Here is a 288,358-nt window from a genome sequence, read left to right as displayed (position 1 = left end):
GGGGACTACAGTCGCCTTAATCCCCGTGTTCTTATCAGGCAGACTGTGTGCCAGAGGGCTCCCCAAACACACGTGAAATGCCAGAGAACCAGGGGAGACACCAGAGGAGGACAAGCAAAGAGACTGCATCGCCTGCAAAGCAGGGCTGGCCCCTCCAAGCCCTGCAGCCCCTGAGCTTCCTGCACACCCTCCCTGCACATCCAGACTCTGGACAGCTGTTGAGAACTCTGTGGGACAGGAAGGACATGTGCAGCAGGAACTGTTCAGAAACTCTTCTGCTGTGGGGACCTTGCTCGGGGCTGCAGGATACCTTCAGGGTGAGGGCTGAGGCAACAGACAGGCTCTACGGGAAGAAAGGGGTCTCGGCCGCACTTGGTGGATGGAGGGCACTGTGATTATGTGACCGTCCCAGACAGAAAGCCGAAAAGGAACAAAATAAATACACAAATCAAAAGACTCTGTGTGTGCATGTGTGTGAGTGACAGAGAGGGAGGAAGAGAAGGAGGAAGGGAGGGTGTGGATGCAATTCTAAAGCATTTGAGAAGAGGAGGTAAGAAAGAAGAAACGAGTTCCCTTTTTACAATGAAACCTAAGTGATATGTTCAGGACCTCAGCTGCCAAAGTGGGTTTTCCACAAATACACACGAAAGATCACATATCAAAGAGAGTCGATGTCTGTTTCTGTCTAGCTCGGGTATTCTGCTCACTGATCTTGCAATGCTGCTGCTTCTGTACAAGTGCCCACAACCTCAGCAGAGTCAAGTTCACACCAGAAGGACACTGTTGTGGTTAACCAGCATCTGGGACCCTATTAAACCGTGTCATTTGGTAGAACTTCACATGCACCCACCTCTTTGCCTAGATATGTGGGCAGTCCGATGGGTGGTTTCCTTTGCATTTTCCTAATTTTCTTTTTTTTTAATTTTTTTTTAACGTTTATTTATGTTTGAGACAGAGAGAGACAGAGCATGAACGGGGGAGGGTCAGAGAAAGAGGGAGACGCAGAATCTGAAACAGGCTCCAGGCTCTGAGCGGTCAGCACAGAGCCCGACGCGGGGCTCGAACTCACGGGCCTCGAGATCATGACCTGAGCCGAAGTCGGATGCTCAACCGACTGGGCCACCCAGGCACCCCATGCATTTTCCTAATTTTCTAATTCATTGTCTCTTTGAAGAATGAATTCATATTGTTAAGTCTACTTGATTGTTTTTTTTTTAATTAAACATTTTTGATGAAAATGTTTTCATTAAATGCACACTGGCAAACTCTCAAATTCTTTCAAAACACTTCATTCTTTGGTCTTCTGTTCCCAGTGCCGTCCCAGTCACCCTGTGGGGATTCAGTTGTGACCAGATTTCTGTCAGGCAGACTCATCCACCGCCGACAACAGACGGAGGGGCCCTGGCAGTCAGTCACTGCCGATCCCTGCCAAATCCTAAAGAGTTACCGCTTCAGGAAGCTGGTCACCCTCCAAGATAGCCAAAACAAAAAGAAACCAGGAATAGCCAGGAGCGGGACAACTCGCACTAAGATGAAAGCAAAGTTTAACAAAAAAGAAAACCAAAATCATTTATTCAAAGTGTCCCTTACCTCACCATGCCAATTAGGAGCTCTTTTCTTCTCTCTAATTATCAGAAAGCCCCAAGGGCTTCAATACAATTGTGCTGAATTATTCTAAGGGGGAAAAGTAAGAAATTATAGTCTGTCTGATACAACCCATTTAGAGTAAAACCAAAAAATATTTGACTTGTCCTTTATTTGATGTCAGCCCCTAAAAAGACAGTATATTTTTGCTATTTAAGAAATACCAGATGGGGGCTCCTGGGAGGCTCAGTCTGTTATGCGTCTGACTTTGGCTCAGGTCATGATCTCACAGTTCGTGAGTTCGAGTCCCACATTGGGCTCTGTGCTGACAGCTCGGAGCCTGGAGCCTGCTTCGGATTCTGTGTCTCCCTCTCTCTCTGCTCTGCGCAACCACCCCCCCACCGCCCCCACAACTCGTGTTCTATCTCTGTCTCTCAAAAATAAATAAACGTTAAAAATTAAAAAAAAAAAAGAAATACCAGATCATATGGACTTCAGATATATTAAAAGGGGAAAACAATATTCTTCCTCTAAATTAGAATGTATCTTTTGTTCTCTGAATACCAATAGAGTATGTTTATTTTTGCTTACTACACGAATGGCTAATCTCCATCTGGTTTTAAAAACTTTAATGTTAATTTTCATAAATTGTCAAAGAGGCTGAAATTAAAGATGTCCAATCTAGTCACTCCACATTGACAGCGATATTGTTTTGCAGCTTATTTCAAATTGAGTTTGCCGTGGTTGACCTTTTTTATCCAAAAAACTTAGATTCTTCTTATTTGAAAATCTGCATCCTAAGATTAAAGACATTATCCTTTATGAACGTCTGTAGTGCACCAGCACCAATCACACTATCGAATGGCTTGGGCAGATAATAAGAACAAAATGCTGAACCTGTCAACCCTCTGGTTTTATGGGTCTCCAGACAATAGAAGACACAACAATGAAAGATCATGTGTCCCTGCATCTAAACACTAAACTGCAGAAATCCAAGTAATAAAGATATATTAAAATAAGCCGAAGGGAAACTCTTTCTGCCAATCAGCTATATGGTGCAGTGTAAGACAGGAGATATTTTTTTCAGGATATGAGTAAAAATGTAATTAGGTTTGTCCTAAGAATTGGCTAACATTTTTCTCTTGTGCTGTGGTTTCTCTTAAAACTGTTCTTTTTTAATGATCCCCTGGCTCCTATTAAATTGCAAACATAAATTCAACAAACAGCTACAATGGTTTTTAAAAGGATGGGAGGTATGCAGTATTTCCCGGCTTTACCAAATGAACTTAAAACTTTATGTATATATATTTTTTGATCATTGCCTCTGACTCCTGGAGAATGCCATTGCAGATTTCTATCTCCACAGCTAAACATTAGCCCCCTTTTACTTCTATCTGTTTTCAAGCACAAAAAGAAAAAAAAAGGAAAGCCATATTTTTATGTTTATTAGTTTGATATGGGAACACTGAATAAGCGAAATTATAGAAAATTTATAAATGTTTAAAGGAAAAGAAAAATTACCCTCATAACCCAAGCAAAACAACTGTTTCTATTCTGCATATCTTTCCATCTTCCTGGGCACAGTTTTAAGTATAATCTAAATGCAAGTTTATATTCTGCTTTTTTGCATTTAAAATCACAAGAAACACTTCCACAAATGTCCACAGATCTAATTTCCATTTGTACAATAGTGACTTATTGCTGTGTTAGATGTGTTGGTTACTCCAATGTTTTACGTTTCGAGATGGGGTTGCAGTTAATATCTTCACATTTCTAGAACAGGCATGTGTAACCAGAGATTGCTAATGTTTTAGCAGGTTTGTCATTGTCATTCGGGCAACCTGGGTGGGGGTGTGGGGGAGGGGGACAGGCGAGAGGCGGGAGAAGGAAGGCAAGGTACATTGGAAACACTTGAACGTCCCTTCCACCCTTAAAATCTATGATTCCCCTCCACCACCACGATATGCAGATTTTTCCTTGGCACTGTCCTCAAGCCTTTTCTAATTGTCACAAATTAATTGTCATAAGATGATTTCAAATACCTTTTGGGAAAGTCACAGCTATCATGAAATGAGGCATTGAAGATAAAGGTCAGCTGGGTTTGGTTTGTTGGGAGTCCAATGTCTGCCTTGCCCTTAGTACTGTTTATACAGCACCACAGATAAGCTCACATACTTTAGCAACTGCACTAAAATAATTTTTAAAAAGCAAATGTGCTTTGTACTAAATATGCTTTCTGTACCTTCTTGTTCCGTATTCTTCTTGAGCAGTGATTGTCATCTTATGCATTTTATTTCCACTTATGGATAATTATATATATTTTCTCATCCCTATAATCCAAATAAGGTTGCCAATATTTGTTTCCAATTCTCTGAAAATTCTTAAAGAATTTTATTGACTTAACAGCTCCTTGGTGTTCTGCTGTAATAATAAATTCTCAATTAGATGCTTAGCAGGATTTATAAATGTCTAACTTCTTAGTTGTGATGGAATTGAAACACCCAGTTGAAAGGCTTTTAGTGTCATAACGGAAAAAATAGACTACACATCACTATTCATGTAGGGCAGCTAGGGGACCAAATCTCTGTTCTGTAGTAAGAATTTCAGATGACGTTTTTATTGTATTAAAGACTACTGTAGGGGTGCCTGGGTGGCTCAGTCGGTTGAGCATCCGACTTCAGCTCAGGTCATGATCTCGCGGTCCGTGAGTTCGGGCCCCGCATCGGGCTCTGTGCTGACAGCTCGGAGCCTGGAGCCTGCTTAAGATTCTGTGTCTCCCTCTTTCTCTGTACCTCCCCTGTTCATGCTCTGTCAAGATGCTGTAAGATTTCTTTCTGGTCTAGTTTTTTCCAAAGTTGCAATCTATTATAACATCAGTACCTATAAACTCCTTGAGAACAGAAGTCTTATCTTCTTGTTCAGTGTAACTGTGTTGGAAGACAGTCTAGTAGTTATTCAAAAAGTTAACCATAAAGTTACCATATGACCCATCCACTATCCATATGACCACCTATCCACTCATAGGCGTAGAGAAATGAAAATATATATCCACACAAAAATTTGTACATGAATGTTCATAGCAACATTATTCATAATAGACAAAAAATGGAAATAACTCAAATGTCCATCAACCGGTGAATCAGCAAAGTATTGTATATCTATGCAATGGAATATCATTCATCCATAAAAAGGAATGAAGGTCTGATACATGCAGTAACACGATGAACCTTGAAAATATTATGCCATGTCGACAATAGCCAAAGCATGGAAAGAGCCCAAATGTCCATCGATGGATGACTGGATAAAGAAAATGTGATATATATATATATATATATAATATATATATATATATATATACACACATACACAATGGAGTATTACTCAGCAATCAAAAGAGTGAAATCTTGCCATTTGCAACTATGTGGTGGAACTGGAGGGTATTATGCTAAGTGAAATTAGTCAGTCAGAGAAAGACAAAAATCATATGACTTCACTCAGATGAGGACTTTAAGAGACAAAACAGATGAACATAAGGGAAGGGAAACAAAAATAATATAAAAACAGGGAGGGGGACAAAACAAAAGAGACTTATAAATATGGAGAACAAACTGAGGGTTGCTGGAGGGGTTGTGGGGGGGGATGGGCTAAATGGGTAAGGGGCGCTGAGGAATCTACTGAAATCATTGCTTCACTATATACTAATTAATTTGGATGTAAATTTTAAAAAATAAAAAATAAAGTTAAATCAAAAAAAAGAAAATATTATGTCATGTAAAAGTAGCAAGTCACAAAAGGCAACATATTGTATGATTCCACTTCTATGGAGTGTCCAGAACAGGCAAATCCCTGAAGAGAGAAAGTTGAAGGTAGAATGGGGAGTGACTGCTAATGGATATGGGGTTTTCTTTTGGTGGGGAGGGGTGCAGAGAAGGGATGAAAAGGTTCTGAAATTAGACAGTGATGGTTGCACAACCTTGTGAATATACTTAAGCTACTGAATTGCTCACCTTAAAAGGGTGAACATTGTGGCATATGAACTATATCTCAATTCAAATACATATTTAAAGAAATTAATGACATCATAAAAAATAATCCTGCCCATTGCCTTGCAAGAAGAGACGCACCAAATGGGGGAAAGAAGATTCTAAAAGTATGCACTCCTATATTTTGACAGTAAATATGTCTCACTTATCTTTGTAACCGCAGGAGCTATCATGCTTCCTAGCCTGTATAGTATATCATCTGCATCAGTTAAGGTGCTTGCCATTATTAGTCAAGGAAAATGCAACTCAAACTCACCTAAATAATAAAGGAATTATTGGTCCAGTTGACTGAAAAGTCCAGATTTAGACTTCAGATAAGGCTGGGTTATCAAGGACCCAATTTCTTTCCTTATCTCAATTCTACTCTTCTTGGATAACTCTGACCCCTAATTTCTTGCTCCGAAGACAACGTCCAGTAGTTTCTAGAACTACAAGCTTCTTTACTTCAGTCTCTGGTAACTTACTCAAACTCCTGGAAGTGATAACTATCGGTCTTTATTGGGCTGACTTAGGTCTTGCACCAAAATAAAATGAATCACTGAATCCAGCAGAATGAGGTCAGAGAATAAAGCAGAGAGGCCCAGAGCTAAGAAGCAAAGTTGAGGTAGTTTTCTTGCTGGGAAAATGAGAGCCACTCATTCAAAATACAACTAAAAGAAAAAGAGGTATGCAAGAATAAAGTGGTACTTACTCCAATTAGGAGGGCTTCTAGGCTTTAAGTCCTAATTATTTGCAGGGTGGGGGAGGGCGGTGAAAATTCCTCCTTTTGCTGTGTTGTTGGGCTTTAAATTTATGTGACACAGTGCAAGCATGAATTTCTGAGAGATCTCAAGTAAGAGACGTCAGAGTCTCTCTGGCTCTTGTACAAGGCAGGAGCGTTTTGGTGCAAGATTAGGGCTTGGCAATTATATACTTTTAAAAAGCAATGCTAAGTGCTGGGTGTTTGAAGCCACTCAATCTTACCAACGTGGCTCTCCTGTCAGAAGGAATGAAGAAATGATTGTTGGAGGGGAGAATGTGGGCAATGTGCTCGGAACTCATCCACTGAATGAGTCAGAAAGACTAGGACGATGGGATGACCCAACAAGAGTGCAGGAAGGAAGACAAGCCTACAAAGATAGGCCCGTGGCTTGTGAGAAGCCCCAGATCCCTTGGAAACAGTTTTCTGGGCAAGAGACAGCTAAATAATATGCCAGTGTTATCTCAAGGAATTCATCCACAGATACCCCCCCCCTTTTGACATTTAGAGGTGTGCGTCTTGAAACACGACGCAACACTGTCAAATGGCCACACAATTCTTCACTTGTTAACCAGGGTAACGAGGAGTATGTTTTCACAGGAAAGGGTCTCTGTGTTCAGAAGAGCATAAGAAACCCTCCAGGGAGAGACTTTCTTGAGAAAAACTGTCCAGAGCAAATTCCAAGTGACTGAAGTTTCACCATCCGAAGGGGCATCAATGACCAAAATTTGCCATCTCTTCATTTCACAAAAGCCACCTGGCTTCCCACTTCCAAGATTTTTCCAAGCTTAAGAATGATTCCTCAGGTACTGAGTTTTTCCATGCCTATGGGCAAACCACACAAAGCGTTAACGAGTATGCTCTCAAACTGTAAGAGGAGGCCTTTCTACAAGCTTCAGATTACAAGCTACAGAGTCAAAGAGAACAAAGCTTGCTTCTGCTGCTCACTGGCTAAGTGACCTGGAGCCTGCACCCTCTGTCCTGTCCCATTAAAAGAACAGTGACAATACCTTCCTAATGGGGTCGTACTGAATATCAACTGAAATAATGCCTATAAACCACTTGGCCCAGTGCCTAGAAAAACCACTCAGTAAATCCTGTTGCTATGTTATGATTATGATAGTTCATAGGAAATGTGTTCCAAACACTTGAAATGCAATCATTTATTTAAACATTATTCCATATCACCCATGTGGCACTAAAATGTGTAGATCTGAGAAATGAGGCCAAGCTACCTCATCTGTCAGATGCAGAAACTGAGGATAGAAGACAACATAACCCACAGAGAAGTCTATCGCAGGACCAAAAACCAGGCTTCTTCCTACGAATTGTCTACACAAGCTAAAACTGCCAAATACAGGAACATCAATTCTCGGAGCCAGAGGTTGCCCTGACTAACCCCACAGCTTAACTAACAGAACTACAGAGACCCAGAAAGTCAAAAGAGGGCAAGAATCAGGCCAAACAATTATTTAATGATCTAGTTAGTTAAAACAGATCTCATAGCCTCCTTATAAAAGTAGTAAAACAGGAGCACACACATATATTTGTTTCCAGGCACTGTTCTAAGTACTTTTCATGGACTGATTCATTGCCGTGCATCGACTCATTCCATATATTGACTCTGTATATTGACTCATGATCCTTATGATGGCTCTTACGGATGGGGACACTGGAACTAAGCAGTTCAGACAGTAGGAAAGGCAAGTTTGGGAAGCAAACCCTGGGCATGTGCCACAGTATCTGCATTCCATCATCACCCTCTACGTTCTACACTGCCCATTCCGGTAGCCACCGATCACACGTACTCATATTTTAAGTTTAAATTAACTTCATCAAAATCAAATAAAATTACAAATTCAATTCGTCGATTGTCCTAACCGTAATTCAAGTGCTATCACTTGAAGTGTGGCCCATGGCTTCCACTGGACGGTGCAGACAGAACATCTCCATCATCACAGGCATTTGTCCTGCAGCACTGTAATGGCTAACCTGCTCTCCCATGGACTCCAGCAGTCTTTCTGCTTTGCTTGTCTATTATAATAGTTTCGCTTGAATTAAAAAAAAAAATTAGGTTATTTCTTTCTCTTTGAACACGCAGCATATTCAGGGCCCACATTTTACATAGCTAACGTAGCAAAGGTTGCAAAGCAATTAGAAAACACATACCCTGCCCTGAAAAACTCAGAATCTCCTTGAATAATAAGTTGAATTCTCAGATGCCTATCACAATTGGGCAATGCTGTTTTCTGGTGGAAAAACACGTAAAGGATCGTCAAAGGCATCTCATGATGGGCAAATCCAGCTAATCATAAATTATCTTCCAAATCCTTTCTTGCACTCTTGTTGCTTAGAACCGTAAAAGCATCCTCCCACAGAATCATTGCCACACATGGTGGCTGTGTCCTCATCCCATCTGACCGGAGCCTACCTAACCCGTGACTTCTCGGAAGCATTGTATCATCTGTTACCACGGGACCTTCCATCGGCTGTGAAGTGAAAGCATGCAGGCCGAGGCCCTCGGAGGTACATTGTGGCTCTGAAACTCTTTGTAATAGTGGTCCTTCTGGGACAATGATTTTGCATCTAAGTGACCCCAAAATTCAACTCGGGTAGGAGTCCAGAAAACACAACATGCGTTGGGATGAGGCCGAGGGTTGTTTGTGCAGATCTTGTAGTGGAGTCAAGCTCCACGACTGTGATCTTCGGTCCCTAACCGAAGTCACAGACCCCCAGGCAGCGGGCATGCCTGATGACGGTCACTCGTTTTCCACGGGCATCTTTTCTCTCTACTCGTCTTTCCATCTTCTGTTCTTCCACTTTGTTGCTTCTTTTCTTCCACCCCTATCTGAAAGTGGTGACACAGTCTTCCAGGATGCAAGTTTTTCATGTTCTATTATGAGAATTAGGGGCTATTCCTCCTTTAAAACCCCTCCATCTGGGGCACCTGGGTGTCTCATATGGCTAAGCACTGACTCTTGATCTCAGCTCAGGTCACGATCTCATAGTTAGTGAGCTCCCCAACCCTGCATCGAGCCCCGAGTCGGACTCTGTGCTGAGTGCAGAGCCTGCTTGGGATTCTCTCTCTCTATCTCTTTCTGCCCCCTCCCCTGCTCATGCTCCCTGTCTCTCTCAAAATAAGTAAACATTTTAAATAAATAAATACATAAATAAATAAATAAATAAATAAATAAATCCCCTCCTCCTCCATCTTTTACCATTTCTCATTACAAACAGATACCATATTCTGTTTGTGAGTTCAAGCCCCACGTCAGTCTCTCTGCTGTCAGCACAGAGCCCACTTCAGATCTTCTGTCCCTCACTCCCTCCCATGTGCACTCTCTCTCTCTCTCTTTCAAACACATAAATAAACATTAAAATAAAACAATAGGAACAGATGGGGAATTTACTATATGCCAAAGCATTGTGCAATGTGTTTCATTCTTATCATCTCATTTAATCTCTGAATAGCCCCATCTGGCAGGATTACAAAAGCCACTTACAAAGAGAAAACCAAGGTATAATTCACCCACGCCACATAATGAGAGCTGGATTCAGATGTGAGTGTCTCCAAGGCTGGTGCTTTATTACTATAGCAGGCATCCTTCAGTATCCTCAATTCAGGATTGCCTGGTGTGGTGGAAAGAGCTTTACTAGGGAAATTTAAAAGCCTGGTTTTCATCCTATTCCCGAATACCTTCAACTGTTATTTGGGGGGAATTATTTAATATCTCTGGATTTCAGCTTTCTTATTTGTAAAATGAGGGGTTGAGGTAGAGGATATTTGAGGTCACTTCTAGCTCAAAACAAGAATTCTAGGGCACCTGAGTGGCTCAGTCAGTTGAGCATCTGACTCTTGATTTCAGCTCAGGTCATGATCCCAGGGTTCATGAAATCAAGCCCCACATTGGGCTCCATGCTGAGCATGGAGCCTGCTTAAGATTCTCTCTCTCTCTCTCTCTCTCTCTCTCTCTCTCTCTCTCTCTCTCTCCCCTCTGTCCCTCTCCCCAACTCTCATTCTCTCTCTCTAAAATAAAAATTAAAAACTAATAATTAAAAAAAGAATTCTACTATACCAGTACATGCGTATTTTAATTTTCCTCCCAAGTACATTGCTTTTGCCACATTTTAACAGACGACGACCAGTATTTACTGATTGTCACTATGAGCCAGGCATTTTACATGCAGTATCTCATTTAGTCTTTATCACGGCCATGTAAAGTAAATACCATTTGTATTAAGTTGATTTTATAATTACAAAAGTGAGGCCCCAAATATGAAGGACAGAGCCAGACCCAAACTCAAGGCATCTGACTCTATACGAAAAGGCTACTCTGGCTCCCAGGGGCGTCCACAACTCACCACTCCCTCCAAAAATGTGGTCAGAGGCCATATGCGGCACTTTCCAGAGTACACAAATATCTTGCACTAAAGAGTCATAATGCATACACAGATTAACTCTCAAGGGAAAAAAAAAACAGAATACAGAAAAAACAAGCAAATATATTTTGATGACTAGCCTCTTAATAGACTTCGATGCAGCAGGCATATTCAACTTTCGCCTACCTCATTTAACCTACAGAATTAACTTTCATTTGTGTATGAAGCTGACTTCCATGAATCTTTAAAATAAAAATCATATGACAAATTGATTGTAGTAGCCCCATTAAGCTTAAACTCTCTAGTATTGTTTTTTTTTTTTAATTGGCATTTCTACCTACCAATTTAATATATGTTTTTACAGGTGAAGGCAAATCCTGGCTCTACAATACTATCAACTAATAAACCTTTAGCATATCCACACCTTAACTGACTGAAGTCCTTGAACATTAACAGCCTCATATAAGACCTGAGTCCCACCCATCTTTGGCAAACAATAGTGGTTTATAAGGGCAATTAAGACATCTCTGGAATATCACTCATTATGCCCTTGGACTAGATCTCTGCCCATGAAAGCAGTAAGACAATAAACTATTTTCTTATTAGCTTAATCAAATGTGACATATGAGAATTCCTCTTGCAAGGTGAATACATGGATAGATATTTGATAAAGAAAATATAGTAATATTTTAATTATAGAACCTAGGTAGTGGGAATATGGATGTTCACTGTACGATCCTTTTAACTTTTACATTTGAAAGTTTTTACAGTAAAATGTTGGGAAAAATCCCTCTTATAAAATATTTGGTATATATTCCACATACATTGACTCCTTACTATATACCAGGCACTGGTCTATGCTGAAAAAGGACCTCAGAGTTTAATGCAACAAGTATCCAGAACTGTCTTCTCGTAGACTTGGAACCCAAAGTAGGGAACTAGATATTCTTTCAGTGGACCAGGAAAACCCCTATGAGCCTACCAATTCTGGGAAGGACCCAGTTACGTGCCTGGGGATAGTGAACCAATCAAAGATGGCAAAATGAATCTGAAAGTCAATCAGGAAGTCCCCTGCCTACTACTTATACCCACCACCTCCATGGCACTTTCAAAAATCCCACATAAAGTCCCTCTTTATGTCACTTTGAAAGTGACCAAAGACTTGTCTTCACACTTCCTCCTTTTTCTCCGTGAAACCCATTGTCCTTTTAAATCCCTGTGAGTCTCTAGCAGAAGGAATGTAATAGTAGCTAACTCCCATACTGTAGTAAACTTTCAATAAACAGATGTGGACAAAGTCCATAGTGGACTTCAATTTTCTGATAATACTCAACTACCATCATCTACATGGTGAGTTAAAATCAGTTGTGACAATTCTTAAAAAACAAATACGGTACCTATATTTGTTTTCCCTTATAATTCTACTCTTCTTTGTATTGGTTTTAAGAGAGAAAAGGGTAAAGTTAGCAGTAGCTTGCCCAGAATGGCACAGAACCCGTTACCTCCTTTGGAGCATCTTGCTTGGGAAGATCATCTGTAATGCAGGTCTCCTGGGGAAAAATATTGACAGTCACTGAGTATTCAACTTTAACTCCACAGAGTAAATGCTTTGCCCTCCCCATAGTGAAAGAAAGGAAGTGTGAACAGTAATGGCTACCTGTGGGCTGTGTATTTATGCAACAGTAGCCTGAATAATCATGACTGAATCACTCCAGCAGACTCAATAAAAATTGTTACATTGGTCCATCTGTCTTTATTCAATCTGTCTCCTCCCATCTGACAAACACTCAAATACTGATCCTGCAAGATTAATTCAAGCCTCACTTCACACATGATGCCTCCCCTCATCATGCCAAATCAGGGGGATTAACCTCTCCTTAAAATGCTCATAGTTATAAGGCTTAAAAAGAAGAAAAGAAAGGAAGGAAGAAAGGGAAAGAGAAAGAAAGAGTGACATGGAAAGAGGGAGACAGGGAAGGAGAAGATAAACCTGTTTTATAGTCTTGTGCAAAATGGAAAAAAGAATATAATGAAAGATCCTTGCAAGGATATAACCTCAACATTTCACGTTTAAAGATGATGGTCAAAATGGCAAATAACAGACAGAACAGCATCGTGAACGTCCTCTCTTGGCACAGAGCCTGGCTCTCTCTCCCCTGTGGCCCAGCCTTCCTGTCCCAGTGTTCTGGACCCAAACTCACAACATCCACGCATTCCAGAGAGTTCCCTGACTTTGGACTCCTGGGAAGATGCCTGCAGTTGTGCAGGATCAGGCATTGCAGCCAGATTTGGATGGAGAAAATGACGCTGGGCTGTTCCTTCCTTGTGAGCTAAGGAATGACCATGGTTGGTAGGACTGCACTGGCTCTCAGTGAACCTGTAAAGGAGGCGGCGTGTGTCATATGCTGACCTCATCCCCCAAATCCGTCCCCTGGCTGAGCTGGAGTAAGTCACCAGTTAAGATGCTGGACCACAAGGAAAAAAAAAAAAAAAGACTATGATTTTGTTTTAATTAAAATGCAATGCTAAGCCATGAACACAAGCTGACCTATTTCATTTTCATTTCTTACTGTCCCTCAAGTTGCCAGGCCACACATTCTCTCTAAACCTGGGAATATAAAGAACCAACTTTTCATGCTGCACACTGCACTGCTGACCTTGCCGCACCAGCATTCTTCTCAAAGCTAGAACAAACAGCCCTAATATTTGTGTGGAACCACAAAAGACCCCGAATAGCCAAAGTAATATTGAAGAAGAAAACCAAAGCGGGAGGCATCACAATCTCAGACTTTAGCCTCTACTACAAAGCCATAATCATCAAGACAGTATGGTATTGGCACAAAAATAGACACATAGACCAATGGAATAGAATAGAGACCCCAGAATTGGACCCGCAAATGTATAGCCAACTAATCTTTGACAAAGCAGGAAAAGTATCCAATGGACAAAAACCAGTCTCTTTAACAAATGGTGCTGAGAGAATTGGACAGCAACATGCAGAAGGATGAAACTAGACCACTTTCTTACACCATTCACAAAAATAAACTCCAAAAGGATGAAGGACCTGAATGTGAGACAGGAAACCATCAAAACCCTAGAGGAGAAAGCAGGAAAAAAAAACCTCTTTGACCTCAGCCGCAGCAATTTCTTACTTGACCCATCTCCAAAGGCAAGGGAATTAAAAGCAAAAATGAACTATTGGGACCACATCCAGATAAATAGCTTCTGCACTGCAAAGGAAACAATCAACAAAACTAAAAGGCAATGGACAGAATGGGAATAGATATTTGCAAATGACATACCGGATAAAGGACTAGTATCTAATATCTATAAAGAACTCCCCAAACTCCACACCCGAAAAACAAAGAATCCAATGAAGAAATGGGCAGAAGACAGGAATGGACATTTTCCAAAGAAGACATCCAGATGGCCATCAGACACATGAAAAGATGCTCAATGTCACTCATCATCAGGGAAATACAAATCAAAACTAAAATGAGATGTCATCTCACGCCAGTCAGGGTGGCTGAGATGGACAGATGAGTACACTATAGGTACTGTCGAGGATGTGGAGAAACAGGAACCCTCTTGCACTGTTGGTGGGAATGCAAACTGGAGCAGCCGCTCTGGAAAACAGTGTGGAGGTTCCTCAAAAAATTAAAAATAGATCTACCCTATGACCCAGCAATAGCACTGCTAGGAATCTACCCAAAGGATACAGGAGTGCTAATGCATAGGGGCACTTTACCCCAGTGTTTATAGCAGCATTTTCAACAATAGCCAAATTGTGGAAAGAGCCTAGTCCATCCACTGATGAATGGACAAAGAAGATGTGGTTTATATATACAATGGAATATGACTTGGCAATGAGAAAGAATGAAATCTGGCCATTTGCAGCAAAGTAGATGAAACTAGAAGGTATTTTGCTATGTGAAATAAGCCAGGCAAAGAAAGACAGATACCATATGTTTCCACTCATATATGGATCTTGAGAAACTTAACAGAAGACCATGGGGGAGGGGAAGGGGGGAAAAAAGTTACAGAGAGGGATGGAGGAAAACCATAAGAGACTCTTAAGGACTGAGGACAAACTAAGGGTAGATGGTGGGTGGGGGAGAGGGGAAAGTGGCTGATGGGCAGGGAGGAGGGCACTTGTTGGGATGAGCACTGGGTGTATTATGGAAACCAATTTGACAATAAATTATGTTAAAAAAAAAAAAGAATGGCAAATAACACTGTTCAGTTTCTTTCTCCTTCACAACCATCACATTTCTCAACTTTTACCCAGAATTGCTGCTGTTCTTCATGTATACTCTCCTTCCAATTTCCTCATAGAGACTCATGAACTACCACTCAATTCTGAGTCAACAAAGCTTCTACAAAAGGGAAGCCCCAGCAATGTAATGCCTAGTCAGTACATTAGTCCTTTTTGTCGTTTGTCAAAGGGGATATTGGAGTTTCACTGTTGGTATGAGATTACGAAATCTAATAGGAGAGGTCAGCCTAATACAAACCCACAGCATTCTGACGTGTTATTCAGAACTGACTGATATGTGGGATCATGAGTCTACATGCAGAACCCAGATGTGGTCTTCTAGGATTCCTACAGAAGGGAAGTTAGGAAAGGTGACTTCTTTAAGTCTTGCTAACTTTAAAGTTCAAATAAGGTCTTTAAGACAAAACCTAAATAGAGGGGAAAAAAAGAAAAAAGAAAAGAATAGGAAGGGGAAAAGTTAGGAGAAAAAAAACGTTCAAATTTGTATCACAGTTGCAAAAGGCTGACTCTGTAATGTGTCCATTGTTTTGGAATGCATGTTACAATTTGGGCTCTTCTAAGAGCCTTGGATTTGTGATGCAGTTGGGCTGTGATATAGGATTTCTTTGGCTCTGTTTAAATACACTGTTGATCTGTTGTCTACGACACCATTGAGAGCGTTCCTATGAACCCAGACAGTTGGGTTGGGCACAGCAGGAAATGGGCCACCTAGTGACTCAGAAGCTACTCCTCAGCCTGAGACTCAAAATGCCTCCAGGTCTAGTCAGCATGAGGAGCTGGTTCCAAAAGGGAAGCCAGGATGCTTGGACTGTGCAGGGAGCAGAGCAGTCCCGACATGAATTCTAGACCTCTAACAATCCAATGAATTTGGCCTCTCCAGAACTCTCTTTATTAGCCAAACGAACTTTCACTTCCTCTCGAAGAAAGGGAAATATATGTAAAATTGTGCACATAAATCAGAAAACAAACTAAACATGAATGAGAAGGCTACTATTGCTAACTTGAAAAAGAAAATAAAATGGTGGATTATTTTTTGATATCTAATCACTTGCCTCTACACTTACTAAGGCAATAGATGTTTAAAGTAATGCCTAACAGGCATTACACAGATGCCATATTTTGGTGATGATGGGTGTGGTGGCATAGGTTGCTAGTTGTTTAGACAGTATCACTTCCCTATTTCATCCAGTTTTCAGGCAACGTAAACATGATCAGCTAAGAAACTGCAGTCGCCAGACTCTCTTGAAGCTAACAGTAGCTGTGGGACATGGTGCATGGCAACAAGACGTACCTTTACTGGGATTTCTGGGGACGCTCCAAAGTCCTGATATGGCCATTTATCCTTTCTTCTTTGTCTTTCTTCCTGTCCTGGAATGCTGATATAATTCTTAGATGCTCAGCCTTTCTGCTTGAAGGACAGCAGAGCAGAAAAGGTAAAATGAACCTGGCCACGGAGCAGTACACTGGCCCCCCGGGATGACCACCTCAATACTCTTTGCAAGAAAAAGTAAACCCTTATTTATTTAAGCAGTACCAAGGTTTCTCAGCTAATTCCCAAGTGGAGAGTGTGAATCAAGAAACACTAAACTTTTCCAAAACTCTTCGGGTTTTATCAGGTTTTTCCCTTTGTTTTCAGATAAAGGAGATCATGTTCAGAATGACGTGCTGGTTGCCTTCGTGCATCATTACAACAACCTGACCACACTAAGAGTATTTGGGTCCTGACATGTTGGTGATAAAGTCAAAACCAGAAGACCAACTTCATCACACTTTTCTTCCAAGGTAACCTGCTGACTTGAATATTTTATTGGCTACAATAAAAACAGAGACATGTCCATGATAATGATGTCCATGCCTCCAGTATATGTTTCCTACATTCCTGCCAAAGAGAAAGTCTTTTAGAATGACTACATAGAGCTGATTGTATCATATACTGCCTTCTACAAGGTCATCACATGCTATTCTCCAACTATTTATAGCAAAACCAATACAAACTTGTATATAAATGCAAGAAACGGAAAAAATAATTTAAAAGGAGAGATCCATCTATTTCAGATGATAAACTCTGGCTACCAATGGACCTGTGCCAACTGTGTTTGAAACAGAAAACTTACAGTCCAGGCACATTTGGTCATTCAGAGCCTGGAAATGAAACTGTTCACACCCAGTTCCTAGAATTAGAACTTCTACCCCTTTACTTGTTCATCCTATATTTATAACATCATCAGTGTTAATGGCTGCCTGCCGCCATCACAAGGCAACTGTAAGAAGCAGATCAAGACACGTGTAACCTTTCCTCCTCAATCCCTCCGCTGACACGGGTTGTGGTGCTCAACTAGGTAAACTTCAAAGCAACTTAAATAGACCCGTTCCATTCACCCATGCACAGCAGCTGGTTACCTTTTGAGGACAGTGTAACGAAGTGTGCAGACCCATTCTTCCATCCTGGATGGGTAGCATCAGCTGTCATGATGGTCAATTTATGATGGTAAGTTTGTCCCAAGACGGTGGGATGCTGGAGGCAGGCTATTTCTGTGAACAGGACAGAAGGGAAAGAAAGAAAAATAATTTGTTCCTTGTGACGAACACTTTGGTTGTCACCCCTCATTCCTTCTCCTTGACCACCCCCCAATGTAGATACTGAAAAAGCAAAATACTCCCTTTTCCAGCCACCGTTGCAGCTCAGAGAGGCCATGAGACCTCCTTCTGCCCAAATATATGTCAGGTAAAGGGACTTTGGGGATAAATTTTCATTCCTGCATAAAAGGAGACAGGTATAAGAGGACAGATTTCTCTTGCCACCTTGATAGACCCCCCTACGTCTACATTCATAAATTGCCATGTGAAGACTTGTCTCAAGGTATAGCAACCATGGGGTGCCAGGAAGCATCAAACCTAAGGATAAAAACTAAACATGCTAGAGGTTGGAGCAAAAGGAAAAAAGAGCATGGGACCGCCCATGCTATTGTCACTATCTCAAAACACCTACCTACCTCTAAACATCTTAAGTTTACAATAAATGGCCTTTCTTAAAATGTAGATTGTTCTGCCCAGCTCTAGTATTCTGCATCTAAAAGAACACAAAGTGACTAAGATTAAGCATCAGGACCTATAAAATTATAGAGGTTCTAAAAATATAACACAAAAGTAACTCAAGAACAATGCCACGGTAACAGCCAAGTCCATGAATAACTAGTCTACCACAGCTTGTTAGTTCATGGAAATATTTACCTGGCAGAATTCAAATCAGCTGGAATAAGTCCAGGGCTCCCCAGCCTCCAGGTTAATTTAGAATGAATGCCAGACTTCTTTGGAAGGAATTTCAAAATGCTCCCTTCATTGAGAAAGTGCTTATTTACCCTACAGGCACAGCCACAGAGGCCAAGGAAATCGTTAGAATTGTTTTCTCTATTTATATAGCAAACACCTCTGGAAAGATTGACAATTTCACTTTGTTTTTGATAATAATGAATCTTTGCTATCTCCTGGTGGGAATGTGGAGGGACAAAGGACAATTACTGCCATTTTTGAAAGGAAAAGATACAAATAACATGAAATTAAGTGATTACCTATAACCATAGCCAAAACCAGCCCCATGTAGAGACGGATGCCCAGTGAGCTGGCAGAAGTTAGAATCCAGAAACTTCAAATCTCAGTCTAGCCTCCATCCCTTGGCCACCCTCTGTCTCGATGATGCAGCCGATGATGCAGTGACTCATTCTGTTCCTTGCACCTCCCAGAAGCTGGGCCACCATACAGATTAAACAGGCAAATCAAACCAACTCATTCAAATCATTGTAATTAAAGTACCCTAGTCATTTTTGACTCTTAAACATTTAGAATAAAAAAAGACAGAAAAGGAGGAAAAAAATATAAGGAAGGCACCAGTATAAAAGAATACACAAGAACATGAAAAGTCAAAGTGATTTCCAAGTGGTGTCTTCAAAGCAAGCAAGAATGGAGTAACTAGAAGGAGCAGAGGGAAGAAATATTTTAGAAACATGTTCATTGTTCAAGAGTAAACTGGGGTTAAGTCAGCATTTTATTTTCATAAATAAAATGGGACTTATTTGCTAACAAGGCATGCTATGAGTTTTTCAAAATAATGTGAGATGGTCTGAAATAGTCTACATGAGCCACAGGGCCTTTAGAACATGCATAACACTGTCTGGGTGCAACCCCCCACCTTAGGCCCCCTGCCCCCACTAGCTGTGTCATTTAACCCCTCACTATCTGGGCCTTGCTGATCAAGTCTGCTCTGGCAGCAATAATGTCAACAACCTCAGATGATTCTTACTTCATTTAGGAGAGGAAGCTCAGAGACCACCAAGCAGGATAAATACCCACAAAACTACATTCCATATGTCATTTTCAAATTTCAGAAAACCACAGATAAAAAAAAAAAAAATCCTGAAAGAAGTCAAAGGAAAAATCATGTTTCCTTTAGAGGAACAAAAATAAAAATTATATCCATCCTCCCTCAGATATCATGCAAGAAGAGAGTGAAAGGAAATATTTTTAAATGTTGAGAGAAAAAAACCCCACCAACCTAGGATTCTGTACCTTGAAAAATTATCCTTCAAAAGCGAAGGAGAAATAAAGTCTTTCTCAGACAAACAAAAATTGAAGGAATGTGTTGCCAGCAGACCAGCCTTGCAAGAAATGTTAAAAGAAGTTCTTCAGAGAGAAGGAAAATGATGTAGGTCAGAAACGACTAAAGAAGATCATCAAAGAAGGAATAAGTGAATGTAAAAGAAACACTTTTCTTAATTGATCTAACAGATACAAGTTTGTTCAAAACAATAATAGAACAATGTATTCAACTATGTAGGCGTCTGTCTACACCTTATGTATATACATATGCCTGTATATGCTTACATATAACTGAAATTAATGACAGCAATGATTCGAGAGATAAGAGGGAGGAATTAGGATTATTTTGTTCCATAGGGCACTCACACTACCCAGAAAGCAATCCAGTGTTATTTAAAGGTGGACTTGGGTTAGTTGTAAGAGTATATCACAGACTCTGGGGCAAACACTAAAAATAAAGAAGTAGATAAGTAAATAAATAAATAAATACAACCGATGTCATAAAAATGAAGAGAAAATGGAATGATAGAAAATGCTCAATTAAAACACAAAAGGCAGGAAAAAGAATGGAAGACAAAAATAGGTATAATAAAGGTGTAACAGAGAACAATAACAAATACGGTCGATACTAATCCAACTATACAAGTAATCACTTTGAATGTCAGTGGTCTAAATAACACCAATTAAAAGACAGAGATTGTCAGACTGGATTAAAAAAGAAGACCCAACTATATGTTGTCTATAAAAAACCCACTTTAAGGGCACCTGGGTGGCTCAGTCAGATAAGTGTCTGACTTCAGCTCAGGTCATGATCTCATGGCTCGTGAGTTCAAGCCCCATGTCGGGCTCTGTGCTGACAGCTCAGAGCCTGGAGCCTGCTTCAAATCCTGTGTCTCCCTCTCTCTCTGCCCCTCCCGTTCTCATGCTCTGTTTCTCTCTGTCTCACAAAAATAAATAAATGTTAGAAAATTTGTTTTCAAATAAAAAGAAACCCACTTTAAATATAAAGAAATATAGATAAAAAGTAAATCGATGAAGAGTTAATTTATCTGTAGTTTCTAGGGCAATGCCTCACCCACAGTAAATACTATGTAACTGTTTATTATTATTGGAAGAATTCAATAATACAATTAACAGATTTTTCAAAAATACATTCAACATATATTTATTTAATATAAACATTTGGAAGAGCTAAAGAATTGATCATATCTTAAGACATTAAGAACATCTTAATATATTATAAAAATTATAGTAACCAATAGTTTTTTTTAATTGGTAAAATTTATCTTTTTTAATTTTCTTTAATGTTTAATTTTGAGAGAGAGAGAGACAGAATGTGGGTGGGGGAGGGGCAGAGAGAGAGGGAGACACAGAGTCTGAAGCAGGCTCTAGGCTCTGAACTGTCAGCACAGAGCCCGACACAGGCCTTGAACTCAAACCTAGAGATCATGACCCAAGCCGAAGTCGGAAGCTTAACCGACTGAGCCACCCAGGTGCCCTAATTGGTAAAATTTAAATATCTTCTCCCCTCCACCTAACCCTACTTCTAACCCTAGACATGTTGGTTTATGAGGGTGGGGAGCTGGTTGATGATTGGTGATGTTGTTTTTCCTGCTATTTATGCATGACAAATTCTCCCCTTTTCTCTTTTAAGCAAAATAGTTGGTTTTAGAGCCCTTGAGTTCAGGATTTTCTTGCCTGGAAAAAGGCTAACTTTGTTTTGTGAGATGTATTAAGGGAAATAAATTTTGCTTAAAGAGTAATAGAAGAAGGTGGCCCTTCTTGGAGAGACTGGTGGATTCCATAGATCAAGGTTTGGGGGCGTCTGTAGGACTTGGCTGTGGGATGGCTCCCTGGACCCCGGGAAGGAACCAAGCACTGTGGGTCTTGGAGTTTCATGCCAGGATCTGCAAGACCAAATTTGATGTTGTGGGTGTGGAAGCTACCTACCATCAGAAGTTGCCTTCTAATAAAATATCTTATGGTGTTCTATTATTACATAACAAACTATCCCCAAACTTTAAATTGTTGACTTAAGACAAAGCTCATCTTACTATACCTCACAGTTTTGTGGGTCTGGAATGTGAGTAGGTGGGTGATTCTTCTGTTCTATGTGGGTGTGACAAAAATGACTCTGGTATTCAGGGCACATGGGCTGGCCTGGAGGGTCCCAGGATGGCCTCATGCACGTGAAGACTCAGGCACGCATGCCTGGACAAGGATGGCTGAAGAACCAGTAGAGCTGGATGTCTTAAGTAGCGCACCACGTGTGACCTCCCAACGTGTGATGTCAGTGTAACCAGACATTGTACCCGGTGCCTCAAGACTCCAGGAGTGAACAAGGCAAAAGCAGCATAGTCCTTTATAATCTATGCCCACATGTCACCTTGTGTCTCTTCTACTACTGACTGGTAAAAACCATCACAAGCCAGCCCAGAAAAAAAAGCAAAGGGCACATGACCCCCACCTCTGAATAGTGGGAGTGCCGAAGTCTTCACAGCCACAATCTTAAACCACCACAACTGTATAGACACGGCAACATCCAAAATGGACTGAAACTCAAGGGCCCTTCTCCGATTTCACGGACTGCATAAGCCACCAGAATTCAGAGATAATATGCCTAATGGAAGGGGAGCCCGAAGGAGGCTGACTGTTGGCTTCGTTCTGTTTTTAATTACATTGAGAAAAATATCAACTCTTACTTTACTAAAGCTTTCAAAATTGTACATATTTAAAACAAATTTATTTATCTAAAAAGTAAAATGTTCCCCAAAGCTTAAATAAAATATCTCTTCCTCACTGTAGTCGTTTTCCGTTGGCTCTGCTATAACACGTACCACAAATTCAGTGGCTTTGAACAACACATATTTATCATCTTACAGTTCTATAGATCATAGTCTGGCACAGGCCTCACCAAGCCAAAATCTTTATGTCCACAGGGCACTTCCTTTCTGGAGGCTGCAGGAGACAATCTGTTTCCTTTGCAGGTTATTGGCAACATTTAGTTCCTTGAGGTCATAGAACTGAGGTTCTTGTTTGTTCGATGAGGGTTGTTCCCAACTTATAGAGGCCCATATTCCTAGGGTCATTCCTAGGTTCGTGACCACTCCTGTGGTCACATCTCTCTCTCTCTCTCTCTCTCTCTCTTTGTCCTCTCTCTGACCTCAAAGCTTCATGTGATTGGACTCACTTAAAAAATCCAGGATAACCTCCTAATCTCAAAATCCTTAAATCACATCTGCACAGTCCCTTACCCCATGGTACCTAACATAGCCATGTTTTCTGGGGACCAGGACTCGAGCATCTTTGGGGGGTTCTGCCTACCAGACTCACTACTCTCCATCCCAATTCCAAAGTCTTTTTTTGTTATATTACCATTGTACACCACGATTTCTGGATTTTCTTGTTTAATAAAAGCCTTAACATTAAGACAGAGATAACGATTTAACTCTTTCATGCGCCCACACATTCACACACATACATATTCCTCTTTCCCCCATTCTCCCAAAAGAGCTATATCAGGGGCGCGTGGGTGGCTCAGTTGGTTGTGTCTGACTCTTGATTTCAGCTCAGGTCATGGTCTCACGGTTTGTGACATGGAGCCCTGAGTCGGTTCCACGCTGACTGCGTGGAGCCTGCTTGGGATTCTCTCTCTCCTTCTCTCTCTCTGCCCCTTCCCAGCTCATGCATGCACTCTCTCTCTATCTTAAAATAAACAAATAAACTTAAAAAGAGTTGTATCACAATTTGTGGTTAAATCATTAGCCAGCTGTTTTACACTGTTATAAGCAAGAAAATATCTTTATTAACTAAAAACATATATTATGCTATGATTATTTCTTTCTTGTATAACTGCATTCACTATTTGTCACTTCGCTTTCAGTCGCTTAATTTTCTATATATTGATCATCTTGGAAGTTTTCATCAGAATTGGAAATCATTTCTCAATATATCTGAACACAGCAAGAAATCTATCAATTTTTCTCCTTGCTTAAAGACATCCCTCCTTGGCCTTATTGCCTTTCATTAGAACTTGGATTGACTGCTCTCCAATCTAGTATAGCTATTGACATGGAAATATTCTCTCTCTCATTTTTTAAAGTTTATTTATTTGGAGGGAGAGAGAGAGAGAGAGAGAGAGAGAGAGAGAGCGCTAACTGGGGAGGGGCGGAGAGAATCCCAAACAGGCTCTGTACTGTGAGATCATGACCTGTGCTGAAATCCAGAGTCAGATGCTTAACGAACTGAGCCACCCAGGCACCCCAGAAATATTGGTCTACTCCCTCTTTTTGTTGGAGCATATGCTCCAGTAATTCTTTGAGAAAAGGTCCATTTTCTTTCTTTTTTTTTTTTTTAGTTCTCATGTCTTTAAATGTTTTTTTATTCCACCCTCATATTTGCTTAATGTTTACGCTCCGTATAGTATGCAAGGTTGGAAATCTTCCTCCCCAAATCTTTAAAATGATGTTGAGATTTGAGTGAGGATGGTGTGGAAAGTGGCCTAGCTGGTATCTTATAGCAATGGAACAGAGAAGGCCGGTTGTGAACGGGGGGTTAACCAGAATGACCTCTCTACCACAAGTATGTTCTCGCGCACGTCACTTTCTGAAAAGAACAGATGGTATTTGAGTATCTGCAAAATGATTCCTTTAAACTGCCTGTGCTTACATATTTTAGAATAGTTTTCATGTACTTAGACTCTAGACTTTAACATTCTTAAACAATTTGAACACTGCTATTCTAAAGCATCAACTCTTCCAGGAAGTTGGGGATCCCAGGGGTAGAAAGACATAAAATGCTGGCTTTCTCACTCTCTCCTTCATTTTACTTATCATTTCTCAAGACCAGAAACAAAAAGCCTTAGAAGAGTTTTTTTCTTTCTTCTGTATCACATCCTCCTCTACCCTATAAAAGTGGTTCAATGGTCTCTTTGTAATTCTGTTGTTAATAACCTAAATTTCTGTAGAGTCTAGAATACTCAAATGTAACCAACAATGGTAATTTTCATTTATTTTTCCTTTTGAAATTTATATCAGAACCTCACATGGTCCCCTTTGTAAGATATGAAGCATTAAAAAAATATATACATTATAAATTTTCTAAAAGTGTTTATTTATTTTGAGAGAGAGAGAGAGAGAGAGAGCACTTCTGCAAGCACAAGTGGGGTAGGGACAGAGAGAGGGGGAGAGAGAGAATCCCAAGCAGGCTCTGCACCATCAGCACAGAGCCTGGCTTGGGACTTCTTCCCACATACGGTGAGATCATGACCTGAGCCAAAATCATGAGTTGGATGCTTTACTCACTGAGCCACCCAGATGCCCCTATGTTATAATTTTTTTTAAAAGACTCATGATTTGCAAAGATTCAAGATAAGAGAAAAAGAAAGACTTCAAAGATTTTCCAATCACCTTTATCTTTATCATAAACAACTTTGGCATATGTGCCTGCTAATGAAAATTATTATTACTTTTAGTAAAGTTTTAAAGAAAGTAATCAAGTTCCAGACACTGGATAATATGGCAATGTTATAACCTTACTCTCCAGGATTTTATAATCTCCTTGTGGGAATCAGACAGTTTTACAGTGAACAGTTAAGCAGTCTATAATTAATTGCTAAAATGAGAGCTATAAACACATAATATCTGACTCAGTGTCACGAAAGAGCTAGGCTATTAGCAAATTTGCTCCAGAACTTTGTGCTGTAATCTACTTAAATGAAAAATAAAGTTTACTAATCTGTAAGTTGGTGAGAAATGCAATTGAAAAATTCATACAGATTATTAAAATTACTAAAATTCAAACAGATTATCTTAATATATATTCAACCTCTGGGAATATGTGGGAGCATATTCATTTCTCCCACAAGTTCTGAATAGAAACAAACATTATGATATTAAAATTGAGTTTTTACCCTAAGGCCAACATGGAAATGAAAACTGAAAAAAAAATAAGTACATTTATTTCTTTTACCCAGAGTTTTACTATGAGTTTTGTTACTTGCACATTTAAACCTCTTGCATTTTAACTTCCTCTGAGAACAATAGAAATATATTCCCACCCTGTTACAGTCTTATCAGTCGGTTGTATAGAGAAATCTTTTCAACTAAAACAGTTAACAAGGTTAAAATCCAAGATCCTATAAATTAATGACGAAGGTTAGCAATTTAGCAGTTGATCAATGTTACATATGGAATGAACTTTAGATGGACTCTTTCCTTCCCTTGAGCTAACAACTCCTATTAATTAAATTAATTTAGTTAAACGCAGAATTCACATTTTATCTCCCTATCACACGGCAGAGGTAGACAGCTTAAAAAGCCACAAATGACTAGAAACAATATAAAAGCTCAGGAATATCAGTCTGTAAGGCAGAAAGGAAAATAAAATCGAGCTCTGGTCCAAATTGTTCTAAAACCTAAAGTTCAGATTTCCCTTTCCAGTTGGCATTTGCTGAATTTCTGGATTCCACCAATTGTCTTTAAATTCTAAACAGTGAAAACCTACTTCCTCAGAGGTAGTTAAGAAAAAAAAGAAAAAGAAAAAGAAAAGAAAAAAAGAAAGAAAGGAAAAGAAAACTAAATCACTTTGTGAAGCAATCAAAACCAACCATCAAACATCACTGCTGGGGAAATAACTAGTCAGGATTTGAGGGAGGCCTCAAAGTGTAAGCTTCTACGTCCCACGCCTTGGTGCTACTTGCCAGCTGAAGGCTCCCAAAATTACACCGTTTCTAATAAGTGAATTACGTTTATATTTTTCCCCATAATCAAAGGATACAGATCAAAGTTTCCTTTCACAATCTTGTTGCTTCCTGGAGAGGTATTCTCTGGTGAAAATGAGGCCATCGGGTAAATTGAGAGACCAGCTCAGAAAGGATCAAAGCCATGAAAACAATCGTTTCGTAAATGTGTAGGGACCCTGTAAGCACATTTTCACGAGAGCCCCAAGGTCGCAGCAAAGATGCATAGTTTTGCCTCACGCTTGGCCACATTTTTTTTTCATTACAGTGGTTTCATTTGGAGATCCATAAGGAAGAGCAGTGCCCCACCAAAGGAAGGAAAAAGGGGTTGTACATTTTAACCTCTGATGGAATGATTTCAGCAACCTAAATTTCCTTTTAGCTTGAATCTATTCATATGCTACGACTGGAGGAAATATTTTGGGATTGAATCTCTCCCCTGAAAACAAATCAATTTTTGTTTTTGAAACAGGACTTTTGTTAGATGCTGGAGCATCACACCCAAGTGCCAACAGAAATAGTGGCAATGCTCTCTCTCTGGAGTAAAACAAAGGCTGGGTTGGGGTTGAAAGACCCCTGGGATGGAGGCCGCAAGAGCAGAGTCAAAGCAGAGTAATGGCAGGATGTTTTCCATCCAGAGTGGATTCATTTACTGACAACGAAAGGGGAAAAAGTTCTCTTGGTTATGGATTGGGTTTGTCCAGAATTTTTAAACCAAAATACCATTATAGGGTCTTATGCCCCTGAGAAATATCATTACAACTAAACATCTAACTAAGTGGGGGAAAAACTTTTTTTTTTTCAGTTCTACCCACTAGGCAATACTGAGTTCTTAAAATTGTTATCATTAAAGTTGCCCCTTTAAATAATCCAGTAAGACAAATACTTTTCTTTATTTTCATCAATGGGTCAAAAGGTAAAAGCAACACCTGATACTGTCCTATAGAGTTAATTCTGTGCACAGCAGAATCTTTACACTACTGCAGACGATTTTTTTTTAATGAAAATGGGCAATGTACATGCTATGGGAAATTTTATGCCAAAGGAACGTTTTTCTATTATGCAATTCATATATCTGCAAATTGCTAGCTATTGAAAGATTGTTCATTATTCTTAATTAAGGTACTTTTGAATTTTTAAATATGATTTTAGTTTAGACAATATTTATTAAAAGGTAAATGTAGTAAAACCAGTAGCAAAATTCAGATAACCTCCCCTCTCTCTGGTCCTCACCTTAATGCTCCTCAGGAACTCTTGAATGCTCCTGAATCTTTATTCATTTTTTTTTAACTGGTTCTTTTTTTTTAATTTTTTTTTAAGTTTATTTATTTTGAAAGATAGAGAAACAGAGCACCTGAGTGGGGGAGGGGCAGAGAGAGAGAGAGGGAGAGGCAGAGAATCCCAAGCAGGGTCTATGCTGCCGGCACAGAGTCTGATGTGGGGCTCGAACTCACGAACTGTGAGATCCTGACCAGAGCTGAAGTCGGACGCTCAACCGACTGAGCCACCCAGGCACCCCACGATCTCTCCATTTTCTAGCTGACTTCCAGAAGAAAACTTAACCCCCTTCAAGGGAAAACAGTAACAGCCCAGAGTTCCTAAAATGTTTCATCCACTATGTTCATCATCCAATCAAGAATTATCAGTAGTGCAGGGAAAGGAGAACAAGAAAGGGTTAGAAAAAGAGAAGGGAAAATCTTAAAAGCTGTGTGGTAGGGGGAGTGAGAGAATTCCACATAATTTGCAGAAAAACAGCAATGCAAATGGCAGCTAAGTTCTCATCAGCAACAACAGGGTCCTGGAGACAATGGAATGATTAAAAAAAAAAAAAATTAACATTTTTTTTAGTTTTTGAAAGAGAGACAGAGGCAAAGAGCGAGCAGGGGAGGGGTAGAGAGAGAAGGAGACATAGATTCCGAAACAGGCTCCAGGCTCTGAGCGGTCAGCACAGAGCCCGACACGGGGCTCAAACCCACGAACTGTGAGATCATGACCTGAGCCAAAGTCGGATGCTCAACGACTGAACCATCTAGGTGCCCCTGATATTTTAAAAGTACTCACAGAGGAAAAGAAAAAGTCAATCCAGAATTCTATATCCAGTGAAAATATCTTTCAAAAACAAAGGGCAACATAAACACATTTCAGTTACACAAAAGAGAATTCATTGCCTGTAGACTTACACCACAGAAAACACTGACATGCATTTTAAATGGGATTTAGCTACTTTCAGTTTCACTTAATTGTCTTAATTCTCTAAACTTCCTAGGCTAGTCATATGTGCTGATAGGGTTTAGGGAAACTATTCAAAGTTTGTAACAACAAGATTATTGCTGTTTTAATGATACTGGGCTAGGTATAATATAAGTGGCTATTTCCCAGAAGTGGGGAGGGGAATTTACCTTGAAGTCATCATAACAATTACCATATGAACAGAGCTGGTGATTTTTTTTCTACCCACTTAAGGTGCAGGCGAGAAGCTAAAACACAGAGTTCCAGTTAGAACTACTTCCAGAAGGAAGTTCTTGTTCAGGATGTGCTTACTACAAAATGACAGGAAGTTTAAGAGAACTGGCTGGGCATGGCTGTGGGAAATGAGAAGGAAGGGGGGGATTCTTTTGTGTGCCATAAAGCTTAAAACTGTGACTCCTGGTACAACAGGGCACAATAACGTCTCAGGCAGTGTGATCAAATACATTACCAAAAACCCAGAGAGAACATTTTTCCTTATGTACCAAACACGTGGAGAAGGCTTCCCAAGAGTTACAATTCAACTCCTCCAAATCGTGTTCCTATATTAGCTTATGAGGCAGGGTTTGGGGGGGGGGGGGGTTGAGAGAGAGAGAGAGAGTGTTAGTGGGGGAGAGGGGCAGAGCTGTAGAGGGAGAGACAGAATCCCAAGCAGCCTCCACACTGAGCGTGGGCTCAATCCCACGACCTTGGGATCCTGACCTGAGCCAAAATCCAAGAGTCAGACGCTCAACCAACTGAACCACAGAAGCACCCCTAGGCAGTTTTCTTTCCAGTGAACTTCTCCAAGGCCATGCAAGGGAAAGCCATGTTCTCTTCCTCAGGATTAAAAGATGAAGCCCATAAGATACACTGAGTCAGGCCCCATAAACGGTTACCCGCCAGTGCCGACAGAACATCTTGTTTAAGCTACAGAGTAGTTGCCTGAAGAAGACCACAGTAGGTAATTCATTTGCTCGTGCTGAAGTTCTTTCCCATGACAATCCGAAATAAACATTCTAAATAATAGGAAACCCCAAGTAGAGGAAGTGTATCATATTGCATGACAGCATGGATCTTGGAACCAAACTGCATGAACTTGTAACCTGGTTCTGTCACTATCTTGTGACCTTGTGAAGTTCACCTTTGTGTCTTTTTTTATGATGCTAAGGTGCCTGCCTTGCATAGGGCTGTTTTGAGGATGTAAAATATATGTTAAGTGTTAGCAGTAGATATGGCAGCACAATTTATGTTTGTTCTGATTCTTAAGGGGCGGGTGATCTAAAACGCAGCTCTCGAGTTTCATCTGCTGATTCCAGAAGAACCCATGTAGTGTAGTCTTCTGTGTTAAAAGATACACATCTACCCGCTTTCTAGGCAATTGTTACACCCCACAGCCACTACTGGGATGGTAATTCTCTGGGCCAAATGATGCTCACCACTTTCCAGTCACCGGAAAACAAGAATGCCAAGGACTACAGCGAGGAGAGAGAAATGCGCCGTGGCGAAGGAATTAGGTGAACAGGTGGCTTCAGAACGAGTTCTCAGTGGAGGGAATCAGAGATGCCAGCTCTTAAAATTGTTAGGGGCAAGGCAGGGCCAAAGAGCAGATTATTTACACAAAGCAACAGAAGTTCTCTTTAGTACGATTCTACTAAAATGAGAACACTTTATAAATTCACTAGTGACCCAGGCTGGTGTAATGGAGTCCTAAGTGTCTGTTAGACTCACAGACCCAAGTTAGAGACCAGAAAAAGGCAGCCTTATATATAGATCTGCACTTCCTAGAACTTTCTTAGTGTGGGGAAAACCATGTCTCATGATCAAAAAGTCTCCCTTTTAAGATTTACCATTATTTGCAAGCCAGTTGCCAAGCACAGGATCTGATGGTCCAAAGTGACTCCTACATAAGGCAGTTGGCCCTGTTTGTAAACCCTCTGCAAACAACCCCTGCTCTGGCCAACCTCTTTGGCTTGTACAACCTATGGGAGGGCTTTGCCAAGAGGACCCTCTCACTCCTCAGAGAAGGTGGCAAAGTTGCCTGGTAGGAAGTAGGGAATATGCAGTTTAAGACAAAAAGTGTAACCCCAGGAATCTGGCTGCAAAGTCCAGTGTTCAGAAATGCATATTTTCAGACCCCACCACTACTGGGTTCTCTGCCAGCATCAGGCCTGGCCTTACAGGGGGCCATGGACTCTGGGGAGAAGGCTTTGGGGTAGGGAGAGTGGGAACAGAGAAGCTGATGTGAAACATCCATTAGCAAGACAAGTCACGTAAAAGACAAGAAAACAAGAGTCAAAAAATTTTTAAGAGGTTTCAGAAGGTTAAGGTACTCTCAGAACCAGTAACTGGAAAAAGTTAAAAGTATTAAAGAAAATTTGATAGCCTGCTTCTATTTTTATGAAATATTATCAATAGGGACATTTAAAAAAATGTCACGATCCAAACATTTCATCATCCAGTACAAACTTCTAGTGAAGTCTTATTACTGTGCTAATGTTAAGTAGTCTGTTTAGGAGAGGTTTTGTTATGGTTTGTCAGTTCACTCCAGCCTTTATGTTAAAGGCTTTAGGATATTAGCAACATTTGCTGATTCTAAATTCATTTCCTATCTCCTGTGAGCAACACTATTTTACTTTTTCCTGGCTTTTTTTTTCTGCCTTTTTTTTTTTTTTTTTTAACTAAATTTGCTGGTCCCTACCCTCCAGTCTCTGCAAGTTTATGAGACATCCAGAAACTATCTAGTTAACCTGATTTAATTAAAATCAGATTCTGTAATCCAGGTATTAAATATAAATAAACTACAAGGCAGGTCTTGTGAACGAAACTTTTATTTACACACTGTATCTAGAAGCAGATACATAAATCCTTATACAATTAATTTCCAAAAATGTGCAAGAAATTACTATAATTTGTTTACAAACCAAAACACATATTAAAATCAATGGACTTTGGATAATTCATTCTGTGGTGTTCTCAGTACAAATGGTACACACCTGACTTGAAACATACAGAAAAAGTGTAAAGTACAGCAATCTGGATTGCAAGTATTAATTTCATGGCACTCCCAACGACTATAAAATGTCTTTAAACCCAACATGTATACTTATTACAAAATTCTATAAGAATTTTTCATCATCTCTGGATGTAGAGTTTGGATCACTTGTCAGAAACAGCAACTACACATTCACGATGTTATGACTAATTAATAAAAAGAACGTTTATTAAAAAAAAACCCTTCCTAATAGGATTTTTAAAAGTATTAAAAGAAATCAAATTTGTGATTACTAGCGTACCAATACTTTATTCTGGAATTTTAAAGTTTTTTATGGAACTGGCAACTGTTTCTTATTAGAGTTTTCAACAAAACTGTCTTGCTGGTAGTGTGATTTCATTTTCAAATTAAGACTTCGCATTCGATGAACAGCCATTAAGATTTAATATATACTATTTTGAATCACTCATGTAGGTTATCTCTCGTATATAATGTGAAATGTCCATGATTAAAATTGGCGTTTCTGAAAGCATTAAGATATTTAGACCCAGCACTAGCAGGGACACTGCATAGAACCTATTTAAGATTTTAGTAATTTTTATCCTGTTTCGGTAATACTGGCTCAGAAATTATAAGGTATACTTTGTGTTTATTTCCTAATACGCCGACGATTTAGCCTTCTGGCACACAATTTTCTTCAATAGCAAGATGGTTGCCCTTGTAACTCGTTTCCTTAAAAACTATTTTTAGTTCTATGATCATTTCCTGTGATATATTTTTGACCTTCTAGATTTTCAGATTATTGCACCAAGTAGAAAGAGAAGATTTCCTTAGAAAGAGAAAGAGGGAGATATTTTTCAAGTACTTTCTATGCTTTTTTATTATTTATAAAAATGCACAAAAGTGTCCTAGGAAGCCTAGAATTATCTTCTGGCCTCCGTTGTATTTTGTGGTGAAATCTTCAAGAAAACAACTCTGATTCATTTACTATGGCAAAAGGATACGGCTTTCCTGTTTTCTCTTTCTTGCCTTGAGCTCATATCTTTAAATGTCACTTACAGGTTGTGTCCATGTCATCTAAGCTGCCACTCAGGGTAATCCAGAAGTTTACACAAATGGTTTCTAGACCAAACTACGGGATGGAGATTTCCCTCTTTTCTCCCTTCCATTTTTAAGCAGACTATTTTAGTATCCTATAAAGCCGATCTTTCACATTATCTTGTGCTGCCTATGCCAAATGGCTCTCTCTACACAAAAGCAGAAAATACTGCAATACTCCTTTGTTTGTAAATAATTTCTTGGCAAATACTTTTATTTTTCTTGATACACTGTCAGACCCTAGAAATTTCAAATTGGATTAGAATGGGGCATTTTAAAGTATTTTATGTTATGAATATACAAAAAGCACATAAAAAACTGGCTTTCTGAATTAGAACGGCATCTAGACTTGCCCTCCATAAAACACAAAATATGATTTAAAAACCATTAGATCAAAATCAAAATAATCTTGAAACTAAATAGCTAAATCTTGAACACATGGTATCATGAGGAACACGTGGGGAACAGGCTATGTCCACACAAGAAGACGGGGTTCAGGGCAGTCCAAAGACCTCTGTGCACCATGGTCTCACAAAGAGTACATGTAAATGCTTCTAGAAACATGGAGAAGCCATTTCAACATTTATTATTAATACACAGTGACTCTGTGACAATACCTGCCATCTAATATAGATGCACAGGGACTTTTAACTCACCCTAGATATATTTTAAATTGTTTAAAAATAAATAGTTTTGCAAAAAAATAGTTTAAATGTCTTGCATTAATTTGATAAGTTTACAACTCTGTAATAGTTCTTAATCCAAATAGCTTATAGTGAACACTTAAATTATATTATTACAGTATACTCCATCTTATTAGGTGAAAACATCAGAAAATTCAAGAGGAGCCTTTATGACAAGGTACAATCAACATTCCACCAAAATTAAGTACCTTTTCCCCTTTATGTCAAAATACCATAACACGATATCATTGTGCCTTTTCTTGGTATTTCTCAGTTCTGACCCTAAAAAACAGAGAGGAAAAAAAAAAAAACAAAAAACAAACAAAAAAACAGGGATACTGAATGACAAAGCCATTAGGGTTGACCTAAGACCTTTACTCTTGTTTTTAATTGACGGGTAAGAGACAGGAAAACTGAGTGACAAAGGAAGAAATGTCTTAAATTGTATGTTTCATCTGAGATGGAAACATTTTCTACATGGGGTACTTCCAAAATACTCACTAAAGAATAGTGCAGCGAATAAACACTGAATGTCAAAAATAACAAAAGTACTGGGGACAACCCCACCCCCCACCCCCCAATCCAAGTGACTAAATTAGAGATAAAATACCTAACGATGCCTGCCAATTTACTTAAGACTCAGCTAGATTTAAAACAACAAAAAACCAAAAAACAATAAATTAGTTTTAAACAGCGGTATATGGCAGGTGACAAGACTTCCATATACCTGATATGGTTTTAATATTCTTCTTACATGATGCTCCACAGTTTCCACAGTTTTTCAACTAAAGTCATCGGGTTTTTTTGGTTTTTGGTGGGGAGAAGGAAGAAGGGTCAAACCTAGCATATCTTAATAGTGACTACATAAAAGAATAAAAATCCAACTCTAAAACAATGTTTTCTATTCAAATCAATTTAAAACTTTATATAAACTTAAATGATGCAAGAGAACCCACTCTTTCTATGAAAATCGGTTCTATGTCAAGTTCACCCAAAGAAAATGTTGGCTAAGCGAAAGAAATCACAGAAAAAACACTTTACCGAAGGAAAGTATAATTAATACACAAAAAAATTATCATCACAGGAAACTATGATCATCTAGTAATTTCTTCAGTAATAGTTCTAGTCCCACAGATCTTTTCACATTATGCCAATTTGTACCAGAGCTTAATGACAGAAAAGGCAACGCTTTCTTACGTTGGTGTTATATACTTCTTGATGATTTTTTAATGTAAGGCCATTTATTAAAGTAGACAAACCACAAGATGAAAATGAAGGCAACAGAAAAATTCCACTTTCCACAACCAAAACACAGCACAACCTCAGAAACAATTTAGAGTAGGTGTTGTAAAAGATATGCTGCGGGTCTACATTCTAACACCCAAGATTATGTCCAATCATAATTCTAAATAAATCTTTCTAAAGTAGGAGAGTAAAAATCATTTTCAGTGTACGTGTAAATTCTGTGTTTTATCACACGGGTATGTTTATTCAACACTATCTTTGAAAATGGGCCATTTAAAGAGACATAACAATACTCATTCTGTAAGTTTCATTCAACTTTACTTAGGGTTGAATACACATGAAATGTGCTTTTAATGCATAAAAATCACAGTGGATAGCAGCAAAGGACTTGGGGGGGGGTGGTTAAGGAGAATCTGATAATTCACATTGTGATTATTCTGCACATTGATGAAAGATAATTCACACTTCCAAAACCTCGAGACTTCCCTTTTTAAAGAACCAAAATAAACCCAAGACACCTTGCTGACACTTCCCCACCCCGAACTAAACAAATTGATTACTTTTACACATAAAACTGAAATAGTATGGCAGCAAAAGATTTCGATAGCAATGAAAGTTTGTAAACTGTATTTCAATCTCTTTTTCTTATTCCCAAAGTGCAAGATGCGGGGGTTCTCATAATCTTTCAGTAGTGCTTCTCCTGTAAGTAATCCTTCATTTTGTTTGGCAAAGGCAGTTTCTGAATTAAGTCTATTCTGGTATACTGACGTATAACAAAACGACACAGGTACTGCAAAGAACGCACCTGCATGAACCGTGACACTGGATTGGTCAGTCTGACCGGGTAAGTTGCAGATCCCGGCAACCGAGACCTTGAATAACAAAAAGCTCCGTTTTCAGAGTCCCTGATTGAATGCTCGATCAGATCAACTATAGACGTATGTCCTTCCACATCCGGCTGTTCATAAAAGCTAAATCTACCGTTTGAGTGTTCAATTCTCGTGTGAAGTGTTTTGCCATGGGAGCGAAAGCTCAAGCTTAAAAGGTAACGGTCATCAGAACTATCCCGAACGAGAAAAGAACCATCTGGCACGTTTGCTAGCTTCCCTTCTGCCTCCCAGCGTGTGATCGGTCCCCAGTACCATCCTTGTTTCGCCAGTTTTTTCAGCTCCTCCGTAAGGCTCGTCACAACCATGGGACCACTACTCTGCACCGAGTCGTAAACTCTTGCAACCCCAGGGGCAGAGTTAGGATCAAAATTCAAATGACAGCGCATGCTTTCCGCCACGTGGGCATCTGTGCCGGTGAGCCCACCGAAGTTCCTTTGGATCTGATTGGTCTGCATTGGAGGTAGCAACGGTGAGAGTGGGGGGGCATCGTCGTGACTCGCTCTCGGGCTCTGCAACATGACTCCCGTGGTGCCAATCAACAAGCCGTTCACCGCCTGATCCACAAAGATCTCTGGGGCCACCACTAGGTCCTGGTCTACCTGATTCTCGTCTTCGGCGAAGGAGCTCCCTCCCACTTGCGGAGGGACCGCAGAGACTTCCATGGGAGAAGAGCTGTCCAGACAATAGCTACGCGACCCTTCCAGAGGGTACATCCCCTCGTCTAAAGGCACAGTATACTGAATGTAGTCCTGAGGCATAAGTCCGATAACTACAGGCACATGTTCATCAAGGTGAAGATGCAAGTCTCCGTTGTGAGACTCTGAACTCTTGAGTGAACTACTCTGCTCCTGGCACGCCGTCTCCGACTGGAGGTCGTGAAAATCCTTCCGAACCCCGTTCAGGGCTGGGCTCGGGCTGGAAGAGTGAACCAAGGCTTTGACCCTCACCTCCATCTTGATGCACGTCTCCTCCGAGTTCGTGGGTCGCAGAGGCCACGGCGTAGGGCTGTAGTGATGGTTGCGGAGCGAAGTGGACCTGATGGGCCTCTGGGCTCTCACGTCTTTGAAGACCAGGGGCGCCGAGGAGGAGGAGAAGGTGTCCTCGTCAGCCGAGCTCCCGGAGGGCGCGCTGCCCTTGCCTTTCTGCTTCTGTTTCGCAGACAGCCGTCGTTTTAACGTACCCATCAGGCTTTCGCTCTTGGATCGACTCTTCCCACCCTTTTCATCTTCGCTGTGGAGATCGCAGCTGGCCATGTCTTTACCGTAGCAGCTACCAAACAAGGAGTCATCTTTCCCGAAATCACTGGCCAGTGACGGTTGCTGCACTACCATGAAATCCGTTTCTTCTTTACTTTTATTCAAGTTGAAAGATTTTCGGAAGGTTTTAAGACTAATTTTCTTCATTATGACTAGTTACCTAATCCGAGGGGATCAATTTCTCTCCGGAATATTATCCTCAAACATCTGGAGAGGCTGCAATGCTGCATCTATGTACTTTTCCAGCTTCATATACCCTTTGGAGCCATTTTCTAAAAAATAAAAAATAAAATTAAAAAAAAGTCACATTAAAAAAAAAAAAATCTTTCCACAGAAGTTTTACTTTACTGTTTCAATCCTTTCGCCTCCACACGAGGACACGGGAGCCCCCTGCTCACGGCCCCTGCCAAGCCTGTCAGGATGCTGCGAGGGCAAACCCTAACTTTCCTCTTCTCCTTCCGCACCGGCTTCCGGACAGGAGTCCGCGCTCCGGCCTTCGCCGACACCGCCCCCGCGACACCCACTCTCAGCCTCGCAGGATGCGCACCGCAGGGATCGCCACTCCCCGGCCTGCACCCGGCCCCAGGCCGCAACGCGGCGACACGCGCTCGGTGGAGACGCCCAGTCCCACCGGCGGGAGAACGAGTCGGCCTGACCCCTCCACAATCTACACACGCTTTCAAATATGGAGGCATCTGTAAAATTACGTAAAAGAACCCCATGATCTGTGATGATCTGGAAAAAGTCTAGAAATGCCCCTTTAGAACACACCTTTGCGTTTCCTGAGACTAAGGCCCCTTCCCATTCGTGTTCCCAGCGCCTCGCACAGAGGAGAGACGCCCAACGCTCGCAGCCGGGACGACCCGTGAAAACTAGGTATGTGTAGGTGTGGATCTATTCTGAAGATTATGAAGCACATTTCCCGAGTTAGGATTTCTTCCTCTCTCTTTTTTTTTTTTTTTTTTTTTTTTTTTTTTGGTAATTTCGCCTGGCAAGTTTTTATACCTCTGTATCCAGGAATACATTTTCTAAACTATCTTGTACATCATTCCATCACTGAAAAGATAGGATTTCAATTCTGTGAAGGCTTTCTGACTGTCGTTTTATAGGGAAAAGTTTGCCCCAGAAGTAATATTAACAGTAATAACTGCTTTGCAAAGACATTCTGTTGAAACTACGCACAATGCTTTATATTTATTTCCTCTATGTCCGTGCTCTGCACTTTCTGCAAGCATCAAAGTATAATGCCATCACAAGATGATTAGCTTGACTTGAGCAAAATGCTGATAAAACTAACAGCAAGATTCCAACTCCCCAACCACTAGTTTACCACCACTCTGTTTCCTGCCAAAGGACTACAGGCTCCAAGCTTGACGACATTCATGACTTCACTGTGCAGTTACTAAGCCCCTGTTACAAACCCAGCACTGTATGGTCATATGCAGATTAATAATCAGTTCTGGCCTCATAACCCGGTGGCAGAGAGACATCTATGAATGGATAAATTATAATACAAATCTATTAGTAACATACTGACGATAATATGGTGGGAACGGAGGGGAGAGGTATCTTTAAACGTTTACTTCAGGGACAGATAGGATTTGGTTACTGTGCACACAGAATCGGCAGGAAATTATTTTTAATAAAAACCACTGAGATCAGACAACCTATCAGGGGATCAGCAATATCATCTCCATAAAGGAAAAAGCAATTTTAAAAAGTCGTACTGTCACGTACTATGTTTTTGAGCAAGTTGTAGGAAACAAAATGCATGTAAGTACTTGGAGCACCAGTTACTTTTAAACATCATATTAAGCTGTGGATTAGATGAACTCGTTATCCAAGCACCATTACTTTCTACCTAATATCTAAGTTATTAACATGTAATATATAAGTTATTCACATTTTTAATTTGTTTGACAAAAACATGGCCATTTCATAAATGTGAAGTGGAGAATATAAGGACACTATTCTTTAGCTGGTAAGTCACTCCTTTGGAGTTGACGAAGTAGACGAAGTATAGGTTTTGTAGCCAAAGCCAGATTCCAATATCTAATCTCTTTTGACAGGAATAACAGTCCCCACACTTGACTGTGACAGGTACATCTGAAAAGGTAAAACCGCCATGTAGTGGAATTTAGATATTTTGGTGACAGATGACTAGGATGAATTACAACCTGCCATGAGAAAGAGGCCAACGTGAAATGCAAGCGAAGTAAAATAAGCTGTTCACTTGGGAATAACAGTATGTGTACAATTATGTCAAAATTTTAAAACATCACCAAGTATAAAAAAAGATCAACAGAAAGGAGACAATATCCCACTCACCACAGAAATAAATAAATAGTAAATAAAAGTGAACCAGGTGCTTTTGGCAAAAATCAGTGTAACATGTTTGTATGACGTGAGCCCAAATCATGGGCCTCGTGGATGACCAAGTCCTGGACCCTGACCACGGAACCCCACAGCCCAACAGACTACGTGGCTACTCCCAAAGTTGACAACCAGTGACTTAATATAACTTACCACGCTTAGCATTTACATACTAACTTCACATCAACTAGCCTTCTACAGAAATATTTTAGGAAGGCCAAAAAAAGTGTCTTCATGAAAATCTGTACATTGCATGTTCACACTCCTTCGTCAGAGTATGAAGTTTTAAAAATGCCTGAGAATCAGTTTTAAATTCTGTTGCAACTAAATACTATTCCAGAATAACATAAAATAATTTTGTCATATTACATACGTGTGTACCATGGAAATATTTGCAGAAATCTTTGCAAACAGAAAAACTGTCACACACAGAAGCAGGCCCGTGCATATATGGAAACTTGATGCACGAGAGAAGGCAAACCAGTGGCAAAGGACACAATTTAGTCCGCGGTGCTAAGATAACTGGCTATGCATCCGGAAAAATGAGAAAACTGGAGTCCATATCTCACACCATCAATGAAAATAAACTGCCAGTAAATTAAAAATCTAATAGTGAAAATCTGTTTAGTTAGAATAAAATATAAAATATCTTTAAGCCTTTGAGATAGGAATAAAATTTCTTAAGCAAGGCACGAAAAGAATAAAACTTCAAAAGATACCACAAAGGGATGGAGAACTGTCAAATTTTTTGTGAAGCTAAGGAAAACAGGACAACCCAAGTATACCAAAAGTCCCATTAACTTCTCTTAATCAGAGAGAACTTTTAAGTACAATTCTTGATAATATTTGAAATTGCATTTATTTGTCTTAACAGGCTGAAATGGTGACCTGAAGACTAATAAAGCCGCCTGTGTTAGTGATAATTTTCCGGCTCATTAGCGACGAATCCAATTTTGTTCATACAAAGGACTGGGCATCAATTCACACAGAGATTAAGAAAGCTTAATTACCAATAGCTATAAAATATAAAACTAAAGGATGCAAATACAAGACAAAACAAATCTGTTCAGCCCCAGTAAGAGTGATGTTTGCAGTGATTATTGAAAATCAGCAAATTCTTGATGATCTACATCAATGGATCAACAACCAGAATGACTTCTAATGATCTGTCTGGAATGTCACCCCGTCTCTCAAACCCAAGCAGGTCAATCAACCTGACCACAGAGGGTCAGGAACAACTTTCTAGGAATGGTGTAAACTGTTAGTTCAGTTTCAACCTTAATTATGAAGGCTTTTGTTTTCCTGCTTCTGTGCCTGTTTATGGTTACTCCCTCCTCCTGCTAAATGTTCTTTTCTGTCGTCCACCTTTCAGAGAATTCCTTAGAAGAATATATCTATTCCTGAAATCTACTCTGATCACCCAGCCGGAGGAGAGTTCTCTCCCCCTTCTCTGAACTCCAAATACTCCGTATGCTCTTACTTAATAGTACGTCACACAGCGCCCTAGAATTGCTTGTGTTCTGTTCACATCGTATCTCCCCAGACTGTAATCCGTGAAGAGAGAGGATTACAGAAAGAAATGAGAAACGTCTTACTCATTTTTTTTATTCCTAACTAGGAGGTACCATTACATATTTAATATATACTGCTTAAATTCTTTGATACCAAATAAATATTCCTTCACTATCAAGTAAATGATAGGAATGATGGGACAGGAAAACTACAGCATGCAAAACTGGCTAAATCTCTTAACAAAATGGAGCAATCTAACATCTATAAGAAGCCCTTATTACAAGTGATCCAGGACCGGCAATTCCATCTAAAAAGGCCACATGGAAAAACACCTGCCTGTGAGTCAACATGCTCTACCATACAGAATCTATTCCTGTACTTTCACACGGTATGCATTCAGATATGCAAAGGCTATCGAAATTCTACCAAATCAATACCAGTAAAGAGAAAGAAGTAAATACAGTAAATACTCCCCCCCATGACTCAGTTCCACATAGTTATTCTTTTTTTTAATTTTTTTTAATGTTTATTTATTCTTTGAGAGAGAGAGACAGAGAGAGCACAAGCAGGGGAGGGAGGGAGGGAGGGAGGGAGGGAGGGAGGGAGGGAGGGAGGGAGGGAGAGAGAATCTAAAGCAGGATCTAGTCTCTGACCTGTCAGCACAGAGCCCAACGTGGGGCTTGAACTCATGAACCGTGAGATCATGACCTGAGCTGAAGTCAGACCCTCAACTGACTGAACCACCCAGGCACCCCTAGTTATACAAGTATTTTAAAAATAAAGTTTTTTTGATCTTGAAAAGTTGAAGATGAGTGAAAAGTACAGAACCCATGGCATTATCTACATATGGATTATGGTATCATCGGGAAATCGAAGTTGTACTAAGCATCTGAATCTTACAGCAGGTACTACGGACTGTCCTTCCTGTTGTAAGCTATTTTTCATAAAGCTCTGTATGGGCCTTTCCACACTCCATGTGTAAGCTACTCTACTGCATCTGGGGCGCCTGGGTGGCTCAGTCGGTAGAACGTCCTAAATCCTGACTTAGGCTCAGGTCATGATCCCAGGGTTCTGGGATTGAGCCCTGTGTCTGCCTACACGCTGAGCATGGAGCCTGCTTAAGATTCTCCCTCCCCCTGTCTCTTGCCCCATGAAAGTGCACACACACGTTCCCTGAAAAAAAAAAAAAAAAAAGTACTCTACTAGATCCAAGAGAAGTTATGCTGTTTGAGGCACTTGGGTGGCTCAGTCGGCTGGGCGTCAGACTTCAGCTCAGGTTATGATCTCGCAGTTGGTGAGTTCGAGCCCCATGTCGCGCCCTGTGCTGACAGCTCAGAGCCTGGAGTCCACTTCAGATTCTGGGTCTCCTTCTTTCTGCCTCTCCCCTGCTTGCATTTTGTCTCTCTCTCAAAAATAAACATTAAAAAATTAAAAAAAAAAAAAAAGAAGTTATGCTGATACAAAACTAAGAGAAGACATCTGTGGGCTCCAAGACAGATCAAAGAAATGACGGGAAAGGGCTGGACAGGGACAATCTAATACAGTATTCTTGAGAAGTAAACTTTGAACACGACCAACCATTAAGAGCTTATGTAAGTCAGACCAGGCTGTAAACAAAGAAACAGGGAAGGGTATTTGGGGATTCCTAACTTTGCCTCCTGGCTGCATGCCGACTGCCAGCACATCTGGAAGTAAAATCCACAGGCAGGTCTTACTGGCTCTTTGAAGCCCCTGAACTCACAGACCAAGTACTTTGTCCACGTTCTTTTCATCACTATCATCAGATCCTGAAAGGAGTCTTAACCCACAAAAAGGTCCGTCTTCAGAGAAAACCTTGTAAGTGGAAAGAACACCACACCCTGGTAGTGATACAGCTGGGTGGCCCTGCCATCATCATGGTCACTATTTTAGGAAAGGCTGTAAACGAGTGAACCAAGGAGCACAGGATAATTGTCACTGTGACAGATACCATGGTGGGAAAGGAAGCAATCAGAGAACACTGGTTCCCACTCTAGAATCCACCAACACCTACGACCCCTCCCAAAAGCCTCCCTGACAAGCCAATATTTGGGCCAAGGCTGGAATGATAAGAGGCCAGTCATGCAAAGGAAGGCTGAGGTGGAAAGAACAACTCTCTGGACTGAGGGAAGGGCAAGTGCAAGGGCCCTGCGGTGGGAAACTGCAGAAACTCGGAAACACTGGGGAGCCCACTGTGCCCGATACCGTATGGTGTGAAGGAGCGGGGGTGGGGGGGCTGGGAGGGGTGGGGGGGGGCATGAGATGGCACACCGAGGTGTCTGGGTCGGATTCTAAGCGCACTCAGAAGAATGAAAAGGTTTTAAAAGCACAAGCTCTAGTTTAACTATGCACTTCCCAGTTTTGAGCCCACAGATCATCCTCCCCAACATACACATCCAAACCCACCAGGACTGTAACTTTGAAGACAAAAAGCAAATCAAAAAACAAAAACCCTGGGGTCTCCAATTACCTTCTCCAAAGAACAGATGAGCACTTTCTTCATAAAATGTAAGCTATTAAAACAATCACTTGGAACTACGTGTAGCTGTTGGAGAGGACTGTCCACGTGTCCCTAGTAGACCACACTCCTCTTAGACTTTTTAACAATGGCTGGGTTGAGCGAGTTTCAGGGTCAACATATGAGCACTGGAGAGAGTCAAAATGAATCAACTTCTTGCGAAGGTTTTATTAATACCTAATTTCCATTTACAAGTCATTCTTTTTTTTTGTTTTAAAGTAGTTCTTTTTTTTAAATTTTTTTTTTTTTTTTAACATTTATTTATTTTTGAGACAGGGAGAGACAGAGCATGAACTGGGGAGGGTCAGAGAGAGGGAGACACAGAATCCGAAGCAGGCTCCAGGCTCCAAGCTGTCAGCACAGAGCCCGAGGCGGGGCTAGAACTCACGGACCGCGAGATCATGACCTGAGCCCAAGTCGGCCGCTTAACCGACTGAGCCACCCAGGCGCCCCAAGTCATTCTTTATAATGTCCCAGTTTGTGATACAGTTTTAGTGACATGAACATTTGACTTCAATTAAAAATTGTTAATTGACTGAAACATGACCTCTGATAGGAAACAGTTATAGTTGCAAACGCTTCTGGGTTCGCCAGTTACGAACACACAAGTCATTACATCAGAAACGTGCGTACGTGTGTATGTGTACGTGTGTGTAGCTGTGTGGCCTCAGATAACACAGTAGAAATAACCCAGATTCATCTCGGGGTCGGGTGGAAAACATCTGGAGGGCATGCTACACACCATAAGCCTGAGTTTTAGAGATCCTTAACTGGGTAAGTTCTGAAAAGCAGGTATGACGATGAAGAAAACCCCAGAGCATGACGTGGAGAGCACAGGGGCAAGGCCAGGGCGGCCCCTATGGAGGCGACACAGCCCAATCTGCTGTCCACATACACTCTGCTCTTTCTCGCATCCAACCGACAAACCGTGGGAACAGTAAAACCCTGAAATGCTGCCCACCCCACTCAGTGAAAAACACAAGTCTCTACAGCGGTAGGGCCCGAGCTGACAGGACTCTCCAGTCTTTGCACGACCCGCCCTCTCCACTCCTCCACTCGATGCTCTGAGAATGCCACAAACACGCTGCCCTTTGGGGCACCGGTGCCGCTGCAGATCCACATGGCCGAGCCCGCAATTCCTTCCAGTCTTTGCTCAACTGCCACCTTCTCAAGGTCACCTGCCCTGACCCGGCACGTCAGCTGCAATCCAGACCCTCTTACCCTCTTGAATTGAGTTAGTGTTTTCTAGCATACAATAAAAGTTTCTCATTTCTTCCGCTGCCTTTCTGCCCCTCCAGACATTAAAAAAGAACATAAGCTTCACAAAAGCAGGGATTTTAACTCCACTGTATTCACTGATGTCTCCTAAGAGTCTAGGACCATTCCAAGGGCCTAGGAGGTGCTCAGTAATTGTGAGTAAAACCATTTTATTTATTTTTTATTTTTATTTTTTAACATTTATTTATTTTTGAGACCGGGAGAGACAGCATGAACGGGGGAGGGTCAGAGAGAGGGAAACACAGAATCTGAAACAGGCTCCAGGCTCTGAGCGGTCAGCACAGAGCCCGACGTGGGGCTCGAACTCACGGACCGCGAGATCATGACCTGAGCCGAAGTCGGACGCTTAACCGACTGGGCCACCCAGGCGCCCCTGAGTAAAACCATTTTAAACATGCAAACCTAATCGGATGCCCTGCCCGCCTACGCCTCCCACACTCCCACCCTCAAGCCATAATTTGCCATTTTTCAGAATAAAGTCACAAAGCTCCTTATCGTGCTCAATAAAACCCTACAGTCTGGCCTTTCTCTGCTTGGTCCTTTTGCTCCACTCACACCGGAAGTGCTCATGTTCACCACATCCTCACTCTACACAGAACTTTCAACGTGCTGCCCCTTCGATGTGAAATGCTCGCTCCAGTCTCTCCTCCAACTAACGCCTTCACACCTCACGTTATCCACCAACTCCTCGGGGAACCCTGCTCTCCCTGAGTAGGTGACATCCCCTGATTCCAGGATCTCGTAGTCCTGCACACTTCTCCCAGGATGTGCACTTAGACCTGTCTGTACAACTACCTGAATAACGACTCTCAGCCCAGCAGACCATCCACACTCCATGTGAAAGCAAAGACCCTGGCAATTTTTTCCAACATCTCAACCCCAGCTCGCAGCGTGTACCTGGTGCAAAGAAGGTACTTGATACAACTGCATTCAGCGCACACCACAGTGAAACGAACGTGGACGCTGCTCCACACGACAGGCGACCTGATGCCCACGACTGCCCCAGCAGCAGGCCCGGTGACTGACTCTGGGGTGACTCACATTCACATCTCAGTTGACCTCACGAGGGGCGCCTGGCTGGCTCGGTCGGTTAAGCGGCCAGCTCTGGGTTTCAGCTCAGGTCACGATCTTGAAGTCTGTGGGTCCGAGCCCCACGTCAGCTCTGTGCTGACGGCGAGGAACCTGCTTGGGATTCTCTCTCTCTCCCTCTCTCTGCCCCTCCCCTGCCTGCTCTCTCTCTCAAAATAAGTAAATAAACTCAAGTTTTTTTATTTAATAAAACAACCTCGCTAAATTTTGGGTTCAAATGGTTTCTACTTCCCGCTACTGCATCCATTTCGTAGAAACAAAAGACTGACAACCACAGTAAAAGTATTTGGTAATTATCTACATGATAATCATTCCTCCTTGAACTGCCAATCCATATGTAACTCAACACTAACATTAAATAAACAAAATCCTATGCATTAAGAACTATAAAAAGTTCTATTAGAACATATGGCCTTCTCTCTCTTCCCTTCATTTTCTAGGCAAAGATCACTCTGGAATTTTTAAGAGTATCTGTTTTTCTGTTTGCACTTCCAAAAATATATGCCATCTTTTTATAGGATTACCATCTGTCTCATCATGCCTAAGTAAATGTTCTGAATTAGTTTTACTGCTTTTCTAATTGTAAAATTCGAAGTTTACACATATACTTGAAAATGTGTATAAAAAAGTTCAAGGGAAAAGGTTTTAGACGAGCATACGTGATCTGTATGGGCCGCAGATAACGTCTTCAAATAATTTCACAGACTCTTTTTTTTAAGGAATGATTGGACTTAGTCGTGCTGGCCATTAAAACACCTAAAGAAAACATTTAAAATACAACATGGAACAGCTACTTAACATCAACAAATAAAATAGTTTTGTTATTGTCAGTTTAACAAGTGAGGAAACTGGGTCTCAGAGATTGAAAGCTACCCAACAAAGTTAAATAATCCGTCATGAGGAGACAGCAGATGTGCAGCCTGAACCCGGCTGCCACCTCGAAGCTCACGTTCTTCCCCTGCGACAAGCCGCCAGGCCAGTCCTCCTGCTGCTATATCAGGGTTCCCCCAAGTCTCCAGGCTGGGGACCTCTTTATCCTCGTCCAAAGCATAGACAAGAAGCTTTGTCTAGGTGGGTTCTATCTACTCAAATTTACCCTAGTAGAAACTAAAACTGAGACTTTAAAATATTTGTTTTTAAATGATAATATACTCATCACGTGTTAATGTAAATAACATTTTCCCAAGAAATAAATGTATTTACCCAAACAATAAAAATTCAGCGAGGGAAGTGGTGCTGTTTCACATTATTGTAAATCTTTTTTCTGTCTGACTTAAGACAGCAGGACTCTCACGTTTCCATCTGCCTTCAATCTGTTACATTATGTTGTTTCAGTTAAAGTGTAAGAAGAAAATCCAACCGCCTACAGATATATATCTGGGAAAGGGAGAAATATTTCCTTTAATAAACTTCTCATAGAACTGTGGATATTCTTTCCTGTGATATTATACCAAAAATCAACAAGTGATAGTTCCTTAAAAAGTTAGCTGCATTGGGAAATCTGAAACCCTTTCAATAACTTTTTACTCTATTACATTCAAATCCATTGGTCTAGCTTGCATTTTGAATCAATCCTCTAGGTATGTACGATCTTAGAACATCAGGTATTAGAGATTTCATAATATAGTATCAAAAAATCACATCTGTTAACATCACCACTGATCTCATCAGAAAAGTCTCAGCACTGGGAAGCAGGTTAAGCTAACAGAGGTAGACCCAAGTTCTCCACAATTCTATGTTCGCTTGAAAGCTTGGATGTATCACTGACACCAATCCTGTCAGTGAATTTGTGAGAAAATATCTACTAAAAGCTCAAGCTGAAAAACCACGGTTTGTCAACTTGCCGGGAGCCGATCCATCCAGCCTTTCTGATGGCACAGCCCGGGTGGTTGGCAGAAGGGCAACACACAGCGACCCTCCGAATGGGAAGCTACTGGTATCCCTCCTCTTACTCATCATGGCCATCCCCATGGTCCAACTGGCACTGATGATTCAAAAGAAACCCATGGGGGCAAACTCGGGGATACTTTTCTGGGGATGACCCCCAGGACAAAAAAGAAACCTTATATCCAGCCGGTGCCACCCCCGCCTGCCCGTCCCCTACCTAAAGGAAGGAGAGCCCCATATATCTCTCAGCCAGGGAGGGGGGCAAGTGGGTTCGAAAGCCCCACTCTGGCAACAAAGCAATCTCTCTATGGGTAGAAGTTACTCAAACCCCTAGGCCCAATTGGCCCCCAGGAGGCATTCCAGAGCATAACTGGACCCGGTGGGTTAAGGTACAGAATGGTTCATTAGTTCCTAGGTATACACTGTCTCTCTGGGAGCGCATAAGGAGTGGGTTCCTAGGGCCCTCTTGGCTCCCTCCCGGCACTCCAGACCAAAGCGAATACTTTTGTTCCTTGTACCGCAAATGGTTCAAAGGAACAATTAAGAAGTCATGTCCCTGTAAATGTTCCACTTGAGGTGTTGAGAGCTAGATGACCTTTCATGAAAATAGCGAAGCAAACGCTTTATAAAACTATAAATAAACGTAGATACGTAATGAAAGTAGTATGAAGAAGTTAATCAATAAGCAAAAAGGCAGGAGGAAACGTTACAAAGAAATAACCATGAGGTTCCTTAATGGGTGATTACACAAAGGAACGTTTTTAGAATTAGGTAAAGCCGAGAAGCATAGGTGATGCACGCGACAAGGAAACTGCTAACAAATATAATGCCACGTTTGCCACAGTAAAGCAGCCAGTCGAACCCACTGCTCTTGTCTGTGTCCATTTGTTATTTTCGCCGACGCCTCTCACCCTTCGGGAACCCCTGGACCTGCTGGGGCTGGATCTCGGCATCAACTATTCTCTTGTTAATGTTTGTTTTATTTTTAAAGTAAGCTCTACGCCCAATATGGGGCTTGAACTCATGACTCCGAGATCAAGAGTCCAACGTACCACCGACTGAGCCAGCCAGGTAAACGTGGTGTTTCACGAAACAGGAGCTATCTCAGCAACTACAACAACAGCACAAGGCTCCCTTCTTCGGTCAGCATGTGGAAGAGAACATGTTCTACACGTCTGCATCTCATCATAAGCATTCTGAAAAGATGTGTACACAGGGTCAAGATTCAATAAATGCAGTCATTTTTACAGCTTCATCAGTGACATTCTTAAATGTAACTGTAATTTTCTTTTTACCACAAATGTCTAGAAGTAAGGAATATAAAACTGCTATGAAAGGGGCATCTCGGTGGCTCAGGTAGTTGAGCACCCAACTCTTGACTTCTTGACTTCAGCTCGGATCATGATCCCAGGGTTTTGAGATCAAACCCCGCATTCATTCTCTCTCATTCTCTCTCTCTCTCTCTCTCTCCTTCTGCCCCTCTCCCTGCTAGCATATTCTCTCTCAAAAAATAAATAAAAATATTTTAAAAATTTTAAAAATCATTACTTTCTTTAAAAAAAACCAAAAAACTCCTATGGAAGTTTAATTCCATCACAACAGTTGGTGCCACTCCTTGTCCGTGGAAAGGCACCTTCAGTTTTACCCACCATTGTTTTTGCCCCCTTGGTAAAAATGGCAATGCAGTGAAAGAGGCAAATAATGTTTTAGCATTATTATCAAAGAGGATCCACAAACCATACTTGGAGCTACCAGCTTACAAGAACAAAAAGACTTTAATGGAAGCAAGGCATCCACACAAAACATTAGCAAGATAAAGAGTTTCACTGTTGTAAATATCTCTCTGCCCTAAAGGTTGCCAGTTTCTTAGCAAGCCATGGTTCATGACTTTCCACTGCAGGTCCTTGGATTCTTCTCCATTGTTCCTGAATCTACACTACTTGCCATTAACTTTATAAAAAAGTTTCCAGATAGAAGTAGAAAGTAAGGAAAATAGACTATATAATAAAAGAGAAAATAAGGGCAATGGCCAATATAACATGAAATATGATAGAATTTAGGTCTCAGTGTTGGTTATGCCATTAAGTATGAGTGGGATAAACTCAACTATTAGAAAAAAGATTTTCAGATCTGATTTTAAAAATCCAGGGGCACCAGGGTGGCTCATTCAGTTGAGTGTCCAACTCTTGATTTCAGCTCAGGTCAGGATTCCAGGCTCATGAGATCAAACCCCATGTGAGGCTCCGGCTGAGCGTGGAGCCTGCTTAAGATTATTTCTCTCTCTCAAAATAAAAAATAAATAAAATAAAACAAAAAAGAAATATTTTTAAAAATCCAGTCATATATAGAAACACATTAAAAACAACCATCTCAGAAAGTTTCAAAATATGGTAAAATCTCTATTAGCCACCTCTATTAAACTATCCTCTTCTTCAGCATTCCTGTGATCATTCTATACTATCAGCTGAATTATATTTACTCACATTCTATTTGAGATCGGGAATGCGATCAGTCTTTGTCAACAGTTATATCCCCAGTACCTAAAATAGTACCTGGACATGGCTGATGTGCACCCTAATTTTTCTGAATTTAAATTCACTGCATGTTTTAAGCATGTAAACAAATTCTGTTTTAAAGTTCTTCCTATGAAAACAGTCAATTGATTTGTAAACACTAAATAAATGCAGCTGGTTAAAAAAAAAAATCTTCTGCAGACTTAAGTGTAAACGAAACCACTCCAAAAGCCTAGAAAAAATTACTCTAAACAAATCTAGCCCTTTGTACAAAGATTGCTTTCCTGGGGTGCCTGGGTGTCTCAGTCGGTTAGACGGTTAGGCATCTGACTTCAGCTCAGGTCATGATCTCACAGTTCGGGAATTCGAGCCCCGGATCAGGCTCTGTGCTGACAGCTCGGAGCCTGGAGCCTGCTTCGGATTCTGTGTCTCCCTCTCTTTGCCCCTCCCCTGCTCACGCTCTGTCTCTCCTCTCTCAAAAATAAATAAACATTAAAAAAAAAAAAGATTGCTTTCCTTTTTTTTTTCTTTTGAGAGACAGAGAGACAGAGAGAGAGAGCAAGCCCGCGTGAGCCCCAGGAAGAGCGCAAGTGGGGGACGGGCAGAGGGAAAGAGAGAATGCTAAACAGGCTCTGTGCCATCGGACCCCAATACCTGGCTGGATCTCAGGACCCTGAGATCAGACCTGAGCAGAACAAAGATTGCTTTTCAAATGTAATTAACTTCTAATTCTACCTTTCGAAGTGCCAAATTGGAAACTAACATATAATGCATTATTTAAGGACAGATTCTACATAATTCAGGCTGACAGAGTTCAGTCAACAGATACAGAAAAACACTGGTCCCACATATGGACATTAATGAAAGAGTGTATATCTGCTTGTCTGAATTCAAAATAAAATGTTTAGGGGCACCCGGGTGGCCCACTCAGTTAAGCAACCAACACCTGATTTCAGCTCAGGTCACGAGCTCCTGGTTTGTGAGCTGAAGCCCCACACTGGACTCCGTGCTGACAGTGCCCAGCCTCCTGGGATGCTCTCTCTACCCCTCCCCAACTTGCGCTCCCCCCCCCACCCAGCCCAAATAAACTTTAAAAATACAATAAAATGTCTAAAAGTACATGGATCCATACGTCAGTGAAGTTTTCCAATGAACTGACAAACGCCAATCCTAACTGCTTCAGGAAAAATATTCTAACAGAAAAGAATGAAAAAGGAAAATGCTATCAATAAGAAAGCTAGGGTAACAATAATAACATAAGACAGCGTTACGTTCAAGAAAAATCGTCATACAAAAATAAAACAGGGCACATTACATAAGGTATAATCCACAAAGAAAATAAAAGTGCCAAAAATCTTTACACACAAAATGGAACAGCATTAAAGTATCTCTTTCGGCCCAAGAAAATAAAATAAACAAAAATGAAGGATATAGATTTAAATTACATAATTACTTTTTCTATTGGGATTCTATCCTCTAAAAAGTGAGAATATATCTCCTTTTCAAGAACTTATGGAATTGTTACTAAATGTAACAACAGAGTGGGCCACACTGAAAATGTTGGCAAATTAAAAAATCAGAAATACCTCGGCAAGTGACTACTAGCCACTTTACTAGACAATAAAACTGAAAAGGAAAGCAGAAAAAATAAGTAAAAATTACCCAACATTCTCTTGAATCAAAGAAGAAATCTCAATGAGAACAAAAATGGCATACTCTTCATAAACATAATGAAAATGCTACAGATCGAAATCGATGCGATTCTGAAAGACCCTAAAACTGTGCTCACAGAAAACTTCAAAGAAGTTTTAAACATTTACAAAACTAAACAGTAAGGAATCATAAGAAACAAACTATGCATTCAATTCAGGGAACCAGCAGTTTGAGCCACAAAAAAAAAAAAAGAAAACGCAAATTAATGAAATAGAAAATAAAAAGTAGTAGTAAACAAGAGTTGATTCTTTGATTAAACAACAAAAAGTTGGTGAAAAACTGGCTGCTGTAGTCAAGGAAAAGGGAAAAACACATTATATGAATATTAAAATGAAGACAGTAGTAACTACAGATCTGTGAGAAATCAAGATATGTTAAGAGTACTTTGAAAACTCAGTAAAAATTGGAAACTCAGATAAAATGGCTAATTTTGCAGCAAAACATATATATTACCAAAATTTGCACTAGAAGAGATAGGAATCCAAAAGAGGCTAAAAGCTGTCAAAGAACTTGAGAAAGTTCTCAAAGAACTACGAAGGCCCTCTCTTTCTTCAGGGAGAAAAAGGGACAAGTCAATAAAGACATTAAATACTCACTAAACTACGTCAGGACATAGAAAAAGAAACCTCCCAAATTTATTTCTGAAGCCAAAGAACATTAATATCACCACTGGACAAAGACAACACATTAAAAAAAAGTGAAAAACAAAACCAGAAACACCCACTGATCTCACTGATGAATGCTGATATATAAAACTTTTTTTTTGTATTTATTTATTCGGATAGAGGGGGCAGGCAGAGAGGGGGAGAGAAAATCCCAAGCAGGCTCAGCACTGTCAGTGCAGAGCCCAACCTGGGGCTTGATCCCACGAACTGTGAGATCATGACCTGAGGTGAGATCAAGAGTCAGATGCTTAACCAACTGAGCCCCCAAGGCGTCCCTGAAAAACAAATCTCAAATATCAGCAAAAAACGGGGTGTCGAGGGAAAGGATTCAACTAGGTAAGGCGCATCTCAGGACTGCCAGCACGGCTGAGAACTTACAAATTTATAATTTACCATAGAGCAAAGGAGCAAAATCATATGACCACAGCTATAAATCACAAAATGGATCAGAAAAAAATGACATCAACCCGAACCCCCTCAAAAACACTCCTTCAAACAGAAGTAGATGGACATTTAACATGCTATATATAACAAAACTAAGATTCACATGAGTAAAAAAGAAACACTGAAAGCCAACAAGGATGCCAATTATCAAGTGTTATTTAGCATTATTTCCAACATATTACCTAATTAATTAGATAAGGGTAAGAAGGAAGTATAAATATTGGAAAGGAGGAGACAAGTTGGCATTATTTACAGATGGCATGACTGAACACCTAGAATATAACACATGTGGCTGAACAGCCAAGAGCGGAAAAAAGAGGGAAAAAAAACCTCACTCCACCAACTGCTTACACAATTTATGATGTAAAAACCACTAGTAAATCTTTGCTTTTAAAAAGCTAGTAAGCCAACATAATAAAAGACTAGATTCTATTTATAATAGTTTCAAAAAAGATTCAATTAATTTTTAAACAATGTCCAGAACTACATGAAAAACTTTAAAACTCCTCAGAGGATCATAAGAGACTCAAATACATAGACACATCTTGTTCGTAGGTAAAAACAATTAAATCCTGTCAAAACATTAACTCAAGATCCCACAGAAACATCAATGGTATTTTTGCAAGAAACCAGACAAAATGATATTGAAATAAACTTGGACATATGAACAATGAAAAGATTAAGAAAAAATCTAAAGGAACAACTGAGGGAGAATGAGATAGCTTACCACTGGGAGGGAAAAAAAGACTAGAAAGCCAAGAAATAGGCCAAGACACAGATGAAAAGAGTATGTGGCCAAGAGAACATGTGACACTTTTGGGGGAAGACGGATTATCCAAGAAATGATGACAAACAGGTTGGATAACCATTTGGAAGTGGTGGAAAAAGCAAGGCATTTATTTTCTGATACAAAAATACTGTGCAGAAGGATCAAATTACAAATAAAAATAATACAAAAGTTGGAGAAAACTCTTTTTGAAAATCTCAGCACTGCAGAAAGCCTTTCTATGCATAACATAAAACCTTGAAACCGTAGAGGAAAAGATTGACAATCTAACAACGCAAAATTTATAAATTTCTGGACAGCCAAAAGAATGGCATAATTAAAGCCCAAAGATAAACTGGAGGAAAACTGCAAACACATGACAAAGAACTAATTTCTGTAACTCAGACTGTGCTCTTAGAAATCAGTACGAGAAAGGCACATTATCCTGTAAGCAAATGGGCATAATATACAAAAGAACAGTTCACAAAAAAAGAATAACAGAAGTAAGAATGGCAAGAAAACGAGATATGAAGAGGGAGGGGAGAGGGAGGGGGAAGAGGGGGAGGGAGAGGGGGAGGGAGAGGGAAAGAAAACAAATTCAAGTGACCCATCACCATCCTAGAGGAGCCTCCATTCATTCCTAACAAAGAAATTAAAGAAATCTGGGGTCCTGGGAACTATTCCGTATCTTGATTGCCATGGTTACATAACTGAATACACTTGTTAAAACTCCACAGACTTTAACTGTAGGTATATTCAATCTCAACTTTAAAAATCCACTGAAAGATGGGCACCTGCGTGGCTCAGTCACTTAAGCATTTAATTCTTGATTTCAGCTCTGGTCATGATCTCACGGTTCGTGGGATCAAGCCCCGCATTGGGGTCTGCACTAACAGTGTGGAGCCTGCTTGGTATTCTCTCTCTCCCTCTCTCTCTGCCCCTTAACCACTCATGCTCTCTCTCTCAAAAGTAAGTAAATAAACATTTTTCTTTTAAAGCCACTGAAAAGGAAATTTAAAAAAAACGAGGTAATATATTTTACCGCTGAGTCTGAAAAAAGGTACATCAGTAACAATGTTGGCAAGGGTATGAAAAACTGAGCACTTACTTACTGTTGAAGTTTAAACTGGCACAATTTGTGGAGAATTATTTGAAAATGTTTATCAAATTTTAAATTCACATATGCTTTAACCAAGTAATTACGTGATTAGGAATTTGCGTTTTCAATATATACTCATGCCAAAGCAAGGACATATGGAAACTGATGTTCCCTACAGCATTAAATCTTTTCAAAAGCTAGCATTACTTGATCATGTACCCAGTACTGGTAAGTACAGACCACATATTGGCCTGATACATGCCAGGCTTTGGTTTAAGCCTTCAGAATATAGTGCATCCCATTTAACCCTTCTAACCCTGTAATCCCAGTACCGCGCAGGAAGCAGTGTCACAGAGTGGAAAGCACTCCTGTGGAACCTGAACGCGCGACTCACATACTTCCTGGCTCCACCGTTTAACAGTGTGTGATCTTAGAAATAACAGTGTCTTCCACTCAAGTTGGATGCTGTGAGGTTTAAATGTGTCCTTACAACACCACTTAGCACATATCAGGCCACACAGGTGTTTGCAGCTAAGAGTAGTAGTAAAAACAATAATAAACCCACTCTATGGATGGGGAAGCTGAGGCAGAGATTAAGGGACATGCCTAAGATCACAGAACGGATTCTACAGAATGAGCCCATTTAATCACTATGCAGACATTTATGGAATAATTTATTTTGGCAAAAATGCGGAGTTAGTTAGCCTAGAGACCAGGTAACAAGAATAATATACATCGAAAATCAGCGGACTGGTTTAGTAAGTTATAACCCAGCAGTACGATGGAGTATTATGCAGATAAACAAAGAGGCCCAAGATACACGGCTGGTGGAGGGCAAGCTGCAAAGTGAAACGCTAACGTGCACGGTCCCGGTGTGCACGTGTTTATATGCCTACGTACACGGAGTGAATCTCTCAAAGAACATCCACATATCGATGATTACACCTCTAGTGACCAGGGACAGGGTCAGGAAGGCCAAGAGAGCGCCGTTTTCTACCCAGGTATCCTCCGCTTTCAAACTGTGCCTTAGGCCATGCTGCTTTCACAAAAAGACCTACATCAGTACCTGCTTTTGCCGACTGGAAGAAACCCAGAGAGCATTTCTGCTTTTGCGGAAAAGGCGAAAAGCAAAACTAGCATTCGGTGTGTGTTCTGCAGCGGGCCGGTACAGAGGCGGTAGGAGCGGAGCCACCCAGCTCCTTCCCCGGGAACCCCGGGAAACACACTCAGCATCTCAGCATCCAGCTGCCAGAGCTGTGAACTGTGCGAGCACGTGTGCTTTATCTCGATTTATTTTGTGCATCTGTTTGCAAGATGTGTTCTAAGGTATCGGAGAAGTAAAAGGTTATTTTTGGGGTCTGGAAATGCTCAAAACATTTTCCATATAAATTAATGATACCTGCTTCTTCAGTTTGCACCATTTTGGCTTACAAAAGGTTTCGTAGGAATGCTCTGCTTTCAGACAGTAGGGGAATCCTGCATTAGATCTTTCTGTACCCAGTAAGCGCATTTCACTTTCCTACAAAACCACCACCACCATGCTGCACACTGAGAAAACAGGCCTGGGGGCTCCTGGGGGGGCTCGGCTGAGTGTCCGACTCTTGATTTTGGCTCAGGTTATGATCCCAGGATTGTGGGATCCGGCCCACGTTGGGCTCATGCTCAGCATGGAACATGCTTAAGATGTTCTCTCTCTCTCCCTCTCTGTCTTTTTCCCCCCCTGCCCTTCTCCATTTGCTTGCTCTAAAAAAAAAAAAAAAAAAAAAAAAAAAAAAAATTGGGGGCACCTGGGTGGCTAAGTCAGTTAAGTAGCCAGCTCTTGATTTTAGCTCAGGTCATGGTATCACAGTTCATGGGTTCAAGCCCCACATGGGGCTCTGCGCTGAGTGTGCAGCCTGCTTACAATTCTCTCCCTTTCTCTCTTAAAAAATTTAAATTAACAGACAATAGTCTGTCTAGGGAAAAGAATATGTACTTGTGTGTTTCAGTAACCTCTTAGCAAGAAAAGCAGGGCTCTGATGCCCTCAGGGTCAAAGGTCTCACAGTGTTCCTCATCCATCTTTCCCTAAATCTTCCCAAACCGTTCTCCATTCTCCCTAGCTGCTAATCTCAAGATGCAAATTCCTCCCCTTCATGCCCTGTGTCATTCCGTGTACCTCACTCTCACATTTCAGTCTTTTTGCTTCCCTATTCACCACGGGACCCTTCCAGTGGCTCTGCTCCCTACAGATACCAGGAACGGATACCTCATCCAGCCCCAATCCCCGACACCTGACAACCATGCCCCCCTGGGGTTCGCCCCATACAGCAAGTGCTGCTCAGATTCTCATCGTTCACGAGGATTTCTCTAAGTTTCCTTAACTTACGCCCATCTCTGTGCCTCCCTCTTCTGCCTCATTGATCACTCCAGGTGACATCCTTGTCTTGACACTGATAGAACACGGCACCTGCTTGAAAAGTCTAAGGAGATTAGCCTCCAGCCCTAGTAAAAACACGGGGATGACAGATGAAGTCCTTCCCCTCCAGGACCCTTGGATTCTAGTCCAGAAGGTAAGCAAACAGACATCTGCAGAAGACTGAGGCTGCGGAGGAAGTTATGTCCGTCCGCGTCCAGAGGACACCCGGGAAGGAGAGGAGCCGGTCCTGCCACCACTCTCAGCACCTCTGCTCCCAAAGGACTTCCATTAGCAATACCAGCACATCCGCCGCCCATACGGAGGTGACTTCGTCCTTAAAGATGCACGTTAGTCTTCGTGAATCCTCACAAGAGCTCTATCTGCAAGGTACTATCTTCATGTCCATTTTATAGAAGGGCAAGCCAACCCTTAGGAAGTTTAACAATTTGCCCAAAGTCACAGGGAAGGGGCCAAGTAACAGACAAGCGCTGACACGGGGTGCATCATCTAGAAACATCCACCTTTTCTGACTGTATTAGCATAACACCAGGGACGGGTGCCTAGCGACACAGAGCACGGATCGCAGGGCCACACTGTCTGAGTTCAAATCACAGCCAGCGTTTCCTAATGACCGGGACATCGGCGCTTCAGTTTCCTCATCTGGAAACGGGAGTCAAGCAAGTATTCTCTCGGCATGACAGAACGAGAAGGCTGATAAATCCTCTCTCCATCACGCTGGTCGAACAGCGTGCAACCAAGAAACCTACTTCATGAAAACTACTCAACTTCAGGACTTCGTTCAAATTATAAACTTTTACGCTCCAAAACACATCAAGAGAGAGCAAGTCACAGACCAGGAAAACATATTTGTGTATCACATATCTGATAAAGCACATGCACCCAGATAAAGAACTCTTTAACTGAACAAGACAACCGATGCTTTAAATGGACGGAAGAGGGGCACCAGGGTGGCTCAGTCAGTTAAGCGTCTGACTTTGGCTCAGGTCATGATCTCATGCTCTCAGGTCTGTGAGTTTGGGCCCCAACAGCTCAGAGCCTAGAGCCTGCTTCGGATTCCGTGTCTCCCTCTCTCTGTCCCTCCTCCACTTGTGCTGTCACTCTCCATCTCTCAAAAATGAATAAACCTTAAAAAAAAAAAAAATTTTAAATGAACAGAAGACAGGATCAGATCAAAGACGTACAAATGGCTAATAAGCACATGAAGAGGTGCTTAATGTTACTGGTCATTAAGAAAACGTAAATTAAAGCCACAGTGATACCACACACATTGTAAGCAAATATGTAGAGAAACTGGAACCACGCTGGTGGGAATACAAAATGGTGTGACGTTCAAACATTTTTCTGTTTTCTTTATTGTGAGGAAAATGATTAAACGAGGGATTAAATACACAGAACAAAAAGATTTAAGACACAGCAGGTACATTTCAGACACCTAGAAATCAGTCCGCATCAGTTCGTATGAACCGTCTACCTTCTTTTTCCTACAGCTGTACAGTAACTTGTATCTTGACTTTCTTCTTTTTGTGGCACCATGAGGAAGTTCCTCATTTTACTTCAGTTGCCTGGGTCTGGCTTCTTTCATCATGTGCCCCTTTTGTTGTCTTAAGAAATCCTTCCAGTACTGAAATCATACACTCTTTCTGTATTTCTTATAAAAGTACTGAAGTTTTGCTTTTCACGTGTACATCCTTGATTAATCTAGTATTGATTTATAGAAAGGATTAATTTGCGTTTTTCCACACGGACAACCAACTGGCTCAACATGTGCACAAAAAAATACTGACCCTGATAAGAATCAACGAAATGCAAATTAAAATAGTAATGACCTTTCACAACTCATATCAGCAAACGTTTTTCTAAATGATGATATTTATCACTTGAAAATGTCTTAATATAGTTGTAAAAAAAAAAACTTGGTTTATGCAACTCTTAAAAATATTTATCTTCTTTGGGGGTGCCTGGGTGGCTCAGTCAGTTAAGTGTCCGACTCTTGATTTTGGCTCAGGTCACGATCTCTCAGTTTCATGAATTCGAGACCCACCACTGGGCTCTGTGCTGACAGCGCGGAGCCTGCATGGGACTCTCTCTTCCTCTCTCTCTCTCTCTCTCTCTCTCTCTCCCCCTCCCCTGCTCGCTCCCACAGTCTCTCTCTCAGAATAAACTTCAAAAAAAGTATTCATCCTCTTTGACACCATAATGCCGTTTTTATAACTCTTCTAGAAATAACATAAAACCAAAGCATAACAATGTCTCCTGCATTATTATATATGATAAAAAATAGATTTTAAGAATCAGAAACATTCTAATTTCCAACAGTGTGAGAACTGTAAACAAAATTCTAGCACATCTACACAATGGAACTTTAGGGAACCGCTAACATTGAATTTATACAGGGTTATAAATAACATGAGGGAGAAGTTCATATTGTTCATTTGTTAAGTGCAAAAACACAGGAAACAAAATCATATGTACAGTGTGGTCTCGATTATGTAGAAAGAATAGGGGGGAACAGCAGACCAGAAAGAAATAGAGCAGAACAGCCATCTGGAGCACAGAATGCTCTGTAAATACTGTTTTCAATACTTTATTTTCAAAATATTCTATAACGAATATAGAATTTTTAAAAGAATAAGGTCTCGGGGCGCCTGGGTGGCTCAGTCGGTTGGGCGTCCCGACTTCGGCTCAGGTTGTGATCTCGCGGTCCGTGGGTTCGAGCCCCGCATCGGGCTCTGTGCTGACAGCTCGGAGCCTGGAGCCCGCTTCGGATTCTGTGTCTCCCTCTCTCTGACCCTCCCCTGCTCACACTCTGTCTTTGTCTCTCTCAAAAATAAAAAAAACAACAAAAAAATTTTTTTAAAGAATAAAGTCTGTGAGTTTGTTCGTTCTTAACTTACTTTTTTAAAGGGTATGGTGAGTAAAATGCAAGGCCTTTTCTTGTCTTTCAGTTTGGCCATGACTGTACAAAAACATAAATCAACAGGTAAGAATATTATATTATTTTTCTTTCATTAGAACCCAGGCAGCCTTCTCTTTCTCCTCATCCCACCGAAAACAAGTTTCTGCCAATCTGACATTTAATTGTGATGAGTGCATACAGGGTCTGGCCTGAAATAGTCAATCTAAGCTTTGCAGAGTTAATTAACACAGACTTAGTATAGACTATGAACTCGGAACGAGCAATAAAGCCACCAGCGTTTCAATGACCCTCTTGACTCCTTGCTCGGTTTACATTCCCCGCTAAATCACAGTCCCTCGTAGGATATACCCTCAAGTCCCTTCCCCACGCTCACTCTGAAACGCTCGCCTGGCCAGAGGCGGCACTGGCGACATGCAGCTCCGCCCACACCACGCCTGACAGGGAAACGTGGCTGGAGAAACACGAAGCCACTCTGCCGGGCCCCACTGCACAGTCCTGACCGTGAACCTCCCAGGTGGCGCCTTAATGCCGCCTGGAAATCACACCGCATTTCTACTCGGCCCCCCACCAACCAGCCCACATCTTTCCTCACACCTTTAACGCTTACTCCTCCATCTTTAGTCTCGGCCGATGGCCCAGCTTCCTACTTCACTGAGAACACTGAGAACACTGAGGACGTGAGGAGAAAATCGGACAGAACCATCCTGTTACTTTACCGACCCACACACCTCTCCAAAGCCCCCCCCCCACCCACCATGGACCAGACCTCCCTCACCTCCCAACCATTTCCCCGCTCTACCGGATCGCTCCTAAAACGACATTTCCCATATACCTGTACAAGCACACTTGTCCTGACCCTCCTTTCTCCGCCAGCTGTGGTCCCATCTCTTTAATCCCCTTTGCCACAAAACACCTTGGGAAAACAGGCACACGAGGCCTACTATTCCCTTTCTCCCATCTTCCCTTCTGCCCACACCACAGACCTCTAGCACATCACACGGAAACTGCTCTGGTCACCGCCACCCATGACGTCCCCACTGCCAAGCCAGTACCCGTCCTCAGTCCCGACCTGAGATGCTCTCATCAGTCCTACTTAGACCGCTGTGCCTCCAATCTCTTCACTCACGCCCCACAGTGACGTCGCTCACCCTCACGCCCGAAACACCACCGCTGTGTCCTCCACTCCCGAATCTGCATCTTTATTCAGCCTGGTTTCGGGCAGCTCCCTCCTCGACACTGCCATTCACTGACTTAGGGATATCCAAGGTAACATGTTCCAAAATACACTCTGGCTCTTTCCGGTCCCAGCCCCAGATCTGCTCTGCTTGCAGCCTTTCCCTCTCTGGTCTGCGGTGACTCCATCCTTCCGACCGCTCAGATGAAAACGTCCACAACCATCCGGGGCTCTCCTCGCACACCGCATCCAGGGTCGCGTCTCAGCTACTTTCGAAATGTACGCAGAGTCCGATCACCTGTTACCGCCACACTGCTCCACGCTACTAGTCCGTCTTGTCCACGTTACTTAACTGCCACCCAACTCGTCTCCTGCTTTCTCCTCTGCCCCGACATTCCCTTCCCAACACAGCCCTGGTGCGTGGGGACTTGGCACGAAGGCTGACAGTGCCGCACCTGCGTAATGAAGTCCTGTATCTCTGACCCAGGAGCATCATGTCCTGCGGCAGCACCCATCAAGGCTAACTTGCCGGCTTGAGCACAGGGTGAGATTTCCTACTCGTCAGTTCTTCACGACTACGTGTAAATAAAGATAAATGAAAAGTCGTTACGAGAACTGCTTTGACTTCTTTCAGGGCCTCTAGATCTTACACAATGAGCTTCATTTTAAAAAGTAACACGAATATTTACATGGTTACAAAGGTAAAGAAATTTAAAGGTAACAAAGTTAAGAAAAATGGACTTAAAGTTGCCATATAATTTCAAATTTAGTGAGTTAAGAAGCTCTAGTAAATTTTCAAGTGATAAACTCCCACTTTACATCTATTTATTTTTTAAAGAGAGAGAGAGAGAGCGCACGAGCGAGCGCACAAGTGGGGGAGGGGAAGAGAGAGGAGACACAGAATCCGAAGCAGGCTCCAGGCTCCGAGCGGTGAGCACAGAGCCCGACGCGGACCCCACGAACCGCGAGATCGCGACTTGAGCCAAAGTCGAACCCTTAACCGACTGAGCCACCCGGGGCGCCCCAATACGCTCCCACTTTATAGGCTATTGACACAAAACTAGAGGGCAGCACTAGAACCAGTCTGCTGTGTGACACTGAGTGAATCTCCTCCCTGAGTCTGTTTTCCCACATGAAATAAAGAGGTTGACCTCTAAAGCACATCCACCCCTAAAAGTACCTGATTCAATGGAAGTAAAAATATGCAGAGACTTAGAAATTTAACCTGCAGGGAACAAATTTTCCATGAGCATTTCAAAGCATCTTTTTAACTGTGTCAAACATATTTCTATTAAGTTGAATATGAAAATGTTCATAAATTCAATCATTTAAAATGCTAACGAACTGGCTCCTAAGAACTGATTAATGAAGCAAATTCACTCTTCTTTAATTTTGTAATTCAGATTTTAGTATTTAAAAATTTTTTAAGTAGCACACTCGGGGTGCCTGGATGGAGCATACAACGCTTCATCTTGGGGTCGGGTCGTGAGTTCGAGCCCCATGTTGGGTTACGGATTACTTAAAAATAAAATCTTTAAAAAAAGTAGCACACCTCTACACCCGTTCATCACTGTCTATAGGTATATACAGATTAAATTTTTAAGGTATACATTTATACATTTAAAGTACACATTAAAAAGTTAAAATCTCTGTCAATTCCCTACAAAATTTCACTGTGTTCACTGCCTATGACAAAGTAAGGCCTCACTGGTTAAAGTATCCAGTAGATTAGACCCTTTGAGAATTTTTTTACAAACTACTAACAATTAAGGAAGGCCCAAAGATCTATGTTTGCTGTTGTCATTTTTATTCTGGCTTAAAAAATTGAGGCAAAAACTAAGAAAATCAATATACCGATCCTGGAAGTCCAACATCTGATGAAGAAGAGCTTCAGTCAAGAGAAGGAAACGAAAGGGAAGAAATCATAAAAGAAATTTAAAAAATTTTCCCATAACCAAACAACACAAGCTTACAGACTGAAAGGATCCATGCGATGCTCTGTACAGCCAAAGAAGAAAAGACAATATAATCAGGCACACCGTAATGAAATTTTAAAATTTAGAAGGAGAGGAGATAATAAGAAGGTACCAAAAGTTCCCCAAAAAAGAGGGAAAAAAATACATACAGACGATTGGGAAACAGATAGCAACTAACTCCGTAACACTGGAAGCTGGTGGTGCAATGTCTTCAAAATTCCAAGGGAACATTTATTTTCAGTACGGCGCACATTTACAGCCAGTGACTTCCTGCGCACCTCCACACTTCTCAGCACCCTTGCAGGGCCATGTGACTGGTTCTGGTAAATGTGTGAGAAAAGTGACATGTGTCACTTCTGGGCCAAACATTTCAGTGCCAGCATATGACCCATCGGCTCCCCTTTGCACCTGCTGTGGTGCCTCAGAGCCATGGGTGATCAACGGGGAACCGCAGGCGAAAGCAGACTGGGTCCAAAGGAAAACGGCAGAGGAGCCCCAGGCCCAGTGCGGACATGGGGAAAGTAAGAAACAGCCTGTATTTACACACGCGAACCCCAGAGTTCATCTGTCACTGCAGCAGCACCCATTCCGTCCTGACTAAACTCATCACCCGGAACTGTGTATGCAGCCAGACTGGAAGTCAGATTATGTGAAACATACATGGTTTCCCACGAGGTCATTAAAAAAAAACACCTCTCCCATCTCCTTTCTCAGGAAGTTATTAGAAGAATGAGCTCCATCAAATCAAGGAAGCAAACTAAGAAACAGAACACAGGTAACCTTGCTTAGGAAAGGGAGAAAAGAATCTCTACGTTGATGTTATAGCTCCTGCTGTTCACCCTGTTTGAGAGAACGTCCCCACCACCCAGGGCTCCTCCCAAACAAAGGTCACCTTACCAGAGCCAGCTCAACTGTGACATCATCCACAAAGACACAATCCAAACTCCCCACCACCTAAGAGCAAATGAAAACATCCTGCATCAACCACGAGAAGAGTCGCCGACATCAGACTCCATCCTTCCTGAAATCTGCTAGAAATGTGGTCCATGACTTTGAGCAGATTAGTTAACTGCTATTAGTCTCAGTCTCCTCATCATCTGTGTAAAGATGAAGCTGACCAATAATCAGAAGGTTCCTTCTAATTCTAAAATGCAGGGGTGCCTGGGTAGTTCAGTGGGTTAAGCGTCTGACTCTTGATCTCGGCTCAGGGATGATTTCACGATCTGTGAGTTCAAGCCCCGCATCGGGCTCTGCACTGACAATGTGGGGCCTGCTTGGGATCCTCTCTCTCCTTCTCTCTCTGCCTCTTCCCCACTCGTGCACATGTGTGCGCTCTCTCTCAAAATAAATAAACTTAAAAAAAAAACAAAACAACAAAATGCAGTAATTCCGCAAATATACAAAACTACTAAAATCCTAATACAATTCCATGTATGTTACACGCTTACGCATTCTGTCACTCTGATATTTGGTAATAATGTTATTCCCTAAGTATATGGTTGTCACTTTCAAAAGCAATTGTCAACAGATGAAAACGACTATTGTCACAGAATGAAGATATTTCCTTTAAAATCAAAATTAAGCCTTAATAAGAAACATCTCATTACTATAAACACCAAAACAAAATTCACAAAAGGAAAATCATACAAAGTAACAAGTCTACCAATGAGAATTCACCTTACGCTACAGGCATATCAGCCCTGTTGCTTCAACCATCCCGTGTTATTGGTGTATCCAGAATAACACCAATCACTGAAAAAGCCACCAGCAGGAGTGCCAAAGAGCAGGCCACCTAGGGTCCTTGATGAACACACCTTTTCTAAATAGTTCCAAAGAGTAACATTCAACTCTTAAAATTGTTTTTGATGGAAATCTCTTCTAATAGGAACCATATATTCTTTTCGTTCTCTTAAAAGGGAAACCCTAAGCACAAGTGTGTGTATTAAATACGATCTCATGCTGTCACTCAAGTGCTGTATGTAGACTGATGCCCCTTAAGATGACCAAATTTACCTGCGGGAAAATTTCAGGATGGCATAGTGACGTCTTCAGGATAACGGTTTGTCTCCCAGGCCTTCAGAGATATTCCGTCTTTTCTTCCTTCTTTCTTCTCTATTACTCAACAGTCTGCTCCCAAGGACAATGGCACAGCCACCGCTCCCCAAACATAGTCTCCAAGTGTGATGCCCTTTTAATAATTTGAAGAAAACATTTCAGTGTGATGGTTGTTAACGTTGATTTTAAAAAGATTAAAACAGCAGAAACACAAGAGCCTGGGGCTTTGCAAGCGCACGGAACCTCTGCGTTCTCCGCCTCCCTCGGACTGACTGCGCTGACCCAGTGCCAGGCAGCTCAATGGCTGCTCACGTTTGTAACCCTTACGATTCTGCAGCTGGCACCATTTAAACTTCTGTGGCCTTGTCTCGTCTTTCCTCTTTTATTTTCATTTCTCTTGTCCCTTTGGTCTTACGCCCTTTCCCCACACAGGGCTTCCTTAACAAGAAAAACCAAGTCTTCCATAAAGGTTACTGATTACCCAGAATACTCCTTTTAACTAATCACAGTATATTTTAAACTAATTATTACTATTAGCACTCATTATATTCAAGGCACTGAACCCATTCATTTACACGCATTTCTCATTTAATTTTCACACCAATGCTGAGAAAGGCACTATTACAATTTTACAGATAAGACAAATAAGACAGATTTATTTTAAAAACCTCCCCTATAGGGGCACCTGGGTGACTCAGCGGGTTGAGCTTCTGACTCTTGATCTCAGCTCAGGTCATAATCTCAAGGTTTGTGAGTTCAAGCCCTGCATCAGGCTCTGTGCTGACAGTGCAGAACCTGCTTAGGATTCTCTCTCTTCCTCTCTCTGCCCTTCCTTCTCTCTCTCTCAAAATAAATAAACTTTAGAAAAGGGGAGTGGGGCACTGGGTGCCTCAGTCGGTTAAGTGTCTGACTGGATTTGAGCTCAGGTCCTGATCTCGTGGTTCGTGGGACTGGGCCCTGCATCAGCACGGAGTCTGCTTGGGATTCCCTCTTTCCCTCTCTGCCCCTCCCCCACTCATTCTCTCCCTCTCTCTCTCAAACTAAGTAAATAAACTTTAAATAAAAGTTTAAAACTAAAATAAAAACCTCCCCTATAAATTCAGAGATGAAATTCAAGGCTAGATGCCCAGTCTTTGTGATCAGCCAGTTGGACACATGAGTGAATGTTGTTGTTATTGGGATGCCTGCTCTACAGGTAAAGAAGGTTCTTGGGGGCACCTGGGTGGCTCAGTCGGCTAAGCGTCCGACTTCAGCTCAGGTCATGATCTCACAGTCCGTGAGATTGAGCCCTGCGTCGGGCTCTGTGCTGACAGCTCAGAGCCTGGAGCCTGCTTTGGATTTTGTGTCTCCCTCTCTCTCTGCTCCTCCCCCACTCACGCACTCTCTCTCTCTCTCTCAGAATAAACATTAAAAAAAAAAAAAAAAAAAAAAAAAGACAGTTCTTGGAGTACCTGGCAGGCTCAGTCGGTAGAGCATGCAACTCTTGATCTTGGGGTTGGTGAGTCTTAGGAGCAGCCACTGAGCTGCTTGCCACGTTGGGCATAGAGCTTACTTTAAAAAAAAAAAAAAGCAGTTCTCATGGTGTGAGGCTACTTGGGCCACGTAGCTATAAAAACTTTGGCATTATTAGTGCTGTGATTCATTTAGCTAAGATCAGCTCAGATGGGGATAAATAAGCAACACAAAAAAAACACCAGATTTCTATGATCTACAGCACATCCTTGCCTTTGATGTGTAGATACCAACGTAAAAACTATAATCACTTTTTGTCCATGTCCCCACGGGTTGTGTTAGGGAGAGACAGAAGAACCACAGGCCACGGCTGGCCCATGTGGGACTTACATGTGGAGAAAGACCAAAACAAATAAACAAAATAGTTACAGACTGAAACAAACGTTATGAGAAAACATACAAACTGATAAGACCTGATTAGACAGGACTACTGAAGGAGCTGTTAGGAACAGTAAAGACTTCCCTGATGCGGTGAACCTGGCGTTAAGGTCTGAGAATGAACCAACCACAGGAAGAACATGCTAGGCAAACCGAACTACCATGTAAGATGAGGAAGCCAGAAGCAGCCTGCAACGTTAGGGAATAGAAAGGACAGAGTGTAACTATTTGGTCAGACACAGAAGGGGATTCAAGATGAGCTGAAGAACTAGGCGGAAATCTTGTAGCCCAAGACGGAGAGTTTGGATTTTACTTTAAACGAAATATATATTCACAACAACTGTCAGGTGGATTTATTATCCTCACATCAGACCCACAGAAGGAATAAGACTCAGAGGAGACATAAAATGTATTCAAGGTCACAAGGCTAGTAACGCATACTAAAGAGCAAACACCTCCAAAAGGTCCTCGGTTGCAACATGAAGATTGAAATCTTAAATGACTTTATCCGAGTACGCCTGTTCTTGAAACATCAACAAGACCAACAGCCACCTAATATGATTGTTCCAACTAAGTAAAACTTAAGGTTTGTTATGGATCATCAAAGACCCCAGCCAAATGTGCCCTTAGTCCTAAAGCCTTCACTGTTCATTAGTGAAACACACCGTACAGAGTAACAAACCACAAAAACATTAATGACAGTTTCACTGTCAATACAATTTAAAACATGTCCCCACTGCTCTTTCGCCTTTACTGCCCGAACTACTCTTTCGATCAATCTAGTCACACAAGAAAGTTCCCCCTTTTTATGCCATACACTAGTACTATAAATTTCTCCCTTGTAAAAGGAGTAATTTCACAAAAGTACTCAGGCACCACAGATGTGCCATTTCCAAAACTGGAAAAAGATTAGGGATGAGGACCAAGAACTGAAATAGATAATCTTCGCTTCCCATAAAAGATGCGACAAACAGGGGCACCTGGGTGGCTCAGTCGGTCGGTCATGGCCGGACTCTTGGTTTCAGCTCAGGTCATGACCTCACAGTCCCCATGAGATCGAGCCCTCCATTGGGCTCTGTGCTGACAAGAAGAAGGAGCCTGACTGGGATTCTCTCTCTCTGCCCCTCCCTCACGTACGCTCTCTCTCCCTCAAAATAAATGAACTTAAAACAAACAAAAAAAAAAAGACACAACAAACAAAACAGCAAAAGGTGATCATAGCTTGTTACTTACCTACCTAACTTTATCACGTATTAAAAGAGATGCACACACATCCATTAGTTGTACTATATTATAAACAACATGGGGTATCTGACCTCATACTCAACATATTCGTGTATCAACCCATTTCACACGACTGCGTATTTTTGAGACAACAGTAATTGCCACTAATTCAGAAGTGGACATAACATTTCCTATTTTCAGACTATACCGTGACTTTTTAAGATCACACAATTACTCCTATGAGCAAAATCAAAGACACCCACCGTTAGCAACATAAAAGTTTCCTGAAAACTCACCACAATGGAGAAAACTACCGGTTTTCTCTGAGGAATGACGTTACATAACAAGACAGTCTTAAGCAGACTCTTGCTTCTGTTCCCCAAAAAGGCGGCTGTTAAAAGGGACACTCAGGATGGCAAGATGAGTAGGAATCCAATGAGTGCTGCAGAGCTTCTCCTCTGAGGTCATGGCCCAGCCCAAGTCGGCTACGGCCCAGGTCAAGGGCACCCAAACCCTTTCTCTGCCACTCCCTGCAAGGTGCTGCCTTGGGAGGGTGCCGCGTGACATCCCAGGGTGTGCCCCTGGTTCCCTCGGAGGCCATGTTAAGGCCTGCCCTATCTTCCCACCAAAAGAAGAGGAAAGGGGCAGTGCGAGGTACCCCCACCGATTTAGAAGGCGCTTAAAGATGATAATAAAAGGAGAAAGTATTTCAAAAGAGATGCCAAATGGAGACCTAAAAAGGGTTAAGGGCTCATCCTTAACCAGATCAAACCGTGGACAGCACTTGCCAAACCCCAAGTTCTTCTGAGAAAGGTGAGCCAGCTTCCCCAAAGGCAGAAAACATGGAGGATGATATCAGGGGTTGGGGCCACGTACTGTGTTTAGAACAGCGACGGATCCTGAAAGTTACAGCATTCACACTCGGTGATGCAGCATGAGAAAATTAGAGAGCACACAGGAAAAGAGGTGTCTCACAGGCTACCCTTTCGTGGTTTTTTTCTGTGAAACTTGGGTGAACAACATCACTGATGTTTTTAAACAGCGCCGACTCTCCATAGCACTAAGTACTCCATTTAAAATTCATTCATTCGAATCAGCTAAGTGGATTCCACGTCGTTCTTTGTCGGTTGTTTTTTTTTTTTTTTTTTTTAAGTCAAGATATATTTATGCTTACTACGGTTGAGAACACCTCGGATATTTCATCTCGGAGTAGACGGCAGTTTACTTTTGTTTGATTACAAAACAGAGCTGTATTCCAAGAAACACAGGCAATTAAAAACGGATTTGGTGTCTCATTCACAATTTTATTGGGATTACTACGTCCTGCGTCCTCACACAAAGTAGCACGTTGCCCTCCCCAGGGTGGACGCTCAAGAAACACCCGCTGAACCCAATTCAAACGTTCTCGGTCTCATTACCGGAAGCCTGGGTTTTACCGCATATTCCCACCTGGCCCCTAATCCCACAAGGTGGGGGCGGGAGCCCCGCGTTTCCCATTCCGACTGAACGCGAAGTTGGCATCCGGCCTGCTGCACACATTCCAAGTTCTGTGCCAGGACCTGCCACCGAGAGATGTCAATAGTTGTGCTACCTAACGAGCCACAATGGTGTCCCTGAAGTTGCCAAGTCCTGAAGCAAATTGAGAATTAAGGCCTGTCTCGGCTCCAGGGGCAGTTTCAAATTCCACAGCCCCCACATCCGCGTAAGTAAATCCTATCCGGCGGCCCCGTCACGCGCTGCACACACGGGGGGCCCCCCGCGCGACCTCCCGGCGGGCGGGGGCGGCGGCGGCGGCGGCGGCGGCGACGCGGCCTGGGCCCTCCCGAGCCCGCCCTGCGGCCCCTGGACCGCGGCCGGGGGCCGGGGGCCGGGGGCCGGGGCCGGGCCGCGCGGGGCCGAGCGGCGGGGTGCGAGCCGCGCAGGCCCCGCGCCGCCGCCCCAGGCCTCGCCGAGCCCCGGCCTCTCCCCGGCGGGGCTGCGGGCAACAAAGGCGGAGGCCCGGCCCGGCGCGCCGCGGACAGGGGAGGCCGAGGGGTCGGGCCGGCGCCCGGCGGAAGCAGGCCTCGGCCCTCCCCGGCCCGGCCTCCCCGCCGCCCGGCCCGGCTTCCCGGACGCCGCTCCCCGCCGGTCCCCCCGCCCGCGGACCCGCCGCGGCGGCCGGGGCCTCGCGCCGCCCGGGACCCCGGGCTGCAGGCGCGCCGGACGGCCTCCCCATTCCGGCGAGCGCCGGATCCGCCCCCGCCGCCCCGAGGGGAGCAGCAGCCCCCCGCGGCCAGTTTCCCGGGTTACGGAGACGAGGGAGCAGAAAGCAAAGCCCAGACCCAGCCTCCGACTCGGCTCCGCAGACGCTCACCCGGCGGCGGCCCGCTCCGCTTCCTCGCCCAGCGCCGGCGCGACTGCCGCGCTCGTCCCTCCTCTCCCGCAACTCCTCCTCCCGCCTCCTTCCTCCTCCTCCTCCTCCTCCTCCTGCTTCTCCTCCAGGAGGGGCGCGCGGCGGCGCCTGGGCCCGTGCGCGGAGCGGCAGCGGAGGAGCCGAGCGGAGGCCGCCCCGCGCCCTCCACTCGGCCCGCGGCGCAGGCGGGCTTCCCGGCGCTGGGGGCGGGCGGGGCGGGGGGCGTCCGGGCGCCGGGGGCGGGGGCGCGCGGGGGGCGGGGACGCGCGGGGGCGCGGGCGTCGGGGAAGGGGGGAGCGGGGGCGCGCGGGCGCCTGGGTGACGGGGAGGTCTGGGGCCGCTCCGGGCCGAAGGGCGTGTGCGGGGCGTCTGAGGGCCGGGGGCGCGCCGGGTCTGGGAGCGTGCGGGGGGCGTGGGGGCGGGGGTGCCGTGGGTCAAAGAGGGGTGTTCGGCGGCTGGACTCGGGGGTCCGAGCTGGGTCCAGCCCGGAGCCCCACTGCCCGTGCGGGCTGGTCCAGCCGCCCCTTCCGTGCTCGTTCTTCCTCGCTGCCTCCCCTCCTCGGGTGGTCCTGGCTCGCGCGGAGGAGAAAAATCTTCTGGGCCCTCGGGCGCCGGTCCTCCCCTTGCCCCTGCGGCGGGGCGGCGGCCTCCGCGCGGCCAGGGTGCGCCCACCTGGCGCGGCGACCCCGGCCTGGAGGTCTCCGCGGGCAGGGAGGGACCGAGGACAGCCGGAGCAGGGCCACTGTGGGGAAGCCCTTCCCCACGCCTTCTCTAGCTTAATCGTAAAATGTGCTTGCTAGAAGAAAACTTATTGCTTGTTTCAAGCCGTCTACTTTTCCATTTAGTCCTTTTAGTGTTTTGCACCATAGTTCATTCGCTATTGTTTGTGCCGCTGAATCTCAGGGTAGCGTGATGTCAAATTGCACGTTGGCAACTTATTTCTTTGGAAAGTGGCTGAACGCGCCCTTACGTACAGCAGTCAAAGCAAATTTGGTTTTTTGCCAATGAGAAGCTACAGAAAAATGTTCATTTCTCTTGTGATGAAAAGCGATTAAAGATAGGTATCTTTAAAATGTAGCTTAAGAATTATTGTTGACTTTAAAAGTTGTGTTTCTGAAATGGGACCTTTAAAAAAAAAAAGAAACATGAGGCTAGGGAAAAAAGTCTTAATGTTCCAGGATTAATTTATATCTCAATTGTATCTCAATAAAGCATCCAGTTAAAGCTCAAATAGTTGATCTTAATTTCTATAAATATCACAATACTCATTTGAACAAAGTGTAGATTAATAATGTAAACATTGGATTAGCAAGTGATTCAATCGGTTTTTAGGATTAAACAATACATGGAAGGTTGATGTCGTTTGTTGTGTGTGATTGGCCAGATCCTTGTTATCATCTTCGGTTCTTACTGGAATTTGTGCATAAACCTGTACCATTATGGTTATCCTGATCTAAATGCCACTCCATTCTCAAATAACTCATTACAGTGAATGCAGACTAAATAGAATGGTCAGAGAAGTTAGCAGTAATAACAAGTAATGATAAGAAAAGCAAACTTTTCAACTCCCCCCTCTCTTGCTTTAAGCTGCCTCATAAGGATAGATTAGTGATCTATCATCTGATCTAAAGAAATCGCTAGCAGTTGGGTGTGCAAAGGGCCTGGTGAGCCCTGAGCTAGCATAGCACTGTGCTGGCTCCTCCAGCAGAGAGGGTCAAACCCTGGGCTTCTGAGTCTGTCAGCTGGCCAGCATCCTTGGCTTTGATAGTTCATATAGTTGTGTGACCTTAACCAAGGTTCTCAGTTGTAACTTCAGTTTCTACTTGTAAAGAAGCAGGGTAGGGAGTCAGTTTTGATATTAACTATGTCAGATAGCTGTGAGGATTACATGAAATAATGCACAAAATCCACTTAATTTGGTGCCTGGTCCAGAAGGATTATCATTACTAGGTAATGTATATTTTATGAGACCAGCATTGCACGAAGCGCTTTTAAATATATAATCTCCTCTAATTTTAACCATTATCTATAAGGTCGGTATTTTCATTTCCACATTACATGTGAGAAAACCGAGACTTCTTGTATGTTAGTAGTAAATAACGTTCCCAAAGTCACACAGCTGCCATGGGGCAGAGCTAAAATTCAGACTTAGGTCTCTCTGACTCCAGAATGTGAGCTCTTAACCACTAGATTAAAATAATAGTGATAATCATATTAGTAATACAGCAACAACGTTAGGGTAGAGTTACTAGTGGCTAAATATTAAAATTAAAATCTATTAAAATCTTCATGCTTGGCTGAATTCCAAATGCTTCTTGGCTATAGACACGTGTTCTCATCCAACCCTTCCTTTTATCAGCAACCTAATCTCCCTTTGGGGGAAATCTTATCCTGGCTTATCCCCAGCACAGCTGAGAAGCACACTCCACACTGAGACTGCTGATTAGACTCTAACCCTGGAGCAAGCGATGCAAACGGGGAGGGTGCCTGGGAGGGGAAGGGGGTTGGACACATCCTAGTAGGGTACTGGACCAGATTGTTCCTAGTGCCAGCCCCTGACAGCCTTCTATTTTGCTCCAGACAACCAAATTCTGTTGTTTGCAACTAAAAACGCTGTGTCATTAGATAAAAATACTTGCTAAAAGATGGTGACGGCCAAGGGTCCTATTGAAGCTGTCCCTTTAGGGGAGCATAGTTCCACCTTTCCTCCTAAAGTTGCAGCTTCTAGAGCCAGAAAGACCTTTATTGGTCATCAACAATATCCTCATTTTATGGAGGAGGAAACAGACTCAGAGGTCATATGACTCGTCCAAGATGACAAAGTTAAAAGCAGCTGAGTCATGACTTGAACTGCATGCCATCTCTTTACAGTCTGGTTTGATTTCTAGTATTAAATAAACGTCTTCCCTCCTTCCAGAAGGGCTGTGGGGCGGGGGGGGGGGGAGGGGGTTGGAGGGGGGTGGGGAAGAGCCGAGACTTGAGAAAATTGGGTGGAAGCAGGATGGGGTATGCTGGCAGCTTTCCACCCTCCGGGCCCCTGGGGGAAGCTGCCCGAATTAGCAAAACTCCACACCCTCCACTTCCCTTTCCCCTTCCCATCCACTGCCCTCTGCTGCCTCCCACCTTCCTGTCTTTGAGGATCCCGAGCTATCCTCTACTCATACGTGTTCCTTCTTTGGTGCTTCTGCTGTGTTGAAGAGTGTCCCCCAAAGGTTCGTGTCCTTCCCAGAACCTCAGAATGTGACTTTGTTTGGAAATTGTGTCTTGGCAGATGTAGTTAAATTGGTACGAGGTACCTTAATCTGATGTCATTGATTTCTTTATGAGAGAAGAGACACGGGGCAGACACGCAGTGAAAGACCCCATAAAGACACCCGGGGAGCAAGCACACTAGGAAGGCAAGGGTTGCAGGGATACATCCACAAGCCAAGGAACTGCAAGGATAGCAGGACAGACAGCCACCAGAAGCTAGGAAGAGGCCAGAAAGGATCCTCCCCTAGAGCCTTCAGAGGAAGCATGACCTTACCAACACCTTGATTTTGTACTTCAAGGTCTCAGAATCGTGAGAGAATATATGTATGTGGTGTTAAGCATCCAGTTTGTGGTATTTTGTGGTCGTAGCCACGGGGAATGAATAGGCCCACTTGCCACGTGATGTGTCCTCTGTTCTCTGGAACTCTCCTTCCAAGTCAAGCACCTCTGTGCAGATTCTCCCAGTTACTAGTGTGACCATAGGACCCAGTTTGCCCAGACCAGTACCCAGGTTATGACTGTTGTTCTGGCGCAAATGTTTAGAGCGCCATTTGTCGTGTCAAAATCGCTCCAACGCAGATAATAAGTTCTGTGTTCACCCTGCCTTCCTCCTACTTGATAAAATAGTGACTCAGGCACCTGGCGTCAAAGCTCTTTGAGAGCTGAACCCAACCTGCTTCTCCAGCCTCACAGTCCACTTCCTCATATCACCCCTCGATAGGCCACACTGGGTAACTGCTTCTCCAGGTAGGCCCCGCCCTATGCCTGAACTCATGCTTTTCTCTGTTCCTAGAATGTTCTTCCATTTCACCCGGCCGTACTTTCTGATTCTTTGTTGAAAATCTTATCATCAGGCAAGGTTCAGATCTGCCCAGTCAGAAGTGATGTCGTCCTATTAGGAAACCCTACCTTGGGTTCAACCTCTTTTAGAGTCACCCTTCACACTTTCCCCTAAATTGCAACAATTCTCTCTCCTCCTTTGAATGCAGATGCTTTGTCTTGTTCATATTTGCACTATGCTACTAATGCCTTGGATGAAGATTTTTCACACAGTAGGGATTTAAGAAATGTTGGATAAATAAATATGAATATTCCATTCCTCTCTCCATCTATTTGAGAATGGCCCCATGATAAATGGACTTCCAAAACCCTTTTTAAGATCCACTTCTTTAAAGAGCGGCTGGTGTTTCCTTTGGGAAGTGACAAATACTTGCTTTCCTGAAAAATGTCTGTGCGATTTTAATGAGCAGCTAGATTCTGCTAGCCGGGAGCATGCTGAAGTCAAAGGAATGTTACCAGAACAATGAGCTGTGAGGATTTTTAAGACCTGGCAGAAGGTACGGGGACACCTGTTTACTCACAAAGGTGGCTCTCCAGCAAAACGTTGTTCCCATAGAATGAGTCCATGGTACATCCAGCTTAGCTTCACATTATTCTCTGTTTCAGGTCAAAGATTCCTATCTGTAGACAGTTTGAAGAAATACCTCACTCTTTCCTACCCACTCCACTTCCAGGATCCAGGGCCCTTCTGACTGCTTAGGAAGCTTTCACGATGTAAAGTAACCCTGTGGATTTAGTGCAAAAAAAAAAAAATCTAGCAAATACCCATTATTATGAGGAATCAATGGCATGTACTTGCCTCTCCTGGAAATTTAGGAGCTATGTTCTGTTGTAGAGAATAACCCAGTAAATAATCCTCACCCCCCCCATTAAGCCAACAATGGAAGAATGTGTTAGAATTCTTCCCTACAGCGGGCAGAGAGCCAGAACTCCTATGGCCCAGTTCAGGGTAGTCTTGAACTGCCATCACGGCTTCCCCTCCCAGTGACATTGATAGCAGTGCAGAAACCCATCTCTTAGAGAATCCCTTTTCTATGGCAAGACAGAGTGAGTTGTTTGGTCACTGGATTCAAAAGCTAGGGCCAACATTTACAGAAAAGTAAATTTATAACTATGTTTATGATTCTAATGCATTAGAAAGTCCTAACACATCATAAAAAAAAAAAAAAGGAATACTGTACCTCCTAGGGCATCAACTAATATTCTATATTAGAATTTTGTTCCTTTAGGTTTCGAGTTATTAAAATACAAATACCTTCTTAGAACGAATAGCACTTTTAGGTGTCATCAGTAATTTGTTACCCTGTGACCCATATATTACTCTCATATTATTTGATTCTTGCATCATTTTTAACTTTTTATATTTAGGTGTTCCCCAATTTACCTATGCAATTACATTGTAAGAGTTTATTTGTCATTTAGATTATATATTTAACTGACAATTCACTGTTTCTAAGGAAAGATGCAATGTTGTAAATGGTCATTAGATTCCCAGACTATCTCCTCTACCCAACCAAAACAGCTTGTAATGCAATTAAATTATACAACTAGAATGAATATTACATCTTTCTAGCGATCCAATAGGCTAGATGTCAGGTGAAAGCTCTTCTAGTGTATCAGAGGGAGGCTCCTCAGCAACGAATAGCACTTGGGAACCACAGGGTTGAGTGAACATATCGGGTCTTGGCTTCCAGGGGGAAGGACTTTGGAGGGCCCAGAGGGAATCCGAGCCTTGGTTAAGTGAATTGCCTAGACTCAGGGCTGGCTTCCAATCTAAGCAGGGAAACCAAAGCAGAGGTCAGAGAAAAGTCAAAGTTGAAAGGAAAATTTCCCTTTGGAGCTGCCAGTATAAATATTGTGTTAGGTACTGCTGTGGGTTGAATTGTATTCCCCAAAAGATATGCTGAAGTCCTAACCCCCGTCCCTGTGAATGCGACTTTATTTGAAAATGGTCTCTGCCGATGTAATCAATTTAAAATGAGCTCATACTGGATTAGAGTGGGCCCTATTCCACAGGCAGATCCTTGTCTGAGAGAAGTCTGGACAAAAACGCACGGGGAGAACGCCAGGCAAAGATGAGGGCAGAGAGTGGAGTCCTGCAGTACAATCCAAGGAATGCCCACAATTCCTGATGACCACCAGAAGCTGTGAGAACCAAGGACGGATTCTGCCCTGGAGCCTTTGGAGGTTGCGTGTCCCTGCCAACACCTTGACTTCAGACTTAAGACCTCCTGAGCTGTGAGAGAATAAATCCCTGCTGTTTTAAGTCACCCCTTTGGCGATACTTTGGTAGAGCAACCCTAGGAATGGTTACAGGAAATTTCCAGTGTTCTCTCATTCAAGAAGGCAGAGGCCGGATCATGTGACTGGTGAGATGCACGGATCCAGACTGCAGCTTCTGCTCATTCAGGAGTCAACAAATATTTACTGAGCATCTATGTTCCAGGACATATGTTAGGTTCCAGGCTAGTTTTAGGTGCAGGGGATATTTTAGCAAATGTTAATTGAGCATCCACCATATTCTAGGCATAGTTCTTGGTGTGGTGGATAAGGAATAAGGAAGTTAAAGCACCCTTAAAGGGATTAATTTAGTGGGAATGGGGGAAGAGAGAGTAGGGAAGAATTGACACTAAATAAGCAAATGGACAGAAAAGTCTAGATTACAAATGTGCTGCAAAGGAAATAAACAGGATCATGAGGCAGATAGTAACTGGGGGAGGGCTTGCCGCTCTTGTAGGAGTCAATCCAGGAGGGCCTCCTTGAGGAAGTCATCTTTGCTCTGAAACTTGAAAGATAAGGTTGATAAAACAATGTGAAGACCCAGGCAGGGAAGCCTTCTGGAACAATCTCTGAGGTGTGAGAGAATTTGGCTACTTGAGGAAGAAGGAAGACAGGTAGGGCTAGAGCATGGTGAAGAGTAATGGGTAGGCAGGAAATGAAGGTGGCATGGTGAGGGCGGGAGACATGGGTGGGGGGGGTTGCAAATCATGTCAGGCCTTGTAGGTAAGGAGTTTTAGTTTTATTCTAAGAGTGATGGGTTTACACAGATCTTGGAGAACAGATTTCCACAGGACAGGGTTGGAAAGGAGAGTAGGAGCCCAGGAAAGGGGTGAGTTTGGACTGGGGTAGAGGTCATGAAAGTGAACTGAATGGATTTGGATGACCTCAGGAGTTTAACAGGTGAGTTAAGTAAGTTAAGATCAAGAGCAAGGAGTTTTTGGTGATTGTGAAAAACCTCCGCAAGTTCCTTGAGACCCTCGTCCCCTTGAATCTGGGCTATTCTGACTCCCTTTAAGCAAACAAGCAAAGTGAATCTGTTTAATATTAATGCTCATGTACCATGGGGGTCTTCCTAAGGAAATGAAGACCCGGAGAATGGTTCAACCTGAGTGTTTCCATGCTGGGTATGAAGGAGAGTGGAAAGTGGTGGCAAGATATGATAAGACAAATAGGTTGACTGAAGAGTAGCAGGGTGTTCAGATTCCGCTTGGTGTCTCTTTATCTTTGGAGATGACAGATGAGCTCCTTGCCTCGGGATATAGGGAGGACACCTCCGACCTGCCTCAGATGTTAAGTCGGAAAGTCTTTCCCCTGTTTTATGACCTGCTTCGGGCTGGCGAAGCTCAGAAACTCCTTCCTGCAGGTGCCATTTCTCAAATTCCTTCAGCTTCCAAATAGTATGTTAAGGCGCCATATTTGGCGGGGGGGATGTCCTGAACCCCCTCAGTAAAAGCCTAACTCCTTACCGGACCTTTTATTTCCTCACTGTTATTTTCCAAAGGATATGAATCCAAAGCATAGAAAGAGAAAAACTTCTGTGACCTTTTAAATTATAATCCTGCAGATTAAACGGACAAAAGACAGAAAAACAGGTGAAAAGGCATATGAATTTTTTTTATCAACATTAATATTTTTATGGGCGTAGGGACTTCATGGAAAAGAAGTAAAAACCCAAAGAAGCAGAGTTGGGGGTTTGTGTATGCTATTAAGAAAAGGATGGGGCACCTGGGTGGCTCAGTCGGTTAAGCGTCCGACTCTTCAGATCGGGACATGCTCTTGAAGTTAGTGGGATCCAGGCCTGCATCATCCTCCACACTGACAGCACAGAGCCTGCTTGGGATTCCCTCTCTCCCTCTCTCTCTCTCTGCCCTTCCCCCACTCGTGCTCTCTTTCTCTCAAAATAAATAAACCTTAAAAAGGGGGGGCAATAAATTGTAGAGAAGTATAGACAGAGAATGAGGGGACTGGGCTCCAGGACAGTAAATTAGGAGAAAAGGACTAGGAAATACATGGTAATCAAGAGTAAGGTTTCTTACACGGACTCATCTCATCTCATTTCCTCTTATCTCCCTGCCTCTCTGGTCCTCCTGGGGAGAATAGGATCTCTATTCTCTACCAACAGGACTGTACGTCACCTTTATGGGGGGAAATATATGCGCTGCTTTTAGGCAGAAAGGAGGAGGGCAAAGAGGTCTTCCTGTGTCTGCCATTTCCAATTACCTTCAGCTCAAAAGCATCCATCAAGACGCCGAAGTGGCATAGCTTGGGGTGGCGAATACTGACCACCTTCAAAAGTTAGAAACTGCTGCATTGGCGACAATTACTTGAGGGTAGTTGTCTTCGAATTTACTATTCGGATACATTCTTGAGAAGGAAACTAGTCACGGGTTACAAAATACCTTACATGTGCTGAAAGATGTGCCTCAGAGAAAATACTTCAAGGGGCAGACACTGGAACCGTAGGTGTTATATCACTTGGCGAACGACCCAAGACAAGCATGCAGAATGTAAGTAGTGATGCATGAGGCTGCCAGTCAAGGGTTAGTATAGAATTTATACTAATCATAATTTATACACAAGTAATTTTCCTCTTTTCAATTAACAGCAGAATATTTGAAAACTGTGAGACCCGTGCTGGGAAAAATAGTGGTGATGCAAACATCTTGCTGCATACAGTAACGAACATCCCTTTGGCATGTATAAAACTTCCTATCTCGCGTCCCATCTTAGCAGTGGCTGGTCAAAGGACTTGAGGTCAGAAAGCACTCTCTCTAAAAGAAGAGTAAAAATGTTTGCAGTGAGTGCTTTCCCACCAGGATCCCTTTTAATGGCTCTTGGGTTCAGCATTTTGGTGGAGGTTGGGAACAACAGGTGCTAAGTCCCCTCACCTTATGGTAAGTGCTGATTGATGCTGGACTTGTAAAAGGAGAGGCTCCAAACCTGTTTTGCCTGAATTCGCTCGAATTCACCAACCACCCTAGCTCGGGTACAAAAGAAGACGCTGTGTGTCCCGCCCTTCAAAGAGAGAGAAAAGGAGATGCTTCCTCCCCCCATTTTAAGCCAAATGATGGCAAGCTTCAAGAAACCCAGAGAGATCACCTATGGTCTTGGTGTTTGCGTTGTCGAGGGCCTGGGGTCAAGTTCACACAGGAAAATGATGAAGAATATGGACTGATTAGAGCTGCTATCACCCAGCAGCAGAACAAAGCCTCACAGCACGCCGGTGGGGGGAGGGGTGCAGGCCAAGGATAAGGGAGCCACCTGTGGGCTTTGTGGACCTGTGGGCCAGAGCTGGGACTCGGTAACAGACAAAGGACCCTGCCCTAGAGGGTGCTAATGAAAAAACATAATTCTGATTCTTATTAAGACGGCAAGGGAGATTTTCTTGTGGTAGACTATTGTAGCAGGGGAGAGAGACCAGCTTCACTCTGAAAACGGTAAAGACAGCTGGTAAGAGGGTCAGTGGATGGAAAATCACTAAGTGGGGGGATTCTTGGTAAGCCATCACCGTCTTGTGAGGAGACCCAAGCAGCCCACAAAGAAGCCCGGGTGGGCGGGAACTGAGGCCTCCCACCAGCCACACGAACCACGTGTGAGTGAGCCATCTTGGAAACCCTAGCCCCAGATCAGCTTTTAAGTGACCACAGCCTAACCCATGTCTTGCCTTCAGAGTCAGAAGAGACCCCAAGCCAGACCCACCCAACTAAACTGTTTCCGAGTTCTTGGCCAAAGAAATCGAGATGATATGTGTTTGTTTTAAATCTGGGGTAATCTGTTCTGCAGTAGTAGATAACTAATACGTCCCATTTTACAAATAAGGAAAATGAGGCACAGAGAGCTTAAAAACTTGATGGTGTCATGCAGCTAAAAGTGACAAAATCAGGATTTGAACTCACATCACCTGAGTTAGCACACCTCCTTCACCATTACCCGCTATGCGTCTACCACTTAAGGAGAGTGAGGTGTGATGTTCAGCATGGGGAAGGATGGGACTTCTAGGTGGCCGACAGGTACGTGAATATGCCCATGTATTTTTGTCCACATGTTTATTATTTTTTTAATGTTTGTTTACTGATTTCGAGAGACACACAGAGAGAGAGCATGTGTATATATGGGGGGGGGGGCAGAGAAGAGGGAGAGGGAGAACCCCAAGCAGGCTCTGTGCTGTCAGTGCAGAGCCTGATACCAGGCTCGAACTCACAAAGTCGTGAGATCATGACCTGAGCCAAAATCCAGGGTCAGAGGTTACCTGAGGTACCCAGGTGCCCCGTCCATGTGTTTAGCATCTAATTTTTCAGAATTTTGAATAGACTTTTTTTTTAAGTTTATTTACTTTGAGAGAGACAGAGGACCGCGCCACTGGGGAGGGATAGAAAGAGAGCAGGGGAGAATCCTAAGCAGGCTTTGCACTGCCAGTGCAGAACCTGACATGGGGCTCAAACCCATGAAACCTGGAGATTGTGACCTGAGCCGAAACCAAGAGTTGGACATTAAACTGACTGAGCAAACCAGGCGCCCCCAAAGTACTAGTTTAAAAAAATAATAACATTTAACATACACTTGTGAAGTTTCAAAATACATAAACTGCTTAATCTTTTAACCTTACATCCTCATGAAAAGAAGCTGCATGTCCTAACCATATCCTTGGTGCGATCTGTCCTTCCGTTTTCCCTTTACCGTTGACATCAGAATAATCACCGTGCTATGTCCATGGTAACTATATTCTGCAAAGAAGAAACTATGTAATTACATGGGAAAAGGGTGGGGAGAGCAAACCGTTCTCGATGCTATCTCATCCCTAAACTTTCGGTCAAGGGGAGTTGGGAAGGTAGAGTTAACTTTTAACTATAAATTAACAACGATCACACGATAAATGCTAAGTCAGCCACCTATGCACCTTTTGCCCTCTCCCTTTATTACCCCTTGGGTGTCACCATGAAAAAGTATGACTTCAAGTGAGACCCAGAAATAGAGTAGTCTGTATACCAATTTAGGAAAAGCCCTTGGCAAAAGAACAATTCTCTGTTGTATAGGGAAGTAAATGAATGTCCATCAATAATCCCTATTTAAATATTACATTTCTGGGGCACCTGGGTGGCTCAGTCAGTTGAGCATCTGACTTCAGCTCACGTCATGATCTCAAGGTTTGAGGGTTCGAGCCCCGCATTAACTAATAATAACTAATCCCGCATTTGGGATTCTCTGTCTCCCTCTCTCTCTCTGCCCCTCCCCCCAAATAAATAAACTTTAATAAATAAATAAATATTACATTTTCATTGGCATATAGTGTATAGTTTATTACAATAGCAAACCAACATGTATTAAAAATAAGCAATTATTTATAATTAACTGCAATCCTTTGTCCTTTGAAACAGTTTTCTAAACAGATCCTCCCTTTAAAATGTTGCTGAGTGTGCGTGAACTCAGGAAAACTGACAACTCCAGGATTTACCTTGGAAAGAGAAAGCAACCAAAGACCTAGGGAGCTATTAAGGAAACATCAGTATGATTCAGATTTCCTTCTGTCATTGATTGTTTTCAGGTTCAGTTTTGTTTGAAAACTGCGGACAATAGCAATCCCAGCAGTCAGCCCTCCCTTCCGCAGTGCTCAGCGGGTCCCTGACAGGTTCTCGCCATAAATATAGTGTCTCTCAGCTGAGTCGCTGCTGAAGTATTGAGTGGCTGTGGGATAAACATTTTATTCCCAACAAATGGCTGGGGGGTATTTAAGCCTTTATTTCCAGGTGGTACAGAGAAAGAGGCTTAACTTTCAGATAGGCTGAAGACAGGCCAGCCACACACACATTACAAAAAAGTTGAGGAAGCAGAAAAGGATAGATCTAAATAGAAGATTTTTCCTAACTTGGCCCACAGGTTGTCCTAGAGCATTTCTGGGGAAAGGGCCACAATGTGCCTTAACAATTTACTTCTGCTCTGTCAAACTTCCCTTGTTCCAGAATCATTGTGAGCCCCTCAGTGAAGCTCTGCTACCCTTGGGTGGGAGAGGGCTGTCTTGATTTCTCCACAATGCATGCTTAGGCTTGCTGGCCCGATGCTGGGGTGGGGGGGGGGGGTGGAGAGATTAGGGGCACAGGGATCCAACAGTTGGTGACATGTATACACACCAAGAGGAGTGGGGGGTCACTGTGAGCATCAGCACTTGCTCTGCAAGTATCCTGGTGCCTGAGGGAGCCGTGAGCCGGAACAGCAAGTAAAGCACACCGCGACAGGTAGAAAGACCCTTAGGAACATCTACCTTTTGGGTCATTTAGTAGTAAAACCTTGGATCGCGAGCATGATTTGTCCCGGAAACACGCTTGTAATCCAAAGCACTCGTATATCAAGGCAAATTTCAAGAACCCTGGGCTCAGTGATGATCACGTGAGGTTTGGTGACGGGTACTACTCGCATTGCAAGACATGGCTCGTTTATCGAGTAAAAAAAAAACTTACCAGAAATGTTTGCTCGTCTTGCGGAATCCTCACACAACAACTTACTTGCAATCCAAGGTTTTCCTGTATTTGCCGGAAATTTGTCACCCTTTGTAATATTTACGCAGTTCTGATTGACTGGTAACTTCTTCAGGAGGGTCAGCAAAAGTCATTTAAGGTATACACTGCTTATGAAAGAGGTCATTTTAGAGTGATGGCTTGTGCCGCTTACTCTGTTTTCCATGGAAATTCCTCCTCCACCCTTCCGTGCTCCGTGCCGTGTCCCAAGAGGCTGCCCTCGGTGACGGCTTCGCTGCGGCTTCCTCGCCCCACTGGTGTCCTGGCAGGTCCCGCAAAGTGGGGACACCGCCCGTGAGTGGAGACACAGAGCAGAGAGAATCCAGGGCGCTCCCTCTGCCGCAGTTTAGACAGAGCCTGCCTCTTCCGGGGGAACTAGGTTCCCTGAGATGCTTCTCAGCCTCTTCTGTCTCCCAGGGGGGCTTGTTCCCTCCACTTGCCTTTTCAGGCGACTGTGGGGGGCATTGGCTCCCTGCCGTTGCTGGTTCCTGGGTGTCCTTATTCCTTGGTAGTCCTTAACTCTGTTCACCACTCTGTATACTGTCCCTTTCTTAAACTTTTTTTTTTTTTTTTTTTTGGTTAAACCCTTTGGGTCTGCCTTCTGTTTCTGCCAACACTGATTGAGGCAGCACCTCTTTTTTTTTTTTTTTTTTTTTTTTTTTTTGCGTACCACGCAAGTGGATGCAATTCAGGTTTGTAGCTTGGAGTTTTATTGGAGCACACACTTTAGAACCAGGCTGTCGTTTCATTTTCTGGATAATCCCTAAGCATACTCCGGTGGCCTGGCAATATGCTAACTTGGCTAGGCAGGACAACATTTCTCAGAATTCCCGTCCCTGTTTATTTCTAGTCGCGGCAGGGGGGTGGGGCGCTGCAAAGACGTTGGAAAAGGGAAAGTGAAATCGCGGTTATAATGTTCTTCTGCTCAGGAGAGCAGCGGAGAGGCACAGGTGTGTGTGGCAGCTCGTTCATTTTGTGTCATTTGCCTGCCGTTCACCTTGTTGGTGTGGACACTACCCCACATCCTCCTCTCTGACTTGTGGGCCAGGTGCGTGTGTAGCTCAGAGGTGAAAAGTGCCAGCTTCCCCTAAAGGACACTGACCAGGTTCCAGTCTGTCTTGTGGGTTCCAGCTCCTGTTTCTGAGTTCCAGCTTCCCTGACGTGTTTCATGGCCTTCCCTTCCGGCCTGTTGCCCTGCAGCCTGAAGACCAAACACCAGAGAGAAAGACTACAACCTTACAGAGCCCACCTAACCAAGTTCCCATGATGGCATATGGTCGAGCCTTACAATATATCCATACTGGTATAATACAGACTATACGTAGTGGTGCTGCATCTCTAGTAAAACCCTCCCATATTTATACTCCCATAGTCTTCTCTTCCCTATTTAGCTTCCCTTTGATCTCCCCTCATGTTAAAACACTTTCTGTTACTTTCTTTTTCATTAATGCCATTTCAACTATAATTTCAGAGCCTCATTACCTTCTAAAATATCTTAGAAATAACACTGTGGAATGGTATTCCCTTCGAGACATAATTAACTAATTAATGTCAATCCGGATGCCTGCTTTGAGGCCATTCACATCCTCACAGAGGCTAAGATTGGGAAATTGAAATGAAATTCAAGTTAGCTATTTTTGTTATTGCTCGAGCTATTTTATGATAGTTACTAGGTTTTCTGACAATACTTGAAAAATCATTAACTTATAAGTTGTAAATGACTTGTGCATTTTGCTTATCCATAGTAATGCCATTCTTCTCTCTCTCTCTCTCGTTCTCTTTGGTTTATGAATGTGTAAAATGGTCAGAAAATAGGTGTTATTTACCCTTCTGTTAAACTATGAGTAAGCAACCTGCTGTTATTCTAGTGTTTTATCAGTTGGAAGGTAAAGACCTTTTAATGGGCCAGTAAAACTCCCTCCACATGAGCTCATTTCTGATTGTGACTTTCATTGCAAATACAGAGAAGTTTCAATATTCTCTTTATAGAATCCTTTTCACATATTTGAAACTCATTATTATGTCACACATGTCCTTTGTGTTGTGTTTGAAACATAAAGTCCTAATTAGTCTCCTTTTTTTTTTTTTTTTTTATGTTTTAGAAGTAGCTACATTCCTATTTTCTTTCTTATTTTGGAATTTATTCTGAAAAGTTACAACTCTGCCGCAGGGGGTTTACTCATTGTCTGATACCCATCTCATATAGAAAATGTGGCATGACACTAAGTAATAACATTCAGAACAAATTATGTCAGAATTTTCTTTCCTAGGAATGCCTTTGCTTTATGGATCGTGTGAGATTGTGGATTGTACCTGAATATTTTTATATGAGAAAAGAAAAAAAGTTTATTTTCATAAAGTATGATAAACATAACCAACATATCTAAGAACCACAAGATGTTTCATTTATTTCAAAAAGGAATAGAACAAAAAGTAGAATCTTAATATATATGAGTTTGTGAAATTAACTGCATATAACACAATAAATATTTGGAAATCAGTTATACTTCAAAAGCCTTTTATACTCTCCAACCTGAAAAATATTATTTAACGTAGCCATTAAAATGTGACTTCCTTTAGTATGCAAACTCCCTCTTAAGAGATAAATAAGAACATTCATATTAATAAGATATGCATTATCTTATTTAATTAAATGTCATCCACAATGGAACTCATCAATCTAAAGACGATAATGGACTTGAGTAATGTTAGACCATTACAGAAACTAAGCCAAGAATTTCTTCTAATTTTAAAAATCATTTTCTAAATCAAATACATAAATAGGCACAATGTTCATTTTAGCCAAAAGATGTTTATTTTAAAAGTAATTGGCACAGAACCAGGACAATGTTCTATCCTGCTAATTTTATAGTCCTGAAGAGCTCACTACAAGTAAATGAAAAGCATGGTCAGTAATTTCCTGAGCCAGAGCTAAATTTGTAATTAATAGAATTTGTTTCAATGGGGTGAGAGAAAGGGAGAGAAATAAAAATAAATTCATAAGAAAGTCATCTGAAATTAACATCTAACCTTCCACAGTAAAATGTATTTTTGTATAATTCACTAAGAAATTGATTTCATTTGTGTGATATATAGTCCATAATTCCCTAAAATACAGGCTAGCATAATAAACACAATACCAATACCTATAGTAATTACCAAGATTTTTAAAAATCACTGAAAGAGAAGCAGATGATAATTTCTGTTTTCAATGTAGAAAGAAGGGGAGGAATAATTTGCCTTATGAATTCTATTCCTTGCTGAAGGTGACAATTATTCGATATTTTGGGGGGGAAAGCAGTATTTCAATAGAAGATGAAAATTATCGAGTAATATTTAGATCCAGAATTCCTAGTGAAATTCAAATTAATTAAAGGCAAAGTGCTAATTATCTTTTCAGGAAAACAAAGTAATTAAATTATCCTTTTTTAAAATAGGATTTTTTTTAGTCCATTTGAAATAAGTGGACTTCGATATTTTCTATTTTTTAACATTGAAATATTATTGTGATAATATTAAACATATTCATTTCCTTGTATTAGATGAGTAGCATTCTAGTCCATATTAAAGTTATTTATATATTATTCACTTTCAATTCCTGATACCTTAAGCATGCATATTAGCTCTTTAACTGCCTTAATATCTTAAACAGAACAAACATTCCAGTAGTATCTCACTCTTTTGGTTTTCAGCAGCACTAACTCAAGAGAGAAACCTTAGGCGTTGCACTACTGACTGGTTTTCCTACTTGAATTCAAAGACAATGATGGTGTTGTTTTAGGTCTAGGAAAATTTATTGCCAGAAACATATCTTTAGTGTTGTAAGTCTATATAAAAATAGTCATTGGACTTCTTCTCACTTGTATTTAATTTTATGAAGTAATGTTATGTCGATTCTACTGCATGAATTTTCACTCTAGAATATAACTGCTGCAATGCTAAAATTTTAATACACACCAATCTATTTTCAGGATTGTCTGCCAGAAAATTACTGATTGATCCCTTTGGTTGGATCCCCTGGTAACTGATTCCTCCTCTCTCTGTTTAGATAGATTTATAGACCTATCAAACATCACATAAAGCTCTTAATGTGAGAATGTTACTTAATGAGGCTGCACAGCCAGTGTTACAAGCTAATGATGTTAAAATTTTAAAAGCAGGTTTGGAGAAAAGGACGAACTTCAACATTTTTTTTTCCTTTAGAATATTGCAAACCCTTGAAAAGAATGACTTGTTAAAAATATATAAAAATTGAACTTACTACAGTGCATCAAAACTATAAATGAAAGGCTTTCTTTTAAAATCAACCACACTTACGGCCATTTATTATATTTTCATGCCTCTACAAAATTAACTCATGGTCAGAGAGCATGATAGGAATTTGAAAAATTTTAAACAAGCAAGCATTACAACTTAATATTATATCTGAATTTCAAAATAATTCTCCCTAAATGTATTTCATGTTTACTTTTTAAAGAACATCTTCTTTTGTTGCATTGATGAATGAGCTGCTTGATATTCTGTAGTTTATGAACTCCTTGGAAAGGAAACTAACATCATGAGGCTATGGCATGGTTTCACTAATGACAAGTGATGTCACACTAACCTTATTTCTTTCTTAGACAGTGTGACTAAAGGGGTAATTAAGGGCCACACTATAGACCCAGAGTATTTGGACTTCAGCAAAGCATTTGACAACGTCCTCATATGATATCTTTGAAGATTCGATGGAGAAATGTTAGCTTGAGGCAAGGACAGTTTGATAGATGGAACTCTGGATGAATGATTATAATCAAGAAATGTCAAATGATCGTAATCAAGGGCAAGCTTTGTCCTTGGCCCTTTGCTGATCAAATTTGTTAATGACTTGGATAAAAATATGGAGCCCTTTAGATTTATAGCTGGTATACAAAACTGAAAAGAAAATTTGGACAATTGGGTTGAATTTACTAAAATGGCATTAAACACAATAAGTTCTTGATACGAGGTTAAAAAAAAACCAGACGTGTGGTTGGAGGAAATTTATCTCAGCAATCTTGGTGAGAATATGAGTCAACAGTAAGATGTGACCTTAGCAAAGCTATGCTGACCTTCAGCTGCATGACTATCACCATAATGTCCAGAGTGAAGAAGGCGGTTGTCTCAATCCACTCAGTAAGACCCCACCTGGGAAACTACGTTTTCTGTGTGCAAATTGGAGCTTAGTCCAAAGATAGTGACCAGAAGAGGGAAGGAATTCCCAAGCATGTGATATGAGAAATAGCTAAAGAAATGGGGATGTTTCATTGGGAGACAGGAAGACTGAGGAAATCTAAAATCATGGCTCTAAAACATTGGAAGGATAGACAGGAAAAGAAGGATTAGACTTGTGTGTAATGCAAAGAGGTAGCACAGACCATTCTCTGTTTGGAAGAGAAAAGCTCTTTGCGTAGATTGTTAGGATTGTTAGCTTATAAATACAGAAAGATTGAAGGAATTTGAAAATCGCTGCATGGCAACTGCCATTGAAATCATTGACTCAGGCAGGGATGACCAATGGATGCTAAAACCAGGAAGAAAAGGATTGAGGAGAATCTGGATGTTCATGTGGTGTCAAAGCATCAACCTCCAGATTGCATTTTGCTATAATGCTTGTTTTGAAGCCACAGTTGAGTTCCAATGTGATTGATACATTAGGGAATAGTTTGAGCATAACACAAATTGAGCATAACACTTGCTTATGCATATTTTCATTTACCAGACTCACCCTCCTGACACCCACATGCAATCTGCATGTCTTTGTGGGGAAGGGGGGGAGAAAATGCCATATTTATATAGCGTTTATGTGTTTCTTAAGCATTTAGCATGTGTAAAACTGAATTGCAGCCATGTTTATTTGGTTTCTCCGTGTGTGTGTGTGTGTGTGTGTGTGTGTGTGTGTGTGTGACCGATGAAGTTTTGGTGATTTGTGCCTCTAACCCTATTTCCCCCATAAACCCTGTGGTTTTTATTTTGTGATTTTGCATAGCCTATGAATTTTAGGAGCACATTTCCTAAGTTATAAATGACTTACTGTATTTCCTAATCACAAAATTTAAAAGTACCCACAGTGGAATGGTCTGGCTATCTCTGCCTTATATGAAATGTCTCTGCCGTAGGTGGAATGCCTTAGAATAATCGAACATTATGTGCTTGTTAGTGGGATGCAACACGAAGTACACACATCACCTATAAAATAGCCAGAAATATGTAAATGGAATCTCATCTAGCCTTTCCACTTAAATGAAATGGAATCTATGTTTATATATGCATGTTCAAGTTTAGCACATAATTTTCTTTGTTTTTTTTAATGTTTTATTTATTTTTGAGAGAGAGAGGAGGACAGAGGATCCAAAGCAGGTCCTGTGCTGATAGCAGAGAGCCCGATGCAGGGCTCGAACTCATGAACTGTGAGATCATGACCTGAGCCAAAGTCGAGACACTTAACCAACTGAGCCACTCAGGTGCCCCAGCACATAATTTTCAATTAGCACGTATATTACATTTGATTTGAAAACACAAAGTAAAATAAAACTAGCTATAAAAAAACTTGCAGAAAATTGGGGAAATTTGAAAACAGACTGGGTATTAAGGAATTATTGTTAATTTTCCTAGGGATGACAATGCTATCATGATTGTACAGGAGAATTTCCTTTTATGGAGCTGCATGCTAAAATTGAAGAAAAATGCCATAATGTGTGCATGTGCTTGTTCATCATGCTAGTCTTTCAAATTTACATTTTAAAATGTTACCAGTAGTTGAAAAGATTAATAAAATAACATGGAAAGTGAATGAGAGAGTTGGAAAGGGGCTGTTATCGAGCATAGTATTTCAGATTAAATACAATTTTTGTGGTCTGCTCCTATTTGGAAGTTCCATGTAAATTTTGGTGTGTTACATACATCCCATTTTGTTTACCAGAAAAAAACATGAGACTAATTACTGTCAAGTCAATATTATAGTGCCTGGTATTAAAAAATATAGCCTCCTTCATTGAATAATGGGCTTCAGGAAGTTGTATGGGAAGGCAATGAAGTGAAGAAATGGCTTATTTACATGCAACCAGCAGAGATCGAAAAATGTGTAGAGGTGAGGTGGATCTTCTGAGGAATTACCAGTAGCACCGGTGTGAAAACAAAATGAGCAAATAGTTTTAGAAATGATTTCTTAAGTAAGACAAAGACAAAATGTATGCATACAGAATACAAAATATTCGTTCTCAGAGAAGAACTGAGAAGTCTCTGTGCCTCCTGGTCTTCTGTCCGGCAGGCCCACGCCTGAGGGCCTTCCCTTCCAATGAGATTCTGTCAGAGAAACTACTGTCACATAAGTTAATCTTAAGTGACAACAATTTCAAGTTTTTCATAAGACAGATTCTTTTTGAACTAGCAAACAAAGACAATGCCATTAGGGAAAAATATCCGTTATGTGGCATATATGATATAAATCTGATCTTACTCTGCCTTTGGTTTTAGAACTAGATGTAATAAACTGTAATCATCCCACAGTCACCCATGATTTCATTACAGTTCCTAAGGTCTCAGAGAGCTTTGCTTTTTTCTATACTTTGGCTTGTCTTCAAATTGTTAATCTTTTATGTTTCCTCTCTCTGTTGAGAAGAAAGTAGATTTTATTTACGGAAATCCATGACTTTAAAGGTGAGACGATCTCCCAAGCTTGAAAACTGACGAACAAATACAGCAAAATTACAAGACGAATGGTTGCATTCTAATTTTTCCTTAGAACGAAGCTTTCATATAATTCACTTGAGTCTCATCGAGCTACCAGCCAGAGCAAAATGAATTCACACAGAGAAGAGTGACGAAAGAGGTATGAGGTCAGCTCTAGGTTCTCAACAGTGCTGGTGGTGAATTCGAAGGAAGGTGTGGGAAGGGTGCCTGTGTTCAAAAGGAGAGACCGCAGCTAAGGGCTGCCGGGTGCTGGCCGCACCTGGGGCCAGAGTGTTGGAGTGAAGGGGGAGGTGCTTAGGAGACAACATCAAAAAGCCACAGAAACAAGTGCAATTCACCAACGAGCGGGTGGATGATTCTTGCGCACATTGTTTATAGTCAAGATGTAGCCATAATTTTTAAGTACCAAATGACTTACCTCTTGCTCCCTAACATCGATACATCCTGAAGCTCTGACATCTCAGTTATAAATGATAGCTGTCCGTATTTTACAGTTTCTTGATTTTGTATTGGAAACCATCCCTGGGCCATAGATGGCATTAGTCCTTTTTCTCCAGGGTCCCATTGTTGGAATTGTACAGGGGAAAATAAAGAGGTTTATTCCATTCCCCACCCCCACCCCTTCTCCCCATTGGTTATTGCGAAATTGATCGTCGCATACACTTACTGTATACTCTCTCTCCAAATTTCTAAAGCAAAAAAGGAAACTACTCCCCCTCTGCCTTTTTGTGGCTTTTCTTTTTCCTCAAGGGAGACTTTGAAATTTATTTAACTGGATTCCAGCTGGACAAAATTGCTGGTTAGGTAGAGAAGGAAGCATATAATACGATTATGTGTGCCCCACCACTTCCTCGAAATAGTCCTGTGTACCAAACTCCCTTAAGGAGATGTCTTGCTGTTGTATGATCCATAGAGCGTCTTACAATTATACAGGCATTTGTTCCTTTTCCTGTTTCCAATTTTACTGATTAACTTATCTCACAGTGCCATTAAAACCCATATATCATTTTTCACCATTAATCAGTTATTCATGAGTTTTATTCATCTCTGAAGTATGCTCATCAGGCAAAATAGCCTGAATTTGCATTTTAATTGACCAATGTACAGAGGTATCTGATGATACGAATGGTGATCTCTGTTTAAGTAGAAGCTTATGTTCAGTAAGATTAAAATGATCTTTATTTTATAGTTCTCAGATGTGATTTTCATCAATGCACTAGAGTCAAAAGTCAGCATTGCTTGGATGTTAACTGGTTTTACCAGCAGCCGTACCTCCAGGGTTGCCAGATAAAATATAGGAGGCACCATTCCATTTGAATTTCAGGAATACAAGAAATAGTTTTCTGTGTAAGTATGCATGCAATATCTCGGACACATTTATGCTAAAAATATTCATTGTTTATCTAAAATTCAAATTTAACTGTGTGCTCTGCATTCTTATTTGCTAAATCTGGCAACCCTGAATACATACATATATACAACTACATACAAAGTGGATGCACCTAGAGAATTCTCTGTTGTAAACAAAGGTTTCCTTTATTACCATGAGTATGTTTTTAAATATGTTTTTGATAATTATAAAAGTGATTATTCAAATTAATTGAGTTTTACCAAATTTCTTATTTCTTATTTATTTATTTATTTAAGCTTATTTATCTATTTATTTAAGCTTATTTATTTTTAGAGAGAGAGTACAAGCCGGGGGGGGGGGGGTGGACAGAGAGAGAGGGAGACAGAGGATCGGAAATGGGCTCTGCGCAGACAGCAGCAAGCCTGACGCAGGGCTTGAACTCACGAACTGTGAGATCGTGACCTGAGCCAAAGTCAGATGCTTAACCGACTGAGCCACCCAGGTGCCCCTCTTTTTTTTTCTTTTAATGTTTATTTATTTTTGAGAGAGAGAGAGAGCACAAGCTGGGGAGGGACAGAGAGAGAGAGGGAGACACAGAATTGGAAGCAGGCTCCAGGCTCTGAGCTGTCAGCACAGAGCCTGGCACAGGGCTTGAACTCACAAACTCTAAGATCACAACCTTATCCCAAGTTGGCTGCTTAACAGACTGGGCCACCCAGGCGCCCCCCCAGATTTCTTTATCTATAAAATATAAATACCCTTATCTATACATAATCTTGAATAACTTTATTTGTAGTACTAGGAAACGATACTGATTTTTATATTTGATCTTGCTGTTGAGATCTTCGGTTCTATCTTTCCAACTTTTCATTCTGTACAACCATGTGGTAGTTTTGTTGTGTTTTGTTTTTGTTTTACATTTTATTTATTTTTGAGAGAGAGAGAGAGACAGAGAGAGACAGAGAGACAGAGCACAAGTTGGGGAAGAGGCAAAGAGTGAGGGAGACACAGAATCCGAAGCAGGCTCCAGGCTCCGAGCTGTCGGCACAGAGCCTGACGCGGGGCCCGAACTCACAAACCCTGAGATCATGACCTGAGCCGAAGTCGGACGCTCAACCGACTGAGCCAACCAGTCGCCCCACCGTGTTGTATTTAATTGCTGGTTTCAAAAAGACAAACATTAACGAGTATTGGTGAGGCTGTGGGGACAAGGGAAACTTGTGCGCGGTTGGTGGGAATGTAAATTGGTGCAGCCGCTCTGGAAAAAAACATGGAGTTTCCTCCAAAAATTAAAAATAGAAATACCGTTTTGTCCAGCAATTCGACTGCTGGGTATTTAGCCAACAAAAGACTTTCACTTATTCTCCTCTTTCCTGTGCAAAGAAGACCGTGCCTTCTGTTTCCTACCAAGACTCTGCCTGATATGCTTTGGCCATCCGAGAAATCTGTGGTCCGGAACCCCTCTGGGTCAGTGTATTCAATGAATAAATCTCTAGTCTTTGCCGTAGATTAAGGGAGGAAACAAATGTTAAAAAGAGAGTTGCAGAACAATGATGTGAATAATAAGATTAGAGTTATCCAAAAATGAGTGTGCATACGTTCTATTTCCACATACCTCCTACGTGCTTATATAGGCACCCATGATATCTGGAAAAATTGACATTGGCCTGTTGACAGTGGTTATCTCTAGGAAATGGTTTGTGGTGCAAAGGAAAGAAACAGGGACTTAATTTTAATTCTTACAATTCTATACTTTTCTTGGCTTTATAATGATTTTCAAAAACAGCTCTCAAGGCAGTTTTTATGGCCAGCTAGACTTGGAACCATTAGCCACAATCTCATTTCTGTATTCCCCTCTCATCAGAATATTGGAACATTCGCTCTGATACCAATTATAGCAAAGGCTGAATGGCCAGATAAAAAGAAATCTGCATAAGTCTTCCTGGGTGACATTATGGTAAGGCAGGTGTTGCAAAATGAAATGGTAAACTAGGAATTCATGTGGGTATTTTTCTTTTTTCTTTTTTTTAAAGTAGGCTCCATGCCCAGTGTGGGCCTTGACCTCATAACCCTAAGATCAAGAGTCACATGCTCTGCTGACTGAGCCAGCCAGGTGCCCCGGTTTTTTCCTTTTCATTCAATGCATTTTTGGCATAAAAACATCTGAGTACTTGTTTTATAAAGTACCCTGGACATCTAACAGATATTGATAATCCTAAGCTATGCAATGCAGCTTTAAATTGAATAAATGATTCTGTTTTAAGGGTTGTCCTGTACTTAAAGGATATATATGGAAAACCATGGATATAAATCGGGGTTTTTGGTATCTGTATTTCTCTATCTATCCATCTATATCAGAATATTTGTAAAAACAAAGAAAAAGAAAAACACTAATTATCTGATCACCTTAACACAATGACTAGTTTAAAAAATATATATATATATGTATATATATATATATATATATACATATTTTAATGGTTATTTTTGAGAGAGAGAGAGAGAGAGAGAGCAAGCACGAACAGGGGAGAGGCAGAGAAAGAGGGAGACACAGAATCCGAAGCAGGCTCCAGTCTCGAAGCTGTCAGCACAGAGCCCGATGCGGGGCTCAAACTCACAAACTGTGAGATCATGACCTGAGCTGAAGTCAGACACTCAACCAACTGAGCCACCCAGGCACCCCAAAAATATTTTTTACATTAGAGTATTAAACAGATTTTCCATGTAAATAAAGTTTCTTAAGTTTTTGTCTGAATTTTATAATTCTGAAATCTAACAAATAAATTTCACTTTTCTACAGACAGCTTTTTTTCCTATAAACTGCAATACATTCAAAAAGTATTTTTCCATTAAATAAAAAAAAATATAGTATTATGTTTCTGAGTGTCTGTTGTTACAGTTTCCACCCACTAAAAAAACATTCCATTGCTACTCAAAAAAATGTCACACTTTTTTCCCAAAACATTGTCAGAAATTCCTGTGATAGCCTTTTTTTTTTTTTCTTAAATACTTTGCTAGGGTGAAAGGGAGTGAATATTATGCCATAGACCTTTGCCTTAGGCACTGTTGTAATCCTATTTTGAGAAAAATAATTTTGAATAAACAAAGAAATAAAGCAAGTATTTCATTTGTAACCACAGTTAAATCACGGGTAGATCTTTTGTTTCTGGGTATGGGAAAGGTAAATAGCACAGTCCCTCTTACAGTTCTGAGCCAGTCCAGTTTTCCTGTGTGCCCAAGTTAGCAAACAATGTCATTTGTTGATATTCACTGTTAATTACTAGTGTTCACACAAATCCAAGCAATTGTACTATTTGGAATCCCATATTCCTTCAAGCCCAGCCAAGGTTTTGCCTTGCATTGTAATGCTCAACAAATTTATGTAAAGAAATGTATCATTGTTAAACAGAAAAAAAAAAAAAAAGCCCTTTTAAAAAAAACTACTTCAAAATTCTCAATAACACTATTTTTTGTTGGTTTCTGGCAACAATCTGAAGATCAGAGTAAGTAATGCATTGATTTGTGAGTTTCCCATTGTTTGTGAATGAAGCCTACTCTGATGCTTCTGTTTTTGTAAGCCTGTAAGTTCACAAGCACTGTGGGTTCTACCACACCCGAGCTAGTTTTTACTAACAAAGGCACACCTTTGGCAAGTATGCAGGATGCAAGCCCGGTCACTCTTCCCTTGTAATAAAATCTTACTCCCTGAGCATTGATGCTTCTGTTGTTTATGTAATTAAATAAAGCTGCAATGGATGAAAAATAATTTCTTGCTTATTCCAATGAAAGAGTAGTAGTTGAAACTGGCTCTAGATGTTCAAATAGGAATTGTACTGTACCTTCGTTCATTTACCGAACATGCCCTTCAAAGAGATTTTTACCCTAGATTCAATTTCATTCCTAACAAGTCGGAGTTATTTAAGATGGCCACGTGAACTGGTTTACAAATGGAATCTGCTAACTACCCTCCCCAATTGTTCTTTTAACCCAGAGGGAGAAAGCAGGATGGGTGCTGTGCCCTTGGGGAGGTGACCCCAGGATTCAGGTGGTTCCTGAGCCAACACCACATCCTCTGCTTCAGGCCGGGAGCCAGCCCGCTCCTTCCCCTCTACCATTTTATTATTACATTAAATCCTCCCAATGGTCACTCCCACCCCCGACACACGTAAACATACAGCAGCAGAAGAAAGATAAAGTTATCCCCCGAATATATTTCTCTGTAATTGAGATATATTCGTGAGACTTTACGGACTCTTGATGAATCTGGTGGGAGTTTCACCAGGATTTGCTTATTAATTAAACTGCTCCCTCACGTCAGGAAGTCATGCTCTTTATCATCCCCGCGGGTGTGTTTTACCTTTTCTTTCAACTATTTCTTCCACTCACTTTTGATTGGCAATGGGACTGTGATTTCGTTTCCTCTGCCTATGCTTCCTTTCCATCCCCACCGGACTTAAATGGGATTGTGGTTGAAAGACATTACGTATTTTTGCCCCTGTGACTTACTGCTCGCATGCTTTAGAGCGAGTATTTGACTCGGGGTTGACTTCCCGGCCTGCTTCTTTCTACACCAGGAGTCACCAACTCCAAAGCCCAAAGGGCCCAGGCAGAGAAGTGATTGAAATTGGCCTGGTGGGGAATCAGTGGCTATGCTGGGTCAGGCTCCTTGTTTACAACCAGCCGGTGGCTTTTCATCCCATTTAAATTAAATTCAAATTCCTTTACTTACCCTAGTCAGTCTGGTTATCAGATCTGAGCAGAAATCAAATCCAGATAAAGGAAGCAAACAGTTTCAGACACTCAGTGAAGGGATCAGCCCGTCACCCAGATGCCAGATCCACTCAGGATTTGAGTCTGAAGCAAGGCAAAGACAGATAGTTGCAAATGACAAAACTACAGTAATTTAGCAGCGGCTCTGATGTCCTTTATCCAAGGTAACATAATGCATGGGTTGGGGGAGCACAGTGCCTCAGTAGCAGTGGAATGTCATTCTGGAGCCATTTGTCACAAGAATGAGTTTTATAGAGCACTAGAAGAGGCAACGCAGAGGGGCACCTGGGTGGCTCGGTCAAGCGTCCGACTCTGGGTTTCAGCTCAGGTCGCGGTCTCGCAGTGGTTCGTGAGTTGGAGCCCCACATGGGGCTCTGCACAGAAGCAGGGCATATTTGAGGATGACAGGATGTCCTCATAAGGCCAGCAGGTCATGTTTTCTAGGGTAAGTTGGCTAAAGCTGAGTGGGTGGATTGTGATCGGTCTGTGTTAGATGTCCTTGATAGGTGTTTCCCATAAATGCAGGCTGACTTAAGTTTACATGTGAGTCCGTGGATCCCAATATAGAAATCAGCTTTATCAGTAGGAACAGGATGGAAAACAGAAGTCGGCAGACAGTGGGAGGACGCCCTCCCCCACTCAGTGTACTGACATGTGCAGTATCTCGTGTCCCTTCTCGAGAAGGAGTGGTGTTGTCAGAGCACTCCAGGTACCCAGGTTGCCTATAAGGGACTGACGAGTTTGGAGGAGGCAGGGGACTGGCAGACCAGAGGAGGAAAAATCTATTTCTACTTCTACTTATCTTCTTGGTGAAGGCTCTTGGTTTATGTCAGTATACACTGGATTGAGGAGAAAAAAATCACCACCCTTAATATTAGTTTGATGTCCTGTAAGAGCTAGGACCAGGACAAGGTGATAAGTTATTATTATTTTTTTAAGTTTATTTATTTTTATTTTTGAGACCGAGAGAGCAAGGGTGCACACGTGCACATTCACGTACTGGGGAGGGGCAGAGAGAGAGGGAGAGAAAGAATTCCAAGCAGGCTCAGTGCTGTGGCACAGAGCCTGATATAAGGCTTGATCCCATGAACTGTAAGATCATGAACAGAGCCGAAATCAAGAGTCAGAAGCTTAAGCGACTGAGCCACCCCGGCGCCCCGGTCATGATTTATTATTAAGTTAAACTCTGAGCATTCTGGGATTCAACTCCAAAAACCAATCAATTAACTAATTGATTGTTGGTTATATCAAGCGTCAGCTGTAATCGTGTTGTTTGAAAGTAACAGAACACTCAGCTCAAAAGTTAAGGGGAAACTTCCAGCAAGCAGTCTGGAGGGAGGGTGGTTCCCTGGGTCATTAAGTCAGAGACTCAGGACATCATGGAGGAAAAAGATTTCCTCCTTCTGCTCTGCCTTCCTTACAGCATTGAGCCATTTCCTGCCTTTCCTCATGGTCACAAGGTGGCTGCAGCAGCCACATGCAAACACATGTGTGGGCACCTGCAAACGTGCTCACACAAAATATTCAGAGGCTGGATGGACAGTGAAGAGCACATTCCTTCTGGTATCCTACTTTAGAGTGAGTCCCCTGTAGATCGCCCTCTCGCCTCATTGGCTGGAGTTGCATCCAACACGACCAACCCCTGGTGGAGTGACCAGTGGAGGCTCAGCCAACCCACGACTGGCTTGTCTCCCTGATAACTGAATGCAACCCAAGGAAGGGTAGCAGATGTAGATGGGGAAAGTTGTCTCCCACAGCATTTGCCACCATGGTTTATGCAATTCTTCCATTTGGCAAAAGACAATATCTTTTTTTTTTTTTTTAAACAGAGATCAGTCCGCATGGATATTTATTAAAATATGTATGGGACACTTATCAGCTAGGCACTTTGGCACGTAGGTCCCGGAGTGGAAAAAATAAGGACAGGCCATTAAATACAGTGATTAAGTATTATTGGACACCATAAATATCCGTGGCACCTTCACATAATGAACTTATTTTATTTTTACCACGTGTTACCGAATTTAGCTTGCTTCAGAAAAAAAGGCAAATACTTTCCAAGTGAACGTTGTCTTTTCTGCAGTAAAATAAAATACCACAGCACAATAGAATTCCCTTCCCAAACTGATAAATACTTCAAGTGGAAAATCTACTTCAATGAAACAAGTTCGGTCATTGAAACTTTGTGAAGGTCATTATCTTACTTCAAATACTCAATAGCCATTGAACTCAATACTGTTTTTGAGAGACAACTTTTCAATTAAAAACAATACTTGTTCACTACCTTATTACCCTCTGTGAAGAAATCTGAATGAACCATGAATAGCTTTTCTGAAACGCTGTTAGCTTTTCTGAAAACAGCCACGGAATTTTAGTGACTGTGACTGGGTAATACCGGGGTTTGGTTCTTTAACGTAAGGGACAGCGAGGAAACTAGAGACAAGAGCACAGAGGGACCTGTACAGTAGTCAATACACGTTTCACTCAGAGCTTTGCAAGTCTTATTTTTTTCTTCACTGTTTTCTCTGATTATTTTTTAAACCTAAAAGTAGACTACTTGTGGAGAAAGTAATAAATTAACCACATTGTTAAAAGCAACGCAATTCTGGGGCGCCTGGGTGGCTCAGTTGGTTAAGCCTCCGACTCTTGATCTCAGCTCAGGTCACCATCTCACGGTCCATGAGTTCGAGCCCCACATTGGGTTCTGCACTTACAGCATGGAGCCTACTTGGAATACGCTTTCCCTCTGTCTGCCCTTACCCCACTTGTGCTCTCGCTCTCACTCTCTGTCTCAAAATAAATAAATAAACTTTAAAAAAATAAAAGCAATGCAATTCCCATAAATTTATTTTTGTACAATCTTTGTGAAATTTTGAAACATCTGGGATAGTTACTACTTGCCTTTATTTGGTTAATAGAGCATGAATTGACCTAGCGTTATCTTCAGACAGATACATCATATTTTGCTTTTTTTCACTGGGATCAATTCTCAAAATTGGAAAGTTGTGTACTTCATAAGCAAATTGTCAACAAAGCAATCTTGACTTATTCTCTAAACATTGGTCTATTCTAAACACATTACTTTGTCTCTCTAGAAGGTATATTGGTAAATAATAAAGCAGAGTATTTACCACATCTTTTCTCATGCGTCACCACTTTTGATTTCCATAATACTGAAAAATCAGAGTGTTCATATCCTTTCCACTCTACAGACGGATATGGAGGTCCAGAGACGTTGAGTGTCCCAACCATGGAAATGGAGGCCCCGAGATGTTGAGTGTCCCGACCAGAGATGGCAGAGCTAGGTCTTGAATGCACATCTTTTGACTTTAGTAATCTGTTCTTTTGGAAAAAGTGGATGTGCCTCTGACCAGAAGGCATGTTGACAGAAACAGCAAAAGCAAATACCTGCCTTTCTTTCCTAAATCTGTCAATGATTGCCAGGGAAGAGAACTTTTGGAACAATCCTCCCTACTATTGATAGGAAGATTCTGATCCTTACTTTCTCTGGTAGAGGCATGAAAACTGCCTCAGAGTCTCAAAAAATATCATGGTGGGGGCTTATCCTTAGATTACATAAAATCGAGGAGAGATAGTGTTACCAGATACTGGCATGTTTTGATTCCTTTTCCGTCTTGGCAACTGCGTTTCATCTCAGACCTGGTATTGACTTTAACTAGAAGAATAATGAAAAGCACGCTACTGATGGTGTGGGATTAGAACATTCTCCAATGTGAAGACCATGAGTCGTTATTTATGAGATATTAATTCTGTTATTTTATGAGATTATGTTAATATTATGTTATTTATGAGAGAGAGCAGTGCTAAATAAGTGAGCACACATTTTCTTTTCCAGTATGCTGTGGAAAGGTGACTCCCATGAGCAGTATCTGTGGACCAATGTTTTGGAATGACCCGTCAGGATGAGGGGTGTGTGGCCTGGTTTCAGCCATAACTCTGCGACCCTGAGGAGTTGCTTCCTGCTGGATCTCAGGTATTCCCTGTAAAATAGAGAAAGCATTGAATCAGGTAGCTTACAAAGGTCTTCTCATTTTACAATTTTAGGCTCTTCCGTTGTCTCAGGAGTCTACCGCAGTCTGCATGGAGCCCCCTTGTGTTTTTTGCTCCCTGCCCCCTCCCCCACGGTTGTTCAGAATTTTCCAGCCCACCACTGATTAAAAGAGATAGACTGATTTTTGTACTAACTCCCTTGTTGGTTGGAGGGTTCATCTGTCGGGAGGGTGCTGGGGAAAAGAGAGGCAGTTGAGCATGGTGCCCTTGTCTTAGAGTTCCGGCAGGAAAAAATGAGCAAATGACCAAAAGAGTTGGAGAGCAACAGTGCCTAAGAGACTTCTCTCTCTAGCCTTGGTTGTCTTGCTAAACTTGTAGTAAATCCCCTCAAGATAACTTTTCTCTTGTCATTGTGACATACTTTCATTCACCTACTCGTTTGTCTATTTATCCATTCAACACATTCCACTATGTGTCAGGTATGGTGGTTCACACCAGAGATGTATCAAAAGCTTCTCTGGCATCCAGACCTTCTGGCTCTCTGAATGAGCTTGTGAGCTAACAGTAACCAGCACCTACTGAAACCTTTGCAGAGATCAGGTTGATAGCTGAAGAGGGAATTGGCCCTAGGAATGTTAGCTTTAGAATAAAAAAAAATTTTTTTTAATGTTTACTTATTTTTGAGAGAGAGAGAGAGAGAGAGAACAGAGGAGGAACAGAGAGAGAGAGAGGGAGACACAGTATCTGAAGCAGGCTCCAGGCTCCGAGCTCTGAGCTATCAGTATAGACCTTAATGCAGGGCTTGAACTCATGAACGGTGAGATCATGACCTGCACTGAAGTTGGATGCTTAACCGACTGAGCCACCCGGGTGGCCCTAGCTTTGGAATTTGAACAGCACAGAGGGAACATCGATGGAAAGATCTCTAGCACGTGGCTGGATTGCACACCATTAGGTGGTTACAGGTACAAATGCATGGAGCTCCTGCTGCTGAAGATGCCAGATGTGAAGTCAAGAGTTATTTTGGTGTCTCAGGTTTGGCTCAACATCCGGCTTTGAACCAAGAGGTTCTTTTGCTCCTGGAGTTTGAAGGTTTTTTCAGTTTTAGCTTTGTGTGATGGCCCCTTGAAACTGTGGGAAAATAATTGTTCTAAGGAAAACCAGCTCTTAGGTGCTTCTATGGGAAGAATGACACTGTCATTTATTGGTTGTGTGATCCAAGACAAATGTCATTAGCTTTTTAAAATTTATTTTTATTTTTTTTATTTTAGAGAGAGAGAACAAGCAAGTCGGGGAGCGGGGCAGAGGGAGAGAGAGAGAGAATCTTAAGCTGAATGTGGAGCCCAACACAGGGCTCGATCCCACCACCCTGGGATCATGACCTGAGCCGAAATCAAGAGTTGGATGCTCAACCGACTGAGTCGCTCACGTGGCCCTCCATTACCTTTTTAACTCATTCTCCTCATGTGTGAACAACCTCCCCATAAAACTGTGGAGATTAATTGAAGGATTAAGTCAGGGACCTGTCACATTTGGCCACTTTAAGTCATAATTATTACTAAAAAAAAAAAAAGCATTTTCAAAATGGAGAGTCTTTCTGTGAATTTAATAATCATTCCATAAGCTTCTTGAAATCCTAATGCCTCACTACTGAACTGAATGTGTTTTATCTACTCGCAGTGCTGCTATGGTATAGCAACCTGCGTATTAATCAGTTACCTAAAAATTGCAAGATGTTTCTGGTCGTAAAAGAAGTAATAATCTTTAAGATATCCAAAATAAACCTTCCCACCTGTTGGCACAATCACTGTACGTGTTTATGTCTTTAAACTAAAACTTAATTAGCAATAACAAGTTCCTGAAAGTTTACAGCAACCACAATAACCAAAAACTAATTAAAATGAATAGATACAAACCAAAGAGAAGTCTTTTCTCTCTTTTTGTGCCTCAGTTACATCATCAAGTAGATTATCTGTTGAATATGTTCTGGTGGACTCGATCCAGGATACAACCTGACCAAGGAATTCTTGTTCCAGTTTTCTTAGCTGGAAAAGTGTTTTAACCTTTTACGTAACCCTGGGTGTATTCTGTAAACAGTGGTTGAACATGTTATTTAAATAGGTAACATATCGTAGACACTTGCTCATTAAGGTGGGATGGCAAGGACTAAGCCAGATGTTACCATTGTGACAAAATTTGTGAATACTTATATCTCAACTCAGGCCAGTCACTGTGTTCCAAAATTACATCAAAAAGATTAAGGTACATGAACAGACAGAGCTAAAACTCTAGACTTACTGAATTTAAATTTCATTGCGGCAGGGGCGGTAACTAGTTTTTGTATTTCTTGAAAAAAAAAATGTTTTGAAGGAATGGGACAATATATAATACCAAATGGTTAAAACCTGGATATGTGTCTTTCAAAAAATATTTTGATAAATGAAACTACTTTTGTCACTATTAAAACTACATTCTCCACGAACACAGTCCCTTTTGCCATGGTGAGCAATTTTTGCGTATTCTTCTATGACTGCAGGGGTTTTTTAATTATTATTTTAGATAACAGATATACAAAATTAAAGGGAAATATCAGTATTAGTAATATTACTTTGAAAACATTTTATAGTAAGTAGAGTGTGCAGTTAATAGTTCTTTGTGACCAATCCTAATGTTTAGTTTTACTCTGAATTCAGTAATAAGATGATGTAAACCTGCTTAAAATTAAAACAGGGAAGGTGTTACTTCAGTGAGTCCTGGGTTTTTCCCCAACTCTATGGTCTCATTTACATAGTGTGATGTATGCTTGTCTATGTCTGTGTAGTGTGTAATAAGTCATATAGAATATATTAACATTGCATATTTCTGATTAATTATTAAAACTTCAAAATAGTCTTGAATTTCTACTGATATTCAAAAACTACTGAAAATATAAGTCTGGGGTTAATGATATTGGCATAATTCCCTTGATAGTTAAACTGAGTTTTGTTCTTCAGAAATAACGACACATAGCCAGTTTCATAATAAGCCTTCAGGGGCAACTGGGTGGCTTCAGTCAGTCAGGTCCAACTCTTGATTTCAGCTCAGGTCATGTTTTCACAGTTTGTGAGTTCAAGCCCCGCATCAGGCTCTGTACTGACAGGGTGGAGCCTGCTTCAGATTCTCTCTCCCTCTCTCTCTGCCCCTCCTCCACTAGCACTCTATCTCCCTCAAAATAAATAAATTAATTAAGATTAAAAAAAAATACTGTACCCTGAATGGAGCTCATTTTTGCTTTTTTTAAAGAAAGTTCTTTCAAGGCCCCTGGGTGGCTCAGTCGGTTAAGCGTTCAACTTTGGCTCAGGTTATGATCTTGTGGTCCGTGGGTTCGAGCCCCGAGTCAGGCTCTTTGCTGACAGCTCAGAGTCTGGAGCCTGTTTCAGATGCTGTGTCTCCTTGTCTTTCTTCACTTCCCCCCACTCACACACACTCTCTCTCTCTCTAAAAAATAAACGTTAAAATTTTTAAAAATTAATAAAATTCTTCCAATTTTTTTTTTTTTTGAAGTGTAGTTGACATACGATACTATATTCCTTTCAGGTTACAACTTAGTGGTTTGACATGTACATACATTACAAAGTGATCACTGCAATAAATCTAGTTACCACCCTGAAAGAGGGTTCCTGGACTCAAGTCCAATGTTGTGCATGTGTTCCCCACCCACCCCCACCCCCAACACCAAGCAATTCTTGGACACCAGCAGTGTGTCCAAGAATTCAACTCGATTCAACTCAATTCTGACACTATCCACTTGGAGATGGCATAGGATTCCACAGGTTTGGGGTTTAGTTGTACAAGACTCCCCCCGCAGCCTCCCCGTCTGGATGCCAGCCACAGACCCCAGGCCGTTACCTGTGCTTCTGACCAGCCAGCTACAGATTCAAGGCTCCAACAACCTCCTCCTTAGGTTCTTGTAATTTACTAGAGCAGCTCACAGAACTCAGGGAAACATTGTGTTTACCAGTGTATTAAAGACACGAATCAACAGTCAGATGAAGAGATACACGGGTCAGGCACAGGAACGGGTGTGGGGTTTCCATGCTCTCTCTAGGTACCACCGCTCTCCCCGTATCTCCACATGGTCGCCAACCCGGATGCTCTCCAAACCCAGTCCTCTTGGCTTTTTTATGGAGCCTTTATTGCATGACCACGATTGTTATTGGTTATTGGCTGATTCAGTCTCCAGCGCTTTCCCCTCATCAGAGGTCAGGGGAAGGGACTAGAGGTTCTAACACTCTAATCCCAGAGTTGGTCCTCCTGGCAACTAACCTCCACGCTTGGGTACAATCCAAAAGTTACCTTCCTTAATAATAAGATCCCCATTTCACCTCTATGGCTCTGGGGCATTTTCAGTAACTGTGAATGAAGATCAACTGTATCTGAGAAACCTATTTTGGTCATTTGGCTAAATATATATTTCCTATGAATCATATCACACCATCTGTTACCATACGAAGTTATAATATTATTGACTATATTCTCTATGCTGTACTTTTCATCCCCATGAATTCTTTATAAGTGGAAGTTTGTACCTTTTAATTCTTTTCAGCTATTTCACCCATTACCCACCCCCCCCCCCCAGCAACCACGTTTGTTCTCTGTATGTATGAATCTGTTTCTGTCTTGTTTTGCTTGTTCATTTGTTTTGTTTTTTAGATTCCACATATAAGTGAAATCGTATGGTATTTGTCTTTCTATGACCTAATTCACTTAGCGTAATATCTCTAGGTGAATGGAGCTTATTTTGAATCATTAAGTATTTCAGTAGAAAGAGTTTTATAGCTATATTTATACCCAATGGGATAGAGATAAAAATTCATATGGCAATTGAAAGTGACCCTTTATAAATTTGTAGAAAATGGGGACACTTACTAGAGGTTTAATACTGAGAAGTATCTTATCATTACATCCTAGCAAAAAACTCTGAATAAGCCTTTTTGAAAGTCTGAAAGAAACGTGGGTTAAAAATAAAACATTCAGGAGGATAAAGTATTGACCGTTAACTGATAATTCAGGATAGTTTCCCCCACTCAAAGAGGAAATATATGTTACTCCTTTTGGGATCGACTCTTAGACTTTCCCTGCAATAGAATACCAGTTTAAAACACATAGAAATAAAAATTGGCCCCTGTGCCTTCAGTCCATACGTAGCTCTGATGCCAGTGAGGAATTGCTATTCTTCAGTAATAACGACACATAACAAATTATCTAACTACATTGGACGGGGTTGTTGTGCCATCACTAAGTCTTTGGCCTTTAACTCCACACCACCCTCTCTACCAGGCTATGTGTCGGGAGGTTGGGTCTCTGCAAACCATGTATCTGCTCTGTCAATTGATTCCCCGTGGGTTCTGCCCATAGGGAGGGCCAGAGGAAGGCTACAGGGATAGGGATGAGGGCTTTTCCTTCCTGGGGGCTTCTTGTCTGCCCCTGAGCTGTGAGCAACCCCCCCAGCGATATTTTTTCACTCCAACAACAGCAGCTGATTCCTAGGGCAGGAAGTGAATCCAGTTTGCAATTTTTCTAACCTTTGAAGAACCAGAATCAAAGTACCACCTCGGGACACTTGCTTTCTGAAGTTTTGTTATCTCCATGGTGGTTTAGTGTTCCCTGTTTTAGCTTTTCAGATCTTCAAAACATAGTCAGCGATTTTTTATATCTAGTGATTGATCCTTTATGTTAAATTGTCTATGTAAAAATAACCCTTGTGATTTCTGTCTTTCGATGGATACAGTTGTATTAGGAGGCCAAGGATGAAAACAACTTGACTGTAACGGTCAACCGATAGGGCTAGTACTTTACAAAGGGTCACATTGGCTTGGAAGGTCAAATGGCTAAAGTTTATAATATTTTATGAAGATGTAATATGTAATGAAATATGTAATATGAAAGTACCCTGAAAATGGACTAAATCCAGTAGTTTGTCTCTATCCTTATAATGTGAGTTTGCTGGGGTACCTGGGTGGCTCAGTCAGTTGAGTGTCCGACTCTTGGTTTGGCTCAAGTCAGGATCTCATGGGATGTGAGTTCAAGCCCCACATCGGGCTCTTCGCTGGCAGCAAGGGGCTTCCTTGGGATTCTCTCTCTCTCTCCCTCTCTCTCTGCCCCTTCCCCACTCGTGCTTCTCTGTCTCTCTAAAATAAATAAATAAACAAAAAATTATTTTAAAAATGTGAGTTTGCTATATTATTTATGACTATTTGATTCTGACAGAAGACGAGAGAGACAGAAAGTATATCAGTTAGGGTTTTCTGCAGAAACAGAGCAGGTAGGAATCGGTTCATGTGGTTTGGAGGCCAAGAAGTCTTACCAACTGCCATCTGTAAACTGGAGACCAGGGAAGCCACTGATAAAATTCAGCCCGAACTCGAAGGTCTGAGTGTAAGTCCCAGTCTGAGTCTGAAAGCCCGACAACCAGAGGCACAGATGTTGATGTCGGAGGAAAAGATGGGTATATCCCAGCGAAGCACAGTGAGTAAATTCACTCTTCCTCTACCTTTTCTATGGTAATCGATTTCTATTCTGGCCCTCAAGGAATTGGACGATGCCACCTCATTGGTAACGGTGGATCTGTTTTGCTGAGTCTACTGATTCCAACGCTAATGTTTTCCAAACACAGCCTTGCAGACACATCCAGATGTAATGTTTTCCCAGCTATCAGGGCATCCTTTAACCCAGTTAAGTTGACACATAACATTAACCATCACAAATGGGATGGATGAAGCTCATATGTGTTAAGCGTACATAAGCATACATAAGCTAATAGCATACCCGTTATAGGTAAAACTCATGAGATGTGCTAAAGATAGAAAATGAGCAAAGAAGTCACTTGAAAAACATGAGCAGAATTCATAAGCTATGCTAAATGTGGATAATACACTAGCAACTTTCAAGACATATTACACATATGATAAATAGGATGAAATGAGCAAAAGTGTTTGTTTACAGAAGAAAAATATGAGATGGGCCAAGTCATGAGGTACAGATCATGTCACTTCTAGGTTGACAGCTAATCGTCCCTAAGTTGGCTACTCATTTGGACCCATCCTGGCCCCATTGTGCTTGGGTTAAGCAACACAGACAAAAAACCACGGTTGTTCAGCAGGCCCGCTGGCGATTCACAGCTGAGGCCCTAAGTACTTGCCCCTCGGTTCTAATGGAGGCAGTGCCTGTAACCCACCCCAGGCACTTCCTGCTTAACCTCTCAACCTCAACTCTGGTCCTTGTGACTGGAAGAGAGGGGTTGGAGAGAGGAAGGGAGGGAGAGGGAGAGAGAGAGGAGAATCCCAAGATTCAGGGAGGGTCATCTTTTACCGTGCTTGTTCTCTATGCTATATTGCACTCTTCTATCTCCCCCCACACAGTGTCTCACTGTGTGTTTTGAATACATTAATAAACCACTGACTTAGCATCTTCATTGTGTCTGTGAGCCTCTCTTCAGTGAACTTTAGGATGAACCTTGTTCATTTCCATGGAAAGGGCAGGTGGAATTTTGTGAGGGATTGCATTGCATGTATAGATCAATTTGGGAGTATTGCCATCTTACGGATATTGAGTTTTCCAATCTGTGACACAGGATGTCTTTCCATTTATTTAGGCCTTAAAAAAAGATTTTTCCGGGGCGCCTGGGTGGCGCAGTCGGTTAAGCGTCCGACTTCAGCCAGGTCACGATCTCGCGGTCCGTGAGTTCGAGCCCCGCGTCGGGCTCTGGGCTGATGGCTCAGAGCCTGGAGCCTGCTTCCGATTCTGTGTCTCCCTCTCTCTCTGACCCTCCCCCGTTCATGCTATGTCTCTCTCTGTCCCAAAAATAAATTAAAAAAAAAAAAAAAAAAAAAAAAAAAAAAAGATTTTTCCAATCGTGTTTTGTAATTTTCAGTGTACAAGTGTTGCATTTATTTTGTGAAGTTGATTCCTAAGCACTTTTTGGTGCTATTGTAAATAATCAACAATTAACGGAATGTTGTGCAACTATTAAAATGCAATTTAGGAAGTACGGTATGCATAATAACAGACGCTATTGTTGGAAGTAGGATCTAATAATCATTGGAAGATGATTTCCATTTAAGGAACAAGATAAGAACACCAAATCATATGTATTATAACTGTACTGTGACTATGTACCCAAAATAAGCAAATAAGCCTGTACACAGAAGTCCTAAAGTAAAATGTAATTTTTCTTTTTCTACCTCTTTGTAATTTCAAACACGTCTTTAATGACAATGATTACTTCTATCGTGAAAACTCTAAATATATAATTTTATTTTTTAATTAAAAAAATTTTAGAGAGAGTGAGTACAAGCAAGGGAGAGGGGCGAAGGAAAAGGGAGAGAGAGATTGAGAATCTCAAGTAAGCTTCACACTCAGTGCAGAACCCAGTGCAGGGCTTGATCCCAGGACCCGGAGCCGAAATCAAGAGTTAGACACTCAAACAACTGAGCCATCCAGGTGCCCCCTGAATATGTAATTAAAAAATCCAATAAACTTGAATTATTTGGGTGGTTAAAATAGCCAGACTGGATTATTTACGATACATCTTCTTTGAGAGTTTATTGTATGTTTGTTCTTACAATGCTAAAAATAAAATTGTTATAGTTGATGTCAAATTGACACCAGGTGATCACATAAGACTTTTTACAGTTTCTCATGCTAAGCAGCTCATGTAACATTCATTATTCTACTGACCAGATCTTTTTTTGCCATATAGATTTTTAATTTCTTTTTAATTCCCCATTAACATGTATTGATGCTATACATTATTGTAGATAATCCTTAGTGCAAGAGTCAGTATGTGATTAAAAATTATAATAGCAGAAAACTGTACATTTGTCATCACAGGAAAACAATTTTTATTTTTTATTGTGTAAATAATTCAAATTCTGGCCCAGCATACAGGCCATTGTCAGAACACTCTAATTCTTTTCTTTTTAATGTTTATTTATTTTTTGAGAGAGCTGAGACAGAGCTCGAGAGGGGAAGGGCAGAGAGAGAGGGAGACACAGAATCTGAAGCAGGTTCCAGGCTCTGAGCTGTCAGCACAGAGCCCGATGCAGGGCTCGAACCCATGAATCGTGAGATCATGACCTGAGCTGAAGTTGGACACCGACTGAGCCACCCAAGTGCCCCATGAACACTCTAATTCTTATGCCTCAAACTTTCTGAGAGTTCATTTCATGGATACAAGAAAAAACAAACCAGTGTCTCTTATATTTGCTGTCCACATTGCCTGAAAGAGGCAGATTAAAAAAAATTTTTTTTTTAATGTTTATTTATCTTTGAGAGATAGAACAGGGGAGGGGCAGAGAGAAAGGAGGACAGAAGATCCAAGGTGAGCTCCATGCTGACAGAAGAGAGCCCGATGTGGGGCTCGAACTCATGAACCATGAGATCCTGACCTAAGCTGAAGTCAGAAGCTCAACCGACTGAGCCACTCAGGTACCCCTGAAAGAGACCGCTTTATCTTCATGTATGGAAAAATGAGTTATTGCTGGAATCCTCCACATTCGTAAAGCACGTCTCTCCCCATCACTAAATGGATCTTCTGAGCAGGTACTGCCGAGAGTCTGAGGATCCGGGAGCACCTTTTGAGCTGCTCCCCTCCTCCTCCCAGGAGTCCTGCTTCCCCCTGGCTAATTGGAATAGGTTCTGCCCGACTACTGCTTCATGCTGAGAAGACTATGCCCCACAGTTTAATTAGCTGATAATTCTAATCTACTAATTTAACTAACACTTCTTTTGAGCATTGTGTCCACCTGGCACAACATTTCTGAGACTTAATACAAGGGCGCACGGTTTCCGGGCAGTTTGCCTCCGTTTACTGAACCACTATGGCACCTTCATTATTTGATTTAACTATTCTATTCTCTGGCGTTGTGAGGTTTTCAGCCAAACCCACTGATGTGTGCTCATGAACACCAGTTGTCTACAAAGCACCTGCTTTTCTGAGGAGGGATCTTATTACTAAAACACAGCTAGTTCCCGCCAAGAAGAGGGCTTAGATTTCTTTGGCCAGCTTGATGCTTTATCAGACTGCCTGTTTGCTCTCTGTAGTCATTGTGCTAAGCCCAAATTTCTTCCTTCTCTTTTTGTTCTGGGAAGGTCCTGCTGCGAATGACTCTCCAGCCTCCCCGGGGACACTGGACCTTGCTGTGCCCCGCCCTGCAGCTAGATCCTTCTGTGATATGAGTACAATGGTTCTACTTCCTGTCACCATCTCAGGGGCGTCATTTAAACCCAAGGACATCCAAAAAGTTACAGCCTGCACCTGCCCCCCGCCCTCCATGGCTGTCAGCAGATACTACCCTTCCTCTGCTTCTATTCTGGTCGCCCTTGTCCCTCCCTTGGTAAAAGACTCGCACTGGAATCAGTAAAGGCAGGACCGGCAAAGCCAAGGGCGCTACAAGGCATCCCTTTGTTCTGAGGACAGCTAGTTCCAAGAAGCGCTCTCTTAAAAATGGAAACACCCTCAAGGGAAAGTCACCTGAAACGCAAAATACCCGTGTGAAAAGGAGAAGCAGATTCTACTGTAACTAACTCTGTGACCTTGGGCTTGAAGCCATCTTTCTTCAAGTCTCAGCTTCCTCATCCAAGAAAGGGGAGCTTGGACTGGACCTATTTCTTCAGTTTCTGCAGGTTGAGAGATTGCTTTGTGAATCTGATGAAAGTCACAGACTTTCTCCCTACAATGGTGCACGTGTGCAAATTAAAAACTATATATAGGACTCTGAGAGGCTCAGTTGTTAAGCATTTGACTTTGGCTCAGGTCATGATCTCATGGTTCGTGAGTTCAAGACCCCCATCAGGTGAGCTCGAGCCCCTCTTCAGGTGAACATGAGACACATTTTGGGTGAGCCCTGCTTCTCTCTGTCTCTCCCCCCACCCTGTCCCTAGTGGGATTCTCTCTCTTTCTGCCCCTCGCTCATCTGCGCCCTCTCTCTCAAAAAACTAAAACAAAAATAGACATAAAATTATAAACAAATTAGGATTGACTCACAGTCTGTAGGCCCACAGCTACTGGGTTAAAGTAAGAAATAAACAAGCAAACAAACTAAACCATGAACACTGTCTCTAAATTCATTTTGAATTAAAAAAAATTTTTTTATTTATTGTTGAGAGAGAAAGAGAGAGAGACCAAGAGCAAGTGGGGGATGGGCAAAGAGAGAAGGAGATCCAGAATTCGAAGCAGGCTCCAGGCTCTGAGCCTGCTCTGTCAGCATAGAGCTCAATGTGGGGATCAAACTCACAAACCATGAGATCATGAACTGAGCTGAAGTCAGATGCTTAACTGACTGAGCCACCCAGGCGCCCCCTCTAAGTTCACTTTGAAGTCTTACATTCTGTGATTCCAACCTCCCCATCCAGGTTCCTGACATGACTTGGATGTCCCCTGCACTGATAGGTCCCTCATGCCTCATTTCTGTGTGATGTTGTCACCTGTTTGTTTTATTTGCTAACTGTAAAAGATCACCTCTGGACGAAATCACGAAACTGTGATGAGACACTACAGGACCCTATCATCAGCCATTTCTTCTCACTTTTCAAATTTATCTGTCTTTTTTAAATTTTATTTTTAAAATGGTGGTAAAATATACATTAAAGTTGACCATTTTTAAAAATATGTTTATTATTTTAAGAGGTAAGGGGCAGAAAGAGAGAGAGAGAGAGAGAGAGAGAGAGAGAATCCCAAACAGACTCCATGCTCTGTGCAGAGCCGACGTGGGGCTCAATCCCACGAACTGTGAGATCATGACTTGAGTGGAGATCAAGTTAGATGCTTAACCAACTGAGCCATCCAGGCGCCCTTTAAAGCTTACCATCTTACCCATTTTTAAGTGTACAGCTCACAGTGACATAGCACATTTACATTGTCGTGCAGGCTTCGTCACTACCCAGCTCCACAATGTTTTCATCTTCCTCAATTGGAACTCTGGACCCATTCGACAGTAATGGCCTCTTGCCCCCGCCCCTGGCTACCACCATTCTACTTCCTGTCTTTGTAAGTCTGACTGTTCCAGGTGGCTCATGTAAGTGGAATCATAGAGTGTTTGTCCTTGTGTCTGTTTTAGTTTCCTTATACTGTCCTCAGGTTTCAGCCATGGTGTGGCGTGTAGAATTTCATTCCCTTATCAAGGATAAATAATATTTCATTGCATCTATCAGCCACATTTTATCTAATTCATCTATCTGTTGATGGACACTTGGGTTGCTTCTGCATGTTGGGTTTTGAACAACACTGCAAGGGACAAGTGTCTACAAATGTCTATTTGGGCTCCAGCTTTTTATCTGGGGTATGTGCCCAGAAGCAGAGTTGCTGGATCAAATGGTAATTCAATATTTAATTTTTTGAGGAAAGGCCATACATTTTTTCTACCATTTTATATTCATACCAATGGGCATAAATGTTCCAATATATATATATATATATATTTTTTTTTTTTTTCTGTGCTTCCCCCCCATTCTTCTTCTCTTAAATATTTGCTTAGTCTGTAGTGCTGAAGAACATAATTTTGTGGTAGGTTTTAGTAGAAAAAGTGGAACAATTGCTTAGCTTTCTGTTATTTATTACTATTATTAATATTACTGCATTCATGTTCTTGAAATTGGAATGAGTCTTAAAAATAAGCATCAAAAGAAACTTGCCCATTGCCAATTATAAAATAAGTCTCATCACCTATGTACCTACCAGTGCAGCCACACTTTGCAGATTCTATGTATCTATTGGGTTAACTTAATTATTTCCATTGATACGTTTCATGGTGTTGCATGTTAATTGACATTTGGAACGTTAATAAATAAATATCTTCCAAAAAATTACACCATGACACAACATTGAGACCCAAAGACAAAAATGTCACAGAAGATTGTTCTATGACAGGCGATGCAATGAAAAACAGGAAAAACTGCTAAATCTGCCGAGTGTTAATAGAACCCCCCCCCAGCAAATTATAAGATTCGCAGACATAAATGACACTTAAAAAATGTAAAGCCCAAAATGTGGAGACAAATGTAAAGCAGAACATAATATAAGTTTCTGTCTTTGGATGCATTTATCAGAAAGTAGGTGGGAATGAAAACATCCCCTGTCCCTTAAGATGACACATGTGTTAGAATAGCTGCCCAGATTCCAACATGGAAGGCACGGGTTGAGGTCCTGCACGTCTGGATTGCCTGTCTATATCTTGACCTTTAGTCAGAGCCAAAGAAATTTCTGTGTTTCTTAAGCCACAGCAAGTTTGGACCCTGTTACGGCATCCTAACCAACAGAGACCTACTTCACCCCGCATGAACGACCAGCTTCTCCGTGAACTGGAAACCTAAATTGGAAAGTTTAAGCCGTAACACTAACAAAGGAAAGAAAGGAAAATGTCTTTGGAACTTGAGGGAGAGAAAAGGTTTTAAACAAAATACCAACAAGTACGATGCATGAGAGAAAAAAAAAAATGAGAGAGATTCGACTCCACAAAAATTAAGGATTTTTGTTGAAGGAAGGACAGCACAGAAAAAGTGACAGATGAGAAGGTAAGAAGACTTGTTTAAGATGGAAAAGTAGACCACAGGTCAATATCTACACGATACAAGGAACTCTAGTGAGTCAACAAGAAGGAGGCAACTGTATCCATTTTCTGTATGCTGCTGTGTCAGATGACCACAAACTCACTGGCTTAGAACGACAAAAAATTGTTATTTTACAGTTTTTCAGATCCAAAGTGTGACAAGGCTATCCCTGGCTAAACTCAAGGTGTCTGCAGGGTTATGCCCTCTCTCCAGACTCTAGAGGAAAATCCCTTTCTTGCCTTTTCCAGCTTCTGGAGCTAACAGCATTCTCTGGTCATCATCAAAGCCAGCGATAGCAAATGAATCTCATGCTGCCTGTGACCTCCTTTTTTGTCCCCCCCCCCACCTTTAAAGCCATTTATTTGTTTATTATTTATTTATTTAATGTTTATTTTTGAGAGAGACAGCATGAACCAGGGAGGGGCAAAGAGAGAGGGGGACAGAGGATCCAAAGCGGGCTCCGCGCTGACAGCAGTAAACCCAACGAGGGGCTCGAACTCACAAACTACAAGATCATGATCTGAGCCGAAGTCAGAGACTCAATCAACTGAGCCACCCAAGCACCCCTTATAGTTACACTGGGCCCACTAAGAAAATCTAGGATAATTTCTCTATGTTAAACTCATCTGATTAACAACCTTAATTCCACCTGCAACTTTAATTCTCCTTTGCCATGTAAAGTAAGATGCTCATAGGTTCCAGGGAGCAGGATGCGGACATCTTTGGGGGAACTATTATTCTGCTAACTAGGTACACATCAGAACAAAAGACAAAGGATTTGAATTTGCAGAGGGGGAAACACTTAGGATTAACAAATTATGGCCAGAAACTACCAGTACAATGATCTTAAGTGTCATCTGTTCATTTTTTAATCAGAATATTTACTAAGCAGACAACATGGGCACAACTCCTGTGGAAAAGCACAGATGGAGAGGTCTTCAGGTGGTCAGCCAAAGGTCCCTGTGAGACCCAGTCTTCCCTAGACCTTCGGAAGTGTCCTAAAATACTGTCAGTAAGAAGTGTATTCATTGTAGAGACCTGCTATGCGAGAAGACGTTCTTTAGAATTCCAAGACTTTTGTCTTCATTTCAGAGTCAACGTGACACAGTGTTTAATCTATCTGATTGCTGTGCAAGGTTACCTCCACAAATTAAGAGAGGGCTCAAAGTATTTTTTAAAGAAATTACCAGTGTTAGCCCTAGACTGCCTTTTTGCCTTAACTGATATCCCACTTTCCCTTAGAGATACTTAACTTTAAAATTGAGTCAGCACTGAAAAAAAAAAAAAATCCACACTATCAAAATGCACTCTGTAGAAGTGACTAGAATCAGTATTTTATTTACAGATCCAAGATGCATTCAACATGGCTGTCTCACCAGCCAAGGCAGGGCTGAAAGTCAGGGTCATTTTCGGAACTTCAATTAAATAGATTACATTCAGCAGGGGCACAAATGGAGGCCATTATCATTAAAGTTGAGTTGAGAGAGAGGTTGCAAACGTGGGCACCGCCTGAAGATCACAGGAAAATGTGTGTTTGTGCTAGATCTGTAAAAAGTTGGCTTTTATTTCTTTTCCCTGGAAGTTACACTTGCCAGGAATCATGTATCTGACTATAATAATGAGGTTATATGACTTTACATATTGAAAAGATACCTAAACATAATAACAATATTACTTTGAACTTGCACTGGACTCTTCATCCAAGAACTTCTCCATCATTAGCTAATCGAATCTCACAGTGTGGAAATGAAAGTATCTACTTACCTCACTTTACCAAAGGGAGTGTTTCTGAGAGGTTAAGTGACAGTGAACATTTAAATGGAAGGTAGTAGGGAAATGGGGACAGAAATGTCTTGCTGAATAATGTAGATATCTGGGAATGAAACTCAAAGGTTCACGTAAGGGCCATTCATCTAATCGAACACTTTAATTTTTTTTTTTAATGTTTATTTTTGAGAGAGACAGAGCATGAGCAGGGGAGGTGCAGAGAAAGAGGGAGACACAGAATCGGAAGCAGGTTCCAGGCTCTGAGCTGTCAGCACAGAGTCCAATGTGAGGCTCGAACTCACGAACTGTGAGATCATGACCTGAGCCGAAGTCGGACACTCAACCAACTGAGCCACCCAGGCGCCCCTAATCGATCACTTTAGAAGGCTACATCTAAATGTCACCAGATATATAGAAAATGCTGCTTTCATAAGTTCTCAGAAAAGGACACTCTTCTAATTCTCCTTACCAAACTATGTTGATGTCTTTACAAATTAAGTTCTTTATAAAATAAATTTTTGTTTTCAACTTAATGTCTTCTTATTGCTTTTATTTTTGTAACACCTTATTGAAACATAATTCACATGCCATGTAATTCAGCAATTTAAGGTGTACATTTCAGTGGTTTTTATTTATTCACAGTTATGTGGAAGTGTCACCACAGGTAATTTTAGAACATTTTCATTTTCATCATCTCCAAAAGAAACCCCCACCCCTTAGCTATGGCTACTCTTTTCCCCCAATGACTACTGAATCTAAGTAAACACTACATCATTTTGCTTCTGTAGATGTGCCTTCTCAGGATATTTCACGTAAACGAGATCATATAATATGTGGTCTTTTGTGCTGTCTTCTTTCACTGGGCGTAATGTTTCCAAGTTTCATCCATGTTATCGGGTGTATCAGTATTTCATTCCCCCCACCTTTTTTTTTTTGGCTATATAATGTTTCATTTTACGGATATGATTTATCCGTTCCATCTACCCATGTTTTATCCACTCATGAATTACAGACATTTTGGTTGCTTCTATCTTTCAGCTCTTGTGAATAAGGCTGTTATGAACATTCAGGTACAAGTTTTTGTGAGTACGTGCTTTCATGTTGGGGGCAAATACCTAGAAGTAGAATTGCTGTTTACCTTTTTGAGGAGCTGTTGACTATTTTCCAAGGTTGCTGCAGCATTATACATTTCTACAGCAGTGTATAGGGGTTCTGATTTCTCCACATCCTCGCCAAAACTTGTTATTTGCTGACTTTTTCCTAAAATTTCAATTAATTTAGAAAATTTTTTTAATGTGTATTTATTTTTGAGAGAGATAAGGACAGAGCGCAAGAAGGGAAGGGCCAGAGAGAGAGAGAGGGAGACACAGAATCTGAAGCAGACTCCAGGCTCTGAGCTGTCAGCACAGAGCCCGATGTGGTGCTCTAACTCATGGACTGTGAGATCATGACCTGAGCTGAAGTTGGACGCCCAACTGACTGAACCACCCAGGCGCCCCTCAATTAATTTTTTTAATTGAGGGGAAATTCACATAACATAAAATTAACATTTTAATTAAACTATACAGTTCAGTAGCATTGAGAATGTTCACAATATTGTGCAACCATCACCTTTATCTTGGTCCAAAACATTGTCATCATCCCCAAAAGAGGACTTTGTACCCATTTATCGGTCACTGCCCATTCCCCCCTCCCACCATCCTCAGAGGGGATGAATTGTTTCCCAGCCAAATCCACATACTGAAGCTCTCCCAATATGACTATATTTGGAGAGAATACCTTTAAGGAAGTAAGTAAGGTTAAATGAGGTCATAAGGTGGAACCCTAATCCCGTAGGACTGCTGTCCTTGTAAGAAGTGTAAGAGTCACTGGAGAGGCTCTCCCCCCAGGCACATAAAGAGGAAAATCTGTGAGGGGACACAGCTAGAGGGCAGCCATCTCCAAGCCAGAATGAGAGGTCTCACCAGAAACTAAATTTTCTGGTGCCTTGACCTTGAACTCCTTTATTTATTTCGTCAGAGTTCGGGATTTATTTATTTCCTCCCAGTTCATCCAGAACTGTGAGGAAATACAGTTCGTTGTCCAAGCCACCCAGCTTGTGGTGTTTTGTTATGGCAGCCTGAGCAAACTCATACCCAGATAAATGGAATCATATCATAGGTGACCTTTTGTGACGTGGTTCTTTCACCTGATACAGTGTTTTCAAAGGTCATCCATGTTGCAGGGTGTATAACTACTTCATTTCGTCTTATGGCTAAATACTATCCAATTGTATTTTTGCGTACCCATTTCCTCCATAGTAGGACATTTGAGTTATTTCCACCTTGGCTATTGCAAATAGGTCTGTTATGAACACTTGTGTGCAAGTATTTGCTTGAATACTTGTTTTCAGTTCTTTTGGGTAGATATCTAGGAGGAGAATTGCTGGGTGGTATGTTAATTCTGTGTTTAACTTTTTGAGGGACTGCCAGACTGTTTTCCACAGTGGCCGCATCATTTTAGATTCTCAACAGCGGCATGTGAGGCTTCCAATTTCTCCATTTCTTTGCCAACAGTGCCATTTCTCCTCTTTTTGATTTTAGCCATCCTAGAGAGTGTGATGGGGTATCTCATTTTGTTTTTGTTTTTTTTGATTTGCATTTCCTTGACAACTAGTGATGTTCACGATCTTTTCATGTCCTAAATTTTTGCTCGTGTTTTTGCTGTCACGTCTAAGAAACCATTACCTAAATCACACCATGAAGATGTATGCCTATGTTTGTTTGTTTGTTTGTTTTTTCCGGAGAATTTTATAGTTTCAGGGCTTGTATTTAGGACGTTGATCCACTTAGAGTTCATTTTGTAGATGGTATGAGGTATGGATCTAAATTCATTCTTTTGCATGTGGATATCTAGTTGTCCCATTTGTGGAAAAAAACTAGTCTTTCCTCATCGAATTATCTTGGCACACTGATGCACAGTCAATTGACCATAATGTGAGTGATTATTTCTGGGTTGTCAATTGTATTGAGCTTTGTAGTAAGTTTTGAAATTGGGAAGCAGAAATCCTTCAATTTTGTTTTGGCTAGTCTGTTTCCCTTAATTTCCATATGAATATAAGCCAATAATGTCCATATCCTTTCCATGTGGGTAACCATATCACTTTCTACGAGAATGGTGGCTGCATATTTGACAGAAATTGCTTTAAATCTGTAGTTCAGTTTGGGGGAGTATTGCCATTTTAACAATATAAATCATTGACACAGGATGTCTTTCTATTTATTTAGGTCTTTTATTTTTTATTTATTTATTTTTTAAAAGTTTATTTATTTATTTTGAGAGAGAGTGCACGCACGAGCAAAGGAGAAGCGGGGGTGGGGGTGGGGTGGGGGGAGAATCCGAAGCAGGCTCTGCACTGTCAGCACAGAGCCTGATGTGGGGCTTGAACTCACGAACTGTGAGATCATGACCTGAATCGAAATCAAGAGTTGGATGCTCAACCGACCCAGCCACCCAGGTGCCCCATCTATTTATTCAGGTCTTTTAAAATGCTTTTCAATGATACTTTGTAATTTTCCATGTGGATGTCTTATATTTGTTTTAAATTTATTCCTAAGCATTTTATTCTGTTTATTGTTATTGTAATCATTTTCTTAACTTAGTTTTTGGATTATTTGTTGCTTGCATACACAAATAGAACTTTATTTTGTACACTGATTTTGTATTTTGTAAACTTGTTAAGTCTTCTCTTTGCTCTAATAGTTTCTTTGTGGATTCCTTAGAATTTTCTACATGTAAGGTCATGTCACCTGCAAATAGAAATAGATTTACTCTTCCTTTCTAATCTGGATGTCTTTTATTTATTTTTCTTGCCAATTACTCTGAATAAAACTTCCAGTATAATGTTGAACAGAAATGGTGATAGCAGACATCCTTGTCTGCTTCTCCATATCTATAATTAAGACCCCTATTTATTAACATGTGCAAAGAAAGCAGAGTTCAAATCCATGTGCTTTGCTATTTGAAGTGGAACATGAATATACCTTGCTTCAATTCTCCCAGTTTAAAACGGCATAAAATATTTATTACCTTTCTGTTTCGGTATTGGGAAAACGAATTAGAATTTGATGATCCCCTTAAAAATTAAATATTATGCAAATTCATAGGACAAAGTTATGGAGCATAATTAGGAAAATTCACAAGTAGGGGATGAAACGTTTAGCCATGCGTCTCTTTCCTTCTTAAAGATCAGAATTATTAATAAATCATTAATAAAGGATCTTTATTCTTAAGTAAGGCAGACTGGGCTCCAGGTGACTTTCTGGAAGACCCACAGAATGTTTGCCTGCCTTGGGCACCATGAATAACTTCCCTACATCTATTGGTTAGAATCCTTTTGTTTACAAATCCTATTGCTTGCTTTTTTTTTTTAAATATGTTCTCATGATAAATAAATTAATAACCCAATTAATGTAAAAGGAGCTTGTGAAAGTATTTCTCTTTTGGGCCAATAGTTTCTTACCTCTGCAAAATGAGGAAAATTCCCTTTGTTCTGGAAATTGTGCCTGGCAATGGCTGCACAAGTAGCTGTAAGGCCCTGAGCACCTCTGTCTGTAAGGCCTCCTATAATGGGCGGCAAGCCTGCTTCTGAGGCCGGGTGCCGACGAAGGGAGCGACCCCGTGGTTACGCTTGCAGCCATAGTGAGATGCCATGCAACGTTGCATTCGATCCCTAGAAAGACAATTATTTCGGTCCATTCAGGTTACTATAACAAAATACCATAGCTTGACTAGGGATGGCTTATAAGCAACAGAAATTTACTTCTCACAGTTCTAGAGGCTGGAAAGCCCAAGATCAAAATGCTAACAAGTCTGTGCTTGATGGGGACCCAGCTTTCTGGTTCAAAGACAAATCTGTTTTCTGCATCTTCACATGGCAGAGAGGGGAAGGACCTATCTGGAATATCTTATAATTTTTTAAATTCTATTTATTTATTTTGAGAGAGAGAGAGTGAGTGTAATTGGGGGAGGGGCAGAGAGAGAGAGGAGGGGAAGAGAATCCCAAGCAGGCTCCATGCTGTCAGCACAGAGCTGATACAGGGCTTGATCCCACAAACTGTGAGATCATGACCTGAGCCAAAATTAAGTGTTGGATGATCAACCGACTGAGCCACCCAGGCGCCCCAATGGGTGCTATTTTTAGCCCCAATTTCTACTTGTAGAAGCTGAGGTTTAGGGGTTATAGAGGCATCAGGTTTTTTCCCCCTACCGAAGATTCTTTCTGCCCATTTTCTGTTAATCCCACCTATTTTCTTGGTGGAAATCTGCCCAACTCCTTTTAACTCTGTTCCAATTATAATACGCTGCCCTGCAGCTCAGAGTGTGAATAAATAACCTACGAATGGGCAATCTCATAGTGTCGATTCTGATGGGGTTCTCACCATGGATTTTACATCCAGATGTTGGCAGAAAAGCTTCCCCTTTCTTCTAGGGTCGCTATATGGGAAGATGGAAGTCTGGACCATGTTCCCCTCTTTCTCTACATTTTGCCAGTTATACAAGAGAATGAGACAAACACACTCAGAGAAGCAAAGCTAAGATATTGAGAAAAAGAATATTAGTGTCTTTTGAGTCTCTAAGGCCAGATCCTTTTCTAGAGTGAGGTAATAAATAACTGATTTTTGCGTACTTCTTTGAGTAAAAGTTTTGTCATTTGCAATCAGGAAAGTTAATTTGCTCACTCATAATTATGCAATTAAGAAGGTTGCAAAGCTGGTTTTAAACCTGTGTCTGGGGGCACCTGGGTGGTTCAGTTGGTTAAGTGTCTGACTCTGTTTCAGCTCAGGTTATGATCTCACTATTCTTGAGTTCAAGCCCTGCGTCAGGCTGTGTGCTGACAGTGTGGAACCTACTTGGGATTCCCTGTCTCCCTCTCTCTCTCTCTGTTTCCCTACCTTGTGCATGTGCATTCTCTCTCTTTCTCTCTCTCTCTCTCTCTCTCTCTCTCTCTCTCTCTCAAAATAAAATAAATAAACATCAAACCTATGTTTGGTTCCAAGGTTTGTGCTCTGCATAATACTTTGTTTTAATACCCTGTTTAGCTTATATGAATATGAGGCAGATATTTTAATTTAAATGTTTATTTTTGAGAGAGAGCATGAGTAGGGGAGGGACAGAGGTGGGGGGGGGGGGGGACAGAGGATCTGAAGTGGGCCCGTGCTGACAGCAGCAAACCTGATGAGGGGCTTGAACTCTTGTACCTTGAGATCATGACCTGAACTGAAGTCAGATGCTCAGCAGACTGAGCCACCCAAGAACCCCCAGATGTTTTAATGTAGTCAAGAGAAGGTAAGAGAAATAAAGGGTAGGAAATGCATACGATCACAACTGACAGACCCACTGTACATAACCCAAGTATTAGAATTCATGTTCACATTGTGAGGAAAAACGAAAGTGCACAACTTTTCCAAGAAAAAAAAAAAAGCATTTCTTTTTCTCCTAGCACAAATCACCACAAATAGTATTATGAGCTCTTAGGAGAGTAACTGAATATCTCCTGTGACCTAGGGTATAAATATCTTCATCGAAGCCAAATGATCGGGTAAAGCAGACTGAGGTCATGCCTGCTAGTGATTTATGGGTATGGATAAAGGTTGAAGAATGGCTGAGAGTTAAGTGGACCCATGCGCTTCTGGGTCCACATGTTTTTTTTTCCATTGTGTTGCATAGCTTGTGATGATAAGCAGATTCCAACATACAAGGTCTCTACTCTTCATCCCTTTCCTGATCCATATATACATTGCCAGCTGGATGACTACCATTTATCATCCGGTAAAATGCCACACGTTTTTATTATAAGTTAGGATTTAAATAAATGTAACAAACACTGTTGTTAGCACAAGTAGAGAATTACAAATAGCCATACATACAGTTCTCCATACATCCACACAGGCATATATGGTTCATTTTTTCAAGTACTCAGGCATTGTGTAGAAAATTTATATCGATGTTCAAAATTATAAAAGCCCAAGTTGCTGATTGAGATAGAGTAATAGTAAAAATTAATAACTAAAGTGTATGCAGGAGAGAGCTGATTAAAACCTCCTTCTAAATAGATCTTGGGTGAGATTGAAAGTATGAAAATAGCAGTTTCAGAATGGTCAGGAATAACCATAGTTAGAACATTATAAATCTAAATTCATGATATATGATTAAAACTTTTCTTAGATGTAGATTCATGGAATTATCTGCAGCTAAATAAGAAAGAATGAAAACAAAGCAATAAAACCTTTGGTTCAAGAAGTTAGAAAAGGAACCAGAAAACAAACCTAAGAAAGGAATGAGAAAGCAAGTGATGATAAATAAAAGTACAGTAAATACCTTAGAATCTGGGTATTCTCTTTAACAGAATTAATACATCGAAGATTGATTCTTTGAGGAAAAATTGGCAAACCAGTACTTAGTCCAATAGAAAAATGACACATAATTGCTTTGAATGTGATAAGCAGGACTTAATGACTTTTGTCTAATTATAAAAACAATATACACTCAACAATAACAATAAAAATTAGAAAATAAAAGCAACATAAAACCACTTTTGATGGATGGTAACTAGGCATACTGTGGTTGATCATCTTGCAGTGTATACAAATATCAAATCATGTTGTACACCTGAAACTGATATAATGTTATGTGTTCATTATACCTCATTTAAAAAGAGACCATTTTATAGTTTGATGCCCCCTTTTAACTTGAAACATGGTTGTTTTACATTATAGTTTACCCCTGAACAACACAGGCCTTTGGGGCAGTGACTCCTGTTCAGTCAAAAATCCACATATAATTTTTGCCCCAAAACTTAACTACCGATTGTCTAGTGTAGACATGAAGCCTTACCTATAATAGTTGATTAGCACATATTTTGTAGGTTATACTTAGTTATACTGTATTCTTACAACACAGCAAGCCACAGAAAAGAAAATGTTAAGAAAATCACGAGGAAGAGAAAATACATCTAGAGTACCGTATTGTATTTATTGAAAAAAATCTGTGCGTAAGTGGACCCGTGCAATTCCAACCCATGTTGATCAAGAGTCAACTGTAATTTATTTTTCTCCCACAGTATTATCACTGACCCTTCCCCACTGAAATCCTCAGTTTCTCATCATCTAAGACTTTTCATCTTAGAAATATCTTTCTAAAGTTATTTCCATTATTCTTCTGTACTGTCATATGTATTTTGACTTTGACACTTCAAATCCACAAATCCAAGCTTTCATGCTTGGATAACTACAGAAACTTCTCAGCTGGTATAACTGTTTCCACTTTTTGGTCCCTTTGGCACAGTACCCATCAAAAGCTCTTACCCTAGGGTTGAAGAATGTAGCCACTGTCACTATTTCGGCCAGGGAGGCTCAGGTATGGGCTAGTGGGGCATCGGTTAAATATCCACACCTCTTTTTCCTCCCACTCTCCAATTTCCTACCGCCATCAACCATTCCCCACAGCCACCTGGAAGCCAGAGGGACAAATGGAGAACTAGCATGCTAGTTACCTCCCCGTCCACCTCCCAGAGGTAATTTGGCCACCTAGAATTTCTCTCTTTCCCTGACCTTGACGGACTCATTCTGAATCCTTGCCTTTGCTTGAACTGTTTTCTCTGGCAGGAATTCCCTTACCCCATTTCTTTGCCTGGCAGACAAATTCCTACTTATTCTTCCAGATCCGGGTCTAACATCACTACTTTCTAACCTACCTACACACCTTGCAGGGGCAGCAAGGTCCTAAGAATGTCACAAGGAAAATTTAGGTCAGGCTCTCAATCTGCCACTTAAGTAGTTGATGTGACTGTGGATGAAGAACTCCTATGAATTTAAGTTTATTTTTTCGCAAAATAGAAATGGGTATATGTACCTTGACATCCCTCTCCTAGGGAAATTGAAAACATTGGTGAGAGAAATGTTCTCTAAAAAGCAAATCTCTTTACAAATTTAATCTTGTTGCTGCTCTTACCATTGCTTAGAATTTTTTTTTTTCTTTTTTCTTTTCCTATTTGTTCAGACCAATCACAGTGCCATGCCAACTTTGGTGACATTCAAATATTAATTCACACCCTTACCCCGCCCCCTCCCTATTTTTTTTTTTTTTGTTTGTTTTTCTTTCTATAGTCCTCTTTTTTCCCTCTTCTGTTCAGTTATGTCCTCCCTGTCCCTCCTTAGGTGTTTATACAGAACTCAGGTGTCCAAGGACACTGCTTGCCTTTGCAGGTACATTTTACAGTTAAAGAGGATAAGTTAATTTAGTTACCAACGGCGGGGGGGGGGGGGGGTGGGCGTTGGTGGACGTGCGGGAATCCAAACTCTGTATTGTAAATTGTAAGGCTCCGGGAGCCAAGAATTCAGGTTGGCAGAGCCAGGGCTAGTTTGCAGGGCCTGGTTGGGCTTTGCCAGACCCGTGCCTCCCGCGCTGGAGCCCGCGCTGGGACGCCGGAACCCTCGGCGGGTGGGTGCAGCGGCGGGTCCGGAATTCCGGGAGGGGAGCACAAAGGGGCGAAGACCACAACTCCCGACGTGCACGGCGGCCAAGGCGGGTTCTACTCCCTGCTTGTCTCCTCATTCTTTCCGGTTCTTACGACAGAGACTGCTGTCTAGGAGCCGCGCTTCTGTGGAGGCGCGGGGCCCAGCAGCAGCTCCCTGGATGCTTCCTATTTGTGCCGTGGTTGTCTCCGGCCTTGCGGAACCCGCAGCCCGACCGGCCGGGTTTCCATGGGGACACTAATTGTACACGGACGTTGTGGCGCGGCAGTTTAATTCTCCGGCGGCGGCTGATTGAGCGGGACGAGATGGTCTTGACGGGGCTCATCAGGAAACTCGGTAACAGTCTTGAGTTGCCCCTCGCCCGCGTCGCCGTCCTGTCGTGGCCACTTGCTAAGGCTGGTTGTGTGACGTTTTGGAGGCCGGGCCACCCCGAGACGGCTCCCTTTCGTCCTGGCCTCGCCAGGGCAGCCGCCGGGGATCCATCTCGGACTGAGTGAACCCAGCGATTCGCGTCCCGAGGGCACCCGAGGCCCGCCTGTTAAAAACAAAACAAAACAAAAACAAAACTGGTTTATTTCCTTCTTGGCCCTGCCCCCGCCCCCAGCATCAACTAAGTTTTAGGGTGAATTCCGGGGGGGGGGGGGCGTCTCTTCGGAGCTGGGAAATAGCTTTGTGCTGTCCTTTGACAGGTCATCAGCTGGCCGAGATCAGGGAACGCGCTCTCAAGAATATCCTCTGCAAGGTTGAGCACAACTTACTCTGCTGTGAAGATCTAGTTCAGGAGAGGCTGCTTTTTCAACGTTTGCTGGAATGGTTCAATTTCCCGTCTGTTCCAATGAAAGAAGAGGTTCTCAGCCTGTTGAGCAGATTGGTTAAGGTAGGATCATTTTGAAATAAAATCAGACGAGTGAATGTTGCTTAATTTGTAGCATTTTTTTTTTTTTATTTTTTATTTTTGGAACAACCAGAGATGGTCGTCTGGGTGTATCATGCTCAGCTTCCTTTTATGTGTAATGTTGAGTCTCACATTGTATCTGTTGTGCTCCGGAATAATAGAACTTCTGGGTTCTGGTGTGTTCTGAATTTTGGAATCATCTTTGGAAGTTGCCATTTGTTATTCTGGTTTCCTTGTGTTCTGTCATTTACATGTTAAAGATTACATGTGTCTGGAAGAGAATATGTTTAAAGTTAATGTTACCACGGTTAATGAATACCTCAAGTATCTGAAATTGCGTTTTCCATATCTGATTTTCAGATTTTATGTTCCTCAGCCTGTCTTTTTTTGAAAACTATTTTTTATTAAATTTTTTTTAGTGTTTACTTATTTTTGAGACAGAGGGACAGCGCAGGTTGGGGAGGGGCAGACAGAGAGGGAGACACAGAATGCGAAGCAGGCTCCAGGCTGTGAGCTGTCAGCACAGAGCCCGACTGGGGCTCAAACTCACAGACCATGAGATCATGACTTGAGCCGAAGGCCGAAGTCGGACACTTAACTGACTGAACCACCCAGGCGCCCCTCAGCCTGTCTTGAGAGCAGTTGTCAGGGTCAGATGTCAAAGGGCAAGTCTAACCTTTTGAAACTGTAAGTCAGTGTGCAGTCATAGGAGATTATTACTTTGGCATCTTTTGACGGTTGGAGGTAGGAGAGGTTGGGGTGGGAGTCAGTTGAGAGAGGTAATCCATTTAATAAATAAAAGTAGGAGTTGGTAGTGTGCATTTCTAGTGATCAGTGTCTGGGCTTTTCTTTCGTAAGTGTCATCGCATGGTTTACGTATGTCTCTATAAATCTGTGTCCTACTCATGGAAGTTCTTTACTTTTGGGTACATCAATGCAAGGTTTATTTTTTGCAAAAGGAACATCTAGCATACTAAAAATAATTTCCTGGTTTAGTTGCTGTCAGATAAAGTGTAGAAGTTTTGACATACGTGATTCTTCTTATTTCAGTATCCCCCAGCAGTCAAGCATCTGGTTGACCTTGGTGCAGTTGAATTCTTATCTAAACTTCGTTCTAATGTGGAGCCGAATCTACAGGGTGAAATTGATGGCATTCTGGACGGACTTTTTATTCTTCCTTCAGATGATCCTGCCCTATACTCTGCATCGTACCAAACCAAACAAACTGGTAACTCTTTGGAATCAATCTGGATGCATTCTGCTAAAATAGAAATATATTGGTTCTTGTGGTTAATTCTAAGGAAAGGGATCTTAGGTTAAAAAAAAACCAACCCTTCCCTCCTCAACTTATTTTTATTGCATTAATTTACATGAGTTTGACCTTTCCCCTCCTCTGCTGTTATTCAGAGGAGAGTGCATTTGTATTTATTGCTTATTTTGGTCAAGGGGCCTAAAACTTGCCAGTGATTTTTTTTTTTTTTTTTTTTGTGGGACTGACAGATTATTTCTTCAACAATAACAACGTTTCCGCTGAGCCCTCATGACCATGTGCCAGACATTATTCTGAATGTTTTATACTTGCATTCTTGGACTGTGTTCCTCACATAGGGGTACGATGGTATCTGTCCTAGCTCATGGTTTTGTTATGGGGTCTCCAGTTAAAATGAGCTATACATAGTACACTGTTAAAATCAGAGTCAGACAGACATGAATGTAAGTCCCACTTCTTCCAGTAGTTTTGTGACCTTGGCTATAGTACTTAATCCCTCAAGGTTTTAGTTTCCTCATCCAAAAATTGGGACAATAAGAAAGAATACCATATCGAATTGTCACGGGGATTAAATGAGACAGTGCTGTAAAGTGCTCGGATAGGGCCTGGCATGTACTAAGCACAGAATTGTTGGTTGCTCTTGTGATTTAATTCCCAGTAGAGTGCCTTGTACCTGGAAAGCAGTTAAATTGATTTGAAGGAAAAAAGAAAATGCTCCTGAGATTTATGTGATTGAGTAGTAAAAGTATTTAAAAATGTGTTTTTGCTTGCTTAATCTCTTAGATCATATTTTTCTCTGTATCTGTGCTGTGTCGCTACTGCTGAGATTGTCGGTGCTGCTGTTAACGAGAAAATAATAGGAGCCTCCGTTTACTGGGTTCTTGTGTGGTTGCGATTTTTAACAGTGAAAATTTCTGCCTAAGCCAAAACCAATAAAGTAGAATCTTAAACCATGTATTTTCAACCTAGTTCCCCGCAGGGGAGATCAGATGTATGGTCTAGAGCTAATTTTTTGTTATCTGTATTAAGATTAGGAAATACTGGCATGAAAACTTCAAGCACAATTACAAAATTAGTTTTAGTCTTTTCATTATTCCCATTCTCATTACAACTGTACTGCTGCATGTTCAATCACATGTGACAGAGGACTGATCGTCAAAGATGTTGAATGAGTGCTTAACTCCTTTATTTTTGACAACTTTTTCTTTAAAGATATTAATGAAAGTTGAAGTGGTCAGGAACTACATAATTGGAGGAAGAGAGAGGAGGGGGATGGACTAAGAAGCAGAGATGAGCCCTTGAATAAATACTTTGTAACAGATTCTTTATGTACATTGTGCATGTTTTCATCTAAGGAGTAGTAGTATTTGCTGAACCACAAAAGAGGGGAACACCCTCCCCTCATTTCAAAACTGACTCAACATTTACGTTTTTTTCCTCTATAGGAAGACTATTCAGAGGAAAAAAAAAAACCTGTTATTTTTCCAGTTTTTAAAATGATTAAAAAACTTAAGAGAAAACACTAATATTTGAAAAGAGTAAGTTTCGCTTTTAGCAAATAAGGAATCAATAATACAGTAATATATATTTTTTTTATCAGAATTGCCACAGCAACCTGAAATCTTAATAGGATATTTTCCTCAAGACAAAAGTAATTTCCAGCAGACGGAAGTGTCTCCACGACCAATGGGTGTGTATATGTAGAGGGATAGATCCTGTTGACCTGGTAAATCAGAAATTAATGTACTTTTCCTAATGGTGTGCTCAAGCTTGAATGTTTCAGTTTCCTCAAATTAGGATATAGTGTCTAAGTGGTGAAATTTTACATTATTCTAACTGCATTTGAGCAGCTGTATTTAGGTGGGTGGTGATGGTGGCAGAAATACTCAGTGCTTACTGAACACAAATTCTTTGTTGGGAACTGTGCCGCGTGCTGTGTATGCGTCCTGTTTATTCTCCAGCTCACCAAGTGGTACTGTTCATCCGGTTACTCAAGCCAGAGACTCAGGATCATTTTGGTTTCTTCATTTGTCTTTATCCCAGCGACCAGCTGATAGAAGAAGAGCTCTGATTTAGAGTCTCTCTCTCCCTGGAATCTCATCCAGGTCTTTAGATGTCTGGCTGGGTCTCTGCTCACGTGTCGCCTTCTCAGAGAGGCCTTCCTGAGGACCCAAGTGATCACTTTCTAGCTATGTTTAGTTTTCTAACAAAGATCGTCTGAAATCACATACTAATTTACCTCTTCTTTGTCTTCCTTGTTATAAGCTTAATGATAGCTTTGAACATTGCTCATCCCCAGCGTGCAAAACTATGCCAAAAGCATAGTAGGTGCTCAGTATATATTCTTTGAGTGAACGAATGAATCTTCAGCCTCTTTGTCCCGGTGAAATTGATATTGTTAATATCCCCATTTTAATGATGAAGGCACTGAGGCTTGGAAAGGATGAAACCTTTGTTCCAGTTGATGCAGTTAGGGAATAATTAAGTGAGCATGTACCTGACATTTTATTGCCTGCATAGTTGAAAAGAAAACGTTGTGTCCAAGGGTGTATCTGTTCATGTCAAGTATTTCATTTAACTCAGTTTGGAAGCCGTCTGTTATTAAAAGCCTTTCATAGAAACTCTGGTTGAATAACAGCATAAGAAAGAACTGAAAACTTGTTTAGCTGTTAAAATACTTTACCTTTTCTTTCTGTGAAAGTTTTGTTAGGCTTGTGAGGGAGCTTTGGTTTTGAGATGGTAGTTTCTTTGTGTTTGTGATTTAGAGGCTTCACTGAGTGACGGGGAGAGACATCTGAAGGGAGAGAGTGTGTCCAGGGCTGAGAAGGTGGGACCTCGAGTGCAGCTGCTAAAAATGTTAGGGACCATTGAGATGGTAAAATGCTATGTGAGTTGCAGTTTGTGGGTTAATGATAGGGGCTTATTTTGGACCCATTTTTTGTGTGCAGTAGAGGTCTGTCCTTCCCTCCACCCCCCTCTTACTTTTCTGTGAAAAAGTAAACCCTGCCTTTGTGTTGGCACTTTTGAAAGAAGCAACTGTGCTATATTTGGGAATTTAATAATACTGTTATCTAAATTCAGTGATTCCGTGCTCTTTTCAGAGCATTTGGCGGAAAGACTGTTTGCCACTTGGAAGGGTTTCTGTAGATACTGCATACTGTTTCTCAGCTTTGCCACCTTAATTTGTACAATATAAGATTTGTTTAAAACATAATTGGAATGGGTTAGTTTAAAATTGTGTTGGTTTCTCAGATTTCTTTTAATCTGGTTTGAGTGCTGATATTTGATCTTCAACCTTATGGTTTTTAAGTCGTCTTCAAAGAGGCTTAAACATCTAACACCATGAAGGATATTTGAACGTGCCTAATTTTTAAATATACTATATGATTATGTCTATTTCATTTTTAAGTTCTACAATTAAAGGCCTCCAAATGCCAGTTCCTTTCATGTTAAATTTAAGCTCTGTGTTTTGGTTAGCCACAGGGCACAATAGAAAATGTAATTCAAGTTCTAAATGTCATTCAGTATTGGTTTGTATTTAATGCTCTTCTAATAACAATAATGTATGGGTTTTGTGTAAAATATGAAAACAGCTCTGTTATTTATCCTGTTAGGGAACAAATTTGCAGCTGACCTTGTTTAGTATATTTTAGGTTACTGTAAGGTGTAACTTTGAAGACTTGTTTTAAGGGTAAAGCCTTGCTCTTAACATTGGGAGTCTATTAACTTGTCTTTGATCCCTTAAATTTTGCTGTTCCATTAACAGTAAATCAGACTGTGAAGTGTTTGAAGTTTTCTACATTTCCCTGGCTCCCCCTGACTACAACAGATAGACATGTTCTCTGCTCTAATGAAAGGTACGGTGCCTGGCATGTGTCAGGCATTTTGGTTCATTGATAGCCATTACATCTGGTTGTTATTATCATACATTTTCACCAGCAAAAAAGATACTAAGTGTCTGTGACAGGCAGTACTGGGAGTATATGAATGATTTTCACTGTTTCAAAGAGCAATTTAGAAAATTCCTATTTGCTGTTATCAGGCTACACATCTAGTTGTTTTTTTTGTTTGTTTTTTTCGTGATTGGAGTCATGTATACTTCTTGGTGACATATGAGTCATCTCTTATTGACCAGATTGATTGGCCAAAGCTTATGCCCTTGGTTAATAAAAATGGGAAAAATTAAGCATAAATGCAGTCTTTTTTAGTGGACAGTATATTCAGTGGGCAGTAGAAAGACCAATGTGCTAGAATTAGGATGACATAAGCAGCTACAGGCTGTTAAATGCTTTTTGATGCTGGCACTCCTAAGGCATCAGTAAATTCTCTTGGAATAACATATGGAAGAGGTGGGTACACGTAGAAAAGGGGCAGGGGGTCTGAGTTGGGCCCCCAGGAAGAGACACAGTTTGTAGTACACCCCTTTGGGTGGTGGATGGTGGGCTGGAGCTGGGCCGAGAGGGGGGCGTGTGGATTCTGCTATATCCCTAGGGGGTCACATATTGTCTGAGAAGGTGAGGGGTGTCCTCTGCGGTAGGAGGGGAATCCCAGCTTGACTCACTAGCTTGGGGAAGAGCAGTAATAAGTCTAATTTCCAGAATTAAACTCTACGTTTCCTGTTATTTTTTCCGTGTTACTTCCTAATTCGCTTAGCGAATTTCATTGCATTCTGTGCCCTTTGACTTCATTGATCTCATTTATAGCATTGTGATTTTGTTGGCATACTGTGGTGGATACTGTGTAGTGCCTGTTGTCGAGGAGGCTCTAGTGGGGGTTAGAAAGTCAACAGGCAATTGCTGTTGCACCGAATATAGGCATATGGAAGAAGGACCTATCCTAGAGTTCCTGGTTACGGAGTAGATCTAGGAAGGCTGCCCAGGGAAGTGAAGTCTCAATTGAGACCTGAAGGACTGTTAGTAGAGTCATTACGCTACTAGGTTACTTGGAATCTGGTACAGATAAGCTCTTTTTAAAAATAAATAATGCTATCTTTTTGTAGCTCTTTAAGAAGTAGTAACCACACTTTAATCTGGAATACCTGTGAACTATTGAAGGATGTTATCATGCAAGATTTTCCTGCTGAAATTTTTCTTCAAAGGCCAAAAATTGTTCAGGTACGAATCCTCTGTAATTGTTGTAGATTTGGAAATACAGAACTTTTTTACAATGAAACAGATTTTGCAAAGTAGGAGTCCTTGGGAAGGAGTGTGCACTGTTATATTTATAAAATGAAGTGTTTGGTTACTGAAACCACTTTTGCTCTTCTTTGGGTGGTGGTAGTTCTTCTGATCAGAGGTGGTCTCTTTTGACACACACAAGTAAGTCCAGTTTGACCACCTTGAATTTACCTTTTATGGGTTGCATAAGGGGAGAATAGACTTTGGAAATTGAAGTTGGGCAGCAGTAACCATTCTTCATCTAAGAATACCATTGTTTTTTGAATATGTAGGATGTGTAAGGCACAGGGCTGGATGCCGGGGAAATAGGGCAATGAGCAATTCAGATAGATTCTGTGGTTTATATGGTAGAGCTTGGGATGTGGGCTCTAGGGTTGTGGCCTATCTGCAGCAGCTAGTGATGCCTCAGCACCCTCGCTCCGTAATCACAGGGCTGAATGGAGGCCCCTGAATGGTAAGTATGAAGACACAGTGTGACAATGGCAGTTGTCAGAAGGCAGCAGAGGAGAGGAAAGCTGTTAGCTGCCAAAACGTGGCAAGATGATTTAGCTGTTTGAGATGCTGAAGGCTTGCTGTTATTTTTAAAAACTACTTCGTAACTTACGTCCTGAATGGGGAGTAATTCATGTTCTCCCAGAATAGGTACTCCACCTACACACTTTAGATGCAACAAACACGGACTCTTTTTAAATTTTATTGTCTCGCTTTATCCCATTGCTAAGTCATTTTTGCCTATTTCCGTTTCTTATGTCTTACAAATATTTTACAAGTTACTTGCTTTCCTTTGATTGTTCATTTAACCTTACTTAAACTCCACACCCACTTTCATTGATCATTTTCATTCATTTCATTCATCATATTTCAGAGCCTTTTATCTCTGTTGAAACTGGCCTTTGGAGGAGACGGAAAGCATCGCCTGGCCTTACAGTCTGTGTCCTGTTTGCAGCAGCTGTGCGTGTATTTAAGAAACAGACTGAACTTTCACCGTGATCCAGGTTTTTTCTCTAGTAAACAAGGTATTTATGTTTATTTATTCATTAGTCACTGGTGGTATTTGCAGATTTTTCTGAGAAGTTTCTATTATTCTTACTGTGTAAATATTCACAGCATAAACTCCTCATTCCTAAAGGCAATCAGATAATCACTTGAAAACCAATCGTGTGAGTGACAGAACCACTCATGATCCTGTCCTTTTTTTTTTTTTTTTTTTTTTTTTTTTTTTTTTGATAAGAACCATTTGCAAGATTTTTTTCTTTTCTCTTAGGCATCTACTGATGTTGGGAGCCAGGGGTTAGAATTCTGAGTTCAACTATTTATGTGGGACCTTGGGCATTTTAGAAGTTACTTGTTGTATTAATAGATTGGTTTAAAAAAATAACAATTTGTATTTTTTTAATAAATATATTTTTTTTAACTTTTGGGTATATTTTATGTTTATTTATTTATTTTTAAGTAACCTCTCCACCCAACATAGGGCTTGAACTCACAACCTCGAGATCAGAAAGTTGCATCCTGTACCAACTGAGCCATCCAGGGGCTCCTGATTTGTATTTTATGAAAACTTTTTATGCGGCTTGTGATGTAGTTAGAGTATTTATAATATGATAGCAGTGCCAGACTTTTAAGGGAAAAAGCACCACCTAATGGCCAACTAGAGCACTCGGCCGGCTTTGTCGGCAGTATTTACAGCTTAGAAATTCTGTGCACTTATGCCATATGCATTGAAAGTTGAATATTAAATTACAGTGATTTGTCATCATGCTTCACAGTTAATCCCAATTCTGTTCAGAGTTTCGCTGATCCTATGCTACTTGAATACTTATGCTATACATTAGGTTTATTATAGGTCTCAGAGGGTATAGGGTTCCTCATTAACATTTGAGGAATGTTAGCAATGACTGATAGCAGAGAGCTTGTGGATACCCCATATTTCATCAGAATAAGAGTTATAATATTGATAAAAGTATTATCTTTGAAGATTTACTCATGTATTAAATTTTTATTTATCACCAACTATATGCTGACTGATATTCTAGTCTCTAGGGGGTACAACACTGAGCAAAACAGATAAGGTCCCCACCCTTCTGAGCTCATCCTTGAGAAGGTTGGGGACAGGTAATAAACAAGCAAACAAGTTTGTTTCAGATCAGAAGTGCTCAAAGGAAATAGGCAGGGTGATGTGACTGAAAATGACAGGGGAAGTGAGGCTTACCTGGATAAGATGGGTGGGGAAGGCCCCTCAGAGGAGGTGACCTGAGGGGCGAGGAGGAACCATCCCCTTGAAGAGCTGCAGGAACTGTATTCCTGGAAGGTCGGAGGCCTTGGGAGGTGATATTCTGGAGGAACAGAAAAAAGGCAGACATGTGACTGAAATGTAGTAAATGGGGAGCGGGGAGCAGAGAGGGAAATGAAGTGAGAACAGAGGTAGCTAGGGGCCGACTGTATTGGGACTTGTAGATCTTGGTAAGGATTTCATATTTTCTTTGAAGTGCGGTAAGACGCTCTCGGAGAGCTTTTTTTTTCTCCTCCTGAAAATGCCTTTATTTTACTTAATTCCTTTAAAAAATTACGGTAAAATATGTAGCACAAGCCATTATAGCCATTTTAAAATATGCAATTTTGTTGGCATTATTACATTCACACTCTTATGCACCCATCACCATTTTCTGTTCTCAAATGTTTTTCATCACCCTAAATAGAAGATCTGTGACCATTTAGCCCTATTCCCGTGTCCCCTTCCCTCTGCAGCCCCTGGTAACCTCTCTACATTCTGTTTCTAAATTTGTCTGTTCTTGGTATCTCATACAAGTGGAATCATACAATATTTGTCCTTTTGGGTGTGGTTTATTTCACTTAGCATGATGCTTCCAAGGTTCATCTGTATTGTAGCTGTGTCGGAATTTCACTCCTTTTTCTGTATACACCACATTTGTTTATACATTTATCTGTTGCTGGACCCGGGAGTTGTCCTCATGTTTTGGCTGTTGTGAATAATGTGTCCGTGAACATAGGCATATCTCTTTGAACCCGTTTTCAGTTCTGTCGGGTATATACCTAAGAGTGGAATTGCTGGGTCATATGTTAATTTCACCTTTAGCTCTCTGAGGAACCACCAAACTGTTTTCCACACTAGCTGCCCCATTTTATATCCCCACCATAACCTGTGAGGCTTCCAGTTTCTCTATATGTTGCTAACACTCAGTTATTTTCCCTTTTTAAAATCCTAGTCCTCCTAGTAGATATGAACTGGTATTTCTCTGTGGTTCTGGTAAAGACTCCTGACTAATGACTAGGGATTTTCCTAGTGACTTTTTATGTGCTTATTGGCCATTTGTATGTCTTCTTTGGAGAAATGTCTTTTAAAGTTCTTTGTCCATGTTTAAATTGGGTGGTTTTTTTTTTTTTTTTTTTTTTTTTTTTGTTGTTGTTGTTGTTGTTGTTTTTGTTGTTTTAGAAGCTGTTTATATATCCTGGTTACTAAATCCTTTTTAGATATATGATTTGCAAATATTTTTTCCCAGTCTGTAAGTTGTCAGTTTCTTGATAATGTCCTTTGATTTTGATGAAGTCCGATTTATCTGTATTTTCTTTGGTTGTACTTTGGTTTCAGATCTAAAGATCTGTTGCCAAGTCCAAGATCATGAAGATTTACCTCTATATTTTCCGCTAAGAGCTTTATAATTTTAACTCTCATATTTAGGTTGTTGATCCATTTTGAGCTAATTTTTGCATGTGGTTTGAGGTAGGGTTTCTTGTGGACTTATGAGCAGGGATGTGCCTAATCTGCTGTTTTGCCTTGGTGGTCCCAAATGTTCCAAGTCAGTAATGCCGGCTAGAGGCTGCATGTAATCAGGCCAGTTAGAGGTACACCTAATGTTAGATGCAAATGCTAAGTGAATACTTGCAGAAAAGAATACTTTACTTTTACCCCAAGAGAAGCATTTCTACTATTTTAACTTTGTTACTGTTTTTTGAAAGAATGATGTAAATTCTTCATAATCATAATTTGTCTCTACTGAGGGATAATTTTTTTCTTTTTTCCTCTCAGATACAGTTTCCCAAAATTCTTCTTTGTCTTATTGTCATGAAACTAGAGCTGTTCATCATTCCCAGAATCCTTCTCCAGGAAGCAGTAGCCCCCGGCCTTCTGTGGTTGGACGCACAGGTCAGCGACCCAGGGGAGACGGTCAGGATTGGGACGCAGTGTCTTCCAGGTGACTGTTGAAAAGCCCAGTTAACTTGTGTGTGTGTATTTTACTTTGAGAGGGAGATTAACGTTTTTCTCTGTCTTCTCTCTTGGAAAATTACCACAGGTATTGGCCTTGTGTTAAACCAGTGGTTTTCATACGTTTTGACAATGACCCGTAGTACGAAATAATATTACATGCAACTCAATACTCAGTACACAGACGTATGCTCTGCATGTATGTGCATGTATGTATGTTTCCCTGTGTGTATGTCTGTGTGTGTGTCCCTGCCAAAACACAATGTTCACAAAATAGTACTTTGATTCCATATGCTACATAGTGAGCTATATTTTCTCTTCCTTTCTATTTCATTAGAAAAACAATGAGGATTCTGGCCCATTTAATTGTTTTTATTAGCCATAGATGAAATGTGATCTAGTTTAAAAGCATAATTTTAAATGATAGGTACATTTTAGTAAGATTTAATTTTTTTAAATGTTTTATTTATTTTGAGAGAGAGGGCGCACGTGTGTGAGAGGGAGGGGAGGAGGGAGAAGGAGAGAGGGAGAATGTAAAACAGGCTTCACGCTCAGAGCAGAGCCCATCGTGGGGCTCAGTCCCTTGTGTCTGATCCAGACCTGAGCCAGAATCAAGAGTCAGACGCTTAACTGACTGAGCCACCCAGGTGCCTCTTTGATAATATTTTAAACCCATATTTGTGACTCTAACCGTAATTTTAAAAGATTTTTGAAAGTTTATTTACTTATTTTGAGAGCAAGAAGAGTGAGCAGGGGAGGGGCAGAAAGAGAGGGAGAGACAAAGAATATCCCAAGCAGGTTCCACACCATCAGCACGGAGCCTGACGTGGGGCTCGAACTCGTGAACCACAAGATCATGACCTGAGCTGGAACCAAGAGTTGGGCATTTAACCGTCTGAGCCACCCAGGTGCCCCTCTAATCATAATTTGGGTGTATCAGTATTTACTATTAAAGGGAATGATTGGAGACTGTAAAGGAAAGTTCCTTTAAAGTGCACAATTTATGGTATTTTACTCATTTGTGTAAATACAGATTTCTACACATCAGCTTTGCTTAAAGGGGCTGGCGTGGTGTTTGTGTGTTAGCTCATTCTTATGCCACAAGCATCTTATAAACATGTTAGTCTCTTCGGTGTCGTTCTAATAAACGCTCAGGGAGATGAACGCTTGTCTGTTGGCGTCATTATTTTCTCACGATGCTGCTGCCACCAACTGACACTGACTGATGTTGGCTGCGTGCTTGGTGTTTCGCCGAGTGCCGTACGTGCTTCATGGCCTTCCGTTGTCCTCCCGGTCCTGTGATAGCATTGGTATCATCATCCTTGTACAGGAAAGCCTGGTTCGGAGGTGCAGGGCGCCTTACCCCAGCTCATACGGTTGGTGAGAGGGCCGGGGTATAGACAGTAGGATCTGAGAGCCTGTGCTCCTGACCCTTCCGTAGGAGCTGGTGTTGGTCAGGCACGGCTTTTCTCGTTACTCTTCCAGAGCCTGTCTGCCTCATTCTCTAAGCTGTATCTACTGTGCTATAGCTAATGCTTCTGAATTTTCGCTCCTGAGTGAACACCTTCCTCAAGGGGCCTTTGAGACTAGAGAGAAGCCCACCTCATTTTCGTATTTTGGGATGTTGAAATTGAACAAATGACAAAACATAGATTTGGGGAGTTTTACGTGCTCAACAGCATTAGGGTATCTGTGGTTCAGCTTCGATTGTGGATAACATTAAAAGTCAAAAATTTGAGGTCCTTGGTAATTGTGAGGTTCAGGCCTTTCTATGGCACTTTATCCCCACACCACCACTTTACATCTAAGGTGGGAATTTTTAATGAAGAAAGCCAAGAAAGGTGGGATGTTCTGCTCTTTGGTACATTTTCAAAATCATTACGTGATGTTGAGTGCACTAAATGAAGTCATTCATTTCTCCTCTTATTTTTCTGGCATTTTCTAGCATTCTTCGGTTGTGAACATTGGCTCACTTAGAACATTTGGTGAAAATCACACAAAATCTAGGAAACTATGTAAATGATTCAGTTTTGCCTCTATAAGTCGATTACAGAAGAACTTTGCTCTGAATTGGCTTGCTCTTCTGTAGAAATGAACAGGTTCTTTGTGCTCATGTTGACTGCTGCTACAGGAATTCTGAGACCATCCCTTTTGAAAAGCAATATATATAAATGCGTTTTTGGTTTCATTTACGATTTGAGCCATCTTTATGGAGTTTAGTCTCGTAAATTTGTCAAGGTTTCACAGATCTGAGCACAGTGGTCGCGTGAGGCAGTATGGTTGTGTCCAGCGTGGGGCTTTTAATGTGCCAGACAGCAGGTGGGCGGTACAGCTCTCTGTGGCCGTTTCCATATTCAAGGGTTGTCGTTTGTTGACTTTCCAGTGGGAGCGGGAGTCATGCCCCCGTACACTCCAGGGTGTCTGTGCCTTCGCCTGTGGACATGGCGCACATAGAGCTGCCGGAGCTGGAGACCGAAGATGTGCTGGAGCTACAGTTCCTCCAGCTCAGTCTTCCCCAGTTCTGTGTCTCTGTCCTGGAATCGGCAGTTCCTCTCTTAAGAACAGGTTAGTTCTTTTTGTATGATTGGTGCTTGTTTGTCCGTTTTCTGGGGCTCTTAGTTTTCTTTCTTTCATCTTCCGTGTTGGGACCTTTAGAGCTTGTATTTACGTATCTTTTGGGACACAAATCCTTAAGAACTTAGGAAGGCCTTTATTGTCTTCTGAGTAAATGTGGATGCCCTTCCATCTGTGGCTTTTCATTGCCCAGGCTTCCACCTCTGTATGGCTGAACGTAAGCACTGAAAGGACAGTGTGGCTGGGTTCAGTTAGAGAAGGTGGGCGAGCGTGAATAGGTCAGGACAAAAAGATCTTCGGCTTTTGCCCTTTGGAAACTTTCTGAGTGGCTCTCAGTTATTCAGTCTTCCCACTCAGTTCGTAGTAAGCCGTGAAACATGTGAAAAATAGAAATAAACCCCAAAGTAGATTCTTACCTTTGTAGTCATTTCTTTTTCTAAAAACCCCACACCCCAAAGCCCCCAAACATTGTGGAGTTGCTTTTTCTCTCAAATGTGCTGGGTAGATTTGCAAAGATGTACTGAAGTATGCATTGTAACGTAGTTGTAATTCTAGGAAAGGGTGATGAGAACGGTAACAGCGTGGCTGCTGTCCCACGGAGTCTGGTCCTGACAGTGGTTTCCGCGGGACTTCCTGCCTCGCTCAGCCATCACGTTCGGCCTCGCGTGCGTCACCGCACGTGCTCCTCTCACAGCCATTTTATCTTTCCATAAGTGCTAGTTACTACTTTTATCTCTGTTTTACAAATGAGAAACCTGCGGTTTAGAGTGGTTTAGAAGCCGATCCAAAGGCAAGCAGCTAAAACAGAGGCTTGAACCCAACGTCCACGCTCTTAAGACCTTAGCATATTGCGAGCAGTAATGATTTTTTATTCTGTAACTCTATACATTTTTTGTAGTTGATAACCTTGTTGAGATATGAATACAAGATAAACAAGATTTGCCTTTTTTGCTTTGTAATGGCTCAATAAAAAATCTATCCCATTTGAATGGTTCTTTAAGCTCTGTGGCTTATTTTTGCCTGCTTGAAGGTGGTGGTGAGGGAAGCAGGATGTAGGGCTGTGTTTGGGAAGCATTAAACATTTTTTTATCCTGTGGAAAACCATATACCCTAACTTACCATAGACTGAATAACTGCTTCCAGGAGTTAGAAGGACACAGTAATTCACGTACTCGTAATGTGAAATGAAGGAGGAGCGGAACTTTGGCATCATAAAGTGTACACGTTTGTCTGCGTGGTAGACTGAGAAGAGTAGTTTTAGATGTAATGATTTTGCATTTAACCTTTTCTTAATTTGCTGTAAAAAGTCACATTGATAATTATAAAGCTATATCTTGGTACATAAAATTTTCTAAATGTCCTCTTGCCCTTTTGTGATAAATTATTGCGTTATTTGTAATTATTCAATATCATAAGAGATTTCCAAGAGAACTTGCTGCAGCTGTTCTAAAGAAACAATTAATCTAGACCCTTATGATCTGGTAGTTTGTTTTACTTCTTTCATTGGAAATTGACCTCTGGTATATGGGGCAGGAAAGTCTTGATTGAGTATTCACCTCACTTGTGATTTTGAATAGTAGAACTCCTATGATACTCTGTGGAGAAAAGAGATTGCGACAGCACAGTTTCTTTTGGAATTTTTTTAGAGTTTTAAGTCAGTATAGGCTTGAGAACCTATTTCAGGTGGAATGTTTTGAAGTTTCTTCAACAAACACCATCATGGACATTTATTCCTTTAGTTGGTCCAGTCCAAGCTCAGCTTCCCAGGCAACTCAGGTGTGGTGTAATACTTCTGACAAGGCTGGAGTCTTCTAGCGCTAAATAGAATAACAGAATGCATTTTCTAAACCTCACCTGGTGCTTTGTCACCTATTACATGTAACACGGAAGGTCTTGGAATTAGAAACATTTTAATCTAAGGGGATTTTTAGTTGGATTTGCTACTTTCTTTTGGAATATCTTTCTTAGTTATGAGCACACTTGATGTGTTGTGGTTAAATAGTATTGTGAATGGAACAGAAGTGTTAATGGTGATTGTAGATTCTGACTTTCCTATTCATGTCCTTCAATGATTCTGAAGTCACCAAAAAAATTAAACGAGTTTGGGGCATGACTAATGAGAGGATTGAGCACTATGATATCTAGATGTTCATTTGAAAGTTAACTTTTTTTCTTCTCTCCTATTTATATTCCTAGGGAGTAGACAAATGATAATAAGAGTTCTGGAATTGCTTGCAGAGGATGTGATACTTATTGGTGAAGCAATTTCAGCAGATATCTGGGATGACAGCAGCCTCTTTGCTATAGATATGGTGAGAATCAGTATTTTCTTTGGGATATGATAAATAGTATCTTATTTTATTTTAGTCTTTCTAAGCTGGTTTTATTTTCTCATTAGTCTTTGAGAGCTTTCAGATACAGTATGTTTCAGGCTTATTTTGTGCATTCTGGAGTAGGCCATTTCTCTAGAAAATCTGATTACTGTCATAAATTAATTAGTTTTTTGATTCTGGTTACTTGTAATGGGGGAATGTATATCAAGATCAAAAGCAGGCCAATGGGGTATTTACAGCTACTGTGATATCATTTTTTTGTTTAGTAATTGAACTAGGAATATGTATTTTAAAAATATAAGTTCAGATTGCTATTTCTCGGATTTTAAACTTGTATTTCTTTGCTTATACTTGTATTGTTGCTCATAGAAAGTCTTAGTTCTTAGCAATAGCAACATAACTGCTTGTTAGCTTTAACCTTCAGCATATTCCAAGTAGTTTCAGAATAGCAATGTTAGTATCACTGTGGTCAGTAACTGATAAAAGTTCAAGATTTCTTTGTGGTTCTTTTTGACTTAGACTAAATCTCATTAAGAATATACAGAAAAACAATTGTGCCTTGAAGTCACTTCGAAGAATTTTCTGTTTCCAATTTATTGTACAGTTAGATTTGTTTTCATTTGTTTTTACTTTTGGGAATTGTTTTCTCCTCACCAACACGTAACTCAGGCGTTTCCCTGCCATCTTGTTTTCTGGTTTATTGTTTCTGTTTTTATTTTAGTTTTTACAAATGTAAGCAAGTTTGCTTTTCCCACTTCTTACATAAATGATAGAGTGTCATATATGGTTCTACACCTTATTTTTATAACTTAAAAATACATCCTGTGTGCACGGAATCATAGGTGTGGAGAGTTTTCCATGTCCACATGTGGAGGTATTCATCATTCTTTTTCATAGGCTGCACGTGTTTCAGTGTGTGTTTATTCACCCAGTCTCCTATTGATGGACACAATTTCTAATATAAATTATGTGATATGAATAATGTGCATATGTCATTTTATATAAATTATGCGATATGCATAATGTGCATATGTCATTTCATACATGTACAAGTGTGTTTCTAGGGTAGATTTCTTTAAGTAGGATCGCTCTATCAAAAAGGTTGTCGGAGAGAGAGTGGATATGGGGACGGGCAAAGTGGGTACAGGCTTCTAATTATGGAATATCTAAGTCATGGTGATGAAAGGTATAGCACGGGGGATACGATCCCTGATCCTGTAATAGCATGTATGGTGATGGATGGTAGCTACACTTGTGAGCATAGCATCAGGCATAGAGTTGGGGAGTCTCTGTATTGTACACCTGAAAACTAAATGTAACATTGTATGTCGACTATACTTCAATTAAAAAAGTAAATGAATTTTAAGTTGTAGATATTTTTGCATTCTCCTCTTCAGCTATACCACTGCATTCACTCTCCAGCAGTTTATTAGAAAGTGTTTTCTCCTATACACTCAGCAACAGGGTTTATGGTCAGACCTCAGATTTTTGCCATTCTGCTAATTGATACATGAAATGTCTGTGTAGGATTAGTTTGTTCTTCTCTATTAGTAAAGTGGAGCATCTTTTTGTAACTTTGAGGGTCATTTTCATTTCTTTTTCTGTGAACATTCCTAGCATTTATCCACTTTTCTCTCGGGTCATTGGTCTTTTGTTCTTTTAACTGACTTCCATGAGTTCTTTATATATTAAGAACATTGGCTTTCCAAGACAGGTTGCAATATTTTTCCTTCTTTTTTTTTTTTTTTTTTGACTTTGCAAATGATGCTTTTGACGGTGCAAAAGCTTTATTCATTTGTTTATTTAAAAAAATTTGTTTTTAGTGTTTTATTTATTTTTGAGACAGAGACAGAACATGAGCAGGGGAGGGGCAGAGAGAGAGGGAGACAGAATCCGAAGTAGGCTTCAGGCTCTGAGATGTCAGCATAGAGCCTGACGCAGGACTTGAACTCACGAACCACGGGATGACTTGAGCTGAGGTCAGATGCCCAACTGGCTGAGCCACCCAGGCACCCCTCATTTGTTTATTTTTATATAGCTGTCTTTATCAGGTTATTTTTGAAAAATTGGTTCTGGATTTTGAATCATAGTTAGATTTTCTCCACACCTTGGGGAAAATGTGCTATATCTATTTCTTGAAGTCTACATTTTTGTCTTTCAAAAGTATTTTTCTCATATAGATTTTGCACATTTCTTAGTATTTATTCATATATGTGTGTGTGAATGTATATTTACATGGGTGTTTAACATCTTTATTGAAGTATAATTGACATATAGTAAACTGCACATGTTTTTTAAAGTTAAAAAAATTTTTTTTTAAATGTTTATTTCTTTTTGATAGAGGGAGACAGAGCACAAGTGGGGAGGGGCAGAGAGACAGGGAGACACAGAATCCGAAGCAGACTCCAGGCTCTGAACTGTCAGCACAGAGACCAACATGGGGCTTTAGCCCACAAACTGTGAGATCATGACCTGAGCCAAAGTTGGATGCTTAACTGATTGAGCCACCCAGGCACCCCTGAAAGAAGTGTTTTGATTAGGCATGACTGATCAACATGTGTGCAGGAACCTCAAAACCGTTATATTACAGCATTATTTTCGTAAATCTGTAAACTACCAGAGAAATCTCCATGTAATTGGAAACCATACCCTTTGGTACATTTCAGTATATCACAAATCATTTTTCATTTTATATATTCAGTTTTAAAATTATCATCTGATTTCTTTGAAGGACTGATATTCTATCTTTTCTATTAGAGCAAAATTTATTCATCACAAAAATATACATTGTTTCCTATAGTTGCCAATTTTTTTCTCTTTATGTTATTTTGACTAAGATCTTTGTTTTATTAAACTTTGTTATAGGCTACCTGATCCTTGTAAATCGGGATTAGAACATAAAAAACAAACAAAATACTGTTTTTACTTAATACCAATACCCATGTGTGGAAATCTTAGACCTTGAAGCACACACACACACACACATAATACACACACATCTCTTGAAAAGAAAAACACACATTTTACAAAGGTTTAATAACATTGTTTCAGGTACTTCAATGTTTTTACCCATAAAATAGGGATAATAGTTCTTAATTTTTCTTTAGTTCTTAGGGTTATCATACTATTTGGTAGTACTTTTAGAAGATTTTCACATATTGAAGGTTTTCAACAAGTGATTTTTTTTTTCTTTGAAGTGTGAAGAATGTTTTATCAGTTGCTTCTTAAATTAACTTAAAATTTCTTGGCCAGAACATTTATCTGTAAAAGTTAGTCATTCACTTTTAACTTTTGGCTGCTGATGTTTTATGATTCAATGAATTATTTTTACTTTAAAGGTTAAGTCTGTTGTAGAAGTGCCAATTGGTATGATAGAAATGTTAAATAAAACAGTACTGCTTAAAATTATATCTAATTTACTTTACTGGTTTAAGAGAATAAATGCCTCCTAGGAAAAGAATCTTATTCCTTTGGGTATATGTTAATAGAAGCAAACAATAGAGTTTCGTAATGTCCCTACTTTTATCAAGTTTAAAATGGAAGGTAGGAACAGTATTTTTGTTGAGTCATTAAAGGAGCAAAATAATATATGTGTTGCTACCAATTCAGAAAGTAAATATCTGAGGATATCTAATCAAATCTTTAGACCTTTCCAAATAGTGCTGATAGCAGTCTGGTACTCCATACCTCAGTTATGTAGGCATAACTGTAGGCATAGTCAAAGGAACCTGCCCACCCCCCACATTGAATGTTTTTATTTCCCTTGAAGTAAATACAAGACAAAAACATTTTTACTGAACTTGTTATATTTTGTTAAGATAAAAAGTGTTTTGTTTTTTTTTTAATGTTTATTTTTAAGAGAGAGAGAGAGAGAGAGAGAGAGACAGAGAATGAGCAGGGGAGGGGTAGAGAGAGAGGAAGTCACAGAATCAGAAGCAGGCCCCAGGCTCTGAGCTCTGAGCTGTCAGCATTGAGCCAAGGTGGGGCCTAAACTCACAGGCGGTGAGTTCATGATGTGAGCCAAAGTCAGATGCATAACCGACTAAGTTACCCAAGCCCACCTAAAAAATTTATTGTTAAATACTTATAAAGGTTAGGTTGACCTAAAGAATGTGATTCCTTCTTTGCTTCCCTTTGAATTCAAGTCTGTTTTATCTTCATTCACATGGTAAATTCCATTCAAGGAGTGAGAATCTTTACCTCATGCCATATAACCCCAGACTCCTGGGGCTGTCTTCTGTTCATGTTTTGCCTTTCTCCTCTCTGTGGCTCCTGTCATTGCAATGTCATGAAAAACAGTCTTTTCTCCTTATTTATGACTCATTGCGTCCACATTCTCATCTGACCTGCTGGTAACAGTTGTTCAGGCTTGTTGAAGACTTGCTGGTTGGAGTTTAAGTGGGGCCGAAAGCATTGTGAACACAGCTAGAGAGAAGGGCTTTGTGCCCAGTAAGGGCTCACTAAGGGTGAGTGAACCAGACTGTGAATTTATAATTGGGTGAGTGGAATCTCTAATTAGCATATGCCTTCCTGCTGCTGCCACCAGTCCAGAGACCGTGATTTTAGTTCACCAGACATTTCTTGATTGCCTATTATATGCTAGGCACTGGGGGTGGAAGATGAATAAGAGGCTGTTCTTTTCACTCTTATGGGAGATAGATACTTCTGTTGTGACACTCGTAAAACAGAGGTAAGCCTAGAGGGATAATAGTTCACCAAAGATAGTTTAAGGATAGCGCTTACTCTGTCGTGGTCATTGTTTAAGCACTCTGTGTTTATGAAGCCACTTAATCTTCAGGACCCTCTAAGGTGGATAATACATGTTATAGATGAGAAAATGGAAGCTGATTCTTTTTCAAGGTCACTTTAGGATTCTGTGGTTTCAATCGTGTTTTATTGCCAAGGATACCACGACACCAGTCCCAACTTAGAATCTCAGGGAAAGCCTTTTTGTAGATCATGACTGAACTGAGTCTGAAGTTGTAAGATTTGGGTCAGCAAATAAAGGTAGGGCTTTTATCTGGCAGAGAGGAGGGGAATGAGAGGGAGGAAGGCATAGTGCTCACTGGTGGTGAGGGGGAGGACTGGTGAGGGCGAGCAAGCAAGACAGCATAAAACTCAAGGTGGAAGATACGGGAGAGATGCTGGTCGGCTACAGAGTCTGCTCTTAGAGGGCTTTCTACTTGATGCTGAGTGTTTTGGCCTCCCTTCCGAAGGCAGGATGAGCTTGCTCTTCTGCTTGCTGAGGTTTGCGCGTGCCACGGTGGGTGGGCGAGGTGGTGGGGCCTGTGGTGGGCTGTGGTGACGGGTGAGGTGGTGGGCGCGTGGTGGGCGCGTGGTGGGCCGCCGTGGAAGGCAAGTGTGGAGGATGAGGCTGGAAGCATTGTGGGGGACAGCTCACTCCAGATGCTTCACGGTATCTACCACTTATGTTACAGTGTGTGGATGCATAGTGCAGAAATTGTGTTTACAATGTGAATTCTGTCTTGTTGAGACTATTTGGGATATTTTGCTAATCTGATTTAATTCTGTACCTTCTTTTCGTAATGACAATGAATATCCTCTGAAAACTGGCCTCCCTCCCCCTCCATCAACTACTTCATAGCCTTTTGAACATTTTTAGCCCAACAAATTAAAACTCTGGACTAGTTTCTGTTGTTTTTTAATCCTTTCTTTTCTTAAAACGTTACCACCCTGCCTTTTATTTTGCTTAGAAGAAATGCTGGGAATAGTGAAAATTGCAAGCCTGATTCTTTTTTTTTTTTCTTTTTAACTTTAAATCCAAGTTAGTTAACATATAGTGTAATAATTATTTCAGGAATAGAATTTAGTGATTCATCACTACATATGACACCCAGTGCTTATCCCAACAAGTGTCCTCCTTGATGCCCATCACCCATTTAGCCCATCCCCCCACCCACCTCCCTCCATCAACTCTTCAGTTTTTTCTCTGTATTTAAGAATCTTTTATGGTTTGTCTCCCTCTCTGATTTTAATATCTTTGCTTTTCTTCCTCTATGTTCATCTGTTTTGTTTCTTCCTTTTTTTTTTTTTTAAATGTTTATTTCTGAGAGTGAGAGAGACAGACAAAGTATGAGCAGGGGAGGGACAGAGAGAGAGGGCGACACAGAATCCGAAAGTCTTCATGCTCCAACATGGGGCTCGAACTCATGAACTTCAAGATCATGACCTGAGCCTAAGTTGGACTTAACCCACTGAGCCACCCAGGCACCCCCATCTGTTTTGTTTCTTAAATTCCACATATGAGTGAGATCATATAATATTTGTCTTTCTCTGACTGACTTATTTCATTTAGCATAAACACTTTAGTGCCATCCACTTTGTTGCAAATGGCAAGGTTTCATTCTTTTGTTGTTGTATTTAAATTTTTTTTAAAGTTTATTTATTTTTGAGAGATAGAGACAGAGCATGAGTCGGGGAGGGGCACAGAGAGAGGGAGACGCAGAATCCAAAGCAGGCTCTAGACTCTGAGCTGACAGCACAGAGCCTGACGTGAGGCTCTAAACCACAAACTGTGAGATAATACCTGAGCCCAAGTTGGATGCTTAATTGACTGAGCCTCCCAGGTGCCCCAAGATTTCATTCTTTTTGATCACCAAGTATTATTCCATTGTGTGTGTGTATGTGTATGTGTATATATATATATATATATATATATATATATACCACATTTTCTTTATCTATTCATCAGTCTATAGGCATTGGACTCTTTCCATACTTTGGCTATTGTTGATAGTGCTGCTATAAACATTGGGGTGCATGTGCCCCTTTGAATAAGCATTCCTGTGTCCTTTGGATAAATGCCTAGTAGTACAATTGCTGGGTTGTAGGGTAGTTCTATTTTTAATTTTTTTGAGGAATCTCCATACTGTTTTCCAGAGTGGCTGCACCAGTTTGCATTCCCACCAACAGAGCATAAGGGTTCCTCTTTGCATCCTCGCTAACGTCTGTTGTTGCCTGAATTGTTAATTTTAGCCATTCTGACAGGTGTGAGGTGGTATCTCATGGTAGTTTTGATTTGTATTTCCCTGATGATGAGTGATGTTGGGCATCTTTTTATGTGTCTGTTACCCATCTGGATGTCTTCTTTGGAGAAGTGTCTATTCATGCCTTTTGCCCATTTCTTCACTGGATTATTTGTTTTTTGGATGTTGAGTTTGGTAAGTTCTTTATAGATTTGGATACTAATCCTTTATCTGATATGTCATTTGCAAATATCTTCTCCCATTCTGTCGGTTGCCTTTCAGTTTTGCTGATTATCTCCTTTGCTGTGCAGAAGCTTTTAATTTTGATGAGATCCCAATATTTCATTTTTTCTTTTATTTCTGTTGCCTCTGGAGACATGTCAAGTAAGAAGTTGCTGTGGCAGAGGTCAAAGAGGTTGTTGCCTGATTTCTCCTTGAGGATTTTGATGGCTTCCTGTCTTATGTTTAGGTCTTTCATCCATTTTGAGTTTATTTTTGTGTATGGTGTAAGAAAGTGTCCAGGTTCATACTTCTGCATGTTGCTGTCCAGTTTGCCTAGCATCATTTGCTGAAGAGACCATCTTTTTTTCCATTGGATATTCTTTCATGCTTTGTCAAAGATCAGTTGGCCATACATTTGTGGGTCCATTTCTGGGTTCTCTGTTCTGTTTCATTGATCTGTGGGTCTGTTTTGGTGCCAGTACCATACTGTCTTGATGATTATAGCTTTGTAATACAGCTTGAAGTCTGGAATTGTGATGGCTGCGGCTTTGGTTTTCTTTTTCAGGATTGCTTTGGCTATTCGGGGTCTTTTCTGGTTCCATACAAATTTTAGAGTTGTTTGTTCTAGCTCTGTGAAGAATGCTGGTGTTATTTTGATAAGGATTGCACAGGGCGCCTGGGTGGCGCAGTCGGTTAAGCGTCCGACTTCAGCCAGGTCACGATCTCGCGGTCCGTGAGTTCGAGCCCCGCGTCGGGCTCTGGGCTGATGGCTCGGAGCCTGGAGCCTGTTTCCGATTCTGTGTCTCCCTCTCTCTCTGCCCCTCCCCCGTTCATGCTCTGTCTCTCTCTGTCCCAAAAATAAATAAAAAACGTTGAAAAAAAAAATTTAAAAAAAAAAAAAAAAAAAAAAAAAGATAAGGATTGCACAAGCCTGATTATTGTAGTACTTTCTTTTTATACTATTTTGAGAAGCACTCAATTCATCTTTGGACTTATTAAGGTTATTTGAAACAGTTTCACAAGAAAATAGACTTTTTAGAAAAAGCTCTATAATACTGAGATCTTCAATTAATGTGCATGAATTTAAATTACAAATTGTCAAAGTTAATGTTGAATAACATATATTGTTTGTAGGTATATAAAAGTAGTATTTTAATGGAGAAGTGCTAGGTGGAAGAATTGTCTGTCAATATTAATACTGTTACTGTGTTTCTAGTTTGTTTTCTTTGGGCTGATAGTTATTAATATAATGGCCTCTGGTTTAAATTTTATTAATTTTTAGTTTTATTTTCTTGGGATTAGAGAAGATAGCCTTAAATATGTACTGAATTTTTCATTGTGGGTGAATAAATAGTTTTTGCCAGTGTTTCTTGGAAACGTGAGGAGTTGTAGTCTTTGAAATGATCAAAGTTTATATCTACTTATTTATAAATTAAGTTAAAAATGACTGGGCTAAAACCTGTTAAACCATCTTTGTTTCAATAACAGATTTTGCTTGATATTGTTTGTTTTTCAGACCACAAAGACTCAATTCATATTGGGTCTTTACTCTTAATTATGCATTTCATCAAGAGAAAATAACCCCCTTTATCCAATTTTTTTTGCCCCTAATTATTCATTATTCATATTTCATAGATTTTGCTCATATTTTACTACACATTTAATTTTTAACCTTTTATGTGCAAAGATAAAGGTGTCCTTTTATTTTTATTTTTTATTTTTAAAATTTTTTTAAGATGTCTTTTTTTAAATATGTGTCAATTATTAATTTTGTTTTTTTCCTTCAACATGAAATCTTATTTGATTTATAGGAAAATTTAAACACTTTTTTTGAGTGAGAGAGAGAGAGAGAGAGAGAGAGAGAGAGAGAGAGGATGAGCAGAGGAGGGAGAGAAGGGGAGAGAAAGAATGTTAAGCAGGCTCCATGCTTGTTGTGGAGCCTGACACGAGGTTTGATCCTACTACCCTGGGATCACGACCTGAGCTGAAATCAAGAACTGGACCCTTACCCTACTGAGCCACCCAGCCACCCCCATTTTAATCCTTTTTGAGTGTATAATTCAGTGGCATTACATACATTTACATTGTTGCACAATCATTACCATTTTCTATCGCCAAAAGTTTTCTGTTATCTCAAACGGAAACTCTGTACCCACTAAACAATAACTCCTTTTCCCCCTTTCCCCAGGCCCCAGTAACTTCTATCCTGCGTTTTTCTTTATGAACTTGACTGTTGTAGACACCTCGCATAAGTGTAATGAATCATTCAATATTAGTCTTTCTGTATCTGGCTTATTTTACTTAGCATGATGTTTTTCAAGGCTCATTCATGTGTCATGTGCCAGAATTTCATTCCTTTTTAAGGCTGAATGACATTTCACTGTACAGGCAGCATACCGCATTTTGTTTATCTGTTCATATGTTGATTGACACTTTTCCAACTTTTGGCTGTTGTGAACAATGTTTCTGTGAACGTTAATGTATAAGTATGTGTTTGAGTCCCTGCTTTCGATTCTCGTAGGTCTGTTACCCAGAAATGAAATTGCAGGATCATATAGTGATTCTGTGTTTAATGTTTGAGGAACTGCCATATTGTTTCCATAGTAATGGCGCCATTTTACATCCTTACCAGCAAGTCACAGAGGTTCCAGTTTCTCTGCATCACCAACACTTAATATTTGTCTTTTGTTTTGTTTTGTTTTGTTTCAAGTTTGTATTTAAATTTTAGATAGTTAAAATATAGTGTAATACTGGTTTCAGGAGTAGAATTTAATGATTCATCACTTACATGTAACACCCAGTCCTCACCCAACAAGTGCCTTCCCATTTAGCCCATCCCCCCTTCAGCAACCCTCAGTTTGTTCTCTATTGTGAAGAGTCTCTTATGGTTTGCCTCCCTCTCTCTCTCTCTTTTTTTTTTCCTTCCCCTGTGTTCATTTGTTTTGTTTCTTAAATTCCACACGTGAGTGAAATCACATGGTGTTTGCTTTTCTCTGACTGACTGACTTACCTTTGCATAACACACTCCAGCTCCACTCATGTTAATAGCCATCCTAATGGAGGTGAAGCAGGATCTCACTGTAGCTTTGATCTTTTATATAAATTTTTTTAGGCCTCATACCTTTTAGTTTGCTTCCAGTATATTCATCCTTGAATGAAAAAATTTCTGGCATACATTTTTATCCTTAGTTTCCAGAGTATTTCCTGTTTTTGTTTTCATATATCCTCAGTGGAAAGGTGAGAGTGAGATCTCCAGTGCTCTTTTGTTCTGTCTTAGTGATGCTGTCCTTTTACCAGCTAGTTTATGGGGGAATGTCAGCACATAGAAGATGTATTTTGGTCTCTATCATTATTGATTTGCAAGTTAGCTTTCTCTTTGTAGTTTATGTATGTCTTTCAATTTAAAGGATATAACTTCTAGTTAAGTAGTAACTTACCTAGAAGTTTCTGATGGCAGAACATTTGCCTTGAAACAGCCTTTTTTATGTGAAGAGAGAACTCATAGGATTTGCTGTTTAATTGTTTTGTAACTATATGACTTTCCCTGTCACATTTCTTTAGTAATTTTAGGATCAGTTTGAGGGCAGGGATGTCTCTTGTAGTAATGCATTTCCTCCCCACTATACCTGCCACTGTGTTAAGTATACAGTAGGCCTAATAAATACTTCGTGAGAGATTTACATGCTGATTTTGAACTTGTAACAATTAAGTATTAGAAACTAGGAGGAATTTATGCTTCATTAAACTTTTTTATTTATTTTTATTCGTTATTACAATTCATATTAAATATGTAAATATTGTTAGTTTAGAAAACTTTAGGTGTGCCTATTATGCACTGGTAGTATTTTAAATTATTTCAGCAGGTATTGATTATTCTTATAGGGAGGAAGAAGTTTTTGTTTGGGTTTGTTTTGTTATTTGTCATACTATTGTAAATTATTCTCCATGAAATTTTCCATACTGGCTCCTGAAATTGGTTGTTCTCCCATCTCGTGTTTAAATGTCTGCAGAAAGAGAAGCTGCTCATGGTGCTGGCGTCCCTGGGAGATGCCATGTGCTACCATAAAAGTGGTGCCAGTTCAGACCAGCCGGAGGCGGTGCTGGTGCATCACCGGATGGCCTTTGTGAGCACTTCTCTGTTCGCGGTCCGAGTCCTGCAGACGCTTCTCCCTGTTGAAAAGGTGAGGGTGGTAATGTTCCTTGTGGTTTATTGAATGTTACAAGTAAGTGTTCAGTCGTAAATTTCCTGTGATCATTTCATGATTTCTAATGATATTAGAAAGGTAGTAATTGAGAAAGACTAACATGTTTGAACAGTTTTGACAAGTCATTTGATAGAAAAAAAATTACTTCTAAAAAAAATTCCTTTTTAGGTAACTTCTTAAAATTGTGGTGTAACATGTTTAGAAAAGTACGCCGTTCAGTGCGTTTTTACAATGCACTGTATTAAAGTGTTTAAAAAGTGACCACCACCCCAGAACATGAAATACAATGTTACCAGCATTTCAGAAGTCCCTTCCCATCAGTTACCTCTCATTCCTTTCTCCAAGCGGAACTTTCTTTCTGACTTCTGTCACTATCAATCAGTTTGTCTGTTTTTCAACATTACGTGAATGGAATTATAAGGTATGTACTTGCTCAAGACTTTTTTTTTGAGATTCATCACTTTTGTTGCTTGTAGCAGTTGTTTGTTATATAACTGTATGTTAAAGATGATTTTAGTAGGTGTACATATTTCTTTTAAATCATTTCATGACCGGTTTTTTAAAGTTTATTTGTTTTGAGAGAGAGAGAAAGAGAGTAGGGGAGGGGCAGAGAGAGAGGGAGACAAAGAATCTGAAGCAGGTTCCAGGCTCTGAGCTGTCAGCACAGAACCCAATGCTGGGCTCAAACTCACAAACCCTTAGATCATAACCTGAGCCAAAGTCAGACGCTTAACCAACTGAGCCACCCAGGCGCCCCATGACTGTATTTTTAAATAGAGGTTATATCTCTGAATTTGAATGTTAGTTGTAAAACATCTCAAATTATTCATGCACACATATTTTATAGTGTACTTACTGCAAAAAGAAAGGTGTGGCATGTTTTAGTGAAGGTATAGGAGAAATTACTGCAACTAAAGAACTATTTCCTGTGCCTTTGTTATAGACATTTGCCCTTTTGTTTTCTAGAATTCTGCATAGTATCTAAACTCCCATATTTTTCATAATACTTACATATGCAATATATTACCAAGTCATCTGGAAAAATAAGAACAAAACATTAAATTTTAAATTTAGTATTTTGCTTTAGGAAAAAGAGCATCACTCTATTAATTTTAATTTTTACCTTTTATTCATTAGTCATTATGTTTCTAAAGAAATTTTCTGTTTTGAAGAAATTTGCCAATGTCTAAGCATTATGAATTGAAGAATTCCAGTCATGTAAGACTATAATTGCATTTAAGATATGGATGTCTCACTTTATGTAATAATATATAGCTGAAAAGTTAGTAGTGCTACATTAACTTGTTACTAAGTATTACAAATGATCAATTTATCTATAGTATTGATGTAAAGTATTGATGTAAAACATCAATTATACCATATGATTTTATTTATTGCTTTTTGACCATAGACTTTTTTTTTCATCTCTGTACTTATTTGGATAGGAATCAATTAAAGTAGAAATCAAAAATGTTTTATTTTGAGTTACTTCAGTTTTAGAATAATATAAAGCCTCTGTGTATGTGTTAGTTTTTGAGGTTAGTTCTTTTTTTATTAGTTTTTGTTTTTGAAGGCAAGTCACTATCTGTCAATTTGGTACCTTTCTTAAATACATAAATTGGCATTTCATTAGAATAGTAAATCAGGCCATGGAGGAGATTGTGATTAAGGTATTCGTTTATAGATGGTTATAATTGCTTTCATTAATAAAGTAAGAACTTTAAAATGAGATGCAGACAAAAATCCTATTCCATTGCTGTTAAATTTCTTTCGGTTCATGATTATGCTGCCCTCTGCCTGTTGCTGGCTCACCAATAATTGAAATGGAGGTTGGATTCTGAAACTTTCAACCTGGAAAGTGGTTTTTAAATATTTGAGTTACCACCTGCCAAATATGTAAATTGGAAGTTGGAAAATGATAATGTGAATCTTTGTAGAGATTTCTTGGATTTGAAATTTGGACAAGATGACCTTGAAGGCCTTTTTGAAATGGATAATAATTGGTTTGAAAAGATTTTGAAAAATACCTATCAGCAGGTTAAAACGATGAATTGGTAATCTTATGAAAAATGATCTGTTTGGATAAATCAATTTGGTAAAAATTAAGAGCTAAAAATACTGGCCCTGTGCTCGAAGCAGCATCCAGAGCATCGTAGGAAACTCTGGCTCTTTCTAAGCCAGCAGCCTGGGGATGCAGAAGAATTTATACCATAAGCCTTTGATTTTTTCACTGAGATATATATATCCCTAATAATTTGCTAAAGCTCATAGATTCAGAGCAGCACTTCTTAAAGTGTAATGTGCAAACAGATCACCTAGAGATCTCGTTAATGACATCTTGCATATTCTGATCCATTAGTTCTGCAGTTCTCACAAGCCCTTGGATGAGGCCGTGCCTGCTCTGAGTGGGAAGGTTCAGAGAAAGCAATGTTATATCCCTCCTATCCCCCCGCCCCACCCGACTCCAGCCTTCGAGATAGTACTGTTGATTCTTTTTATCTAACAGTGGTGATGGATTTGCCCTGAAGTGGCTTCACTTTTAGTTCTGACTGACAGGTGAATAATGCTGATAAATGTAGGATGGCGGTCTTCAGTCTGTTGACTGTGATCAGTCCGCTGGACCATGCCAGGATTCAACCTGAGACTGGAGCCTGGTGCTTTGAGTTGCTGAGATGAAGTTTCACGTGTAGGTATGGAGAGTGAAGATGTCAGAATTTCTTAGTGTTGGGGTGAAAAGAAAGAAAGGAAATTAATATTTATTACGTGAGTGAGATCTGCTAGACATCTGCTTGGTGCTGAATTCTCACATCAGCTGTTCTTACTTTTGTGACTAGAGTCAGAGAAAGCTCTTTTTAAACTAGAACACAGCACCTTTGGAGTTAGATCCGTGAGGCTTTAATATCTTGGCGCAGTGCCCAACTCCCAGTCTCCTTTGCTGATTCTTCTTTCTCTCTAACCTTTGAAAGGAATAGAAACCCAGGACTCACCCATTTGTGGTCTTTAAACAGCATCTGTTTGCCGACACCTCCTCGACTCATAGTTCCAGACCACATGTGTCACCTGAAGCGCAAACTCGTAGATTCAACATCCTTTTTGACATCTTCACTTGGGCGATGATCGATGTTTCCAACATCACGTGTCTCAACCCTAATTCTTCACTTCTCTGGTCTTTCTACGGTCTTGCCTCTCTGGGTGGATAGCACCTTCATTCTTCTGGTTGGTTGTTGATCAGGCAGAACACTTAGAGTCATCCTTGATTCCTGTCTTTTACGTACACCTGGATCCAGTCCCTCCACAAAATTTCTCATTTCTTCCTTGACATCTGTCTGGAGTCTGAACCCTTCTTGCTGTTCGCACCGTTGTCACCTGAGTTCGAGGCACCTTTCTTGCCTAGGTTGTTGCAACAGCTTCCTCATCTGTCTCTCATTTCCACCCTTGCCCTTTTCCGTCTGTTCCTGTAGGCTGCTCTTGATACTTGCTTGAAATTTCCCAGTGCTTCCCCAGGGGCAAGTCTTAAGATGACCCAGAGCCCTGCCTGATGTGTTCACCAGTGCCCTCAACCCCATCCCTCAGTGGTAACTGCACTGGCCTCCTTGTCTCTGGGCCTTTGTACTTGGAGTTCACTCTTCTATGGGTGCTTTTCTGCCAGAGATTCAAATCCACCCTATCAGAGAGGCCTTCCCTGCTGCTCTAGAGTGTAGCACTTCCCCCCCCAGGTGGCTGTTCCTCTCCATCTTTCCCATCTCTTGTTGTTGTTGTTTTCTACCTTAGCACTTGCTGGCCACACCTGCTATCTTATGAAATATATCGATTTACTCTGCCTTCTCCACTGGAATGTTCCCTTCGTGAGGGTGGAGGTTCTGTTTGTTTCCTGCTGTGCCTCCAGGGTCTGGAATGACTCCTGGCATACTGTAGGGGAACATAGTAGGGGCCCAGCAAGTATTTGCTGAGTGAGCAAACCATAGGTGAGCAGATAATCTAGTTTGCCTCTCTTTTTCCCCCCTAAGAGAGTTCTTCACAGAATCATGAAATTTCTCTTGATTTTCTAATAGCTGCTGTCTTAATAGTTAGGGCTTTATTTCATGATTACATAGAACTAAAAATTTGATTCCTATAGTTTCTGACATTTATTTGGCAACTTTATTTGATTTTAGAAGCATCATTTAGCTGATTTAGCCCTTTATGTTAGATTTTCAGGCAGTTAATAATTATTCTTAAAATAGGATATGCATGAAATAAATGGTGACCAAGCCTGCCCTTTAATAAAGACAGCATTTCAGCCAAAGTAATAGGCTATGCCAAAAGATTTTCTCCAAACATTGAATTTTGAATCCTTTTTGTTTCCTTCATTCATAGAATCCTATCACCAAACTAGAATCATTAAAAAACAGAACCCAAAGAAACAGTTCTTTCAATTTTAAATCAATTGTTTTAAGGTTACAAAATGTATAATATTTCATTTGGGCATGTTAATTTTATACTAATTAAGGGTCACTCCTCTCTGAGTGTTTTAGAACTATGTAATTATTGTTGAATTTCTCCTTTCCCCTCTGAAATATGAACTAAACAAAAAATCAATTTCTGTTCAAATCAATCTATAGTTGTGTTTGATTTAGTGTTATTCAATTCAATATGTAGTTAATAAGCCCTGGGTTATGTGTTCAGCTTCAGTGGAGAAGTGCTCTTGTTTTCAGGACTTTATTGCATTATTCTGCAGATTTATGTGCACAGCATGAAATACTTAGATCAGAAAGCCTCCTGCCTTCAGTTTAGTAGCAGAGATATAAACAAGGTTCACGGCCTGGGGGGTGGGGAGAGTGACTCTGGTTGTTGGTTTGGGGAAGGAGGAACTATCCTGTGTGCCAGGCTTTTGGAAAGAGTTGAAATTTGGACTTGAGTTGTTTTGAGCAGAGAAAAATTACATTGAACAAGACATAGAAGTGAATGGTGTGTTAAGGAATAGAATTTTCTTTGGAGAAGCATAGACTTTGTGATAGACAATGATATAAATAAAAAGTTGAGCTAGCTATATTAAAATCATAGTCTACCATATTTTTCTAAAACGATTTTTAACTTTTGTTTTTTTATTCATTAAGGCAAGCCACTTTTTACCAGAGCCTTTGTCAGCAGCATTATTTTTAGTTTCTTTGGACATGCCTATTTCTTTGGAATATCCAAATATTCACGAAGCTGTTGTGGCATATTTGGAACAGCTGAATTCTGAAAACTACAGTATTTATAAACGAACTGCGGAGGCTGTTTATTCAATCGAATGTACCTGTAACTTCCTGTCTGATGTTGGGAAGGAGGTAAAAAGTTCTGTTAATGTCTTTTAATTAAATATTCTTTTGATAAAATATTTAGAAAACATAACCTATACTTTCAAACTGATGGACACATAACAATTGAATATTGGAGGTGAGATACATTATTATTGAGCGTTCATTTTTCAGATCAAGGTAAGTATATGATTTGTGTAAAGGTAAAATAAAGACTTTAGAATAATGATTGGTGTGTATTGATGAGACCCATTGGTTTTTGAAAAGGCAGTAATTATTATCAATGTCTTAATATTGAATAGAGAGTTCCTTTTTGAAGTGACTTACTGTGTGTGAACAGTGACAATTGACATAAACAACTATAAGGGCCATTTTAGTGCTTTCTGTAGGCATATTTTTCCTTTAATATTTCATAGACTTATTACATACACAAAGAGCCTGATTTTTTATTAAATACAATAACGAGGTAGATTGTAAGGTAGAATGACTTTAGGTGCAGTGTTATGGCAAAGATTATGTATTGTTATTTATCCCTTTTAGAGATACTTTTAGGATATTTAGTATGTTGTCAGTAAAGGGGTTTATGAGTCTTAAAATAGACACTGACTATAATAGTTGTTTACTGTTTGGAAGTACCAAAGTGGGTCCTGAAGATCTAAAAAATTAGGAAATAAATTTTTTATTCCTTTTGTTTCCTACAGTGGAAGTTATCTCAGCCTCTTAGTTCTAATTTTCCTTTATTTACCTGTTATTTTTTCCTTTTGTTTTGCCATATCTCACTGCTGCTGGCTTCTTGTTTCTTCCGTGATAGAAGTTCAGATTGTCAAATTATTTCCGTGATATTCTGCATGGTCAGTTAATCATGATGTGTTGGTTGTCCTTTATGTTTGTAGAAGTGGTCAACATGTAGAAGGGGAAGTGGATCATAAAATACACAAGTCCTGCTTTGAGTCTACAGTTAGTAGGGAGATAGGGCTACAAACTGTCAAAGAACGTGGCCACTCGATTGTAACTTTAAGCCTACTTGGAAGTGAAAAATAGTCTCTTGTGGCATTTAGCTAGGAATTTTCCCCCCTAAGCTGACATTTTTAGTTTGCTTGTTAGGAAAGTGGACTTAAGTAAATGTGAACAGTCTTAGGGTCTTTGAATGATCTAATTTCTTGAAGTTGCTTAGTTAGCTGTTGAGAATTCTACTGTACATGAACTTGACATTTACTGTTCCCTTCTGCTGTTTTTTTTAGGGAGAGAAGAATCTCTTAGAATTAGTGGAGCTGGCAGACCAAGCCTTGCGAAGCTTTTCCTATCATCAGCATTTCCCCCTAATAAAGGAAATCATCTGCATGTGTTCAAAGATGTAATACTCGCTTTCTTGATATGATTATATTATTATAGGATATATTGTGTATGTGTGCACTTAGGAACAATGAAAACAGAACTGGCCTTAATTTTTACTGTTTTTTAATTAAAATTGTTTTTACGTATGTTTGACCTCTGAACTGTATATGTATAGCTGCATTAGGGCAGTTAACTATTTTATAGGGTAAACTTTAAAAATACCATGCCTATAATCAAAATGAATTATCCCTGGATTTTTATACATTTGTTTTGGTGTCCATCCAAACCAAGTATTCAAGCATATTTGTTTATTTGTCTCTAAAGTTTTGATTAATAACTTAAAATGAGGGTTTTTAAATGTAAGTTTCATTGCTTCCTACTGTTTTCCTATATGGATTTTTAGAATGCGTCATGCACTGTTTATTTTGAAGACATTGGAGCAGATTCCTATTTAGAATTTAGGGTCTTCATTGCTTTTGGAAGGAGTAAATTCCATGATGATAAATATTGATTAAGTATGGGATTTATTTATTTATTTATTACCTCACATAGTCACTATGTTTGTGTGTGTATGTGTGTGTGTGTGTGTGTGTGTGTGTGGTAAGAACATTTAAGATCTGTTTTCTTAACAAGTATCAAGGATACAATACAGTATTATTAACTCTAGTCCTCATAGAGTACATTAGATCTCCAGAATGTATTCATTCTGAATAACTGAAACTTTGTACCTTTTGAACAACATCTCCCTATTTCTCCTATTCCTCAGTCCCTGGTCACCACCATTCTACTCTCTGCTTCTATGAGTTTGACTTCTTTAGATTACACATGTAAATGAGATTATGCCGTGTATTTGTCTTTTCTGTACCTGGCTTAAGTTACTTAGCCTAATGGACTCCTGCTTCATCTGTGTTGTCACAAATGATAGGATTTCCTTTTTTTTTTTTAAGGTTGAATAATGTTCCATTGTATATATACACCACATTTTCTTTACTTGTGTATCCATTAATGGACACTTGAGTTGTTTCCATATATGGTTACCCTTGAACGATACAGGTTTGAACTGCGAGGGTAATGCAGATTTTTTTTTCTTTTTTTTTTTAAATGTTTTATTTATTCTTGAGAGAGAGAGAGAGAGAGAGAGAGAGACAGAGCATGAGTGAGGAAGGGGCAGAGAGAGAGGGAGACACAGAATCTGAAGCAGACTCCAGGCTCCGAGCTGTGAGCACAGAGCCCGACGTGGGGCTCGGACTCACAAGCTGTGAGATCATGACCTGAGCCGAAGTCGGACGCTCAACCGACTGAGCCACCCAGGCGCCCCAGATTTTTTTCAATAAATATGTGTATACTACTGTAAATGTCTTTTCCCTTATGATTGTTCAAACTTTTTTCCTCTAGCTTACTTTATTATAAGAGTACAATGTATAATGCATATAACGTACAAAATATGTATTATTGGCTGTTAAAATTATTGGGAAGGTTTCTGGTCAACAGTAAGCTATTAGTAGTTAAGTTTTTGGGGAGTCAGAAGTTATACATGGATTTTTAACTGCATAGAGGTTGGTGCCCCTAACCCTTGTGTTGTTCAGAGGTCGACTGTATTGGCTGTTATGAGTAATACTAGGATGAGCATGGGAGAACAGATATTTCTTTGCGATACTGATTTCATTTCCTTTGGATTCATAATGAGAAGTGGGATTGATGGATCATATAGTAGTTCTATTTTTAATTTTGAGGAAACACTGTACTGTTTTCCATAATGGCTGTATCAGTTTACATTCCAAATATGGGTTTTTAAAGACTTGTATGGGTACTTTAAAAAAAATATTTTTTGATATTTATTTTTGAGAGAGAGAAAGATAGAACATGAGCAGAGGAGGAGTAGAGAGAGGGAGACACCATCTGAAGCAGACTCTGAGGTGTCAGCACAGGGCCTGATGTGGGGCTTGAACTCACGAACCGTGAGATCACAACCTGAGCTGAAGTCGGACGCTTAACCAATTGAGCCACCCAGGCACCCCTTGGGTACTTTTTAAGAGAATATTTTCTGCCTTGAAACAAGTGCTTGGATAGATATTAATATTGGGTTAGTTAAATAAGATCCCACTTGGAGGAACTGGAGTAGGAAGAAACCCTTTCCAATATTCTTTTCAATCTCTTTAGTAACTCGCTTACCTTAGATGTCTTGGATGTTTTACCTTTTTACCAGCTGGAAATCTGCACAGGCCAGTCCATTACTTCAAGGAGAAAGTCAGAAGGTGTTTCTTCGAATGTTATCTCACCCATTACTGCAAGTGAAAGTTGAAACTTACAACTGCTGTTTGGAAATTATTAAGGTGGGTTTTTTGGGTTTTGTTTTGTTTTGTTTTTGGTGGGGAGAGCAAATAGTGGGTTTTCTTTCTTTCTTTCTTTCTTTCTTTCTTTCTTTCTTTCTTTCCCTTTTTTAAATAGCATTTTATTTTTCTTTTAAAGTAGGCTCCATGCCCAATGTGAGGCTTGAACTTATAACCCTGATATCAAGAGTCGCATGCTCTATCTGCTGAGCCAGCTGGCGCCATTGGGTTCTCTTACTAAAAATCTAAAATTAGGGAGGTGCCTGGATGGCTCAGTTGGTTAAACATCTGGCTTCAGCTCAGATCATGGTCTCGCAATTTGTGAGTTTGAGCCCAGCGCCGGGCTCTGTGCTGACAGCTCAGAGCCTGGAGGCAGCTTCAGATTCTGTGTCTCCCTCTGTCTCTGCTCCTCCTCTGTTTGCACTCTGTGTCTCTCTGAAAAATAAATAAACATTAAAAAAAAGCCAAAACTCTAAAATTAGGGACGCCTGGGTGGCTCAGCCGCTTAATCCTCCAACTCTTGATTTTGGCTCCAGTCATGATCTTACAGTTTTTGACTTTGAGCCCCACACCGTACTCCACACTGACAGTGTGGAGCGTTCTTGGGATTCTCAATCTTTCTCCCTCTCTCTCTGCCCCTCCCCCACTCTCTTTTTCTCTCTCTTTTCTGTCAAAAATGAATTAAAAAACTAAATAACTCTGTGTAGAAAAAGCATTTGATAAAATACAGCATCCTTTCTTGATAAAAACCCTCAAGAAAGTAGGGACAGAAAGATTGTACCTCAAAATCATAAAGGCCATTTACAAAAGACCTACCACTAATATCATCCTCAATGGAGAAAAACCGAGAGCTTTCCCCTTAAGGTCGGGAACATGACAAAGATGTTCCCTCTCACCACTGTTATTCAAGTGGTGGTGAATAGGGCTGGAAGCCCTAGCTTCAGCAATCAGATAACACAAAGAAATAAAAGGCATCCATATTGGCAAGGAGAAAGTCCAACTTTAGCTCTGCAGATGACCTGATACTCTGTGTGGAAAACCCAAAGACTTCACTAAAAAACTGCTAGAACTGATAACATGAATTCAGCAAAGTCGCAGGATATAAAATCAATGCATAGAAATTGGTTGCATTTCTATACACCAATAATGAAGCAGCACAAAGAGAAATCAAGGAATTGATCCCATTTATAATTGTACCAAAACCCATAAAATACCTAGGAATAAACCAAGCCAAAGAGGTGAAAAATCTATATACTGAAACTCTAGAAAGCTTATGAAAGAAATTGAAGAAGACACACACACAAAAGTGGAAAAATATTCCATGCTCCTGGATTGGAAGAACAAATATTGTTAAAATGTCGATACTACCCAAAGCAATCTACATATTCAGTGCAATCCCTATTAAAATAACACCAGCATTCTTCACAGAGCTAGAACAAACAATCCTAAAATTTGTCTGGAACCAGAAGAGACCCCAAATAGCCAAAGCATTCCTGAAAAAGAAAACCAAAGCTGTAGGCATCACAATTCCAGACTTCAAAGATGTAATCATCAAGACGGTATGATAATGGCACAAAAACAGATCAATGGAACAGAATAGAGAACCCAGAAATGGACCCACAAATGTATGACCAACTAATCTTTGACAAAGCAGGAAAGAATATCCAATGGAAAAAAGATGGTCTCCTCAGCAAATGGTGTCGGGAAAACTGGACAGCGACATGCAGAATGAACTTGGACCACTTTCTGATACCATACACAAAAATAAAGTCAAAATGGATGAAAGACTTAAATGTAAGGAAACCAACAAAATCCTGGAGGAGAAAACAAGCTACTTTGACCCCTTTGACCTTGGCCGCAGCAACTTCTTAACATGTCTCTGGAGGCAAGGGAAATAAGAGCAAAAATGAAATATTGGGACCTTGTCAAGTTTAAAAGCACAGCGAAGGAAACAATCAGCAAAACTAGAAGGCAACCAATGGAATGGAATTTGCAAATGATATATCAGATAAAGGGTTAGTATCCAAAATCTATAAAGAACTTATTAAACTCAACACCCAAAAAACAATCCAGTGAAGAAATGGGCAAAAGCATATATAGACACTTTTCCAAAGAAGAAATCCAGATGGCTAATAGACATATGAAAAGATGCTCAACATCACTCATCATCAGGGAAATATGAATCAAAACCACCATTAGATACCATCCTACAGCCATCAGAATGGCTGAAATTAACCACTCAGGCAACAACATATTGGTGAGGATGCAGAGAAAAAGGATCTCTTTTGCACTGCTGGTGGGAATGCAAACTGGTGCAACCTCTCTGGAAAACAGTAGAGGTTCTTCAAAATATTAAAAATAGAACTACCCTACGACCCAGCAATTGCACTACTAGGTAGTTACACAAGGGATACAGGTGTGCTGTTTGAAAGGGCACATGCACCCCAATGTTTATAGCAGCACTGTTGACAATAGCCAAAGTATGGAAAGAGCCCAAATGTCCATCAATGGATGAATGGATAAAGAAGATGTGGTATATATGTACAATGGAGTATTGTCAATCAAAAAGAATGAAATCTTGCCATTTGCAACTATGTGGATGGAACTGGAGGGTATTATGCTAAGCAAAATTAGAGAAAGATAAGTATCATATGACTTCACTCATATGAGGAATTTAAGATACTAAACAGATGTACATAAGGAAAGGGAAGCAAAAATAATATGAAAACAAAGTGGGACAAAACATAAGAGATTCTTAAATATAGAAAAGAAACAGAGGGTTGCTGGAGAGGTTGTGGGAGGGAGGATGGGCTAAATGGGTAAGGGGCATTAAGGAATTTACTCCTGAACTCGTTGCACTATATGCTACCTAACTTGGATGTAAATTAAACAGTAAATAAATTAATTAAAAATACATTTATGTTGTGTTAATGTTGGGAGTATTGTAAGAAAATGATTTCTGTCATGTGTTCAAAAGTGATTTCTATGCTTAGGAAAAAATTTAGGTTATTTGGCTTAAATGTTTTAGTGTTAGCTATAGTACTATTTTTCTTTTGAAGAAAATACTTTCATTTTTAAGTTATAAAATATTTCAGCATAGAGTAGTACATAAAATATTAACTATTTCAATATTGCAAAGAACGTTGTACATAGTACTGAAAGATACATGTTACTGTGTACTCTTGAAAATGTACTCTTATATTCATCATTCTTGTAAATACTAACTGGATAAAACAAATGTTTACATTTTGCCAGTTTTGCTTCTAACCCTCTTTTATTCAGAGAAATAAAAATATTAGTTATAACTGAAGCTTCTTTCCTTTTTCCTCTTCTTTCATCCACTAAGACAACCACTCTTACATAATTGGTGTTTGTCCATATATATATTTGTACTATGTATGTATGTCTTTATAAATAATGTATGCAACTGTTTTTTCTGCTTGAAAAAATATATAATTTCATAGTGTACATATGTTTTTGCTGCCTTATGGCTTTCATTTAATGGTAGGACTCAGATCTTACCAATTCATTCTTCTTAACTGCTCTTTAGATTGAAAACACTTTTTATTGATACATATTTAGGTTCAGTCTACTTTTTACTGAAATATTTTTTTCAGTATTTTCATTGAAGGTCTGTAACTGTTAGTACATGTGTTTGAAAATGCCTTGATTTTACCTTATTCCTGAGTGATAGTTTAGGTGGATAGAGAACTATTTAGGTCTATTGCTGTTTTTCCGTAGCACTTTGCCAATAGTGCTTTGTTTGGCTTCTATCATTGTTGAGAAGTCTGCTATCAGTTAAATTATAATTTTCTTTTTTTGTTGTTTACTTGTTTTTAAGATCTTTTCCTTGTCTCCGGTGTTCTACAGTTTCATTACAGTGTGTCTTTGTGTACATTTTTTATTTATCTTGTTTATCACTCTTTAGCCAAAAGACTCATATCTACCTTCATTTCTGGATAATTCTTAATCACTGCTGTTTCCTTATCCTTACTGTTCTCTCCAAGTAGAACTCTCATTAGATCTAGGTAGACCTCATTTTACTCTTTGTGTCTTTTAAGTCCTCTTTCCCATTTTCTGTGTCTTGTTTTGATTTGGTTGGCTGGGATTCCTCAGTGCAGTCATTCAGGATGCTAATTCTTTCCTCACCCATGTCTAATTTGCTTTTTAAAATTTGTAGTAAAATATACATGACACAAAATTTACCATTTAATCATTTATAAGTGTACAGTTAAGTGTCATCAAGTACATTCACATTGTTGTGCAACTGTCATCATTACCCATCTCCAAAACTTAACTTCCCAAATTGAAAGTCTGTACCCATTAAACAATAACTCCCCACTCTCCCTCCCCCCGGCCCCTGGTAGCCAACATTCTGCTTTCTGTCTGAATGAGCCTGCACTAGGTACCTCATATAAGTGGAATCAGTGTTTGCCTTTTTGTGTCTGTTTTTTTTTTTTTTTTTTTTTGAACTTAGCATGATGTCTTCAAGGTTCATTTATGTTACAGCATATATCAGAATTGCATTCCTTTTTAAAGGCTGTATAATACTCTTGCATGTAAATACCACATTTGTTGACGTGCCACCCTCTGTTCAAGAAGATTTGGGTTGTTTCCCTCTTTTGGCTATTGTGAACAGTGCTTCTTTGAACATGGGCATACAGATATCTGTTTGAGTCCCTGCTTTTATTTCTTTTGAGTGTATATCCAGAAGCAGAATTACTGGATCATATGGTAGTTCTATTTTTAATTTTTTGAGGACCTGCCATGCTGTTTTCCATTGTGGCTGCACCATTTTACATCCCTACCGGTAGTGCATAATGCTTCCAGTTTCTCTGCACGGTCCCCAACAGTTGTTATTTTTCTGTTTTTTCTTTTTTAAAATATATATGTATTTTTTAAAGTTTATTTATTTTGAGAGAGAGAGAGCATGCATGTGCGTGTGGGCGAGGGGCAGAGAGAGAGGAAGAGGAAATCCCAGGCAGGCTCCATGCTCAGTGTGTGAAGCCGGACACAGGGCTTGATCCTATGAACCGAGAGATCATAACAGAAGCCAAAATCAAGAGTCCAAGGTTTGGATGCTTAACTGAGTGAGCCACCAAGCAAGTGCCCTTGTTTTTCTTTTTTATAAATAACATCCATCTTTAACTCATCATTGTTGCTTTTAATTTATTCATCAAGTTTTAGATTTTGCTTATTCCATTTTTCATTACTATACTTTTTTAAAAATATTTTTTTAATGTTTATTTTTGAGAGATACAGTACAAGCAGGTGAGGGGCAGAGAAGGAGGGAGACAGAGGACCCAAAGCAGCCTTTACACTGATAGCACAGAGTCTCATGGGGGGCTTGAACTCAGGAACTGTGAGATCATGACCTGAGCTGAAGTTGGAGGCTCAACTAACTGAACCACCTAGGCGCCCCTCTTTGCTTCTTTTTTTAACTCATTCTTTTCATAATAGTCTTTCATTTTCTTCTTTTGTTTCTTTGAAAATTTTAAACGTACTAATTTTATAATCTTATTTAGATCATTCTATTACATAGAATGCTTTCATTTATTATGGCTATTGAATCTCTTATGTTGTTGTTTTCAGCCAACCGGTGATGTGATTTTTGATTGTAAGGTTATCTTTGGCAGGTAGTTTATACTTGGGGAATCTTATATTCTGTAGACAGTGGTTTTATAATTACTTCTGCCTTGTTTCCATGGATTTGACAGAGTTGATACCATAGCCTGGAGGGGCTTGTTAGGAAGTTATATCTTCATTTAATATGTTGAAATACTCATCAAAAGAACCAGTTGAGAGGGAAAGGTAGAGGGTGACAAGTGGCTAATTAGGAGAAGCTAGTGCCTTTGAAAGTTGAAGGCATTGGGATCTAGAATATTGATAGCTAACTGAACTTAGGTGGGCTTAGGTGGAGCAGCAAGTTGAATTGTATATTCTCTTTGAGATTGAGAGTAAGTGGTATTTGCAATGTGTTTGAAATGACTGATATGAGTAGAAGTTTGATATAATCAAATAGAAGGATTTGGGGGTTGCAATGAGAGCCCAGTTGATTGTCTTAATAATCTTGTTAGTGAAACAAATCTTTGCATAGTTATCTTTGGCTAGCTGTTTGTGGTTTTGGAGAATGTGGACATCTGGATCCATGGAGCATTGTGGTTTTTCCTTGAGGATGGGAGGGAAGGCCTTTGGTGAAAGTAAGCTGAGTAGCTGAAGTGATAGCCCATAGAATCAGAGGAAGTAAAGGCCAGAGGGAAGGAAGTAGTTAGGATTATACACTGGAGGTCACGGGAAATAGTATGTTACAAAGTGTTAAGCAAGGTAGAAACCTGTATTTGTGATTTTAGAAGGAAAACAAGCGAAAGGTAAGTTGAAGTGTTCTGAGATATCGGGCAGGTAATGTTATTGAGATGAGGAGGTCAAGAAGCTGAGCTCCATATGCGTGGGATAGTTCTTACACTCAGAAATTTAGAATAGTGGAATTGGCTTTGATGTTCAGATATTTGAAATGGATTTTAAATAATTCCTTGAAATGCCTTGCCAACCATTATAAAGCTTTGAATTTTATTCTAAATGCAGTGAGAAGCTATGAATGATTTTATGCAGGAAATTGATTTGATCTGATTACCTTTTTTAAAAAGATCACTCTTCCTATTGTGTGGAGAATCAATTGTCAGGGGTCAAGAGTGGAAGCCAAAAGGCCAATTCCACTGTAGTGGCCCCAGTGAGATACGATGATGTGGTGGAGATGCTGGGAAGAAAATGAATTCAGGATACATAATGGATGTAGAGCTGGTTGGTCTACTGGTAATGGGAGTAGGGTATAGAAAGCATCAAGGAGGAGTTCTGGGGTTTGGGATTTAGTAATTGGATTGATCATATTGTCCCCAGTATTGGATTGTGGGTTGGATAGAATTATTTTGAATGTGTTAAATTTGAGATGCCTTTTTACATGTAAGTGGAGATGCTAAGTAGATGGTTGAATATAATAATAATAATAATGCCAGTTATATGATGGTGGCAATAATAATGATAACAATTAACATTTATTCTGTATATCAGGTACTTTTATAAATGTATTCCCTACTTTAATCTTCATAACACTATAAGGTATGTATTCTCTCTTGAAAAAACAGAGATGCTATGAACTTGTCCAAGGTCTAGAAGTAGTAAAACTGGACTTTGAACCCGGACAGTCTGACTCCTAAACTCTATTCTTAAGCTTTGCACCAAACTGTCTCTGGAGTGTGGAGCCCAGACTAGCTGTAAAATTTCAAGTCATCAGCACAGAGATGGTGCTGAAAGCCACAAGGCCAAGTTGGGTCATCTGGTGAGAGACTGGGGAGAGGCCATCTAGGGTCTAACCAGATGGAAGGTGGGCACAGCAGGAGCCAGCAACAGAAATACAGAAGTGTCTGAGAGGAGAGGGGAGTATGGTATCCTGGGCGGAGTCAAATGACAACAGGGATGAACGCATTGGGTTCAGTGTCACGAAGTTGACAGGAGGCTTCTGTGGGGTGATGGGGCCTGAGGTCCTGCTGGTGTGGGTGGAGGACAACCTGGGAGTGAGCACATAGAGGCCTAGGACTTGTGCTGTGTTGCGATGGAGAGCTGGAAGATGGACTGGTAGCAGCAGGGGCATATTAGATCCGGGGACCCTTAGAGCATGTGACAGAGTCACAGGACTAACCCTGGAAGAAGAGGAAGTAAAGGTGCTGGAGAAGAAGACACAGGTGCAGGAACTGTGCAGGAACACAGGTACAGGAACAGGTGTTAGGAGGACAGCTAGGATGCAGGTTACGGGCAGGATTGGTCTTGGATGGGATTCTAGTGCTTTTTTGTTTGGCATAAAGACCAGTGTAGGTAAGTTGATATGTATTTAGTGATGAGAGAAGAAGGGTGTTTCATTAAGGATCACGTCTTACTCCCATTAAGAAACTGAAGGTCAGAGAGTTTAAGTGTTTTGAGGAAGTAAGTGACAGAGCTTTTCTTAAACCATAAGCCAAGGCTATGCTCTTTCAAAAGCTCAGAATATACAGTTGCTGTCTGGCATGAAGTTAAAATTTAAAGAGAAAAAATATGTATAAATACGTGTGTGTATATGTACGTACGTGTATGTATAACTTTTTGACCTCTGAATTATTGGTAGTGGTTAGGAAGTAGAATTTTGCAGAGCAAAGAAAATTTCATTTCTGAGAGTCACTGTGGATTTTATGTTTACCTTTTTATATTGTATTTAAATTCTGTTAATATTTCAGGGAGCTTTTTTCCCCTCTGCCATCTTAGGCAGTCCCTAAGAAAATAGTGTTCTCTAGCTCTGATTGAGAAAAGAATTTGTGATAATGAGTCTGAGAGACAGTACGCAGTCAGTACTTGTATTCAGTGATGTATTATCAATATATTGATGATAAATATCCTGCATATATGTTGTCCTCCCTTTCCCCCAAAACTTCAAGTCTGTTTTCATTTGAATTTTGTTTTTCTTCCTCAAACCTCAGTAAGCAAAATATAAACACCCTGGGATAAGTTTGTTATGTTATTTTTTTATGTTTATCATTATGAAAACTGCTTGTTGGCAGAGAGTAACATAACACGCGTATCATGTAGACTCAAAAGCTCAGGCAAGAGAACTTTTTTTCATCCTCTATTAGGTAAAAGAAAAGTTTCAATGAAGTGAAAAAGTGTCAACAGAAGAAAGAGGAGTCCTTTGGAGAATTAGTGTCACTGAATTTTTTTAAAACTATTTTACAGGAATGTTTAGGTGTCCATAATGTCACTAAACCTGTGTCTTCACTTTGTAATGGAATTCATTTTCTACTTCACCCGAAAGTTCTGTATGAAATCTCTGCATTTGGCATTCAGGAACCCAAAAATGAGGTATGGCCATGTTAAGAGTAAATGCAAAAGACAAATATAATTATACTCAGTTAAATGAAGATAATATTGTAATATAAGTAGATAGTGTGATGAGAAGCTGAGAAGAAACTTGCTTTTGATGTATGGGTTTAGTTGCGGTGTTATTTACATAAAAAGAAATGTTAAGGAAAATGTGAGAATCAAAATATAGGACATACTTGTTCTCAAAGAATTCAGATGAAGCTGTTTATGTTTTTCATGTAGGCTACGAACTGTACAGCAGTTATGGCAAGCAGGTTGTATTATGAGGGAACATTGCATCGAATGGAAAAATATACCTTAAATGTAAAACAAAAACAAAAACAAAAAACACAAAACCACAAGGAAATCCTTATCGTTAGGGAGTTAGACGGGTTGAGACCAGAATGTAAGGTGAAGCAGCGGAATGTGAAATTTGAAGGAAGGGAGGTTAATTGGAGCGCCTTCCCAGATTTTACACAGAGTTACGGGCACATGCGGTGACTTGGCGGGAGACCTCACTTCGTCGGGTTCTTTGATCGTGTCGTCTCGTCGGGCAGGTGAACGCCGCTGCCAAGGCCATTCTGATGTATCTGCTGCAGGGACGACTGATGATGACAGCGGCGACCTGGAGCAAGTTCATTGAGTCTCTGTGTCCTGTCATTCCCGTGCTGCAGGTACTCGGAGCGGTTCCCCACTTCCCGTCCCGTTTGTCTGGCGTCGAGCGTGACTGACGGAAGCACGTGCACACAGCAGAGCTGTCACGTGGCGAGGGAGATTGGGTGGCGGGGGGGGGGGGGGGGCGAGCAGGGCGCGGTGGTAGCTCCTTTGCGCGCGTGCACTTCACGTACCCGGCCGGGGCGGGGGGTGAGAAGCGAGGAGCAGGCGTGTGGCACCGCCCGAAGCCCGGAACGCGGCCTTCCGTGGAGGCTCTCGGGCACGGCTCGCGGGGCTTTGGAAGCACGTGGTGTGTAACGAGACTTGCCTGGTGACTTCCATCCCTGTACGTACGGGGACTTCGATTAACAGGTTCTGGGGAACAGGCTTTTCCGGCACTCGTGCTGGGTGATGGAGGGGGAGGAGCGAGGGGATTGGGGTCCCCCCACCCCGGGGTTCCCCCCCCCCCCACGCCACCCCGCTGTCTGTGGGTGAGAAAGTGGCTGGGCAGCGCCATTCTGGGAACAGCCCTTGCGGAGAGGCGGCCCTTCGTGTCTGCGTCCTCCGCGGGAGGTGCCACAGTCAGGGCCTTGGAAAACAGAGGAATGGCGGGCGTCGGGGGAGTCGGCCCATTCTCCTGAAGTTCCGCAGTGTTATTTTTAAGCGCAGCTTTATGTAAGCTTCTCACGTCGTGCTGCCAAGTGAGTCCTCGGCCGAACTGAAGGAAGTCCGGGGGCTGCTCGACGGGCCTCCGCAGTTCTTCTTTCCAAGTTAAAAAAGTCGAGCGGCATGTGTCCAGCAAACGATCACTTCCCCTTCTCCGAAATCCGTTAGGGCTACGCGGACACGGAAGAGCCTCTGGGAAAGTGCGTCCTCCTCCTGAGCAGAGCGAGCCCCGAGGCGGACGAGGGGGCCCTCCCCGGCACCGCGCACCTGAGGGCCCTGCTGCGGCTGCTGCTCGTGAAGAAGCCGCCGTGAGTACAGCCGCGTGCTCCCGGGCTGCGCCTGCGCTGAGAGCGGGGACGGCGGGGGGGGGGGCTCGGTGTTGCGTCCTTCTGACGCAGGGGAGAACCAACGAAGGTGAAGGGAAAGGGAAGGGAGGCTGCGTTCCCGGAGCGTCCGCAGAGGCGGCCGGCTTCGCTGTGGGACCGCTCCGGGTGCCGGCGCCGCCACGTGCCGTTGCTGGGGCTGTGGGCCGCCGCTGAGCCGCGGGGACGCGCGCGCGGTGTCTCCTCAGGAACCGGCACCCGGCTTGGCTCCGCGGGCGGGCGCTGTGAAAAGCAGGCCTCGGTCAAAGGGTAGCGGCCCGGTTGACCGAACACCAGAGTGAGCAGGCGTTTGTCCTGGTCTTTGGGAAGCTGGAAAAGTGTTCTTTTCCCCACCAGTAGTGTTACGTGCCGTTGAAACCAAACGAGAAGAAGAAAAATGCACTGTCGTCTCGCCCTCTCTGCCAGTGCCCCGTGGATGTTTCTGGTGCTGTTTAGGTAACAGGGGTTAGGTTTTCCCTCACTGAGAAGAGGTCAAGGCTTACAGAGCCGGTTGGCAGGCTGGGAGGGCCAGATGTCCTTTTGACGGTGGATGATTTTGCTTCACTCAAACCTCGCGTCCCGATAATGCAGGAGCTTATTTGTAGGCAGATGATCAGACCGAGAACGCCGGAAGTAGGCGGATATCGTCTAACAGGCCCAGAGAACGCAGGGAGGGAAATCAAGAGAAGAGACGGTAGCACCTTACAGCCCAGACATCAAGTTCGGTAGACTTAAGTGATGCAGGCAGAGGGCGAGTTGAGCTGTGCTCCGCAGGGGCCGGCCTCCACAGGGCTGGGGGTGCCTTTTTAAGGGGCTCCTGTAGTACGCCACACCCCCAGATTTGGTGATTTCACACAACGGAAGTTTGTTTCCCGTGCACCTTCGGAGGCCCGGAGTCCCCGGGTCAACAAAGACTGACTTGATCGGGCAGGACATTCCGAGCACGTAGAAATCCCCTCCCCGGAGCCCACCGCCAGCCCAGACCGCTCTCCCAGTAAGGCAATTCTCGGTCACTCGGAACTCAAAACACTTTGAATTACATACTTGTTCTCATCCGGTCAGTTCTACCCTGTCCCACCAGCCCCTAAACTCCACGTAGGCCGGAACCCTGTCCACCAGAGGATCTTTATGTCCTCGGAACTTTCTAGAGTACTTTGGACATAAATCCGCTCAAAACCCATTTGTTGAAGGAAATAGATGGAATAACTGGACTCTGGCGCCACATGCGAAACCTAAAAAGACGCTAAATTTCGTACTAGAGGAGATGCATACGTATATGCTTTCCACATTCCACTCCAGCCTTCTCACTGGGAGTTGTGCCTGTCCCTGAACTGACAGCCCCAGAGTTTAATACAGGTGGCGTTGGCCTGGGGCGAAGGCAGCAAAGCAAAGGAAGAACTTCGTGTAGGTAGCTAGCTGTTCCAACAGCATATGGTATAGGGCGAAGGTTTGCCTGACTTCCCACGCCATCTTGGAGTGGGTATTAGTACTCTGGAGATGGTATCTATTAACAATATTACTGTAAGTTTCTGCTTTCTGTTAGATTTGGCAAGTACTTATTGATGTCACCTGTGTGCCTAAGAGCTGTGGCAGGTCGTGGGAACGTGACCGCGCACGGCGTGAGCGCGGCACTGCCCGTACAGAATTGGATGTGCAACTGGGGGGAGAGCATTTGCCAGTTACACTTTATTATTAGTTGTAATGATGCAAGATGAATGTTACGATATAGGAACTTCAGGGTGACGGGACCACACACAGCAAGGTGACCCAGCCTTGGCCGCAGGAGGGAGGTCTCCCCGAATACGCAGGTCTTAACTCTTGTTTTATAAGCTATACTTAAAACCCAGAACCTGGAACTTGGATTACTCGCTTACAATTTGCCCAGTTTTTATATAGTTCAGGAACCTGTCAGAGTAGTGATAGATACCTGGTTGTCTCACTGTCTCTCAACTCAGTGTCCTTTGTCTACTTGATGGTGTTTTGTTTTTCCATTTTGTTGTCTAATGGCATGCGATATCTAGTCTTTTCTTGAAATCTCCCACCTGGCCACTGAAATGACCTTAATTCTAATCCATTCCAGATAAAACAGAATTTTGATGGGAATCACAAATATTTACATTTTCTTATTTTTTTTTTAAGTTTATTTATTTTGACAGAGAGGGAAGGGGCAGAGAGAGGGAGAGAGGGTGAGAGAGAATCTCAAGTGGGCTCCACGCTCCTAGCACAGAGCTTCACATGGGGCTCAGTCTCACAACCCGAACCATGAGATCGTGACCTGAGCTGAGGTCAAGAATTGATCGCTTAACCGACTGAGCCACCCAGGCACCCCTGCGTTTCCTTATTTGAGAAGAATCTGTTTAACCCGTAATATAAGAACGTTTTCATATATTGTTAAGACATCACATTTTAGTTATTAATGTGATTACTTTCCTGGAGGTTTGACCTAAAGTTTGTACTCTGTTCATAAGTCTGTGATAATTTTTGATTTTGAGCTAGATCACTGGACTTGGAATCAGGAGTTAGGGTTGTAATTTGCAGGTTAATGTACTGCAGTTGACTATGGTGTTGATAATGGACTGTGAAGTTGACAGTCTCAGTGAGTCTGTCTCTTCATTTGTAACTGTAACTTTATTGATTCCTTACTTCTGATGTTTATTTATAAATATAAAATTGAAAAAATAATTGTGGTTGTACACCAAAAGTTTTAATAGAAAAGTAAAGTACCATTGTTAGTAATGTCAGTATAAGCATGGCTAATTATTGTGTTGATATACAATAATGCTTTGTGATTGTAGGCTTTTAAAATTTATAGGCATTGTATATTACAAAATGTTGATTGGAACACTTTGTTTCTTTAGGGTCCGTTCACTAGCATTAAAGCTTTTAGCGTGCCATCTTACAAGGGAAGACGGGGCTCATGTAAAGCGCCCTTCAATAGATGCCAGACTTCTCTCCAGAGTTACTAATTTATTTATCGTGAAGAAACCTATTGAACTCAAATTGGATGACAGAAAAGAACTGATTATTAAGGTGAACATAACTTTTGAGTTTCTCATTTTGTGCTTACTTGCTATATTTGTATATCACATATTTTATGTTACATTCTTCAGTTGGTTTATGCATCTGAGAACAGGTGCTAGCTACCTTCAAGTGTGGTTATTCATGGTAGTTTGAAGTTGTCTTCTGCTTTATCTGGCTTCTGGATACATTTGTTTGTTGAACAAATATTTCTTGGATTTCTTCAGTGCCTACTACATGCCTGGCTTTATATCCTTTTCATTTAATATATATGCTGGAAATGCAAATTAATTAGAATAATAATTTAAATACAATATAAGGTTAACGCAGTGGAAAGAAATTCTGTGGTGACTCTTAAAAACAAATGCTACTGACGTAAAAAACTATCGGAAATTCTTCTTTTTCTTACGTTCAAAATAGCCTCTAAGCCAAAAGGAGACCATTCCCGTGACAAAAGTTATCAGCCTCTTCCTTGCAAGAGGAAAAAAGTAATACGGGTGGCAAAGGGACTTCTTAAATGTCATAGTAGTTCTGGGATTTTGTTGTTGACCTCTTTTCTAAATCTTTGGCTCTTTCTGCACCTCCAGAGGTGTAGCGCCCAACTCCCCATCATTAGCCAAGACTGTACCCACGCCGTCCGGGACCAGTGCAGCAGTAGATGAAGGAAGCTGTTCGTTATCATCATTGATTCATTCCTGTGCTTGATAGCTTCTCTCGTGGCTTCAAGTATACAGTCTATCAGTTTTTATTTAAGTTTAGGCTAGCCCCCCAGAGCCTGTGGTAGTATTGTACAGCCCCAGGTAATACAGTGGAGTTTTTAAATGGGGAAGCACATACAGTGTTCTTCTAACCTAAGCATCTGGGGCCAGGTGACAGCCCTCGCAGGAGGATTGTCGCCTCGACCTGCCTTGACCCCGCACCAGGTCCTGCCGGGGACTCCCTGAGCACTAACCACTGGTAGTTGCTCCTGGGCTGAGTGTGTGACACGGAGGGTGGTGGGGAGTAGGGGTTCTAGCACTGTCTTTGTGAGTCCCTGGTAGGGCGAGGAGATAGCAGTGGGTGGTGAATGGAGTGTCGTCTTTGTCCTTTCCCCTCCCCACTCACTGTTGGGTTTGCCACCTCAGACCCTGTCCTGGTACAGAGTGACTAGTGTTGGGAGTGGCTGTGTTGGAATGCTGGGCAGCAAGCCCTAGAGGGCCATGTGGTTAGGGTGTGTAAGAGGCAGGAAAGGTAGGGGGCCAAGGTCTTCTAGCCGGTGGCTTTTGGGAGCCACACAGAAGTCCCCAGTCACATGTCTGGGATCACTCTTCTCAGGTTGCTACCTAGGGAAATGTCACGTAGCTTGCATGTTTTCTGTGAAGTTCTTAAGGTGGCTAATGGGTTGTGAATGACTTCCTGGCAAAATCTACCTTAGGAAGAGAGGCTTAGTTGACATGACAGCTCTTTGTTTTAGAACTTAAGTTTTCCCTGACATAGCGCATCATTGCTGCAAATTTACATCATGTGAATATATCACTTAAGTAAAGTTGATTTTGAAGCTTTTGTTCTTATGGTATAAATTATAAAATTTTATTGGACAATTTGAAGTAGATGAAAACAAATTCTTTCTTTTTTTTTTTTCTTTTTTTTGGTTTTCAGTTGGAGACTGTTGAAAAGGTGTATGAAATCTTTACCTCAGATGATATCGATCTTGTCTTGAGAAAGTCAGCCGCAGAACAGTTAGCTGTGATTATGCAAGGTAATGTCTTTTAAGGAAAATGATTGCTGTACTGCTGATAGTTGACTTGAAATAGCTAACTAAGTGCAGTGGTATCAGCGGTTGCAAACTGCAGTTTTGGGGGCCAGATGCAGGCTATGGTCTTTTTTTTTTTTTTCTCATAGCCCTTAAGAATGGTTTTTACTTTTTTTTGTTTTCACTGATTTAATTTTTTTTGAGAGAGTGAGAGTGTGTGTGCATGAGCAGGGAGGGGCAGAGAGGGAGACAGAGAATCCCAAGCAGGCTCTGTGCTGTTAGCACAGAGCCCATTGTGGGGCTTGAACCTGTAAACCGTGAGGTCATGACCTGAGCCAAAATGAAGAGTTGGATGCTCAATTGACTGAGCTACCCAGGCACCCTGGTTTTTACATTTTTAAAGAGTTATTAGAAAAAAGAAACAAAAAGAATATGTGACAAAGACAATATGTGACCAGCAACATCTACCATATTTTCTAGTTCTTTCAGAGACAGTTTGCTGATCCCTGGTCTACAGTACCATTATTTAACCTGTAGAATGTCATATGATAGAATTGTCTTCCTTCTAAGATATTGATACAATTCTAATAGTGAATCAAATGTTCCTTTCTCAATTTACCTAGTATACGATGTTTTCAGTTTGTTCTGTCTTGGGTAGAGAAATCAATCAAACAGTACTTTGTGGGTGGATAAAATAAAAATAGTGCACTGTAGCTATGTGTTTTCTTTAAAGGTTTATTTTAAAAAACAGCTAGTAAAATATACTGTTAACTTTATTTGTAGTGTTATTCCATAGGCTTCCATTCTTCCGGTTTTTTATTTTTTCCTGTATGTGATGTATATAATTATCTTTAACATTTGAGACAAATGATAATTTTTGAGACAAATGATAAGTTTGCACTTACATAAAAAGATTGTTTCTGACTCGCAACATGGGATGTGCTTAACGTTCCTCCCGTGACATTAGTGGAAACTGGGATGAGAGAGTAAGTTGAAAAAGCATATCCAGCAGATTTGTGGCTTTAATAACAATGATATAGACTACAGAAAATAAGGCTCTAGAAAACGTGGACAGCCTTAGCTAAGAAGATCAAAAATCTCTTGTAGAGAGTGTTCTTTCAGTATTGTTAACATTCCAAAAATAAAACTTATAATTTTGGTGTACACTGTATTGGTGAGTAGTGGAAACTTTTTTTTTTAAGTGGCAGCTAAAGGTAGTTATAGTCACAGCTACTAGTTCAGTATCAATATGGGTACAGTATTTATGTTTTTCTCATTGCATATATGTATATTCTCAATGAGAGTGTAGGAGAACATGATTTGTCTTGAGAGACGTTAAATACTTTAACGTATAAGCAAGTAGAGCTTTTGTTGCTAGTGATAATTCTTTGTGTGTGTGTGTGCGCGCATGTGCGTGTGTGTGTGTGTTTGCACAGGTGTTACTCTGTTTAGGCTGCTCTAATAGAATACCCCAGACTGGGTAGCTTATGAACAACAGAAATTTATTTCTGACAGCTCTGGAGGCTGAAAGTGCAAGATCAAGGTGCCAGCAGATTCAGTGTCTGGTGACAGCCACCTTCTTGGTCCATAGATAGCCATCTTTTCCCTATGTCCTCATAGGGAGCAGAGGCAAGGAAGCTCCCTGAGGCCTCTTTGACAAGGGCACTCATGCCATTCTTCAGTGCTCCACCATTCATGACCTAATTGCCTCCCAAAGGCCCCAGTTTCTAATATCTCACTGGAGATTAGGTTTCAACGTAAGAATTTGGGGAGAACATAAACAGTACATAGCAGTGAACGTGCACGCACACACACACACACACACACACACACACACAGACGCAGTATGTATGTTATTAAAAAAGAGTTAATCTTTTTCAGAAATACATATAGTATGTAACAATCCCTTACCCTTTATATTTGCTATTGGCAGTTTGAGATTAGAAGTCTGAGTTTGTATTTATTTACTTTTATTTTTTTAAGTCATCTCAGCACCCAGTGTGGGGCTCAAACTCAGGACTCCCAAGATCAAGAGTTGCCTGACTGAGTCCACCAGGCGCCCCTGAAATCTGAGTGTTAATTAATAGAAAATGACCATGTTGCAAGCTATTAACATCACTTGTGGATAATTCTAAACATTTTGAGGTGATGGATTTGGAAAACAGAAGGATTGTCAGTGAAACAATATGAAGAAAATAATTTGTCATGTACAAATAAAAGGATTCATTTATATACTGAAAATTCTAGTAGTTTTTAGGGTCTGAACTTATTTTTGTAACAGTTTTTGATTTCTACATTGTAAAAGTAAGTAGGATGTACTTGTTCCTTAAAAGTTTTCAAATAGTTCAGGTGTATATACAGTAGAAGTTTAAAGTTTCATTCTCTAAAATTCAACACCATATGTAACTATTTTTAACAGTTTGAGTTTTGGATATCTGTTCTGTATTTTTAAAACTTGAGAAAATAATTTTTAACTCTTAGTAACTTCTTTTTTTGGGGTTTACAGATATTAAAATGCATGCTGTGGTGAAAAAGTTATGCTTAATCGACAAGATAATTGAATATTTAAATGAATGTGTATGTCAGGATGGTGAGGTAAGACTGATATGTATCTATACATATTTTTACAGAGTGGTATTTTTATTAATCAGATCTGAAGCTAAATTCATCTGAATTTGGATAAGTACTTGAAAATTAAATCCTGATTAATACCAAGTACCTTGTTTAGGTTTTTATTTCTAAGAGTGGGATCTCTATAAAGGAAAACTAATCTTAACTTTTTTAAAGATATGTAAGCAGAAGTATATGCAAAGCTTATTTTCAGTGGAAAATAATTATCAAAAAAATTTTTTATAGTTTATTATTTTGAGAGGGCGAGCATGAGTGGGGGAAGGGCACAGAGAGAGGTGGAGAGAGAGAGGATCCCAAGCAGGCTCCGTTTTGTCAGCATGGAGCCCGATGTGGGGCTCGAACTCACGAACCAGGAGATCATGACCTGAGCTGAAGTCAGACACTTAAGTGACTGAACCACGCAGGCACCCCGGAAAATAATTCTTAATATTTATTTGCATTTATGTTTGACACAATTTTGATGAAAAAGCATAAAATTTAGAGTAAGATTATAGTTTATTTTACCTCACCTTAGAATTGTTGATAATAAAATAACTGTGTTTATTCCCTCCTGGCCAGGTTGTAGAGTGCTTGATCCAGCCGTGCCTCACGCTTTTGAGGAAGGTTCTTTGTGCTGACCCGGTCATGCGTGTGGCCCTCTCACAACAGTCTTCTCTCTTAACCCTGTTATTCAGAGGTGAGTAAAATAAGTTCTGCTAATAATGAGATCAGTCTTAAGCTTTAAGTGTTATTCTTTAAAGGTAGGTAACATTTAGTTTCCATCTTGCTAACAGAATAACAACGTTTTTTAGTGAATAAGCTGCTAAAAATACTCCTCACAATGGAAAATGTTTCTTTTGTGGAAATTTCCTTGTACTCTTGTCACTGATTAGGTCTCAGAACTGAGAAAGGCTGAAGCCTCTGATTGTTCTTTGCACATTGATGTGGCTTTCATTTGGTGCTCACTTACTTGTTATCTATAGAGAGAGCTCTAGCTGCTGTCATTCCTGCCTTGTTCCAGTTGCTGTTCCCACAGTGTTAGTTTGCTTGTGCCTTTCCATCCTGACCTCCAGCGTGGCATCTGATCATGTCAATAAACTGACATTAAGAGTATACACCCAGGCCATGTGGAGTGGCAACCAGACCATCCTGAATGACTCTGAGCATGAATTTATTATATTTTATAAAGTATGATTTTTTTTAAACCCATTTTAATGTGTTTAGGTTGAAAAATTCCATGTAGTTTTGTTCTCTTTTTCTTCCTCCTGACCATTCTCAATAGAAAGCTTGGCAACATTTTGTGCTATTTTCTTTCTTAGAAGTTCAGACTACCTTTTAAATAATTCTGAAAGAGGCATCTTGGTCAAATGTCTCAATATGCTTAACCTTGTTCATTATTGTAATATTTATGTTCAAAGTATTATTCGAATATAGATAAGATTGTAGTCATTTTATTTTAGCATTTTCTTTTCTTCTAATGGCTTCTGCTTTCCAAGTGAAGGGGACACAGTTTATTTAATAATAGCATTGATCAAGGTCCAAACCAGGTGAAATTCTAAGTAGACTCAGAATGTCTAGGCTCATACAGTCTTGAATAGTGTATACAATTTCACAAGTTTTACATAGATTGCTCTGAGGAAGAGTAGTAATTGTGGATCTTGAGTTTTCTTTAATCGTGTTATCTTCCTATTAACCTTATTCAGTAAAATTTAGTCCCTAGTTTACCTTTTCTTTTTTTTTCTTTTCAAACTTAATTCTTATTTTTATTTACTTTTTCATTTATAATTGTGATTTAAATTATTCAAGCATTCATGCACACTTACTAGATTCAAATACACTCTTCAAGGCAACATCATCTGTACCCTTTTAGTATTAACAATTATTCTATCTCATTGATGTTTTTGAGAACTACTTCAGTGAGTCTCAAAATGAATTACAACATCTCTTATAAATAGGTTTAGTTTCAGGGCAGAATTAGTTTTTTAACCAAGTACTCAACCAGGAAAATTCATTCCTCAGCAAACGTTTATCGAGTATATACTATGTGCGAGATACAGTACTAGGCCTTGGGGATATGTTGATGAGTTTGGTAATTGGCCCTCTTGGAGCCTGTGGTGTAGTTGGAGACTTTGACAGATGCACAATACAGTGTAATACCACCTGTCATAGTAGAATTCCTGGTGCCAGAGGGAAGTGTTCCTGAGGTGATTGAGTGGTGGGAAAACATTGGAGAATGCTTCTAGGAAACGTGGATCTAAGTTGGAATTTCAGAAATGAATAGGAGTCCAATTAGAGAGGGCTGCTTTCCAGATAAAGGGAGCCATGGTTAGGTATGAGAGAATGGTGTATTTGAAATGGTGGTTGGTCAGGAGTGACTGGATTTTGGAGGCACGAAGGGAAAATGAGATGAGGCACAGAGGGCAGTTCATGCAGGGCCTGGTAGGTCACAGTAGACAGCACTGAGAAGCCATTTAAGATTATTAAATGGAGAAGTATGTGTTTTAGAAAGATTATTCTATCTATAGGATAGATTAGATAGAATAGATAGATATAAATAGAATAGATTCTATCTATAGAATAGATTATTCTATCTATAGAAGATTCTATCTATAGAATAGATGGAAAGGGAATAATAATTAAATAATCTTTCAGACACATTGCTTTTAATTATAAACTTTATGTCTTGACAGAATCCTGTCTTGAATTTCAGAGTTAGAAGTTAATTTAGAACTCCTTTATTACACCATCTTACAGTGAGGAAATTGAGATCTAGAGTGATTTATCGACTTGGCCAAGGTCATAACTAGATAATGGTGGAGGCAAGGGAAGAACCGACACTTCCTTACCTTTGCTGATTTGTTTTTGTTTTAAATATATGCAGCTTATACATCCTTATTGTAAAAGTTCCAATAGTATGGAACAGTACAAAGTAAAATGCTAGAAGTTTCTGAAATTTTCTTTCAGTTTCCCCAAAGAAGAATATACTAGGTATTGTTTGGCATATACCATTTGGAATGATCTTTTCTATACACCCATGTTGTATTTTTATGATATACTTAAGTATTGTGTTGCTTTTTTCCGAGTGAAAGTGTATCTTGAATATCTTTCCATGTTATTACATGTGAGACTGCCTTCTTAAAAACAAAACCAAAAAACTGCACAGTGTTTCATAGTTTCAGTTTGCCCTATTAACATTAATATTTCTCTTGAATTTTTAACTATAACAGTAATCATATTATATGATCATCTTCTGCATACTCTGTAATTGGAACTGCTGGGTCAAAGAGATTTTACAGGATATGGTTCAGTTCCCCTCCAGATCATTCCCACCGGTGGTATTTAAAAGTGCCTGTTTTCCTCACAACCGTGCTTAACATCGAATATGTCTCATTTAAAAAATCTCTTTAATCTTATTGGCAAAAGTAATATCTCACTGTTGTTTTTTTGCTGTTCTTTTTTTTAACTTTTAGGGTAGGTGATTATCTTTTTGTGTATTATATATCAAATTTCTTATTCTGTGAATTCCCTATTTTTCTGTTGTATTTAGTTTCCTTTTAGTGACTGGTAGAGTTTCCCTTCTATAACAAATAGAAACCGGGCACCTGGGTGGCTCAGTTGGTCAAGTGTCCGACTTCGGCTCAGGTCACGATCTCACAGTTCGTGAGTTCGAGCCCCACATTGGGCTCTGTGCTGACAGCCCGGAGCCTGGAGCCTGCTTGGGATTCTGTGTCTCCCTCTCTCTCTGCCCCTCCCCGACCCATATTCTGTCTCTCTCTCTCTCTCTCTCTCTCTCTCTCTCTCAAATAAACATTAAAAATTTAAACAAACAAAAAACAAATAGAAATCTTGTGCCTGATTTTATGTTAAGATTTTCTTCTAAGCTTTCTATCCTTTTGATGTATTTATTATTCTGTCTTCGGCCCTAAATATTTTATGAACGTATATAAAGCTTTTCTGTTATAGCAACTGAGCTTTTCATCATGCTCTATAAGGAGAGGCTTCTCCACTTCCAAATTCATAATGCTAAATAGGCTTCTATTTTTTCTGTTAACGTGTTTATAGTGTTTAAAAAATGTAGATCTTTATCTAGAATTGATTTTGATATATAGTGTAAGATAGAGATCTAAATGTATTTTTTTCATATTGTAGGTAGTTGTATTGCAATAATTTCTTATGTTTTTGGAAATATGATAGCTCATCCTATCCCCACTGATACAGAGTGTATACTTTACCATAAATTAAATTCTTACATGTATTTCTGTTTCTGTTCATTGCTAGTTCGTTTTAAACATTTATTTATTTTTGAGAGGGAGACAGAGTGTGACTGGGGGAGGAGCAGAAAGAGGGGGAGACACAGAATCCGAAGCAGGCTCCAGGCTCCGAGCCCCATGCGGGGCTCGAACTCACAGACCGCGAGATCATGACCCGAGCTGAAGTCGGGCGCTCCACCGAGGGAGCCACCCAGGCGCCCCAGTTAGTTGCTATTTTTAGTCATGTCAATTACATGTCGATATTTTCTTTTTCTTATAGTTAGGAAAAATGTCTTCTTTTGCAACTGATTTTTTGTTGCTACTTTCCTGGATTTGCTAACTCTGTATTATGTTGTTATTCCTGTATGATTGGTACCACCACCATACCAGTTGATTCGAATTTCATAGTTGTCAAGCACTGAGAAATCTTAACATTGAGAATGTTACAGCAGTGGAAACTGAGGCTTATTAATACTAAAGGATTTGACCAGGACTCTTCAATTACATCGTGGTGCTATCCTTATGTCTTGTTAGCTCAGAACAGTTTCCTTTACCATTATCTTGTTGTAATAAATAAGACACACAAATTAAAACAACACCAACACAAAGACAGTGTTTTGAAGTCGAATGTAAGTTCTATGATTATATGTTTGTGGAAAGGGCAGAAATGATCAAATAAGGAGATCTTTGAATGAGCAGGCTTTAGCTGGAGATAAAAGACTTGGCAAACCTTCCTAGAAGCTAGATCAGTTTGCTTCTTTGAGTAACTGAAAGTTACTCACACACAGTATGGAGTGGATCTGCAAGTGTGGTTCCTGGACCAGCCATGTGTGGGATTCACGGGCTCTAGCCCAAACCTGCAGAAGCAGAAACTCTGTTTTAACAAGCCCTCCAGATGATCCACATATGTTAGTGTATCTGGGTTAATGTTGCGTTTCTCAGAATGACATCTCTTCCCTTTGAGTTAAGATATTTTAAATTTGAAGTTCATTTTTCTAGAGGTAAAAATATTTCATGAAGTTAATGCATCTTTATTTTTAGTTTCCCTGATATTTCATGAAGATCGTACTGTTGTGACTGAAGTCGGAGCATTATTTTGTCTTCTCTTATTTGATGAAGTATCAAGAATGGATATGTGGTGAGCTACAAGAATTTTAAAAGTTTTTTTACTCTTTTTTAAAAATTTTATTTAAAATGTTTATTTATTTTTGAGAGAGAGACAGAGCGTGAGCAGGGAGGGGCAGAGAGAGGGAGACACAGAATCCAAGGCAGGCTCCAGGCTCTGAACCGTCAGCACAGAGCCCGACGCGGGGCTCGAACTCACGAACTGTGAGATCATGACCTTAGCCAAAGTCGGACGCTTAACGGACTGAGCCACGCAGGCGCCCTAAAAGTTTTTTACTCAATTTTAAAGTTTCTGATGCAGTCATAGCAATGCATGGAAATTTCTGAATTATGAAGCTTATGCTTCCCATTTTGGTTTGAGCAAGCAGTATCAAAAAGCCCATTGGCTCAAGCATAAGGGACTCTTAAAAAATGAGAACAAACTGAGGGCTGATAGGGGGTGGGAGGGAGGGGAGGGTGGGTGATGGGTATCGAAGAGGGCATCTTTTGGGATGAGCACTGGGTGTTGTATGGAAACCAATTTGACAGTAAATTTCATATATTTAAAACAACAACAACAACAACAACAAAAAAAGCCCATTGGCTCAAAAAGTCCCCTGAACTCTTATTTTTTAACTACTGAGCATAAAATTTAAAAACTACTGCAGTGATTTTTGCCAATACCTTTTTTAGTGTATACTTTCAATTTTATGTGTTTTTTCTTTAGTATTTTATTAAAAAGCTTTTGGGAAGATGTTAAGATGATAATATATCTGATTAGCACTGACCTTGAGCAGGATCAAGTGGGAGGGGCTCAGATTGACCTGCCAGTGCAGTGCCCACGTTACATGAATCATTTATTGTATGACTTCCTGAAGAAAAGCATCATTTACTCTTCAGAAGCAAATCCAGGTGGTAGCAAACATGTACTAACTATACAAATGATAGAACCAATTGCAACTCTTGATTGGAGTTTCAGTCAAGGAGCAAATTATATTTGTCAGATGAAACCATGGTTTACTCAGTTGTTTCTTTCCTTTTGTGTGTGTGTGTGTGTGTGTGTATGTTTTTAATGAACTAGGTCTATTAATCCTTCTGATAAACCTTCTTCACCACCAGTCTTCAGTTTGCCTGTTTCAGTTTTTAGAAGGTAAGTGATTTATTTTTTTAATTTTTTTGAAGGTAAAATGTTACAGAAAGGGAAACCAAAATCTATAAGTTGTCACAGTTTTCATCTGGTATTTAAATCACATGATTTGTAGTGTTTTAATGTTCCCTTACAGTGGTGCTTTGGAGAGTTCAGTAAACACACGTTCTCATCACCAGCACTCCAAATCTGGATGTGGTTCGGATGTTCAGAGAGGTTGAAAGGACTATCCAGTGAACAAATGTGCTCACTCTCCAGTCTAGATTCAGCAGTTGTTAACACACAGGCTTAGTTGCTTTTCTGTCTCCCTCAGTGTGTTTATTTATTTATATGTAATTTTTCCTCTGATGCATTTGAAAATAAGTTTCAGACATAATTTTACTTCCTTTCTAATTATTCCACCATGTACCTCCTTAAATTAAGAGCATTCTTCTACATAACCACTATATTATACATGATCACATCTAAGAAAATTAAAAAATAATTCTGTGACATGATCCAATTTTTCCAAAATGGTAGTTACCTCTTAGAGGAGGGCAAAGAGAGTAATTGACAAGAAAAGGGAACAAAGAGACTTTCTAAAGGGATGGAAATGTTCTGTATTTTATTCTGAGTGGTGGCCACACAAATGAATACAAATGGAAGAATTCATCAAGCTATATATATAGACTGAAAATCTGTGTATTTTAAAGATAAGTAAATATGTCTTAATAAAACTATGATTAATTTAAAAATAACATTCCATAGCCTGGTAGATATTATTACCTATAGTATGATCACTTTCACTGCTGTATGATATTCTACTGTTAATTTGCCACAACTTATTCATTCTCCGGTCAGAAGGCATTTGGATTGATTCTGGGTTTTTGTTTCTGTATCCACTCCTATAAACATGTATGTTTCCTGGGATAGTACACAAGAGTTCCTTTTAGATATATTCTTAAAAGAGTCAAATTCCTTGTTTGTAGACATCACCCACTCTTTATGGTCTTTAGATTTGGCTAAGTCATCAAACTCAGAGAGCTACAGTAGATCATGCTTTGAATGAGATTGCATGTGTCGTTGCCGGGACCTGTCTTGGCTTAGAAGACCTGTGTGCTAATAGGAGATTCGGTGTCTAGTTAAGTGTGCCGTAGGCGTGTCACTTGCAAGAGCCACAGCACTCAGGGGTGCTCAGAGGTCTGGCTTCCCATTATGCATTCATAGTTTATTCCCATACTTCCCAGCCCAGGTGTGGGAATCACTTTTAATATAAGCAAAAAAAGCAGCTTAGTAATATTGTTGACATTCCATATCTATTTGGTTATCTTAGCTCAAGATAAAATTCATCCATAGAGAAGAAGAAAGGGTTTTCTTATGCCTTTACTCACAGTAATTTTGTTATTTTAAAACGTGTTGCCCCTCTGGTAGATGTGGTTTTTCAAACTGGTTGTGATGCATTAATTACTTGTGCCTTTTATTCCTTTCTTCCTTCTGTGTTCTTTAGGCTTAATTTGCAGTTTGTTTTCTAACTTACTAAAGAAGTCCCCATTGGTCGATTGCCTTGCCTTTTTTTGTTCGGTGCAAGTCCTTTCAATTGAGCTCTGTGCCCTTCCAGCAGGCCCTATGAGTCTGTTAGTGTTTTCTTGCATTCTGGCACAGAGAGATGTCCAAGAATCACCTTTCATTTCCCTCTCTCAGACCTGGTGTTAGCCATTTGTCTAAGGAATCTTGGTTACTTTTGTGGAAAATTTCAATTTTTCACAAATATTTTCTTAGATTATTCAGCCTCATTTGTATGTAGAACTCACTCTTAGCTTGTTTTTTGAGAAGTATGAAATGAAAAAGCACAGTAAAGGTTCCCCTTAGAAATCTTACCCAATTGTATTTATCTAATGTTAGTCACAACTCTGTGAATTAGGGGTTTGGTATATGTATTTTAGGAAAACTATTTTTTAACATCTGAACATGCTAGTCCTTGCTGTCCTGTTAAATGCTGTTAAATTAGCTTGGACTGGTTTAAGAGATCTTACTATTGAGTCTGTTCTTATATCTGAAATATTTCTGGGTCCTCTTGGTGACGCATAGTGATTGGGTTTATTGGTGATACAGCTACGTTCTCAAGTGAAAATATTAAGTTGTGATTTTTGTCATTCGGTGACTGCTGTGAACATAAGGCAATTCATTTAGCGTCTTTAAAACTCATTTTGATCATCTGTAAAATGGGTGTCACTGCCATGCCATGTAGCTGAACGAATGATAAATAATATACAGCGTTTGGTATAAAGTAGACACTCATGTTCTAGCTGCAGCATTTTATGTGTGGCTCACTGTAGCCACAGGCCTTGACTTGAGAGGGCATTAGTTATCTCTGCAAACAACTCTAATACAACACAGAATCAGGTAAGTCTTCAGGAGAGACTTTGGAATGTGTTTTTGGGAATTTAGAGGATGGCAAAAGAATAATTGGAATACTATAGACAGCATGCTCACTGTTCAAACTAGGGGCCGTGAGAGTGAGCTCCGTATTATTGGGAGACATAGAGGGAGCCGGCATTTGTAGCTCACCTGTGTTAGTAGTGTTTAAGAATTTCAAAGTTTGTAACTGTTTGTATACATTTTCTTTAGGTATCATCTACCAGTGCATGTAGTTGGCCACCATGCTGTGAGTCCTTACTCCATAGTTTTGCCGTTATCTGCTGATTGTTTGGCCTTGAAGCCGGTCTCAGACATGCTGAGAATAGCTTGGAACTTGTCCTGGTATCATGGGAGTGAAAATCTTTTGAAGCAAATGAATTCCGAACCTAAAATCAAAGAGTAAGCTGTTACATTTAGTTGAAAAAGCATTCATATTTAATTAAATAAAAAAAATTTTTTAATGTTTGTTTATTTTTGAGAGAGAGCGAGAGAGAGCGAGCTAGAAATACAGAGTGCGAGCCAGGGAGGGGCAGGGAGAGAAGGAGACACAGAGTCCTAAGCAGGTTCCAGGCTCCGAGCTGTCAGCATAGAGCCTGACGCAGGACTCGAACTCAAGAACTGTGAGATCGTGACCTGAACCGAAGTCAGACACTTAACTGACTGAGCCACCCCCAGGCATCCCCATATTGAACTAATTACAAGTAACTAGTTAGGTTTTCTTTTTCTTTTAGGGCAAGTGGCTTTTTTACTTACTATCATCTGATTCTGCTTTTTCACTGAAGATTTTAATTTTTACTCTGTTTTAAAGATTACATGTGTTCATTACTTTTTAAAAACCATCACACAAGGAAATTTAAAAAGTACGTGCTCTGTGCTGTTTCAGAGATTATAGAAAGTTTGGTTAATTAATGGACATTAAGTCACTAGGAAAAGTCCTCTGGTTTAGAGTAAAAGTTCAGTATGTATATGTATAAATGTTGTTACCATTATTGTGATGAAGATTACTTTGAATATCCTGATATTCTGATCTGTCAGGACTTTCTTATTTGCATGAAAATTATATTTCTGTAAGCAGGAAAATGTCAATAGAAACAGGATGCTAGTGTAAAACTCTAATATTGACAGATATATATCAGATTTTCTTTTGGCCATGAGTCAGCCTTTAAAATGAAGATAATATAGGGGCCCCTGGGTGTCTCCATCAGTTAGGTGTCCGACTTTGGCTCGGGTCATGATCTCACGGTCCATGAGTTCAAACCCCGCGTCAGGCTCTGTTCTGACAGCTTGGATCCTGGAGCTTGCTTTGGATTCTGTGTCTCCATCTCTCTCTCTCTCTCTCTGCTCTTTCTCTGCTCACACTCTGTGTCTCTCAGAAATAAATAAAACGTTAAAAAAAAAAAACTTAAAAGTAAAATGAAGATAATATGGAATTTTTTGGAGAGAGTTTATAATAAACATAAATGTGAGCTTTTATTTAGATAGCCTTATGTTGCTCTTCCTCTGTTTCTGTTTATTTAGGTGTTCAGACACGTTGAAACTATCCACAGAGGATACCCTTGCTCTGAAGGTGACGCACACAGCTAGTGGCCTGAGGGACTGTCTCCATTCCGTGGTCGAGGCTGCAGCCCACAGGGAAGTGAGGGCTGCCATCACGAGAATGAGTTTTTATCTTCTGAATGACAGATTGTCTTTAAAGAGCGGCACCGGCCCCTGTGGGCTGACCTTGAAGTCCTTGGCCTGGCACACTACACTGAACAGGTCAGTGCGTACAGCTCAAGGCCGCCAGTTTTGAAGGCCAGGAATGAGTTGTTTTTGGGTTTATCTCTACATCTTTGAAGATAAGAGCACACATTCTTCTCGTTACTGTCATTAGAGATATGTTTTCTCTGTAAGAAAGACTCTGTGATTTTTATTATCTGTAATAAATGTCTAACAGTAGCAAAAGAGAAAAATTTCCTGAATCACTGCCTTTTGGAACTAATAATAAACAACACAGTTTTTATGTCCTATCATAGAACATTTTGCCATCTTACAAAAGTAGACGATTAGGATAGACCTGGATGAACAAAGTGAATGTCTGTTCTGTTCACATTGTAAAAGAGCCGAGACATCGGCAATTGATTAATAGGTTTGGGACACCTGCCGTGGGCTGTTTTGTTTTGTTTTGCTTTTGTTTTGTTCTTAAGAAAATTACCTCATTTTTCTTTTTACTCTGAATTTCATGAAGTTGATTGCCATGTGGAGATCCTTTAGTAGTTATTGGGAAGGCTCTAGCTTATAAATTTAACATGTTTAACTGGTAGCAGATGGCTGTACTTGAAACAATAAGACTGACAAGCAGCCATTGCCAGCAGTTTTACATTTTAATCTTCTTGTGGATTTAGTCTCAGATGTATAACTTTCTATTAAACATAACATGTGCCATTTGCAAAATGCAAGGTTAAATGAATTTCCGACATGTGAACTCGAAATGTATCTCTCACAATTCAGAGGTCTAATTCGCCTTTTCCAGTGGGGTGCTGGGATCAGCCAGTACCTCTGTGAGAGAGCTGGCAGCTGAATTTCAGGATTCTTGTAAGTTAGTTGTTAAAACACAGCCATTCTTAAAAATGAAATTGTATAAATTTACAGTTAAATGTATTATAAGAAGAGTGGAGGTGATGTCATCACTTCCTGATTATTTTGCAACCTTTTGCTGACACTTGTGTTCATGCAGTTGTTCCTGTCTGTTGTATCTGTGCTGTGGAAATGCCGTGTGCTGGTGTGCTGGTGTGCGTCTCTCCACAAAGGTGTGATGTGTTGGTGGCTTGCGTTCAGCCACGGGGAAGACTTCCACTCTGGGAATTGGCGAACACAGCAAATCATCCCATCCCTTACCTGGTTGTTAAGTATTTGTCAGCACACCACTTACTGTAAAGAGCTAGAAACCATGAAAATTGTCTGCTTGTCTTGTAGGTTTCTACAAGTGCTTCCTGCTTGCACTGAAGATGAGAAACTGCTAATAGACATCATACATTTTTTAAATAAGTTATTGAAGGAACAAAGGAAAAACTCATCAGTAGAACTTCTAAACTGGCTTCTAGAATTACTTCTTAGGCATGTAAGTGTTTTTAAGGAATTGAATTTTAGGTTTCACAAATGATTTATTTGTAAAAATTAGTAATGCTATGTAACCAAAAAGTGTGATTTTCTTTTATAGCCCATGTTTTTAGTAAAGTATTTCCTTAAAACTTTGGAGTAGAGAAGATTTTCTCCAAGAAGAGACATAATTTCGAACTTATAAAGAAGGAAATCTGTAAATATGACTGCATAAAAATGACATGGCAGTGAATAAGACAGAAACCCTGTCCTCATGGAACACATTCTAGTAGAGTGGACAGAAAACAAAGATATTCTGCAGAGGGCAACAGTAAGTGAGGAAGCATAAATAGGATAAGTAAGTGAGGAAAAATAAAATAGGATAAGAGGGCAGAGGTAGGCAGGAGTGGAGATGCTCCATTAGATCCGACGGTCAGAGAAGGCTCCCCCTCTGACTAACATTTGGCCAGAGCACTGAGTTAACTGTCACAGTCAGCCCTATAGGTATCTCAGGGAAGAGCATTCTGGCAAGAGAGGAAAAGAAATGCAAAGGCACTTAGTTGTCAGGGCCATGTTTGAAAGGCAACCAGAGGTCAGTGTGGCTGCAACAGGATGAATGAAGAATGGTGGTAGGAGATGAGATCAGAAGGATATTCAGACTCAAGCTCAAATAGAGCTTTGTAGGCTGAGGAGCTTAACCTAAATGAGCAAGGAAGCTGGTGGTGGATTTTGAGTGGAAGAGTAACATGATGTGATTTAAATTTGAGAAGATCGTAGTAGCAGCTGTCTCCAGAACCGTAGGTGGCATGATGGAAGCTGGGAGGCTGACACTAACCCAGAGGAGGGATGGTAGCAGCTTAGAGTGGTAACGGGGCCATTGGTGGAGAGGGCACTGACGCTCGCTCGCTCTCTCTCTCTCTCTCTCTCTCTCTCTCACACACACACACACACACACACACACACACACCTGTAGGACTGTGACTAAATGTGGAAATTATGGTTATGGAGTGCTATTTAAATATTATAAAAGATGAAAAGCAGAAATAACTAACAAAAGCTAGGAGATGAAAGGGGTAGATCAGGTAGGAACATAAAATAAGTCCAAAATATCATAAACAAGGTTCTATATGTACATGACTCTTTGATGGGATTTTGTATTGTGTTCTTAGATATACCTGTGTTATCTGAAGAACTACATTTTAAAATTATTGCAAGTTTTTTTTTTTTTAATTTTAAAAATGTTTACTTAGGGGCACCTGGGTGGCTCAGTCGGTGGAGCGACCAACTTCAGCTCAGGTCATGATCTCACGGTTTGTGAGTTTGAGCCCTGCGTCGGGCTCTATGCTGACAGCTCAGAGCCTGGAGCCTGCTTCTGATTCTGTATCTCCCTCTCTTTCTGCCCCTCTCCCACTCATGCTCTGTCTCTCTCTGTCTCAGAAATAAATAAACATAAAAAAAAAAACAATAAAAATGTTTATTTATTTTAAGAGAGAGAAAGAGTGAGTGAGCATGAGCAGGGTAGGGGCAGAGAGAGAATGAGAGAGAGAATCCTAAGCAGGCTCTGCACTGTCAACCCAGAGTCCCATGCAGGGCTCCATCCCACAAACTGTGAGATCATGACCCGAACTGAAATCAAGAGTTGGATGCTCAACCAACTAAGCCACCCAGGTGCCCCACAAAGTTTTCTTTTTTTTTTTTTTTTTTTAATTTTTTTTTTCAACTTTTTTTTTTTTTATTTATTTTTGGGGCAGAGAGAGACAGAGCATGAACGGGGGAGGGGCAGAGAGAGAGGGAGACACAGAATCGGAAACAGGCTCCAGGCTCCGAGCCATCAGCCCAGAGCCTGACGCGGGGCTCGAACTCACGGACCGCGAGATCGTGACCTGGCTGAAGTCGGACGCTTAACCGACTGCGCCACCCAGGCGCCCCCAAAGTTTTCTTTAATAAACTTTATTTTTAGTATTTTTGTTTGGCCATTTTTTCTTTCAGATTACCTTTATTTTCAATTTGTGTAACTTATGACAGAACAGTTGTCCAGTGGGAAGGCATTAGTTTTGTTGGCTTCTGTATGAATGGCAAGAAATACTTTAAACACAGTTAACAAGACATGATAAACAGAAAAATATTTCTAATACAAATGAGAGATGACGGACTAATTCCATCATCTTAAAGTGCTTAATTGATAAGTGAACCTTAATAATATGATTGAACTCTCAGAGAACATAGACTTACAAATTTTGCTCTCCTGTTGTGTTCTCGAGGATGATTTCAGAGTACCATATTTACTGTACTTTTATATTCTTTAATCGTTTAATTGTTAAAAATATTAAAGTATTTGGAGGCAGTTATTTTATGACCATTTTTAATAAAGCAAAACAGTAAAACCTTATGTCATTATAGTTCCTCTTTCAGCTTTTAGGCATGCTTAAATATTTTAGAGATTGGATATTAAAATATTATTAGAAGAATCTCTATGAAGCTTTTCCTCTAAGGTTTTTTATAAATTGATTTTTGATCTATACATTTTTTATAACTTCATAATCTTTTTACACTTTTTAAAAGAAGAATAACTTCTAAAACAGTCTCCTCCTTAGGTTGAAGTTCTTATACTCTGGGAGTTAGGATTGCTTTGGGTTGTGAAAATGGTAGTTATGGTGGGCTTGGGTTTAGCGTCTTTTCCTGAAACTCTGTGCAGTAATTAATGTTTGTTTACTAGACTGTGTACATGGTATGTACAGTGGAAAAAATCACTATGCCTATTAAAATATATTTACTAAATTAACTGTAACTAGAGAGTTAAAACTTAATATTTAGGGGTACCTGGGTGGCTTGTTGGTGAAGTGGCTGACTTTGGGGCTCAGGTCATGATCTCATGGTTCGTGGGTTCAAGCCCTGCATCGGGCTCTGTGCCGACAGCTCAGAGCCTGGAACCTGCTTCGGATTCTGTGTCTCCCTCTCTCTCTGCCCCTCCCCCACTTGTGCTGTGTCAAAAATAAGTAAGCAAAGTGTGAGCAAAATGGACTTAAGCATCCACTATCAAGACAGCTTGCTCTCTGTCATGCTACAGGGATTAAATTATTAAGTGTTATGTAAAGATGAATGTTCAGAATAAGAGAAGCCTGAAAATGGAAAGTCAAATGCCTTTTAAAGTTTTTCATTTAAAGTGGGTAAAGTAAGTGAGAGATGATTTAAGGTGAGTAAAATAGCATTTCCAAAGGAATTGTTTTGAATGTATGGACATAACATGAAGAGGTATGCAAAAGCAGTGGCAGAAATTGGTAACATCAGGCAGAATACTTGAGGACTTGATCAGGCAGAAGGATGTGAACAGGAAGGATAAAGAAAATCAGCTAATTGACTGAGGACGATTGAGAACCTTTCTCTTGTGAAAAATCGTCTGTGTGTTTTATCAGAATATTTATTTATTACAAACATTTTAGGCACTTTAGGAATTTATGACATTACTAATTTACATTTTAATGTAATGATAATTTGGTTAATGTATAAAATAACCTAGAAGTGCTGAGTTTGAATACCTTTCTTTTCAGAAGGCATTTCTTTTTTGAATTTAAATCCAAGTTAGTTAACAGATAGTGTAAGAATGGTTTTAGGAATATAATTTAGTGATTCATCACTTACATCTAACACCCAGTGCTCATCCCAACAAGTGTCCTCAATGCCCGTCATCCATTTAGCCCATCCACCGACCCACCTCCCCTCCAGCAGCCCTCAGTTTGTTCTCTGTAATTAAGAGTCTCTTACGGTTTGGCGCCCTCTGTTTTCATCTTACTTTTGCTTCCCTTCCCCTATGTTCATCTGTTTTGTTTCTTAAATTCCACATATGAGTGAAATCATATGATACTTGTCTTTCTCTGACTTATTTTGCTTAGCATAATACACTCTAGTTCCATCCAATTGTTGCAAATCACAAGATTTCATTCTTTTTGATCGCTGAGTAATTAAATTTATATTTTTTGAAAGTTTATTTTTAGAGAGAGAGAGAGCAGAATGAATTTTTTTGATGGAAGTTCATAAAAGTGGAGCCATAATTCTTTAGCGGGGAAGCTATCAGTGCTACACAGCATATGGCTGTCTTTGTTGGCTAACTTTCACAGGCTCATGTGCGCTCAGACTTCATGGAAGACATTGCACGTCCCATTGTTGTAGGCTGCTGATGGACGGTAAAGTGGATGTGATGAGCGGTAAAGAAAATGAACCATCCTTGTAGAAATCGTTGCTTTTTGGAGGTCACAGTGACAAAGTTATGACCCACGTAGCTGGTTTAAAATTAGGATTGAACACTGATGTCTAAAGACAAAACCTTCAGGTGTGATTAAGCACTTGAGATCAGTAGGCATCAGTAGAGACTTCTCTTTATTGTACATGAAAAATGGTGATTCATCCTATATTTTAGAAGTGATGTTGCTGAGGTTTACTGAATCTTAATATTAACATGTAAATCAAAGATGTGTTCTAAAGGGAAAAAGTCTCGGCAATTACAAGCAGAAACAAATTATTAACAGATTGAGGTTTTAGGGAAGAACCTTAGTTTTAACATCCTTTATGCATCCTGTACAATATATTAACCTACTAGTCAGTAGTTTCTACTTAATTTTTATTTGTATATCAGGATTAATAATTCCTGATAGTAAAATTATATTTTACCAAGATGGAATTTGCATTAAAAACAGCTTGTTGGGGCATGTGGGATGGCTCAGTCAGTTGAGTGCCTGACTTCAGCTCAGGTCACCATCTCACGGTTCTTGAGTTTGAGCCCCACGTCGGGCTCTGTGGTGACTGTTCAGAGCCTGGAGCCTGCTTCAGATCCTTTATCTCCCTCTCTTTCTGCCCCTTCCCCACTTGTCCTCTGTTTGTCTGTCTGTCTGTCTGTCTGTCTGTCTCTCTCTCTCTCTCTCTCTCTCAAAAATAAATAAATAATAGGGTGCCTGAGTGGCTCAGTTGCTTGGGCGTCCGACTTCGGCTCAGGTCATGATCTCGTGGTTGTGAGTCCAAGCCCTGTATCGGGCTCTGTGCTGACAGCTCAGGGCCTGGAGCCTGCTTCGGAGTCTGTGTCTCCCCCTGTCTCTGCTCTTCCCCTGTTCATACTCTGTCTCTCTCTCTCTCAAAAATAAATAAACATTAAAAAGAATAAAAAACTTAAAAAATACTTAAAAAACCCCAGCTTTTATCATCCTCAATGGGGCAAAAATGAGAGCTTTTCCCCTGAGATCAGGAACACGACAGGGATGTCCACTCTCACCGCTATTGTTTAACATAGTGTTGGAAGTTCTAGCATCAGCAATCAGACAAGAAAAGGGAATCAAAGGCATCAAAATTGGCAAAGATGAAGTCAGTCTTTCACTTTTTGCAGATGACATGATATTATTCATGGAAAACCCGATAGACTCCATCAAAAGTCTGCTAGAACTGATAACATGGATTCAGCCAAGTTGTAGGATACAAAATCAATGTATGGAAATCAGTTGCATTCTTATACACTAATAATGAAGCAACAGAAAGACAAATAAAGAAACTGATCCCATTCACAATTGCACCAAGAAGCATAAAATACCTAGGAATAAACCTAACCAAAGATGTAAAAGATCTGTAGGCTGAAAACTATAGAAACCTTTTGAAGGAAATTAAAGAAGATACAAGGAAATGGAAAAACATTCCATGCTGATGGATTGGAAGAATAAATATTATTAAAATGGCAATACTACCCAAAGCTATCTACACATTCAATGCAATCCCAATCAAAATTGCACCAGCATTCTTCTCCGAGCTAGAACAAACAATCCTAAAATTTGTATGGAACCACAAAAGACCCTGAATAGCCAAAGTAATATTGAAGAAGACCAAAGTGGGAGGCATCACAATCCCCGACTTTAGCCTCTACTACAAAGCTGTAATCACCAAGACAGCATGGTATTGGCACAAAAACAGACACATAGACCAATGGAATAGAATAGAGACTCCAGAACTGGACTCACAAATGTATGGCCAACTAATCTTTGACAAAGCAGGAAAGAATATCCAATGGAAAAAAGACAGTCTCTTTAACAAATGGTGCTGGAAGAACTGGACAGCAACATGCAGAAGGATGAAACTAGACCACTTTCTTATACCATTCACAAAAATAAACTCCAAAAGGATGAAGGACCTGAACGTGAGACAGGAAACCATCAAAACCCTAGAGGAGAAAGCAGGAAAAAACCTCTCTGACCTCAGCCGCAGCAATTTCCTACGTGACACATCCCCAAAGGCAAGGGAATTAAAAGCAAAAATGAACTATTGGGACCTCATGAAGATAAAAAGCTTCTGCACTGCAAAGGAAACAGTCAACAACACTAAAAGGCAACCAGTGGAATGGGAAAAGATATTTGCAAATATATATCAGACAGAGGGCTAGTATCCAAAATCTATAAAGAGCTCACCAAACTCCACACCCGAAAAACAAATAAGCCAGTGAAGAAATGGGCAGAAAACATGAATAGACACTTCTCTAAAGAAGACATCCAGATGGCCAACCAGCACATGGAAAGATGCTCAACGTCACTCCTCGTCAGGGAAATACAAATCAAAACCACATTGAGATACCACCTCACGCCAGTCAGAGTGGCTAAAATGAACAAATCAGGAGACTATAGATGCTGGAGAGGATGCGTAGAAACGGGAACCCTCTTGCACTGTTGGTGGGAATGCAAGCTGATGCAGCTGCTCTGGAAAACAGTGTGGAGGTTCCTCAAAAAATTAAAAATAGATCTACCCTATGACCCAGCAATAGCACTGCTAGGAATTTACCCAAGGGATACAGGAGTGCTAATGCATAGGGGCACTTGTACCCCAATGTTTATAGCAGCACTTTCAACAATAGCCAAATTATGGAAAGAGGCTAAATGTCCATCAACTGATGAATGGATAAAGAAATTGTGGTTTGTATACACAATGGAATACTACTTGGCAATGAGAAAGAATGAAATCTGGCCTTTTGTAGCAATGTGGATGGAACTGGAGAGTGTTATGCTAAGTGAAATAAGCCATACAGAGAAAGACAGATACCATATGTTTTCACTCTTATGTGGATCCTGAGAAAGTTAACGGAAGACCATGAGGGAGGAGAAGGGGCAAAAAAAAAAGTCAGAGAGGGAGGGAGCCAAACCATAAGAGACTGTTAAAAACTGAGAATAAACTGAGGGTTGATGGGGGTGGGAGGGAGGGGAGGGTGGGTGATGGGCATTGAGAAGGGCACCTTTTGGGATGAGCCCTGGGTGTTGTATGGAAACCAGTTTGACAATAAATTTCATATTAAAAAAATAAAATAAAAAAACACTTTGATATTATGGAAATTAAAATTTACTGTGTCAAAAAAAAAACAAAACAAAACCCAGGTTTGTTCATCTTGTCAGTATTTATCAGAGTTGGAGGAAAGGTGGGTGTAATTCAGCCTTTGGTTATTTGGAGCTAAGAATACTATAGTATATATATTTATTTTTATGACTTACTAAATGTGTATCTTGGTTGTTTTATTCCTATATAAAATGTAGAAGTTATAGTTATGTTTTATGTAATTTTATTTGATCCAAATGAGGCACTTTTTGTTCAGGATGAAAGGAAAAGATGAAAAGACAAAATGCTCTTTAGGTATGGAACATAGTAAAGTAAGCTAAAAGAAAACATCTGTTACCAATACTTTCTAAAGTCCCACAGGTATATTATTTTTAAAAAAAATGTTTATTTATTTTGAGAGAGAGAGCATGAGCTGGGGAGGGGCAGAGAGAGAAGGAGACAGAGAGAATCCCAAGCTCAGTGTGGACCTCGACGTAGGGCTTGATCCCACGACCGTGAGATCATGACCTTAGCTGCAATCTAGAGTTAGACGCCTAACTCTAGATTTTATCTCTTCTTTTATGTTGTAATATGCAGTATTGATGTGATGTAATACAGGGGACAGGATATTAACCATATTTGAAGTTAGATGATTCTCAGGTTGAATCCTTGCTTTGTTCATTTGTATGACTTTGGACAAGTTACATAACCTCTTTATAAACCTGTTTGCCCATCTGTAAAATAAGAAAATGCCCATCTTCTAGCTTAATCAAAAAATTAAATGGAGGAATCTTGTTTTCTTTGATTAATAACTATTCCAGCTGTCTTTAATGCTGTTGGTTAATGTAACATTTTCTATTCTTAGTATTATTAAAACTAATCCTGTTACATTTCTTTAGTTACATTTTTTTCAAAGTTGGGAAACAAAAAATTTAAATAATACTAGTTTTATTTGTCAGCCTATCAAATCGGCAAAGATGACAAATTAAAAATTAATTAAAAATTAAAATTAAAAATCACTGATGATTTAGTAGTTGGTGTGGAAATCCTTATGATTGAAAAATAATCAGATATTAAAATACTGTGTTTGAAGAAATACTGATAACATTATGTTTATTATTTTTTTATTTTTGTTTAAAAAAATTTAAACATTTATTTTTGAGAGAGCCAGAGCACGAGGGGGAGAGGGCACATAGAGAGGGAGACACAGACTCTGAAGCAGGCTCCAGGCTCTGAGCTGTCAGCACAGAGCCTGATGTGGGGCTTGAACTCACAAACTGTGAGATCATGACCTGAGCTGAAGTCGGAAGCTTACCCAACTGAGCCACCAAGGTGCCCCTGTTTTTTAATTATTTTTTTAATGTTCATTTATTTTTGAGAGACAGAGTATGAGTGGGGGAGGGGCACAGAGAGAGGGAGACACAGAATCCAAAGCAGGCTCTGGGCTCTGAGCTGTCCTGACTTGGGGCTCAAACCCACGAACCGCGAGATCATGACCTGAGCCGAAGTCAGATGCTTAACAGATTGAGCGCCCCAGGTTCCCCAACATTATGTTTAAAAAGGGGTTACTATAGCGGATTTTTTCACTTGGTCTCAGTTTTGTTAAAAATACAGAATTAGAATTCTGTTTATGTTTATTCTCCCACAATGAGGATAGTATACACCAGTCTACTCATAGCAGCTACCTCTGTGAAGTGTGATCATGGGGTTTTTGTTTTTCTCATTGTGCGTCTTTATATTTTCCTCAGTTTTCTGTAATAGATGTGCTGTTCTTCTGTTGAGATAACATATGAAGCACCTTTTGAGTTTAGAGCATCTCTACTAATGCACTAGAGACCCGTACCTACAGGTTAGGTAATATAACTCTTAGGTAATCCAGAATGTGATTTGCAACAAAAATCTTTATAGGAACAACATACAGCTCAATTAGAGAGTAAACATATTTTTTTAATATTATTGTTTAGAGTCCAAACCCACTGTTAGACCTGCTGGTTCTGACGGAGTCACAGGCACGAGAGGAAACAGATGACATCCGGACTGCTGTCAGGCAACAAGTGCAGAAAGAACTGATTGCTCTTTTCAATACCTTGCTGCTCAGTTTCATGGCAGTTACTGACAGGTACCATTTGTGTTGTTGAAGGTTCGGGGACATTCATGTAGAAACTAGTTTCGTTTTGATTTCCAAAGAGTCTTACTTGTTTACTTGTTTCAAATTGAGGAAGCAAGACTTCAGTAGTAATCAGTTGTGGTCTGTTTGTTTTCATTTCAATGAAGTCTCTTGTATAGCCTGGTTATAATTTCACACACACACACACACACACTCTCTCTCTCTCTCTCTCTCTCTCTCTCTCTCTCTCTCACACACACACACACACACACACATACACACACACACATACACAGACAGTATTTTACTGTCTCTTGGTCCTCTCTTAATTCTCTATACATGTATCTGAGCAATCATACCCATTTCTGTGACTTTATGACTTTTTTTTAACTACATAGATGATTTTCCAATGTGTGTCTATAATTCTGACTTAAAATTTTTTTAATTAGATAAAATTTACTATCTTAACCATTTTAAAGTATACAATTGAATCGTTTTGGTATGTGTACAATGTTGTTCAACTGTCACCATTTAATTCTTTCTTTTCATTAGAAACTTTGTACCTTTACCCAAGCCTGTGGCAACCAACCACTAATTTTTGTCTCTCTGGGAATTTACTTATTCTGTACATTTTATATGAATGGAATCAGACATATATGATCTTTTGTGTCTGATTTCGCATCACGCTTTCGAGGTCCATCCATATTCTAGCACATATCAGTGCTCATTGCTTCCTATGACTGAACAGTAGTCCATGTACAGATAGACCACATTTTGTTTATCCATTCATCTGGTGGTGGACATTTGAGTTGTTTCTACCTTTGATTATTGTGAATAATGCAGCTTTGAACATTTACATACAAGTTTTTGTGTGAATGCATGTTTTTAGTTCCCCTGTATACACCTATGACTGGACTTGCTGGCTCATGTGGTTACTCTGTGATTATTTTCTTGAAGAAGTGCTGAACTCTTTTCCATAGCAGCTACACCATTTTACATTCCCACTAGCAATGTATAAGTGTTCTAATTTCTCTATGTCCTCTGTAACGCTTCTTCTTATGGCCATCCTAGTGGTATAAACTGGAATAATTTTGGTTTTGATTTTATTTCCCTAATGAAAAATGATGTTGAGCATCCTTTCCTGTGCTTACTGGTTATTTGTGTATCTTCTTTGGAAAAATGTGTGTTCAAGTCTTTTGCCTATTTTTGCATTGGGTTGTTTGTTTTTTTGTTGTTGAGCTGTCTTTTTATATATTCTAGACATCAATATCGTATCGAATATGGGGCGCCTGGGTGGCTCAGTCGGTTAAGGGTCCGACTTTGGCTCAGGTCATGATCTCACAATTCGTGGGTTTGAGCCCTGCGTCAGGCTCTGTGCTGACAGCTCAGAGCCTGGAGCCCGCTTCGGATTCTGGTCTCCTGTCTCTGTTCCTCCCCTGCTCACGCTCTGTTTTTCTCTCTCTCTCTCTCAATAATAAATAAAGATTAAAAAAATTTTTTTAAATACTGTATCGAATATGATTTGCAAATTTTTCTCCCATTCTGTAGGTTATGTTTTCACTTTTTGGGTAGTGTCCTTTGATGTTTAAAAGTTTTCTATTTGATGAGGTCTTCTTATGCTGTGATCCCAAGTCTTTGCTGGAGGGAAAGACCTGATCCCTCACACATAACATTTGAAACAAACCAAAGTGTCAAATACCCCTAATTCAGTCAACACCTGACTAGATCTGAAGGCCATTTCTATGAGAAACTATTACGTAATTTGCCCTCAATAACTTTTTTTTTTAACATTTTATTTTTAAGTAATCTTTATACACAATGTGGGTCTGAAACTCACAACCCTGAGATCAAGAGTCGTATACTCTACCAACTGAGCCAGCCAGGTGCCCCTCAGTAGCTCTTGGACGCAAAGGTTTGACATACAATCGCAAATGAGGAGAACTATAAAGAAGTAGGAATATGTCTCCTGTAGTTCAGAGAAAAATATCATTAGAAATAGACCCACAGATGTCAACTATTACAGGAACTTTATTCTTATAAGTTATTATAATATATATTATAATATTATAATACATCATAATTATAATTTATATTATAAATAATATATAATATAATATAATAAATGTAATTATATATTATATATTATATAAATTATTACTACAAATAATATTTTATGTTTTAAAGTTTATTTTGAGAGGGAGAGGATGAGTGGGGGAGGGGCAAGGAGGGAAGGAGACAGAATCTCAAGCAGGCTGTCAGCACAGAGCCTGACATGGGGCTTGAACTCAGGAACCATGAGATCATGACTTGAGCCGAAATCAAGTAGGATACTTAACTGACTCAACTACCCAGGCACCCCTAAGTAATATTTTAAATATAAATATAATATATATTAGATGAAAATATGGGTAATATTGGTAAAACTATGGAGAATATCAATAGCAGAGAAATGGAGACTACAGTTTTTCAAGTAAAGAAATTCATCGCATGGGCTTAATAGTGGGCTAGACACGGTATAAAAGAGGATTAGTAGATTTAGAATACAAGTCAATAAAAATTTCACTAGAGAGGGTCACCTAGGAGCCTTCTGAGGTGATGAGAATGTTTTATATGTTGTTATGCTTGGTGGTTACGTGAGTATATGCATACATAAATCATGTCGTGTATCTACAAGATTCGTGAGTTTTACTACGTACGTTGACACCTTATTAAAGTGCTGAAGACAAAAACAGTGAATCCGTTGATGGTAGATTCTGTGCAGCTAGACCTGTAATGTGTATAGAATCTCCTGAGGGACTTGTTAAAATATTATCAGCAGCTCAGGAATGTACATATTAGGTAAGCACCATAGGTAGTCCTTGGGCTAGACTTTGAGAAACAGCGCTGTGGACTGTTCTTGGATGTTGAGAGGAACTTGCGTGGTTATGAGACAAACTGGGTGTGGAGCTTGGGGAATGTTCACAGGGACTAGGAGAGGGAACTGGTGGCGGTTGAACTGGGATTGGTTAGATATTTGCAGAGGCACTATTTCCTTTGGTAGTTCTCTTTTGCAAGCGTTAAGGTAAGAGGGGCAGAAAATGAGAATGACTGGTATGTTAATTTAAAGAACAGAAGAACATTTTTTAATACTGTTGATTAGATTATAGTTGATTCTTGCACAGCACAGGTTTGAACTATGTGGGTCTATTTATACCTGGATTTTTTTTGAATAAATACAGTATAGTACTTTTATGATTTTCTTGATAATATTTTCCTTTACCGGACAACTGGCTGGCTCAGTCAGTAGAGCATGAAGCTCTCGATCTCAGGGTTTTGAGTTCAGGCCCCACATTGGGCATAGAGCTTACTTAAAAAATAATAATAATAATAATAATGTTTTCTTTCTGCTAGCTTGCCTTTTTGTAAGAATACAGAGTATTATAACAGAAAACATACAAAATGTGTGTTAATTGACTGTTTTATGTTATCAGTAAGGCTTCTGGTCAACGGTTTGCTGTTGAGTTTTTGGAGAGTCACAAAGTATATGAGGATTTTTGACGGCACATGGGGTTAGTGCCTCTAACTGTACTTTGTTGTTGGTCAGCTGTACTTTGTTGTTTACCTGTGGGAAATACGAATTTATACAAATAACTTTTAGGCTTTGTTGCAAGTTATATGTGTTTCTAAAACTTTAAAAGCAGTTGGATGTCAGGTGTATAAGAATCATGATCTTTAAAAATCATTCAACTATACTCGTATTTATTGTAATTCAACTACACACATACGCTACTGTAATACTGTAATATGTAAAAACATAGTAGTCATCAGTTTTGGAGTCTAAAAATCTGTATAACTGAGGAAATTTCAGATTTTATTCAAGCTTTGTTACACGCTGATACTTCTCCCAGGAATTTCATCTTTGGATCCATGCCTACCTATTAGTTTCAGGGATTTTGTTTCCTAAAAAAAAAAAATGTTCTCTTGATTGTTTCATGTAAATTATGTGTCAAACTCATTAAAACCTTTTATTTTAGCTTTCTGGGGAAAACAGTTTCAGCTAATTAAAAATTCAATTTTTGAATGATTCCAGATGATTAAAAGTATCGGTTTAATATATGCCAATTTAACTCATTTAAAGTATGCATTTAATTTTCCATTCTAATTTTTGGTTTTATTTTTGGGTACCAATACCAATATCACTTATCTCTTTTTCAGTGTAATTGTTACTGGTCTTTCACCTCATATTTTAACTATGTTTTCCTTGAAAAGCCTTGTTTTGAGACCGCCATTTCTCCTGGTTCGTATTTTGCTGACATACTAAGTTGTTAGTAACTCTCTACCATCAGTAAGTTAACCCATTAGCCCATCACACTTGTTCTCTTGTTGATTTTTTTCTTCCTTGCTTTACGTACACAGGAAATGCTTGGAACTTCTTCACGTTTTCCAGACACAGCTGGCTCTGAGACTGCTCCAGAGCCTGAGAGTCACTGATGCCCCTCACTTCTATGGCCTGCCTTCCCTCGAGAGGACCTTACGAGGGATGGCTCACCTCACGGCATCTCCGGGATGGAGCTCACACTCTCCTCTCACAAAGCCATTTGAAATTTGTGTCAAGTACTTGTCAGGTCTTCTTGAAGTAAGTAAAAATAACCGGTGACTGTAACTAAATAGTAACAACCCCAAAGAATAGCTATTTACTATTTATTGATCATTCCCTTTGTGCCAGGCATGGTGTTTTTTTTTATTTAAAAAAATTATTTTTTATGTTTATTCATTTTTGAAGGACAGAGAGAGAAAGAGCACAAGCAGGGGTGGGGCGGAGAGAGAGGGGGACACAGAATCTGAAGCAGGCTCCAGGCTTTCAGCACAGAGCCTCGAACTCACGAACTGTGAGATCATGACCTGAGCCGAAGTCAGATGCTCAACCAACTGAGCCACCCAGGCGCCCCTATGCCGGGCACAGTGTTAGGTGCATTCTGTGTATCAGTATATTTAATGTAGATTATTCTGCAGTATTCCTATGGCTCATTATAATGTGTTAAGTGTTTTAATGATTATTATTAATAAATATGTAAGATCACTTTTAGAGTACACTCGTTTTCAAGAAGAATAAACTAAGGCTTACATTTAAGTCCCCTCATTAGGTCATGTATTCACTTATGTTGTCTATCCTTTTTATTTGTGAAATACAGCACATATGTGGAGATTACACAGAACATACATAGCTCAGGCATCACATAGTGAACCTGCCTGATCGAGGCATTGCCAGCACCCAGGGAACATTTGCCATCCCCCTTTTTGAGCTCTTCTCTCCTGAAAGGTAGTTGTTACTTTGAGTTTATGGTAATCATTCTTTACTTTTCTTGGTAATCTTACCACTTAATTATGCGTATGTATTTGCAACAATTCCTGATTTTTTAAGTTTTGTAAAATGGAATCATATGACTGCTTTCTGTCATCATTATGCTTCTGAGACTTGTTCATCCTGCTTCCTGTAGGTAGAGTTAGTTTACTTGTCCAGTGTTCACTACGCTACAGTGTTGAAAGATATTTTGGTTTTTTTATTTTCATGGAGAGCCATTTTAGATCCTGCTTCAATGAATATTCTTGTCTCTCAGTGAAAATGAATTTTTGATAGTTGATTTTCTAACTATTGTTGAACGTGTAGAAGTGTACTCAGTTTTTATATATGAGCCATCTACCCAGCAATCCTTGTTTCCAAACTCAAAGGAAAGGCCTTTAATTTTTCACCTCTCACTATGCTGTTTATGGTAGTTTTTTTCAATTAAGTAAAGAAAAGTAAGTTTCCTTTTAGTCTTGCTTTACCAAGGTGTTTTTTTTTTTTTTAATAACAAATGTATAATGCTTTTTCTGTATCTTTTAAGATAAACATGATTTTTTTTTCCCCTGTATTCCATTAAGGTGATGGATTAGATTGATTCATTTAAAAATTTTAAACATCCTTGCATTTCTGGGAGAATTTCAACTTAGGTTGTGATGTACTATTCCTTTTATATATTAACAGATTTAGTTTGTTAATGTTTTTAGAATTCTACCAATTTTCTTATGCAGAAAATGGTTTTATAATGACTGCATCTGTCTTCTTTCTCAGGAAACTTTTGTTAGGTTTTAATATCAAAGTTAATCCATCTTTATATGTATAAATTATTTTTATGTAACTCTTATTTCCTTTTGAAATAGTTGATTGGAATTGGTGGTATTTAATGCTTAAATGTCTAGTAGAATTTGATGATGAAGCAATTCAGACCTAGAGTTTTCTTTTGGGAAAGATTGTAAATGAATTGAATTTTTTAAATCTAGAATTTTGAGATTTTTAATTTTTGGTGTCAGTAAGTTATGTTTTTCTAGTATTTTATCTAAAGTTTTGAATTCCTAGCCCTAAGATTATTCATCAAATCATCTTATTCTTTAAATGTCCGTCAGATCTAGAGGGAGGTCCCATTTCATTCGAGGTATTAAACTATTCTTTCCTCTAGTTCTCTTGATTGGTCTTACTGTGTGTTTGTATGTTTTATTATTATCATTCTTTTCAAAGAATGAACAGTGGACTTTGTTGATCCTCCCTTTAATGTTTTCCCCCACTTCATTAATTTCTCCTTAAGCTTATTTCTTTCTCCTTTTGTTTTAATTTATGGCTTTTTTGTGATAGTCTTATTTCACTGATTTTTTAAAAATCTATTCTCAAGTATTTTTAGCTCTAATTACCTTCTAGGCATGGCCTTAACATTATCTCACACGTTCTGATATGCCCCATTTTCATCATTTGGGTCAGTATAGTTTTAGTATGATGTCATAAATATAGCAATGACGTAGTTCTACATAGTCCTGTTAGAGAAGAGCTTCACCAGGGTTCCCTGCCAGCCTTGCATTTTATGCACGCCATCCACAGAGGCAACGCCTAATCACAGCTTATCTAAGTCTTGCAGAACTTCCTCTGATCCTTCTGGAACATGAGAACATGGGAGGCTTGTGAGGAACTGCTACAAGACTGTTTCTGACTTGCTTCACTCTTCCTGGGATGTCTGTCACAAGCCTGTTTCTTACTACCTCCTGGGTTCTGATGAGTGAGGCTTTCTGCCTCAGTTCCCTTGCAGGATAGCTGCAGGCTGTAAGCAGCTCGGCCACAGCGGGGCCTGGGCTCCTCCGCAGAGTGCCCTGCTGTCTGCATTGCTGTCATCTGGCCCCCCTGTTTCAGTGTCACCCTGTGAAAGACACTGGGAGCTGGCACTTTGGCTACTATTGCTTTTGTTTTTAACGTTAAGTAATAACCTGTCTGAATCTAAAAATGACTCATTGTTTCCTTATTGACCAAATCTGTCAGCATTGCTGGTCTTGAAAGGTTCGGTGATAGTCAAGGTTGAATGATAGAGGTTGGGCTCTTTAACTGTATTAGGACGTCAGCAAAGGCTCTTCGAGGAGGCAGTGTTAGATTTTCAGAGATGAATGATTGATATCATGGGCATTCTAGACATGGGATGCTTCGACCAACTTGTATCCATAACTTCCTATTCCTTTTTTTTTTTTTTTTTTGGAACGCACTTGCCAGGATTTAATGAACCTTCTTCCATGTGGCTTCAGGCCTTCACGCTGACAGGCTGTTTGGGGAGCTTGCCCTTCCCCCAGACTTTGCAGTAGCCCCATCGCACCACATCGGTTATGGGAGCAGCTCCCGTCTTATTTTGGGCAGCATTTGCCTGTGTCTGCTCACTGACCAACGTCCAAGGTTTATCGAGGTTGACAGTTGGGCAGAAGCTCTGGCTCCTCTTTAAGTGGTAATGCCTCGTGCCAACCGAATGATATTTGTTGATGTGGATCCTGTGGAGATGCCACCAGCATTCCCCTGGTCTCTGGGGTGCTTCCGGTGCTTGCTGATGCAACCGTGGCCGTGGCTCACGTGGCCCCGAAGTTTCTGGGTCTTCCCTAGTCTGGATGGCACGTCAGCAGCCATTCCTCTTTATGCTCTGTGCTCCCACCTGCAGTCACACAGTCTGCCTGCCACCAGATATTCCTTTAAAAGCTGAAACCTTACAGCCCAAAGCTCTCTATCAAGTGCATAAGGAATTTTGTAATCTTGCATTTTGAATCTTACATCAGTTTCATTTTTCCCCCCACATCTCTGAAGTTTCAGTTTTATTTGGCCCATTTCACTAAATAAAACTTATTTTATTTTATTTATTTATTTATTTATTTTTAATGTTTATTTATTTTTGAGACAGAGAGAGACAGAGCATGAACAGGGGAGGGGCAGAGAGAGAGGGAGACACAGACTCTGAAACAGGCTCCAGGCTCTGAGCTGTCAGCACAGAGCCTGACGCGGGGCTCGAACTCACAAGCTGTGAGATCTTGACCTGAGCCGAAGTAGGTCGCTTAACTGACCGAGCCACCCCGGCGCCCCAATAACACTTATTTTAAAAGTCTATTTCTTCATATAATTTCTTCTCTTTTCTATACAGAGTTTAAGGTCTCTCTCATTCATTTACCTTCCTTTAGGAAGTCTTTTCTTATCTTCCAGACATACACACTCAGGGAAGAGTGACCGGCCTCTTCCTAGGTTGTATACCTGTAACAGTTTATATATGCCATTATTATGGTGCTTAAGACATTGTATCTCTATTTTGTTTTACGCGTTGATCCGTTGTTAGACTGTAAGCTTGTGGGAATCACCTTTGTATCATTTCCACTAACCCATAGCTTCCATTATCCTAACATAGTGATTGGCACATATTGTTGAAATAACAACTAATTTAATTTATATGTATCTTACATGTGGTTTTAAATTAGAATACAGTTTGAGTAATATTGAAATGTGATTTAAATGAATATATAAATTATGTGTGTTTAATTTTTGTGCTTTCATCATTAAATCATGCTTTAGGTGATGTTTGTATATTCAGCTGTAAACCATGCTTCAGATGATATTAACTAGAATTTATCTCAAAAGTATATCTTATTTTGTTAAAAAGATTTCAAAATCCTAAATACTCTTATATGTACTATAAAATTGAATATGAATTTGAGTGTAGCTGTTTTAATCGAATAAACTTTTTTTCTGGAATAATTATAAATACTAAAAAAGTACACATGGTCAGTGTATGATGAGTTATTCTAACCTTCAAGGTGTCATAACACAGAATTTATACATTCATACAGAAATGGATGAATTTTTAGAACAGTTATGTTAGCTTAAAGACCTTATTGTAGTATTTTTTAAAAAGTCAGATCCTCTAATGCATTTAAAATATAATTCAATATACAAGTACCTAATTTATAGCATTGTGTGTAATGTGATTTGTATATACTCCATTTATAAACCTTTTGGAACTCATCTCCTCTATGAAGTGACTTACCTGTTTCCAATCAGGGATATATGTGAGGGTTGACTATAGCAGTGACTGAAGAAGTTAGGTGTTAACATTGTTTATATTTGGAAACTATCGGGAGTGCTTTTGTTTTTGAAACTGTGTAAGATTCAGATCACACGTTGTGTTTCAAATACCAGGAATTAAAAGGAGCTTTCTATGGTTTTGGAGAACAAAAGGGTTTCTTAGTTCTAGGTGAGAAATCGAGGCAAATGTATTAGCTAAGGAGTAGATAAAAAAGTACAATCCCTGTTTTAGAATGTTCCACAGTTAAGAAAAACTTGGTTAGCAAATCTTGATTTGGTATAAACAGAGGAGTATACTTCACGCTTTACACGTCTTGGGAAGAAAATCTTTTTGTCTTCACATTAAGTGACAGGAAAATAATATGAAGAAATCTGTCACTTGTTAGACATTGTGGCAGAGTCCCATTAAATCTTACTTGGGACCTTTTGCATAGTTACATAATTAGTAAACATTTAGATTTATTTTCCTACTAAAGAATCAAGTAAGGCTTATGTGAATAGACATTGAAACAAAGTCATTGTTGGTCCAAATGATTTGCTTTATAGTTTCTCACTAAAGTGGACTCCTTTTCAGAAGGGAGCTGTATTTCTAGTATAGGTATTTTGTTTTGCATAGTGAAAATAGAATGGGAATATTTGCTTTTCGTGGTTGAGAAATGAGGCTTTTAAACTAAGCATGATACATTATGATAAGTGTATAAACTGTGATAATTACATTCTTAAAACCAGACAGATGGAGTATAATTCCACAGATATGACCAAAAGGTCAGATTGAAAGGAAATAATCCCTAAATTCTTGGCTTATCACTTACCAACTGGGTATGAAACCATCATACTGTAGCTGTCTCCAGTGACTTAGCAGAAGACAAGAAGGGCTTGAATCATTCAAGTGTCTTATTCTTAAGATAGTCCCTTAAAGTTTTAAACTTTTAATTATGAAAACTTTCAAACATACACACATGAATGTGTAGTAGAGCAAAGCCTGTCACCTATAATTTCAGCTCCTGGACAATCTTGGGTTATTTTTCAGACATCATATTTAATTATTTGGTTTATGAAAATTCTGATGTAACATACAAATCCCATATTATCTATGAATAAATTGCTTCTGTTAAATAAGCTATGCCTATCATGATTTATTATTTGTGCCATCTTTTTAAAAAAAAAATTTTTTTTAGTGTTTATTCATTTTTGGAAAGACAGAGACAGAGTGCGAGTGGGGGAGGGGCAGAGAGAGAGGGAGACACAGAATCCGAAGCAGGCTCCAGACCCTGAGCTTCAGCACAGAGCCCAACGCGGGGCTCGAACTCACGGACTGTGAGATCATGACCTGAGCCAAAGTCAGATGCTTAACCAACCGAGCCACCCAGGCACCTCAATTTGTGCCATCTTTTGGAAATAATCTGCTGCATGAACTGAAAAGTAGTCTCTATTTTAAGACAAAATGACTTACTTTAAAGGATTCTGTGATGGATAAAAGCATCCAGAGTCCTTGGGTGAATGAACTGAAATACTTGACGTTGTATTGGTCAGATAATAGGTAGTTTCGATTGTTTTGACTCAAAACAGATTTTTCCTTTATAGTATGTTGGCACTTAAATATAGTTAGCATTCCTTTTCTTACTAAAATTTTGTGAATTATAAGTGGTCTTTTGTCACTTTGAATATTTGTCTTAAATATTTATTTATTTATTTTTTTTTAAGAGAGACAGAGACAGAAAAAGTGTGCGTGCATAGTGGGGGAGGGGCAGAGAGAAACAGAGGGAGACAGACTGCTTCAGACAGAGCAGGGCCTATTGTGGGGCTCAAACCTACAAATTGTGAGATAATGAATTGAGCTGAAATTAAGAGTCAGGTGCTTAACTGACTGAGCCACCCAGGTGCCCCCTAAGTCTATTTTTTAAATAAGATGTTGTAAACTCTTTTACTTAAAGGATACTGTATCATTTGAAAAATGCATGAGCATATTCTAAATTACAAAAGTCTTCTAGGAGGATACTACACATCTTTGTACAAGTTCCAAAGGGAGAAAATTTTAAAGTAAGAATATTTAAATTGTAGTAACACAAAACCTAAAGTATGCCATCTTAACTATTTTTAAATGTATAAACTAAGAATGTTGTATATACTTTATGTGGTTAAGATTCAAATCAGACAAGTTAGTAGAGAGTTATGTATTTGTTTTTATATACCACTCAGAGCAAAGTCACCATAATATTGTTTGTGCTTTTTCAGGTCATTACTTCTTTTTACGTGGAGCGTGGAGGAAATGCGATGTCCTTTATGGGAAAAGGGGTCACCAAGAGCACAATTCTTTGTTTGCTTCACTTATCCCACGAGATGATGGCCCAAGCCCAGAGCTCGGTGAGAGCATCAGAAGCCGCCTGTCTTCTCAACAGTTGCTAGACAAGGAATGTGCTGTGTCTCACATGTTTCAAGCCTATATGAAAATATCTCATTTGATTTTTCTTCTTAGGAGACAGAAATGACTTCTGACTGAGATGTTTCTTAGAAGTTGTGTATTACACAAATCTGAATTTTATTTGAAATACATTTTGATTGAAATCTGGCTCTAGAGAACTACATTTTGTCTAAATCATGGGGGAGGTAGTTGTTTTGAAGACAAGTTGTTTTGTTTAACTTTTTAAGTAGAAACTGAGATTTTTGTTTGTCTTGTTTTGGTTAAATACTAAATTAAAGCCAAGTCTTAAGTACATTTTAACTTTGTTTTGAGTAAAAAAATTTTTAAATGTAAAAGTTACTTTAAACATTTTCTGTTGTATTCCTAGAGCCTTACCTAATGTGTCTCTGTTCCTTTTGTTCATTCTAGGAGTGGATGTCACTCTGGTTCTTGCCTCTGGGGAGTCACAGCGAAGACCAGGCCCCTACTCAGCAAGGATTGGCTTGGTTGATTCCATTATGGGTTGATCGAGACCCAGAAGTCAGTGTGAAGGAAAATGGAGTCCATTATGTGTAGATTAAAAACAAGTGAAACACACAAATATATACATATACGTATACGTATACGTATATGTATATATTTGTATATATGTATATATATATGTATATGTATATGTATACATTTGTGTTTTCCAAAATGAGATTATTTCAGTGAATGTACCTTCAGCTGTTTACTCTGTCCTAGTCAGTTTGGGCTGCCGTAACAAAATACCATAAACGAGGTGGCTCAGAAAACAAATTTATTTTCTTATAGTTCTGGAGGCTAGAAATCTGAGATTAGGTGTCAATAATGTTGGGTTCTGGTGAGGGCTCTCCTTTCTGGCTTACAGACAGCTGCCTTCTCACTGTGTGCTCATGTGACCTTCCTCCTCTTATGAGGCCACCAATCCTATCAGATTAGGACCCCACCTTTATGACCTCATTTAACTTTAAATTACATCCTAAAAGCTCTGTCATCAGGTTTAGGTATATTAGGGGTTAGGGCTTCAACATAGGAATTTAGAGGGGATACAGTTCAGTTAGTTCATAGCAAACCCTCTTCAATCACACTCATTAGAGTACAGATTAAAAATAGAAAAAAAAAGGATTATAGAAACTTTCACTTTTAGAGAGAACAGTGAAAAATTATTGGAGAAGCCCCGCCATTTTCAAAGAATTTAGAAGGATAGCTGCCAAGTGATATTTGTGTGTCATTTAATAGAATAGTACGATTATGGCGCAAAATTTTATGTTATTAACAAATTTTCCAGTTGTAGCCATTTGTCCACTTACCTCTTTTTTAAAACCACTTTATTAGGTATGATTGACGTGGCAAATCTGTACGTATTTAATATGTACAAATTCATGAATTTGGAGATAAGTGTATACTTCTGAAATCATTAGCACAATTGGGCTGTAAACATATCCTTCACCTACAAAGTTACTTCTTGTCCTCTTACTTATTTTTGTGATTAGAACACTGACCATAAGATCTATCCTCCTAGCAAATTGCTAAGTATCTGATACAGTACTCTTGACTATGGGCACCGTCCATTAACTTCAAACAAGAGATGATTATATTCTGTTACGATAAAAACCTTGGTTTCTAGAAACATTATTTGGTCTGAACATACAGGTTCTATTCTTTATATACATTAGACTTGTTTGCTTGACCATGTGATGACCACATTGTTTTTTGCTATCCTGTAGCTTCCAGTGAAACTGTTTTAGAATAAGAATTCAGAAGTCAACCAAAATGCATAGCTCACACAGCAGTGGTACTGTGGCAAACATATTACAGCACATTAATCTTATTTGAAACATTTTTCTTTTACAGTAATTTTGGGGAAAATACTAAATGCTTTAGGGAAAGACACTTCAGTTATTTCTTTTTGCAAAGAAGTTTCAAAAAGGTTAAAGCCATTTATTTGGAAGAAGCACTAACAGGGATGGAGAAGAAAATAATAGATAACCTCTTTAAAAATGAGGAATAAACAGGAATCACATTCATAAAAAATGTGTAAGCACTCTGTGCTCTCCTAGAAAGAGGCTTGTGAGCTATAATTTTTATTCTTATTTGTACCTGGTTTTGACTTTCTGTGACATTTGCTTTTGTTGAACTTTTCTATATTGCTTGTTTGATGGAATAGGATTTTTATTCATTCATAAATTTATAGGACACTGTTTTCTATAACTGTCTTATAATTTAGGATCGTCAAGACAGTGTCATAAAAGCATGATATTTTACGTACCAGAGAAATTAAGAGTTCATGTTAAGGAATTGGGTTCTTTGGTTTGACGACTTTTCTTTAATCTGAACAGGTGAGGTTCACTTCACTGGGATTAGGATCGGCACTGACCACCCTTGAAACAGGTTGTGTGGCCTTGGCAAATAGCTGTCAGAACATTTCTGGTGGGCTCTGGGGGACTGTGGTGAACATTCTTCTGGACCAGTCGGAATGCAGTGTGGTGCGCAGGGAGGTATGCCTGTCCGCCTAGCACCTCGCGGTCTTAGAAACTCGCGGTCGTATGGTCTTTGTAAACCATACTCTCTTGGGAATGACCTATCAGTGGTATCCTCTATGTTGTGGACTGATTGCTGGCCATTATCTTTCGTACCTGCAAATAAAACCTCAAATAAAATACTAGTAGAGAATAAAAAAGATACGAATTCACAGTAAATACTGGAGTCCTTTATTTTGAGAAGACCAAAGTAGAATTTGGTATATTTTTATATGAATTCTTTTATATTATACATTAAAAGGTAGTTCATGGGAAAAAAGTTACTTTCATATTACCTCAGGGCATATGAATCTCTAATATCTATAGATAGAGCTTTACTTAAGATGAATGGCTGTCAGATAACTCTGTAGTAGTTATCATATATAAGAGGAAAAGTAAACCCTATTTTAATTCTTTCTAAATAATTTGTGGCTTCATTTTATTGCCGCTTTTATTGAAATGATTGATGCTATCTTTTTTAATGTTTATTTATTTTGAGAGAGAGAGAGAGAGAGCATGCACAAAAGGAGCTTGAGCAGGGGAGGGGCAGAGGGAGGGGGAAAGAGAATCCCAAGCAGGTTCTGAGCTGTTACCGGAGAGCCCAATATGGGGCTCAGTTTCATAAACTGTGAGATCATGACCTGAGCTGAAATCAAGAGTCGGGCGCTCAACCAGCTGAGCCACCCACGTGCCCCTCGATGCAAATATTTTTAAAAACAGTGATGCAAGAGTGATCTGAGGCTTGTGAAGAAAACAGCAGCTCCAGGGCCCGCCATTTGCCAGTTCCCAGTTCCAAAATCCAAATGCTGTAGTTTTCTTGTTGTTTTTAAGTAGTAATGCTTAATCTTGTAGCTTCCTCTTGATTCACCAACTTTAAAGATATCTATTGACTTCAAGTTAAGATGGTCGCAAATTTCACTCTCTTTGGATCCCCTCTGTTACCCCCGTTATTCACCCCTCATGCCACAATCTCTCACTGTAGACATAATCAGTGTTCATATTAGTACCATTACTTAATTTGACCATCTTAAGGACCTAGAAGGTAAAGTTGGGCATTTGTGGTTTGTGTTTCTAGTTGGGACTTTTTTTATTGAGAACAGCTTGTATGAGAGGGATAGTCGGGGGGGGGGGGGGGGGGGGAGGGGAGGGAAGGATGTGTGTGTGTGTTTGTGTGTGTGTGTGTGTAAGGAAATAATAGAAATGTGAAAGTGTATTTCTTAACTGCTACCAGAACAGTTTATATTTTATAGATCATTTTTTTGGAAAAATAAAATTCTGAAATAGGAAAAAATATATTTCCTGATGAAATAATTTCCTCCACTGTTAGGTCATCATATAACAAGAAACGGGCTTGGCAAATTCTCATAATGATGTCTCAGTATATGCAGTTGCCCAGTGATATGGTTTTTATTATTAAATTCGATATATTGGTTATTTCAGAGATGACAGCAAGATGGCAGTATTGACATTTTCTTTTTTTTATTTTAGGCTGCATTTATTCTTCAGAATCTCCTTGTAATTCCAATGCCTTCAATAATTTTAAAGGATTATACTTGGCAGGTGGGTAACTTTAAACAGTTATGAAGCTGGTAGATATTTGAGATTAATTGATGATTAAATTTCAGCATATATATATACATATATATTGTCACTGATGAAACTTTATGGCAACAGGACCTCTTAAAAGAGAATTTGGAAGGGGTGCCTGGGTGGCCCAGTCAGTTGAGTGTCTGACTCTTGATTTCGGCTCAGGTCATGATCTTACAGTTTGTGGGATCGAGCCCCATGTAGAGTGTGGAGCCTGCTTTGGATCCTCTCTCTCCCTGTCTCTCTGCTCCTCCCCTGCTCATGCTGTTTCTCTTTCTTTCTCAAAATAAATAAATGAACTTAAAAAAAAAATGTAGAATTTTTTTTTTTGTGCTTGATCAGATTTACAAATCCTTTTCCATAACGTTAGAAATAATTTTGAGCAGAAATAATAGATAACATGTTTACTACGTACAGAAACATTAATAGCTAATATAGAGTTTATTATGCATTCTTCTAGGAGCTTAACATTATTTAACTTAATATTTAACTTGTGTAATTGAGTTGTGGGCCACTAGTATCCTCATTTTGTAGATTAAGAAGCTTTCACACAGAGAGTTTAAATAACTTGCCCTGAATCACACCTTTGCTTTGAGTCTAGCTGGTCTCATACCCACCCAGTATACACCTCTGTAATTTAATAGTTATACACAAAATTATTTATACTTAAGTATGTGTTAATGTTAACATTTTTTTTTTTTTTAACCTTTTCTGGGTTAGTGCAGTTAAGGTCATAATTTGTCTTTCTTTGGTTCTTACTGGATTAATTTTTTGTTTCATGTTCTGAGTGTTGAGTCTAGTAGTACCTAGCTTTTTTGCAGCCTGCTGCTTTTTAGATGATTTGGAGGATAGAAAAACGGTGTCACTGGGGAGGTAAGATGTGCTGTTTCTCTGTGTGTTTGCTAATCACACTATTGTACCTCACTCTCCAGGATCCTAGACAATTCTGAGGTTTCTTTTGAAATTTTTGTTAGAACATATCTTTGGAGGAATTGCTGAATCCACTTGAGCCTGTGTGAAGACAGCTTTTCAGGCAGTGATGTGAAGCATGGATCCAGGTGGTTGTTAAGGCCCACATCTCATTAAACTCTTGGAAGGTTCACTTTTCCACACTTGACACACCCAGCTTAACTCTGCCAGTTATGGAAGATCCCACGCCACTTTCCCACTTGTTCTTGTAATTTGTTTAACACTGCCTTCTCATCCTGGTTGCTTATTCACCATCTGCCTCGTAATAAAACCATAGGAGACAAAACTGGAAAGAATACACAGGATTAATATTTATGTTACTGGTGTAGTAGTTTTGGTGCTTGTTATCCAATAACTAGATTTTAAGAGGTGTTGTTCTTGGCTCAAATGCAAATCACCACTAGTCCTGTTAAACGAGCGACACTTGTGTATTATAAGCTTGGTAATGTAATGCCATCGAATTTTTTATTATTGAAATAGCTATAATATAAAAGCTAGAGTAATACTACTTCTGGGTCCTATTGGAACTCATGGGACATTTTATTATACTACCGAAGCATGTGTAGATGTTCACGTTTTTCTCGTACAAGTTAAGTAGGGCACAGTTCCTTTGTCTTGCTAGTGACCATGCTTACTGCATGGTTTTGTTATTCTCCATGTTTTTAACACAGAATTAATTTTCTCCTACAAAGTTGAAAATAGTGCTTAGAATGAGCTTTTGGGCTCTTCTGCCAGAATCTGAAATTCTGAGAGCTGCTCCAATCTAAAATAGTATTTGATAATGAAACTTTTGCTAGTCTTTAGCAAAATTAGGAAAATAAGTCTAATTTTTTTTTGTTTTTAATAAACTTAGATTTTCTTCCTGTTCTTGGTTATTATTTTTGGTTTCTAAGTGTCCTCATTTAGCATTATGATTGGTTGGTAGCCTCATATTTGTCCCCCAACATTTTAAAAGTTTAGTGGTACTTTATTTATTAAAAAAATTTTTTTTAACGTTTATTTATTTTTGAGAGAGAGACAGAGTGTGAGTGGGGGAGGGACCGAGGGTGGGGGGGGGACATAGAATCTGAACCAGGCTCCAGGCTCTGAGCGGTCAGCACAGAGCCCGATGCGGGTCTCGAACAGAGAGATCGTGACCTGAGCTGAAGTTGGATGTGTAACCAACAGAGCCACCCAGGCGCCCCTAGCGGTACTTTAAATTCCACCGTGAAAACAGCTGTTCCAAGAAGGGAGAAAAATAGTTTTCAGATACTTCGATGGAATTCTATAATCTCCAAGAGGTTTGACCTTTGCCAGTTTATTACATCCGGAAAGAAAGTGCTACATATCTAGTATTCTGAAATTAAAACTGTCTTTGGTAGAATGATGAATAATGATCTTATTCCAAAAACTGTTTCATTTGCTTATCTTAATATGCATTTCACAGTATTTTGGGGATAGAGCAGGAAGTAGCACCAGTATCTAGAAGCTTTGTAAATACTGTATTTTGGTTGAGATAGATATTTGATTAATTATGTTTTACAAAGAGAATTACTTTTACTGCTTTGTACTTTGTTTTGATGCCTCAGGTCTGAGCTGATGTCCTCTGTACTGTTCCACTGGGCATTCTACAGTGTTCTTTTTGTGATTTCTACCCATTTCCAAATTCTTTCCCTGCACCCCCAGAATAAATTCCCATTTCATGTCACTATCTGGGATTGTTGTACTTCAGAGTAGTGATGATTCGCATATATAAATTATGTAACTGGTTGGTTTTTCTTTTATTGTTTTGTACTAGAAAGCTTAGAGCCTTCCTATCAAATGTGGCTTATCTGGTACATACATTTTTTTTACTTTATTCTTGGTTATGTTATTTTCTTTTTTTTATTTTTTTGCTTTTTAATTTTAATTTTTTTAAATTAAAAAAAATTTTTAATGTTTATTTATTTATGAGACAGACAGAGTGTGAGCGGGGCAGAAGCAGAGAGAAAGGGAGACAGAATCCGGAGCAGGTTCCAGGCTCTGAGCAAGCTGTCAACACAGAGCCTGATGCGGGGCTCCAATTCACAAACCGCGAGATCGTGACCTGAGCTGAAGTTGGATGCTTAACCAACTGAGCCACCCAGGCGCCTACAGTTCTGTTATTTTCATACCTTTGTTTTTCTTTCTTTCAACCCTGCTATACTTTCACTATCATGTTATAATCTATCTTTCCCTGTAATAGGCTTTAAATCTTTTCTGGAACAAGGGGAAGCATAAGTCACTTAAAACATTTTAATTTTAAAAAAAAATATTAAAAATACATTTAGTAACCTGTATAATCCAATTTATTTTATTTATTATTTTTTTATAAATTTTTTTTTAACGTTTATTTGTTTTTGAGAGAGAGAGAGAGAGAGAGAGAGAGAGAGACAGTGTCTGACCGGGGGAGGGGCAGAGAGAGAGGGAGACACAGAATCTGAAGCAGGCTCCAGGCTCTTGAGCTGTCAGCACAGAAGTTGACATGTGGCTCAAACTTAGTGAGCCATGAGATCGTGACCAGAGCTGAAGTCGGATGCTTAACATACTGAGCCACCCAGGCACCTCTGTATAATACATTTTAATCTTCTTTTAATCAGAAAGGCACTAGCATTTAATACCTATGTCAATAATTTAGGTTCTTTTTCATATATTTCCTTTACTGCCATGCCTAATTTCTTGCCTTATTTCTATGTAGAATGTATGTGACCTTATTTTTAATGTATTTTTAAAATGTTTCTCTCAGCCCCTGCCATAGACACGATAGCTCTTTGTCAGCCTTTGCTAGTGCATGATGATATTGCCAAGTAAAGTTAAAAGTCAGGTCTTAAGTTTTGTAGCCTGACTCCCCACTTACTTTTTTGCATGGGTGTAGAAATGTAGTGGATGTGGGCGGTCACTGGGAGTAGGGGAGATAAAGAGCCTGAGTCTTTCTGCTGCTTCCCTCAGCACCTCCGTTAGGGCCTGAAACCCGGGCTGCTGCTGCAGTGAGAACCCAGGTTCTGGTATGTCAGTCCTGCTGTATCACAGATCTTTTCTATTCAAGGCACTGTTTTTGAGAGTGATGCTTATAAGTATTGGTCTTTCCTTCTTCAAGGCTACAGCCTTCTCGGGCAGAGGAAACACAAATCACTGTGCACGAGGCCCTAAACTGTCATGCTCCCTGTTCTCCGATGTCTTGTAAACTTTGCAGTCTGACTTGGTGTTCGTACTCTTGCTTGTGGAAAATTGTGTTTCTGGGTTTAGTTTGAGGACCATTGTCACAAATCCATATCCCTGCAACACTAACAACCTGAATGGAACTTTGGAGTTGCTTATAACAAATTTATTGGTTAGATAGGGATTATCTATGAAGTTTGTTTGCGTTCATTTCTGTAAACATTTGTTGAGTACCTAAATTTTGGAGATTCACAGGTGATCAGATTTAATTCTCTGGGGCTTATGCCATGTGGGAGAAGACAAACACATATCCGGGGAACATTGCTAGAATATTTTATGTAGGATCATGGTAGCATATGCATAAATTTTGTAATATTAAAGTTGTTCTTTCCACTTGAAAATGGTATGACACATTTGAATGTAAAGGTAATTTCATACACTTACATACAGTGAGTTGTCGGTTTGTGGTGCAAGTACACTTGTTTGTGATTTGGTTCCTTTCCATATTAGTGACAGGACTTTGAGCTGTCCACATATGTTTTAGTTTTTTAACTTTATTTGGAAACAAAAATAACCTTATATAAAAGTTGCAGAAACGGTGCCTTGTACCCAGATTCCCCGTATGTTCTAATTATACCAGATTTGCCTTAATTCTACCTGCTGGTATTTTTTTTCTGAACTGTTAAGAGGTGCAGGCATAATGCTTCTTTTTCTCCTAAACACTTAAGTGTGAATTTCCTAAACATGAAAACATCCTCTTATAAAATCATAATAATTATCAAAATTAGGTAATTATTCAAATTTTTCCAGTTGTCCCACTGTTGTCCTTTACAACACCCCAGTCAGGATCTAGGACCTGGTTTGGGAATACGTGTTGCATGTAGTTGTCATGTCTACTTAGTTTCTTTTAGCTAAAATCGTTCCTAAATCTTTAACATTTATGACCTTAGCATTTTTGAAGAGTTTAGGCTATTTAATTTTTATAATATTCTTTAATTCGGTTTATCTGTCCTCAGGATTAGATTCAGGTTATACATTTTTTGACAGAAAAGCCACAGAAGTGACGTGTTCTTGTTAGTGCGTTGTCTCAGGAGACAAGATAAACTCTTTGCCCCATTACTGGTGATACTGACTTTGCTTGTTTGGTCAAGGTAGAGTCTACTTGTCTCCTTCATGTGGAGTTACATTGTTTTTTTTTTTTTAATTTTTTTTGAAGGGAGATATGCTGAGATTGTGTCAATACCTATTTCTCATCAACTTTTCTTCTACTAGTTTTAACTTGATTTGTGATTCTTGTCTAGAGCAATTATTATATAGAATGGTTGCCAAATGATGACTTTCTAATTATGTCATTCTTTCTTTTTGTCTGATTCTGTCATTTATTATATTTTAATGTAAGAAAGAGCTTTCTTTTCTGCCCCACTTATTTATTTATTTACACCAGTATGGACTCAAAGATTCTTAGATTGTTTTATGAGTTATAATCTGTTTCTGTGGTTATTTATTTAGATAGTCAAATTGTCAGATTTGACTAGGAGGAGACCCTTCATGAAGAATCTTTTGTCCTTTTAATGTGTTTTCATCAGTCTTTGAGCACTTCCTTCCTTTCTGGTATAGCAAGATGTTCCAGAATTTCCCGGCCCCAGTCTGGAATCAGACATTTGATCAGAGAGCCCTGACTTCTTTTAATGGAGAATGGTATTTAGAAATGAGATCAGGGTTCCACGTCTGTTCTCTGTTCCTGGGCAGGAGGAAGGAGTCGTTACTTCCATGTGCTTACAGGGAACGTAGCAGGAAATGGTCTGCGCATGTGTTTGTGTGTGTGTTCTGGAGAGATAGTCGACTCATTAATAGTTACAGTTTTTATCATTTTCATATTTTATGTGTTAATTATCAGTGCATATTTTTCATCTCTTAATGTGTTCATCAGGAATCATCATAAAGTATTGATTTTGCAAAACAACAAATACTTGATGTCAGAGAAGCAGTATCATTTTATTTATATTCATATTTTATCTGTAGTTAAGGATTTTGTGTGTAATTATGGTCATTTTTTCCAATTTCTGAATTGCATTATAGCAGTTTTCTTTAATTGTTACATATCAAAATGATTTGTCATCTTGAAAATATTCTCTATTCTTTTTTTTTTTTCCTTAAAGATTTTATTTTAAGTAATCTCTATACCCAGTTTGGGGCTTGAACCCACAACTCCCAGATTAATAAGAGTTGCATGCTCCACAGACTGAGCCAGCCAGGTGTCCCTGTTCTCTGCTCTTCTTAAATGTAATTTTCAGTTTGCTTCTAGTTCCTTTTGAATCATAGCTAAATGGGTATACTAGTAGTGTGACACTAGCACTAAAATACTTGTTTTTAAATTAATATTCTAGCTTATTGCATCCTTGAGAACAATGTTTTCAAACTAATTGGAATGTTCTATGACATAATTAATTTGCTTTTCTCTTTGCAAACTTATTTATAATGGCACCTGGTGATTTGAAGAGTTTTCTTTTTTTGCATACTGTCCTTCTCAGCTGTTCCTGGCAGTTTTGCAGATGATCTGGCAGCCCCAGCACTCACCTGAGGGCAAGTCTGGTAAGGATATAGACCTCCTGAGACAGAGCAGTTAGACCATGCTGATTTCCCCACTATGCCAGAAGCCAGCCCCATCAATTACTGATGGATCTGTGGAGCAGAGCCTTGTGTGTGCAGGAAAAGCTTCATTGTTCTGGCCCTTGTACCATTAGTCATCTGCGGAAAGCCTGAGTCAGACCATCTTTTGTGCATATGCTGGGCTTGGCTTTAGTACCCTGAGTACAGCTCTGTTGCTAACATGCCATTGCCACTAGGAAGCTTTGGCATGTGGAGAAAGGGTTTTCAGGCTTAATGAGTAGTTAAAATAAATCAAATTTAAAAAATAATGGTGTAATATGTATGTATTCGAGATCATTTGGTCTTCTTTGAGGACTTAAAAATATTTTGAATGAATCGTTTGAAGTTTTAGAAAAAAAAATTTAAAGTAATAAATACATACAGTTAAAGCACCTAATAGAGCTTGTAATGAACTTTACTGCCTCTTTTCATTCACAGAGACAGCTTTACCTCCTACTGATTTTAATACCTTCATATCTCTAAATAGTAGTTTGCAATAATGTTTGTTCCTTTACTGTGTTGATACACAGGATTTAGCTCATTTAAACAGTGTCCCGCCAATTTAGTTTATTACTGTTCTTAGTTTCTCCACTGCCGTTTCTGGTCTTGTGACCTATGGATCATGTCTCTCTCCCTCCATTTAGAAGGTGAGGAAGTTGTGGGTAAGATGTTCCGTAAGCCGATCTTTGTCAGCTTTAGTTCTGCTTTGACTCTGCGAATCTTGATTATGTTTACATTCTCTTCTGCAGCCTTCATTTATCTAGGAGTTGATTCTAACAATTATAAACTAGTAATTTACTACAGAGCCATTTACTGGGCTGCCATGACTCCTCTGGTGCTCAGAGGAAACATTTTCTGATATTCATATATATGTATATATATAGGTTTGAGTGTGTGTATAATTTAAAAAAGTGATTGGGTGATTTTTCCCCCCCTTGGAGTTTTTATCTTTAATTTTTTTTTTTTTTTGAATTGTGAATCTAAATCATATTTCATGTTTTTCTAAACTCTTGATCATCCTTTCTCTTCAGTTAGGATCATTTTTCCTAGAAATCATCTTCAAAATAATTATACTCCTACCTAAAAACAAGTGCATGAGCAATAAACTTAATGAGTTCTTGCATATTTGAAAATGCACTTAAATTGCGCTTGATAGTTTGGGTAGTTACCATGTATTAGGTTGAAATCATTCCTCATCAGAATTTTCCTTCACTGTCTTCTAACTTCCTCTCTGCTGATGAGAAGTTGGATCCCCATGTGGCTCTTTTACCTCTTAGGAGTCCCATATTAGGTCTCTTTATATCTCTTATATTTTTATCTCTTAGTCTTTATTTTCTAGGATATTAATTTTTTCATTCAAATCAGAATTAATTTAACTTCTACAATCTTGGTAGGTTGAAAATTTTTCACTGATTTATAGGCAAAGAAAAAAATCAGGTTCTAAAACCTTGTTAAGTAGATGGAATTTTAAATTATGTCTCTTATTATGACTTGTTATCATTACTTTCTAAATATTTTTTTAATATATTTGTAAGGCCTAGAGAAAAAGCACATTAAAATTTTTTTTTTAATGTTTTATTTATTTTTAAGACAGAGACAGAGCATGAGTGGGGGTGGGGCAGAGAGAGAGGGAGACACAGAATCCGAAGCAGGCTCCAGGCTCCGAGCTGTCAGCACAGAGCCCGACGCGGGGCTCGAACTCACGAACTGTGAGATCATGACCTGAGCCGAAGTAGGTCGCTCAACTGACTGAGCCACCCAGAGGCCCCAAGAAAAAGCACATTTTAAAAATAAAGATCTTCCTTGGCTTGCAATGGGGTTATGTCCTGATAAACATTGTTCAATTAAAAACATTGGAAGCTGAAAATGCATTTAATAAACATCACAGCTTAGCCTAGTCTACCTTAAATGTGTTCAGAACACTTACATTAGCCTGCAGTTGGGCAAAAAATCATCTAACTCAAAGCCTGTTTGATATCAGGTGTTGAATATCTCATGTAATTTATTGAATAGTGTCCTGAGAGTGAAAAATAGAACGGTCGTGTGGGTACAGGATGGTCGTATCCGTCACTTAACCCTTGTGACTGCTGGCTGACCAGGAGCGGCAGCTTCCTGTTGCTGCCCAGTCATGAGAGTATCGCGGTGCATATCGCCAGGCCAGGAAGAGCTCAGACTTCAAAGTTTGAAGTATGGTTTATATTGAGCACTCCTCGCTTTGGCACCCTTGTGAAGTCGAACAATCGTAGGTTGAACCATTGTGAGTTGGAGACGATCTGTGCACTGACTGAAGGATAGATGTCATGCTCACGATTCTTTATCACTATGATAGTTATACATATTTATACAATAACTACTACCGTTCTATATCACTTACGTATGATTTCTCACTTTGAAAATACTTGTAACTGAAGAAAAGGTGGATTTTAGGAAGACAGCAGGTTTGTAACACCCTTCCTTCTAGCAGATGGTATAACCATCAGCCTCCACAGAATAAAGAATCAGCAGACTTAGTAGGAGCTCTTGAAGGGCTTGTTTTTGAGATTTATATAGTTTATATTCCTTCACCTATTTTTGTTAAACCTTTATGAATTTTGGACTGTGGTATAACTTATCCAGGAAGCAATTATATAGGTATGATTTTTCCAAAAGTGGAAATTTTATATAATCTGTGTAATAAAATTTAAAAATTGTTCTGGGCATCATTATGAAATATATTTAGAAAAATAGTATTTGTCCTACTTTGTTTAATAATTTCATTTTATTGATTTATTAAGGTTTGTTAAGTAGTTATAGCAAAGCTAGTAAACTTAGCTGAATTATAGTTCTCATCTTGGTTGTTAATTCCTTCTCTGAATTATTATAATGAGGGCTTTAATTTGTGATGTTAATCAACTATTGCGAATCTCTTCTGTATTTGACATGTGTTGTACATTTAAGAATGTTATAAGTTGTGGGCACCTGGGTGGCTCAGTCGGTTAGGTGTCCGACTCTTGATTTCAGCTCATGTCATGATCTCATAATGTGTGAGATCAAGCCCTGTGTTGGGCTCTGCCGTGGTAGCACGGAACCTGCTTGAGATCCTCTGTCTCTCCCTCTCTCTGCTCCTCCCCCGCTTGTGTGCGCATGGGCAATGTCTCTCTGTCTCTCTCTCTCTCTCAAATAAATAAACTTTAAAAATGGTATAAGTTGCTTAAAAGAGAAAGTTTGAAGCTGTGGATGTTAGGATTGGCTTTGTGGTTTGGGATGAATTATTTCATCCTAGCTAATTAAATAAGATAATGCATGAAAAGGCCATATTGCCTGAAATGTATACTATGGCTAATAAACAGCCACATGACCCTGTTCTTGCGCTTTTCTGTTTTACCTGCTTCTTCTAGACCTCAAAATTTCAAGTTACACAGGGACCACCATGTGCTAGTTGCTCATTAAATAATCTTCTTTCTTTTCTTTTTGTTTTGTTTTTTTGAGAGAGCCTGAGCAGAGTGGGGGCAGAGGGAGAGGGAGAAGGAGAATTTTAAGCAGGTTCCACTCTCAGCGTGGAGCCTAATGCAGGGCTAGATCTCACAACGATGAGATCATGACCTGAGCCAAGAGTTGAACATGTAATGGACTGAGCCACCCGGGCTCTCCTAAGTAGTCTTATTTCTTATTAAACATGTAAATTGCTCTATTGATAAAGAATAAGCTCACGGTATTAGGTAGGTTTATTAGAATACAACAGTAACAAATTCATGACTATAAAAGGTATTAATAATGAAGAGGTTTCATTATAATAACAATATCCTGAAAAAGAAAGGTTAATGGAAATGATCTTATTGGTGTAATTATACCTTTAACTTGTGAATTATTTGATCTTCCCGGATAGTTTTAACATCCATTTTTCCTTGGTGATGAGGAGGCATGAGAAAAGGGACCCAAACACAAATTTCACAGTTAATGATAAACTGAATATGTTTTGACCATACCTTTCCTGGTGGCACTTAGATTTCTGTTTTCTGTCTTTTATTTTTCTTTCTCTTATGGTCTGTTTTTAAAATCATAACTTTATTATCATTTTCCAAAAATGGAAATATTTACGAGCTAGTGATAGGATTATTTGCACACTTGAAGTGAATCCTGACTGCTTGATTTTTGCCATTGGATATTCCAGGAAAAGTAGTGAGTGGTAGAGCAAAAAATTATTTGGAAAAAAGTGCAGAGAGATCAAAATTGTATAATGGCCCATTCTTCTCAGCCTACTCCTGATGGAAAGCGTGTGTGTGTGTGTACCTGTGTGTTTCCCTTGGTGTGGTAAATTCAATGAGAAGTAACATGGCAAGCAAGTCTTATCATGGGTAGTGATGAGTCTTTTTCATTTTTATCTGGCACATTGATAGGTGCAAAAAATAATTTGGAACATAATTATTGGACACATTATTTCAGATATTCGCACAATTATTTTATACCGTGTAGGTTGAAAAATACTTTTTTTATTGTATTTGTGGCTCAAGTATGTAATTACTTGATTAAAACTACCATTTCAGAGAAATGTTTTAAACTAAATGTTTATCTCTCAGGAGGTGGAATAGATCAGCCTTCTGCCTTGAAAGGATTTTTGGGCGGCAAAAACTTAAGAGTACTATGTAATAATTAGCCCTAGGTCATGCTGTTTTGAGTGCGGAAGAACAGAGGCAAGTGTAAGGACCCATATGATTCGTTGAGGAGAATGTGGGGCGTGTAGCAGGTCTTTCTGAAGAAATTATGTTATAAATCAGTGTCTCCTTTTCTCTCCCTTTCCTACAGGGCCCCTGTGTCCACGATGAGGATTCTGGCATATCGCTCGTAGGAAAACCTGCCCTTCAGGCTCTTTTATATCACTGTCATTTTTATGAACATTTGAATCAGATGGTAAAACATTGTTACCTGGGACGGTATACTTTCGATTTGAAATTTTCTGCTCTTGATGGAACTTCAGAAGGCAGTGATTTAAATGGTAAGTACATTATATTTTTATTTTTACAAAAGCTAACTTTTTAAAAACTGTTGAAAATCTATGTGTTTGATATTTGAAAAATAATACTGAAAATATTTAAAAAATAATGAAAAGTACACGTTGACCTCCGGTCCCACTGTGCAGAGATTACATTTGTTAATGTTAGGGTGTATTTTCTTCCAGTCTTCTCTCTCTCTAGCTTTTGTTTATTTTACATGATTGTGTTCATATCTTATGTACATTTCTGTGTTTTCTCCTTTCACTAGACATTGCCTAAGCATTTTCCTATGTTATAAATTCTTCATGGAAACCATTTTTGGTATCTTATTATTAATGTTTTATAAGTTACTTCATGCCCTTCAGTTAAGTTTTATGGTTTTTTTTTTCTCTGTTAGATGTTTTAAACTTTTTGGAAGGTGGTTCTTCCTAGGCAATCAAGTATGAGACCTTTTCATACTAAATTTTCTTACATGTTTTGCTAATACATCAAAAAGCTATTTGTTTTTGGTTTGGTACTCATTTATCAAAATATCTTATTGAAACCTTTTTATTTCTATTTTTAGATTCTTTTGGATTTCCTAAGATCTTAGCACATATAAATAATTTTGTCTCATAATAGTAAATAATTTAATGATTTTTAAAAATAAGTTGTATTTATTTTAAAATGAATTTTTAATAGTAATTGTTAAAAATCTTGACATAATTCCACATTTACAGACAAGGTGCAAGAATAGTACAAGCATTCCCAAATGTTAACATTTTACTATATTTGTTCCCCTACGCCAAGTGTATGTATATGTGTATATGTACATAAATAAAATTCATTTATTTATATACTTATATACATGCATACATATATATTTTCTGAATATTTAAGAGTGAATTTCAGAAATAGTTCCTTTACCCCCAAATACTTAAGTCTGAATTTCTAGTTGGCTTTTCTGCTCAGTTCAGGAATTAAGAGGAAGATGATATTTAATGAAGTTTTTGAACATTTTAAATACATATCCCTATTAGGAAAGTGACACATTTCATTGTTTGGATTTCCCTGGATCACTGTTCCTCAAAGCTTAGTCCTGGAACCATTGTCATTGAGGTCTTTCTGAGCTTGTTACAAATGCAGAATTAGGGCTCCCACCCCAAATTGCGGGAATGGAATCTCTGGCAATAGAAAATTGCTTTAATAGTAGCTCTTTATGATCCTTAGGCGCATTAAAGTTTGGGAGCTGGTGCTCTTGCTAAATTGTATTAGATTAAGCTAAGCAAAGTCTACTAATGGTCATTAAAATTTTTGTGAAACAAGTTTTTTAGATAAATTAATTAAGAATAATAAAAAGTAGGCAAACTTTTTTTCTTGGTTCTTGATTGGCTTCCTGCAACAAGTATTCTTTCTGTTAATTGCTCCAGTAAGGAGGAGAGATGTATTCATGTTGACAGTTTTCTTGTTGTCACAGGTTTAGATGATTCATTCAAGTTTTGGAGGGCTCCATCTAGGTTGTCCAGTCAAGATCAAGATCCAAGTTCTCTCTCCACCGTGGAAACAATGGTACTTTGAAAGAATGCATTAGTGCTTCATTTTGAACCTCTGGAAGTTTGAATTTATATAGTAGATGGACAGGATTAGACTGTATTCAGAATATAAGGTCATGATTAAAATAGCTGTGATTTACTTGAACTGCTGTCTGTGCAGAGTTAGGGACTGATGTACTCATATAGCCGCACTGAATGTCCTTTTAGATGAATTTACAACCTTTTTTTGTACCTTATTTAAAAGAACCGGAAGCATGAAAGTTTAAAAGTGTTTATCGGTAGTAATATAATAGATCCTATATGATCATAAAACTTGATTACTCTGCAGTTTTGCTTAAGGACAAAGCAATTTGGAGAAAGTGGACCCATTCAAATGATTCCAGTTTGGTACTGGAGATTTTATTTTATTTTTTTATTATTATCTTTAAATGTTTATTTTGAGGCGAGGGTCACATGTGTGTGCGAGTGGGACAGGGGCAGAGAGAGGGAGAGAGAGAATCCCAAACAGGTTCTGTGCTGTCAGTGCAGAGCCTGATGCAGGGCTTGATCTCATGAACTGCAAGATCAGGACTTGAGCCCAAATCGAGAGTTGGATACTTAACCGACTAAGCCACCCAGGCACCCTGGTACTGGAGATTTTAAACACATTTCTAAATACTTGCAACAGGTAGAAGCTTGTTTTGATTATCTGCAATACCTGAAATTTGTGCCTGCCTGCCTTCTTTCTTCTTTTCATTCATAAGTTACTTTGTTCTAAAAAGTTTGAGACACACTAAGTATTCCTAAATATGACTGAGACTAGGTTTCACTTGTTTTACAAGCGTACAAAATCATTTACTGTCAAGTGGAAAACATTACACGAAATCATAAAGTGTTTTTGGAACAATTACTGCATCATAAACCCTAATAAGAAGACAGGACCTTGGCTTTCCTGCTTGCAGGAGCAAAAGTAATATGAGAATGATAAATAATTACCAGGCAGTAATAAAGTTCATCTCATAATTAAGATCCACCTCCTATGGTTTCCCAACACTGGTACTTTTTGTGATGGTTTTAGGAGTCATCCTTTTCCCTGGACCCAGAAGAGTTTGTGGTTAGTGCTGGGCTGAAGCTTTATTTGGAAAAATGGAGTAATCACCCCAGGTCCACTAGATGTCATGCTTTCCTTTCCATGCTAGAAATAGTATGTCTTCGTCTCCACAAGAGAAATAATATAATTAAATGCAAAAAGGAGCTGTATTAATTAGTTATTTAGTTCCCAGAATGGCAGCATGAGTATGTGCTTAAAAGTGACTCCTTGGTTCCTGTGTTTATTAAAAGGGCTATCTGAAATTTGTACATTGTTCAGTTCTTTGCTTATTGTAGGTACTCAGTAAATAGTAATTGCTGTCATTAATTTTGAGTCATCCTAGCTGTTTTGTAGATACCAAGTTGTATTTATCCTATGCAAGAGGATTTAAATACTTTTGCATTTTTCTATTTTATGAGATAATAATAATGTATAATAGTAAATAAAATTAATAATAAAAATATATTTGTATAATATATACTAGAAACATTAATTGTAACAAATCTTATAGATCGGGAAACTAGATTTTCTGAGAAAATTTTGGAAATATATTTATTGTAATCATTATTAAAATAGAAGCACTTCCGTTAACATAAAAGTCTTTAACTTGCTTGTGTTCAGACATTACGTATTCTTTTAGAAAAAAATACCAATGAACTTTTTTTTTTTTAAGGAATTCTCATTATAGTTCTATGTAAGATTTATTTTGTATAGTTTCTTAAAAGACAGTTATCTGTTGGAATTTTTACAGTCAACTCTTTTTTTCTTCTTTTGGATTCCAAGTAGAAGAGCTTTGGTATTGGTGACTTTTACTCACCAAATTGGCTTTTACTCACGGAAATAGTCTCATTACCCCAATTCTGCTAATTGTCATCTTTTTCTTGCCATGCCAGAGATATTGTATGTCTTTCTTCCAACAGGAAAAAAAAATCTGGAGAGTGTATTCATTTTTCCAGTATTACTTTAAACCTGAGCTGTCATACCCAGACCAACTAATACTTTCTTAAGTATAAGAATATGGTGAGGTATATCAGTTCAGTGGATTTAAATCTTGCCAATAAGTGTATCTGGTTATTCATATCATTATTCTGTGTATTTCCCAGATAACGGCAAGAGTTGCAGTTTGTTTATTGGTCGGTGTTTTCATTTTGTCTTTCCAAGGAAAGCACTGTCTTTTGCTTTGTGTGCTGTTGCTGGGTCATTATCCGTTCTGTGCAGTTAATGCCACGTTAGAGACCTTGATAACCATTTTAAAGTATTGAAGGTCATTCTTACTATTGCTGTTTTACAAAAGGAAAGATTAAAGCGTACAGTGAATAAGTGTCTTGTTCAAGGCTCCAGTGCTGGTAACTGATAGGGAACTATTTGAGTCCAGCAGTGTGTTTGGCTCTAGAGTTCAGTTGTTGGCCGTGATGTTACACTCCTTCAGGACAAAGCCATGTGCTAGGTGCCATGATGGATGTTGTAGTCAGGGTGCAGTGAGGTTACACTAGAGGGAATGATGAAATATAAAGTGACACTGTATAAGAAGTGGCAATTGAAATGGGCTTTAAAGGATTAATCTTGTTTAGATGTATGCGCACATTTGCGGGGAGCTGAAAAGATACTCAGATATGTCTTAAGATTCGGTACCCAGTTACAGGGGTTGAAAGTGTAGTTGAGGACATGAAGCATACTGAGAAGACTGTGTGCACATATGTCGTACTGAAAGCATTAGACATTCAGAAGAGGCATGGTTTGTTTGGAGTGTGGAGCAAAGACCAAAGTTTAATTACCAGGTAGGGGTTAGCTAAGAGAACTGAACCTGTGTTCGGATTTGAAGAGGTAAGATATCACAGCTGTAGAGATACAGTTATAGAGCTATTTCAGCTGAGTCAAATGCATGAAACATTACAGTCGACATTAGAGAAACATGTATTGGCATTTGTGTGATGTAGTTTCAGGTTTTTTTTATAGAATGAAGAGTAGACCAAGGACAGTTAAAGCAGGGATATATCCAAGAGGCTTTTAGGAAGAAAAATAGTTTTGATGTAGGAATAGTGATAGAGTGTGGGCATATGGTAACCCCAGGAAAAACCTGGGGAGACTGTAGTTTGCATGATGGTAGAGAGAAAGAGAATGATATACTTTGTTTAAATAAATTTCAATCACCTGTGGGTCTAAGAACCTGTATATTTTAGTTAGAAAGAAAATATAAGTGAGATTCTAGTTCCTCAGGTATTAGTAATACAGGCCACTGGGCTGTAGTATAATGAAAATGAACACTTTTTTTTGGTATAAAAATTTAGTATTGATTCTTTAAACAAAACTTAGGTATTGGTTGTTAAAAAGCAAATCCCCCCACATTAGTTTTTCCTACTATGATTATTTTGTATGTGACATTAGCATGAATACAATAGCTGGTGAAAATAGAATATTCCATTATGTGTGCCTCGTGTGTACTAGTTTATAAATAATTATTCTTTTAAACATTATTAGAAAGAGCAAATAGTGTTTATTTTATATGTTTTTCTGTATTTTGTATTCACTATCATACGTCTGAAGTTATCCAAACTAAGTTACTATAGAGGTATAGCCATTAATGTCAAGTGAAAGTGTTTAAAGAAATTGGCAAAAACATTTTGAGATAGATTTCAGCAATTTTATTAACCAGGTAACTGTAACTGAGGTAAGTAAAATAGGTTTGGGTCTTATTTTATATTTGTGCTAAAATATATTTTCTTAATTTTGGTAGAACTGATTATTTTATATAATAAGGTTTGATGTAAGTAGAGAGTCAACTTTTGGCCTTTAGAGCTCAGAATCAACACCCTCTAGTGTGCTGTTTGCTGAAGTGCTACAAATGGTGTTAAACCATTTGAGAGCGGTAGTGTTTCCCAAGTGAAGAAGTAAGGTCTTCGAGAATTTAAGTATTTGGCGTAGGGTCACAAAGCTAATGGAGAGTGGACTAAGACAAGCTCTAGGCAACTTGTTCCCTTAAATTATATACAGTAGGGCGTAGGGACTGGGACTGTGCCCTGGGGTTAAGTCTCTGCATGTGAGTGATCTTACAGATAGACAGGAGAGAAGCTTATATCATCTTATGCTCGTTCTTTCAGGGAGATTTTTCTGAGCTTTCTTTTTCTATGTTGTACACACTCCATTTGAATCATGGATCTATGTAGTCAGAGTGATTTAAACTTCTGGTTGTAATTTGGTTCGAATTAATGATTACAAATTGTGAAGCATGCCAAAGCTTTCCCGCTCTTGGGCATAAAGAGAAAGGTATCATTTATAAAAGTGAGCACAGGAACCCTAGTGTTCCTTGGAAACGTTTCATACTTTATATTTTGCCATGTTTGAAAAATGTGAGTAGATTTATACCCTCTCTTTTTCATCTCACAAATCCTTTCTTCCTTTGTTCTCTTTTAATTTTTTAAAAATCAAATAACTTATTTAGGCACCAATACTACATTTGATGAAAGAAGATGGAAAGTATTGTAAGATCACTTGACAAATAAAACATTCAAGTGCTAAATTAGCTTTCAAAAATATTTGAAGTATCTAGTGAACTCTTTCATTTCTGAAAGGTAGAATACAAAGAAAACAGTTTTGAACATTGATGCATTTTGTTTATATGACAGAAATTGTCTTTTTTTAAATTAAAAACAAACTTTTTTTAATGTTTATTATTGAGAGACAGAGAGACGCAGAGCATGAGCAGGGGAGGGTCCGAGAGAAGGAGAGACGCAAAATCTGAAGCAGGCTCCAGGCTCTGAGCTGTCAGCACAGAGCCCGACACGGGGCTCGAACTCACAAACCGTGAGATCATGACCTGAGCCAAAGTCAGACGCCCAACTGAGTGAGCGACCCAGGCGTCCCAAATTGTCTTTTTTTTTTTTAACCCAAATTCTACTTTGATACGGTAAATGACTTTGCTATTTTCTGCTACTTCAAAGGGGCTCTTAAAATTGTAACTGCCTATTTTACAATGAGGCATGATTTAGAAAACTTCTTTAGCTCTCAAATCTGTTTCTAAACACATTGAAGAAAAGGCTATTATCTTTTTTGGTTTTTATAAGCAAAATTTGATTCCGTTTTAGGACAGTGGCTTTAAGTAACATCAATTTGTCTGCCCTAACAGGCTTTTATTGCCTCTTATATACCAGCAAGGTGATAAAGATCCAAGTATATATACTTCAATTCAAGAAAACCCAGTTTTATTTGTCTTATCAAGGGAATGTAAATTGAAAATCTCAGGATGTGTCATGTGGGAGATGAGAAAGAGGAAAAAAATGTCTAGATTGTGATTTTGTTCTGAAGCCCTTTTAATGAAAAGAGCAAGTGACAGAAGAATTAACCAGACCTACTATTGTAAGGACAGCCCTGGGCTCCCACTGTGGGCTTTCTGGCTCCTAAGAGGTAGAGACCAAATGAGAACGTGAGTTCTCTGCTGTGGGGGAAGGAGTGGCTAAGCCTGCTCAGTTTGCTGGGAAAGTAAGCCAACCCCTCCTCCATGGAAACGGCGTGGGGAGAAAGAAGCATCTCCTCGCAGACAAGATTGGTCAGCATTTTGGAGGTTTGTCTGAGGGCTTCTTCTGACTTGAGTGTATTTGTGATGTCATAAACGTAGTCCTCAACTGAGAATCCTAATGAGAGTGTGACCTCGGGCCCTTACTTGAGGTCCTTATCTCTAAATGAGGACCTGGACTAGATCAGGCCTTTTCTACCTGTAGCACTACGGGCTCATGTGAACCTCCTCCACCTTCCAGAGGCTAAGACTTGAATTTTGCAAGATAACAAGTCAGATATTCACAAGTTACTTGCAAGATGACAAGTCAGATATTTACATATTATTACATATAACCAAATAAATGTCCATTAGAGATTATTTTCAAACAAGCAAGGATTTGAGTATAGAACCAGAGCAATTCAGTTTAATACCTTTTTGTCTTGTTAAAATAATAATGTGCTAATATAGTAAATTCAAAAAATATAGATGTTAGTAGATAATATAAATCACCCATAATCAAAATTTAAAGCACAATATATTACTGTATAAAGAAGTCCTTGTGTTTTCTCAACCATACGGGGTAGGTTATAATATAACTATTAGGCAGATGCTTTCTAAAATCATATTTTCTGAATTTGTATGTCACTTCCTTGGACTATATTAAGGAAAATCACAACTTTTATTACTGTCTGACCTTTGGTCACAAACCGTGACTTTGCTTTCTTCTAACAAGCCCTTAGAAACCTTCTTTTCCTGCTCTGAATGCTACCTCTGGCTTTGTCAGTGGTGAGGGCTGCTTGAGTGTCCGTTGAAAGGATGTTAATTGAAAAGGTAAAGGATTCTAGCATCATTGTTCTCTTCAATTTTATTATATAAACAAAGGAGCTTGTGGTAGGTGCCATATATTATTAGCTCCTGCGTGCTTTGTGATACAATCTCAGTTATGATTGTTGTCCTCACAGACTGTAAAAGTTATTTGGATGTTTGTTGACAGGATGTTTTTTTCCACATTTCTTAGAGCCAGTTGTAGTAAATACCATTTTTAGAAAAATAAATTTTAGGTGTTTCCTATTATCTGGACCTAATATTATATAAAATGAGGTATTTAATACATGATCATTTAGGAATGATTTATTTAGACTGAAATTTGTCCGGATTTCTTTTTTGGATGACTTTACATGCTGGGCTTACATTTATTGGCCACAGCTTTCTGTTGTTATTGTAATGTTACACTTGAAGTGATGAGAGATGATTAAAGTCTTAAGTTCAAAGGGGGATTTTAAAAACTGGATATAAGTTCCATCAATCATTTTCTTCAAATTTATATTCTCTTTACTAACAGAAAATAAAATATAACCTTGGTTTATTTTTGTTATTACATTTTTTATTAAAAAACAACCCTGGGGGCACCTGGGTGGCTCAGTCGGTTGAGTGTCTGACTTCAATTCAGGTCATGATCTCACGGTTTGTGGGTTCGAGCCCCACGTCAGGCTCTGTGCTGACAGCTCAGAGCCTGGAGCCTGCTTTGGATTCTGTGTCTCCTTCTCTCTGCCCCTCCCCTGCTTGTGCTCTGTCTCTCTCTGTCTCTCAATAACAAATAAAGTTAAAAATAAATAGATAAATAACCCTGCTTTATTTTAGTATTAAAAACAAAAACCTGGGGAGGGGGGTGGTTCCTGGGTGGCTCATTTGGCTAAGTGTCCAACTATTGATTTCAGCTCAGGTCATGATCTCGTGGTTTGTAGGTTCAAGCCCTGCATCAGGCTCTGTGCTGACATTGTGGAGTCTACTTGGGATTCTCTTTCTTTCCCTCTCTCTCTGCCCCTCCCCCACTCGCTCTCTTAAAATACATAAACTTAAAGAAAAAAACAACCTTGGTTTTTGCTTTGACTCTATCATATCATGTCTAAGGCATCCTACTTTGCATGTTAAATGCACAGTTAGTGTATGAGTACTGAGGTGTATGGTATCTGAGTTTGAGATAGGGTTGATTCATGAGATCTGTTGACATTGATTACTGACATGCTTGCTCTATGCATGCACTGACCTGCAGCTTGTCTAGGTGTGTGGAGTAAATTGATGGTAAGAAAAGGAATGATCTGACCTCTGCAGCTAAGATGTTTTTCACATAGAAGGTGCCAGATACATCAGTTTGAGCTTTTTCAGTTTTAGGAGGCCACACAGTCTGCTCATCTGTAGATCTGTAGGTGAAATTGTGTTTGCCTTCTACACAATTAGTGTTATGTTTAATGTTTTAAAAAAATACTGTATTCTGGGCACCTGGGTGGCTCAGTCAGTCGGTTGAGCATCCAACTCCTGATTTTGGCTCAGGTCATGATCTCATGGTTCATGGGTTCAAGCCCCACATCAGGCTGTGGAGCTCCAGGCTGCCAGCACAGAGCCTGCTTGGTATTCTCATTCTCTCTCTCTCTCTCTTTCTTTGCTCCTCTCCTACTTGCATACATGTGCTCATGTACACTCTCTCTCTCTCTCTCTCTCTCTCTCTCTCAAAATACATAAATAAACTTAAAAAAATAAAAAGTACTGTGTTCTGAAACACTGTGTCCACATATGACCTGAAACAGTTCTTTTGTGAAATGGGAAAAGGTAAAGAAGAATCGTTTAGTATTTCTGTTGATTTTTTCATAGGCACTGTTAAAATTTGTGTGTGCCGTTGGATACTTATAAAAAACCCCTCTTATTATGAATCAAGTAGGACAAAATATCTCAAGGACGCAATGAATTATGCAAAAGTTAAAGAAAGGAGTATGGTTTAGCCTTTTAACACTTGGATGATAAGAGGGAGTAGGCCTTATCCAGACCTTAAAATCCTAAATGGGCTTCAAATCAAAACTCTGCTCCTTTGACTTGCTGCTTTACATAAATTCCAGCAGGTCCTAAAAGAAGTTGAAAGTACCCTTCAAAAAACTTACAACTCTTAAAATATGAAATGTTTTCCAGTTATATTAACTAGTATAGTTTTGTCATAAACCTTCTTGTTTAAAGATTTGTATGTACGTATTGGTTCTGTTTCGCTTTCCATGTGGTAACATTAGTTAGTGTTAAGAATAAAATCATTTTCTTTGCTGCTCCGTAGGTGGCATCTTCATCCGGAAGCACTGAATTTCCACCATTTGGGCCCTCCACAGCGCCTCTCCCTGAAGCCTCACACGACCAGTTTGTGGCTCAAGGTACCCTTTTAGGAAGAATTCTACTTTTTCTTTTTTTTTTTTTTTTTTTTACATTTTTTTTCAGGTTTATTTATATTTGAGGGAGAGACAGAGCACGAGTCGGGGAGGGCCAGAGAGAGAGGGAGACACAGAATCCGAAGCCGGCTCCAGGCTCCGAGCTGTCAGCACACAGCCCGACGCGGGGCTCGAACTCACAGACCGCGAGATCATGACCTGAGCCGAAGTTGGACGTTTAACCGACTGAGCCACCCAGGCACCCAGACATTCTACTTTCAAAAAGAAAAATGACAAGTTGGTCCAGATATTTTGAAAGTAAATATCTGTAAGAACAAAATTAGGGGCGCCTGGGTGCCTCAGTCGGTTGTGTCCGACTTCGGCTCAGGTCATGATCTTGCAGTCCGTGAGTTTGAATAAATCAGAAGTTAACAAAACAAATACTCTAATAAATGGAATTTAGTCATCAAATAAATAGTTAATTGCCCTATGGTTCCTTATTAGTTAAGCATAGATATTTCATGTTTGAATTTGGGAATTCATAAATGTTAGTTAACTTCATTTTTCTCCCCCTTTTAGGGAAAACACTTCAATTTACCCCAGTAGTCCACTTGAAAGTGGAGAGAATCTGGTCATAAATATTTTCAAAGGGTATGCTTCCATTTTAAAGCACACAAAACATGTTGAGTCTTTATTAGAAATGCTTGATGAATAGCCTGGGATTTATTTTTATTAATGGCAATATATAAATTCTCTTCTTTGTATTAGGGACTGCTTCCAACTCTATTATGCTTCAAACTTTGTATATTTGGGAGATTACAACTTAGCTTGTATTTATTCCGGAGAACATACAGGCCTTATTGTAGCATTAAATTCTTCACCTGGAAGGAATGTGCTGCTGCCTGAAAAGAAGGTACTTTACACCCTGAAGTATAAGCATCCACAGAGAAAAGGCTTTAGAAAACTTGAGAAATAATTGCTTAATTAAGACTTTACTCAGAGTTTTCATTATAATATCTGTTCCCTGACTTCCTAAACAACATCCCATTTTGTTTTTTAGTAATTTACGTTAACAATATAAAAGAGTGTTTAATTGTAGAAAGTACTCATTTGATCTTAAGAATAAAAGGAGCAAACCACATGGTTTAAATTGTTAAGAGCCCAGAGCATGAAATCAAATTTGAGAATAATTCAAATAATCATACACTCACCCATTTAATAAGTGTAGAGTTCATTGGTTTTTGCACAGAGCTGTGCAAGCATCACCACCGTCAATTTGAGGACATTTTCATCCCCTAAAAAGAAAACTTTCCATTGTCAATCACTCCTCATCTGTTTTCGATTTTTTTCCAGGCCTAGTGCGTCACTAACCTACTTTCCCTCCTTATGGGAAATTTCATAAAAATGGAATCATACAGGGCACCTGGGTGGCTCAGTCAGTTGAGCGTCCAACTTCAGCTCAGGTCATGATCTCGCCGTTTCGTTGGTTCAAGCCCCGCGTTGGGCTCTGTGCTGACAGCTCAGAGCCTGGAGCCTGTTTCAGATTCTGTGACTCCCTCTCTCTCTGCCCCTCCCCGCTCACGCTCTGTCTCTCTCTGTCTCTCAAAAAATAAATAAACTTAAAAAAAATGGAATCATACACTATGTATTTTTTTGTGACTAGCTTTTTGCAACTAGATAATATTCTCAAAGTTAACCCATATTGTATTATGTGCTGGTATGTACTCTCTATGTATTGTTAAAGATATTCCGTGGTATGGTTATACCACTTGCATTTACCTACCCATTCATCAGTTGATGAACATTTGGATTTTTCTACTTTTTGGCTCTTATGAGTAACTCTGCCGTGAGCATTCATGTACAGGTTTTGGTGTGGACATATAGTTGTGTGGGCTTTTTCTGTTTTGTTTTTTTGTCACATTATTCTTGATTTGGATTTGTTTTATTTTCAAAGACTGTGTTTAGAATGTATATTCACGCACAGTTTTACTGGTTCAGCCAATCACTTAAGTATGTATATTTGACAAAAAAAACTTTTTAATCCTTTTTGTTGAATATGCCAATGAACAGTGCTGCAAAGCATTGAATATATGTTGTCAGTGAGCCATAAGACTAGAGCAATTATTTTGTTGTTGTTAGATGTCTTCCTGAATTCCATCTCTTTAAAATAATGTTAAGGTAAAATGTGATCTTCTTTTACATTTACTTATTTATCTATTTATTTATTTTAGTGTTAATATGATTTTAGTTCCCTCAGCTGGAATATGTAGCAGGATTTGCCAGTGAAGCTGGTTAGTCCTTTTATTTGTTGTTTTGCTGCTTCTTAATTAACCAGGGAATGAATGTGCCTCGAAATGATTTAGGACAGGATGAAAAGAATTTTCTGTAAATGTATATTAGGGCCGCTTCAGACGTGAGTTTTCATTTTTATTTTTTTTATTTATTTATTTATTTATTTATTTAATTTTTTTTTTAATGCTTATTTATTTTTGAGACAGAGAGAGACAGAGCATGAATGGGGGGAGGGTCAGAGAGAGAGGGAGACACAGAATCAGAAACAGGCTCTAGGCTCTGAGCTGTCAGCACAGAGCCCGACACGGGGCTCGAACTCACAGACCGTGAGAGCACGACCTGAGCCGAAGTCGGACGCTTAACTGACTGAGCCACCCAGGCACCCCGAGTTTTCATTTTTAAATTGAGTTTCTAAACGTTTGTAAAAAAAAAATACATATATATCTTATATTAAAAAAAAACAGTCTCTTATGATCAGTAAGCCTACATTTGATGCACAAAGGTGAAAGGAACCATTAAAAATGTTAGTGTATTTGAGCACTATTAATATAAGTAAGTAGGATAATTTTCTCTAGATAAAGTAGAAAAGTTTTATTTAAATATATTGGATGAGTTTGAATTTCTGAACTGCCCTGCCCTCCCCTTTTATTGGTATTCTTCTATAAACTAAACTTAACCTAAAAATGCTGCAAACATGTAACACATATCTTGTGAATATTTACATTTTTCCCTTAAAACCACTGGAACGGTTTCTGTGGGATTACCTGCATCTAATTTTCCCGATTTTATTTCGTTTAAAGTATCAAATCTTTCTTGATGCTCCATTGTCCCAAAGTTCTATATTCCTAATTCCACCCCAAAGGAATTAGTTAATTACATAGGAAAATGAAACTTTACAGTGGAGAAACCTGGTAGACAGCATTTGATCAAATGGTTAACCACCAATAATGGCACAGATAGAAATCATGTTTTCCTGGTAGGATGCACCGAAGATCTAACCACGAGGAACCATCAAACATCAGACCTTCTACAAAGTAACCGGCCTGTGCTCTTTGCAGAATGTCTGAGCCCTGAAAGAGCACGTCTGAGGAGATCTTCCAGTTTAGAACCCGAAGAGACATGACAGCTAAATGCCAAGTGTGGTCCTGACTTGGATCCAAACAAGAACTCTTGAGCTATAAAGGACATTAGTGAAACAATATGCAAACTTGGAGAAGGTCTATAGACTAGAGAATATTACTGCATCAGTGTTAATTTCCTGGTTAACTGTACTGTGATTATAAAAGACAAAAGTCTCTGTTTAGGAAATGAATTTAGGGCTGAGAGGGCAGGGCATCTGCAGCTTACAAACAGTTCATAATAAGAGAGGTATGTAGGTAGATAAAATGTGGTAAAATAGTAATACGTAGGGATCTGGGTGAAGGTATATGGGAATTCTTTGTACTCTGTACCTTCTATAAATCTGAATTTATTAAAAATAAAGTGTTCCTTTAAAAAAGAAATAAGAAGTGAGGGTTATGAGGGAAATCTTGATGTAGGTTAACAAACATAGCTTTCTTGGTAACAATCCCTTGCTGAGTTTTCTGGGAAAGGTCCACAATCTCATATCCTCAGTTCTAAAATCCAGAATCTCTGAAAACTTAAGTGTTCTCAAAAGTTACTTGGTATAAAACTTGCCCATACCTGAATACAGTTGCTGCAAAACCTGACCAGTACTGGTTTGAGGTTGTATTTGTTCCTTTCTTCATCCAGCTTACTGTGATTGTACAAGTGTTACACTAGAGAAATAGTTACTTCATTACGTGGTATTGCCCAAATTCTCATTGGAGGTTAGTTAATGTATGGTAGGTACATGCATCTTATTATTTTCCTGAAATCTAAAATATTTTGAATTCTGAAGCACTTCTGGCCCCTAGAGTCTTAGAAAAAGGGTCGGGGACCATCTATTTGTTCCTCAATGTCTGAGTGCTTGAGGGCACGAGGGCACAAAACCATGCTCTGCCCATCTCGTCTTGGCTCTTACACTGTCATCCAAGGCAGACGTACACACACACACACACACACACACACACACACACACACACACACACAGTGGAGAAGTTGGATATCTGCTTCCTTGACCTCAGGTTTGTGATGAGCCGGGCCCTGGGGAGCTCCCCAGTCGTCTCTCTTTGGCCCTCTCAGGGGCTTTCCTCCGATGGTCAGAACTTGCGAATGTTGTACATGAACACAAAGGAAACAAAACTGTGCTAATTTTTATGCTTATTCCCAGTAATCGGTCAGCATGAAACCGCGTCGGCACGGCTTCCTCGCGACGCGTCCCTTCCTGCCGCACTGCCCAGGCAGCGTGTGGTGACGCCGCCTCTCCTCGCGGCGGTGTGCAGCCTCCTGGACGGCCTCCTGGCGACTGCGCCGGGAGACACTGCACACGCTTTTCGGCAGGCCCGTCTCGTGGAGCTTCTCTGTAGGTAAGAGAGGCCGGGCAGCAGAAACGAGTTGGTGCAAGACTTCTTGCGTGCCGGGAATGTATCTCTATCTTCTTTTTGGCTCACTACACTGCGGGGTTTTGCTTTTGCAGAATTGTCCTGACAGTTTCAATTTAGATCTGTTAAAGTACTCGTACGGGTTTGTTACACGGACTGTTACTCCCACCGTCCTGATTTTGTTTTGGAATTCAGAGGTTCTGAACCTTATTTGTCTCGCACCATACTCAAGAACTGTGGTGCAGTCCCTTGGTCATTCTAAATGGAAGTGAAGGGCTTTGGGGATTCACCTCTGTAGGGCTATGTCAGAATAAGGGCCATGGGTTGAAAATCGTTGTTTAAGCTCATTTGGAGTTTTTCATTATTGGGGATTAAACTCTTTATTACATAACACTCTGATAAAATTTAGAAGATCATGATTTCGTTCTTTCATTTAGCTAACGTGAATGAGCTTCTGGCTGGACCTTTGCATTATCGTGTTGGTTATATGTATAGTGAGAAAGGCTGTAGATACTGAATCAGTCCCACTTAGGGTCTTCTCACAGGGCATTCCCTCCCTAGTGTTGCAGTCTGGGGGAAGTTACTATTAATCTCATTAATAACATCTGGTTATTGGGGTTAGCGTGAGGATCAAGTGATGACGTCTAGGATACTCTTTTTTTCCCCCCTCTCTCTCTTTTTTTTTTAATATGAAATTTATTGTCAAGTTGGTTTCCATACAACACCCAGTGCTCATCTCAATAGGTGCCCTCCTCAATGCCCATCACCCACCCTCCCCTCCCTCCCACCCCCCATCAACCCTCAGTTTGTTCTCAGTTTTTAGGAGTCTCTTATGCTTTGGCTCTCTCCCACTCTAACCTCTTTTTCCTTCCCCTCCCCCATGGTCTTCTGTTAAGTTTCTCAGGATCCACGTAAGAGTGAAAACATATGGTATCTGTCTTTCTCTGTGACTTATTTCACTTAGCATAACACTCTCCAGTTCCATCCACGTTGCTACAAAGGGCCATATTTCATTCTTTCTCATTGCCACGTAGTACTCTATTGTATATATAAACCACGATTTCTTTATCCATTCATCAGTTGATGGACATTTAGGCTCTTTCCATAATTTGGCTATTGTTGAGAGTGCTGCTATAAACATTGGGGTACAAGTACCCCTATGCATCAGCACTCCTGTTAGGATACTCTCTTTATAGTAACTGTTCCTTTGCTTTCTTCCCATCTGGATTATTATAGCCAGTGGATTATTATTACCTCCTGTTGACCCCGTAGTCATTTGCATTGCTCTTCTTGAGAACTTTCACTGTCTGAGATATCGTCCTCCTCTTTGCCAAATTGCAGTACTTTCTCTTTCATTTTGGGATATTAAGAAAACTCCAAAAAGAAAGAAGTATCCTTGTTTCACTTCACTTGCCATTACTCGTTTACCACTTAGATAATCTGTGAGGTGTGAGTTTGTTCACAGTTACTCATCATCTTTCCACCGTGATAACCTGCTAGACTTGGAAAAGGAACCCGCCTGTTGATTGACTTTCTTCTTGGATGTTTTTCTGCCTCAAGAATGATCAAAATGGAACTTTAGGAATACTCTTGCTTCTCAAGAAGAGTCTGTTGTGAAACTGAGGCCACAGAGTTATTAAAGAATCTTTTATGGCAAAGGCTTAATCATATTCTATACCTTTTCTTTATTCAGGACTTAGAAACTTTTTCCTGTTTTGTTTTTTTTTTTTTGCATTATTTTGTTTTTTACTTTGTAAATCAAAACTTATTTCCTAGCAAGTATTTTTCCTGTTTTGAACAGGAAACTAACCACCAAGTTTTTTCTCTTGTTTGCTTCCCTTTTAGAAGGGCTTCTTTATATTTTATTCTGCTTTTCATTAGATTTTTTTTTTCTTCAGAATTCTGTTTCCCATGTTTATTAGATAGGATCTTCTCCTGTGTTCTAAAATAATTATGGGATACCTTTTTATATACATTTATTGTCTTTATGAAAATCTGTTCTCTTTGTTTTTACTTTTCTTTTTATTTGAGTAGACACACAATGTTACTTTCATTTCAGGTGTACGTCTTAATTACTTAACAAGTTTATGCATTATGCTGTGTTCAGCACGGGCATAGCTACCATCTGTCCTGTTCCATCGCTGTCACAGTATCATTCCCCGTGTTCCCTATGCTGTGCCTCTTATTCCCGTAACTTTCTCGTTCCATGGCTGCAGGCCTGTGCCTCCCTGTCCCTGTCACCCATTTTGCCTCACCCCCCACCCACCTTCCCTCTGACAGCCATTGTTTTCTGTAAAGATCCTTTCTCTTGAATTCTGTTCAAGGTTACATTCAAACTTCAAATACTGATTTACTAATTTTTAGTAAGCAGCGCACTACTCCTCTTTTCTGCTCTTTGCAGCATCGCAGATGCCACCCTCCTAGAGAGCTGTGTCCAGGAGCTCAAGGCGCCACTGCCTTTGTCCCCTCCCGCTGAGCACACGCAGGCTCAGGTAAGTGTCTCACGTCTCCTTCTCGCCTCATGTCTGTTTGTGCGTTTGTTTTAAGTGCCAGAAACATAAATTCTGCTAAGGATATACTAACTGTAGGAGAAGGATGAAGATCTTTGAGGATAGACATGGTGTAATGAGGTTATTTGAAATAGGTTACTTAACATTTTAATCTGAGACATCTTTGGATGGCAGAAAAGGGAAGTGAGGTTTAAAGATCTATATTCTCTTCCTAATTCCATTATTAACCAGCTGTAGATGTTTATTCACAGATCTGGATATCTTTGAGCACCATACTAAAAAAAGAAGACATTATATAGGCCACCTTCCCATTCTGTGATTTTAGGCCATGTCTATCATTTGCACCTAAACTGAAGTTGTTAAAATAGATAGTGACTAAATTCCATGTATTTTCAAAACCCAACCTAATAAAAATAAATTTATTTTTGTTTTTTTACAGATATTTACTATTTTTAAGTTCTTGATTGTAGCTAGAGTCTGTATGTAAAGTATGCTTAAGAACTCCTTGTGTAGTTGTTGCTAGTAGAAATGTTACCCTAACTCAGAGTTTAAGAAGGGCTACAAGATTTGCTTTGCGGTGCTGTCTTTGGGGTTTCTGACCACGGCAGGCCCCCCCTCTTATAAGGCTGGGTAACACATCATCTTCAAAATACTTGTCCCAATGCAGTCTGAGCCTTTGCATAAGGCTCCCTCCTCCAGTTCACTGTCCAGCTGGCAAATCTTTATTGAGGGTCTACCACGTACCAGGGTCTTGCCTGTGCGAATAAAATAAAGATTCTTCCTCTCAAGTTGGGAGAGCAGATCATGAGCAAATCCGTATACACATCTGAGAAGAACAGCTAACAAAGGCGCCAGGAAATGCTTTCAGAGCTGGGAGGGTAGGGCTTTTCCACTTAGGGTGGTCAGGGAGGGCCTTTCAGACAGTGACGTGTAACCTGGGGTAAGTGAGGACACTGCCAGATCCCTGAGATCGGGGTTGGTTTGTTCTATCCAGCAAATAGCAAGGAGGCCAGAGTGGCCAGAGCGAATCTGTAGGTGGTCATGAGGCCAGAGGCTGCAGTGAGCTCCATGAAGGCAGGGCTATGACTGTTCTTAGGCATCAGTTGTGTACCGAGTGCTGAGCACAGTGCCTGTCCCATGGAAGGTGCTCGTTCGGTACTTGTGTAGGCCAAATGCTTCTTAGCTGTTTGTCCTCACACAAGATTCCTCATTCGTTCCAGAAAAGTTCTGGAACCTCTTCTCTGCCAGATTGTGTTCTAGGTGCCAGTGACAGATGTGTGAACAAAGAAAACACACACGTCTGCCCATATGAATTCTGTCCTTGGTGCAGAAGACAGTAAGCAGTAAATAAAATGTGAACTATTTTATCAGCTGGTGACAAATGGTGTGGGGCAGGGGTGGCGCCTGGGTGGCTCAGCCGGTTGAGCGTCTGACTCTTGATTTCAGCTCAGGTCATGATTCCAGAGTCGTGGGATTGAGCCCTGCGTCTGGCTCTGCTCTGAGTGTGGAGCCTGCTTGGGATCCATATTCTCTCTCTCTGCCTCTCTGTCTCTCTGTCTCTCTGTCTCTCTGTCTCTCTCTCTCTCTCTCCCCCTCCCTCCCTCCCCTCTATCCCTTGCTTGCTTGCATGTTCTCTCTCTCGAGCATTCTCTCTCTCTCTCTCTAAAACAGAAGAAAACAACCCCCCCCCCCACACACACAAATGGTATGGGAAAAATGAGTGTGAGGAAAAGGTGTGCGGCAGGGGAGAGGGTGCTGTGTTTGGTAGGGTGGTCAGAAGACGCCTCGCAATGGTGAGATCTGAGCTGAGAGCCGAGGCGCTGAGGAAGCGGGCCGAGTGTGTGGGCTTGTAAGAGGCTTCAGTGATTCCGTGGTTCCCTCTCTGATGTTTCTCGTTTGCTCTCACTTTCCATGGCTTATCTGTTTATGGTAACACCTCATACATTAGATGTCAGACTTATTATAACTGCAATCAATAGTGTTCAGTACAAAGGCATCAAAAAAGACTCCATAACAATAAGGAAATTAAATGTCACAAACTTGCATTTTACATGATAGGAGATGTGTTGAAGAATGTTTTGTCATCTTTCTTTCTTTATGCAATCGTAGGCTTTATGACTTTGGGATGCCCCTTCCTACTTCTTCCAGAATATTGATTCCACAGTTTAGCTACTTAAAAACTATAAAGGCTCTCTTTCTTTAAAAGGAGTTTGAAATTTGGCTTTGAAATACTGCCTTGTTTGGTATTATCATACTTGACAGTGTTAATGTGATCATTAATGGTATGTTTATAATATGAGAAAATCATGCTGTCTGCTATATATTCATTTTAGATCTTTAAAAATTACGATTAATATTTTGTTAGTTTTTTATGTAACTTATGGTACAAAGAAAGTGGCTTACAATGCATAGAAGACAGAAATATCACTGAGCTAGGCTTTTCATATGATATGTTTTGTTTTACTTTATCTCTTTTTTCAAATAGGTGTCCTCTCTCCTAGAATACCTGTCGTCTTTGTCCAGGCTTCTGCAGTCATGTTTACTGGTAGATCCTGACCTTGTGATTCAGGAAGAGCTTCTGAAACCTCTTATCACAAACATCATCGGGGTCCTCACCATATGCATCAAAGATGTGTTAGGTAAGCTTTCTTTTTTTCACGTTTAGTATGAAAGTAAAGCATATTGAGGGAAAAAAAGAATCTTACTCTGCACCAGGTACTCACTTCAAGGTTGAATTTTATGTTGTGTTTTGCCGATATTTTGGAAGGCTTTTTTTTTTTATAACGTGTTTTATAGTTTGGGTGTTTTAAGTGGTTCCAGGAGGCCATTTGAGGCAAGTATGTAGTATAATGAAGGACTGTGCCCTGTGCTGTCAGTTTAAATGAGGGCAAAGTTCTTAATGTAATGTTAGCAAGTACAGTGAGTTTTAGATATTCATTATTCTTACAAGCTATGGATATAGCCACATGACCTACTTATAACTTATCTGCAATAACAACTCTAAGTAAGTGTTGCATATAATAAAAATTTTGGTAAGGTCCTAAATTATTGAAAAATATACTCTGATGAAAAGTTGAATATAGTACTTAATAGAAGAGAAAATTAAAACAGTATAGGACTTTATCAGAAATAAAATATGGTAATTATTTAAAAGATTTTATAATGAAGTAATTGATAATTTGACTATTGCCAATGGCTCTTTGCCTATTAATTCATTCTTATTTAGGTTTTTGAATTTTATGGATTGTTTGGTTTTAGGTAAGTGAAATGTTTTATGACGCCAGCAAATCTAGTCCTCAGTGTCCAATTAGCGTTCAAATATCCAGGTGTAAGAGGAATAATAATTCCTTACTTGGAAATTTTACAAGTGGCAGTGGTATCCTAACTAAGCAAATCAGGGTAGACTGTGCATTCCCTATGAGGGCAATATCACCCTCCAAGAAGTGAAAGGGTGGGGGGAAAAATCTTAATTACGATGGTCTGTGGCCCTTCAGAGCTCAGTTAGTTCAACCCAATAAAGTCATATTTTTTAGTATTTAATTTCTCTTGTTGGGTGTTCTTGGGTATGACTTGGGAAGCATTGGTGTTTAGCTCGTGGAAGATAAACAGGAAATATGCAATATCAGTGCTAAAAACTATAGTGCATAGATGGTTGTGACTAGAGGACTTTTGATTCAACACTTGATCCCAAAGTCATGTGGTAAGAGGTGGCAAAGTCATGTGGCAAGATGTCCCAAAGTCATGTCGTGTCTTGGTTGTCATTGGCTGACTGGTGGATGTTTTTTTAATTGATTCTCTTGCTTTTGTGTCTGACTTGGGCTTTGAGAATTAAATAAAAATAGTATATGTTTTATTATTTTGTAAGTTATTTGGCCCATCATTAATTCTGTAAAGTGCTAAAAATAAAAAACGTCAGTGATGTCTGAATGTATATCTCATAGCTGGTTGAATTAGAAGTCATTTTCTCGTATCAAGCAAAGGCATAAGTTCAGTAAAAATACTTTTAAGAAATTAATTTTTTCTGGAAAAATAATACTTTTGAATGATTTTATAAAATATTGATTATACTTCTAGTATGTATTGTATGTGACTTACTAATTTTCATGTATAACTGGAAATATTTTAATTTATATGAGCAAGTAAATTATATTGAAAGTTACTTAGCAAGAGAAGTTATAAAGTGATTGCTTTTTAATTTTTTTCTTGTTTTTAGATAAAAATAAGAATTCTTCTTAATTTTTAATTTTAACTCTCAGCTTAAATGTTTTATTTGGCCATCTTGAGTAAAATCAGTAAGCCTTATACTTAATTTTTTTTTTTTATGTATAAAGTAAAGATATACTGAAAGTACATAAGCAGACGTATAGAATCTGTGGAATTAAGATTTCATGGGGATGATAAGGAGAAAAGATAGTCTAAAAAGACTCCTTATAGAGGTGAGAATGACGGAAGATTGAGACACATACCAAGGACTGCTATAGTCCAAACTCCCTGGAATATACCATTTCCAGAAGAACCTTGAGATTGACGTTCTCAGTTTGCTTGGTAGTGGAGTTTGACAAAAGCTGGCAGATATTGCCAGTGGCGTGGTCCGAGAAGACAATCCTAAGCTTGCTACTGCTCTCTAGCCTCCGTTTGCCACGTAGAGAGGGGAAAAGCTGTCCTTAGGATAGAAGGTGAATCGCTCCATTCTCAGCCATAGGCAAAGCTGCAGAATCCCCTTCTGTGTTGTTTTTTTTGAAGGGCAGTACTCTTGGTTCTTCAAAGACATTCTCCTTGCTTTTCTGCCATGACTTTGGCACATTGTGCTTTCTTCCTCCACCCTGCACAAAGGGGAGAAAGACAACAGGAGAAACTTGACTTATAAAAGTAGCACAGACAATGCCATGCTTTTACAATATGCACAATATGTGGTTCTGAATTTAAGGCGTACTATTCAGTTTGTCATACCTTCTGATTTGTTGTTGAATAGACGTTAATGAGAGGAAGATGTGTGAGTGTGTATTTATTTGTCTTTATGTAGGGGATAGATGAGAGAAAGCTTTAGGAAACAATGAAAAACTAATGGAAATAAATGTTGGGTCATGCGGAATTACATTTATCTTCATATGACACGTGCATGACTCTTACTTGAAGTATGAAGTATCTGGTGAGCTTTGTATTTTCTATTCTTTGTGTTAATAGCTTGAAATGTTTTCATTAATATTATAGATGTAGAGTTGGTATCGGCTTTTTATCACACATGGACGCATTTATTTAACCTTCTGGCCGTACTCCTGAGGAAAGCCGCTCTTGCCTCTCTCCCGGCTATGACGGTGGTTCTGGCCAAGCACTGGGCAGCGGTGATCGGTAAGAAGATGCACTCACGAGGCTGGGGATCTTTCTGCTACTAAAAATTAACATAATTATTGTTTACAGTTTCTATATGTGTATTCTCTAAAATTAAGTAATTATAAAAAATTAATTATATTTGAAAGAGAAACCAGGTATTTACTTTGAGAAATCTCTGTGTTCTTGAGGCACCTCCAAAATGCATTTTTGAAAAGTTGAAACCCAGTTGAAAAAACTATAAAAACAAGGTAAGAAAAGCCTGTGGTGTTATTAAGAGACGTGTGATATGACATGATTGTAAAACAATGAGACAGATTCTCATGTGTTGGTGTAGAAACCAGTCTCTTTCCTGACATATATACACTGTAAGTGGGTAAATCTACACCTAAATACTGTATATATGATAACATGGAAACTTATAATAAATATAGTGCCTTGTCTGAAGATGTAAGGATTTTCTTAGAGTACAGAAATGCTAAGAGTGTAGTTATAGGTAATTATTTTTATAAGATGTTTTTCATATAATTGTTGCCTACTAGTATAAACAAATTATTTATTTATTTTAAAATGTTTATTTACTTTTTTTGAGAGAGAGCACAGCAGGGGAGGGGCAGAGAGTGGGGGGCAGAGGATCTGAAGCAGGCTCTGTGCTGACACTGGAGAGCCCGATGTGGGGCTTGAACTCATGAACTGCGAGATCACGACCTGAACCAAAGTCTGATGCTCAACCAACTAAATCACCCAGGTGCCCCAAACAAATTAGTTTTTAATGTTTATTTATTTATTTTGACAGAGAGAGAAAGAGCAGGGGAGGAACAGAGAGAACCTCAAGTAGGCTTCATGCTGTCAGTGCAGAGCCCAATATAGGGTTCAGTCTCACAAACTGAGTTCATGACCAGAGCAGAAATCTAAAAGTTGGATGCTTAACCAACTGAGCCACCCAGATGCTCCAACAAATTATTCTTTTAAATAACTACTAATTTTTGATGTAGTCTCTTAAATTTTAGCATAGCAAGAAGACCTTTTTTTTTAACATAAATGCTTATAAATAATATTTATGTTACTTTTTAAAAATACCTAGTTTAAATGTATTCAAAATTGAGTTCTATTTTAAGTTTCCATGTTATCACCAATTTTTTTTTTTCATATTTTACTTTCTCATTTGGTCATTCTATAAATTTAGATGGATGATACATTTTGTGACCAGAGTGGTAGTTTTGAAGTAATATTTATAGGGAAATACATGTTCAATAAGAAACAGAATTGTCAGTTGTTTGGACATAGGAGTTCTGAGGAGTTTATTCCCTAATAGGAATAGCGTCCATTTAGAAATTATTATTTTGTTAAGAGAGATTAAAACTGAAAGAGATTGTGTAATTGAGATTTTCCTGCAGCCGTAGTGGGGAAATTAGTTTACCACCTGATTCACTCATAATACAAAGCAAGGTCCTACTCATGTAGCATACCTATGCCAAGTGGTCAGATCTGGCCCGCCGCTCGCTCTGATAAAGATTTTATTGGAACACAGTCATACTTATTGCCTGTGGCTGCTTATATACTTACGTGTTGCCTGTGGCTGCTTTCCTGCTACAGTGGTAGTGTTGAAGAGCTGTGACAAAGGCGTATGACCTGTAAAGCATAAAATACTCATTTCCTCTCCAGCCCTTCGCCTTCAGCCCTGCCTGAACACTGTTCACCTGACACAGTTTTCCTGGCGATAAAATAAGGACATATTAAATTAAAAATCTATCTACAAAACACATGCATGGTAATATGGTGCTAATCAGAAATACCTACTGCTAAACAGCTAGGTTTGATAGTAGTAATGTTTATGGAAACTTAACTAATAAAAATGATCATTGCTAGTCCTTGTCATGGTGTTTTTCTTTGTTTTTAGTTTCCATCCCATGTGCTCATAAATATTTAAAACATCTCATGATCACTTTGTAACTTATGTTATCTATAACAGTCTTTTCTCAAACTCAAACAATATTTAGACATCATTTAAATGAACATAATTCTCATAAAGTGACACACTAAAATATTTTTCTTATGTTACTTAAGAGAATAAGAATTTCTTTAAGCCTGAATCTAGGTAGAAATTCTTACAGTTATAACTCTTATAAAGGTATAAATTCCAAATAATAGAAAAGTAAAACGTAACAAAATTATAAACCCGTGATACTCAGATTAATAAAATTAATACAACACATCAGATGTTCCTTTGATTAAATCAGTGCTCACAGGAGGAAATTAATGACTGATTCAGCGTAGATTCTTTTGAGTTGGCTTGCCTATTCTTTCTAATCTGTGTTATGTTTGCAAATTTGTTCATAACCACTCTTGTTCTCTATTTTTTTTAAGTTTATTTTTGACAGAGAGGGGGAGAGAGAGAGAGAGAGAGAGAGAGCAAGTGTGAGCTAGGGAGGGGCAGAGAGAGAGAGGGAGACACAAAATCCGAAGCAGGCTCCAGGCTCTGAGCTGTCAGCACAGAGCCTGACACGGGGCTTGAACTCACGAACCGTGAGATCATGACCTGGGCTGAAGTCGGACGCTTAACCGACTGAGCCCCCAAGGCACCCCTCTTGTTCTGTATTGTGAACTGCCATGAAACCTTTGTTTCTACATCATGTCAACACTGCATACTCTTGTTTTAAGTACTATTTAGCATCACCTTGTTTGAAAACAGAAACATAACTACACAGTGATCTAGATAATTCAGAGTACAGTTACATTAATTTTTTTAGGGTAGCCCTGAAATAAAAATTAAAATGTTAAAAATTCTAGAAACTTTGTGGATCTCAGTAGACCCCAAAGGGATCAATATTCATATATATGTGATCCTCTTATTTTGGGACTTAGCAAATACTGTGTATGTGTCCATTCATGCACGCGCGCACACACACACACACACACACACACACACACACCTTCATACAAAAAACAACCCATATAAAAAGAATGAAATGAAAATTAAATAGATCCCTTGATTGTGTTGTCTTAATATTGACTATTTATTTTTAAACAAACACTAGAGTTATTCTCATGATCCTTATAACTACTGATAACTTTACTTCATTAGAAATAAAAAGGCTATAAACTTAATTACTCAGATCTATCTGATTCACTTCTTTAATTTTGAAGTTGTTTTCAAACATTTGCATCTCTCTTTTAGATATGTTGTGCACTTGTGTGGGTTTGTCTATAACTTGCCCCACCCTGTGTACTGCCAGCCTGCAGTTCCTTTCTGTCCTCTTGACTGAAGAAGCAAAGAGGTGTCTCCAGGATAAGGATCAAACAAATTTATGCCACAGTCCATCAATCGCTTCACTCCTTGACAAAACTCAGGAAAATCAGAAATCTCTAGAACGACTCAATGAAGTAATTCTTCAGGTATGTGATTTCTTGGTCTTTCAAAACTTTTAGTGTTTCAGTAAATTGACTTTCAGTCTTTGTCTTGTACAAATCTTTTTCAATCATTTGAATTAAAAAGTGATTAATGTTCATTTTGACCATTTAAATAAAGGTATATGAAGTTAAATTAATAATCTCCTCTGTGTTCCTGGCCCTCTGATGTTGGTGGCTAGGTTCTTTAATGAATATGATATACAAATTCAAAATGAAATAGTAGAAATCTAAATCCAGCAGTTCACCAAAATAGTGTGCCATGCCATGACCAAATATTATTATTACATTTATATATTATTTATATTTATAATAAATATTGTTTATTTATTCATTATAATAAGTAATATATAAATGATAATAAATATTTATTATAAATAAAATTTATAATTATAATTTATAATATTATATTTCAGGAATGCAGGTATAATTCATAATGTTTTGCCATTTTAAAGACATGTCTATGTCTCTGAAAATATGTCCACCTAAATGACATTTGATTTATATAAGTGAATTACATGTATTTAAGGTAGTTTGTATATAGAGGTAGGTTGACTTAATTGGCACATTTGTGAGAAAATGCCCCCTTTCTAAACCATGCTGCCTTTGTTATAAACTTACTTTCTGCAGTCCTAAAACACGAACCAAGAGTTTCGTTCATTGGAAAACACTCTAAAATCAGTAAAGTATGATTTTATAAATAGATTAACAAAAAAACTTTGAAGTGTTTCCTAAGTTGCATAGTTGTTTTTACAAATAGGAAATTGCTAGATTTTTCAGTATTAAGAATCCCTCTTTTTAATAGTCATATGGTTTTATGATTTTCAACTTCTTGCTGAAAGGTAGAAAAGAAGTAGACTTTTGCCTTGAAGGATTTGCTTCCATTTCCCAGTCAGCCTGCCACATTTTATAAAGACAGAAGATTGCTCTAGTCTGCCGATTTGTTGCCGTCCCTTTGCTTCTTAGAATTAGGGGGTTTTGCCCCTTTTCTGCCTGTGGGAGTTATGGATGTACAGATCTTGCTGGAATGGCCACTTTTGGGTTTTGGGCAGCAGCCTCCATTATGTGGGAGCACTGGAGACAAGGCTGAAGAGGCAAGGACGGCTCCGGTCCAGCTCGAACCTGCCCCAAGCTTAGGGCTATTGGCAGACTCATGTCTCCGTCTCCTTTGCCCAAGGGACTACAGTTACGTTCAGAGCACAGATAAGGAGCCTGATAAAGGTCCCACAACATTTTCTCCCATCTCCAGCAGCTCCTTGGGAAGCTGAGATTCTAGGGGGAAGAGAGCCCCACAGCATTGCTCGAAGTCACTTACTCTTAGGAGGCCCCAGCTTCTCTGTAGCTACTGCCTCCTTGCTCCACTCAGCTCAGAACCCAAGCTGGATGGCTGTGTGCCGGTTATCTCATTCCCCATCAAAGCAACTGGCTTTATCTGATTTTGCATTTGAAAGCCTATCGTTAAGAGGAAACTCAAATTCACACTTTTTCAGTGGTCACCCAGCCCCACTTCAAAAGCACTATTAATCTCCTAACTTTGGCTTTGGTGGGGCACCTTTCTCCTAGGCTCTTATGGACACACTTTCCCCTCAAGGAATGTAAGGATCTGTGGAGCCCTGCATCCTTTTCTTTCCCTCAGTGAGGGCAGTGCACCTCCCCCGCCTCCTGCCCAGGCCTGGAATGCCCTGTCTCTCTGGGAGTCTTGAAGGCAGCCATGACCATGGGTCCTGCAGCCAATCCTGGACCAGGTGAAATTGAAAGACCTCCAGCTAGGCCAAACCAAATGTATTTTACTTGCCAGCTGTTTTTCTTGCTTGTTGCTGGTGCTGTTTCAAGAAATCATGATTAGGCTTGTGATAAATAGGGGTCCATGTTGGTTGATGAACCAGATTAAAATAAATGTATGTAGTAAAAATTCTGTGCCACAGGAATTTTCTAAATTTACCTTGCCCTTATTTTTCCTTAATATTTTGTAATACTGTTCATTGTAAAAGTTATCATTTATAATCTTTTGCTGTTACCTTCTTGGCCAAAGAAAATGAGGTACCCTAGAGCCACAGGGCATCTCAATGATTTTCCTAACGACTAGCCAATTTTCCTCTCCATTTCTTCCAAATTACAAAAGACACAAAGTATTCTATGTGGATATGGATACTTTAACCAATTATAATAACTGTTTTTCCTAATAAATCATACTCTTCTTGTTCATATAAACAGTAGAATATGAATACATGACATTTGTTAGAAGGACACAAGCAAGTTCAAGACAAAGAAAGTAAAGAAAGGAAGTGCCTGACGTGAGATGGGACATTTATTAATGAGCTTTATTAAACTACAAACACTATATTTTCTTTGCTCTTCCCTATATAAAGATATGTGAATTAAAATGTTATTAAAATGTGAGTTATGAAACAGCAACACATAATGATAAATTACATGTTTTTTAATATACGTGAATGTAGGCTATGGGTTGTGGCAGGTTTTATACAAAGGAAAGTAAACTGCACTCTTTATCGGAAGAAATAGTATACTAAAATCGTGACCTTCGAAAGTTTATTTCAATTATCTGTAAAATCTTACTCAAAAATATTAGATGTGTGACCTTAAGCACATCACTTAACCTCTTGTGATTCAGTTCTTAAAATGCCAATGCAAAAGGAGAGAATTGTATTAAGCTTTAGCTGGTGCTAAAACTCTCCATCCTCCTCATACATTATTATGTTGTAATTTCAATTAAATGTTTTGGCAGAGAATCTTTAAAACAGCTGCTTTATCGCACTCTCCCACGAGGATACATGTTAAAAGTTTGCATTTGGTATTTGTATCTTAAATAATGTACAAGTTTATTTTTTCATAATTCCAATTTGAGGAGGTTTGAGGGTTTGAATATGCTCTGAGAAACTATTATGTCTTTTGACATATATGTCTTACAATACAAATGTTTTGACCATGGAGACCGTATTATCTTTTGACCGTAACATATTGAACAAATATGACTTAATGGTGATTTTGCCTTACCTAGTGAGATACTCAGAATGTTTCATTTGCAAATAAATGTGGATCACAAGATTAATACAAATGCTATAATAATAGATTTTGCTCATAATTGAGATATTGAATTAATTTTTCTCCTTGTATTTGGTCTAATATCTAAGGGTAGTAATGGAAGGAAACAAAAAAGTCTGATTTCACATTTTTAGGAGATATATTTTGCACTAGTGTTTAGTGAGTGGTGAAGTTCAAGAGTAAATCTGTTGGAGAGAAGAGCTTATCTATTTGAGATACTGCTGTGTCAATCAAGGAGTATTCTCTATAATTTAAAAAACCTGTTCTTCATATCAATGCTTCTTTATAATCAAGAAAGCAAAAAGTCTTGACCTGGAATAGCTAGATCACTTAATGTATAGAAGGAATTAGATCTAAAAAGAGCATAAAATTGGGGAGGGGCAGAGAGAGAGGGAGACACAGAATTGGAAGCAGGCTCCAGGCTCTGAGCTGTCAGCACAGAGTCCAATGTCAGGCTTGAACTCAAGAACCACAAGATGACGACCTGAGCTGAAGTCGAATGCTTAACTGACTGAGCCACCCAGGCACCGCAAAAGAGCATAACATTTAAGTAAATTACGTTGAGTCCTGATTTTCTTTCTTTCTGTGGTTGACAGAAAGACAAACTGTTTCTTGCTCTGTATCCTCCTCCTCTTTTGTGTGTCTGCATCATCCAGTAGCTGGTGTCCGTCCCTTCAGCTATCTGACATATAATCTTAGCCTCCCCCTTCTTGTCTCCAGGGCTTCTCGTGCTTTGAGCCCCGTGCTCCTGCTCTGTGCACAGATGCTCAGAAGGACTTCTCAGTCTGAAATAAGTGCTACATGGAAAATTATAGAAATTAAATCCTCTACTCTGACCTTTGGTGTATGTTGAAAAGTATGTGGATTTACTATAGGTTAGACCTGCTTGTTTTTTGTTTGTTGTTAGTTTTTGGCTTTCATATCTGTTTTTCTGTGTACACATTTTAAAGTACCTAACAGGTTTACAAGTTTTATATTCAAAGTAAAAGACGTCTTCCTTCATTTTCCTCTTCTTAGAGGCAACTATTCATACCTCGCTTAGCTGATTGTTTAATAGTTTCCCTTCCGTGTCTCTGAATAACATGCTTGCATTTGTCTATCTTGGTTATTCCATTGTGGACATTATCCGTTGACTTCCTGCTTTGGAAAATGAGACTTGAGTTCCCTTTCCAGGCCCCACCCACCTACCTGGCCGCAGTGGACTCCCTTCTCATTTCCCTGCTATCCTGTATCTTCACGGTGGCTAGAGACGAGGCAGCATGGGGTGGTACATCTGTGAAAATGCTGTGCACGGTTGAACTGTGTTGCAGACAATGTCTCCCTTTCTCTGCCTGCTCAGCTTCCTTTTTTCTTAGAGGTAAATTGTATTATTTTTAAATGTGCTGAGTTTTCTGTTATCACTGATTAGCTCCATGCTCTTTGCCAGCAATCGAATGTCCTCTCGGTATATTCAGAAATGTCAGAACTTCATTAGCTTTGTGTTCTAGAAGCGGTCACTCCCAATTCCTTCTGACCTGCTTGGTGTGCAGTGAGATCCTAGGGTCTCCATTCGCCTTCCTCCTGGGGAATTCCTGCAGTCTCGTGTCTCCCGTGTTCTCCTTTCCTGCTTCACTCCTTCTTTGGATAGTCTGTTCTCTAGTCGCTTCCAGAACGAAGGTGCATAAGCAGCTTTTTCGAGGTCTAGACATCTGAGTCTTTTTCGACCCTTACATTAAATTTATACTTCAATGAGAACTGTACATTGGAAGTCCTTCACCTCAGAATTGGGAAGGCCTTGTCTTTCCCCTTTAACTTCTCATGTTACTGTAGAAAAGTCTGAAGCCATTATGATTTCTGGTTTCTCTCTCCTGGGAGTGTTAAGAATCTTTTTTTTGGTCTTCAGCATTCTGCATTTTCCTGATGATGTTTCGGGGTGGGGGGGGGGTCTATTTAATCTAATTTAATCTAATTGTGCTGGTCTCTCTTGACAGTTCTTTCCATCTGACATCCCATCTACTTCGTGTCTTCTATATGTTTGGGACTCCTAAGTTTTCTTCTTCCTACATGGTCTCTTTTCTTCTCTTTTTTTACTCTTTATTTTGATTTCTGGTTTCTGGTTAGGGGATTTTCTCTGGTACATGGTAATGTTGGTTGTCTGCTGCATTTAAAACTGGGGGACTTAAAGTAGACTGGAAGCCCTGGGCATCTGAGTGGAGCCTGTCAACTGCAGGCTGTACTGTGTAAGGCGATTGGGCCGGGGCCCTTTGTGGCCTGCCTTCTTGAACTTGTCAGATTCCCTCAGAATCTCTCATCTCCTGCCTGGAGCTGAAAAGCCAACCGCCAAATGTTTTGTGGCAAAGTGGGAGGAAGAGAGCTGAGGTCTTAGAAATTAATTTGCATGTATCACTTAATCCTTCCTGTTTTCAGTGTAATACCCTCACTTGGAAATATGCCTCATTTCTGTCAGTTTAGAACCCTCCTCCTCCTCCTCCTCCTCCTCCTCCTCCTCCTCCTCCTCCTCCTCCTCCTCCTTCTTCTTCTTCTTCTTCTTCTTCATCATGTTTATTTTTGAGAGAGAGAGAGATAAAGAGACAATGAGCAGGAGAGGGGCAGAGAAAGAGGAAGACATTGAATCTGAAGCAGGTTCCAGGCTCCGAGCTGTCAGCACAGAGCCTGACCCAGGGCTCGAACGCACAAACTGCGAGATCTTGACCTGAGCCAAAGTTGGACACTCAACCGACTGCGCCACCCAGGTGCCCCAGTTTAGAACCCTTCTAATTCATCTGTCCAGAGACTAAGTCTCCGGTTTCTTATAAGAGGTGGGGAGGAAGAGTGGCTTGGCTGTGCAGAGATTGGTGGGTGGTGGGCAGAATCTGTTCATTGAGCTGCTTCTCAGGGTTTTTTCAAAAAGTCCTCCTTTGCTCTCACTTCCAGGAGTACCTGCTGCTCAGTTCCCTCAGCTGTTGGCAATTCATTGTATGGACAGGGGTGGTATTCTGTGTTCTCAAGCCTGCTGATGCATTTGCCATTCATCTTTCTGCTTGCTAGTTTCCAGACTTGTCATGTGAGTGAGTGAGCCAGTGAGCAAGTAAGTGTGTGAGTGTCTGAGTGTCTGTCTGTCTGTCTTGGTGTTTAATCCCACTTCTATCATTTTGGTGAGATTCCATGCGGGAATAAAAGACACATCTATATGAACAACTGTTTCCCTAGAACTCTAACTTCCTTTTTCTCCCTCAAATCTGCACAGAGTAGATGAATCATGTATTTCAATGAGATCAGTTTGGTTTTTCTCAAAACATTAATACATGAAAGTGCAATAAGGGCATGTGTATGAGAGCAGCTTTCTTATTAATGGTGAAGATTAAGCTTATAGACAAATTAGGATTCTCATAATTAACTATAATGATTATACTCCAAACAAATTCATTATCCTAAATAATTTGCTGCCTTTTTCCTCACCTTCTTCATGACTATGGAATGTGATCTTTGCCAAGCATCCCTGGGCCTGGGCATTTAGTACCTAACTCGTTGGCCAAATAGGGACCTGCCTGGTTGGAGGCAGCAGCCTACGTGATGAAACCACTATTTAAGACGGAATCACTCCGCCCATGGTGGTGGGGCTGGAAGGGCCCCCACACTCTGCAGGCTCCTCTAGGGTCACATTGCCAAGTACAGGTCAATCAGGAAGAGTGAAGCTGTGTCTGTGTATTTCTATAGTTTATGTAAGATTGTATCATTTTGAGTTTAATACTGGACCATTGAAAATTACTGGTAGAAGGAAAAGTTATGAATTTGAATTATATCTGATATTTGTAAATCATATGAGAAACTTCTAGATTCTTCACCTGGAATTTATGAACTCTTTGAAACTGTAATTAAAATTTATGTGAATATCCACATGAGACTCTTACCACAAAAGATCTCACCTGAATGTTCTCAAGCCTTTAGAGCTACAGCACCCAGTAAATGGGAAATATAGAGCGGAGAAGACAAGTTCACATCACAAGCAGACAGACCCAGGATGTGGCGCGTTCTAGAGGATGACTGGTCTGGTTTACTCACCAACTCAGCAACATAAGGGGAATGGAATGGAAAACCTGGTGGATGGGTCGGGAGGTGTGAGAAAGACAAGTGCCTAGATTTAGAAGATGCGCAGATGTGGTGTGAGGGCTTTTATTCGGTGCTGATTCCAGTAAACCAACTGTGAGGAGACATTTTTGAGACGAAAGAGAAAATGTGAATTTGGACTGGATATTAGGTTGATACCAACAGATTATTGTTAAATATGTTAGGCGTGATAATGTTAGGCTTTCTGGTTATGTATATTGGAATATGACAGTATATGATATTTAGTATTTACTAGAAATTGTTCAGCCAAAAATTTCCAAAAAGTATGGGGGTTTGGCATTTCATTTCCTTTACTCTCGTACATATTTGAGATTTTTGATAATGAAAACAAATTTTTTCTGAGACAGAGCGAGCGAGCGAGTGGGGGATGGGCAGAGGGAGGGAGAGAGAGAGAGAGGGAGGGAAGGAGACAGAGAGGGAGGGAGAAAATCCCAAGTAGGCTCCACATTCAGCACAGAGCCCTGACAGGGGGCTCAATTCCACGACTGGGAGATCATGACCTGAGCTGAAATCAAGAGTCAAATTGCTCAAATGACTGAGCCACTCAGGCACCCCAATAATGAAAAAAAATTAATTCAAAATTATCAAATGTATAAGGGAAATATATCAAAATATTAGTATTTTCAAAATTACAAGTGATTTTTAAAATTTACATAAGTTAAAAAAATTTATTTTTTTGAAAAGCATGTAATGTGACAGATAAATGTTACTGTAGAAATGAAAGATGGAAAGGGGCACCTGGGTGGCTCAGTCGGTTGAGCGTCCGACTTCGGCTCAGGTCACGATCTCATGGTATGTGAGTTCGAGCCCCGCGTCAGGCTCTGTGCTGACAGCTCACAGCCTGGAGCCTGTTTCAGATTCTGTGTCTCCCTCTCTCTGACCCTCCCCCGTTCATGCTCTGTCTCTCCCTGTCTCAAAAATAAATAAATGTTAAAAAAAAAAAAAAAAAGAAAGATGGAAAGAACAAAATCACCTGAGGTACAGTGGTATAATAGGAAATTGAAGGAGGGGAATGTGTCTCAAGAACAAAGGAATTTGATGGCAGTTCTCCTCTTCAGCAGTTTTTTGAGGACCCTTTCTAACAAGTTAACATGTATGTATGTGCACTCCCTGGTGAATTTGATGAAGCGCATGAACATGCTATGTGTTAATACTAAGTACAATTTTTCCTTCACATCGTGGTCTTTTCCATATTGTAAATTTCATCTGCAGTCCTTGTCACACAGAGCATTCTCAGTCTCAAATCTTAATGATTTATCAAGTTCCAGTGAATTTCGTGGAGTAGTTGAAACCTAGCAATTCCTTTTAAATAGGCCACATCTTTTATTCACAACAGTTTTGCTCCAGATTAAGTTTTTCTTCAAGGCAGTTTGATATATATTTTTGCAGTGCTATGAAGGAAAGCCCTCCAAGGATGTCCTGAAAAGAGTTGCTGCAAATGCATTGATGTCACTTCTGGCTGTCAGTAGGAGAGCTCAGACACATGCTTTGAAAGGTGAGACACACAACACATCAGCCTTTCTGGCATGTTATCAATTCATTTATTTTACTCCTTGTTCATTATAATTTTCTTTGGATTCAAAGTGTAAAGAATTTATAATCTCAGTCTTACTAAAAAGAGTTGTTTTTTTTCCCAGACAGAAACACAGTGAACATGTATTACTTTTAAAGTAGAAAGATGATATATGTAGATTATTTTTTGAGTAATGATTCTTACCCTAAAGAATATATAAATAGTAGAGGAGCTTTAAAAGTAACACATTACTCAGCGTCACGATAATTAAATATTAGTAACCACCAGCACATATTGCGTACTTGAAAAAAACACATAGTTTTTGATAGTAGTAACAGCAGTGTTAGACTGTTGTGTATTTTCACATAAGTTTCCCTTGGAGAGTTTTGTGATTTCTCATCTGTGATCAGAGAACACAGGTCTTCGAGTTAAAGAGACTAACAGCAACATCGAGTCCAGTCATTTCTTTTTTTTTTTTTTTAATTTTTTTTTTTTTAACGTTTATTTATTTTTGAGACGGAGAGAGACAGAGCATGAACAGGGGAGGAGCAGAGAGAGAGGGAGACACAGTATCTGAAACAGGCTCCAGGCTCTGAGCTGTCAGCACAGAGCCTGACGCGGGGCTCGAACCCATGGACCGTGAGATCATGACCTGAGCCGAAGTCGGACGCTTAACCGACCAAGCCACCCAGGCGCCCCAAGTCCAGTGATTTCAATGGTGATTTGCTACTAAGGCAAATTATGCATACCTCAAAACATAAAGTCGATTTTAGGAGTATTGTAGTATAAATTGAAAACATTGAAATTATTCAGCATTTTAGTTCTCTTTCATTTCCTCTGACTTATTAACCCCTCACTGAAAATACCAAAGTGAAGTTGGTCAGAAATACAAAATGTTGTATTTTATTTTGGAGAATTTGATATATGTGGTTTCAGCTTACTTGGTAATGGAACATCCTTTTTGATTGTCTCGGATTTTATCTGTCAGCTGATCTAATAGACAGCTGCATGGAGCAGATGAAGCACATCAGTGCACAGCTGAACCTCGATTCTCTCAGGCCCGGGAAAGCAGCGCTGAAGAAACAGGTAACTGTGGGTCCCGGATGTCCGGGATGCATGGAATGGCACAGAGACCATCCCTCCAGTGTCCTATGCTTACTAATAACACCACTCTTGGGTGGAAATGGGTATCCAGTTTGGAAGAAGGGTGTAGTTAGATAGATTAATGGGATTTCTACATTAGTGACTTTGGGCTTGCGTGTGTGTGTGTGTGTGTGTGTGTGTGTGTGTGTGTGTGTAACTTAATTTTCACTTGAAGATCTTAAAATGAGATTTAGATATTACATGTTTTTGTTACTATAAACGTTTTGGAATGTGCATGATGTTTTGCCAGATAATTTTTTTTTTATGCTACAAATGAAGATATTTCTCTCAAAGCAAGCCTAGGTTCACTAAGAATGACATATAACTTACTAAATTTTTCTGTATGCCAGGCCCTGTTCTAAGCATGTCATATTTGTTATGTTGTGAGCACTCAGGCCAACACAGTCATATAATTAGGAACTGATAAAACCAATAGTTCCCCTATATCTGGGCGGTTTTGAAGCTGTACTCTTGATCTCTATTTATTTTCTTCCATGACTTTTGAATGTCTCGAGTGTTGAGTCTGTTTGACTCATGTTCAAACTGCATGTCATGTAAGCTCAAAATAACAGTTTTTATATAATAGTGATGATAATAATAAATGATTAATAATTAATAAAACAAAAAGATCTGCCATACAGGCTTATTCAGAAGATGAATGAGTGTGTATTTATAAATTTATAACTATAAATATTTATGTATATAGCTAAGACCATTATAGGAGCAATCTGTGTAATAACTGCTTTCTGTTGCATTTTGTAGGAAACCAAGAAAGAGTCTTATTTAATAATTGTATTGATGAGGGAGGCTACATGTTTGTCAGTTTCTTTTCTTGCCTCTTTTCCTTTTTCCTCTCCAGGCAAAGGCTCTTTACTTCATCATTGAGAAAGTCAGCCAACACCTGATATGATTGAAAACCAGTCAGTACCTGCTTCACTTTATTGAGATGAAACATGGAGCCTATTATATATCTCAGTTCCTCCATGCTTGATAGAACAGAAATAGCTTTTTTGTGGCAGATGCACTTCTTGAGATATGGTCATCTTTCAGAGATCATTAGCTTGTCAGTGCCTTCAAAGTTATGGTGGTCAGGTGCAGTGAGAGCACACTGGCATTGTAATGTGACCCAAAGGGGAAGGCATTACTCTGTGTAAGAAGTGGAATATGCCATTGTGTTCACATTTTTAAACTGCTTTTTGTTTAAACAGGAGGACGGTTTTATTAAAGAGTTAAGCATTGCCATGCAGCTCCTAAGAAACTGTCTTTATCAAAATGAAGAATGTAAAGTAAGTAGAGCGATATTTCAAAATTTCAGTAGTGATGCTGACATTAAAGTTTCGTTTTTATATGAGATAATATAGGAAGAAACATGAAAAACTCTTCAAATGTTTTTAGATGCACTTGATTGGTCCTTAAACTCCTGTTAATTCTCAGAAATAGATGCACCTTATTCTTCAACATTGATGGCATTTCATGTTCATATCAGTATTTTAACTTTATCACTGAAAACTTCAAGCAGCTAAAGCAAATGAGTGTCTTTCTCTACGGTGGCACATTTCAGTTGCTTTTTACTAAGATGGAATGCATGTTTGTGTACGTCCAATAAGGCAGAGTTCTAAGAAAATTTTAAGTGTATTTATTTTGAGAGAGACAGAGAGAGTGAGCAGGGGAGGGGCAGAGAGAGAAGGGGACAGAGGATCCAAAACAGGCTCTGTGTTGACAGTGGAGAGCCCAATGTGGGGCTTGAACTCGTGAGCTATGAGATCATGACCTGAGCTGAAGTCGGACACTCAACCGACCGAGCCCCCAAGGCGCCCCAAGGCAGAGTTCTTTCAAAGACAGTTGTCAGGCAGCTCTCCAGGAAATAAGTGGAGGTGTCTGTATCCATAAGGAAAGAGGAAAAGTGTGTCTCTCGTTTGGGTAGAAAATACTGCTGTTGCTGGGCCCGGCCCTGTTCACCTGGGGGAGCTTCACGGCCAGCCCTTCTGGCTTCTTGTGCCCAGTGACTCCGCCCCTCTGCCTGGGAACCATGGAGATGTGCTGCTGTGTCTATGAGCATTGGTGCTGTCACTTAGAACACCGCGGTAGGAACTGTTAGGCAGGTTATGGTGTCTTGGGTGCTTTGATTTGCTTTGTCATAGTGATACAACACTAGTTTTCACAGAGAAATACTGTGGGAAATGAATAAGAGAAAGATAAATTACAGGAGTTTCATTTTTAAAAAACGTTCTTGTCGTTTTTGCTTTTACTTGTGATAAAACCAGAAAAAACTTATCTGGAAAAAGAATATTTTGAACATATTCCTTAAGCTGTGTTAATTTGTTAAAGACACGTTGCTAGCAATTTACATTTCAGAACAACTTGAGAATTGTTTATACATTTCACCAAAATTCTCAATATATGAACTCTTTACTCAAAATGGTGGTGTCATTTACTAAATTTGTGATCTATTATGCTAAATAATGTGCTTGCAGCTGGATGTAGTTGATATTAATCCATGACACCTTACTCTGGGAATACTCTGGAACCCCTTCCAGGTCAGCTCTGCTTATATAGATTTATGAGGTACTAGCTGGGTACTGAAATACAGTGTTCACATTTGTATCACATTAGCCATCTATGAAAAGTGTAATCTCTCAATAACTCAAAGCATTTTTACATTTCCAAGTTGTTTAATAAGGAATAAATCCAAAAAAGAGCATATAGATTGTTCTTTGAGTATAAATACAGTCCTGTGGGGAAAGATTCTTAATTTCTTTTCCTGTTCCAACTTCCTGAGGAGTATCACATGCTCCCAGTACTAACCGTTGGGTACGCTTTGGTAATTCACCAAGTCACCCATGGCTGCCTCACCCCGTTGTCTGTATACATGGGACATTAGGGGTTTCCATACTGGGAAGATCATGGTGGCTGGAAGGTAAATGAACTGTGGGGAAGGTTAGAGGTCGGAGACTGTAGTAGTCAGACAGGAGGTGATGAGCCCCGAATTGGGGCAGATGAAGAAGGAAAGGAGGGTGGGGAGATACTGAAGAGAAAAGAGAAATGTAGAGTGATTTCCAGGCTCTACTTTAATGCAAGTGCGCATAATAGAGTAGATTGTAGGCATGAGCGATTATAATGTTCAGGTTCACACATGTTAATATAAAGGGTCTTTGGGACATCCGGGTGGAAAATGGCCGGTAATCAGTAGATTACAAGAGTCTGGGGCTCTGAGCAGGATATAGGCGGGGGATATTAGGAGTCAGCAGTGTAAACTGTTGAAATTTCCCAAGAGAGTATATACGAAAGCCTAGGTCATATCTGTAGAAACTAAACATGGAAAACAACTGGGATGGGAGTGCTGGAGAGCGTTTGGAGATGTTCCAGGACAGAGAGGCTACATGGAAATGAACTAAGAGTAGATCTTTAATAGATGCCACAGTGCTGAGGGTGGTCTTGGTAGCACTGTCAGGACAGAAAATAAATTGAACTAAAGCTGAAGATTAAGAGATGGGAAGTGAAAGCAGTAAGAACCTTGGTCATGAAAAGCAGCATTAATAATTTAGGACTCACAGCATTAAAGGAAGTTAGTCTAGACTGTTTGTTTCTCCTAACATGTAAACTGCTTGAATATAAACAGAAGTGAGCAAACTGGGGACTAGTTGTTAAAGAGACAGGAAGAAGAGGACTGATTGATGGATGAAGGTCCCTGAGGAGGTGGGGAGGCTGTGTTTCAGAGGACAGATGGACTTCCTGACCACCAGCAAAGGAACACCTCCTCCGCACTTCCAGGCAGGAAGGATGAGTAGATGAACAAACAGATAAACTAGGTGGACAGAGTGGTAGAGACGGAGCTTATACATAATTACTTCTGTCTTCGTCATCGTGGGGCTGTGTTCCAAGCTTATGAAGAGTGGGGTGAATAACTAACACTGGGAATGACTTCAGAGCTTATGGAGAGGGTTGAACACTGGTAGTAACTTCCCACTCTCTTCTGCCATTGATGCTGCATAAAATTGTATAGGGTGTGTGTATTTAATATAAATACCTACATGTGTGCACATAAGGTCTATGAATTACCTAGTAATTCCTGTTCATTTAAAAAATTGCTCATTACTGCAGACAGATTTTTTTTTTAATTTTATTTATTTTTGAGAGAGAGAGAGAGAGAGAGAGAGAGAGAACACGAGTAGAGGAGGGGCAAAGAGAGATGGAGACAGAATCTGAAGCAGCTCCAGGCTCCAAGCTGTCAGCACAGAGCCCGATGCGGGGCTGGAACTCACCAACCATGAGATTATGACCCAGGCCGGAGTCGGACGCCTAACAGACTGAGCCACTCCAGCGCCCCACTGCAAATAGATTTTATACATAATACCGTCCTAGGGGTAACTGATCTTTGTAATAAAGACTATGAATTACATAAGAATTTATTGATTTGACATAGTATTTTGGCTTTTACTATATTCCAATTATTTATAGATAGTACTCTACTTCTGATCTGTCCACACTTACCAACGTATACACACACACACATAAACACAGAGGAGAAAGAAGGTGGAGGGGAGAACTCAGAACTGATCAGAGTGTTTTCTTAACCAGAAAATCCCATTTCTTAATCATTTTAGAGTACTTATGAGAGTTTATTCAATGTAGTGAGATATCATTGTCCTGTTTAATTTACATGTTTAGGAGCTGTTTTGATGTTTTTTTTGTTTGTTGGTTTCTAACATTTCTTAGCTAAGTTGTATATTGTGGTCACCCCAGTGTTAAAGGCACTTCCTGAGACTGGTCAGGCTCATGGTCAGGGCAGTCCTGGGCAAGGTGCTAAATCTGTCTGCAGGATTCTTGTGCCAGCTTGCCCTAACCGGAACAAAGATAAATTCAGTTTTTGTCTTCTTATATATTGGTAGCAGGTTTTTTTTATTTGATTTTAATTTTGTATTTTCATATGTGCACACTAATACTGCCTGTATTTCTTTCTCACAATAGGAAGCAGCTCTTGAAGCTCATCTGGTCCCTGTCTTGCACTCACTCTGGCCTTGGCTTTTGATGGATGATTCATTGATGCAAATTGCTCTGCAGCTACTCTGTGTCTACACTGCAAATTTTCCAAATGGTAAATAGATCCCAATTCTGCCTTTCAGTAATAAACTAAAATACTAATTTTATATAATGCTGTGAAAATGAACTAAAAAACAAATACACAGTTTGAAGTGTTTCTCCTGCTTACAGAGGGCATGTTGGTGAGAGGGAAACTTTCTTATGGGTGTCACAAGATACTTCAGTATGTGTTTGTGCAGCCAGGAGGACTCATTAGGCAGCTCAGGGAATAGAGAGGGAGAAACCGACCTGGTTATATGGCAGTGGGAAATTGAATTTCATAGGGAAATCGAGAGAGTGAAAATTAACGATGTAAGACCTCAAGAACCAGATAAAGGTTAAAACTTTTATGGACTCTAGAGTAGGAGCTGGTGTGATGAAAGGTGGCTCTAGATACAGTTGGCCTCGTAATAGCTGATGCCATCGGGACACCTCTTGTCACTCCCTCAACACACGTTTTACTGAGAAGCTGCTGAGGGCCGTGCAATGTTAGAGGCCGGCAGCTAAGAGTGAGTGAAGGCAAGGGTGGAGGTGATGGAGAAGAGAGGAGAAGGCACGAAGTTAGCCATTCGAGCTGAGGGAAGGCAGGCCTGCCCGGGAGGTGGAGTAGGACTGCTGGCAGCAGTCACGTCCCCGTGGAGAGTCAGGGTCGTGCACGTGAGGTCCGGTCACTACGTGTGTGTGCTCTCTTCCGGCCGCCACCCAGCAGCTCAGCGGCTGGTTCTCCAGTTGTCAAAAGATGCACAGAGAAAGGACGGGAGCTCAAAACAGCTCAGAGTCCATCCGCTCACTCCCATGTGGCAGTGGGACGTGGGCCTCCGCCCCGCTCTGGGCCGTCCGCTCCTGTGGCCCCCGCCGCTCGTCTCTGGCCAGCAGGGCCCCGTGACATCAGCAGACCTTCAAGTTCTTAACTCCTGAACTTTCACTGTGGGGCGTGGAGTGCGAGGCAGCACAGGTGGTTTTGTTTTCGCTCTGCCTCCAACTTCTTCGTCCGTACTTCTGCTTGGACGGTCTCCTCTCGCTGAGTCCCTCCGCCACCACTGCTGGTGGCTCGGCCCATGCAGCAGAGCTGTCTCCTGTGCCGTGTGGGCACCTGGTCCTTCTCCACCCACCTTCCCTACTTAGTTCAGGGCTTAGGGAAGTAAGGAGGGGAAAAAAAACCAATTGCTACATATTGAGTAAAAGAAACATTTTAAATCTTTTGAAACTATATGTCACTTTTTACTTAAAATTGTTGTAAATATGAGATTGTGGTTAGGTTACTAAATGGGAGAAGAAACTTTTTATTCTCCTCTCTAGTTTGTTTTCAAGCAAAACTCCGTCATTTAGTGGATCTAGTGGAAACCTTTCTATTTGGATGCTGCGATTTGGTGTGAATACAGGCAAGACCACTATATTTATTTGTGTTTACTTGCCTTTTATGACTTTACTTTGCAGAATGTATTGGATTCTCATCTAGTGATACTTAAGCTAGCCTCCTTGCATGGACTGTCATAACTTAATTACACTTAGATTTATGTTACAATGCAGTAAAATGAATTTCTAATTCTTATATGGTTGGTTTCCTCCCTTGATAAATCCCATACGGTTGTTTAATTTACTGAGAAAACACTGGATTCTGGAAAACCACTTGACGCTTCTGGCTCTTGCTGCTTGTGAGCTGTGTGTCTCTGAACAAGCCACTGGCTTCTCTGAGCTCTGGCCTTTATCTAGCATACATGGCTGGTACCAAACGTCCTGTGGACACACCCCAGGATTATCGCGTTCCTCCTTTTCTTTTTTCTTGTGTAAAATGAAGGCATTGGACCAACTTACCCCCATTTCTAAAATTCTCTTCTTCTGCACAGGTCTTTATTTAGATGTATTTTTAAGGAACTATTTAAAAACCTCTTATGCATATTTATTCTTAAAAAATGAATCTAGGCACACCTGGGTGGCTCAGTTGGTTGTGCGTCTGACTCTTGATTTTGACTCAGGTCATGATCTCACAGTTCGTTGGATCAAGCCCTGTGTCGGGCTCTGCGCTGACAGTACAAAGCCTGGTTAGGATTTCCTCTTTTCTCTGTCTCTGTCTGTCTGTCTCTCTCTCTCTCTCTCTCAAAACAAACAAACAAACAAACATTAAGAAAAAATAAACCTAGTGTTTTAAAATGCCCTTTTGAGGGGTGTCTGGGTGGCTCAGTCGGTTGAGTGTCTGACTTTGAATCAGGTCATGAGCTCACAGTCTGTAGGTTTGAGCCCTGCATCGGCCTCTGTACTGACAGCTTGGAGCCCAGAGCCTGCTTTGAATCCTGTGTCTCCCTCTCTCTCTGCCCCTCCCCTGCTCATGCTCTCTCTCTCTCTCAAAAATGGATAAACATTAAAAAAAATTTAGATCATTAGACCCTCAGTGAGGACAGCAAATCCATTAGGCTGTATGTAGATGTCAACACTAGCCTTCCCTGCTGATTTGCAGTTCATAGATTAGTGGATAAGTCATTGAATAGGCAGATATGCTTCACTACTTAGGTTTTTTGTTGTTTTTTTTTTTTTAAGTTTATTTATTTATTTTGTTAGTGAGAGTGCATGCGTGCAAGGAGGGGAAGGGCATAGAGAGAGGGAGAGAGAGAATCCCAAGCAGGCTTCATGCTGTTAGTGTGGAACCTGACCCGGGGCTCAAACTCATGAACTGTGAGATCATGACCTGAGCCAAAATCAAGAGTCAGACGCTTGAATGACTGAGCTATCCAGATGCCCCAGGTTTTTTTAACTAAATAGTAAAACTAAGATGACATTATGATAGGCTATGTTTTTTCAGGTTGCAGTTCTCTTTGTTGGTCAAGTTGTGGGCCATATCCAGTTCAAGCTGCCTATAGAGGAGCGCCTGGCACCTCTCTGATGGGGTGTATCCTGAAGTTGGCTTCCCAGATGCCTCTTGAGAACACTGCAGTTCAGCAGATGGTTTTTATGTTTCTTTCGAACCTGGCCTTGTCTCATGACTGTAAAGGAGTAATTCAGAAAGTAAGTACTTAATTTGTCCTTCATATCTTAAAAAAGAGTAGAATAATCCTTCTAATCAAGAACATGTATGAAAAATCTAGAACTCAGTTTCTAGGATTAAATTATTATGCTTTCAAGACGTTGTGTTTAAAAGACTGTGAAAGGATTAAGGGGTTCACTATGTTTAAAGCCAATTGATAGATGACACATGGAGAGGATAGGCTAGAGGATGATCATTACACTTCCTTTCAGTTTATCTTCTTACTTTTGGATCATATTTTACCTCTCTCAAAAATGAGGGGTTTAGAATTAGAAAGACAGCTGTCTTACATTTATTTGAGATTATACAAGTCCTGTCCAGTCTTTACATAGACCAAATGGAACAGTAGCGATCTCAGTTCAGTTTACATAGTCAGAACAACGTGTGAAATGACAGCCATCTTGCCCTGCTTAGAACGATGTTATCAGTCCTCTGGGACTCCAGTGCCAAAACTTGACTTCTTATCACTGATTTTTAACCTACGGTACTTTACAAGGGATTGAATGAGTTAAACAAATTGTAATACACATGTTCAGTGAGATTATATTTAGATATGTATGACCAGAATCCCTAATTTGGAAGATCCTGTACATTGTGAATATGATCATGTCTATTATTTACGAGTAGTACTTTGAGTGTTTTTGTTCCCTTTATATGGAGGCCAAGACAAATTATGAAAGTTGACAGTATTCATGAGAATTGAATCTCCGTTTCCTCTCCTGTGTCAGCCCCCCACCCCCACCGCCTCCAGAAAAAACCCACATAGACTGCAATCTCCAAATAAATAGCAGTTTTACTAAGGAACAGTCTTTTCAGTGGTGTGTTGGAGCTAACTCAGGCTGACTCATGAGTGTCATTGGTGATTTTCAGGAATTCTGTGACCCAGTTGACATCACCGTGCTATCTTGAAATCAGCCATGGTGGGAGGGCTCACACTGTATAAATTGGCAAAAGGTGCAATCAGGGACCCACTATCCCACCAGAACCACAGGTGGATATACACGTCACGCTGCGCTGGATGTCTGTGGCCCCGTCCCTACACGTGTGAGAGCACGGGCCGGGGGCAGTGCTTTCCCCCGCTCCCCTCTGGAGTACACGGGTGGAATAGAACAGGAGCTCCCGAACAAGTTGCCGATCTCGGGTTTGACGTGGGACTTTGAGCAGGAGACCTTCTCTCTTTAAGCTTCAGTTGCTTCATTTGAAAACTTACTGGGTTAAATAACATGATCTCTAAGGTGTCCTCCACTCTCAATGCATGACTCTGTTTCTGTACTCAAGCATATATCGATACGTATTTCATGCGACTCTGTTTCAGGTGCAGCTCAGTCAAGTTGTTTTTCCTCTGCTCTAGTTAGGAAACCCCCGAGCCTTCCTCTGCTGCTCTGTTATAATGAGCCCTGGGTACTTAACAGTTCTACCTCTCTGTTACCCTGCTATGGGCATTAGAAGACATAACCAGCACTTTTGTACAACAAGACTCTAAAGTGTCTGGTTTCTCTCCACCATGTTTCTCTACATTCCACATGGTATAGGAAATTGTCTAAAAGCATCTTTAGCTCCAGCAAAGAGAAGGAATGCCCATAGTATGTTTATACTTGAAAGCACTGCCATATGTTTTATCACTAGTGTCCACTCCAGATCTCCAATATCATGGTAGAATGTAGCTGAACAGGAAAGGCAAGGGATAAATCTAGAAGGTGTCAATTTGGACTGAGCAATGAGAAGTAGGTGTGAGTGACTGTGCAATGCAAAGTGGGCATGTGGTTTCACAGTTTACTTGTTGCTTGGGTAATGTTGCTAATATTTCTGTAGCTAATTTCATTTTTTTTTTTTTTTGTAATTTTTACTTAAATTCCATTTGGTTAACATACACAATGTAATAATATTAGTTTCAGGTGCACAATATAGTGAGTCAGCATTTCTATATCCTTTCATTTTTAGACTCAGAATCCTTTTATGTAACAGTATTAAATGTGTTTAATAGATTCAAGCCAACATCTTGATTTAGGTGCAAGAGAACCCAAGAATAGGCCAGAATAGATTATTAAGCAGGAGAGAGATCTCCTATCTCTATAGCCTGGTATTCCAGACAGTTAAGAAAGTTAAGTGATCACACTTCTGTTCTCCGGTCAAAATATCCAACTGATATTTTTGATACCCCTCTATAAGTTTACTAGGGTGGCATGTAGCCATGAGAAATTCATCTGTAATGATAAGCAGTGGGGGTAAAGTGAATATATGATATACATGTAGATTATTTTATTTTATTGTACTTTGTAGAGAGTGTGAGCAGGGGGCAAGGCAGAGGGAGAGAGAGAGAGAGAGAGAGAGAGGAAGGGAGGGAAGGAGGGAATGAATGTCAAGCAGGCTCCATGGTCAGTGTGGAGCCCGATGGAGGGCTTGATCCCACGACCCTGGGATTATGACCTGAGTCGACATCAAGAGTTGGACGCTCAGTTGCGCTTTAAAATTTTTTTTAATGTTTGTTTGTTTGTTTATTGTAAGAGACAAAGTGCATGCAAGCGAGGGGGGAGCAGAGAGAGAGGGAGAGAGAGAGAATCCCAAGCAGGCTCTGCACTGTCAGTGCAGAGTGCACATGGGGCTCAATCCCATGAAGTATGAGGTCATAACCTGAGCTGAAATCAAGAGCTGGACGCTTAACCTGCTGAGCCAACTAGGCTCCCCCAGATTTTTTTTTCATTTTTAAGCACACTTGTAGCTATAAAGATTCCGGTCTGCTCAGTACTACTAGAGTTGTTAACTGGTATCCAAGACTGACTTGGGTTTTGTTTTCTTTTTCCTCCCCATAGGATAGTTTTTAATGAGTAGCAAAATTGCCAGAAGGCAGGCAGAGAGAGAGAACTCAGGAGGCCTGAAATAATCCCCAACTGGAATTATCCATCCTAAATAATTGAGAGTTGACTATATGTAGTTAGTTTATCCATCGTCAGGAAAGAATTAGTAAGAATTAAAAATTTGAGCACTATTTTGTTCTCCTTAATTTTTTCACTTATACCTGGAAACAGTTTAGATGGGAGTATTTGGAAGTTGTTAGGAGGAAGGAGAAATTAAAGTTGGGAAAAGAAGAGCAGAATGCTAGTTAATTGGTCTCCAAGGGACAAAGAAAATAATGAAAAGAGTCAAGAAGAAAATAATATTCTCTCTGTTTATCCACAGAGTAACTTCTTACAGAACTTTCTGTCTCTAACATTGCCAAAAGGAGGAAATAAACATCTCAGTAATCTGACCATTCTTTGGTTGAAGTTACTCTTGAATATCTCACTTGGAGAAGATGGCCAACAAATGATCCTGAGGCTGGATGGCTGTTTGGACTTGCTTACAGAGATGAGCAAATACAAGCATAAGAGCAGCCCGTGTATACCTCTCCTTATTTTTCATAATATTTGCTTCAGTCCTGCCAATAAGCCCAAGATCCTGGCTAATGGTGAGTATTCACGTCACACACACACACACACACACACACACACACACACAGACACACACACACCCCCATTTATACATGTGGTCATTCGTACAGTATTCCATTTAGAGTAAAACACAAAATGTTTTGTAAGTAATCTGCCAACTATTTGTTAAGCACCACTGTGTTCAAGGCAGTGTGGGAGGCAGAGGCCGTTGGAACGAATCAGGTGTGACCCCTGTCCTCAGGGATGAACCAGACATGGCTCCAGCTCTCCAGTGGCTGCCAGGAGTCTTGCTGTTGGTGGCTGCACTGGATCCCGGAGGTGGTAGGGAGGAGGAGCCTGGCGTGGGCGCTCTCTGGCCTCACCCTGACTTCTCCCATCTCTGTTCTCCTGGCTCCCCTGGGTCTTTGAGCAGGTGCTGCGGTGTCAGTGAAGCCTCTTCAGACCAACCTGCCAACGTGATAACCCCCACATCCTTCATCCTTCTTCCTGCCTCCCGTCCTTCTCTCTCTCACTCTCTCCTCTCCCTCCCTGTTGACATTACCACCAGGTGAGATACTATATGTGTTTTTGGCATATATCTGTTCATTCCTAGTCTGCCCACACTAGAACATTAGCTCCTAGGAGGTCAAGAGGTTTCTGTCTTTTTTCTTCACTTGGCATCTAGAATTGTGCCTGTCACTAGTGAGCATTCAGTGAATATTCAGTGATTGAGAGAGCTCTTGAGTAGGCAGGAGAGTTCAGGATCCAAGACCAAATGGTGAAATTAGCCTTACAGAGACCCGATTCTCTGAGATGTAGGACAGGTGGAGGTGAGGATTCAGAATAATTTTGAAACAGAAAGAGGGAAATGGAAAGGTCTGTTTCTACAGCCATGTGCTGTTTCTGTGAGTAGAGTGTGACATTTATAGGGAGGGAGTTTTATAAGGAGGCATCGCATTGTTTGGGGGAAATAAAAAGAGGCGGGCATTAGAAATCAGTTTATAAACACACATGAAGTGCCTGGAACCATTTATGGAGCGTAGTGGCTGCTCCAGATGGGCTAATTGTGTTTTCCTCTCATGTTTTGTACTTAGTGTTTTCTTACAGGTGTTTTCCTGTGACATGTGGAGTTTCTAAGTGAGTGTCAGTGATTATGCTTATGTTCTCCCGTGTGTGCTGGTGCTTCTCTTTTTCTGATAACTATTGAAATATAGGGAAAGATTTTAGAAGCTCAGTCAGCTTTTAACGTAGTGAGATGAACTGTGGATCTGAGCTCTGCTTTTCCATAGCTCCTCTACGGATGCTGTGCTGGCCACCGTGGGCTTGTGCCTCAGCCCTTGGTTTGGTAGAGAGGGATAATGATAGGCCCTGCCACATAGGGCAGTGAGGTAGCTACGTGAGGGATCTTTTCCCATGCCTGCTCTCATCTGTTATTCTTTCTCAGAAATTTTTTTCTTTGGGGACTACTCACTGCAATTTTCTTACTAAGAGAGTTGGAAAAAGGACAGCTTAAGGGAACTCAAGGAGAAGTCTGCATTTTCCCTCTGGATTTATTTTTAGCTTTTCTTTGTAACAGTGATGCTCTCTCTTCTTCCTTAGCTTAAAGCACATGGGCAAACTTTTGGTAAGAAAGAGCTTCCTCAGCTCCACAGACATGACATCGGAGCCTCCAAGGCAGGGATAAGAGGCAGCAACTGTGCAGTTTTTGTATGGATCTTTGGAGGCATGTCACAGGCCTTTTCCCCTTGGGGATCCAGAGGGAGGGCTTCGCAGAGGCACCTAGCTTAAAAATCTACCATGTAAGACTGCATAATTCTGATAATTAGTGCCCAAACCTCTGGTTTTGATGGTCAGGAATAGAGTAGGTTGTGAGGCTTTGAAAAATAGAGCCAGAGTATTCCTTGTTTCTATAAATGTCAGGCAAGGTCTGTTCTGAAAACAACAAAAATATGCTAGATAAAATATATCAAAATTTACCTTAAAGAAATTGAAGAACTGAAAAGATAGTGGGAAACTCCCAGGCCCATTTTGATTGAAAGTCTGTGCCTAGAGAGACACAAAATATATACAGGAAATGTGCATTTTTTGTCTTGAGGACATTTGCCAACATTGTATGCTTGGCTTTTGTTCAGGCATGCCAAGGAGTCAGGGAAATACAGCTGAGAGTATCCACGACAAGGGGAGTTTGGGGCCATCTTGGCTGTATTGTGTAAACCCCAAAGACCTAGCCTCTTAAGAGAAAGACGAATCAAAATTAAATTGGTCCCCAACCCACATCCAGGTGATTATAAAGAAAAGAAGAACAAGTGTGAGAATGGGCACCACAGACTGCTCCCCGCAGCTCTGCACCCCACAGATGCATAGACTGAGTGGCCTATGACCTGGTTTGAGCCGAACCTTGATCGACAGTGCTTCTGGGTGCTTAGCAGAAGCAATCTGCCACTCTGATGGATGGAGGACAAGTGCACACTAAGCCTCAGAGAACCTCCACAACTAATTTTTCAGAAGTATTCACTAGTATACAGTTAAATGTGACCAATCCCATCGGGAAACATGGCAACATGAGGAAGAACCAGCAGGGAGAAATATACCAACTTATCTGCCTAGGCTTCAGATATTATAATTATAAAACACAGATTTAAAGATAAATTTAGTTATACCATATTTAGAAAAATAAGTGACAAACTTGGGAATGTTTGCAGGCGATAGGAAAGTGAAAAATTGAAAGATTTGAAATAATAGCCAAACAAATTCTATAAATATTTATGTACCCAACATGGGAGCACCCAAATACATAAAGCACCTACTAACAAACATAAGGAAATAATCGATAGTAACACAGTTATAGTAGGGGACTTTAACACCCCACTTACATGAATGGACAGATCATCCGAACAGAACTTCAACAAGCAGACAGTGGCTCTGAATGACACAGCAGATCAGACGGATCTAACAGGTATATTCAGAACATTCCATCCTAAAACAGCAGAATATACATTCTTCTCAAGTGTCCGTGGAACATTCTCCAGAACAAATCCTATATTTGGCCACAGAACAAGTCTTAACAAATTCAGAAAGTTTGAAGTCCTACTATACATCATTTTTGACCACAGCACTATTAAACTAGAAATCAGCCACAAGGAAAACTCTGGAGATTTACATGGAAGGTAAATCATATGCTACTAAACAATGACTGGATCAACCAGCAGATCAAAGAGGAAAGCAAAAATCCATGGCGACATATGAAAATGAAAACACCACAGTCCAAAATCTTTGGGATGCAGCGAAAGCTGTTCTAAAAGGGACGATTAGAGCAATGCAGGCCTACCTCAAGAAAAATCTCATGTAAACAACCTAACCTTATAGCTAAAGGAGCTAGAAAAAGAACAAACAAAACCCCAAACCAGTAGTAGAAAGGAAGCAATAAAGACCAAAGCAGAAATAAATGAAATAGAAACCAAAACAGCAGTAGAACCGAACAATGAAGTCCAGGAGCTGATTCTTTGAAAAGATCAGCACAAATGTGCTAAACCTTTAGCCAAATTCATTAAAAAAAAAAAAATGAAAGGGATCCAAATGGAATCAAAAATAGGATTAATAACAACTGATACCACGGAAATACAAAGAATTGTAATATTATGAGACATTATATGGCAGCAGATTGGACAACCTGGAAGAAATGGACAGATTCTTAGCAACATAGAACCTCCCCCAACTGAATCAGTTAGAAATAGAAAGTTTGAACAGACTGATGACCAGTAATGAAACTGAATGAGTTATTAAGAACTCACAATAAACAATAGTCCAGGACCAGATGGCTTCAAAGGTGAATTCTACCAAACATTTAAAGAAGAGTTATACCTATTCTCAAACTATTCTCTGAGGCCAGCATTACCTTGATACCCAAACCAGATAAAGATACTACAAATAAAGAGAACTATAGGCCAGTATCTTTGATGAACATAGATGCAAAAATCCTCAACATAGTATTAGCAAACCGAATCCAAGAACACGTTAAAAAAAATCATTCACCAAGATAAAGTAGGATTCATTCTATTCCCGTGTTTCAACTATGATTCAGTATGTGCAAATCAATCAATGTGATATCACAGCAGTAAAAGAAAGGATAAATGCCTTACAATCATTTCAATAGATGAAGAAAAAGTATTTGACAAAGTATAACATCCATTCATGATAAAAACCTTCAACAAAGTAGGTTTAGAGGGAACGTACTTCAATATGATAAAGGCCATATATGAAGAACCCACAGATAACATCATGCACAGTGGTGAAAAACAGAGCTTTTCCCCTAAGATTAGGAACAAGACAAGGATGTGCCCTCTCTACCACTTTTATTCAACATAGTACTAGAATTCCTAGCCACAGACAAGAAAAAAAAAAGCGTACAGATTGGAAAGGAAGTGAAAGTGTCACTCTTTGCAGTTGACATTATGATATATACAGAAAAGACCATCAAAAAGACTACTGGAACTGATAAATGAATTCAGTAAGGTCACAGGATACAAAATCAATATACAGAAACTGTTGTGTTTCCATACACTAATAATGAAGTAACAGAAAGATAAATTAAGAAAACAAGCCCACTTACAGTTGTGCCAAAAAAGAATACCTAGGAGTAAAAACCAAGGAGGTGAAAGTCCTATGCTCTGAAAACTATAAAGATGGCATCCCTAAATGTGTAATTAAATCAATTATACTAAGAAGAAAAGTAGTAAGTAAAACTCATTTCCTACTTATCTAGCTACATTTTACTGTTATCTTTTGGGGTTATTTATATGTGTTTGTAGGTGCTCACTTCATATCTATTTTAATGTGCCTTTTTTGTAACCGTGTTATATCTCACAATGAAATGTATTTTTAAAAACTTACCCTGTTGCATCATCAGTGGGGGCATCACATTAATTGATCTATGTATGTACTTTATTAAAAATGCTTGGGGTGCCTGGGTGGCTCAGTCGGTTGAGCGTCCGACTTCAGCTCAGGTCATGATCTCGCAGTCTGTGAGTTTGAGCCCCATGTCAAGCTCTGTTCTGATGGCTCAGAGCCTGGAGCCTGCTTCTGATTCTGTGTCTCCCTCTCTCTGCCCCTCCCCTGCTCATGCTCTGTCTCTCTCACTCTCAAAAATGAGTAAATGCTAAAAAAAAAAAAAATTTTAAAAAAAAATGCTTAAGAGGGGTGTGTGGGTGGCTCAGTCGGTTAAGCTTCAGACTTCAGCTCAGGTCATGATCTCAGTTCGTGAGTTCGAGCCCTGCGTTGGGCTCTGTGTTGACAGCTCACAGCCTGGAGCCAACTTCAGATTCTGTGTCTCCCTCTCTGTCTGCCCCTCCCCACTCTCATGCTCTCTTTCTCTGTCTCAAAAAAATCAATAAACATTAAAAATTTTTTTGAAAAAAATGCTTAAGAGATAGTAACTGGTAGAAGGAGTTATTATAAACTTCTTTAGATCAGGGGTTATATGCTAAGTTTAGTACACCGTATTAAAACATTTGATGGTAGGGGCGCCTGGGTGGCTCAGTCGGTTAAGCGTCCGACTTCGGCTCGGGTCATGATCTCACAGTCCGTGAGTTTGAGCCCCACGTCGGGCTCTGTGCTGACAGCTCAGAGCCTGGAGCCTGTTTCAGATTCTGTGTCTCCCTCTCTCTGACCCTCCCCCGTTCATGCTTTGTCTCTGTCTCAAAAATAAATAAACGTTAAAAAAAAAAAAAAATTAAAAAAGAAAAAAAAAACATTTGATGATAGAGAAACACATGGGAATCACCCTTTCATTGGGTGATGTGCCCTAAGAGTACGAGCTGTCACCTACAACCGCACATAATGAGTTTCATCGGGTAACTATTTATATAGGCTAATTATGGGGAAGTTATGGGATAAGCCAGGGAAGCCAGGGAATGGGGAGGAGGTGGGTGGTAAGGAGTAGGGGCTGGTTGGCAGAAAGTTCAGCACTCTGTGTACCTTCCACACTGTCTCTTGATGGTACAGAATTCACTTTATGGAGCTTTTTTTTTTTTCGGTAAAAGATTTAAAATTAAAAAAATAAATAAATGAAATAAAAAAATAACAACTAAATAGAATCACCTAAACAGCATTTTTGTTGCTTTAGTTACAGAATCGTTCTTTAAAAAAATTTTTTTAATGTTTTATTTATTTTTGAGAGAGAAAGAGAGAGAGAGAGAGAAGGGGGGGGTGGGGGCAGAGAGGGAGACACAGAATCTGAAACAGGCTCCAGGCTCTGAGCGAGCTGTTAGCACAGAGCTGGACTCAGGCTTGAACTTGTGAACCACGAGATCATGACCTGAGCTGAAGTCAGACACTTAACTGATTGAGCCACCCTGGTGCCCCAAGTTATGGAATCTTTCATCCAACTGGTATTTATTGAGCCTCTAAAATACACTGGCACTGTGGTTGGAATATTTATCAGTGAGCAGATATAGACTCTGCCCTCAACCAGGTTACCATTTAATTAGATGCATCCAGTAGAGGGGGGAGTGGTTAGAGAGAGAGAGAGGGTTCCCAATAACAAGCTCTGAGCATGTGTTTCTCTGAGTATCATCAAATGTTTTTTTTTTTTTTTTTAATTTTTTTTTTAACGTTTATTTATTTTTGAGACAGAGCATGAACGGGGGAGGGTCAGAGAGAGGAAGACACAGAATCTGAAACAGGCTCCAGGCTCTGAGCTTAAAAATGGAACATGCTTTTAAACATAGATTTTAGAGGAAAAATAATTTGATACAATAAAATATATAAAAGTTAGTAATAAGATAGGTTCATATACTTTTCTGAAACACCCTGACAAATCTCCTTGGGACTGGACTTCTCTGTGTCTTCCCTTAAAACGAATAGTATGCTGCAGATAACTTGTAAGTCTTGATTTCACAGTCTGCCTAGCTATGCAAAAAGGGGACACATCTTGTGTGTTGATATGCCTTTAAATCACTTTTTCCTCTGACACATAAGTACACAAAAGCATTTCTCTAAAATGTTTAGTCCTTTTTTAAAAGGCTTAACTAATCTGGTATTTCTTGATTATTGTTTTATATAGTAACCCATGCTGTTGATGTTTGTATAATGGTCTTTATAATTTATCATAAGAGCACATCTGTTTTCCTGCACACCAAAATGTGAACTATAATTGAACAGCTCATTTATACAACTCTTTGTATAATTACTTACTTCTGCACTATTGTTGTTTAAATGAATGTGCCTTTGTTGAATTAGGGCCAAAAGAATTAGGCTGCCATGACTGTTCTGTGCCCGTCATGAAGATAGTTTGTTGTGAGGTTGTCCTCCCACGTATGGTTTACCAGATTGTTTTTGCCACAGTCTAGTGATACCAACTTTGTATGTATTCTGATGGGGGCAAAGGGAGTATCTGACTAGTCCAAGATCAGAATGCATTGTGATGTCTGGGACTGAACTTTTGTTTTTTTCCCCCTAATGTGTTTATTATTAGAAAAAGTCATTAGTGTGCTAGCTGCCTGTCTGGAAAGCGAGAATCAACATGCTCAGAGGATTGGAGCAGCTGCGCTTTGGGCTCTGATTCACAATTATCAAAAGGTCAGTTTTTAAAGTCATTGTTCTAGCCAGGGGCAAATCCAAGCCTCTGAGAGTGCAGCCAGGGGCGCCAGAGGAGTATCAGCTACATTTTAAACAACAACAACAACAACAAAACGAACTCAAGGACCTTATTGTCTTGTGCATTTATACAATTAGTGAGCCATCAGTTGAAATCATTGTCATTTAATTAACAGGATGTCTCATTTCAGAAGGCTGTCTGTCTCTTTTGGGTGAATTCTCCCTGTTGGTATAACTTGATTTGGCATATTGATGTAGTGTTAGTATAGATCATTTCTGTTAAAAGACGTATTCGGGAAAAATATATCCTGAAATAAAACCAAATAACGAAGTTTTATCCAGCTGTGTGATTCCTCTTTGTCTAGCCTGTGTCGCCGCTGAGTTTTGAGAGGACCCGATTCCTGGAAGGCTGCAGCACAGGGCCGGCCGCAAGGGAGCGATAGCAGGTGCAGCCTCGCACTTGCCCTCTCTGGCCTTTGGTCTTCTCTTTCACTGCAGACATCTCGTTCCTGAGAGAAGTGCCCTTGGGTATCTAGCCATTAAATAGTGGCCAGTGACAGACAGCGTTCCCATAGACACCGTCCCCGAATGGTGCCCTCTCAGCTGATAGTCCCTTGTCTGTGCTGCCTGCTCTCCCCGCTGGCTGACAGCACAAGAGGCGAAAGGCTGTGCTGTCGCTTTCACCGTGTGTCCCCAAGGCTTAGCACGGGGTTTGGCACTTTACGGTCACTTAGTAAATATTTGTTGACCACCTGGTACCGTTTGATATATTTTAATCTGAAATCTGGGGCTTGAGGGAATATGAAATATTGAAACCAAGACTGAGTCTTCCTTTAAGACTTGAGATTAGGAGAGAAGGGGTAAAGGGCAGGGCAGGGGACAAAGAACTTGGAGCAGCAGAGAAGAGTCAAGTTAGAGAGGGAAGGATGTGGGCGACGACCCAGGGGGATGTGCTTCTGTCTAATCCCCCTGACCACATTGTCGTGCTTCATGATAATCTGCTCAGTGCTTGCGGTCAGCAGTGGTGGCTTTAGTACTGTAGTGTCCTGATCCTTGGCGTGTGGGAAGAAGTCTGATTCTTGGGTTGCTCTATGTTATCTCCAGGCAAAAACAACTTTGAAAAACCCATCAATAAAAAGAAGAGTGGATGAAGCATATTCGTTAGCAAAGAAAAGTAAGTTTTATTATGAAAGAGATTACAGTTAACCTTGGAAGCTATTCAGTGAATTCTGTGATTAGTGAAATACTTGGATAGTTCACGGCGAAAAGACCGTTTTCAACACTGGTCCGTGCTCTTCATTACGTCACCTTTTAAATAATAAAATGTTTTGATAGATGAAGGTTTGAGATACAATAATTTCTTGAAACGTGTCTGTGATCTTTCTCCAACTCCTTTTCTTTTTCTTGCACTAAATGTCCTTTGCCAGTGGCTACCGCTGTGCCGTAGTGTGTTCTTAGGTGATAAGAGCTGGGCCCAATTAGAATTGACCTTGAACAGAAAACTTTGATCTAACATCAGGGAGTTGAATTACAGTCTTCCGAGAATAGATCCCATTGCCCTTGTATCCTCTCAGCCCTGTGATGTGATCATGATATGAGGCAGGGTTTTCTTTTCACAGTTCGTTTTTCATTTTAAGTGACACAGGTTTTCAATGAGCATTATTCTTTGAACACTTTTTTATGCTAAGGCACTGTACTGTGTCCTCCTTGTACTGTACGGAGTCTTTTAGTTATTAGTTTGTGTTAGTTAGTTATTTTGTTACTAATTAGTTAGTAATGAATTTTTTTGTAGGCTGATTCTTTATAAGTGGTCTATAGTTTTTTTGGTTGGTTTCTTGCTGTGACCATGAGTTTCTAGAGGTACCGAATAATTGAGTTATGTCAGAGTTTAGGCATTAGGAGGGATGGGGCAAAAAAAAGAGCAAGGCGTTCATTCGGTATTATAGGTAATGGCAGCCATTATGGAAGTACCTTGTTTAAAAAATAAGTATGAATTCTGGCCGCTCTTAAGTGCAGTACTGAGTTTCATAAACTTACTCTTCCATACTCTTATTTTTCTCTTTCAGCTTTCTCAAACTCAGAAGAAACCCCGCTAAATGCCTATTATATGAAATGCCTCGAAAACCTCGTTCAGCTTCTTAATTCTTCCTGAGCACCGTGAAGGAGCCCGGAGGCTGACGGCCACCCCAGGTGAGCCCACCTTGAAGCAGACTCCGTGTAGCAACTCTTAGCTAGAGACACGCTGAGTCTCTGCAGGGTGCTGTGCCTTCCTTCCGGATGAGGAGCAGAACGGAAGACGTCCTCGTTCTGCCCCTTTGTACTGGCTCCGTGAGAAAGAGCAGCCGACAAGAAGATGATAAAAAAAGAGGCACAGGAACTTTTGGGAACATAAACATTTTTACCTTTTTTTGTGCAATTTGCTTTGTAAAAATCCTACTTAACAGTTATTTAATAAAGTATTTTTAGAAACTGAAAATTGACTAATAATTGCTGCTTGCAGACTTTGATCAGTATCATGAATATGAATTGCGGTAATTGGAGGAATTACTAATTCTGATTTCCTTTTCTTCCTTAATTTATTACATGGAATCTGACTCTTGTCAGTACAGATCCTTGTTTCACAAACTTTTATTTTGCCCAGGGCATCTACATTGGTGAAGAGATACTTGCATGTAAACGTCTATGATTTTGTGAGTAGCTTCTTTATGCAATTTTTAGTGATATTAACTCCTTTGTATATGATTTGTTAACCTGCTATATTTTATTATTTTCACCTCTCAGCTTCTGAAATGTTGTGTAATAATGAGGGAAGAAATAGAACTTATGATCAGATGGGGCCTGTGTTCAAATTCTAGCTCAGCCCAAAACATCATGAAGAGTTAAGACTTAATAAAATCAATCTAGCAGGAACAAATTCTGTCAGGCATTCATGATGTAACCTTAACTGGCATGTGGTTCTGAACTGAGAACTTAAATTAGAATCAATTCAAGTGTGGATCACTTTTGGCAGTTTTCCCAACACTTTTAAAAGTAAGAAAATTGTGTCTAAGAAAA

The 288,358-nt window shown here is 39.9% G+C and overlaps 2 protein-coding genes and 2 long non-coding RNA genes across 14 annotated transcripts; 2 read left to right on the top strand and 2 right to left on the bottom strand.

Annotated features, from left to right (window-relative positions):
* Positions 1 to 31,393: 31,393 nt before the first annotated feature.
* Positions 31,394 to 70,753, bottom strand: SOCS6 (suppressor of cytokine signaling 6). 6 transcript variants are annotated; one of them, XM_060614076.2, is made up of 4 exons: positions 70,629 to 70,753; positions 65,120 to 65,294; positions 61,586 to 61,705; positions 31,394 to 37,019 (listed from the first exon to the last, which is right to left on the bottom strand). In XM_060614076.2, the coding sequence occupies exon 4, from the start codon at positions 36,892 to 36,894 to the stop codon at positions 35,287 to 35,289; it is 1,608 nt and encodes a 535-aa protein (XP_060470059.1). In that variant the 5' UTR covers positions 36,895 to 37,019; positions 61,586 to 61,705; positions 65,120 to 65,294; positions 70,629 to 70,753; the 3' UTR covers positions 31,394 to 35,286. The 6 variants fall into 6 exon arrangements, with proteins under 6 accessions (XP_060470059.1, XP_060470055.1, XP_060470056.1 ...); XM_060614072.2 differs by lacking the exon at positions 61,586 to 61,705; XM_060614073.3 differs by lacking the exons at positions 61,586 to 61,705; positions 70,629 to 70,753 and adding an exon at positions 68,572 to 69,814.
* On the top strand, positions 69,816 to 112,344 carry LOC144613790 (uncharacterized). The gene is made up of 4 exons (XR_013551184.2): positions 69,816 to 69,977; positions 101,236 to 101,408; positions 110,710 to 110,972; positions 111,522 to 112,344. It is a non-coding gene; the product is annotated as an uncharacterized LOC144613790 (long non-coding RNA).
* Positions 101,299 to 121,407, bottom strand: LOC132665031 (uncharacterized). Its single transcript, XR_013551185.1, has 3 exons — positions 121,246 to 121,407; positions 117,883 to 118,004; positions 101,299 to 101,380 (listed from the first exon to the last, which is right to left on the bottom strand). It is a non-coding gene; the product is annotated as an uncharacterized LOC132665031 (long non-coding RNA).
* A 4,972-nt stretch (positions 121,408 to 126,379) lies between these two features.
* RTTN (rotatin) lies at positions 126,380 to 287,780 on the top strand. Of its 6 annotated transcripts, XM_060614067.3 has the most exons (49): positions 126,380 to 126,595; positions 126,949 to 127,136; positions 128,205 to 128,382; positions 130,025 to 130,114; positions 132,191 to 132,281; positions 133,424 to 133,538; positions 134,467 to 134,617; positions 137,650 to 137,815; positions 140,210 to 140,391; positions 142,597 to 142,712; positions 153,952 to 154,122; positions 159,243 to 159,455; positions 160,667 to 160,779; positions 162,967 to 163,093; positions 171,845 to 171,970; positions 172,528 to 172,644; positions 173,459 to 173,598; positions 176,511 to 176,682; positions 178,309 to 178,408; positions 180,909 to 180,997; positions 181,592 to 181,709; positions 186,304 to 186,400; positions 187,448 to 187,516; positions 190,121 to 190,309; positions 191,429 to 191,668; positions 192,866 to 193,010; positions 202,282 to 202,436; positions 206,820 to 207,039; positions 214,045 to 214,173; positions 214,640 to 214,750; positions 216,571 to 216,729; positions 218,239 to 218,310; positions 229,894 to 230,083; positions 231,538 to 231,629; positions 240,272 to 240,365; positions 244,924 to 245,119; positions 247,536 to 247,626; positions 250,130 to 250,283; positions 252,856 to 252,993; positions 256,151 to 256,368; positions 264,940 to 265,045; positions 266,052 to 266,149; positions 267,415 to 267,492; positions 271,175 to 271,301; positions 274,083 to 274,285; positions 277,482 to 277,749; positions 285,183 to 285,286; positions 286,409 to 286,478; positions 287,371 to 287,780. In XM_060614067.3, exons 1-49 carry the CDS (start codon positions 126,565 to 126,567, stop codon positions 287,454 to 287,456), a joined length of 6,693 nt encoding a protein of 2,230 aa, XP_060470050.3. In that variant the 5' UTR covers positions 126,380 to 126,564; the 3' UTR covers positions 287,457 to 287,780. The 6 variants fall into 6 exon arrangements, with proteins under 6 accessions (XP_060470050.3, XP_060470051.3, XP_060470052.3 ...); XM_060614068.3 differs by lacking the exon at positions 286,409 to 286,478; XM_060614069.3 differs by lacking the exons at positions 126,380 to 126,595; positions 126,949 to 127,136; positions 128,205 to 128,382; ... (2 more) ...; positions 133,424 to 133,538; positions 140,210 to 140,391 and having other exon boundaries at positions 134,503 to 134,617.
* The last annotated feature ends 578 nt before the right edge of the window (positions 287,781 to 288,358 follow it).

The sequence above is a fragment of the Panthera onca genome, chromosome D3, assembly GCF_046562875.1.
Source record: "Panthera onca isolate mPanOnc1 chromosome D3, mPanOnc1 haplotype 2, whole genome shotgun sequence".
NCBI classification, from domain to species: Eukaryota; Metazoa; Chordata; class Mammalia; order Carnivora; family Felidae; genus Panthera; species Panthera onca.
The sequence above is the reverse complement of the archived record's forward strand: the minus strand, read 5'-3'. Positions and strand labels throughout refer to the sequence as shown.

Bases quoted from the DNA above. Each gene is read 5' to 3' on its own strand.
- RTTN (XM_060614067.3), top strand. From the start codon at position 126,565: ATGGTCTTGACGGGGCTCATCAGGAAACTCG. The intron at 214,751-216,570 runs GTCAGTGTGAAG...TAATCTGAACAG, and splicing joins GGGTTGATCGAGACCCAGAA to GTGAGGTTCACTTCACTGGG. The intron at 267,493-271,174 runs GTAAGTAGAGCG...TTCTCACAATAG, and splicing joins ATCAAAATGAAGAATGTAAA to GAAGCAGCTCTTGAAGCTCA.
- SOCS6 (XM_060614076.2), bottom strand. From the start codon at position 36,894: ATGAAGAAAATTAGTCTTAAAACCTTCCGAAAATCTTTCAACTTGAAT.